The sequence below is a fragment of the Tinamus guttatus genome, unplaced genomic scaffold (genome assembly GCF_059628265.1).
Source record: "Tinamus guttatus ecotype Peru unplaced genomic scaffold, ASM5962826v1 Tinamus_guttatus_pri_ptg000035l, whole genome shotgun sequence".
NCBI classification, from domain to species: Eukaryota; Metazoa; Chordata; class Aves; order Tinamiformes; family Tinamidae; genus Tinamus; species Tinamus guttatus.
Window position 1 is genome coordinate 3,659,414 of NW_028288569.1, and position 242,523 is coordinate 3,901,936.

Consider the following 242,523-nt stretch of genomic DNA (forward strand, 5'->3'; position numbering starts at 1 on the left):
TCTTGCCTGCTGACTCACCATCTTCTGCTACAGCAGCTTATAAAGACTGACTCCCTGCAGCAACTTCTGGAAGCATCACGAGATTGCCTGCATGTCAAAGGCTGTTGATACTTTTAGGGCCATCCTTAAAAATTTCCCCTCTCTCTCCCTCTCGGACAGGCAAACACGCATTTGTGAGGAATCAAGATGAATTTTAACCATTCAGAGTTCCTTGAGTCTTTCCAACCTCCCAGCCAAGCAAAAGATCCGCCTCACTCCCCCTGGGAGTCTGCAGAGAAGCCACTGTGTTTCAAGTTCATGACAAAATGATTTTTCTGAAAAGCTGTAACATTGATTTCCTGACTGCACATGTCTGAATTAAGGCATTATGTGCATACATATTAATAGACATCCCACTATCCTTTAGATGTTAGGTGAATACAGCCATACAGGAAAAATTTGCAACAAAATTTGCAAAGTATATACTTACTTCTACTGATTACAGCTAAAATTACAGCTAAAAAAAAAAAGTCTGTTTAAAACACATTCCTCCACAAAGCTTGCCGTTATTGACAAAGATTTTACAGAATCACTGTGGTTCTGCAAATAGCTATGTTACGAGAGTTTCCTGCTCTAAGTTTATACAGAAGACCTATCGCTGAAGGAAAAGGACAACATTTTCTGTATGATATCAAATCCACACATCTAGGAAACAGATAAGTAACAGAGCTGCCAGGAATGCATCAGAAAAGAAAATGTCCTACAAACAGTTGTGAAAATAAATGTTCAGGGATAGTGGGAAAAAGTGACTTGATTACTGCCTTGTCTCAGCTGAGAAAAAGGGAGACTTCTGGCTCTAAGTTAAGCAGGGGAACCAATCTATTCAGACACAATACTTGCCTTAACAACTAAGACAGCAGACATCAGTGCTGCTGCGAGAACAAACTTACTTTCTTTTCTACTCACCTTCTAACAAACTTTCCATATTCACTCTTGCATGTTTTTCTGGAGACCATACCACTGTCCGGTACATACTCAGCAGCTGAGATAGTCCACGGAGCACAAAAGCTGGGCATTAGAAGAGTAGACAACATATGAGTCAATAAGAAAACCTGAGCCAAACCTGAAAACAAATTCCATACATCCAAACAAATAAACAAACAAAAAACTTGGAAAATGAGCATTTAGAATTAAAATATACTAAATACCATCTACTAGGGAGCACAAAGCTACCGACTAGTGATAATTTCCACCAGCAGAGATTAAAGCCACAGCAAGAAAAAGTAGATTTAAAATAAAATCCAACAGTCCCTCACATTTTGGTCTGGGAACTGGAGCTATACCTTTCAGACCTTGTCTTATTTTTTTTTCCCCCAAAAACATGCATCTCTATGGACAGTAGCAAATCTAGCGCTCACCTTTGTGCTAACCTAACTTAGTTAGGATTTCCCAGATTATTAAAAATTTTAAGCGTGGCAGTGGAAGATCTGCTCTCTTCTGCACAACTCAGGTGAGGGGATTTTGTTTGTTTATGGAGAGGGAGGAAGGGGGAGATTTTTGGCCAGAGAGTTTGTTTTTGTTTGTTTACACCCAGGACAGACATCCAGGCCCTTTTCTTACCCACCTACATGTTAATGATATCGCATTAAGCGCCCCATGCACAGTGGATGAAAGCACAGAGCCATGGTCCCTCTTGAAGAAACACAAAAGGAGTTCAAAAAATCAGAATCATTTTTATAAACAGCATGCTGCAGCACGCTTCTTAAATGTGAGCCAGAAGACGGGAGCACACTCCTGGGGCTGCTGTGCTCCCTCTGCACACCAAAAATGTTAGGGACTTGTCAATAGGGAATGCCTTACTAGGTTGTAATGACACCAGGAGCAGAAGGGATCTGTAAATGAAGCCAAAGGCTCTGGCATTGGACATTAAAGGGTTAATTTAGGTTTGGGTTTTGTAGCTTAACATCTCTCTCATATTAAGGAAGAAAATCTCATAGTAAGAGAGGAAAACATAGAAATGTAACCAGTATTCAAGTTAAAGGAGTTAGAACTAGAAGACAAAGGAAGTAATGCTATTTAAAAGTACTTACATTTTAAAACATGCATTGTAAGTCTACTCAGTATTTTTTAATGGTTTAGTTACTCTAGGCAGATAGGGCAATACAAGGGCTCTAGTTCTCTCTTGCCTTCCCCAGTATCAGGAAGCCAAGGGAAGCATGCAACGGGATACAACGTCTGCCTTCCGAAACTGGGCCCTGATTCAGGATGCTGTGTGCAGAAATGAATGAGATGTACATAGCTCTTCCAAAACATACCTAGGCAATTTCAACATCTCTATGTGCAATTGCAGTATGGCATAGTTACTAACTAAGCTTTCAAATGTGTAGATTACGTCTGCCTTCCAGGACATAGCAAATCATAACTTATTTCTCTGTGCACTTTCAGGTTCACAGACCAGAAACTCACATGTTACAAGAAAGCTGCAGGACACTTTTTACTCAGCAAAACCCTTTATGTCACACTTTATGTCACACCTTTAGGTCATACTTCTGAGAAACATATTTCAGGAAAGAGAGAGACTCTTACCTCTACCTCGAGTTGTTGGGGGAAAAGTAAATGGGCTTTCTAAAAGCAAATAAAGCTGCATCTTGTGTCCCTGAAACAGCAATGGGAGTCGTCTACAAAACAGTTGTTCCTGCAGGGTCTTCTGCTAGTCAGAGACCAGAACCAGATATTTTCTATCACAGGCTTTACAAACTATATATGTCACAGTTAGCAACATCAGCTGACAACCAGCATTTATTATATATAGCTTGAGAGGATCCAGTTTTCTTTGCGCTTGAATAAAAGCCCTTGCCTGTTATGTATGTGAGAGCACTGGGACAAAGGCCGTGTCTGTTTTCCCAGGAAAAAGTAACTTGTGGTTTGTTTACCCTGCAGCAGAAGTCTCTACAACATTTTAATTAGAATACTATTATGATCTAGTCATTTTATTTTAACTGCCTGGCGTAATTGTCATCCTGTTTATGTGTATGGCTACTTGTTTCCAGCCAAATAGCCAATAAAGTCAAATGACCAAGTAGGGGAATTCACCTCAAAAAAAAAGAAAAAAAATTTCTTTCCATCCCTTTCAAAGTTTTCATCCTCGCTGTTTATTGACTTTGCAGTAAATTGGATTTTATTCTGCTGTATCTGGCAGAGTAATTTTCCTTTATGCTTGCAAAAATACTTGTTGAGCATTGCTAGAAACAATAGTTATTACTGTAGCTGCAAAGTCCAGTGCTCACAGTCGCACTCAGCTAGATGCCCACCATCTTTTGTCACTGGTCAGCAGCACCAGTGGATTTAGGTCTTGAAACTTGGCATTAGGATCCGTGCTATCTGTGTTGGGCATAAATACAGGATTTTAATGGATGCAGGGGTGACCTGTGTGGGCACTGCCCTGCACCAGTCACAGTCCATGCCAACTGGCTCCAAAATCAGTGCGAGCAGCCCCAAGTGAACTGAAAAGCAAGCCAACCACAGCAGCCCACAGCACTCAGCTCAGATGCACTTAAGAGCGAGCAGCAGACATGAGAGCTAGTGATGTTCTGAAAGATGCTGCAGGAAACACATGATGATGATGCTCTTTGAGACCTATGGAAGAAGATATTGGAGAAACAAACTTGGCTGGAGAAGCACACGGAGAAGAGAGTGCTCTACGACAGAGGAGATATGCCTGAGCCCATGACTGAGCAGAAGAGCAGTAAGAAGCAAGGACCACCAGAAAGAACCCCTTACGCACTGCTCCTGACCTTCTGCACTGCCCACTGCCTCACCAGAGAGATTGAGATCACATGAATGCAAGCTGGAGTAGAAGCAAGGGAAATGGAGACTAGGAACATGGAGGAGAGGAAAAATTGAGCCTAGGGAAAGGGGAGGAAAAGTGCTCCTTCATTATCTTCTTTCTTCTCAATATCCCATTTAGAGATTAGGACTTTGTGTTAATTGGCCAGGCAGGTTTGGAAGATCTCCAGAGAAGGAGACTCCACAGCCTACCCGAGCAGCCTGTTCCAGGGCTCTGTCACCCCCACAGGAAAGAAGTTCTTCCTCACATGGAGGTGGAACTTCCTGTGTTCCAACTTGTACCCATTACCAATTGCTCTGTCACTAGCCACCACGGAGAAGAGTTTGGCCTCATCCTCCCTACAGTCACCCCTAAGGTGCTTGTACATGTTGATCAGATCTCCTCTCATTCTTCTCTTCTCTAGGCTAAATAGGCCCAGCTTGCTAAGTCTGTCTCAGACCTGCCGCAGTCTCCCTTCCGTTCCCCAAAGTGACCGCATTCAACACCCTGGAGTGACTTCCAAGGGCCTGAGCAACCTCAGCTTTTATGTGCTTCATTGTAAACTGAAAACATTGAGAGGACCCTTTTAATGCTATAACAATTCTTTTTAGTAGTGGACATTAAACCATTTGCGTGTCATAATTTGAGGTTTCAGAAAAGAACGGCTATGCAGCTGAACACTTCACATGCATGTCATCTAGTAAGCAAAAAAAGATAAAATACCTTTCTGTAATAAACCTCTACGAGGAAAACACAAGAATAAAATCCTATAGTTCAACTCAATACCTCACACTCCTCTCCTGAAGAGGATTTTCTCACCCCTAATGTTGTTAGTGCTAGGGTACTATATAAATATATCTAAACCTTAGTTACTGAAGAGTTCTTAAAAGGATCCATTCATTTCAATAAAAAATGCAAACTATGAGAAAGCTTCATTAATACTGAAAAACAGGCCACAAAATAAATAATACTGAGAAAAGAGAATAGATGAACAAGGTACTGAGACAATGTCTTATTGCTGTTAAGGAGGAACTGACAATTACTGCATTTGAACTGTAATTATAGTGAGGGAAACACTAGAGAGAGGCAGAAATAGACTTGTTAAATTATATATATATATACATTTGAAAAATATATTATGATGAAAGTTAAATTAACTTAGTCCTAATAAGGATATAATAGCACTTTCAGCACCCTCAGGGTTTACGTTAGGAAACAGTGCTGTGCAATAGAAGCCTGCAGCAGCTATTTCTGAGACGCCAGCACACAACCTATGCACATATTGGGGAGATAACTGTCCCCTAGCTCCAGGCTGGTCTTGCAGGCTGAATGCCCCCGCAGTGACCAGGGTGTCTTGAGAGCCCTGCTGAAGCATACCTCTGGTTTGGTGTTATCCTAAGGGCATCCAGAGAGCCCACTCCAAGCCTATCCGCTAACACAAGTCAATGTGAGCAGAGACAATCGTGAGATTTTCCTCAAAAATAGTCTCCTGACGTGAAACAGGTGATTCAATGCCCTCCAGTGCAGGCAACTATGATGTTGCCGATGGTTTGCTCTAGTGACGGTGACAACCGTCAGACACAGGGCAGAGATATAAATTCAACTCTTGTACAATGCTCACTCATGTTACCTAGATGCTCCCACGACAATGATGGGAATCTAGTCTTCTAGGTACTGATGGTCTGCAACAGCTGTAAAGACAGAGGGTAAAAACATGTTTTGCCATATGCTTGGGAGCTTCTGTAACTTGGTAAGCTGAATATCAATCGCTCGATCTGATATTTTGGTGTTTTAGGATGTTCAAATCGCTTACTAGGAATTAGCCAGGCTGCTCTAATACAAGCTCACAGTATCTTTCTGCATATTTCCAATGCAAACTGAGACAAATTCCAGTAAAATCTGTACATTCTCTGCTCTCTGCTAACACCTGTCTTTTCACGGAAGGGAATCCCTGGTGCCTCAGTTGTGCAGCAAAGCACATGTTCATATTGTGATGAGATAGACTGGGACTGGCCACAGAGTTTACTGCTTTGCAAAAGATTCAAGCTTTTTTGTATTACTAGGTAACTGTCTTTGAGGAAGAACACACTATTTTTTATAAGAAATAACTTAAGAGAGAACAGTGTGCTAGAAATGCTAACATACAAAAGAGGGCTTTTATAAATAGGCCAGTGATCTATTCTTATTTTTACCACAGCATCTGCTTCTCCCTTCCCTCTCCCACCACTTGCTCTGTGTGGTTGAAAGGCAGCAGAACACCTAATCTCCTCAAACTGTCCACAAAACATCTAAATCCTGAAAATGCCTGTCCCAGAGAGCTGAGAGTAGGACCTAAATAGACAAGAGAGGTAAAGAAAACAAGCAGGAATTGTAGAAGATAGAGGGAAACAGGGGAAAAAGGAGAAGAAGAGGAAAAAAATAGGACTGAAGTCTCTTCCATAATATTTAACTAAGTGAAAAGCACCTTCTCATGGTTTTCTATCTAGCTTTATTCAGTTCTCTGATTTTTATATCAGAGGAGGTGATATAATTCCAATTCCCTGCTGCCTGTGGTACCTATTTGCTGTGACTCTCTGTTGTTTTCCTCTCTGTTGTAACTTACCTAGGCTGAGTAGCCCTTTTATATCCTGTGATCACTTGTGTGAGAGCTGTTCCTGCCCATTATTAAAGATTGTAACTGTTATTTGTCATAGATTTGGTTTTTAAGCCCCTTTGAGATTCTCAGACACAGTCTATAGGGCTTACAGACAATATGGAAGATCAAGAGGAAGAAAGATGAGGCTTTCTGTCTTTCTTTTTTCTTTTTTTTTTAACCTCATTAATTCAGATTCAGACTAGTAAAAATAGTATTTCTTCTTCTCACTGGTTTCATATGGGAAAAGCTGACAGCATGCCAAAACCAAATCTCAGTGAGAAGCTTTGGCTAGTTCTGCATGAGTGATTTACTGCTCCACATATAGCATTACGTTAGTCCCTCTGCAAGTATGCTCCCATCGTGCAGATAACGCAAGGGCATGCAGAAATTACATATCCGTACTCTTTCTGAGCAGAGTTAACCAAAGCCCAAAAGGGCACAGTCAAGAAGTCTTCAACCAGTAGATCATTGTCTCTCTCTTTTAAAACTACATAAAATTTGGTAAGCTATCAGGTCGTTTCCAAATGCTTGTATGAACAACCAGATATAGCTGTTCTAACAATGAATAACTATTACTGGATTTCCCTCAGCTTTTTTACTGCAGTTTAACAACTGAAGCCAATGCAGCTTGAACCATTACCTTTCCACACAAATTAGAACATTATGAAAACCTGTGCAGTGCTCTAACCCATGTCTGCAAAGAGGTCTTGGAAGGGCAATTCTTACTGGCAGCAAGCCCATTAAATCATATATTTTCATTCCTTTTGTAAGTTTGTCAAAGCAAGCCAGGAAGTTTTCTACTTCTCATTCTGCTCCATGAGAGATGTGATGGGCTAGACACAGGCAAGCAATACTCAGAAACGGCAAATGTACTGCCTTCCAGCCTCCATCCATTCAAGCAAGACTCACAGACTCACAGAATGGTTGAGGCTGGAAGGGACCTCTGGAGATCATCTAGTCCAAACCCCCTGCTCCAGCAGGGACACCCAGAGCACGTGGCACAGGGTGGCAGCCAGGTGGGTTTGGAAGATCTGCAGAGAAGGAGACTCCACAGCCTCTCTGGGCAGCCTGTTCCAGTGCTCTGTCACCCTCACAGGAAAGAAGTTCTTCCTCATATGGAGATGGAACTGCCTGGGTTTCAGCCTGCACCCATTACCCCTTGTTCTGTCACTGGCCACCACTGAAAAGAGTTTGGCCCCATCCTCCCTACAAGACACTCTGAACAAAACAGGAGAACTGACTCCAAAATGTATTTGCTAACAACTTAGCTCAAATTTTATTTCCAGACAGTCTTCCTGTAGTTGTCCTGATAGTGTTTCCCTCTACAGCCTCGAAGCATGGGTTCCCTGAATACCATGGCTTGACCCCACTGAGAGAAGCACAAAGTTTCAGAAAAGCCTTGCTGATCTTGTGGGTGGCAGAGGATGTCCTCAGACCTTCCCTTTGCTCAAGGCGACAGTGCCACAGGCAATGTCAGGCACTGGAGCTGCCAACAACAAAAGGGATAAAAAGGCACTCTGGGAGGACGATCATTTCCTTTCTCCCTAGCATCCCTGAAGCGTTTGTCCCTAAACCAGCAAAGGGATTTAACAAGCCCACCAACTACAGGCAGGCAATGAGCCCGCCACTAGATGTCACCAAAATGATACTATGCCTAGTGAAAGACGCCCAATAAAACCAAGCTTTTGGATTTCTTAGACTGTAAATACGAGATGATTATAGTAAAGGCATTCCCCCTAAAGTGATGTGAGGGTCATAACTTTCCAGTATAAATATCTGAAAACACCTCTGCAATTCACTGGTGTGTAAAAACTTGCTGCTGGGTAATCCGGGTTTACCTACACAAGAGACAATCTAATTAACCTTTCCAGAGAAACATTCTAATTTATGTTAGTTGCAAAATGAAACTACAAATATCAGATTAACTATTTTAATGCCAGTGGAGACTTTGTCAGGATAAATAAAATCCTGCTCTTAAAATGTCTTTGTGATAGGCATAAATATTGATATGCCAATATTGAATCCTATCGATAGGCACAGTATTGCATAGGCATCAATGGCACTCGATTCTGAGAGAGAGCACTCACTGTCATTACCCTTTCATGACTTCCAAGAGGAAAAGGGACCCAAGAGCAAAAGCCTCCAATGTCCATGGCAAGCCAGAGACACCAAGGGCTCCCGTCACTCCCTGATAACTCGTAGCACCTGCGTGTGGATCCCTGCAAGGAGGCATGAAAATTCATAGGACTCAAGTTGTCAAGAGTCAGACAGGTATGGCTACGGATGGAGGGGCTTTGGGGGCTCTAGGTCCATCAGCCTGGGGATACGCCGGGCATCCAATACTCCTCCCGGCCTGTCGCTGAAAAAACAGTCAACGTTGATAGTCTGCAACGCTTCCCTTGAGCAACACAGGCCCCCAAGTCAAAGGGCTTCATGCCTGCAAACAACAAGTGGATTTGGGGTTTATCAATACGGTTCCATATCGATAAATCGATATCGATGCCTAACGACACACATGTAGCTGGAGAGGCATTGATGGCACTCGATCTCAAGAGCAAAAACTCACTCTCGATATCTTTCATGGCTTCCAGGAGGGAAGGGGGACTGAGATGGGAAGTCCACAACGCCTGTGGCAAGCCAAGGCACCAAGGGCTCCCGTCACTCCCTGATAACTCATGGTACCTCATTTCCCAATTGATGGGAGCGTGGCAGCAACGGAAAGAACAGTCTTATTTCACTAGTAATATTAAGGCAATACAGAATGTTACATTTAACAAAACAATAAGCTCACTACATGCTTGGTTTTAGCAACAGCCAAAATTAGCAAGGTAATGCACTAACCATTACTATACGAGAAAGAGAACAGTGATTAAGAAAAAGATATATCACCAATTGCCTAAAGACATTACCATCATCCAGATCCGCAATCGCTGGCGAGTCCCTGTTGTAGCGAAGATTTGGAGAGCCTTCCCAGCAAATGGGAGGTCTTATGTGCTGCGTCCACCCGTAAGTGAGGTCTCCAAAGTCACGGCAAGAGGTTCCAGCTTTTATAGAGCCAAATCAGCAAATCACGATGACTTGCATTTTCTTTGTGAGCGGTAACCTCTGGTGCGGTGTACTTCCCAACCATCTGGGACCGGGACTTGGCCGGAGTCCAGGCCTCAGATCAGTGAGTTCCCTTCAAAGTCAAAAACGTTTGCATGAGAGCCTACAAAAGGCTACAGTTTAATAAGCCTACCTGCAGGTTAGCATAAACATGCCAACATGTCCACATGCAGGTTAACATAAGCAGTTCTACAGGTGAGCTGTGTACTTCTACTACGGGAGCACCATATTCATATGTAAGTCAACCCCGACTCAGGCATGTCGTTCAGCCCCTAGCAGTTCAACACCTTGTGTGCAGATCCCTGCAAAGAGGTATGGAAATCCACAGGCCTCGAGGCGTGAAGGGACAGACTGGGATCGGGAACGCTGGGTGTATTGGCCTCGGGATACGTCGGGCAGCCGATCCTCCTCCCGGCCCGTCACAGAAAAAGTGGTCCATGTCGATAGTCTGCAACGCTTCCCTTGAGCAACACGGGCCCTGAGCCGAAGGGCTACATGCCTGCCAACAAGGAGCGGCTTTGGGGCTTATCCGTAGGGTTCCACATCAATATGCCGATACCGAAGCCTATCGACAGGCTCAGAATTACACAGGTTATCAGGGGCACTCAATTCCGAGAGTAAGTGCTCCCTCTCAATGCCCTTTGATGCCTTTCACGAGTCAAAGAGACCTGAGAGCAAAAGCCACCAATGCCCGTGGGGAAGCAGAGGCACAGGGGCTCCTGTTACTCACCAGTAAGTCATGGCGCCTTCTGTGTGCATCCCTGCAAGGAGATACAGAAATCCAAAAGCCTCGAGGCATCCAGAGATGGACGGGTATCGCTACGGATGCAAGTGGATCGTGAGCTCTGGGTGCTTTGACCTTGGGATGTGTCATTCAGACGACAGTGCTTCCACCTTGTCGGTGAAAAGATGGTGTCAATAGTTTGTGACGCTTCCGTTGTAGCAAAAGGGGTCTCTGAGCAAAGGGGCTGCATGCCTGAAAGCAATGAGTGGATTTGGGCCCTATTGATAGGGTTCAATATTGAGATGTATCAACTAGATATCAATATCAAAACCTACAGATAGGCACATAAATGGAGAGACATCAAAGATGCTCGATCTTGAGAGCTAATTCTTAATACTTTTCTTGGCTTTCAAGAGGAAAAGGGGGCTGAGACAGAAAGCCCCCAATGCCGGTGGCAAGCCAAGGCACCAAGGGCTCCCGTCACTCCCTGATAACTGGTAGCACCTTGTGTGCAGATCCCTGCAAGGAGGTATGGAAATCCACAGACCTCAAGCGGTCAAGGGACAGACTGGTACGGCTACAGACTATTAGTATTTAGTGCCAGGTGTCTAGTTATCATCATTCTTCCCCTCTCTAAGGACAGCATGTAGAGTACGTACAGCCAAAGTAACTTTGCACAACCTGCAGTAGCTTGTTTACATAATCACCTGAGTTCTGCTCATACATTGCTTTAGAGATTAAAAATGCAAATTAAATCTATATGGTGAGCTGGATTATAGCAGATAATCCTCATTTCCAACATTTGCACAATTCAGCAAGCCCCACCTAGTTTACTGTCCATCAGTATTTTACTATCATTAAATTTTTGAGACATCTCAGAAATAGTTCTTAGCTTTGGAACTTATCAGTCACAGAGGTGATAATAGATCTTTACTCAAGATAAATAGTTGACTCTTGACTAAATAGATATGTACAGGGAAGTTGATGAAAATAGTGCTCAACAAGTTTCATTTAATGGAATGCCCCAACTAACATTGCCATTACTTGCAAGGGTAAACCAATTAAAAGCTACTTCAGTCTGGAAAAGCAGCATCTAAAGGGAGTAATGAAATCACTTTAAACAAATTATTTCAACCCAAGTTCTTCCATTTTCACAAGACCTGTTTTTTTTATTATTATTTTGCAGTCAATGTTAAACTAAAAGCATATTTCCAAATACACTCTGCAGTTCTTGTTTTTCTACTCCTAAAAAAATGTTTAAGATGACAACTACTTGTAAGGGCAATTTTGACCCCAAAATTTTAAATAATCGTATGTTCACCAGAAGAGAAATCAAAGAAAAAAAGAAGAGACTTTGACATCCCATGGTGCAGAAGTAGAAATATGACCTCAAAATCTCAGCTGGCACACAAGCACACTTCTAGGTAGCAAACACCAAGGTGTAAAATATGCAGAGTCTGAAGAACCGTTATAGAACTACAACTCCATTTTTTAAAAAAAAAAATGTGAAAACAAAGGAGAAAGAGGAGCATTAGAAGAGATTTCCCAAAATGGAAAATTCTCTGATTTTTAAAGCAGCACAAGCCCTTGGGCGGCCTTGCTTTGGAGTCAAGCAGTCTGAAAGGTTCCTGTTGTCCCGGGAGCAGTCCTCATAACTGAGTGGAAGAATGGGATGGTTCTCATCAGGCCACCTTAAAGCCATAATGGACACTACATCCTTTGCCAAGTTCTTATTGGACCCATTATCTAAAATAACCATTACAGTGTCAGCTACAAAGGGCAGTTATGTGAAAACCAGCATATTTACTTTTAATTAAAGATTTAATAAACCGAATGTTGACAAGGTGCCTACTCAAGGTCTTTTCCTCAGATTAAGAGGAACACAGTTCTCAACACACACAACGCAACCGTTTCTGTGTTTATTATGAATTAATAGCCGATCAAGTTTTATCTCAGTAGTTTATCAGGAAAGAACATTTTTAACTCAGAACATAAACCTTTGCTTAGAAATTATTTTCCAAATTGACTAAAATAATTTGCAATCCAGACCCTTCATAAACAAAATAAAATAGTTCTGGACATTTCAGAATGTATCCATACTTAAGTCTTCTCATTTCCCTTCACCCGCCCACAATTTTCACAAGGCTGGCTTCTTCTTTGAGAAACGCGTCCAAAACAAAGATACAGTCTCCATGTTATGGGAAATGTTCCCGTTTTCACAGGTTGCACTGGTAAAGCAGTAAAATTAAAACAAAACAAACAAACAAAAAAAACACAAACCGGAAAGTCACTGGAAAAAAATAAGTTATTTCATCTACTATCACTTATTTAAACATTTATGAAAAGAGTATTTTAATAAGTGCTGAAGTTCTGTAACAACATTAATTTTACTTCTAACTTGCTAGTGTTAACAAATTCACTTTTGGCTAATGTAATAAAGCAGCTATGACTAGGTAATATTTTAATTTTGAGAAAATATTCAAGATTCAAAACTATTATATTAGAAACTCTGTTCCCAGTATCTACAAAATAATTATCAAAACATTTCTGACAGTGCTACAGTAAGTCCCCAAGTGAACTACTTGATCTAGAGCTAGAAACTAATTTCAAATTTGCCTGCTTAGGGGCATAGCTCGAAGAACAGTCTGTCTGAACCGATTGCAAAGTTGATACTGTAAGGTAAAAGAAAAGGAAGCTAGTAACCCAAAAGGAAAAAGGTTTCAGCAGTACAAATGACCCTAAACTGGTCCATTAAACTACTCCTGTTGTTCAGGAAAGGAATCACATTTAGAATATAAACAGAAGTAGTCTCCACTCACATTATTCTGTCTCTTCTCTCCAAGACCTGCTCAAAACAACAGCTGTTTTTCTCGGGATTTTGTAGTCCATTAAGACACTCAATAATCTTAATTTCATCAAGCCAGATGCAATGGCTTTCTGTTACAATTTAGGTTAACAGTTTAAACTGGTGACCTGTAGAGAAACAATCCACAACTTGTGGACCTCAATCAACATCGTATACTGCTGCCAGAGCATACTTAAATGTAACCACGTTTTATAACCAAGAATAACCAGAGTAACTTCACACAGCTAAAAAATTTTTAAAAACATTCTGAATTATCTGTTAGTTGTTGGAAAGGTGCCCAAAATACTATTAACACTTTAACACTGGGATCTCAGCTTGTCATTCAGTTAGTAAACCGGACTCAAGAAAGAGACACCATCACATGGTTGCAACCATTTCAATATTTAAGGAAGCACTACAAGTGCCCGATGTTTTTTCCCCCACCAGTCTCTCAGTTCTGAAGGAATTGCTCAGAATTTCTGAGATTCGGTCAGGCTCAGTTCTTTTCCATCATACAATGCTTGCAGTTGGTTTGATTCGTATTTCAAGGATGGCTTTTCAAATTGTTTCCCAGGCTCCAGAGCATTCTGTCCAACTATTTTAAGATTCACAAATTTTATTTTCCAGGTGTTCTCTCTAACTGGACAGCGGATGAGTCCAAAAATTTGCTCAAAAACACCCAGACAGCTGTTGCCTCTATGTACTGTACCAGCCACTGCTACCAGCACCAACCCATGTCGAGACATTGTACACTTCAGTCCATCAGCATTCAAGTTGGGATTCAGCAGAAGATACTCTTCTTTAACCAACGAGAGCAGACGAAGGCTCACCATTTCTGCACCAACATATTCTTCCATGTTTTTTTCTAATGTATTGTAACAGAATTTCATTTTGGCATCCTCCCAGAAATGCTGTGGTCCCCATGTTTCTTCAGATTGTATACCCAACGGATGTTGAGAGTTCAGAAGTTCAAAGAACCACTGACAGAATTCTTCTCCTAGATCATGAACGTCATCATTTTGTAGCTTTTGGCTCTTCTCACGACTCTGCAATCAAGCAAATTTTTCTTTTTAGAATTTTTTAGCCATGACATCTGAGTTTGTCATTTGAAACAGACTAAAATGATTTAAATTCTCATTTTAAATATTAAATATCTGGGACTAAGTACCTTAAGAAACAGGCATTAAGTATTTGGGATCAAGTGCCTGAAGAAACAACAAAGCGTAATCTCTCCATTTTTAATATCATCATAATCACAACCTCAAGGGTATTATATGTGGCTTTTTAAATTAAGGTTAGAATGGTACTGAAAATTTATCTTGACCTGCACTTTATATTCTGAGAGCAAAGTCTGGTTCTAGCAAAAAAAACACGGTAAGTTTTTTGAATAGTTTCCACAAAGTCAGATTCTCACACTGAGGGACAAAATATCTGCTGTATAAAAAGGGTTTGTATAAGGAACTTATCTCTGGTCTTTATAATTCCAAAAGAAGGTCACAGAAAAATAAAACAAACCAACAAAAAAGATACAGACTCAAACTTAGAAATTAATCCTTGATCCAGGCAAATCAATTTACTTAAAAATGTGTTTATACCTAAGCCTTTATTCTGACTTTTTTCCCCGGTTTCATGCTACTTTCAATCTCTTCTTTACTGAATCTTTTAAACTTGCCAATTGTGTTATCTGCACCCTCTTATAGCTAGGAATAGCAAATGGTACTTAACCTTTTAACCATGTATATCCTGATCCTGACAGGATATTTCCAATTTACCTAGATATATTAACAGTGCGTGCAAACAAAATGCACAACTAATTCAGGAAGAATTGAAATCTGAAGAAACTACTGTGTTCCACATCCTTCTCATCACCATATCATGTGCCTGGATGTATGTCAGTTTGGTAGTAAAACTGCTGAAATTATAAAAAGGTGTTTGGTCACTTTCATGGTTGTAAGTCTTCCCCATATGTATAATTATAAGAAGTGCTCAAATCAAAGAAAATTATAGCTAATGTTATCTTTGCCACTGGGGAAAAAAAAGTATTGAGCAGTCTCAGCTACTTTTCTAACTGTGCAATTGAACATTTAAAACAAACAGAGGCAATATGGTGGGATAGACGGGTTTCAAACATTTTCACACAAGAGCATATACCTCCCTGGAAATAAAGTAAATCATTATCAAATCCTTCCTGCAACACTCAATCTGCCGAGAAAGTATTTTACAGTAGTGACCCAAAGTAAATGTTTCTGTGAGCCAGTAAAACCTTAAAAAGAAGAGTCTGAAAAGGCTCGGAGATTCCTTGATGTGCCTAAAATTCTTGGGAAAGAAAGGGCTCATGAAAGAGAGCATGAAATTGTTTGAAATGGATCTTCCACTGATTGCCGTAAGTTACTTGTGCCCAGTTTTCTCGTTTTACAGAACACGATACAAACACACCTATATATTACAATAAAGATATAGAGGGTACTCCAAAATAATATTTAAGGTTAATGCTGAGCAGCATAGGCTAGCAATTGAGAAGGCAGGCTGTAAAATTTTAAAGCCAAACTCACAACAAGTAGCAAGTGCAAATACAAGACAGGGACTGATGGTCATGCTACTAAATACACACCAGGCAAGGATGGCAAACCACCCTAACAAGGTCTTGTTACTAAATGTGTACTGCAACAAAGTAAACAATATGTTTTTTTTAAAAAAAATATTTATTATGGGTCAAGTTAAAACATAATAAATTCTTGATTGGAATTCTCCATTTGGATTGGTAGTTGCATTCTTGCTATGTGTACAACTAATATTTGAGAAAGGCTTTAACTTGCTCTTGAAATTAAACTCAGCTTGGAAGACACTTGAAGATGATGACCATGTGGAAAAGCATGCATGCAGCTGATGCTCAAATAAATACCCATGAGTGTTTATTTCCTACATATGTGCTTTGTTTATCCTCTGCTTTCTCTTACAGTAGGTAAAATTTAAGGTGACACACCATTCTACCTTTTTCACCTAAAGCCAATTGTAGAGTAAAATGTTTTTTGAACGAAAGTTATATGTGCAGGCCTTTTTTTTAATTCCCCCTTCTCTTTTTTAGTATCATCCATATTTTTTACTTTACAAGACAACTTTCTAGAAGTTCTAGAAGCATATAAAACAATGTTTACTAGAATGAAAGTCTACTTCTAGAATCAATTATTAAAATGTGTAATTTTTTACATAGTAGTTACAAATTGCAGTTTACTGAATAATAGTTTACTGCAGAACCAACATATGTCTCTGCTAGTAACTGGGTTTGGGCTAGCCATTTTTTTAAAAAACAAGAGCGCCACAAGGGTCAAGGCAAAAATAGAGGCCAAGAAATACACATGAGATAAGACAGACAGCTGAACTTACTCATGAAGGCATTTCAAATACTTGAGAAAATGTAATTTGTTTACCTTTGGTCCCAGAACTTCAACACAGGCCAATATTTGAGAAATAGTCTGGCAAGAGCAAATATTTTTGTTTGTTTTTCCCCCAAAGTGTACATAAAACTAGTTTAAAATCCATCCATAGCTAAGTCACACAATCCTCACGGGTCTTGGTTGAGAGCTCAACGCAAGAGCTTGTGCAGAAGCGTGAGAGCTACAAAGCTCTCACTCTCCAGACGGTGGGGCTGTTGCCTATTTATGTCTCTGTGCATCTGTACGTGCAACACACCAAAAAGCTCAAGCAGCTACTTGCAGTCACACGGCTGTCAAAAAGCAAGATTAATAAAAGACTGAAATTCCATTACACCACTGTAATCGCGCTAAGTGTCATAACTTCGGGCTTCAATTAACGTAACTGACATCTAGTCATGTTGCTTTAAGCCAAGACTGTGGGGAAATGGTAAATGGCATCAAGCTGGTACTGCTACAAACTTTACATTTCATTTTACGTACGCACTACACACACTGCACTACATTAGCTATAAGGAATAAGAATCAAGATGGCCTACAGAAAGTCCTAGTCTGATTGCACTGTCTCTAGAAGTAGATCAAGTCCTTTTACAAAAGGGCTATTTTTTTCTCCCCTTCCCCAATGACATTTCAGTCCAAAGTCTGGGAGACTTTTTTGCCCTATGATCTACCATCAGCACCACCCTGTCTTGCACTAGGACATGCCCTGCTAATACTGCTTTTAAAGGTATGCCTCATATAGCTAAACTGGTAACCCCTGGTCCATACCAAAACTCATAGGAAAGCCCACCACACAGAAAAATGACCAGGAGCTACTTAGGGCTTCTATACCATTAACATTGTCGTTTCCAGCTGTCTTTGAATCCACAGATTTATCCCAAATGCCTTGGATTTTAACTTACAGAACAGCTTAACAATTAAAAGCCTGAAGAAGACCCCAAACACTAGGAGCAATATCCTTTACCAGACAATGCAGAAGACTGTTTGCAGCAATGCCTCGGCATAATAAGCTTCTAAAGGGCAACAGTAAGAGATTTCGCATCTTCTTCAAGAGCAATATTTACCCCATAAACGTAAAGTGACTGCAAAGCAGCACTCACCGCTGCACGTGGCTTTTTGCCCTCTGACTGTGAGGAGCTGGATGTGAGCTGCCCGTTCCAGTACCGCTTGGCATGATCAATGAGTTGGTGCTTCTCTGAGGAAGGAGGCACTGGAACTCCTTGTATCGCCAAATACTTAAAAATTATTTCTCGATAGACTTTCCTTCGTTTCAAAAGTTCTTCCGCACTTTGGCTGTAAACCAAAATTGCATGAATGGCTTCTGCAAACGAATAAATTACAGTTAGCAGCTGCTTTTCTCATGATTAATAGCTAAACTTATACTATTTCTTCAACTTCTGACCAAGATTAAGTGAAATGGAAAAACTTAAAAGAATATTTGTAAATGGAAGCCTGATCTAATTAGTTGATTGAATTAGATGGAGATGATGAATACTGGGAACATTGCTAAAAACTGGTATTCTTGGTATTGAAAACCTAGCAGAAGTCCCTTATACCACTGCCAGTATCTGTTCAGAGCAGATTATTAGGTGAGTAGCCAAATGAAATTAGTAATATTCTCCCAGTGGGTTGAAATTAATCATTATTTTCAAACCAAATTGCTAGTCTGTGTGATTTCGGATTAAAAACACATTGTTATTTCCAAAAATATGTGAGGCCTTTTATTTTTCCTGCGAACAGCAAATTGACTGAGATGCAGACAGAAGATAATTTAAGTAACAGCCTAGTTTCCTGTATGTAAGAAAAGAAAAAAAAAAAGAAATCTAGAACCAAAACTTGGCAGATTTTAGACAGCACAGTTATTTGTCTATCTGGGCTTCTGGAGATTCGTGGAAACAGATCTAAATCTGTTTAATTCCCTGCAGCCACATTAAAAGTTCCAACTTCAGAAGGAAACACCATGTGTAATGGTATGAAGGCAGTGCACTAAAATGTAACTTGGGAAAATCTTCCAGAAGCTCTGTGGCAAAATCAGGAGACATGATAGGATGAAATCCAGTTTTTAAGTGGCAGCTACAGAGATCAGGTGCTTAGTGTTTCAGATATAGGAACTGCAGGCTTAAACAAGAGGCTAATAACTGAGGTGGAAAAGCCACATCTTTTAGCTCATTCTCCGAGTCCCACAAAAAGATAAGAAGGGAAATCAGACGCTGTTTAGCGCGCAGACTTTCAAACCCGCCCGCCTAGCGAGTGCCCCGGGCTTCACAGCCACTCCGGCTCTGCGGATGGCGCGCGGAGGCGACGCGCCGAGCGCCTCAAGCGACGCCCGCGGACTTGGGCGCCACCGACCGCGCACCGGGGGACCCGCGCCGGGGCCGGGGCCCGGGCCCGCTCGCACGGAGCCGGGCGAGCTCAAGGGCTCCCGGTGCGTTGCGCCCCCGCGGCAAGGGGCGGCCCCGCCGGGGCCTCCCGGAGAAGCCGCCGCCGGCCGCGCCCGGAAGCGCCGCCATCCGCCGCCCCCGGAGCGGCGGCTCCCACCGGGCCGTTAACGGCAGCAGCGCGGGCCAGGAGCCCCCCGCCCGCGGGGCGCCGCGCACCTTGGCGACTTTCGGGGTGCACGAGGCGGTTGGTGATGGTGTCGGTGAGCGCCATGAGCTCCTCGGTGTCCAGGAACTCGAGCAGCTCGCGGCAGCCGGCCTGCTCGCGCTCGCTCAGGCCTAACGACGCCATGGCCCGAGCGCACCGCGGCGGTGCGGAGCGGCGCCGCCGCCGCCTCCCTCCCTCCTCGCGGGCACCCGGCAACGGCGGCTCCCGGACACTGCCGAGGTTCCGGGCGAGCGGCAGCCGCTCCCTGCGCCGGGCCCCTTCCCCTCGCGCAGCCTGGGCCGGGCCTCTTTCTTCCCCACCCACCGCCTTTTATTTTTTTAAAACCACCTCAGTCGTTTCTCGAAGCTGCTGGCTCCTCCTCCCCCGTTGGGTGCTAACACGCGACATGGGGGCGGCAGGGCCTGGCCTCGCTGCCGCCGCTCGGGGCCGCTCCCCGGCTCGCTCAGCTCACACGGAGCTGGCGCCTTCACGAAGCGCCCGCGCGGGAGCTGCTGCCGGGCCGCCAGGTGCCACCACCACCCGCAAGGGGCAGGGGCGAGAGGGGAAAGGAGCACAAGGGAGAAAGGATGAGCAAAAAGGCAAGGACAAGGAAGAAAGCGCAAGGTTCGAGCTGAGATAAAGGCCATGAGGACAAGGGAGGCCTGGTGCTGAGACAAGTGCCAGCACCAGTGCCTCATCTCACTGGCCCAGAAGGAAAGGAGGAGACACGCGAAGCCCACCTTGAGTACAGGTACCATAAGGAGGCCAGCTCGCTGCTAAAGCTGCCTCTGATTTCAAAAATGTGAAAATAAACAGATTCTGAAAGGACTTACCTGCTGTGTTCAAGCAGCAGGGTAAGAGCATGAGTGATGTTTTTGTCACTGAGCGCCTCCATGGTGGGCTGCTCAGATCTTTCCCCTCCGATGATGGCAGCCAGTCCTGAACATTTTTGATCTAAGACCAAAAAACTGAATGAACAGGGAACCGGTTCCTGCCCCTCATACTGGGCCTGCAGTTAGTGCTTCGGGTGTTCATCTGCTGTTTCAGGTCTGGAAAAGCTGTTCATTCGGATCTCTGGGGTTTATCAGGACAAAAAAATCATAAAATAACTCTTCTCAAGCTAAACCAGAAACAGCTCAAATAACTGTGCTCACAGGTTTTTGAAGTTCAACTTTCAGATAAAGTTTTGCCCTAATTAAAGAAATTGAAGAGATTCTACACAATCATACTTAACTGCATGTTGTGCCAAATTTCCCCTTAAATGTACATCCCTTTTGGCAGCTAGGGTAACATGTAAAGTCTTCATCAAGAACAATCACCCTATTGTATAACCCACACGTCTTCGGCATACAGCTAAGTATGTGCCTGCCTTACATGCACTCGCCATGTAAAAGAAAAACCTTGCACCACAACTTAAGTGATTCACTTGCATATCTTTTAGAATTTACAAAACATTGGTTCATCAAAAACAGAGCACCTTACATGCTACTGATATAAATTTTGCTGTTGAAATGTGGGGCTTTTTTTTGCATTTCTTAAAATCAATTCTGCAGACTTAAAATTAGAAAAAGCTCTCTAGAAGTATGAATGACCTTTGCTGCAATTTGCTGATGTTCCAACATGCCTAATTAGTTTTGCAGTCTGCAGGGGAACAAAATTTAACTCGATATAGAATTCAGGAAAAATAAAGATGCCATTTTTAAAAGTATTTTTTTTGAGAGAGAGACTTGCTGTATTTTCACTGAATTTTCAAGTAATTTTCAAGTAACGACCTTAGCATTATTCCACTCCTATTCATCCCAAGAGAGAAGTGCATTGTCACCATAGAGATTAAAGAGCTTCTTTAATGTTCAGCACTGATCACAATTTGTTGCTGTTGTTGCTTAGCAAAGGCCAGCACCTCTAGTAGGAGCATGTCCATAAGCCGTTTGGTCCCTGAGCTCAAACTTTCAATTAGAAATGCTTTTATTATTAGCTTACAAAAATAGGAAGAGGTGACTAGAACTGTAAAATCCAGCTGTAACCCATGGAGTCACCGGAAATGATCCCCTCTCTTACCTACCAGAATGAATGTATGCATTTCAAATTCTATACCTGAAATGTCAGTCATTCTCTATTTTAACAAAGGCAGTGCAAAAGTCAGGTACTGAGACCTAACAGTACTGATGCATATGAATACATATTCAGGCAGTGCTAGACACTACTCTGAGGCACAAATGCGTAGCTGTAATATATCAAGAGGTCATAGCAGCAGCTACAAGAACTTAAGGATACTCACGTACACACTTAAATGGTACTGGCCATGGTATTAGATCTTTTCCCCATTGCTATCCTATGCTACATTTTTGAAAATGTTAGCTGGCATAGTGTTAATTGTGCTGATTGATGCAGACACCACTCTGGACAGAAAGTGTTTTATAAAAATTGACCGCAGCTTCACTTGTTACCATATGAAGCATTCTCATCTTTTAACTGGACATCCCTTTCACTTACAGTTCAGAATAGTTCAGAAACTAGTTGTTCCAGATACAGCTTTTTAACTGTCAAAATGTAAACTCAGGCAGATACAATGTCATTTCTGACAGCCCACAAAACACTCTCAGAATTCATATTATCTTTAGCTTATGTGGACCTGTCAGCAAGCACCACTGAGCATTTCTATCCTCATCATTAGGAACTTCATTCATCTACATCCCCCAACCTCAAAGGTCATTTTTTCCCATCACAATCATCAAATTTTTCCTTGTCCCATTTACCAGCCATAGTAAAGCCCTGTGAGGTAGGCCAACGTTTACAAGACTGCACTAGGTTATCAGTTAAGGATAGTGTTCTGTTGAGAAATTTTTTACTTGTGCCCGAGATGTTAGTATACCCAGGGAATTAAAACAAATGGTGGGAAAAACAAAACAAAAATCACATATGGTATGTTAAAATGCTTTGTAATAAGTTGACACTTTGTAATAAGTGACTTGTATATACACTGTAAATCTGATATTCGTTTTGCCTTCTATGTGCATATGCCACAGTACCAGAGATTTGAGACCCCTTTTCCTTATATGCCCAAACTTCATAATTTTTCAGTCGAAGACCTTATCAGAATTACACAAAGAAAAGGTAAATCTGAAGTTAAGTTACACAGGAATTATCATTCAAAATTTTACCAAAGACAGTCAAAGAGCAAGATGAGAACATTTCAGAATTTACAGAACTATAGTTACTAAAAAAGTAATAATCCAGTATTTTCAGATGACAGTATTAAGCTTTTTGATAGATTATCCTTAATTAGCTAGATTATCCTTAATCTTGGAACTCCAGAATAAAAAAAAAAAAAAAGGCAATGAAAACAAGCTCATCACACCAGAAGTGTGACACTCCATTAGCAGCATTATACTCCCTTAGTAGTATTATGAACTGAAACAACTGTGCTGTGTGGCTCAGCTCGCTATCTTAGCACTACTTAATCTTCATACGCAGGTTAAACTAAAAGCAGTTACCTGTAGCACAGGGCCATGGGAGAGTTGGGCAGTCCCGTGATGGAGGAAAAGCAAGCGGAGGCAGCAAGATCACAGTGCTCCTGCATCCAGACCAGCTCATGGCCCTGTGTTTCTATTTCAAGCCCCCCACAAAAGCCTGGATAGTGGTTAACCTCCACAGCATTTTCAATCCACTGCCACCCAGGGATAATTATCATAACAAGCCATTAAAATGATCATGAATTAGCACAATTCTTTAAACACTGCATCCAACCTTGCTTTGCAACCCTTAATACGTTCCTTCCAACACTACTGTGTCCATCTCTGGTATGCTAGCTTTATGCCATTCTCTTTGCACCATCTTGAAAATTCTTAGAAAACACTCTATTAACTCCCTCTTCTTACCAGGTCAGTAATTTTCAAGGTCTACGCATCCCCTGAGATCCTAGACTACTTACAAAACAAAATGCCATTTTGTCATGCTATTTTACTTTTTCGTGTTTGATTACCTTTACCACAGACTGTATCACCCAAGTGATACATGACGGTTTAAGTTATTTATGTATACACAGTAGTTAAGAAGCCTGGTTCCCAAAGGAACCCTTGACATGCACATGTACTTCTTTTTCCAGACTTAACTGTTTTTAAATAATTTGCAATAATACCATGACTTCTTGAGGACTTATTGAAATAAATAGTAATTAAGAAGTCCTAAACTTAGTAGGGTGGATGATTAACAGCTAGAAAGACAAAACACACAGGAGGTCTACTTTAATTTCCTTGGGAATCCTGGATAGTCTTGGAGAGACTCGATCTCTTGAAACCCAAATACCCACTGGCTTGGAACATCCGGAACCGGCTGTGAGCTTTACACAGGTGCTACGCAACACAGTCATATCCAGCGCAACGGATAACTATTAATACACTGCAGCAGTATTTTCCGAGTGATCCCCAAAAGACAAGATCAGTTTCTATTAACAACAAAGACAATGTTTTATTGAACAAATCTATGTACAGTACAAAAGGTTTTCAAAATGAAACACTACTGTTGATTTATTGCAGTTTGATGGCTCAGTTTTAATTTGTACTCTTATATAAAATGCAAAGTAAAATAATTTAACATTCAACAAGGAAGCACAAATTTCCTTTCTTGCTGAACCTGTAACAGCTTTTACAAAATTAACAGAGTCCCAAAATGCATACGCTGCATTTAACCAGAAAGGTGTTATACAGTACCAAATAAATTAAGAAAAAACAACACTACCACCCTGTTGAGTCTTTCATCCATACCACTGGTGTTAAACAACAAAAGAAATGAGTACAGCTGAACCTTCAATGTGATATTAAAATCACAAAGTTTAATGTTATAAATTATCCAAACTATACAATTTATGTTTTAATGAGTATGGCTAAAAAACCAAAGTACCAGTGACCTTTCCCCACAGATAAGACCATTTTCAACCTACTTCTGATTTTCCTTTTTTTCCTCTCTCTCCATTAAAGGTGCCTACCAAGCGGCAACTCTTTGAAAATTTTAACTTACATGACCTTTACACTGAACCATAATCAGGTTAGAGTAGACAATCTTAAAAGCAAATCTAGATCCAAGTTAAATCCCACCTGGAAGAAATATGATTAAAATATGATTATCAGCATGAAATGCACAAACTTTGATCCAACAAAGCTCCTAAGTTCATATGTAACCTTAGGCAACTTTACCAAATCTGCATGCTTGCAATACACATGCATTTCGGTATTCATTGAATCAAAGTTACGTATCCTGATGAAGTCTTTCCAATTGCACCACACAGTGCTTAGTGCCTGGAAAAAAAACTTTCAATTCTGGATTTGGAACCTTTTTCAGCCCTAAAAGCTGCAGACTCAGTATAGGATGATATCCTACATACTACAGAATCCTAAAAAAGGAATGTAGAATAGTCCCACACATCAGAAGCATCCTTTTCCTCCTAATGCAAGCTGCTTAGTACTGCAAATAACTGAGTGTAGCAACGGGTATTGAGAACTAAGTCTTCTGTCCTTCTGACTTAACTCATTACTTAAAATAAAAATGTAATCACCCACCTCCTACTTCAAGGAAATTGAGCATATTTCTGGTATCCTTTAGGTGATAGCTAATGTTCACCTACATAAGAATTGAGGGCTTTTTTCAGTTCTCCAGCGAATATATATGGAACAGGTGGTATAAACAAATGGTGGTGTCCAAAAGCATCTTTGAACAAAAGTGAGTTTAATGCAGGTACAAAAAATTATGGTCACAGTTTATGCATGTACATAGATGCATTTATCTACACACTTTAAATCAAATACAAGTTTCAGTCAAGTTTTAAAGCATCTTCAAACACACGGAGCTCCAGGAAAAGGCAAGAAAGCACCAAAGATTAAAAGTACACTTAAAAGATTTTACACAAACATTTTTGTCATATCTGCTGACCAAGGTTTTAGATTTTTAAAAACGTAATACTTTGAAATTAACCCTTTTTTTCCAAATGTTTTTAAGCAAATTTAATTAGATTAACAATGTTAAGCAAAGAAAGGGGAGCCTAGGGCAGTGAAAATGGTAATTGGGTTCTCAAAAATCGAGTTGATAAAAGCAAAAAAAAAAATCTAAAGTGAAAGTGCATTTGGCAAAGGTCCCCTTTAATTTCATATTAAAGCAACTTTTAATGTACTTATATATGTAAATATATATGTGTATATATGTATATATATGAATGATGCATTTAAATCCGCTTTTTGCAACTGCAAAAAAAATTCTTTGGTGCCTCAAATCACAGAATCCTTAAGGTTGGACGGGACCTCCAGGGATCACCTAGTCCAACCCCTGCACACGCAGGGTCACCCAGAGCACGTGGCACAGGACTGCGTCCAGGCGGCCCTTGGAGATCTCCAGGTCACACAGATCTTTCAAAGGGGGTCAGTCATTGATATTAATGTAATGCACACATACCTGTGATCATAATTTTATAACCTTTTACTTTAAGCCAACTCAAAGTTAAGGCATTTTGTTTTCAGAATTCGAAAAAGTTCCATTTTGAAAGTGTGTTCTTTTTACCTCCTAGGAGGGGAAAAGGAAGCAGAATTAATGCAGATATCTGTTTGCTTTCACAGAGGGTTATTAGCAGAGGCATTACTGAACTACTATGTTTAAGTTCTAGAAATACTTAACAGCCTGTTTTACAATGAAATCCTCAGGTTTGCAAGTGTGAGTCAGTGCTAGAAAGAATAGATCTTTTATGTACCTCTTGATTTTACTTTTTTAGCATTATCTGTTAATTTAAGCAAGTTCTTAAAGACAACCCTACTATATCATGCACGCAATGTGATAAGCTATTCAGTAGGCAGGAACAGTTGGTATTTGCTGTCCTAGATTTCTGTGATGACTCCATCTGTAAGCATTGTTTTTCACAATTATACCTTCTGCACCTATGACCACATTGACGTTTTCAGCTAAAGGTGTAGAGCAGGACCCAAATTAAACATTTTTAAGCTGCACAGACAATACAACATAGTTATTAGAGGGTAAATTAGCACAGCAAATAGACAATCTGTATACTTGCCACGCTTCTATCTAGGGTCAGAAGACCAAAAACTGAAACAGCTTCTTGATGTCCTGTATTTTAATGTGATATACAGAAGGACTGTAATTTCTTATCTTCCCAAACTCTTTCTATTCCTTCTTATCAACAGCCAACTTCTGGATAAAATCCTTAGCACCTAAGTCCAACACCTTCAGCAGGTCCTGGGAGGGACTACCTTTTCAGGAGATACTACATAGGGTTGTAATATTTCTTAAGGTTGAACTGTGGCATGTTTTCTCCCTTCCTTTATAGGGAAGATAATTACTTACAGCACTGAGTTGTGATCCACCACCACTAAGCAGTATCACATCAGTAAAACAGCCTGTCCTTCCAAACTGGCATTTCTGATTCCACATGTGCACTGGTTTTGCCTGCCTTCATTAAAATTCTCACCCCTACACTTCTCCCCAAAGCTGTTTTCAAGCTCTATTTGGTCATATAAACAGCTGAAAGATCTCCCTCTATTTCACCATATTAGCTCAACTCTGCCCTGCAAGTTTGCCCCTCTTCATGATATGCATTTGCTTCAGTCTGCTTCTGTTAATATCCACACTACTTGTGCAATGTACTTGCATTAGTCTTCTGGCACATGAAACAGATGTTTTACATGAAACTTTGCAACAGTCTTAATATGCATTTTTACCATAGTTTTGAAAAGGACTTTTCTTGTATGCATCCAATTTCTACTGTGCATAGCTTACAATATCTTACCAACACACTTTGTCTTGCATAATTTGTAGATTTTGGCTATTAAAGCTGCATTCTCTCTTTCTTAGATGTCTCTCCACATTCCCCCTCCTGAACTCTCAATAAAAAATTATTGAATGAGTGCCATCCTTTTTTAGCAGGAAATGGAATCACATAGTGAAATTCTGAAAAAAGACTGCCTGGTTCCTCCATCCATGTCTCACATCATAATTACCGTGATGATTTAAGTAACTAACCACAAACGAAACCTGTTTTCTCATTAGAGCAGCTTAAGGTATTAGCTGTTTTCTTTCTCTAAGGCAATTACCATGTCTGCTCTGTCTGCTCAACTGAATGCATTATTTTCTTTAAACTTTCATGTTAGAAAGACTGTGCCGCTAAGCTTCAATCACACACTTGAAATTTACGTGGCTTTTTGGATTACTGGTACTTTGGGGATTTTGTAGCAACCTTTCTGGACTCAAAACCTGCACAGGTCCTATTATTCCTCTGTGAGTTCTATCTAGAAAATGTGCTTTGTCTTCATCAAGGTCATGTTTCGCTTGAGTAATTTGGGACTGCTTCATCATTAAGGCCAACTGGGAAATAAACTGATGCTTCTTCATGTAGTGTTTGCTTACACCACTCTTCATTGGACATTTTCCCATAACATGTAATCAGGCACCTGTAAAACAGAATGCTTGTTATTCATTCATAGAATCATAATGGTTGGAAAAGACCTTCAAGACCAAGTCCAACTGCAAGTCCTTCAACACCCTGCCTGCTAAACCACGTCCCTAAGTGCCTCATCTACAGGTTTCTCGAACGCTGCTTCCCCACTTTCACCAATGCACTATGAGATCTCTGCTTTAGTATATGCAGCAAAAAATCGGATGTATGTAAAGAGTGGAGCAGTGAACAGCTTACAACAAACTCCTTCCATAGATAAAAATGAAACAGGACATCTCTCACTAGCTGTCAATGCCAAGTACCTTTTGCAGCAAAACAATATTTACTTTGTGCAAAATTTTCTCTAATTTGGGGTGTGAATGGGAGGAAGCTGCAGGCGGGTTTTAAGCAGGAGACAAGCAGTGCCCGTGCCTTGAAATTCCTCATGGTAGAGGCTTTCCTCCTCTCAGCACATCCAGATACTTATCCAAAAGAAGTGGTGCTGCTGTTAGGACTGTCACCTGCAGTTGCTGGTTCACATCCCACGGCAGTAGAGGGATGCTGCACGGGACAGTGGGAGCCTCGGGCCATCTCCCAGCTCCAAGGATACATTTAGTAGCAAGTCTCTGCAGTAAGTACCTAGCATCCACCACCGCCCCTTATTTATTTATTTAACTGCAATACGGCCTAGATTTTTCAACATTATTGGTTTCAAACATGCAAGGAAAGATAATTATTACAATCTGTTTTGTAAGAAGTCTTTGCCATTAGAGCTGCCTATTTCTTTCCACCACCTCTTTCTTATTCTGAACAGAAAGCATGACTAAACGGATCTTCCAATTTACTGCAATATTATGTTTCAGTGTTCAAGTCTCCAAGTGATTTCAGTGACTTCCCTTGTTTTAAAGATCTGACATACTACAACTTCTTAGGACTCTTTTTTGTCACATCTGTTCCGTGAGGCAGGCTGCCTACTTTGAGAGCCATTTCAGTGTTTACATCTGAAGAAACACACCCAAAAGAACCGTAAGACTTACTTTCATCATCTGAATCGAATCCAAAGAGCGTCTGACATTTCTTTTGTGCAAGGTGAGCCTCAAGTGCTTCCGAGTTACAGTAGATGGTCAAGCAGTTGCCACATCTAAATCTTTCTGTTGATTTGCTACTAAATTTATCTTGCTCAGAATGAGCATCTACTTTATCAGTCAACATTTTTCTACGTTTTGGCATGCTAATGTAACGTTCGTCAAGATAACTTGGAGGCAACGGTCTAACGTAAGGTTTTGTTAAGATGACACCATAAGAAGTATTCTCTGTTGTCTGATTTGGTTTAGAAGGTAACTGCGAGGCAGCAGCAGTGTTCTGGGGTGTATCGTGGCAATTCTGTAAAACTGGTAACACTGACCCGTTTTCTGTCCTTTTTTCATCTGCCACTCTGTCTAAAGTTGTATCTGATGACTTTGATGATGTTTGCTCCAGGTTACTGTGCCCATTGACTAGTTGGTCACTAACAACACTACAGTTTTCAGAATTTGGCTGTAACATGGGTGTCTTTTGGTCTATTGAGTTTAAAACTGTAGCACTACTTTCAGATGAGCTTTCATTTCCATTCTGCATTACGTTATTTGCTTTCTTCTCAACACTTTGAATGTAAGTCTTTGGTTCTGTAGAATCCTTCCTTGACTTCCAAGTTGGAATCGGTAAGTCTACAGTTTCTGTTTCATTAATAGATGCATCACTTTCTTGGTAGCTGCAAAGAGGTTCTGAAGAATCATCTGAAGAATCTTTTTCACTTGCATCTTCTGAACCTTCTGGTGTTTTATTTAAGTAATGCTGAGCCTCATGTTCATATAGTAAAGGGAGCTCTTCAAATAGCTCACAACACTCTGCAAAATTGCACTGAGCTTTCAAAACACTATGACTTTTTGTATGTTCTGCCAGCTCGGTTGACAGCTTAAATCTCTGATTACAATTAAAGTGTAAACAAAAGTAAACATTTGGATACACATGTCTCTTCAGGTGGTCTATAAAGTGTTGGGAATCAGCAAATTTTCTCTGACAGAAGCGACATTTTCCTTTATTCCATTTCATTATGTGTTGCTGCACCTTCAAATCAGTTGGATGAGCTTTTCTTGCATGTTTATTGAGGAATCGTATCTTTTTAAACACCCTAGCACAACCATTAGCAGGGCACTTGAAGCTTCCTTCTTCATCCATGGCGTCCACGTCTTTCTGAGGGCACAGAGCTCCATTCACTTTATGGAGGACTGCTGACTCTTTACTGGAGCTTTCATCATCTTCTGGCAAGCCTTCTATATTTAAAGCATCAGGGATGTTATTCAAACAGCTATCACAACTGCTGTTCTCAGTAGCATCATCCTGGTCACTTGCATGATTTTCTACCACGTCAAGTATCTGTTTGGTATTCTCTTCTTCCATATTAGCACTTGGAACTATTGCAACCACTGGTTCTTTATCTTTAGAACCATCAGAATTCCCATTTTCAAGAGAGACTGAAACCTCAGAACATTCTTGTTCATTAAGGACTGGAGTCTCCTGTCTGTCCTCACGAACTGCAGCAAGATGTTGTCTTTCTATCTTCCTGACATGATTTTTTAAGTGCTTCAGCATAAGTCCTCGTTGTCTGAACTTTCTGCTGCAAAGTACACAGGAAAAACTGCCCTTTTTCTGGTGAGCTTGTGCATGTCTCACAATGTGACCACCAAGAAATTCCTTGTTGCATATCACACAGCGGTGCTTCGGTACTGTATGATCTAACACTTTAGATGCTTCAAGAGCTGCATGGTGGTTCTTGGCATTACCTTTGGATTGGGATTCAGACAAGTCTTCAGTGTCAAGCTCCCCATTACTTACATCTGTTAAGCCAACATTTTCTTCACTTAAAGCCCTATACTCTGTCATCTTCTCCGTATTTGTAGTAGAGTTTTCCAGTGTACTTTCACTTAAGCCAACAAAGGCTTTATCCCCCAATAATGCTAAACAATTCTGCTTGATCATCAAGAAATTCCAAAACTCAGGATCAAAAAACAGACCTTTTTTTAAAATGGGAAGCAATTCAAAACGTACACGGTTTTGAACTGAACTAGTGCACTCATTGTATTCTTCATCTGCACATTTATACAAATGTTCAACAGTGTAGTATGATTCCAGAGTGCGCTCAAGAAAAAAGATTGAAAGTGCACAAATTCTGAGGATCTCCAGGTCATTTGGCAAAAAATGAGCTATCGTTTTATATATGAGACTTTTCATGTGGGGATCTTCACGGAGGTCCAGTTGTAGGGCACATCCACATATCTCAACACATATCTGAAGACCATCTTCACCAACCTGCAAAAAGGAAAGTACAGTACATAGTATTGCATAATGTTATTTTCCTTATGGGCTGGCAGCAGTCTAAAGCTTGAAAAAACAAAAACAAACAGCAACAACAAAAAACAGACTTGGGAAAAAAATAAAAAACACTGAACTAGTATAAACAGAGCTCAAATAGCAATTTTCCATATATCTATATTCAACTCCTTGCAAAATACCCAGAAGATCAAAAAAATTCCTGCTAGTTCCAGGAAAAACTCTAAAAAGTAAACCTCCAAGTCCAAAAATATGCATTTAAAAATATATATATGTTAAACAAGGCCATAAAATACAGATAAGGAAACGCCCATGAATAACATTTGGTTGCACTGAAGATTTTGCAGCTGTCAAAGCTAGATCTTTAACATGGGCAGTTCTGTAAAGACAGTTTTTTGGGGGATGTCTTAGTGCTTAGAAAACATAAAAACAGCAGCTATTATCATCTGATCCAGCATTATCTTCTGTCTGCCTCCCAATTAACTACACTGCTTCACTATAATTGGACATTTACTCTAAATTTTGTCCCTGCGCTATTTCACTTCACTTGCATTACCGAAAAATGCAAACTATAAATAGTGCCCTGAATTGTCAGTGACAACCATTAAGGAAAACATAACAACCCACAGCCAGGCACTCTACAACTCCAGACTCCTCCACACTGACAATTTATCCTTCTGATGAGCAGAATTCCCTCTCTACAGCTTAGGCTGTGGGCTCAAACATGAAACTTATGATTGGGAGGAATGGCCATACTGCCCCATCTATCACTGCTTAAAGCACAGTAAGTCACAGGAAAGTTTAGCAATGATTAATACCATTTCAGTGCACTTCAGTATGTGTTAACAAATACACATACACATAAAATGTCATACTTAACAGCCTGTTAAAGACTACCAGACACAAGTACAAAAGCTATACTTTCCTAAGATGAATACATCAAATTATTCATGTCACCAGACTATTTTAGAGTACATACTGAGACTAAAATCTTGAATAGCAGCAATTGATGCATTTACTTATAAATGTACAGTAGCACCTTTGATGAAATAGATTTATCAATTCACACAGAAGTCAGTACATTCCTCAAACACTTAGGGCATAGAATATGAAGAGCTCTGTTCATTCAGGTTAATGATGAAAAGCAACATTTGCTTTGAAACAACTAACACTCCTGCTGTGTGAAGCACTGCACATTATACTGATTTTCTGCAATTAGTATAGGATTGTAGCATGTTAATCATGCATAATTCTTCAAAGCAAAATTGTGTCTTTCGGTTTAGTTTAACTCTTGCTTCCTTTATGTTATAATGTGCACTTTTAAAAAGAAAGGCTAAAAATAACAGTTAACTTCCACATTTACTTCATGTATTAATTATCCATTTCCCCATTTATTTATATGGAATGACATACTCAAACACACTGCAACAGACAGAAAGAAAAACTTATGCACAACAGAGCAGGACTGTCCTAACATGGAAGCTCATTCCGGAACATGACAAAACCTCAACTTGGCTATATTGTATGGCGGCTGTTTTTTGTGGAGAGTAAACAGGGGACAGAGAAGGACACACAAGTTGAGGCTGAGCTGATCATTTCTCTTCAGTTTTACTGGTAATAAAAAGAAGGCAAAAACAAAAAAACTTACTTCGTCCTTAATGACTTTCATGAAAGGGAAAATTACTCTGATATTTGTGGCAATTCTTAAAAGCTGGTAGCATTGGTCAACGAATACTTGTTTTGATGGGTTAGATTTAAGCTGCAATTTACTCCAAATGAAGATCAGGTCCCTATAAGGGCAGAACAAAATATTGTGATTAGACTGAGTTTTAAAGAATTCTGTTGCTAAGCAAGATGCATTCCTACAAACAATTATTTGTATTTTCTATGACTAAAATCTTATTTTTGTTGTGTGATTAATATCAGTCTAATTAACACCACAACTGTACCCAGTGTGCACAATGGAAAATGTAACATAAGCATTCAGGGTATCTCCTATCACTAAACCAATTAAATATGCAACTGAATATTAATGACTTAGTTTAGTATCAAAGAATGGCATAACAAAAACAAATGCTGGAGTATCTAGTCCTTAACACCATGTGCAATAAATGGAAGGCTGAAGAAGTGCTGCGTGCACTCCAGAAGCGTTTGGGGATTAAATTACTTTTACTGCCATGATGAAGAAAGTTCTCCAAATGCGGAAAACCAAAGCACAGTAGAAAACTAGTCTCTGATATGTTCTATCAATAGGAAATATTGATGTCTTCTAGTTACATATCCTGTTATAATTGACCTTTCTAGTCCCAGCAGTTATCAGGAACTGTTAGCCCCTACTGCTAAATATTCACATAGCTCTATGACCAAATAACATTTCTGAGCAATGGAAGGAAGAGACAAATGGATTGCTAGTCCCTTGCAGAAGATCACCTTGTACACAGGCAATGTATTTAGTCTATAAAATATTGCTGATGGAAGTCTAAAGCCTGTAAAAAAGTTATTTGCTTTTTTAACTCAGAGGTGCTGCAAGGTAACTGGACCTTTATTTAAAGCAATATCAAGACTTGACACCACATGAAAAAGACTTTACTCAGAAGAACATATGGTCAGGATCCAGCTGAAATCCCATTGAAACAAAGCAAGGCAAATGGGCCTGTCCAGGCTTTGATCTGCAGGTACGCCCTTTTTCTTCCAAAAGTCTCCTCCCTCAGAAAACCCAACCCAGTTACTGACAAATGTATTTGGCTAATCTTCCAAATCTCTAGTCTGTGCCACGTACAAACCAGACAAACTTCTTGTGACTAAGCTTGTCTAGTCATGTCAATGTCTGCATGAGGAGAAGTGATAACACTGACTATGAACACAAAAACAACTTCACTTTTAAATTCAGGACAGCTCTATAAGGACTAACTGGGCCAAACATGAGATCTTGATTTTTTTTTCTTTTACTCAGAATCCAAGACAACAGAAATCAGGAGGAAGTCTCAGGCTTGCATAGGCAGATGGTCAAGACGGGAAGCTCTGCGGTCACTCCACACACAGCACATTAGTCCTAGAGGCTTTCTAGAGATGCAAGCTATTCACCTCTCTTACCAGGCTGGCAATCTTTTGAAGGCTCTTTGCAAACTTCACATGGAAGTTTGAAACTAACTAGTATCTCCGTGTACCCATTCATTTAACCTTCATAAAAATTCAATACAATTTTCAGCCTAAATTATGGAAGAATATTTTTTGCTTAGGATGCTGCTAAATAATACAGCTCATTTGGACTCATTGCATGCTGCTGTGAGCAGAATAGTAGATAATGCTCTTTTATTCTGCTTTGTCTCACAGTGCTTCAGAGAAACTGTTTCAATACTAATCCCAGAGAAAACTCAAATTACTTTCCTGATGGACTGGCAGCTCAGAGGCTTACCACGTGTTCAGACAAGTGCAAAGGCTGGCACAAGAAAATTGCCGAAAAGAGAATGGATAAAACTGAAAGCAGAAGGAACAGCTCCATAGCTGGAAGAGCAAACCATTAAACCAGTTTAACCACTATTCACTGGACCCTAAAGTGAAACATTTTGGTCTTATTTCCTCCATATAGCTACTGAGGATCTTCCTTCTCAGGAAGTTTTCTGACTGAGAATCATGAGGGGGTTAAAGCATCCTCAAAGATCAGACCTCATTTTAAAAATTTAAATGCTTCAGATTAAAGTTGGTACTTTAATTACCTTTGAAGTCATTTGCATTTGGGACATCTGTGTATCACTGAGCACAAAAAAGATAATATTGGGGATGATACAGGCAGGGGTAGCTTTCTGTTTGCTACTGCAGAATGATATTGGACTGTAACGTTCCATGACTTTCTCCCAACTTCTTTGATAAAATACCTGAGTTCATACTGAGCCTTGTGCTTCAACTATTATTGACAGTGCAAAGGCAATTTAGATTGGCAACAATAGAGAATTGGGCACTTCTTTACCACAGGGAACCAGATATTTCAGCCTGTTAACTGCCCTCCCCTCATTCCAGAACTACCACAATATTGCGTGCTTCCAACAGCAAAATATGAAGATAGTTCTACCTTACCTTAGATCTAAAGCTTTGCAAAAGAAAAGCCTGATCTTCCTTAAATATAGACGGCAGACTACCAGAACGTACACAGTGAATAATTATCCAGTTCAGTAACACTACCTAAAAAAAGACTAATCAAACTTGTGGGAAGAAAAAAAAAAATCTTGATTTATTGATGTAAGAACTACTTGAAAACAGCTAAACTGTGTTTAAAGACTGCCTGTCATAGAAGGCAAACTGTTCTGCCAAGTCTGTTCCATAAAATTTTTTCTCGTCTTTCTGAAGGGAGATGACCAATACACAAGTCATGATTCCAAAGCCATTCGTAGTTTCTACCTCACAGACTGATTTCCTATCAATACCTAGCACACACATTTTTATCTACACACAGTATTTTTAGCAAGACTGAACTTTTTTTTGTGAGGCAGATATAAAGGAGTTTTCACTTCAGAAAAACAATAATGATTTGTATAATTTGAATCTAGGATTTATTCTTCACACCAACGAAAATAGCTTTGGAACAGAGCTGCTCAAAGTCCATCTTTTGCTAAGATAACATGAGAAGCTGTGATTCTAGTTCAAAGATCTACTTGATACAGGCTACTTCACATGAACAGATAACAACTATCTACTATTTGCAGCTTCTTAATCTGTTATCTTGGTTGGTAGTTTAGCAATTCTCTGCTGGGTTTGTAAGATCCTCCACGCTCAGCGAGGCCACTTGACTTTTGCTGTACCTAGCAATGAATAAAACAAACAAAACGAAACCTCCTACACTTATCCCAGGGGCATGGGAGGGGAACCTCAACTTTTGTATTCTGAACAGAGGTAAAGATTAAAAAAGCTTCTGCAGTGAAGAGATAACAGGGCAACAAGTATGTCAGAAATTTCACTGTCTATTCTGCCATAATATTAGGACAGACGTCTTGTTTTTAATAACAGATCTTAGAATGGATAAACACAGAACTTAACCCCGCTGCTGACTAGCTGATAAACGCTAACAAGCACGCTACTACTGCAGAAGGTATAAAACACAAATTTAAAATGCTTTCCTTAAAAGGCTGAGACCCTGGAGCAGAAAGAATTACCATATAATTGATTTTTCTGGGCTAGATAAGAATTCAAGGGATACAGCCTTTGGGGAGGAATCAGCAGAGCTTCACTCCAGTCTGAAATTGGTCCTTGGCACTCAGACAACTGTGTACCTTTTTAGTTGTGCTTCTTCACTTTGCTCATTATGGGCAGAGTCATGCCTACCTTTTTCTGGGCCGTGTATGGGTGAAAAATGCTACAGAATGACTAGAGTATTGTCAATACGTGTATTATAAGTTTCATAGCCAGATTTCCAATGGTTTTCATTCAACAAAAACTCAATTGCACACCTAAAAGCTTTTTTTTTTTTTATTAGAGGGAACATAACATTGTCTTTCATTATTTCTTAATTAAAAAAGAGGGATGATATCTTAGTTTTCAGTTTCCTGAAACTGGGGAACAGGAAAATGCTTCCTAGATTGCATACTGAAGTTAGTTTCATAATGAAGCAGATCAGTAATTTATGTTCAAAAAATGCCCACCTTTTCCAACTGACCCTTTTTGCCTCAACTACATAATTAAGCACCCTTTATCCAGGCAGGTATACGTTATTTTAGGTACAGAAGTTATTTCCAAGGAAGCTAATCCTTCTGTTGACATCTTTCAGATCTCAGAATGAAGTTTACTCTGAGAAGTCTTTACAGAAAACATATTCACCGTAAAATTGTCCAACTTGCCATTTGATTTTGTGTGTTCAGAGTCTCATTTAAATCTTTTCTAAAGAGATACCATTTACTTGGTGGCTCTGTTTATGAAGTAATAATTTGCATCATTCTTAGCATATATTCATAAACGAACTCTCTTTCTACACATATTTCTAACATGCAACAGCTTGGTGGTTATGGTTATGTGAGTACAGTCAGCTTGCTGGACAGCAAATACCTGCAACGCCTAAGAGTCTACAGGCAGCTTACTGTTGTTACACTTTGCTATTAATAATTACTGCATTTATAGGCATTTACAGCCTAATGTATCTCAAGACTCAGTCTTCTTACTTCAAAACAGTTAAGCTCTATGTAGGCTGCCACTACGGGATTGTTTAAAAAGGCAATGGGTATAACAGACATATTAGGAATGTTTAAATGTGATGTTAGAATGTTTTTATCTGGTATGTCAAAGTTCAGCTACATCTCAAAGTTAAATTACTATCTTCTTGGTAGTATGCACTGATTATCTGCTAAGCTGCACGACCATAAATAAAGTATTTACCATATACAATACATGTCCCCATTTTGGAGCTGTGGGACTAGGAACGATTCACATAGCTGTAAGGCTAAGGTAGTCTTCCCTTCTTTTTCAGTGTTGCAGATGATCTCAATTCCACTCTTGCAATCAGTCCTCAACAAGTGCTATACAATTAAAATAAAATCAACTTAGATAAATTTGCTAACATGAAATAAAAACCTATCAGACATTGCTATATTAAAAAAAAGCCACTGAAAATTTTTTAGATTGCCAATAACAATTTCCTTTGATACTTTTCTGTATGTCTATGAATAGTTTCATAGATCAAGAGCTCTTTGATATATTTAGAGTAATGACAATCAGCATAGTTGTCTGAGATAAACACTAAGCACACACGAAAGCCTTTTTTATTTTATTTTTATTTTTTTTTATAAATGTAACCTGTTTTTAAAACAAAGTTAAGAATAGCACTGTTTTGCAGTAAGTGCTATCAGTAGTAAAACAAGGATCACATTTAGCAATGGGGGCCATTTTACATACTGGGGCAAAATTAAAGCATCTTTGCTCAAGGCTAATGAGACTAAATAACATACAAAACACTAGAAGGTTGTGTTTAAATGCTTTCACTAGCCCCATCATAAAATAATCGTCATTACATTAAAGTTACAAAGTATCAGTGACTGAAGTTACATAGGGAATATACCCACAGGCAAACATGACCAAAAAATGCATTTAGGTCAACAAGATTTGTACTTACTTACATTTATCTTTCCAAAGCTTAAGTGATCACTGAGTTAAGCAATACCAGTCTAGTTTCCTGATTTAATGACACTTGGTGCTACAAAAATAGAGTTCCATATGCTCTCCTTGACAATTTGCATACAGTAAGTATAAAAAAAATATACTAACAAACAATACCTCCTGGAATAGCTGATCTTCTAATGGTGACATATAAAGACAGGTGAAAAGAGCTTGATGGAAATACAGATCTTTACTGATATCTGGATGATTTATGCAAGATTTGATAAGAGCCATTGCCTCAGGGATGCGTTCACAGGCAATAAGGTATCTGGCACGTAGTTCAAAGAACAGTGGATTTTCAGAGCTTAAATATTTGTTAACTGCACAGAAAAGAAAAATTTAAAGGCAATTAGAATATGAAGTCCAAACAACAAATATACTTAAATTGAATGTTGTTTTTATAGTTCAATGTCAAATATATATATCTATAAAACAAAAGGCTCTGCCAAAAACGCTATCAAATATTTAAGTAAATACTGTCCATCAAGAATTTGTCTTTATTTGGAAACAGAAATTGTTATTTTTCTTATACCAGTGATCTAACTAATTCAGTATGCTTTTTTTTTTTTTTTAAACAGATTAACACATGATGCTGCAAGGAATTAGTAAAATAAATACTATTTAGAAGCAAATATGAAAAACCTCCATAAATTAACCCCCATCCTTTCTCAGCACTGGAGTCTGGCTGATTGTCTGAAGCACAGGACCTACATCATTTTCAACACTATAACTACAAATGTTTAGAACAGCCTTACCTACTAGGAGGGAGGCATTTGGAGTTGGAAGTTAACTACAAATCTCAAGTTGTTGTTTTAAGTAGCCGAATACCTTAATTTTGCTTGGGTAAATGGAAAGGCCGACTTTCCCCCAGTCGTCCAAAATCCTACTGTACAAACTTCTAAATCTTAAATGCCTAAATACCTTTAAACTCTAGCCCCTGGTTCTGGAACTCTGCTTTTCAAATCTAGCAGTTCTAATAGAGCTAGAAATTTAATGAGATTGTTGCAATTGAAAGATAGCTATTCATAAAAGACTTAGCAATATTTTTGCAATTAAGAAATAAATATGCAGATGATGACACGCTTTAGTTCCCTAATTGAAAAAAAAGATACAGATTCTGTCTGTAGTATCTGTAATATCACTTGATGCTACTAAATTTCAGGAAGATGGTTATATTTTGAAACTTATTTGCATCCTATTAAGTAAATGCACACACTAAGTTGTTAAGACTAATATGCATTGGACAATATGGCCTTCTGCATATAATAGCTACTTTAAAACAGAAATAGTCCAAAAAGAATGTTTTAGTGTGTACAATGCAGTATTGCTTACTATTTTGTATGCAAAAAAGATTTTGATTTAATGTCAGTGAAGGCTAATAGCAAGCCTGTGAGGTTTATATGTTAAAAACAACCTGTATAAAGTAATAGGCAACTGAAAGCAACAATTAAAAGAATTCAAATAAAATGGTGTGACTGAAATCCACCATCTGAACAGGCAAGAGTAAAATTTCCTCTAAAATAAAAAGATTGTGTACTTTACTTTTGATTTAAAAACATACTTTTTTTAAAAAAAGAAAGGAACCATGGTTGCAAGATGCTCCCTATTCAAACAAGATTTGCCTCTGTGCTGTCTGTATTTTATGAAAGCTAACAATATGATGTGCAAGTGAGAATAGGGAATATTAATCCAGGTGATATTAGATTTTAGATTTTTTAATGGATGTACCACTGACTCCCCTGTAAGAGAAGTTCTTTTTTCCCCCACTACCTACTAGCACTTCCAAGTATGAACACAGTAAAGGCAAAAAGAAAAGCTAGCATCTAACAGTGACCATTTAAATGCCAGAAAAAGCAATCAGAGAACAGCGCTCAAAAGCAAAGAAAGTCCCCCACTATTTTTTTTCCTGAATTAACATACTTAGAATCATAAACACAATCATCAGTTCTGTAAGCAATCTCTATCCAACAGGTTATAGAATATTATCATTAAATTAGAACAGGCATATTTAGCTCTTGTACCTGCTGCTGTTTAAACGCAGTACATGTAACAAGTGACTTTAACATCCTTTTCCATTAAAGGAAGGGGGGAAAGGCTGCAGTTCAGGATGCTGCTCGATTTGGTGACTTGGCACTCCCATTTTCTGGGAGGGATAAGTTCTTAGGTCAGCACATCCTGTCTCCTCAAACGAGCGCTCCACTTCTGACAGCGTGACTTTCCAGGGAATGGGTCTCCTGCACACCGCAAAAATGCTTTTAAACAGACCTTGAGTTTCAGCTAAGCAACTTGCTGGATTCTACTCCTCCTACAGCGCAGCATGCTCTTATTCCAAAGAGGCATTTAGCTGTTCTGACCCTGCAAAGCAGAAGGGAATTTCCAGCTCTAGCAGCACTTAGAGAAACCTGCCGCACACTAAAAGCACCTTTGGGGAAACAGCACCTACCCTAGTCCCAACGGAGTGTGCAGTGCTTCGCACTGCAAATAGTAATAGATATCAAGATCTATAGCCAGGTACACTGCTAACATATCAAGCATCAACTCAGAAACTAACTTGCTTACATTTTTTACCTCTGACTACTACACTCTCTCCCTGAAGTTCACAGTATGCATGTACTCTCCCTAAGCTAATAAACGCTTATTGTTCCTCTTTCAATAAAATGAAGGGTCACATCAAACCCTGCTCTTTTCCTTTAAAACCAGAGACTACTTTCCAGCCTTTTCTAAACATGCTACAATTCACATAAGGACCAGTACAAGCTTTGTCTTGACCTTGTCTTCTCTGCGTAACTAATGAATTTAAGATAGGATAATGTAGTTCCTATGGCACATATCACCAATCTGACTTGCACAAGTAGTGATTGGTGATTTAACTTTCTTCATTTAAAACTGAATCTCTGAGAACACAATATGGCCAAGTTTTAAAATATATACCAAACACTGTCAGCCAATAGAGCAGCACAGAATATTTGCTCGAGTCAAATTTCACAAGAATCAGAGGTTAGAGGAAGAGACAAGAAAAAACTTTCAAAAATATCATCTAAAATAAAATGTTTATCATCACAGATGAGATATGACAAAAGTGTGTGAAAATCTGAAGATAAAAGGTGGAAAAATACCTCAGCAGAGGGGAAGGAGATGTAGCCTGCAACAAAAGGAAACAGAATGATCATCTAATGACTACAGGTAGTCTCACTGTTGCTCTGACAGGACAGAACTAGGTAAAGAGCCTCAAACTGTTATCCACAGTATAGAGGCTTCATGATGATTAAGGAAGTTAAGGCACAAAGAAAAGCAGCAAACTTAATTCTTTCTGGGGACATGGAGACTGAACAGTTAGTTGTATTTACTACTGAATCATAAGTACTACTTTTCTTCTTTCCCAGGATGTCCTCTCTTTAGTCTTTTTGGACTACAACTCACCTCCCTTTTGAAACCTAGCTTTAGATCATAGCCACTAAAACTTTTATTAGATTTAATAGTATGATGAAGAGCAAGAAAAGGATGATCTTCATTTTCATTCACAATTCAATACATACTTGACTCAAGTTTGTTACATCTGTACAACACACAGGCAAACTACATTGTTTGAGTGCTTACCCCTCAAGAGGGCCAAAACAGGCGACAGGGATTCCCCCTTGCTCAGTTTAATAAACCACATTCTGTTGTTAAGGAGGTAGCTCATTGAGCTTTTCTGACCTGATGGGCCTCTTCCTCCCACTATAGCATGAATACATTCTCATAAAAGCACAGTAATGAATTTGAATTATGCATTATACAATACTGACTAGAGAACGCAAAAGTATTTTTTCACTATCAAGTGGAGATAAATTTAAAGAAGTCCTCTGAGAATATTACTAACCTCTCTATATGAATCATGAGCAAAGAATTATTTACTACAGTTTGGATATATTCCGTTTTTACTCTTATGAAAAAAATTGGGTTAGCTTTATTACCATGCATTGTTAAAAATGATGTTTTACTCTGAAGCCCTAAACAAAAAATTAAGGGAGCTCTTTCTCTTAGCTGCAAACATAGGAACTACACATACTATAGTAATAGTAATAATAAATGTCAGGTGCAGTCACAGGCCTCATTCTAAACAGCATAGGAAAATAAAAGACCCAAAGGCAAATATTTACAATTTAAGAAACAAGAAATAAATGAGTTAAGTACCATGAGACAACCTCTACACCACAACTTCCACTCACCATACTACTACGACACACTAACACCAGAGTCAAGTTTTTCCGTGTACTTTTTCATGCAGTAAATACCTTGACAAGGTAATTCTTTTTATTCTTTTTATTTATTTATTTGATTTTACAAGTAATAGCTCAATAGACTCCTGTACCATAGTAATCTTATTGCTATTCTATAAGAGTATATTTCAGCTGTTAGGAACAAAAAAAATCCTTTTTAAAAAAAGGGATTAGTACTATAGGGAAAAAAGTTAATATGTGATGTAATATGACAATACCTGACACCAATACATGGAGAACACATTATTTTAAAGGCATTTTTCAGTACTCTTAAAAAAAAAAAAAAAAAAGGTAAATGAAATACCTAATTCCTGTGATACAGGCTTTGCTTTAAGAATTGCTTGTAATACAGGATCTTCCCATGGTCCACCATCTCGGATAATTCGAGTTACTAGTTCCAGGTTCATATTTCTGTATTTATTTAGAAGATTCTGACATTCCTGTGAGCAAAAGCAAGTATAGTAAGTTAGAAAACAGAGATGTCTAGCAATAACATTAGCCCACACAAGAGACTTTAAACAAGAAAATCCACATGTATCTGTTTCAACAATTCAACATAAGTAGTCTTATGTTTATTAGAACTATACAAAGTCCTAAAGCAACAATTTACATTCTCTAAAAACAGTAACATGCAAGCGTGGAAGTCAGAATACAAGCGTCCTCTATTGGCAATATGCCATCTATTTGATACAAAGCAAACTCCTTGATTATTTGCATACTCTGTCTGTGAGAGAACTTTACCTGCTGCTAGTCTGCACCAATTTATGCACACTGACATTTAGAATTGGGATCCAGTGACTGAGTCTAAATCCTAGTGGGTTTTAAGGGGAGGGTATGTGAGTCACCAGGCCTCCGGCACACACTTTTATCCCAAGCCGTACATAAAGTAAATCATGCATATCCTTCAGTGCTTGCATGCTTGCTTCAAATAATCTGGAAGCAGTTTTTATAGATACAGATATGACAAGATTTCTTTCATTGTTATTTGCTGGCAAGAGAGTCAACATTAATGTTAATCAACAACAGAATTCTAATGAGCACAAAAAAGTGGACTTTTTTAAATTCTAAATTTAATTTTTTCTTCTCTTTTATTATTGTTTCTTTTGTTCTTTCCAAAAGGACTGAAAGACAGCTTCTTATCACATATAGCTTCAGATATCTTTTTTCCTGCAAATTTTTACCTTCAATTTCTTCTCATCATCTTCTATTATATTCAGATGAGTACATTTGATAATAAAGGCTGGTTAAGTAAGTGAAACAATGCTTTCCACGACCACTTAGTTTATAAAACAGATTCAGAAATTCCTCACTAGGAAAATCATGTAAAAACATACTTAAAGGGCAAGGCAGTTGAGTTATACTACTAAAGCAGGGAAGCAAGTATTGTACATCACATTTTTTTCTCAAGTTCTCTGTCTGGATCACAGTCTGAAGAGCACTTGAGACTGCCAAGACAGCGCGTAACACTTATGCAAGCTACCATACCTATTCCTAGGGCTGCTAAAGTCACTTCTTGTCCACATTCTTCAGCTAATTCTAATTCTAAGCATATAATTGCTGCTCTTTTGATAATTAAGATCAGTGGTGCTGACGTATAAACTGGGAACAACTGTGGCAAGCAGGTATCAACATCGAAACGGGGATAGCTATTTTTCAAACTGCTGTTTCATTATCAGCATTAATAGAAGAAGCAACCCTACTTTTCCTTCTCTTTTTAAACCACAAAGCTTTCTTTCTCATGCTGGCACAAGTATTCAAGTATTTGTGTTTCCATGCAGGGAACTCAATTCAGAAAACTGTCCCACATTGAAAAGCTTATCTGGCAGAAAAAGGTTACATTTCTAAAGCCAGGATCAGTACTCAAACAGTTGAACTTAACCACACAAAAACTTGCCCTAATCTAGGCAAGAGTAGAGAAGTTTTAAATGCTGGCCTATGCTCATCTGAGGAGTTCACTGAAATTTAGCTTTAAATTTAAGTTTACAGTTTAAAATAGCAGAGGAAACTTTAGGTTTCATGCTGTGAACTCATATAAGGCACTGGACGACACTTATCTCTGATTAGATAAAAACCAACAGAAAGCTTCCCATTGCTAGATGGAAAATACATCTTTAATAGAAAGGCTGGCATTACAAAAAGTGAAATGCATTTTACTTAGCCCAGACAGATTCAACTATAAACAACAGTGAATGCAAGAGTAAATGGCTTCAAATACCCTACATACTTTTGTACACAAGTAAAGCAACTATCTTCTTTCACTATAATGGTATTCTTTCATCCAGGTTATATACTTTAATATTCATAAAAAATATTCATGTGCTCAAATTATATTAGCAAAGTCAAAAATATATGAAAGTAGACAACACTACCTGAATCGAACCTAAAATATCTTTCAAAGGATCTTCATAGAACTCATCCTTTCCAAAGAACAGCAGCAATTCAAAAAAACTCCTAAAACAAACAAGCAAAAAATCAGAAATAGCAGCGAGAAATGAACCAAAGTTAAAAAAAGAAGTTATTTCAAAAATAAAAACATGGCACTAAGAATTAAGTAGAACTTCTACAAGCTCTAGATATTTGCCCATCCAAATACAAATCACTAAAATGTCTGGCTAATGCACAGGCTCTCCGAAACCCTGTTCATTTCATAAGTTTGAGGATCATCCCTTGAGCTGATTTTGGCAGTGACTTTTTTCTCGACCCTGCTCAAGAAAACTTTTAATCAAGCATGAAATCATAAGCAGAATACGTTCAGAGCTATAGCTAAGCTACCTGAGAAGTCAAAATCAACAACATAATACTTATGCCGAGTTTAACCCACCCACACATTCTTCATAACCTCAGGACATCCAGATGCACAGTACCTGCCTCAATACTGTAATTCCCTATCCCAAGTTCCAAAGAGGAGCACTCCACAAAAAGCTAAAGAATTTGTCAGATAGGCAGTAATTTTATAGAAGAAAGAGGACAGCTGTAAAATTACCAAAAGTTATACCATATATAATAACATTCAAAGAACAGTAACTTTACTCAAATGGAAATTCCCAATAATTCATGTTTTAGAGTATGATGAGCGACTTCTGCTGCCACATGTTACTCCATTTTAGTCTGTCCTGATATAATACCCATTGAAGTTACTCTAGGAAGATGGGAGAATTTTAAAGGTGCTACTAATTTCACATTCCCCAAGAAAAGTCTTGGGAGATTATTTGCAAAAAGATAGATTTGGTGGAAATGCACAAACCACCAATGCTCAGCACCTGCATGGCACTCAAATTGGTAAAACTTCACCTTCACCACAGTCACGTGCAGCAACATGAACTTGTAAACTTCACTTCAAAAGAAGTAGAAGGGAGCAGACAGAAGTTAAACTATTCAACATCACACCCGATTCAAGCTGACTGAACTACAGCTTTCTGGCTTCCATGTTTTCCACCATCTTAAAATAATTCTGTGGCTTTTTTTAAATTATTATTATTATGACATTAACAAACAGCAAAATCAGACAGTTTGGTAAAAATTAGCTTTCCAGAGTTGAAGTCAACATTAATTCTTCACTTTTTCAGAAGTGATGCAGGTAAAGTCTTATTTTTATTTCAATGAAAGGAAGCCTTATGTGGGAAATAATTATGAAAATAGAGGAAATTATCATAAACTAGGCTTCATTTAAACTATACTTCATTAAGTTTGTTCTTCGGTAGTGGTAAATTATTGTGAAAACAATTCTAGTAAATTTAAGATATGAATTAGCTTTTGTAGTCTTATGTTCGATGACAGGATTTTTCTCCATATAAGGTGCCTGAATCTCAAATAGGGAATAAAAAATCAGTTCCCAAATAACTACTTATTTTTCCTGAAAACAAATCATCTCACTTCATGATGATAAACAGAATTACTCAGCACATTTGACTCGTAGTAAAGGTCCATCTTGAGTCATATCATGATTTGGAAAGCTACTAAACTAGAACTTCAGTAATACTAAGTCAAGATCAAACTAGTTCTAACAAATGATGCACACTTTTGACTGATTTAAAGAGAGTAAGATTTTGACAGAAGTCTGCAGTGAACAGAAGTAAACTACTAATTCTTTTTTTCCAGTTTCACTGCACCTGCTTCATGCTCTTATCCAACCAAGGAAGGAAGCTATCAAAATAGTGACGTTGCCTAATCCCCAGCCTCTGTTCAGTCAGAATTACGGTGGCCAGTTCCAGCAGGGCTCTTGCACCTCAGAGCAGCCTGCAGCACTGCACACCCGTATTTACATCTACCCTGCTAGTAGCGATGGTGCTTCGACTTATCACATCATCTCTTCAGATGAAATTACAGGCATCAGAAAATTGCCCAAGAACACTAGTATAAAGGCACCATTAAAAAAGACAAACCACTGTGGTTAATGTACGTACAGATGCTGCTCCCTTTGCGATGAACAGCACGGCTAACAAGTATAGAGGATGCAACAGTCCCTGCCGTTAGAAATTTGTTGTCTGCTTACCAAGGAAACCTTACTTGGTTATGGCAATATGGGCTCAGGCAGATTCTTTGGTCTAAGAACTAGGGCTTAGTATACACCAAGTTTTCAAAGGCCAGATTTGAATAAGGTTTCCCCAGATAACTGCTAAGTTCTAGAATCACTTTATATCACATGCAGATCTAAACTAACAAAGCAGATTCAGAAGGAGAAAAGAAAAAGCTCATATCCCTTAACTCTAGAAGAAAAGAAAACTCTCAGTAAATAAACCCAGTTCCAAAACCCAAGTACACAAATTGAAGACCAAGTGTGAAAGAGCTCAGTGATCAGTTAACTCATAGGGACAGGATGCACCCTAAATATAATATAAATATCTAAATTTCTACCTTTTTTAAAAAAATGATCTGACATTTAAAAGTATGGAGGTTTTTTTGGTTTTTTGTTTTTTGGGGTTTTTTTTTTTTTTGCTAAAAAGTAGTAAATAAAGAGATCATCTGATGTAACTGCTAGTCACTCCAAGATATTTGAGCATTCCATTTTTTTTTAAAAAAAAAATCGGTATCTGATTCTCCAATTATTACGTTTAAGAATTCTCCCTCTATATCTCCCCCACACACACACACAGAAAAGCATATCTCTTCGCTGAAATTTCACCAACCATACTATATATACTGACAAGATAAACCCTGGAATTCTGTGCAACTAGCACCAATAGCTCCAGAACTGTAAAAAGGAGCAGCAACTCTGAAGCAACTCAGCTCTGACCAAGTAACAAAGAAAAAAAGACTAGGAGCACTCACCTCGGAAGACTAGACTCATCTCTAACTTATTGGTAGTAAGAACAAGATTCTGAAGTGAAATACCAAACTATATTCAAGAGCAATGCTCAACAAGCCGTTTAATCTGCTGGACAAATAAATCCAATTTACTCAGGCAGAACTAGCAATAAAGCCAGCTTTCATTTTTTTGTCTCCATCTGCTGATGAGAAGATAAAATACATTCTATCTAGGCTAAGGCTCTATACCACATCACAAAATTTAATTTCAGATTTTTAGAGCAAGTAAAAAAATGATTTTTAGTTATCTAGTGATCATTACTCAGACACTTTTAAACCTCACTTAGGGAGGGAACAACAGCCACTGCATCAAGGGAAAAAAAAAGAAACAAGATTACCTCGAGATGTATGGTCTAGCACACTACAGCTCTTTGTCATAATTGACTGGAAATCATGTTCAATATTTATCACTCTCATAAGCATATTGAAGGCTCAACATAAAACCCCATTTTTAAATTGACTCAATTGTTCAATAATATAGTAATCCTATTTACATCTTCATAATACTTACTACATAACTAGCAACAAAATGGTTAAAAACATGAGATAATTTGACATTGGGTCAAAATTTGGTCTGCAGATATTTCAAATGATATTTTTCCAATGGAAAAAATCTGTAAGGGGGTGACTTGACATACCACTTTAGATGCTTCATTTTGAAAAAGAACAACAACAAAAAAAACACTTTGTGACACAGTCTTACGATACCAAACTTGAGTAATTAGCAAGGACGTAAGGCAATTGAATTTATAGCTTTTCTGTCCTCAGGACTTTCTCTCACTGTGTAAGTTGGTTCCTAATGATTAACTTGGTAAAACCACTCTTACGAAGTTCTCTTCTGAGATCCTATTGCCACCGTAGAAATACAACATTGACAGCCTATACTACAAATGAAACATAATAATTACATATACTTACAGAGCTAGGCTACTCAAAACGTATTGTACGTGCTCACATTCGGCTGGGAATGATACACAGGCAGATGTAAAACAACAGAGAGCTGTCTGAAGCACCTGAAGCTGAGGCAAGGGAACCTGACATCTTCCAGCGTAATCTTCAACAACCTAACAAAAACAACAACAAAAAAACCCTGTATTACAGCAGAAAACAACTCTTTAGTCAAAGATAATACACAGTTAAAACTTTCAAAGAAGAAAATGACTAGCTTGCACTCTTCTCACCTTGGTGTCAGCAAAGGAGGACCCAAATATACAGTCACTGCTTGTTACCAGATCAATTAAGTACATTCTGAGCGCAATCATCTCCTGATCCACAGTTAGAAATAGTGAAGCAGTTCCATAAGGAATACAAAGGTGAAATACATTTGAACAGAGAAATTAAATCCTTGCCTGGTCATCTAGCCAGTCCTGTTCTCAGTAATAAATCCACGAATATCTAAATTTCTGGTACTGCCTATGCCCACACTGGGAGATGTTCAAAGCGAAGACTTTCTTATACTCTTAAGCAGGTGTCTCCAGACTCAAGTCCCCTGAAAGGCTCACTCTAGTTCGGAGAGCAACACATTACACACACAGGTATGTATATATACATATATATTTAAAAAAGTAAAAATAAAAAATAAAAATAAATTAAAAAAGACAAAGCAGCACTTAGTTGAGGACAAAGCGTAAGTGTCACAGCTATGAGTGAAACAGCTGTTGGTAGAGGTACCCACTAATTCAGGAAGTCTTCATCCTGTACTCCTCCAGCAAGGAGAAGGGGAGGGCTTTGGGTCCGTCCTCCCCCTTCAGTCAGCAGCCGATAGGTGACTCAGAGGCAGCACTGAGCAGAGATGGTCGTTTCTTCCACTTTTTGGCACATACCTCACCACACTGCACTGTAGTCAGGCTCCTTTTGCTCACTCACGGTTCTGGTATTTTTTCAGTGCAATGGCACAGCTTCCAAAGAAGCAGAAGAGCGGCCTAGATACCCTCTAGGGCTTCAGACACTCTTCTACTGAGAAAACCTAACTAATCCTGAGAAGTGAGAACTCCACAGGCAGTGAAGCACCATGGCATCAGCCGCATCGCAGAGAAAACACTCAAGTACCTTGTAGGATACTGAAACAGGTAACTGATGCCAAGAAAGCCAAAAAAACGCAAAGCACAGTTAACTAACAAAGCACAGACTGAAGAAAACAAACAAACAAAAAACAAAAATCAATAAAAACCCCCCCCTCAGCTGAATTCCTCTCTAGGACTTTGACTTCTTTAAGTTCTGCGAATCCCTCTTAGATTTGTCCAACCCCCCATCGCAGACTAAGGGGCCTGCACTGTTGGTTCCAAAGCTCAGAGGCCAGCTTTAAGGCTCACTGCAACATGCATGGGTCAATGTCTCATTTCTGAAAGGGAACAACAGCATTTTGTATCAAAGTAAAGCAATTATGGAGAATGAGATCAGTAACTTACCAGCAGCTGAAATCAATTTGTATTTCAAAATCATATTTTGTCTTTTTAGTAGATTAATTTTAATAATTCCCGTTTGAACGTCTATTAGTTTGAAAATGGCAAATACCTAATGTAACTAAGAACAAAATTAGTAGCTTTGAATATAAATTCAAAGGTAGGAAGCACTGCCTCACATATCTGCTGCGAGGTCTCTGCAATGCTTTCAACAAAGTCACTTGCACAGGAAATCACAAACACCTTAAGAGAAACTAAGCAGACTGAATGTCCTTTCAGTGGTTTTAGCCTCTAAATGGTTAAAAATGAAGGCAGCAACAAGCCATCAGTTCCTACTGAGACATTCTACAACACATTGTGCTGAGAGCCATAGTACAGGTATGTTTACAAAAGAGAACGAGGCAATGTTCTGTGATACTACTTTTTTCCTAGTAGGATAAAGCTCTAACCATAAAGAAATGCAAAAGGAGGTTACTATATTGAGTGAAGTTAGGTGCAGATAAACATACAGCAGTACTCAGGGAATAAACAATTGAAACATTTAATATGGAAGCCTTCAAATTGTCAATTACCACCTAATAGCAAGACTGTGTGGTTACAGCAGATGTTCTCATGAGACAGTCGCCTCAGTGCTTACCAGCAGCAGACAAGTAAGCAAGTCAAATGTTAGGAGAGGTTACGCACACCCCTGTGTCTTTAAAACTGCACGCTGTTCTGGTACCTACCCACGTCTGTGTTCAAAGGGGATACAGAAACACTGGAAAAGCTTTAAAGGCAGCGAATGCTAAGTAATGGAGTAGACTTTGCATAAGGATCAGTGAATCGAACTAGGTCACTTCAGCTTATAAAGAAGGGACAAGGTTGAGGAGGGAGAGAGTGGGGGAGCATCTAGGCATGTTGCAAGCAGGACCAAAATACATTACAGGAGCTGGCTTTTCCTATTAACCTGTGGAGCTCCCTACTATAGGGAGGTTGCAGATGTTGAAACTTTACATGAGCTGAAAGAGAAACCACATGAGTTTAAAAACACATTCATGGAAAGTTACTTACAATAAATCAGCTGAACTGAAGTTGCTGAGAGGAAAAAATTTACTGTATTTTCCCACTCCGTTCTTTCGCAAGCATTTATGACCTTCTCATAAGGTTCTGCTCCCCATGTCTGTATACTGTATTGCTTCTGCAACTAACGAGCCCCTGAAAGCAATATAAGGAAGGGAAGACTCATACTAAGGACCAGGTTAGCCCCAGGCTCTGAAAAGTAGAAGGCTTCTGCTCAAATCTTAGCAAAAGCAGCACAGTCCTGCTGTTTGTTCTTGCTGCATCAGGGGAACTCCTCTGAAGCCAAAGCAAGCTGAGGCAAGAAAGAGAGGGCAGAGGACAGTCTCCTCTCCCAAAATCCAATTGTCACCGCCTGCAGCAGTTGTCTGAAGTGGCCTCACCCCCTCTACAGAGAAGCACCAAGAGCAGCACATGGAGGAAAACATCATGATACCATCACTCCCACAGTCCATAGGCTTGAATTGCAAACCAAGCCCAAGATTCAGCTCCTCCTGCCCGTCACCCCACACATGAGCACTTGGAGAACAATCCCAATGTCTTTCTTTGGAGTTTTGATATCTGAAACCATACATTCATCAGGTCCCCACATTTAACTGAAATGGGCCAATCTCCACCAGACTCGAAACAGGGGTCAATAAAACACAGTGGAAAAAAAAAATACCCTATGCTAAATGAAGTATGAGATAGATTCCAAACCACACAGCACACATACTCTCTTTGGAAGGAAAAAGACAAATTAGTTTTACAATTACACACACACTTCAATGTGTGCTTTTAAACACTCTCCCCCAGTAGCTATTTCTATAATGCAAGCACCATTTTTTATTCAAAAATGACATTCAACTTCCCATGCTTTTGATATCTATTAGCTGTCAGAGTAGTATGCAATATGACAAAACACAGAATTAACTGCAGATAATTAACATGCAATATTACAAAACAGAGAAAATTCAGAATATAAGTCAAGGTTTATAATTTTTTTAAAAATAGAAAAAACAACATTTTTCCTTAGTATTTTAAAGGAAAATGAAGACAACTATGGGATATACATATGCTCCATGTCATGGGTACTGTTGCCTTCCCAGAGCACTCCATAAAATCAAATAGATTCCTTTAAGTCCTGGATGCTTTTTTTGTCAGTGCTGTTGTTAAATGTACAGGTCACTTATCAGCACTACAAGCAAAATAACTTCAAAATGATGAAATTAAACATACAACTGAAGAAGCATGAAACACCATCAAAACAAAGGGGCAGGCTCTCCCTCAGATCTTATAGAAAGCCAGTAGGAGGAAACATTTCACAATTTTGTTCTGCAACAACTCCCTTCAGTAATTCAATTGGGCAGTCTGGGATAAGTTCTTCAGGCTCCTTCCCCATCTCCATCATTCCTCCATTATCTCCTCTTTACTTTTTAAGTTACCACCATTCACACACTGACTGTGTCCTTCTGTCATCCCTATCGTACTCAGTGAAGACATGGATTACTGAAGAATCCTTTCTTTTTTCCCCTCAAACTATTCAATTCAACTCCACCTTCTTCCAACCTCAGTACACTGCTACCCCTTCTTTAATACATTTGATTAACTTAAGAGGAAAATGTAGACATGATTCAAACCTGTCCCATTAAGGGCAAAAACCCACCAGTCTCCTATCAACAAAGTTTCTCACAATGTTTTTACAATGATACATGAAAGCACCTAAACCTCAAAACAACAAGGAAGCAATTAAAGATCTAAACAAAACAAAAAAAATATTTCCCTTGCCTCTCGTGTACCAATCACTTAAATTATACTGTTGCAAATAACTGTATACTACTCTCAAATATGCAAGACAAAAAAGTGCTATGCAGTGTTGGGCCTGAGGTTGCTGCAACTTTTTTTTTTTTTTTTAAATCAAAACACAAACCAAAAAAAACAGATTTAAAGTTTTGTCATGACTAGTATTTAAATGAAGCTACTCCCATAACTTCTGTTAGATTTAACTGTAAAGAAAGTCACCATACGATAAAAACAGCAAACCTCTGTGAATGCTGCTGCTCATACAGTTATTAAACAAGCACAGAGTAAAGCAGTATTACGGTACACAGAATAAAACCTATTGAAAATATGACTAAAGTGTCAAGGGAAGGAAAAAAGGGCAGGTGGTAGTGCCTAAAGAAATGAGTTGCCTGGAAATTAGAAATCATCATAATTAAAAGCAAGACCTAACATGGTTGTCTGTCCAGCAGAAGTATCAAAGCAGCTTGGATATTCTAAAAATTCAGCTCTAGAAGAGCATGAAAAATGGAAACTTCTGGGAAAATATGTATATATATCAAGCCTTTTTACTGCCTTTTTATCCTAGTTTGTGTATATGCAGTATTTTTTTCTGTTTCCACATGCAATCAAGCCAACTGCTTCTTTATTAAAAAAAGATATTCAGTTATCCAAATAAATGTCAGAAAAGGCCCTAGACTCCCGAGGCAACACAAATCCATTATTTAATAGATACATCATCTAAAGTCACTTTAATAACTGAAAAATGGATGTAGGCAACAGCTCTCCTATTTTTTGCAGTTCACATGCAAATATTACATAAGGAGTAACCAAACATCATCACACTTCTGGCAAAAGGGGAAAAAAAAAAAAACACCAATCACCCAGCAACAGTATGACACATCCTATAAGACAAGTTTCTGCCACAGCTCTACCCTTACAAGTAAATGCTTTCCCCTTCTGCCGTCTCCAATATCTGACGTCAGACTTATTTCCTCAGCTGGCTTGACGTACAAGCAATACATAAGACACTGCCTGATGTACGTATTCCATTTAGCTACCCAAAGAGCTCATTTTCATACATATTTGCATTTTATGGATGAGACAGTAGACTGCATTATATTCACAAATGAATACACATGCTCAGATCACAGTAGGTATCAGTAAAAGAAAATCTGAATTTCAAGTAAACAAGCTATAATACTTATTTCCCTCATCTGCATAATTGCTAACAGAAAGGTCTTTAATTAATTTGATTTTTTGTTATCTAACAATATCTGTTCATCTGGAACTAAACAGCTTATTCAGCAAGCCTGCCTTTTCTAGAAGTTTGAAAGAGCCTGAATAAAGAGCAGCTTTTACACGCAGTCAAATATAGGCAATGATACAGAGACATCATTCAACAGAGACCCCACTTTTGACATACAAAAATCTGTAGCATTAAAAGTTCAAGGGATCTTGACATTTTTTTCTACGTAAACTCAAAAAACTTCTCTTTATGCGAAAGTTAAATATTAAGAAAGGGCACTATAAATGCTGAAGCTGCGAAACAAACAAGAAGTTTGAGAGTATGCTCATAATAGAAAGTTCCAAAGTGGAAGGAAAATAACACTACAAAGATCCTGTAAAAATACAGTGTGGAAGACATCTGATACCCTAGGAGGAAGGGAATATGGAATGAAGCTGGGTAACAAAAAAACAAACAAAAAATCAGCCTAAAAGTAGTCAGCTCTATTCTTTTGCAGGATAACCAGTATTAGCACATACAGGATTTCCCTCTACATGTAAAAGGGCCAGTATAGAAGGGTAGATACAAGCAAGGCAGCTGCTACTCAGCAGTAACATCGGTAAAGGTGTGAGCCGATGATAAAGTTTGCTGGGTCTCATCCTGGGATACCATGTGAAAGACACCTACTGCTCAGGCAACCTCTGCAACTCTGCATCAGATGCTGCGAAGTATATAGCACTATTCAAGCTCTGCTCCGAGCTTTGCAAATACACACTAACAGCTCTGCATGAAAAACACGGCAGTCTGAGCTCTTCAAAGAAACTTCTGCTACAAAAGCACTTCCTGCCCATGCTTTTGCTGCCAAATTTTTTTTTTTTTAAAAATCCTATCCTTATGGAAAGGAAAAAAAAAACAAACAAAATTGAGCATCATTCGCTCCTCTGCTATCACCATTATTCCCACCTCTGCAAGGCTAATCCATCTGCTGTACCAGGAGAGCGCTCCTCCTTGTTCACTAGCAATCAGCATTACTTTTCTGACCCCCAAAAAACAACGGTATGCCTATCAGCATCCCACAAAACTTCACGGTGAAAAGCAGCAAATTCCCTAGTAGCATCTGAGGAGGTAAGGGGAAAAGGGAGAAACCATGAGGTAGATGATTAAAAAAACCCCAACTTTTTTTTTTTTTCCCCTCTTCTCTCTCTCCTTTCCCCAAATGGGAAATGAGAAGACTTAGTATTTATGGTAGGGAGATCACTTATCTGCATAAAGTTAAAACGGGCACAAAAGTTAAGAAGAATAGACATACATGAGCTGAATATGTGAATAAGAATACAGACTTTATGATGTTAATGGAAAAACAAAGCACCAATCCCTTCAATCTATTAGTCTGTAAATAAAGAGCTTGCTAATCAACTGCTGCTATTGTGAATAGCTCCTCCTCGCCCAAAAAAAACATACAGAAAATAGACAACATGCTATGTACACATACCACAAGCTGGTTTTGCATTACAGTGCCTTAAAGTTTCCCATGAAGTGAGAAAGAGCTCCACCACCCATTACACTATTTCTTGCAGACATATAATCATTAACAGAACTCAGTGCACAAATTTGAATTAAGCTTAGGAGTAAACACGATTTGGTGCCTATCCCTAGTAATCTCTAGGATCTTCTTTTTCAAAATATTGTTCAGAAACAAGTTTAATCTCTAGCAGCACAGCACTAAAGCTGAGATAAAGTGCTAACCGATAGTAAATTTAATAAGTCCCTTTTCACCACCCAGGCAAAAAAAAAGACTATTATATGGAATATAATGAAAGGTGAATTTTTAATTTGCTTCAAAGAGCTGTTGATTCATAGATATTTAAGATATTGATATCCATAGACAAATTTAAGATAAATCTAGTTATTACATCTTGAGATTTGCTTTAAAAGCTTTCACATAACTATCAACATCACATATTTTCAAAAACATAACTAAAAATCTTTCAGGTAAGACAAACTGTGATCTCAATGGTGCTTCTCAAATTCATTATTAATAGTGTATAGAGTATATTCATTCAAGAAGTTACACAAACATCTTAGAACATCACAAACTATTGCAAGAGAACACAGTCGGTCCAAAATTACCAATTCTACCTTCCAAGGGAGAAATAAGCTTCAGGGAATTTAAGAGATGACATTCTGCTATTGGCACTCATGACAGCCAGTTTTTTTGCAGCTAAATTTCAAAATGATGCATGGAGATCAAACAGGTCTCAGAACAGGCACAAGGTGAAGTGTTGTTTTCCTTTTTTTTTTCCTCTCCTTTTTATACAAGCTGCTAGAGTAAGCATGACTTGAGGCTCAGGGTGAGAATCAGAATTAAACATTTTCAAAATTAAGCACCAAATGAAGAGTGTGAAAGAATAATCCCAGGATTAGAAGCGTAAACATCCAAGGTTGCATATTTTTCAAATTTTTCCTCACAAACCAAGCAAGACACCTAAGCAGCTACAGACAGACAACTATGCCATACACATAGATGGCTTTCTGTTCAATCCTGTAAACCCAGAAAACACTTTCTAATGGGTTACTAAATTTATATTGTTAGCTTTTAGATTCTTTTTTGTTTTTTTTTTTAAGCAGTCACTCAAGATATCACAAATTAGTTTGGGCAAATAGGAAATCAGATTTCACAGGCAGCTCCTATCAGCCAGATTAGGTTGTAAACTGATGCCACAGTAAGAGGAGATCAACTGAAGTTTAGCCCTCAGAGTATTACTTTGCTACTTTAGATCGGAATCACCTTGTGTTTATTTTTGTCAGTACTGAACAACATAAAAATAACATCTAGCACAGTTATGCAGCCATGTGGCCAGCTATAGAAGTGCTCAGTGCAACTCTGGTGAAAAGTTTCATATGAATTAACACCTGCCAAGCACCTCTTAACCCAGTCAATATGAAGTCTTATGAAGACACCAAAGACACGTATCTTTTTAGCCAGATACTATGCATAAAGTAACATTAAATACTATAAAAATACTACAAGTTTATAAAAAAAGATTCTGAAGAGAAGCTGACTGATAAAACTTATACACACTTATATAGTGACCTAAGTTATATCCATTTCCAGCTCACTGCTAACATTTGTTTACAAATGAAGTAAAGTTCATTCTTCTGATTTTAAAAGCCCCCTCTCCACCCTTTTAGCAAAAAAGGACAAACATCCACACTATTTCCTCTAGCCGCCATTATTTTTCTTTCACTCGCAGAGCAATCTCCCAAATGCTATAGCCATCGTGGCAGGGGAGGGGTTGCTGAAAACAAACTCAGTGAAAGATTTCAAAATCTGCATGGAACACAACAAGTTAGGTCTTGTGGAGCTTTCCCAAACGCACAGTGTCTGCTATTTTCTACATTTGCAATTTCTTTAAACCCTCAAAACAGTCACAGACACATTATTTTGCTTGCCAAAGTTGAAAATAGCTGGCTAACTTTTCAAAATCCAAGTGGTTTCAATAAACATTGACCTCTACAAAAGGAAGGAACATAAAGTCAGAAATTCTAGAAAGTAACAGAAATAGCTGAAATGATCACAATAACTTTAAAAAAGTAATAGTGTGCTGCCTGTTGGCGAGATGCATAAATTGAGTATTTGTTTTCTCATTTTCAAACTGCCTGGCTTCAATCACACCCACATCTTGATTTTTGTTCTCCCTAAATTATCAAATAACAATCTAACAAAATTCCACTTTTGTTCCACTTTCCCTTGGAAGACTCGGATTGTAATGACACTGTATGACCACGCATATCTACAAAATAAAAAGGGAGACCTAAAAGCAGATACACTTGCACACAATGTTTTAATCTCGTATCATTAAATTGGTATTACTCACATATTTAAGCTGCAACACTAACAGACTACTGAACCTATCTGGTCACAGTGATGCTTTAACTTTTTAAACACATTTCAGCAACGGGACACATGTGCAAACCAAAACCTCAAGGCCTACGTCAAGTGTTTTAGCTTTTAAGATCAATCAGAAGGTCTCAGCTTCTATCTACAGTAAACAGCTCCGAAAAGCCTGAAAAGGCTCTGCACTTCATTTTTGCTGGAGCTTTGATAAATGTGGTTGTGCACACACTTGAGGCAGTTGCATAACTGTATGCAATCTTAATACTTACTCTATTGAGCTGACATCAGACTTCATTATTACCAATTAAATAAAGGGAAATGGTAAAATTTGGTTATTCTGAAGAACAGAGATGCTCCTCCCAGGTAGCTCAGCCTCCTAGTATGATCTCTAAGCAACTACGTCTACAACTGCTGTTCAACTTTTGACAAGTGAACAGAAACATGAAAGGCAAAACTGGGACAGTTGCAAGTACCAAATAACCATGAAGTCAAACAAAATTGTTTTATCAGCATGGGGTGGAATGAGATGGAGAGGCATTATCTGCACAACAGCCAAACATGATCTCAGAAGATCTGCATATAAAAGTGCAAAGTGCTCTAAACTAGAACCAAAGTGAAAACTACTAATGAAAACAAAAGCCTACCTGAAAAAAAAAGTGATATAAAGTTGTTTTGTAACAAGTGTTAAGGACATGACCTGAATTCGGTGTAAATTTATCACACTAGCTAAAGAAGAAATACAAATACGCTTCTCCACTTTTACTGGATAGGCTGAGGGCCTGCCAGCCCTCCCAGAGCACAGACACATTTATAATTCTATCACCACGAATCTGAGGGCAGCTGATGGAGCACGCACAGCTTAATTTTGGTGTCAAACTTCAGAAGGTCACACAGCTAACAGCCTTTCATGCAGGTACACTACATGAGTTAAGATTTTCTAGTTACGTGGTTAAATCATTAGAACAATCCATTATTTAAGATGATGTTTAAACAAAACACCAAAGACTACAGTTTGAGTGAGCACATGATTTGGGAACTGCTGCCCAAAAGGCCAAATTTACTTACCTCCATAAAAAAAAAAAAAGTTTCTGGGGTCAAAGTGTTATTAAGCATATTAATTGACTTTCTTCAGAATAATTTAAACATTGTTTAAAAGAGAAGAGAAATAGCTCTTTATATGCTTAGAGAACTGGCTGCCCATGTGGAGAGTTCAAACTAGAAGCAGGCCAAAGTAGGGGAGAGGGCTTGGCAATCTTTCTCCACAAAAGAAACCACAAGGGAAGCCAAGGGCAAACGACCGAGGCATTCTACTCATATATTTCACAGAAACTTTCCTTCCCTGGTCTTGTCATCTCATATTTCACACCAATTCCTAGTTTTGTTTGGAAAGCTATCACCCTGCCTGCACTTCCTCATTACAGCACTGAACTCATTGCACACTATGTGCTGCCAGAAAAATTTAAGATAAAATTCTCCTTCACATAGGGCAGCCTACTTTTACAACCTGTGGACTCCATAAAGCACACCTATGATTTCCTGTGATTATAATCCACTTGGTGCTAACAAATACACCGACGTTGCTTTTCGCTGGCCTCACAGATTTTGTTTCTTTCAGTCTATGAGGCAACATTTCAGCTTTTAACAAAATTTTAGCAGAACAGAGAAGCATCAACAAAACCAAACAAAACGCAGGCAGCAGACTTACCGAGCAGCGCTTTTAAACCCACGTTGCAGTAAATATCGCAAATAGACGTTCCACTGGGTATTAAAAACCGACGAAAACGAAGGACCGTACAGAGGTCTTTATTCACACGGACGAACGCAAGCGCGGGGGCTAACTGGGCAACGGAGCGCACGGAGAAGAAGGGGGAGCACCAAACAGCAACGCCGGATACGGCGGCACCACGAGCGCTTGCTCAACACCTGCCCGCGCAGGGCGCCCGCGACCTGTTGGCGCCGCGAGCGCGCGGCGGCGGCGGGGCCCGGGACAGGCCCGCAGGGCCCCGCGAGGCCGCGGGGCGCCCCCGCCCGCAGCCCGCCCAGGCCGCACGTGCCGCCCCCGCCGCTCCCGCCCCGGGAGCCTCCGCGGCGGCCCGGGACGGGCCCCCTCCCCCGCCCCGGCCCCGCACCCGGCTCTCCCTCCGCCGCCCCCCGCGGCAGGTCAGCGGCCGGCGGCGCGGGGGCGGGCGCGGGGCGGCGCTCACCTGGCAGAAGCGGCGGCAGTAGTACTGGCTGCCCAGCAGGGCCGGCAAGCCGGCGGGCAGCCCCGGCGCCACGAGCGCCTCGAGCTCCTCGCCGAGCCGCTCCGCCTCCTGGTCGCTCTCGTCCTCCGCCATGCCGCCCCCGCCGCCCTGCGCGTACCGAGCGGCCCCCGGCCCGCGCCCCGCCCCGCCGGAAGGGCCGCCCCCGCCGCCGCGCGCCTCATGTCCGGGCCCGCCCACGCGCCCCGCTCCCATTGGCCCCGCCGCTCCGCCAATCAAGGCGCGGCGGAGGGAGAGCTCGTCGACGACCTCTCACCCCGGGTCCCGCCCGCCGGCCCCGCCCCGCCGCAGCGCCCTTCCATTGGCTCAAAACTCTCTTCATTACTTTGCCTCTCGCTCCCCACTGGCTGCTGCGCCCGTCCGTCACGCCGCCCTCCCACGGCTCCCTTGCTCCTACTGGCCCTCGCGCCCGTCCGCCAGCCGCAGCACGGGCCTCCGCGCACTCCGATTGGTCCTCGCGCCCCTCCATCACGACGAGCCATCCCGCCCCCTCGCTTGTAACTGGCCGGCAGCGCCGCCCGTCTCCGCGCGCCGGCGCGCGGCGCAGCCAATGGCGGCGGCGGCGCCATGGGGCCGGGGCGGGCACCGCGGTTGCCGGGCGGGTTGCTAGGGCCCGCCTACCGCGGCCGCCGGGGCGGGTCGCTCCGTCTGGCTGCGGCGCGGCCCCGTCTGCGCCCGGCGGCGGCGGCGGCTCCGGCCGGGGCGCGCGGAGCGAGCGCGGCCCCGCGGGCGGCGCGCGGAGGCCGCAGCGGGTAACGGCGCCCGGCACGGCACGGGGCGGGCGGTTGGGGCGGCGGCGGTTAGGCGGCGGGGGGGAGGGCGGCGGCGGCGGAGGGTCGCGCTCCGTTCCCGGCGGGCGGCGGCTCCGCCGTGCAAGCCCCGGCGGGGCCGCACCTGTCTGCGCCCGCCGCCCCGGGGAGCGGCCGCCGGCGCCGCCGCGGCGGGGGGGCGGCGGGAGGAGCCCGGCGCGGCCGTTGGCGGCCTGGGCGGCGCGGCGGGGAGGCGGCGCCGCGGGAAGTTCGGCGCGGCGAGCGGGCGGCGCGGGCGCGGGGCCGTGCGTTTGTGGACGGAGCTTCCCGCGCGGCCCGGGGCAGGAGCGGCGGCATCGCGGGCTGGGAGGAGGCGGGAGCCCGCGCGGCTGGGCAGCGGTCACACCGTGCGGCCCCCGGGGAACACATGCGGGCCCGGCGCTGCCTCCTAGTTAGCTGGTCAGCGGAGGGAGCCGGTAATTAGTTCAACCTGCTTGACACGGGAAAATGCAAACTTGCTTTCCTGTTAAGCTTAAACACGGTTTGCTTTTCCCTAAAGAGCGTGTGTACCTTTAATGGTTCTTTTTCCGGGGTCCCTTTTTTTAGCCCGGGCTTGCTCGTTTGTGCTGTCCAGGGCTCCTGCTGCTTCTGACAAGCTCAGCTCATTCGAAAGTGTAACCGCGGATAGGATGTCTCTGCTGGGTGCCCTATCTGCACGCACAATCCCTTGCACTTGGGCCTGAACTGGTAGTTCAGGCATTAACAGACATCAAAGAATCTGTGTCAAACTCTAGGTCCCCAAAATAACTAACTAAATAAAATACCACCACCAACAAAAATCCTGGACTCTGCAGTTCACAGAATTGCTGCTTCCATTTTTGACATAGGTGATTTCTTCTCATATTTCAAAACTCCAAGCAACAAGTCTGTGTCAGAGTAAGGTTTGTTCAAGGATCAATTTCAGGAAATAGGGACTTGGGAAACTCACGCAGATAAATTGCATAAAGCAACAAAAAGGAGTGAAAAAAGCTGTACTCCAAGTGAAGAATTATATAGCTTAGTCTCTAGTGTCACTCAAAACTGATACTTCTGGAAACTAGCACATAGTTCAAAATACTAACTAATGTCAGAATTTTTGTCATTTTTTTTCCAAAGGGTTTCTCAAATCTTAATGTATTTTTAAAGGCTAATTTTTAAGACAGAATTCTCTCTTCTTTTACTCTGTGTTGTTTCCTTGTGCATCTTCATAACAAGTCAAAGGGGTTCTGAGCAGCAGAAATCCCATCTAGTCCTCTAAGTTGGAGAAGCTCATCTGTAGATCTATGGATGAGCTGATTTGTAAGTTCGGATGATCTTTCAAAATGCTGCAGCAGCAGATTGTGCGTGTATCAGAATAAATAGGGACACAGAATAATACATCCAGAGGTACTCACTTCTATGATGCAGTCTTATAGGTGGAATGCATCGTTAGCACTAAGTTCTCCAAAGTCATTCATATTCATAACTAAATGCCCAGGCATCTTGCTGTTTAAAAAAAAAAAAAAAAAGTCTCTTTTTTGACAAGGAAGTAGACTGAACTTAATTTATTAGTTTGAATGGCCATTTTTTCTCAAAAATCTCAAAGCTGAGCTGTGTCTTGACTTGAGCTTTTCTTTAAAAAGGACATAAATAGATCTATTCCAGCTATTCCATCATAAATAATTAAAAACCAATAGATGTTCAATTTTAGTACACTTGGCTTTCTTTGGTAGCACAATGTAGTTTAGAGTGATGTAAAGGGAGTCAAAAACTTGTTCTCTTTTCATTACCTTCCTCAGAGAAGCTGCCTGTTTAGGTCCTTGCTTCAAGTTGAAACACATGCACGTTTCTGTTCACATTAGGCTGACTGTTTCACAAAGCTTGTGTTGCAACGACAAAAGATTTTCTTTTTACTCTAAGTTAAGACTTAGTCTAATAGTTGTGGTTTGAGCTGGGACAAAACAAGAGGGTGTTCCCAAATGAGTGCTGACAAAGCTCAGGCTTTTGTATCGGTCTTTAGAGATGACAGTAATGGCCTTTGTGCCCCATATTTTGACAGTTAAGTTTTTGCTAACATAAGTTATACAGATTTTCAGGAAATAAATGGAAAATTAGCACCTCGTTGTAGATGTTTGACAGTTCAACTTAGCTAAAATATCAAGAAGATGGTATTTATCATAAAGAATAAAGGGCAAAACAACTCTTTAGGAAAAACAAAAAAAAAGCCTTTCTGTTTGCTTGTCAGTGATGAACAGATGGAGTTTGAGGGTGACAAAGACCCCTCGGAGGACAGCTCTGACACCTGTGAGGAATTTCTTTCGCAACCTTATCTGGACTTCAAGATGTAGGCCTTTTCAACAATATTTGCACACATATCTTTCATGTAATTGACTTTTAACAGGCGCTTTGTTGGATACTGAATAGATTGCAGTCTTTAAGTTGGGAACCTTAACATGCTTTAATGGCTTTTTTTTTTTTCCTGTCCTCTCAGCCTTCAGGACAATTTATTGAAGGCAACAATGGAACGATTTGGAGTAAAGTCACCCCCTTCCCGTAACCGCTCCAAGACCGCTTTGTATGTCACGCCTCAGGATCGTGTCACAGAGTTTGGCAGCGAACTGCATGAAGATGGAGGAAAGCTCTTCTGTACTTCCTGCAACGTGGTTCTGAATCATGTCCGCAAGTCTGCGATCAACGACCACCTCAAGTCCAAAACGCACACGAAGCGAAAGGCAGAGTTTGAAGAACAGAACGTCAGGAAGAAGCAAAGGACTCTGACTGCCTCCCTTCAGTGCAACAGCACTGCTCAGACAGAAAAGAACAGCGTCATCCAGGACTTTGTGAAAATGTGCCTGGAAGCAAACATTCCGCTGGAGAAGGCCGACCACCCGTCCGTGCGGGCCTTCCTGTCCCGCTACGTCAAGAACGGCAGTTCCATACCCAAGTCGGAGCAGCTAAGGAAAGCCTACCTGCCTGACGGCTACGACAACGAGAACCAGCTCCTCAACACCGAAGACCGCTGAGAAGAAAACTGTTCTCCATCATCGTTGTGAAGTTTTACATATTGATGGTGTCGTTTATTTTTATATTCATGCATATATACAGTGTTACATATTGGTTTTACAAGCTATTTTGTATTATTGTAGAAATGACAATCTGTTTGTGAACTTAGTGATATGCCACAGACTGTTGCTAGCCCTGCTGTGGGCTCCAGAGCTACATGGCTGTAGAACTCGCAGAGCACGCGGGGAGCAGGCCTGGCATACGCCCTGTCCACGTTGGGTCCGGCCGTCACGGACGCTAAGAACAAGGCACTTGAACGGAGCACCTCGCTTGCCTAAGCCGTGCATCTCTGCACACGTGGGAAACGACGTGGTAGGAATGGTTGATTGCAGCAGTGGATGGCTTTGGCCGGGATCCTGCCCGTGGCTGACCCAGAAGAAGTACTGCACGCTTCAAGTGCAAGCTGTAGAATGGTTAGTTAAAGCATAACTGATATTTGGGGGGAAGATTATTGATAATTCCTGTCAAAGTTTGGTTTATGTTCTAAAACAGAACACACTTTTCTTCTAGAATACTGTTATCCTATCTGATACCACTGTGTATTCATTATGCGGTTTAACAGCCTCCCTCTTGCATGGAGCTCTGGACTTCACTGTGCCCATAAGCAAGGAGTTCTGCAGGTTCACCATGCACACTTTTTAAACCACCATTTCCTTTTCTCAGTTTATCTTCTTTGCTTCCGTTTCAGTGCCAATCTTGGAATATTAAATTGACAAACTAATAAGTGTGTGTGGTTTGCAATACAGCTGCTGGCCAATGAAAAATTACATTAGACCAAGATCTTAGTGGAGAGAATTAGTGTCTTTTTCTTTCTGGCAGGACAAAGGGCACTGAATCTAAACTGGGGGTAGGGGAGGCATTAAGCAGTGGAGCTGAGCAGGCCTGTTATATTGCATGGAAAAGGAGTTTCTCAGTCTTTCCCCGGAGGTCGTTTTATCTCATCCTCACTCTCCTAGTCAAAGGAGGCAAAGCGATTAAAATAGTTTTCAAAATAGTTACTGCAAAGGCTATTCAGTATCTGCAAGCACAACTAGGAAAGCATATATACTTTGAGGCTACACTGGAAGTACAGACCTGCATTATATTTTCTTTTCTGTGCCAAGACCACATCTACTGTAAAGGAAAAATGTAGAATCATAAACTGAAAAAAAATTAATAATGTTTCCCTCTACTAATCTAATAAGCTACCACTAAACTATTTCCAAGTTATTATGCCAACTAGTCCACTCAATGTCAGTGGTCTGTACAGTTTTTGAATGTAAGGAGGGAGTATTGTGCAAGGTGCTGGGAAATGACCAACTTCTCCCTACCTCCTTCTCTGGATTCCCTTTAGAAACTCTAAATTGAAGGAGATGCCAAGCATGTCCTAGAAACAGAAATCCTCCATTCAGTGGAATGTGCTTTAACTCTCCCTCAAATGGAGCTGGTGGTCCTGCAGCTTCCTTTATCCTCACAAAGGTTCACGGCATTTTGCTCCTTTTGTTTAAGCAAAGTTAGTTAATTGCTAAGAAACCTGCAAAAACCTGTTTATTTTGTTTCTGTGGAGATTCCTAGAGCAGACCATCTCTTCTGGATTAAAACACTTACATACATAGTAACAACTTTTCTGTGTGTGATTAGCTTCTAAAGAAGTGTATTTGTTTTACAGTATAACCATTTCTTGCAGCCTTCTTCGGCTAGAAGAGATGTTCATATAATTGGAAAACAAACAGTGCCCATCCATGGGTGCTGGTACACAGGTCCTGGCCACAGTGCTGCACCTTCGGTATCTTTTGGAACTAGCAGGACTCTGTGCAGTCACAGCAATCCTGCCAAGGACCCTGGTTTCTGGTTTAGAACTTAGGCCAGAAGTAACAGAAGCATTTTTCCACCCCTCTAATCCTACCTATCAAAATATACCTTCCCAAAAATCATTTGCTATTGTCCAAACTTGGTTTTAGCTTAAGATCATGAACTGCATTGGGCTAGTACTGTTTCATAAATCCTCCTAAGCCAAGTGAAAGGTTCACTGCCAATAGCTTTTTCTGTCCTAGGAATAACTGAAAGTCTTTTTACAGTTGCTGTTTCAGTGCAGAGAAACTATATCCTTGCCTTAAAAAATAAAATTTATAAATGCTATCTTAGACTTAAAGCAAGCAGCGAACAACGGAGTATTGAGAAAACAAGCTGCCATTAAAACAGAAGCATTAGAGAAGAATGGTATGCATGATGGGTGTGAATCTGAGCTATTTAGCTCAGTCCTTGCTAACTGGGAATTTCAGGAGCTGTGTCACAACCACTTTGTAAACGGTTTAGGATGTAGTTAGTGTTCTGCTAAATTGGCAGATTGACAGACACCTCGAAAAGCTTAATGACAAGCTTATCGTTAAATATGCCCTTGCTCAACTCAAAGTGATCCCAAGTCATTCGGGGGTGTTTATTTCAAAGCCAAAAGTTAACAACATAAGCAGCTTTTGCCTTAAAAAAGAAGAAATTCAGTTATCTTCAATAGGGCAAAAAGCAAAGAACATCTAGTTTCTCAAAAGCTTGCTCTCCTTGTAAAGCAAAAATCTGCGTATAGAATTTAAATTTACAGAATTAATAACATTTATTTTTAATGCAAGCAACACCACCCTCCAGAGAAACCTCATCAGTGTAGCTATAGGCTACTCACTTTTAGCAGTTTGGAAATAAAAATTGAGCATCAAGATTTTGAATGGAACTGACTTAATCTGGACTTAATTCTGATGCACAGCAGCTTGTAGGACAATGACGGCTGAAAAATAGGATACTTCTGTTAAAAAAAAAAAAAAACCCAAGGGTTATGAAAAAATCAAATACTGAGCCATTACAGCAAATGCCTGCAGTGGAATAAAGCAATGAAAAATAAAGCGCTTCTAGATAATCTCAAAATAACAAGGAACAAGCGAGTTTATATTTACCGGCAACAGAAACTATCATGAAGACAGTTACACTTACTTTCTTTCAAAGTAAAAGCGGTTCCACTCGGTCTTGGAAAGGAATTCTGCAAACGCTCAGGTTCACACCGTAATTTTACCATCGTAGCTGTAGTTGGATAAAGTATAACCTTAGCTTAATTATTGCTGATCTTAGGGAAGTTTTACAACGGAAGTTACTTTCTATTATTTCAAAGCCCAAGTAATAACAAATTCCTAGAACAGAGACTGTGGTTAAGTAAGTTGTTTAACAGCCTTTGTGGTGTTTTCCTTTTTCTGCAAGGACACTGCATTATTTTTCCATGTATTTTCTGTAAATAATTTTCTCAAAAGTAAAAGGACAGTACAAACTTCTGCTTATACAGGGGCTAACTCTAAGGGATACTTTTCTGCCAGGTGATTTTATAAATATATTTGAAATTCTAAATGAAGTTAAAACAGAAACAACCTACTCTGACCATGTACTTGTATCAGTTTGGCCTATGACAGCTAATGTGACTTTGAAGTGCTATTTTTAGAACAACACTTTAAAAGACTAAAGTACTAGACAGAACCAATATTCTCCATTTTGTGACTACTTAGGTGTATGTGCCCTGTTAGTTCCAGCTTGCCCATTCCTAGAAAGCCATGCATGAATTCTAATATTTTAAGCATTTTGAAGCCATTAAATTGGCTGGTCCTTAGAGGAGGTGAAACATTTGATGCAATGAAAGGAAAAGCTGTTTTTCGATAGAGAGAGAAACTTGATTCCACAGAGTATGGGATATTCTCATGATAGAAGGACTGTTTTTAGTCTGACCCCCCCCTTTTGGTGATTCTGTTGAACTGAACCATGGAATACCCCCTTTTGGGTTTTGTAGCATAATGAACAGTTTTTCAGGAGGAAAAAAAAAAAAGTGGAAGAGCTGGAAGCCTGGCAAGGATGATCTCTATTTATATTTACATATAGCAAGAGGCAAAACTCACTGTTGCTGTGTTTCCATTGTACTCACTGCTAACTCTTTGTGTAATTTGAGTGCTTGTTGTCTTTGTACAATTTTAAAGTTGTGTCTAACTTTCAAAATAAATTTTTTTAAACAAAGCTTCTCATTGTAATAATGCTATTAAGAGTTTAGTCTGCTTTGAGTTAGTGAACATAACTTTCCTTGATTTTTTGTTTTGGAAAGAAGGATGTTTTTCTAATAGTAAGTGGCACACAGGAGTGGTTTTATTGAAAGAAATGATGGACTTGCTTCGGATTAGACACTGGAGTGAGGCTGAAACTATCCGAGTTCAGTTTCCTGCAGTGCCACAGGACTTCCTGTTAGAACAGTAAGACAGTAAGCAATTTTAGTTTTTATATTAAAATATTATTGGAAAAGAAATGCTTTACTTTGTAAAGTTTTCATTTGGTAATGGAAAAAAATATATAGTCCTTTTTTAAAATAAAGGAATACATTTTTCATAGAATTTATGCACGATCTCTTATTTCACCCAGAAGATGGACAAGGTAATTGTGGCAGTTCACATGTAGAGGTAATGCAACGTAGTGAAAATGGATGCTGACAAGAAAAATTAAAAATCATCCATGCCATTGTTAAGGCAACTCTGATTTTGAAGCCATTTGACTGTTGATGTACCAATACAATCACACTCTAATCTGTGTTTCAGGACAGATTATACAGAACCCCTGCTACCAGTCAGGAATATGACTTCCTTCTTCATCATGAGCGAGGTTCCCTGGTTGTGCCTTCTGTTGCAAAGAAAATCTACGTGCAATAGTTAAGGTTAAGCATTTGGACATTGCAGTAAGTGATTTGTAGGGACAGGGTCTTTTATCTTCTTAATGCTGCAGAAAACCCTTCCTGAAAAGCTCTGAAAAATAAGAGTCCCCCAAAGAGGTCAGAATTTATAGACTTACTTCATGGAAATTGAGCAAATATATCTGCTGATCAAGTATAGGTTTATTATGCAGGACCCCTTCTCCATGTTTTTGCCTGGCCTGACATCTCATTATGGATCAAGAATAAACAAACTCCTGCCACCTCTTGATTCATGAATTTATCATCTATTTATCATCCTTGTTCATTTTCTGCTCACAGCTCAGGAAGATCAAGATGCTTTTTGTTTCCCACCAAACAGAAACGCAGAAAAGAAAAGCTTTACGAGCAGCTATGTCTCACGTTGTCAGTTCCCCTCTGAAACACACTATTTATACTTGCAAAACTAATAGTAAGGATTTGTGTGGAAGCTGTTGCAGAATCAGGTGAAGTGCAAAATTAAAGTTTACCAACTAGGCCATGCTAAATTCCTATGACAATATTTTATGTCCCTGAGTCATGTGGTTTAGCCCTATACAAGATGGAGTAAGCTGAAGTGTACAGTAACTGCTTTTAGGCTGTGTTGCTCTTGACAAATAGGTTCAGGGTTTGTCATCAACATGGGCTGGGCGGCAAGAGCTGGAGGGCAGACACTCTGTGGAAGCTCCGCTTAAGTAGGGCAGGTCCTTTTGCCTGTGCATCCCTCCTCTCTTCCTGCAAGGCGTCAGGAATTTGTGGGTCCTCTGGTAGCAGAGGCCATTTCCTCTTCAGGACCCAGAAGCAGACAGTCCCCCTCATCAATCGGGCTCTGAGGTACAGGACAGAGAACTGCCGCTCGTGTTGCCCACGGGTGGAACAGTCTGCTTAAGTGTGTAATACATGACTGCTGAATAGCTATTCCAAGCTGTACTCCGTTTGGGTTCAGGATTTTTGAAGCCCATCATTACTACAAAATGAATCAAATAAATAAGCCACCCAGCTCATACAATCAGTTAGAGTTTTTATATGTTGCAAAACCCTGACTAGATTCTTAAGCTGCTCCATACTGAATGGACAACAGACACCACATGCAAGAACATTCAGATCCCATGCATAACCTTCACTTAAACTGATGTAAGGTATCTGTAGGGCTCACTCAACAGTAAAGCTTTGCTCATTTGTTAAACTGAGCTTGCTCAGTGGAGGCAGGGGGATGCAGAAAAGTCTCATGGTGCAAAAGAAAAAAGGGAAAGAGCTTGCATAGAAGTGAAGTGGATGATCTCTCCACAAGTAGAGATACACACAAGACATGAAGATGGGAAACAGGGACCACACACTGCAGCCTGCACTGTCCACAGCAAAAGGCAGGGAAATGCATGGGAGATCCTGTGTGCACAGAATAAACTATTGCTCTACTTCTTGACGTCAAGTGTTATGAGGGTAATTTTCAGCAGACTTACTGGAGCCCAATATCTGAATGCTGTATCTCTCTATGCAAGTAGGAGCAGATATCTAACAACCTGGAAATAGGGAGGAGGAGGGAAAAAAAATAAAAAGAAATCAAAACGCAACCTTGTCCTTTCAGAAGAAGCAAACTGAGCTGGCACTAAAGAAGGAACATTACAAAGGTGTTTCCTTTGCTTGCATTCAGTGACGCAGACAAGACAAACTGTACTGAATGAGATGGGTTTCTATCAAGAGCAATCTTCAGATGTTTAAGACTAAGTTTTACCGCATATTTTTGGAACCACTTCCAACACATACCAACATAACAACTAGCCAAGCTCTGTACTGCATTGAATTCTCATTTCTTCAAATATTGGGTACCTAAGAGGATTCAGCTGAGGTTAGATTAGTGCACTGCAAACAATCTACTGCAGATGCTGGAAGTCAGTGCCCTCTAGTGACATTTTCCCTGACATATTCAAAAGGTTTTTCATCTTGAAACAAGTCTTACAAGCTGCTGCCTCTAGAGTTAAGACTCTATTTCACCTCTCTTAGGCAAGTATTATTTAAATATAAAATATCTATTTTTGAAACATACCATTAAAACATAGCTATTTTAGTATTTTACTGGCCCAGACTCAGGGATTGACTTTTGCTGCTCCTCTTCCCTCAGAATTAGGATATGTTTCCACAATGTTACCCACAAGGTATCTAACTAGAAAGCCAGTCTCAAAACATGACAAAGCTTCAGTTAGTAACAAAATATTTAGTCTAAAGCAACTACTAGCTCTCTCTTCTCCTTGCTCAAACACACACCTCACCCTTAAACTTCTTTTGGAAAGTTGAGGAGGAAGACACTCAAACTTTTAAAAGTGTAAACAGGACAGAAACAAACCAATTAAAACAGGAGAAAAAAATCCAAAATGGAAAACACTTTTCAAAAACTTTAAGAACCATTAGAAATTGTCAAGGCTTTTTAAACAAGATCAAAATTATTATTTTTTAAGCTGCATTAAGGTAGATAACAAAATGTAAGGAACAAACTTGAATCCTGAACATATGTCCATTTATGAATTATTGTTTTAACTGATTGTTTGCTCCCTAGTTAAAATTTAAGTTTCCTAATAAACAAGAATTACCTGCCAATATTACATGTCTAGCATAAATTTGGATTAACACAAGCTACACTGTCAGGTAACATAATCACCAATTTTAATATCCAAGTTTGCCACTAGGTGTCTTCATTATACAGAAATGTGTTCTACAGTACTCAGGGTTTTTTTTTTTTTTTTCTTTTTTTCTCCTCCCTTTTAATCATGAGCTGGCTGCGTGTGTAATTCTGCTCAAGAAGTTTCCTTTCAGAAAGGCTGCACTGTGATATTGTTTCTGAAACCATTCCATAATTTCTCGTGCACATCAATACACAATTCTGCTGATCATTGTGGACTGAGCTAGGTACTTGCAGCCATGAAATTTTGACAAACCATATGATTATTTTCTCTAAAAGACTACTTTAAAAAAATCCTCACTAATACTATGCTTCATTAAAGCACAATATATATATAACTTAGAGTTTCATAACTGTGTTATGCTTCCCTGCTTTCTATTTGTGATTATTGTATTTGCAATATAAGTAGTGACAGTGACTGTATATAAAGCTCTTATTCAGCCTTTACTTGTTTCTAACTTTATGAGAGGCAGAATCTGGGGGAAGAGAGAGCTAAATGGTTCTGATGCTTCAGATATATTTAGATGTTTCAGAAAGATATAGAGGAAAAAGCATCCTGGTCCTGCTGGCAAAAGAACCCACAAAACTCAAACCAGTACCTCCATAACACATGTCTAAAATTTGGAAATAGAAGAAACAATAATGTCTCATACTCCAGATTATTGTAAATTAATTGAATGCAAATTAAAACCATTGAGACAGATGAGTTTCTGTCATTTTACAACTTCTGAGCAGTTAATTTATTTAAGAACAGCTTCATATGTTTTTTAATATTATTTGAAATTGAGGCTGAATTAAAGTAATGCTAAAGAAATGGAAAAAAATATAAATTAGTCTTGTGTAATTTACTGATATTTTGCTGCTTGTAAACTGAAATCCCAGTTGGAGGTGTACCTTTAGAAAAGGGAGATTCTGCAGCTGTGCTTGTTGCACTGCAAAGGGAGCCAGTGGAGGGTGAAAGACGTTTTCCCTCGAATTGCAAAGCAGTTCCGAGATGTTGTGAGATGATTTGAGTGGTTCGTGTTTCGACCACACAAAACGACTACCGAGTAAGCCATCAGATTTTTGCATACTCTCTCGCCTCTCCACCCCTTTCTGCGCCTTCTTGACTGGAGGAACTAGAGAAGGGAATCAGCTCAGACATGCACCCTGGGTAAACCTAACAGGATGTAAGAGGCCATCTGAGCTGCACTTTTTAAACCTACAGGAACCCTGTCTCTCTCTACCATGCCCAACAAATGAAGGGTCCTCCAGTCATGCTTCTGAAAAGGATTATACTGCACATCCTTCTAGTAATGCTGGCTCAGAGCAACTATCAAGCTTACGGTAAGATGCAGTTTTGCAACCTGTCTTTATTTACCTAATATTGGGGTGGGGAAAATAAAACACAGGCCAAAGCAATGCTTAAACATACTTTGGAGTTAAATTATTCTCATATTAGAGACTCCTAAGTTGTTTAAAGATGATGATAAGGTGAATAATTGAGAAATATTAAGTTACTATCTAGACCAAAACTCTGACACTTACGAAGCGAATGCCTCTAACTCTGCGGCCGAAGGCTTTGCCTTCCAGAGTTTTCGAACTTCTGCATGAAATCCAGGAATTCTGCTAGCTCTGAAGCGGGTCCAGTCAACAATCAAAGCATCCTTACCAGACCGTTAAGTGTCCCTTCAATCATTTCGTTTAACACAGTCCAAGTTTCATCCCACTTTCAACTTTGAAAGGCCGCAGTTTTTAAACAGAGAGGTTTTCCTAGCTCAGACTGATATGATTCCTACACTGTACCCTACTCACTCCTCAAACTATTTTGACTGAAAGATTATTTTGATTTGGGCTCTTCCATGCTATTTTTGTACAAGATTCATAAGTCTTAAAAGGAAGGAGGTTATACAGAAAGCATGATAGCTACAGGGACAGATGTGCTTGCCTGCTCTTGAAAATTAAGAGTCAGTCATGAAGATCTTAAGATTATACTCAAATCCCCAACAAATTAATGCATTTTATGCGGTATTTTTTTTGTATGATCTAAATAGAAACTTTCAGGAATTTTCCAGCTGCACTAAAAGCATTGTTAGTGCTTCATTATGTTCACAGACAGGTGGAAAAATAGGATTCAAAACTGACCGTAGTCATTTATTTTTCATGATTAACTGACATTTTATACATCAGCCATAATGTACCTTAGGGATATCATGCATATTCCTTGTTGCCCTTTAGAGGGAGAGAAAGAATAAAAAAGTAAAGATAGACCTTGAAATAAATAAATAAAATGACTCTAAAGTTTCAAATGGAAACTCTTAGGTGTCTTTTTTGTTGTTGTTTTTCATTTGTTTTTAAGAATTCTTAGATGACCAGGTGTGAATGATACACCTTTTACAATTTAAGAATCAGAAACCTCAATTTTTAGCTATTAGTTTTCCACCAATGAGTTGGAACAGATGAACATAAATCCATCTGTATTAGCCTTGTTCTATTTGCTTAATGAATCTTGCCAAGAATATATTTTCTCCAAAGCATAAAACAGTGAGATAGACTACTGCCTAAGTTCTGGAATACATGCTTCCATTTGGAACATTACACCAGCGAAGCACATTACAGAAAATTATCCCACCCTTTGGGAATCATGGGAATAGACAGGCTGCAACTGCAGCCTATCCAGGAAATTGCTCAATTTATTTAAAAGGAAACTTGCTTTTAGGCAGTTCAAATCTTATCGAACTTCCACTTCTATCCTCTTGAAAGCTTCACAGAAATCCTTATCATGACCACCCATATTTAATGTATTGAAAACTTGCATTTTGATATATCACCTAGAAGCAAGCCTTACTTCCAGGCCTCGGTTTCCAAGAGTATTCCAGAAAGCACAATCATATTCGTGATTAGAATACAGTTATCAGACAACAACGCTCCTAACATTGATTTCCCCTACACTACGGTGGGTAACAGACAGGAAAAATTAAGATATATCATCACAGAGAAAATATACCAGACCACATTCAAGCTCAGAGGATGGTGGAAGTTTGTGAAGTAAGGACATCTTTCTAATGGCCACCAAAAGCAGAACATAAAGTTCTCTCTCATCATGCGTGTTGCATTGTCATGTTAAAAGGAAAATATTCCTCTCACTGTCTAGGACAGCATAGTTTATACTGGAATTTAAACTCCAAATCTTCAGCTCTGACTTCTATTACGGCTGCTAAAGTGTCCTTACAGGAAACACATAAAGATTAAAATTTTCCTCTAGTAGTTGCATTCCGTATAAAGAAAATTCCAAATCTTTTATTTATAAATGACTTTTTCTAGTGCTTTTTATTCTCTTGAGAGTTTTCGCCAAGTTGGGTGCAATGCAGGAGAGGGGAAAGGTTCACAACACGTTCATTATGAATTTCAACACTGAACTGATATGGGAAATAGAGTGGATGGAAAAAGCTTTCCTCTATCCTAAACTTTTAGTTATTTAGTTTAGTTTTAGTTATTGTACATCAAAGCAACTCAGACAAGCTTCCTAAAGTCTGAGAAAAGTGTTCTGTAACTCTTATTCACTTGTCTTCTGATAATACTATTCTCCAGAACCACCAAATTTAATTACAAAGATGAATAAATGGTAACAAAGCACTAAGCTTATTTCTAGCAATAATAATAATAATAAATAAATAATAAACACAACAGCCATCAGTCACAAATCACAAGACCATGCAAAAGAAACTGGTTATCACTTTTTTTTTTTTCCTCCTGCTCTGATCATTGTTTTGTGGCAAGCTATAAACAACAGAATGACTAACGTGGGCAGCCTAAAAAGAAACATTGATTTAACTCTCCTCAAAGAAGGCTCTTTTGGGAGCTCTGGAAATAGCCTACAACACTTTCAGATGCATTCAAAGATAATCAGTAATTTCCATATCTCCTGGTTAGCAAGTTGAAAAGTTTTCTCTCTTTAACAGAAAAATAAAAGTCACCAAATAAAATGATTACATTACCATACTTACCAAACACCTACAGACTATTCCCAAAGGAGAGACAAACAACAGCTAAGAAATTTAATGCAACTTTCAGCAAGATAAATATTTTTGAAGAAAAAAAGGCAGGAAGGGGAGCAGAGCAAAAATGAAGAAAGCAGAAAAAGAAATATTACAATTTTCAAACCCCCTCCATTTTGGAAGAATGCCACAGAGGATTTTACGTGTGAGGGCTAATTAACAGCAGGCTGCTAAACACTTTCACCTGTATCAGCAGCTGCAAACCAAAACTAGAAGTCACCAGAATATGGCTCATTGCCAAGGAGGCTTCCATGTGAAAGAGCTCCTGAGCTACGCAGGAGGACTTCAGTGCCCAGACGTCACAGGCAGGCAGTGAGAATGCGCTGGGCTAGGCAGTAAGCACAGGGAAAGGTTTCCCACATGCAGGTCCCAAAACTCAATGATCTATGTTATAAGTAACCTTTGGAGAGAGTGAGGGACATTGGACTCAGGCCCACGAGACAGCAGGGAACCCAGTTTGCTTTGGTAACTACATATTATTTAACCAAACAAGATTACATCAGAACTATACTCTTAAAATGAATAACCACCAAAGACAGAGGAACAAACTTGCAGCACATGTTGGCACAGGTACTCGAAGGGGGAAAAACGCTACTTATGCTTGCCTGGCAAGCAAATTAGCATATTTTATTCCAACTCTTAAAACATGCTATGTGATCCAAAATTTTTATGAGCAATCTTCCCCCCCCAAGGGAATTTTTTCCCTTAGCTTTACTGGTAGTAGTGGAGGAAGTTTTAGGGAGGGATTTTTTTTTTTAATGCTGTGGTATGAGCTCGAGTATATTACACTTGCTCTATTTAGTATTTCGGTCTTTCATCTAAAGAACAAGGAATGCTTCCAGATTTTTTTTTTTCCTAAAGAGAAATATCCTCCCCCCAAAAAATAAAATAAAATAAAATAAAATAAAATAAAATAAAATAAAGCTATGTGGTAAAGTGCTTAGATGGAGGACATCAGACGCTTCACAATATCAGCTGCAGAAACTTGCAGATTCTTGTAAGAGTCTCTGATAGACAGGATTATACTTGAAAGAAAGCTGCAATCAAGGCAAAAAATCTGACCATAACAGATAGTTTCTGGAGATTTATCTTCCACAACAATCATCGGTCAAATAATTGAAACCTCTACTTTCTAATTTGAGCTCTGTGTTTCCATTTTCAGGCTGTTACTAGCCACATGCCGCTACAGCAGCATGACTTAAGTCACCCAGACCTACTCACCTGAACCCAAATCACTGGGCAGGACATGCATGTCCCAGTGGTAAACATGGCTAGGTTACATGTTTCCGTTATTGCTGCCATGACCATATTTAGATGGGACCTTGCAGACTAGCTCTTCCTGTGCACCATGCATTTCTTTACAATTAGGAGCTCCTACTGTGGTAATGCACGTGAGCCCGAGGGCTTTCTGTGGTTCATTGCCACAGATCTTTCTCCATCAACAGGACTGCTGCGTTAAGCACATAAGTCAGTGTATCTTTGCCGAGTTTTCACATGCATTTTTTGTCTCTTTATCCATGAATTTAACACATGGCTACATATAGTCAACAGGTAGGTCTGTATTGAGCATCAAGGGATTAGTTGGTCCCAAGAGGACTTGAGCCGTATCATCCCAACAGATACAGTCTAGCTTACTGCTTAAAGCTGTCAGTCACTCAAGCTTTGACAATCTTCCAAAAAAACCTAGTTCAAGTGTTTTACTGTTTTCATTTCTGGGAAGCTTTTCATACTATGTAATCCGTCTATCCCTTTCAGACTGTTACTTCTTGTCCAAATCCATATCAAACATGAAAAACAGATTACTTCATTTGCTTTTAATGTCTTTACAAGCTCTTATTATGTCCTTTCCTCTAACGCCTTTTCTTTCGATTAAGGAACTCCAAAAATTTCAGTCTGTTGTTTGGGTCCATCTTACCATGCTCATGATATTGTCTAGCTTCTGTCCAATTCAGAAAGGCTCCATGAAATGTCCTACATTTTTCTTGAAGAACAATGCCAAAAATTGTTCAATAATAAAATACTACCTTCCATTCTTGAGTAGAACACAAAGATTATTTCATGTATCCTATCTGCATTGCTTTTGGTCATACCTCCCTTGAAATGGCTGTTTCATGACAGTGTGACTTTGCCAATTCCCTTTCAGCTTGCCTGCAAAAAGGCAATCAGCAATACTGATTTGCTTTGCCACTCTAAACCCCAAAACCTTTTCTGCACAAACTGCCATTAAAATAGTTATTTCCATCCAATAGTTGCATTATTAATTGTTCCTATGAAGTCTTGGTGTATTGCACCTATCATTCCTTGTATGTTGTTTCCTTATAGGCCACATCTCAGGATCACACATAAGTCTAAGCCTGTTCTTTGGTGTTTATAACTTGCCATCTTTCTAACATCTGCAAATTTAATAGATTTGTTTTCTTAATCTTCATCTAGGTCATCACAGAAAACAATATTAAGAACTGGACTCAGAGTTATTCAACATATAGCCTCATATAAACCTGTTTATAATTTCTTTTTGTCTCAGGGAAGGACATGCTGGTGGTTCAGTCAAGCTGTCTTTTACTACACATCTGTACCAAAGATAGTGCTTATACTCCTTCTATCCAGGATGAACCACCAGCTCTGCTTATCTCATTTTCCTCATATTTATGTATTTAAGGAATTAATGTCAGCTTCTCTAAATGTACTGAAACTTGCCTTGCCAAGCCCAACCAATTTTATTCTTCTTTTCCCCTTTTGCTCTGAAGAACATTGAAAGTATTAAGGTTTCTAGTTCTATTTGTCTGTTATTCACATTTCTTCCATCAGTAAAAAGACATTTTCTGCACCAAGATCTACTATCATGCATCCTGTTCCTATTCTGCCCTCCATCAAACTGTCTGAATTCCCTCCATTTCTCCCTCATCAAACATCGATTTTAAAATACTTGTCCAAGCAGCTTGCCTTTGTACTTTTGCTGCTCACCCTCTCATTGACCCCTATTTAAAGCCACCCTGATTAAGAGAAAGATAGTAGATGTTCTTTCTTTTCTCCAAAACAACATGTTTCACAAACCATGCTCCCATCTAAGAAAGCCGAGAGCTTTCTAGAGCTACCAGCCACCTCAGATGATGGAAATTATAAACATTCGTCCCTGACCTGTAAAGATGGGAGATAAATGGCCTTGAGCTCCTGGTCCCAGGCCATCTGTTTCCAGAGCCCTGTCACTGTTTCCTAATTGCTTATCTTCATTCTTCAACTTCAGGAGCCATGGGTCTGAGCAGAATGGGCTGAAGGTGAGAAGGGTAGGGGAGTCTCACCAAAGTATCATCTAAGATCTATGATGTGGCCCCCTGGAAGCACACATGTCCCAGAATGCCCAGTCCTCTCAGCAGGTGACTTTCTCTGCTGCCTTTGGCAGAGAGGTATCAGAGGCCACCGTTTCCTACTACAAATCTCAGCCTTACAATGAATAATCTCTTCTCTGTTATCAGTGAAGTTCAGGCACATACAATCTGGCAATATTAGAACAATATTAAAGATAATAGGTTTATAGACAGATCAATGATTTAATTTATAAACACGCGTTGCCAAAGTCACCTTAACGAAGTAAGATAAAAAAATCAATATTAGCAAATGTTAGGTCTTTTGCAACAAAGATTATGAACAGACAACATGATTTATGGTGTGGAATAGTAGGAAATTTGTTGAGGAAGAGCTTGAAGGTCTTGCAAAGGCGAGGAATCTAATATCTGTATGGAAATTCATGATCTGGCCACCTGAGGTTCCTGAATATACTACCCATACATTCACAAGTAATGCTATAGCACATGCATAAGAAAGCTTGGCTGATTGTGCAGTTGACAGTATGCCTGAGACATTCACATCTCACAATTTACCTATGCTGGCTACCCCGAAGTCCAGAAGCTCCTGGCAGATACACCCTTCCCCTCTCTGCACTGTTGTCTCTTCCCATACACATTTCTCCTACCTACAAATCTTTTCTTGACTGGATTTTACCTTCTTTTTTTTTCTACTTTCCTCTTTCAGCTGGAAGATATAGGTATACCTAATCTTTTCTTTAGGTGGGGTAGTGTAGGAAAGCAGAGAGCACTTTGGTATCACATAGTTCTCATTACTTTTACTTAAACAGAGAAATCAAGGAAAACAAGACAAAAGAATCTTTAATAAAAGATTGGGAGATTCAATACTAAGACCCAGTGTTAAGGTGGTATGCAGTATCTTACCAGAACACTGAGTTCAATGAAAGTTTAGAAAATCAAGAAATAAAGATAACATAATGAAATATATATATATATATATACATATATACACATATATATAAATTATACTAATTACAACAGATCTCTACGGAAGAGCAATGTTTCCTTCTGTCAATTAGCAAGAATTATGAAGAAGATAAAGATCTGAAATAAATCTAAAAGTAAAATAAAAGGCCTGTAAAAAGCATGACACAGGAAATCCTGCCATGTGTGTTTTGCATACTGTTTTTTTCTAAACTGTTCAATTCCAAACTTGGCTAAGATACAGAAAAAAAAATCATTTCAGAGGGAGAAAGTACCTTTTAGAATGATGCTTAAAATGAAAGAAAAAATAGTTAGCAGCTGTTATCTGCTATCAATGTCCCATATACAGATAAGATCTGAAAGCAGACAAGGGAAGTCTCAAGCAATGAGAGAGAAAAGAGGCAGTGATTAGTGTCACAGGGCTTATACAGCAGAAAAACAAAACCCTAACATTTTTTGACATGATTTTCTTCTGTTTCAGGATTTGATGACACTGATTGTCCGGTTGAAATTCAAGTGAAAAGAAACTCCCAGTACACAGGTTATCTTGGGAGCTCTTTAGTTATACACTGTCCAGTTCATTACCGCAGGGAAAGACCCGTCATGAAGTGGTGCAAGATCGAAGGGAACGAATGCGTGCTGCTGAAGGAGAGCAGAGTAGTGTGGACGACCCACGAGAAGTTCATTCTGGAGTTTTTCTCAGTCCATCACAACGACAGTGGCACTTACCGTTGTCGAGCGACCGCAGGCGCCTGCTCCAGCGAGAGCCATGGGATAAGGGTAGTTGTGGAAGGTGAGACCCTTCTGTTAGGAAAGAAACCTTTTAAAAATGAATTCCGTGTGCAGGAAAATTCATGCACGCTGGAAGATGGCTTCTCCAAGCATGCTTTTTTCTTCCATAGCGGCAGAGAGCTAGCGTGCACCCAGTTGTGCTGGTAGCCACCACCTTCTTCACGCGTCAGTTAGTGTCTTGTTTCCTTGCTAGGGGTGAAAGGAAAGAACAAATTACATAAATAAATAAAAGGAGGATCTGGAACAGAAAAGGAAAGCCACCAAAAAGCCATTAGTGGTGTTTCTGATAATAAGAAATATACAAAAGAGAACAAAGACAGACTGTTGGGAGGTCAGTCTGTTTATATGCCACAAGGACTAGGCAGGACCCAGCGGTCACAGCACAGTAAAGAGCACAAGGCAACTCAAACCTCATGTTGAGACTGACCACTCTTGCTACAGACAGAGAGAAGGTGTAGTTTTCTACACTGACAACAGGAAACCTTAAAATAGTTCTAAATGATCTTCAGGTGTTCAGGGCAAGTAAGGCCCTTTTATTAATTTAGGCAGCCAGGACACCAAGCCTAGATAGTGGCAAGCCATGTCTGCCCTCCCCGGTGCTGCTCTGCAGCTAGGGAGTGATCCCAGAGGTCAGAGTGTGCAAGGGACATTGCCAGCACAGTTGTAAGGTTGTCCTCCAGCCAGTTCTTCCCCAGTAAGCTGACAGGCTGTAAGACCCTACTTATTGCCACAGGAAATGTTGCAGCAGAAGAAGCAACATCAAAACCAAAGGCTCTAACCTGCCAGCAGACGTAGTACGTGCCCAATTCACACAATGCTTTTTTTTTTTTTGACATGAGAGGAACAGCACGGATCCCTGAGCAGGTACTGAATGGTTTAATCACAGATACCATACCACCAACAAGTGCTGGAACGTGCCGTCTTCATTTGCCAGTCATGTGCTCTGCTGAGCTATTTATCTGAATGCCAAAGAGGTCTCAAACACAGAATGACTCTGCTAGCAATGGGAGCAACACTTCATTTCTAACACCCCTCTCCCCCAAACTACCCTTTGGTTTTTGCATTTTGTTCCCTTTTCCATCCCCCAATCAAAGCAGAGACTTGTGAAGACTTCAGGATTCAGTATGGAAAATACAAATACAGTGTCGAAGGTCAGGCTGCCATTTCACTTCCTTCTCTTGTTTTCCTCCTTCAGAAAAGCCTGCAGACATTATGACAAGTTCACCAGAAAGTAAGTTGTGATTCTTATTTCCTCTTTAAGACAAGGGAACTAATGAGTATTGATATGAATTTTTGGCTGAATTGCTTTGTGCATTTAGGACAAATCTACACTCATTGCTAAACTACTCTTGCATATTTCCCACTTGAACAAAATACAAGAGTCACAATTTCCAAAGACCAAAAATCTGTGTTCAACACAAAAGGGACAAAGCCAATCGAACCACCTCCTGGCAATATAATCTACACTGTTGATTTTACACACACTCTTTATTATCCCGGTGATACATAAGGCTTATACTTACAAAGTGTAAGTGTCGCACTACTATCACACTATAAAATCACTTTAACATATCCTGAAGTATATTTTTTGCTCACTACTGGTTATTGTTCACAATACGACTAGAGTGGACAACTCCTTAACCCACATACCTTAAGATCATCTACTGGGTCTGTTCTCTGATGTAGTGCTCATATTTTATTCACCAGACGGCAGCAGACCTCAAAAGCGTGCATCAATAATTTATTCCTAAAAAAAAAATACACACATATATCTATATATAAATGAGATTTATGGCTGTCATTGTCTTTCTTCTCATCTCTCATTCTGTTCTCCCTTCTCATTCCCATGAGCAGGATACAAGAACATTTCTTGCCTCCTAATCTGCTGCACTTAGTAGCCCTGATCTCTTTTTTGCTTTGGTGACAAGCTTCAAATGTAATGCAAAACTAAGCTCAAGGTCCAGTTCTTAAAAGGGTCTAACTTAAAAGGATCTCAAAGTCAGACCCTTAACATCATTTACCTGTCAAATACTGCCATATGCCTCATAATAGCACCTGTTTCTAGTCTCAGCTATTAATTTTTTTCACAGCTGATACACACTTCCCAGCAGGCTTCCTTGTTTGCAGTGCAAAGAGTAGGGAAAAAGAAGGTGAAGAAAGATCATAATGGAAACATATGGCAGTTCGAAGCAGTGCTCTAATTCTGATCCTTATTTGTTTCAGCTGGTCTTCTAGCATGCTTCATTCACCAATTACAATTTTCTTTTCTTTGCACTTTTCCAGTATCTTAATACTTGGTAATCTATCCATGGCAATGGTAATCTCACAGCATGCTCACACTAAGTTAGAGAATACTTTAATTACGTTAGGATGCAAGTTACATCAGAAAGACCTAATGCTAAAATGACTTGTCAAACATTATTCTGTGCAAATTTGTGCAAATTAATGCCATTTCAGATATCACTGCTATCTCAGAAGAATCCCAAGAATCTGGAAATGACAAGATATTGCACATTATTTATGCTGCATTATCCGTGCCTATATGTTGTCTACTCATCCTCATATGCATATTTTGGTGTTTCAGGAGATACCACGGTGAGCAGTTTTATCATACGATCTCCTCCTACTGTGTATTTGATTCCACTCCTATTTACAGCTTAAAATCACATAAAGCACTATAAGAATGCTTTAATAATTATACCATCTGATTGCTGAGATGTTCTCAATCAAGTGTGGTCATATCGAATCTTTAAGAATTTATTTTATCCCATGTGCTGTTCTTTCCATAAGGCCAGGAATGGAAGTAAACTAAGAACAAATTAAAATTCCAGACTGCAAAGCCATTGTAAATTTTTGTCCTATCTTGCGAACAATCACGTTACAAGTAAGTAGGAGTGTTAGCCATGTAAATGCAGTCAAACTATATCCAGCTACATTTTGCATCCGTATTTTTCCGTAAACTATCATATAATTACGGTGTTAATCTTCCCTGTTTTAAAGGAACTCTTATACAGCTGCCATCTGCTAAATCAAAACTGGAACTTAGAGTTCCCTGATATTAATTTAGATGAAGTGATTGCTCATTTGCCTATTATAGTTCTATGAGTTTTCTACCTTAGGAAAATGAAATTATTGGATCTTTTAAAAATGTAATCTTTGCTAATGAGATGGCTTAAAGGTTTTCCATGCCTTTTTCCCTCTATCCAGTTCACTGAATATAAAATATCACCTCCAAGTACACTAGATTTTTTTCTGCTTTTATTCAGAGGGGCTCTTGGGATCCCTCAGAAACTCATTCTACAGATACTTCTTTCAGTGTTTTTCTCCCGTTTGTTAGAATGGCTCTTCCCAGGTCCAGACCGGGAATAAATTTCAATTCTTTAAGGTGCATTAAATAAGGCAAGGACTGCTTTAGTAATTAACACTCCCTCTGTGAGTAGAAAGGAACCTTGTCACTGCTGATTTATTGAAACATCCTTTCCTGATTTTACTTTTTCTTCCCAGCAAAGCAAAAGAGAACTCCATTAACCCCGCAGAGACGAGCCAGCCTGGTATGTTTAAGCACTGATGTGATGCAGACCCTGATCGTGCCCTGTATGATCAGGCCTGTATGGCCTACTGACAACATCTCGGTGTAGTATAAAAGTTGGAATGGGACCAGAGACAAATGTAGTGCCCTGGTTGGTGCCTGAACAGCAGGACTTCCCTGCTGTGAGATACCATCATGGCAGAGTCAAGGGAAATTAAAGAGCCTTACCCACAAATGGGTCTTAGGCACCTAAACTTCTGTTGAAATGCATTAATTTGTAAGTACCGTTTCAATGAGAGCTTAGGTACATAAAGTATCTCTGTAGATCTGACCCCAACTGCCTGCCTAAGGCAGAAAATGCCCCACAGAGTGAGGGAGGTGATTGAAAAGAAAGGCTTTCACGTGTGGCTGCCATGGATTCACACAGTCCTGGCAGGATGACCCAGTGAAACCAAACAGGCAGAAGGCAGAACGCAAAGGACGGGGCAGGAGCTGGGGGCTATCAGCCACGAGGGAAGTGCTGGGGGGATTGCAGGGTGCCAAACAGGCTGCAGAGCTCCCCAGGGGCAAGCTGGAGGAAGGCAGATTAAATGCAGTGTATTTTATGTGGCTAGAAGACAGATGTCAAAAGAGTATTTCCCTAGAGAGAGGTGAATTTATAGAGGACTTTAAAGATATCGGAGCAGGAGATTTATTTGGAGAATAGCAAGACAAAAAGAAGACAAAGCAAGAGATCAGGAAATGGAAAAAAAAGGGACAATCGGGAAAAAAAAGACTTCCAACTTTATTTCAAAGATCAGTGTAAACCCCAGGGGTGAGTTACTTCACCTGTGCTCAAAAGCACTCCCCAAATTTATGATGCACTTTTAGAGGCAGAAAGCAAATTATATTCTTACCCATTTCTTTAGCAGCAGCATGAGTAGCCCCCCTGACGTGCCCAGAGCTGTACTGTGTTCCGTTCTCTGCAGGCCAGAGCTCCAGCAGCTACCCCACACCACACTGCTGGGACAAGTCCAGCTTCCCAAGAAAGCTCCTCACTCTATTGCTCCATGGCGAGCCTACAGCAGCTCTCCGGCGGCAATGCAGTTTATGACAACGATGTCCCTCAGCGGGATGCGCACAGGGGAGCTCCCAAAGCACCTCATACCAATTCTGCTATCCCTTCCACGTCAGCTGTACCCGAAAGCCAAGACGTCCTCATTTATGCTGCACTAAATCATCCTGCCTCTGCAGAAAGATGCCAAAGGAGGGGGCCAATGGTAGAAAATGAACTTACTGAATATGCCTCCGTTAATGTGAAAAATAAACCTGTCCAGGACTCCTCCAGTCACCCACTCTGCATGCGGTCTCAGGTCTAGCTGCCCTCCAGGACATCCTTCCTTTCACTCCCCTTACTCCCCGTTGTTATTCTGCCTGTGTTCAGGGGTCTACTCCCAGTCTGACCTGGATCGGGCTGCGGTTTGAACACAAGCAGGGCACGAGAAGAGAGCGCTCTGCCAGGATATAAACATGTAAAATGAATCCATGAAGAAGGTGACAACGAGCCACACCGCCTCCTCCTAAATGCTAAGAATGTTTGTGGGAAAATGCCCAAAGTTTCCTGCATTTTCTAAGGGAACACTTCCAAGGATTGTTCTTCAGTTTGGTTTATTCATCTCCTTGGGAAGCTTTTTAAATGTCAAGAATGTCTAGTCCACTTACTAATCATAAGCAAGTGAATCCTTCTGTTTGTTTGTTGTGGTGGAAGCAGGAGACATTTATTTTCCTTTTACAAAAAAATAAATCACACAAACAATGTGAGATAATATAGAAATATTGTGCCCTCATTTACTATTGATGCGATGACTGATTAGGTAAGTCACTGCATATTGCTCTTCTCTCTGATGAGTGTCAGAAATGACAGATGATGGGCAGTGACAGACCTTGGTCAAAATGAAAATTTTTTGTTCACAAATACATACATGTGCCTGTGCCACCCTAAGTTTTCCTCCAAATACTGGCACAAAAATATGATCATGCTTCATGCTCAGGTTTACAGGAGAGAAGATAAAAGGGAGGTAACAAACCAAAATGCTACTTGAAAAGAGCACTCACACTCTTGTTTTGCACCACATACTCAGCTCCAGCTTGAATACATGCATACGCTCCTGCAAAATAATGCTCTTTAAAGAAATTATTCTTAGCAATATTTGCATCCAGAGGTTTAGAGCAGTAAATAGAGTCTTAAGCTTTGTTAAAAGTCTAGACTATAGTTGAAAAGAAAGGATGTACTAGATCTGCTGTTGTCAGGATGTACATATCACACTGGATGATTTGCAATTCTGTTAATGGAAGAAGATCAGGCTCCTTTGTGTTCATATTTTTTCTTAGCATTACTCCAGCTAACACCACAGCTGTTAAAAGATGCACACTGGCTATGCTAGTTTGATCATTCAGATGGCTTATTATTATTTTAACGGTACATTTGATTTCTCCCAGCCTTTGACCTCAATCACACTATCTGTGGCAAAAACATGGTTATTGTTTCTGCACTAAGTTGTGAGTTCAAGCCAGTAGTGGCTGATATTTTGTTGCTGTTGTTGTTTTATAATAAATATATAAGTTATCAATTTATTTACTCACTTGCAGTCTTTTTTTCTGTTTTTTTTTAAGTAGAAAATTACCCCCTAGAAAAATTTAATTTGCTGTGTTTGTTTTAGTGGGCCAGGCCTTATATGGTTAGAGACTAATTATTTTAGGTGAGAGACTCAGAGACTTTTGAATCAAGATATGTATGATTAAGGGCCCTGAAATAGAGCTTTAATTACATTTATTGGGCAGCCTATAGAAGTTAAACTATTTTCAAGACTAGAAACAGTTTTCAGAATAAGGACAGACTGTTTCTCTGAAACAGCTTCCACCTTGGTGGTATTAAACTGAAAAAAAAGATAGCCATTCAATGAGGAGACCCTAAATGGATTTGAACATAGACAGAAGGAGACAGTATAACACAAAAAAGCCCTCCTTTGAGTACAGCAGCCTTCCTTCCAGCAGGTGTAAGTGAAAAATACTGTTCTTGAAGATGCTTTGCAATACTCTGCCTATGATATACCGATGTCGAGAGGAGTCCGGGATCCCTCAGAAAGGCTAGGCAGGGAGCTGGGAGCCCGTGTGAGTCCCAGCCCAGCACCCGGGCGCATCCATCCGAGCCCGTGCCGCTTTTCCTCTGCCGCTCCATGAGCCAGAAGCGTCGGCAGGTCCCTCCGCGCTGCGCCAGGACAAAGTGCTGGAGCCCAAGACCTCCAGCCCGGCTGAGTGCATGCAGAGCAAGAACTGCACCACCAAGAAAGGCCATGGCCAGTAAAATCTTAACTTGGCTTGCCTGAGTGAGACGGGGAACCTTGGCAGAGTGAACTACCCAGAGAGCCAACTTTGATTTGGAAGGGGAGATTTTTGTAGACAAACAGGAAGCACCTCACCACCTCACCGTCAAACACACTACTGTAGGAAAGGAAAGCACAGGAGCTCTCGGTAGGTGCATTTTTTTTAAGCAGACAAATCAGAAGACTGTCTTTTGAAGCAGGGAAACAGAAGGAGCTCACTGAAGCCACCTACCATTTAAGGCACACATAATCCATCAGATAAGGCATAGCATCACTCAGTTTTCACCACCTCTTGAAAGAAAAATGAAAGGTTGTAACTTGCACTCATGTTGCCAAACTGGCCAGAGGAATGAACCGACTGTGTAACGTCTCAGTTAAGGAGCTGCATATTCATCTCAGTCGTCCTCTGCATCTTGTGGCACCGCAATGCAACATCTGGGACAGCACACCGAGTGCCACTTACGTTAAGGCTCAGAGGTGGCCTGCAGACTTTACAGGGCAACACCCTATTGAGAAGGCAGACACCAGTAGGATCAGTGTAATCTCATGATTTATCCTGCCTACGGGCTCTGCACGTTACTAAAAGGAGCAAGTACTAGGATTACCAGGAACATCCTTTCACACTATACAATCACTATAGGGCATTAAAGTAGACAAATAGGCTTGGGATCCAGCCTGTGGGGAATGGGCAGCACCTGCGCAGCCCTCCTAAGACACAGTCCCAGGGCTTCCTACCTACATCAGATAATACTCTACTCTTGACTTCCGCTTACTATTTTTGCAACAAACGTGCTGCACAGGTACAGTCACACAGGAAGCTAGAAGAACACATACAAAGCAGGGCTGCTCTCAGTTAAACCCACAAACCCACGTGGAAAGAAAACAGCGAAGTCCATGGAGCTAAAGGTTTGTCAGAGCCAGCAAGGTTTGCGACTGCTTTTCACTGCAATCCACGTGACCTTCTCCTGCAAGGGTAACTGCATGAGCTGCCCGACTGCTCCCTCCACAACCCACACATCACATCAGCCTCTTACAAACTTGAATGGAATGAGTGGGCCTTTTGAACAGAGTAAAACATGCCAACCCATATAGTTTCACTTTCCTCATTTTTCCCCCTAAAAACCTCACCTTGTTAATTTGTAATTTCCTTGTTATAAGGAAAATTTTTAAAAAAATAATAGTGTGAGGCTTGTTAATTTGCCTCTTTGAACCTCTTGGGTTCAAAGGTCTGACAGAACCATCCTGCTGAATGACAAGCTTTGCCACATTGCTAAATCAGTCAACAGCTTGCCAAGCCTTGCCTCTCTCTACCTGTTTTGCAATACTTGTACACTTGTATCCTGATCCCCATTTTGTCATCATAGGGAGCACTGGCACCTACCACTGTTAACTGTGCTACCTGCAAGGTCAAGGCAGCAGGCTCGTAATAAGAAGGAAAAGGGGCAGCAGAGACAGTTGGATGCCTCATGTCTTAGCAGCCAGGCCTCACATCCAAAATCCTGCTCCCAGCACCCCAGCCATTCCCTGTGCTGTTGGATAAGATCTTTCCAACCTCTAGGTGAGTGCTGATGTTCCCTGGTTCTCCCTATATCCCACATCTTCACTGGGCAGCAGAGTAAGCAAGCCCAGAGCTGAGCTCTGCAATCAGGCCACCCCACCAGACTGGGTGCACAGACAGGTTCAGGGAAGATCCTGACTAAAATCCATTTCCACATCCTGCTCCCCTCACCAGGTTCCTCATTCTGCAGACTCCGCATTTCGGTTTCCCTACCTCATTTACAATCAACAAACACCAGTCCAGGGAATTAGTAACAGAAGACAGGAACCAACACGCAGAAGGCGCCCGGAACAAGAGAGATGAGTAAGTTTTGGAGGAAAACAGAGGGGAGGAGGGGGAGGTCCGAAGGGGTGCACAGAAAGGGTTCTCAAGGAGGACCACAAGAATCTAGGGGACAGCAGGGTCAACTGTAGAGGAGATTGGTGCAAGGAGCAGCTCACATCCCTCAGGCCAGACAGGCAGATAGGGACTTGCATGATGAAGTACAGTATTCGCTCTCTTTTTTTTTTTTCATTTTTTTACATTTGTTTTTCTTTTGTGGAAGTTTAACTGGCAACTACTATTTTCCATGAAAAAAAATCTATCTTGGGGCACACTCATGTGCAATTTCTGTTTGCCTAATGAAAGGGAAAATGCCTGAGAACCAAACAAATCCACATTAGTCTCCACGAATGTCATTGGTATATGTTATCCACATGAATTGACTGTCATCCACTGATACCCTTCAGTTTCACACAGGTGACTTTATCAAGCCCTCTACTTTCCTAGCTACTGCATTTAAGTATCTAGCATGAGCTCACATCACAAAATGCTGTTTCCCTTTCTCCCTGTAGAAATTCATGGAGGAGATATTACTGCCACAGTTACTATATTGTAATTACAGAAATAGGAGTTAATCAATATTGGAAACAGAGATTGTTAACAGCCTAAGCACATGAAACAGAGGAGTCAGTGTTTTCACGGACTAGTAGAACTATGCATGTCTCTCAGAACTGATTTAGGCTTTGTCTTTGAGAGATGACATCCTTGATCAGATGAAGTCTGCATAAAGAATATGCTTGGCATGACGTATAATCAGACTTAACTGAGACCCTGTAGTGATCATTTTGAATCTGAAAGAATAATTCTTTGCTGCCTCAAGCGACTGACGTGACAGCTGACTTTTTTACCAAGTGACATTATTCACAGGCAAACCAATAGGAATCCTCTTTTCAAATAAGATTTTCCTGATGAGTTAACTAATACTTATGCGTTACTTTCAGTTACGATATGGCTGTGCAGCATTACTGTGACACAACTTAACACTAGTGCGGTGCTCTTTGCAGAAGCTTGGCCACAAACCTCTCTTTGGGCAGTGAATCACGTGCTCAGTTGCCACCATGCAGCTTCGAAAGGGGGAAAGGCATTTGGAGGTAAACATACTCAAAAAGCAACTTACTGGTATATGTAAAGGAACTTCAAGATACTGTGGTTAGAAACCACCAGTAACTAACAAACTCTCCAGTCATCCCAGCAAGAATTTCTAGCTGAGTGGGTGGCAAGTTAGCGCTTAACCAAAATCAAATCACAGTGGTTAATAGAGACTTTAACATTTCAGTAACAGTTGATTTCTTTCCAGCTGGAATTGTGGCTAACAGCATTTTCTGTGAACCACTTGTGCCTTGGTTGGGGTGGTATCTGTTAAAAGGCACTCCTATTCCATACACAGTCCTTCTGTATGTAAGCAGATGCACTGGCATGTGTCCATCGACTCAGACCTTGGTTTGCGACCACATTTTATGAGGTATCAGCACTGTTCACTTTCTGCTCACAAAGAGCCAGATTTTTATTTAAATGAGAAGAGATTCAGCTTCATCAAAATCTATGGCACTATCTCATTTTTCACTGGTTGATAAGTAACTCTAGATGTTTATGTTTTACAAGCAATTGTTCTTCAAACAAAGCTCAAGAGTATGTAAAGTCACTATCCAGAGATTTATGGCTGCAGTTCAGAGATTTAACGGATTGAATTTCTGTTCTCTTATGTATCCCCCAGCTTCTAGTCTAAAATAATGTATATTGCCTCTGCCTCAATAAAAAATGATGGGACTGCTGACTTCCAGTACGCACTGAGAAATTAGCTATTCTCTAGCATTTCTGATTATGTGAAGAAGGTCAAGAAGAGAAGGTTTTTACTAACTATTTTATGTCCACTTTTTTTTTTTAAAAAAAAAAAAAAACCTTTGCTCATGCCATGGTCATTGCTACAAGAAGTGGCAGCTTCAGTAGAGCCCCTGTTTTCTGTGGAAAGTCACACTTTAAACTACAGTGGCAGCTTCTATCATGACAGAAGAGTGAGATGCAAAAACGACCATGTAATTTGTGGTTATAGTATTATTGTCAGCTCCCCAGTTTGGGACCTCAGATGCAGACACAAGTCAGCTATCTTGCTCAGAGATTGAAAAACCTCTGACCTCTCAGTTTCCTCCTCTCTAGTCTGGAGACGTGCTTTACTAAAGCAGTGGTCTCACATCATAAGCAAGTGTGGGAAGTGATAAACATGCTTTGATTTTAGACATCTACTTTTCATGAGGTTGAGGTTCAGACTGGGCAGAAACAGCTTTGAGTACCCATGCAAGGCGTTCATCTTCCACTGTGGCTTCCCTTCTTTCTCATAGAGCTTTAGAGCTTTATGTTTGTGAAAGCAAAAGACAAATCAGGAACAAGTGGGCAGTGGGCAGAACGAGAGCAGGCAGCTTCCCTTGGGATCTGAGGAGCTCACATTTCTTCCTGGCAGCCCTCTGGTGACACAGCCCTTGTCAAAGTGTGAACTGCCACCGAGATGCCCAAACTGAAAAGTGCACAGAGAGAGACTTGAACTGTGTGGCAGGTGGGGGTGGAAGGCTTCATTTTCTCATCATCTGAGATTTTGGCAGCATCTGTCTTGTGACAAGAGGATAGCTGGTATCAGAATTAGCAGTGCACCAATTTCGTGAGCACAGAAGGTTCGGGAAATTTTTTTCCCTATTAAAAAAGAGAAGAAGTGTAACTCATCCTAGAAGTAGCCTTTGTAACCGATTTCTTGGCATGTTTTACAAAAACGCACCTATTTCATAAGATGGGAAATTTGAATGGGTATATTAATGCCTTACAAGTCAAATGAATTCTGGCTGTTGTAATAATGAAATGAGACTGTCCTCTCAAAAGCCATATGTGCACATATTGGGCTCTAAAGTCAATAACCACACATCTGCTTTTGATAAAGTCACCTTACGCTACACTTAGGACCACAGAAGATCTCCCTTGGAAGCCATCAGCCTACATTTTAATGAGTGTCAATTTTGGAGGTGCCTTAGGTTGCTCTGGGCCTAGTGCTTTTCTGCTGTCCACCTTTTCCTCCCGTAAAGTGGATGAAATGATACTACTTTTGCAGAGTGCAAGGCAAGAGAAAGAAGTTTAGGAGAGACTACATAACTCAAGGCAGGGCCACAATACTGAAGCCATCTGCAACAGGCCTTTTCCTAACTTATTCTTTTAGTGACAGAGAGTCCTTAGTCAGTTACAGTCATTTCTTCTGGCATCTTATAATCATTACTAATAGGAGAACATTTACTCCTATTCGCTGTGCAGGTATGCATTTATATATTTGAAGACATCACATCTCATGCTAAACTAAGTTCCCTCAATTCTTCCAGCATTTCCTCAGCTCCATTGGAGGTATACTGATGCTGTCCTCTCTGCTCTCTCAAACTGACCCACATCTTTCTTCAACCAAAATGCCTGAAAAACTGGCATTGAATCAGCAAACAAAATATTTGCTCTACAAGAAAAAAAAAAAAAAAAGAAGGTGGTACTCTATGCTCAAGGAAAGATTGTAAATTTCTAGATCTGGAAGCAGTATTCTTGCTCCTGAAAGCACACGTGCCATGCATGGTGTTTTCACCACAGCATTACAGTATCGATGTTAGGGTGACAATACCAAGAGAAGCCTGGATTGTGAAAACCCTTTGTACAGCCAGAGTGGCCTCCATTTTGGCCGAGCCTGGGACAAACAGCTGCTGTCCTGCAATGCTGCAACCATGCAGGTATCAACATGCTGCATCAGGAATACAAAGTGCCTAGCAAGTGTGCAGGGGACACTAACCTGCATCCCTGAACACAGGTCAAAGAAGTCCTTCGAGAAAACAGGACTACACCTGAAATATATCCGGCAGGCCACAGGTGCACACAGGCAGTAAAAGTCTGTTAGTTTCAGTAACTGAGAAAATAAGAGCGCTTCGATGCTAACCTCCACCCCAGACACCCGCATTTGCAAATCACATTTCTGGTTGCAATAAATAGCAGCGTCTGAGTGCACCACCCTGTTTTGGAGTGCAACAGCACTCCACAATAGTTAAGCTGAAGTACAGAAAGAATAGGTGCTACTGAGGGACAACAAGCCAGTTACCATGGACAGCTGGGTACAGGGGGATTTTCCTAGCCTAGGAAACTTATTCAGGTGTTTATCAGTGTTCTAGCTCTTGGTTTGGAAGAGACTGGCAGCAATGATGGAGGCACATTTGTGGTCAGGCTGACACAAGACTGCTCATGTCTGGTAGGTGCTGCTCACAAACTGCACCAGGACGCTAAGCTCCTCCACTCTAGGGCTGGCAAAATCCCAGCTTAACTACTGAGCAACTGCAGATAAAACTTGGAAGCCCTTTCCCAGTCAGAACAAGCCAGCAAACACTGCCATTTGTCAGCACATCGAAAAGGAGAAATGAGAGGAGAAAGCCGTGAGCATCCACCAACAGGGAGGAACTCTCTGGTCCCTCCGGTCTGAAGGAGCAGAGCATTTCTCATGCCCGAGAGCTTTGGCATCCTGTCCAGCTTTGAGCATTTCTGGAAACCACTCAACACTCTGCACTTCACAGGGCAAGCGGAGGGGCTCAAGCCTGGCGGGCCGCTCGCCGCTAGATGGCAGGGAAAGGCAGGGCTGAGCGCGCTGGGCTTCCCCCAGCAAGCCCCACACCAGCTTCCCCTTCTGCTGCTTTCTTTTCTCTTTTTTCTTTTTTTTTCCCCTCTTATTTTCTATTTCTAGGTGATATTTTAGGGGCTCCTCGGCCTGCTCTGGTGCTCGCGCAGTGCTGAGGCGGGGCGCGCCCTCCTTCTGAGGTGCCGCTCCATGTGGCGCAGCGGCCGCCCGCCCGCCCGCCCGCGGCGATGGCTCCCTTCAGAGAGCACCTCTTGGCAGGAGGGGACAACGTGCCAGCAGCCAGCAGCAGATTTCATTGATTAAGAGAAAGACATAGCCCGTTCTCCTGGAATTATATCCTTCTCCGCTCACCCTTTTGCCCCTTCTTGTGATGACCCCATTGCAAGGGTGTCCCAAAAGAAATGTCCATACAGTGGTTGAAATTTCAGAGCTAAATTGATGGGCAACTGTTTTTATTTGAAATTTTGACCCAGTCTGGGTTTCATTTACTTAACCAGAGAATGTCAAGCACAGTGAGTGGTGATGGGACCATTTTACCACATTTATTCAGTTTCAAGTCTTTTCTCTTTTTAATTAGTTTGGTACCAGCAAAAGGCCAAGTCATCCAAAAAACAGAACAAGATTCTTCTTAAAAACGTAACCACCTTCTCACACCTTTCTTGGCCCAGAGGAATCCCCTGTAAGGATGGAAGTTGCCCCCATCCTTCCACTGAGCCCCAGCAAGAAGCTGTGTTTCATTTACGTGACGCCAGTTGCCACGGGCCCTGGCCGCCACCAACAGGCCCCTTCCTGTGCTCGTTGCTGCTTTGGACCCCCAGACTAATTGCTAAAATAGCTATCTTTCGGTTTATTTTCTTCAAAGAGTACCTTTGGGGAGTGCAGACGACAGTCCCCCCTAGGGCATTCTCTGTGTTCCTCTATTTTTGTCCCTGAAATACTTTAAAACACAGTGCTAGCCTTTGTCCTCAGAGTTTCTTCCTCTTTTTTTTAAAAAAAGTAACTAAACAAAACAAAGCAAAACCTCGTACAACACAGGATATAATCAAGCATCCCAAAACCAGACCTTGGCATCTTCCTTTTGCACCCCACCCAAAGATAAGTGAAGTGGAGCACTGCTTCTGAGGCTGCCATTGAGAAGCTCTTTTTAGACTGACGGAAAAAAAAATGAATCATATCTTACAATTTGTGCACCTTATTCTTAACTGCGTATCAGATGATTTACATCATAAAAAAAAAAGCCTGATTCACTCTTTGATTATGAAGAATGCTTCACTGATAGGCACTGCATGAATCCCACCCATACATGCAATAACTTAGCTGGAACTTCACCAAGGAAAAATCCAACTCCTTTAGTCTGCCACAGCATATCCATTCGTCATCATCTGGAAGCCTCCTTTCCAAAGCAAGTCACATGCTTACACCCACATAAATCAAGGCACATCCATGAATGATATCTGTTCATCTGAGCTGTATATTGGGTCTGAGTTTGATCCACTGAGCCTAGATCCAGGACAGAATATCTTTAATCCGTGTGAATTTGTAGGCATCATGTTGCAAGTACAACAATGGATAACCACTAAGCAGGAAGCAAAGTTACTTTTTCAGCTTTCTGAACAGAAAGGAGCGAAAGAAATTGCACCACAGAGACCTTCCTAGCAACTCAGTGACAGCAGCAAACACGACACAGGGCACAAGCAAGATGCCAGTGGGAGAGGTGCAGTGCATTTCTACCTGTACATGTTCCCTCCCTAACATGAAGGTGGCAGCAGAGGGAAGTTTAAGGTTTGGAAAACACTTAAATCTGGCCCTTAGACTTCAGCTTTTCTGATCCCGGTATCTAAAGTGGGACTGCAAAGTTTAGCATAAACATGTAAAAGGACTTGGCATAATGGTTTCAATATTAGATAAAACAAACATAGAAGTTAGTGGTTGGGGGAGACGAAATCCTAGCTTTATATTCTGTTGCACAAAACAGAACTAGATGGTTGGACGTGATCTTGAAGGTCTTTTCCAACCATAATTCTATTAAGACAGTTGGTTATACCTTGTCTGGCCACGCTCTGGGCCAAATACTTTTGGAGAAGGACTCTAGGGAGGTGAGCCAGAAGAAAAAAAAAACAAAAATAAAAGTACTTTCATACTTTTCTTGAGTTAGTCTGAACACAGAGCATGCCAGAGTAGCTGGAGCGAGCGGCAGCAGACATTCAACATAAGCTGTTTCAACTGCAGTTAACCTCATTCCATCATGAAAAAAAAAAGATAACTTTTATTATAATATGTAGAGGAGGCAGGGTAAATTCCTTTGCAAATTTGCAGCTACAGAAGCCTCATTAAAATCACTTAAAGAAGCCTGCTAAAAACACCCATTAAGCATCAGTATAAAGACTGAAGTAAAACCAAGGGGTAAATCCTCAACTACTACTCCCCTTCTTTCTCCATTAGCCAAAACAGAGCTATTGGAAGAAGTGCGAGAGTGATAGCCACACAGTCAGAGCAGTCATTTAGCACAACCTTCTTTACAGCTCCTGCCACAATGCTCTCAACCTCCTGCCACAACTCCTTTACGAGTTATGGGAGGAAAAAAAAAAAGAAAAGAAAAAAAACATGAGATTTCTTGAGTTCCACAAGCTGACCGTGTGAGCACAGAAACAAGACGCTGAGCTTCTGCGCTCACAGTGTCCTCTTGGGATCTGTTGCAACACTGAGGGGACTGTGATTTGCAGATTTCCTCTGTGCAATTTACTGTTCCTTGTAAAATGCCTTACCCAGTGGAGTGACCCAGCAAGGCACACAAACAGTCTTCTAAATCTAGAAAATACAATTATTGCATTTAAGCATCACTTAACTCTGAAGAACATAAAAATAAACATGACAGAGAATTGTAATTTGCCCAAATGTTGGGGAAGAAAGACTGTTAATTCAAGTGTCAAAGATATTACAAGATCTAAAGTTAATCTCTCAAGCACTCTTATTTTTCTCTTCCATAAATAATTACACTATTTTTTTCATAGTAGCATTGATTACTAGGGGATTAGGATTAATAGTATGGGATTAGATCATTCTTGTCCATTTTCCTTTTTTTCCCCTCTCCTTTCTTTGTTTAAATATTCGAAGGCGCTGGACATACTCTTTAGTATGTTACCTGAATACAGATAGAGTTGGTTTAAAAATTCCATGTTATCGCAACAGTCTTTTGAAAAAGCACCTATTTTGGAAGTACATAAATTGCAAATAATTATTGGCCTTCTTACTACTACATTAACACTGCTATGATAGCCAAACTTGCGCTATAGGGACTGTTTGATGTCTCAGAGCAAACTGCACATACTGAGAGAATATTGTGACTATTCCTAGTTTTCTCTCCCCCAAAGCTTGAGATACTGGTGAACCAGTGAGAAGACTTCATCTAAGGATGAGCTGAGCAATCAGCCAAGCAAATAAACATACCATATGTCCCACATCTACACATAAAAATTTTGGCTCCACTCGTTGAGGCCTACTGCCTATCATAAAGCAGAAGAGCAGTATTTTGTGCAGGTGCCTTGCAATCAACATATCTCTCTGCGACTAATGACAAAGGCAGTAGGAAGACTCAAGACCTCTCATGAGATTATTTGACACAGCAGACAGCCCCGATGCAAGTTTTGGGTTCCTGCAATCTTCTCCATGGGACACAAAACCTACAGAAACAACTGAAGTTGTGTAGTATAGGCAGGGTGTCAGAGCAGAGCACTTCATTCATGGGAGCACTGTGCCCTCCAGCAGCTCTTCAAAGAAAAGCAGATCTGAAATAGGCAGTTTGGACCTTCCTTCTGTAAGTGGTGATTGCCTCTCTGGTCCTTTCCACAGAGGAAAGATAAGGATAAGAAGAAATAAACATTATGCTAAAGAGGAATAAACATCATTATTTTCTTCTGAGATTGTCCAGAAGTTGTAAATGCTTTTGCAATAATGAGCAGGCACCACACAGCCTTTCAGGTGCCAGATAGAGTTTTTAACTTATGTCTTTTCCACAAGATACTTTTTTCCACCTACCTCACTCCTGTTTTCTCCGAATTTACTGCAAACACGTTTCTGTTCTCAAGAGGAAGGCTAAGTATGCATCTGATGAAGGACTGTATTCGAGGTGTGACACATACAAGGCAATACTCTGTAATTTTCACAGACGTGTGGGGCCTGTGCCGCCTCCACGTCGGTGCTTCACTGCTTCTAAGCCACAGGCTCAGTCTTTGTCAGCACCCCCAGACAGTGGGCAGGAAGAGGTGACCAGACATTCCAGCATTCCTAAGTGGCACCAACAGGGCCACATATAATTAGACAATTTGTATAAAGCTTTATTTGCAGTGTTGAAGCACCTTATGTTTTACTGCCCAGTTTACACGTGCAGCCCTGCGTGCTGCTGTGGTTGAGGGCTGGGGTGCTCCCACGGGGGGTGCTCATCTGCCGAGGGACCATCACCAGGCATCATGCACCTGGCATTAGGTACTTGGGTTTGGTTGGACATCAACATGCCAACCACTCTGGGAAAGAAAAGGGGAAAAAAAACCCAAAACTCCTAAACTTGAAAAATCACCAGGAATATTTCAGTTGCATGAAAAAATGCATTTTTGTCTAAATGAACATGAGAGGTACTTGGCAGCTCTATCCAGAAAGTTATGCACTCTCAAATATCAGAAAAGGGGCATATTTACACTGACACTCAGGTCAGTGTTATTTATCTGTATCATTTAATGCACTGGTCATAAACAACATCTTGACTTCTCCTCCTGCTCCCGCCTCCCCACCCCGACACACACCAGTAAAGTTTTCCAGAGTGTCTCCTTACAAGCTCCTCTAAGTTGACTGAAAAGCTCACAGAAAAAAAAAAAAAAAAAAGGTTTTCTGCTGAAAATTTTCCATTTGTCAGACATTGTTTTTATGATTAATGATGTATAAAAACAGAGCATTTCTGGAAGATTCTAAGATTTCATTTTGATGCTATCTGAATAGATGATACATTTGAAAATGCTACTTCAATGTATATGCAGCATCAGATGCTGCTTTAGATGGTGGTGGTCTCGCTTAAGAAACAAAGGAGAACTTGAGAGAAGGACAGAGGACACAGGGCCGTGTTTGGTGGAAAGGAAACCTGATTACTGCCTATTCTGTTTGTATCATGGCAAAACTGCTGTTTTACTCCACGATAGCTCACCCTTCTTAAAGAAAGGGAAGACAAAGGTAGGAAGCCCGTTCAATCCTGACTGCACGTCACTCATTTCCTGAACGCTGACCCTGCTTGCTCCAGCAAGCTGTGATGCACTCTGCAAGCCCCCGGCTGTCTCCTTCCCTTTGGAAGCTGGAGAAGGAGAACCAAGTGACAGGAAGATTTGCATCACTGAAGCACTCGGGTAGGGCAGCAAATGAGTACGAGCTTCATGAAAAATCATAAATAAATAAACAACACATCGAAAAACCAAAGTTTATAAGCACTGCCTACTCCATTTGCTGCATGAACAGAAGCCGCATGGGGAAAAATGCAGATTGAGACTATGCTCACACATATACTCAATAATGCCAAATTTAGGTTACATATGTAAACTTTTACTTCTGTCATTCCCTAGTCACATAATGATAAAACACTACTTTGCTGTTATTTGGGTGACCTGTATTTTTAGGATCTCCCCTTCACTCCTTCCAAAAGCAGGTGGTGCTCTTTCCGGTGAGAAATCTAATCCTCCTCTTCATTTAATGCAATTAGCTTCAAACAATTCATATGAACACATCACACACCCTTTTCCTGAGCATCACTTACTCTCCATTTATCACTATGACTCTTGTTGCCCATTCCTTTTTGATCTCCAATCAAGTAACCCAAATGACTGTTAATCTATTTAAAACAGACTCCTCCTTTATACAAACACCACCTTTACAGTTGTCCTGAATGAACTACTTTAGGCCAGGACTTTCAGAGCAGTGGACTTTCCCTTTGATTCCCCAAACTGTATTTTGAGCTTTGTTGTGTATTTCATGGTACCACTAGATAATTTCTGATCTGTGCAAGTCCAGGAACTTAAATAAGCAATAGCCAAATGTAAAGGCAGTGCTTTACTATTTAGCACCCAGGTTTGGACATTTTGAGCATGATTTTTGTGAAGTCCAAGGGGGTTATATAAGTTACAGAACTTGAGTCCTTTAAAGTTTATCAGAACATCACATGATAGATATTTTAACATCATTATCTCAAGAGGAGATACTTCTAGCTTCCAGGCAAGGAAATCCTTCTCCCTGGTATTTGAGTTAAAGCAAGAACCAATGAACAGATCCTGCTTGAACCTTCACATTTAAGCACAGAAAGGTCTTTTGATCCAACAGTGGAGACATATGTACATTTTTTTCCCACAGCTTTCAGTCTAGAGTTTCCACACTGCCTGCTAAAGATTGTTTATCTGCTTTGACAGTTTTATGTTGTTTGGGATCTCCATTTGAAGAGGGTTTTTGAGATTAAATTCTTTTTAAGTGAAAATCAAGATTGCATACGAATCTCATAAGTTAAAAATCTTTCTTTGGCTTTTTCCCTTAACACGTTAGATTTGCCCAATTTTCATTTCCAGCAATATGGCAATAATACATACATGGCAATTGCTCTCTGCTAAAAAAAAAAGAAAGCTACTAAACACGTGCTTATCAGCAAAACACATGCTGGAAAAATAACATGTAAAATTACAGCTTATCATTAATTAGTGCTTCTCAGAGACGCAAGTGGAATACTTTAAAACATTGACAATGGAAAGAATAAGAGGTGCCATGTTTTTCTCTGTGTAGAGAATGAGTCACTCAGATAAAACGTGCCTGTGAAATATCAGGATGTAGCCTTCACAGAAGTTTTCTTTGTAATTATCTTTTAATCATGTTTACCACTAACTAATTCTGGAAAAATGTGACTCTCTCAGCCTTGTGGGTCTCTTCATTGAAAAAAAATATTTCTTGATTCGTTTTATAGAAATCCGTATCTAAAGGACGAGCTGATGATGTAAGTTAATGCAAGGGATGACACCTGGGAGCTGGAGTAACCATACCTCAAGGCACGAGGCCTATCCTTTACTCTTGGCCTCTTAGAGCAAACCTCAACATTCAGAGCCATGCTAGTACCAGTCTAGACCTACAAGCATCCCTCAATGCTGCCAAAATACATGCAGCCACTGGGAGCCTAAACGTACTAATGTTTCCACTACAGTTTATATGATATCTGGGCATGGCAGGGTACAAAGGCGGTGGCAAGCAAAGAGCTAAAAGAGCGAGCAAAACGTGAGATGGAAAAACAAAAGCACGCGGGCAGCGAGCAAAGGTGACATACAAGAACAACAGAGATAAAAGGTAGCCGGGGGAGATGGAGGAAATGTGTGACTCTGCCTGTGAAAATGTCCCACCGAGGTGACTACATGTCCCCATCCTACCTACATCAACAGCTTCTTGTGGCTCCCCTTCTCCTCTTAATCATTTTCTGTGAGCTAAAACTCACACAACTTAGCACGGAGCTTCAGTCCTCACTGGTGATTTTTAGATACATTCCCTGAACTCAAGCAGTAAAGGTCACAAAAATAGCTTAAAATAAGAAAATAACTCAGTGACCAACACCCCACATGGACCATCCTCCCTTCCGCAGTGCCCTGCTTGTAGGAAAGACGTGGGAGCCCACCACACTCCTTTAGAAAAACAAAAAATGGGAGTCAACCATTCACAAGCAGTTTTGCTACCTCAGGAACAAACCAACCCAGCCCTCATCCTCCCTTTCCCAACTTGGTCATTATATCAACAGAATTGCTCACAGGGAACAAGGCAAACCATGGTTTTGGTGGGTCTCACCTCTTCCTGTCCTAGGTTTGGACAGAGAAAAAAAAAAAGAAAGGCAAGCTGTGAGGAAAGCAGTCTGAACTTTCACAGGATATGGGCCTAAAAGAAAAGCCAGAGCTATGAGGCATAAAGAAAACATCTTCAAAATTAGATTCAGTGAGAGTGTCTTATGGGACAATTTTTTTTTCCTTTTTTCTTCTTCCAAGCTGTGTCAGAATAGCATCTTTCCCAGGACCGTTTTTTTTTCCTCCTGCATTACACTGCCTCAGTCACACAATAACAAAAATAACACAAGATAAAGGAGCCAGATCTCCACATTAATCCCCAAAGATTTTGCCAGCCTAAATCGGCCAATTGCGGAGGGTCATTTCTCATCCCCCTTTCTTTTTCGGAGACTGTCAGTACTTTCTCTATTGACCCTTTGACATTCAAATCCTTTCCTACCACAAGGATCTCCCTGCTGGCAGTGAGGAAGATGAAAGCCTCTAAAAACACAACAAAATCAAAACAAGAAAACTGGAAAACAAGATGCCCAGATGATCTGGATGTACCACACACACAGAGAGCCACTGTGCTCTATTACCTGGCCCTGTATGTAGAGAAAAGCGAAATCGTTCAAGGAAGCATTAGAAACGTGCATTCAGTTCAAGGTCAAAAAGGCAGATTCATGCACACAGGGTCTTTGGAGACCAAAGGAAATTTTTATCTCTTAGCTATAGAGTTAGGCAGAGATTTATAAGGTACTGTTTATATAGAAATTTTTCAAACAAAAAAGTTCCCTCAACACTTCCTTTCTTTTAAAGCTTGGTGTGGGAGGAGTCATCTCTTTCCTGCCTTAGCTTCACCTTAGATTAAACTTTCATCTGAATACAAAACAGGAATCATTTCACCTCCTACTAAGCCACAGCGAAGCTACAGCCAAAAAGCAGCTGTTAAAGCATTGCCACGGGGCCAGACTGGGGACAGCCCTTCCCATCTCCACGGGGCAAACACCCAGGGCAGGGCCCGGCGCTTGCCCAGACACGGCTGGCAGGGCGCCCGCGGCAGCCGTGTGCGCCACAGCACTGAGGCGCCGCCGGCCACCCCAGCCGCTTGACGTGGACCTCACTCAGCGCAGCGTGCTGCCCTTTCCCTGCATAATGAAACACGGGTCACATCGCACTGCTGCACCTTCACTTTTTCCACATGTCTTGCTGGGAGAGTCGGGACCAGAAGGAGAAGATGGGGTGTCATGGGTGCCAGGCTCTGCAGGGAGCTCCTGCTGTTAACGGCTGGCCAGGTGCCTGCTGTTGGTATTCCCCGGTCTCTCTGCTGGCGTGCGGGTTATTCACCTCTTCCGTAAGACCTAGTTTGGAAACAAGGATGAGAATCAGGGCTACTTTCACCATGGGGCTGCAGAAAACAATACCTTCACATGGTGGAGCGACCGCTGTGAATACTCCAGCATCAGAGAGGAAAAGGGACCAGCCAGATGGACAAAAAGAAGAAGTATGAGATATGTCCGGGACTAAGAGGAACAAAGGACTGGAGGACAGGGAAGGACACATGTCAAAGGAAGTACATAAACAGAAGAAAGGAGGTGGAATCAGGAACACTTCAAGGGTGGGTGATGTCAGATGAAAATCCATCAAACTCTCACAGTATATTTATTATCTGAAATACATTCAGCACTTCCTTAATAGTTTGCTAACCTGAATGGGGTGCATTAAGAGCAGCATTGCCAGGAGGTCAGGGAAGGGAATCCTCCACCTCTAATGAGCCCTGGTGAGGCTACATTTGGGGTACTGTACCCAGTCTGGGCTCCCTAATACAAGAGAAGCATGGAACTACTGGAGAGAGTCCCATAGAAGGCTATCAAGATGATTAGGGGACTGGAGTACCTCTCATATGAGGAAAGGTTGAGAGGGCTGGGGCTGTTTAATCTGGAGAAAAGATGACTTGGGGGTGATCTTATCAGTGTTTTAAGTTCAAAGAGGGTGTAAAGAAGAGCCAAACCCTTTTCAATGATGCCCAGTGATATGACAAAAGACAACGGGGCACAAACTGAAACACAGGAAGCTCTATCTGAACTCGAGGGAAAGTGTAACTACTTGGAGGGTGACAGCACTGAAACAGAGGTTTCCATCTCTCTGCCAAAAGAGGTGGAATATCTCCTTGTAGATATTCAAAACCATCTGGACACCATCCCACACAATGTGCCCTAGGGGACCCTACTGTGGTAGGGGTTTGAATTAGATCATCTCCAGAGGTCCCTTCCAACCCCAACTGTTCTGAGCTCTGTCATACCACCAGCAGAAGAGACAGCCTGTATGATATGTGCTTCGCTAAGTGACCTTCTTAAACCCCATTTCAAATAAGCAGTGGGAAACCATCTCATTTCCTTCTTTTGTCAACTTCCTACTTCAGCTGCATTGCTTCCCAGAAGTCATTTACCAAACAGCAAATTAGTAAGAAAATCTGACAGCTTAGTTTTCTTAAGTAAACAGAGAGCAGGATCTTTGGGATCCTACTTTGTGTTGCCCTATCCTGTGCATTCCGACATCATCAGGGCATGTTGCAGGGCTCCCTACAAAACCACAGTATTGAGCGCCTGTCACTTCCAGTGCCATCCCGGTGCACTACAAGGCAAAAGGGTCCCAAGTCCACAGTGAAGGCACAGGGAAGCTGTAAATTTCTTCTGTGCTTTAGCACAAGCACTATAGCAACTTGGGGGGGTCACTGGAAAACTAGCAACCCACATTGCACTGTTTTCCTCCAAAGGTGGGGTAGATAGATAGTCTTTCTGAAACCTTGCACAGTCAGATTTTTTGAAGATAACACACCAAAGCTGCTGACTGACAGAAGACATGCTAACCATCTATGCCCTAGTGCTGGTAAGCTTTTCAGCATGCTTGAAAATCTTGTAAAGTGAACTTCTTTTGGCACAGAATGATCAGCACCCCATTAGGGGGCTGACCCTACATATAGCAGCAGTAGAAGGCTGTAGAGATTTGCAACTGGCAGTCATGAGAATAAGATCAGGGAAATAGAAACTCCTAATCAGAATGAAAAATTATATGAGGTCCCCGAGAAAAGACAGCATGTGATACCATATTCAAAAAGTGAATATGACATCAGAAAAGTAAGTGGCATCAGAAATACATACTTCTTTTAAATGCAGTTCTTTTAACTTAGAAGCTCTTTGAAGCCTCTTTTGGGTGTTACACACTGGTCATTGACACATCAATTCTTGCCCAGTGCCGATTCTGTTGCTTGCTTCACCTAACTCATCTTAAGAGAGAGAAAGGAAAAAAAAAAAAAAAAAAAAGGGCAGGCAAACAGCCAACATCCTCCTAGCGTCTAAAATTACTCTGCACTTCTGCCTCCAGCAGCTCAGTGCGCCACAGAGTGAGAAGCGCAGCTGTCACCCTGCTGTGGCAGCGACTGCTGCTGCAGCTAGCGGGGAACACCAGGTCACCAGGTGGCCAAGGAGCCAAGCAAGCAGGCATGCACGGCAACAGGCGGTGAGAGGGCACCCACAGACATCCACCAAGTCTCTTGTTTGCCACCTTTTCTGGATGGGGCACAAGAGAAAAGACCCAGCATGCGTTTGCCCCCTTTTAGAGCCAGCTGCAGCAGCACAGTTGACTTTCATGTGGCAAAGCAGTGCAAAAGCGGCAAGGCAAGGAAGAAAGGCATCTCTGTTTTGGTGTTACACGCGACAGTTCTTGGCAAACTCCCCCTCCTTTCGCACCTGACAGCCCTAGCCCTGCCTGGCCAAGTTTCGGCAACCATCTCTTCCCATCAGCTCAGCCAGGCCCAGAAACCTCTATTATCTCTAGCAGAGGCCTCACCTTCCTGCCCCGCGCGTCAGCCCAGCCCAAGACGGAGAGGAGCAGCAGCCTTGAGGCTGCCAGGAAGAAAAGCACACAAAGGGAGGACACAGCTGTAGGAACTAAGCCATTCATACTCAAGATTTTCAGCCCAGAAGCCAACATCTTGATAGTCTCAGAGGGGCAGGCCATCAGCCAAAAGCAAATCATTACACTGAGCTGCCGTGTCTCCCTCTCGGCCCGTGCGCTAGCTTTGCTTCTCTGCGCTTGTTCTGCCCTTTCCGTGCCCCTGGGGCCCTCATCGCTCCCAGCACACCAGGGAGGGAGGCAGTGGAGCCTTCACTTCTGGCCACTCCTCCAGAGCGACAGGTCAAACCATTGGCGGCATTCTTGTTTCCTCCAGAAGTTTTTAAAGTGGAAGTTTATATCACAGCCTCCATTTTTGGGGAAATCACAGGTAATTCTGCCTCACTTACCACTGGAGCTCAGAGGAGCAAGAAATTGCTGTCTTTCCCCAATACTGCAAAACACAGGGCATAACCTACCACTCCAATCCTTTAGGCAGATGGGAGCATTGCCATGTCCTTTTAACCAGAAGCAAGTTCACATCACATCTTTTAAGAAAAGTGTAGGCTGATTATCTGACAAATAAACAAGAACAACAAAAATTACTGCGGTTTCACCACAAAAGGTCATATGTCCTCAGGAACACAGCAGGCCACTGCTGCCTTCTGCAAGGGATATAACCACACACAGCTCAAGCATGATGCTTCTCTCATCTTGGGTACTCATGCAGTGGTTGAGCACATGTTTTGTCTCAAGATCTGAAGACCAATTGTGACATCCTGATTTGAGTCACAAGTGAAAGGAATCATACAGCCTTACTTTCAAAGTTGCTTTATTTACATCTTCTCAGCAATGGCAAATACACAAGACAAGACAGCCAATACATTAGTAAAACATGTAACTTGAAATAAGGAATAATTAAGTAGCAAACATGAGACATGCCAGATGCCTAAAAAACTATAAAATTATAATTTGATCGATCAGTCATTTTCAAATCTGAAGTAAAATGCAGTTGCTATGGTCAAATATATTTTCTAAATTCATTTTCAAACTTACTTTGCTCAAAAGACTTTCGGAAACAAACAAACAACAACAAAAAAGAACTAAAAAAATGCTATGAAACCAAAGAAGACAAAAAAAGCCTTTAAGTCCACTTTCTGTACAGAAGGGAATGTTAAATCAAACGCATATAGAAAGGCAAACTTGGAATGCAGAATTCTAAACCAACTATTTTTAGCAGCCAAAGAAAAAAGGAACATTTTGTGTTTTTGCTTGATCATTTTTTTTAAGTTTAAAGAATATGTACAATACACTGTATTGCACCTGCAAAATAGCCAAGTTGCTCATACAGCAGTAACAGCAAACATCGCTCCTCTCACACACATTTTTTGAGCCAGACTTTGAGGACGGTGCCATTCTAGAAGATAATATTCTGGCTACTTTGAGGACGCTGCCATTCTAGAAGATAATATTCTGGCTGTACTCCTTCTCGGGGGAAAAAAAGGAAAGGGGAAGGGAAGGAAAAAGGAAAAGGGAAGGAGAAGGGAACGAGAAGGGAAGGGAAGGAACAGTTAGTCTTAAGTCTTCCATTTGCTAGATCTTCCCCATTGATGCTTAGGTAGACAGTATGTGTGTTTGATTAATGTATTACATAAAAAGCACAATCTAAAATGTTAAACACTTAACATAATACTGCAGATGCACAAAAAAAAAAAAAAAAAAGGCTAATCGAATCCAACAGGATAACTAATACAAACCCAGAACAGAAGATGTATCTCAGACATTAGTACTTACCAGTAGAGCCAAAATTCCCAGAGGACTTCTCACCATCCTCCCACCTGTCAGTAAAATGCAGCGGTGTGCCCAGAGGTAGGCTTGTTTTTAGCAACATCCATACTAGCACTGAGCCCCTGGAACAGGGCAAGCAGAGGCTCTGACCTCTTGCAAAATAAGACGAACAGTGATGCAGTGCCCAGGGGCCACCCCCTCTCACCAGCAAGGTGGCACAGAGTACCCCCTGGGACAGGCAGAATCATCGTGCCTGGAAACAGTCAGGCATTTAATGTGCAGGCATTTAAGAGCAAACAAGAACAAAAATGAGAGAGGAGCTGGGAAACATCCTGGGGACGGGAGTGGGGTTACATCCCAGATTATAGCATTAGCACAGGGCCTTTATCAGCTGCCAAAAACACAGCACTTCATCAAACAGCCTTTGTGAATCTTGCTGTTGATACCATGAGGTTCACAGTAGCGAGACACAATGGGTAGCTCTGAGTGCAACATCTTGTGGGACAAAGTCCAAGTCCAGTAGTTGTGTTGGGCCAGCAAGGCAGTTTCTTTGCATTCAAAGGCAAAGGACACAAAAGGATGGAAACAGGAGAGACCGCTCTGAACAGTGTACCCGACAGCTGTGGCAAGTATCCAGAAGTCCAGTTTCTGCATTTTGGCAGCTGCACAAGGAATAGGCCAAGGTATTAACAGAAAAGCAGAGAGAGAACTACTGTTAAGTAGAAAGGAAATGCAAGAAGGGGGGATGCAAGAACTTGCAAGGAGGATGCAAGGGGGATGTAAGAACTTGCACCTTCCTGGAGGCCAACTGCTGGCAAATCTGGTGTCATCAGTGTCCTGTGGCAGCAAGTCGCTCTAGGGAATAGCTGAGCAATACAGCCTGACACCCTGAAAAACATCACATCAGCTGGCTGGGAGAGCAGAGAAGCAGGTGACGCAAAGAGGTGTCGGACACAGAGTTGCAGCGAGCAAAATTGCAGAGATGCTAAAGGGAGAAATAAATAATAATAAAAAAAGAGAGCCTGCAAAGCCTCCAAACCTGGACGCTTTCAAAATTAACTGAAAGAAGGGAAATACGTTTGCTTTGCAGACTGGCAACACTAAAAATAGTCCAAGGAAATGTTCCTTCCCCCGGCCCTGTTTTCTGTAATTAAGTGTCTGGACCGGATAACAAACATTGTGCTAATCTCTCAGTAATAGGCACAGCATCTAGACAGGGTAGTGCCCTGGTCCTGATGTAATTCCCTTTGATGGTTGTTACTTTCCAGCCATGCAAGTCCCTGTTTTTAAAGGCCGACTTCAGGTTGCTAAGCTGTAGTGATCTGGTAGATGACCGAGAATCCTCTAATATCCTAGAAAACAAACAAACACAGGAGAAAAGGATGAATTGTGGCCATTGTGTTGCCTCCTCCAGTCTTGCTGAGCAGCACAGGGGCAGTGAGAGTTGATAAACCACAGGGAAAGCAAGGAGGAACCACCATAAAACTGCCCTTGGGGAACAACTGTGGGCTTTCTTGCTACATATGGAGTCATGCGTTCCCTTGAACACCAAAAGCCTGTATTCTGCCCTTGTTTCTTCTGTTCACTGGAGATGACACCTTATCCAGTTCTCCCCTCTTTCCTCTTACAGCAAGAGACCTCTAGGAGCATGTACCTGAGAGAGATCCTGAGAACAACAATTCTGCAGGTGTCAGGAGCATGGTACTGTGAAAACTGTGTTTTCTCTTAGACGACAAATGACCCAGGTAGCAAACAGGACATGCAATGGTAGTAGAGGGCAAACAACTGCCCCTCAGGAGCAAGTAAGAGATCATGAGCTCGGCTGCAGTTGCCAAAAGATGTGACCATCTGGTAACTTCCCCTCTACCAATGCAGAGAGAAGTATATGGTTGAAAAGACATATATATATATGTTTATATATATGAAAAACATACAGATATATATGTTTTATATACTTTATATATATAAAACATAAAATATCAATTGACACAGAAATTCAAGTTTCTGTTTGCAAAAGAAAAACTTACGCTTACGGCATAACTATGAAAAATAGTCCTTTTCTTTTTCCTTTTCTATTTTATTTTTGTTTTAGAAGAAAACGCAAAAGTAGAAGATATAATTGCATTAGAAGATTTAAATGAAGGCTTTGTCCTTAGTAATCTAAAATCACCAAGACTGCAAAATCAGTTCCAGCTTAAAGCAGGCTATAAAAGGGAACTTTGTCAAATCCGTACTCCGTAAACAGCTTTGTTTATAGTGCTACAGTCAGCGAACTGAAGAGATGCAATTTCGCCTGGCCACGTGCTTGGCTCTCTCCAGGCCTGCAGGGTAGCACTTCCACTTGCACTCGGAATAACAGCTCGTTATTCGCTTTATCGCTTGAAACGGCGACCAGCTCTCCTCAGTAAATTCCAGGAGACACAGGTACATCTAAATGAAGCATGCACGTCCTACCACGAAACGCAGAGTGTGAAAATTTCCAACATCCAGCCTAAAAGCCAATCCTGCCTTCAGACGGCTGGAGCAGCACGCAGGGCACGACACGGCCCTTGCTGACCCCAAACGGCAGCGCTGCCTGCTTCAAAAGGAGGGTGGTTTGAGATTCATTCTCCTGCATCCTCATAAAATCTACTGTGGTACCTTGAAGGCAACTGGACAACTGCAACAGCCCTTTCCAACCGTACAAAGTTAACAGTACAAAGCCTCACTGCATATTTAAATGGCAAATCGCAAAGAAAAGACAAGGAGTAGAGCATGAGCAATCTTCAGGATTAATACAGGATCTTGCTCTGTGTAACAGGAATGACTCACCGTAAAAGGGAAATAAACAAACGTTCAGGTACCTGCTACTAGGTAAAACCATGTTTTACCTGTGACAGCCACACACTGCAGAATTCAGAACATGACACTGAGATTGGGAATACGCAAAAACCTAAATGGATTTCCAAATCATGAAAAGCAAACAAACTTTCCTGGTTTTGAAAAACCATGAATAGGGATATTTTTGAACATACTGGAATAATTAATATTCAAAAGTTTATTCTTGATTGTTTTCAGTCCCCTCCAGTTTGTCACCCTGGAAACCATCTTTTTTTTTCCATAGGGCTTTTTTTTTTAAGTCCTTCTTAGTTAATAGGACTAAGAATTAAAGCAATTTTTCAGGGGAAATTTTTCAGGGCTGCATTCCTGCCGGGAATGCAGAAAACCTCCGAAGTCCCCACGACCTCCTTGAAGAGCCTCCTTGGGCCAAGCAGGGCCACAGCAGCACTGGGACAACGACCCCGCTGCCCACTCGGACAGGACGGGACCCAGAGCCCAAGTGGTACCAACGGGCTGCTCACCGACCAGTCTCTTAACCCGAAGTTGTTCCTGTGCTTTTCATAACGTTGAAGCCTAGGAAAACATGGAGCTGCACAGCTGCGTGCCAAAATACATCCACAGAAGGGATAAGGACAGTCACACACACAATATAGGATGGAGTTTCAGTTTTTAGCCAGGGTTTATAGTCGATCTCAGCTCAGCTTCTCTTAAACTGCGTAAGCACTAGAGAACAGCAGTAAAAAGTCATTTCCAGAAATAGCTGGAAACAGCCATGTGTAGTGAAAACAAAACAAAAGCAATGGAGAGCTTGTACAAGTCCTCATTCCTGTAAGGGTTCCTGGGCAACTGGAATCTGCCCTCTTTTCCAAACCTCGCACATGGCAAAATGCCCAAGAAAGATCAGATTTTCCTTCTTATTACACTAAAAAAACACTGGTATATATAGCCATTTGGAAATAAGCTTTTCCCACAGAACACGACAAGCCTCCATAAAACTCTTTGTGTGGCGTTTCATCCCTCCAGAGCCTGCCAGGTCCTCCACTCTGAGGCTAAAGCATCTCAGCTGGCTGGACTGAAATCCCAGCTTTCCAACAGGTCTTAAATGAACAACTGCTGCCATTGAGAGTGTCCAGGTTGCCATGTGTGTGCAACAGCAGAACCACAGGAATTGATTTAGACTGTCTCTAGATTCAGATACCTGTCTTGAACCACTTTGGCAAAAGTGTAACTTTTTTGTTTTTTTGGAAAAGGAGTAGCACTGAAAAACCTTCTGTCCCAGTGGCAGTTACACCTGCAGGCAGCCAATTGCTAGCAGCTCATCACACTTATTCCAGTGACAGGCACAGCTAGGTTTGCCTCTGTACCAGAGGAAGGATGAGGATTTAAGCTTTTGCATACTTTCATTGCCGTCTCTTGCCACAAAGACTGCCCAGTGTGTTACCACATAAACGACGCTTAGACAACTTGGCAGGTTTTGTGAAGATGCACCCAGTTTGCTTTTCTCCAAAACCATCTTAAAAGTGAAGCACGCTCTGCCATCTGGGACCTAAGGCAAACTCCTTAGGCGTGGGACAACAATTTTGCACTCTGTGTGTCTCCTGACTCCCAAGTGTCTGCCATGGGGAGGGTGAAGGAACAGCAGACAAAAAACAAAGAAACTCACCCTATTCTGAGCAGCAGAAGCAGTACAACAGAAACTGTGACAGAGCAGTGTCCCCAGACACCCTGATAAAAAGCCACTGTTTCAGCCTAAAAAAGCAGGCATCTGGACAAAACTGGAAGGGCTTCATTTTCAATCTAGTAGAGAATGAAAAGAAGCACTGAAATCTCAGAAAGTGACCTCAGAAAGCAACTGCCACCTCCAAGGCTCTGCTGTTAGCTCTCTTTTGTGCTGTTTTAAGACCTGTGTCCAGAAATATGCATGTAGGCATTGTTCCTTGCTCCAGCAGAATATATGAGGATACTGCAGAGTAAACACAGAGAAGGCTTCCACTAAATGGCATGCTCTTTTGATTTCCTCTGCTGTAAATAATATTTCAAAGAGCACAGATTTCAATTTCAAAGGGGATCAGTTGAAAAACAGGACACCGCAAAACCAGACCTGGGTCTAACAAGCATTGTTTAGAGGGGAGAGAGGGAGGTGAGGGGATTTCCTCGTTAATACGTGCTAGCTCTAGAGGGCTAATACATTCTAAACTGAGAGTTAAAAGTACCGTAACTCCCCAGCTATCCTTGGCACACTAAGGATTTGGCCAGGAAAGTTAGAGCGGAATCATGTGCAAGATGAAAAGTAACTTTTAACAATGGATAAAACAGAACTACCAGAAAATATCAGATAGTGGCAGAGTAATCACACTGCGTCATTTTCAGAGAGTTTCACAACAGGCTAATTAATGAGGCCTTCAGGAAAAGGACGAGCGTTAGAAAGATGGATTACATCAGGAAGATGGCCTACACATGTTCACCTTGTTTACATGTTGGCCACCTTATAAAGGAGGAGGATCAGCCACTCAAAATTACTTTGCAAAAAGGATCAGAGTCAGCGCACGGCCTTTTCAGAAGTAAACACTGAAAAGTAACTGAAAAACGAGACTGGAGCGAACTGGACTAGATTAAAAAAAGAAAAAAAAAGGAGGCAAAAAAGACTTCAAAGGCTCTTGTAGAAGCCACAGCTAGCATCAGTTACTCAAAACCCACTGTAAGTAGGAAGAAACGCCGACAAACGAAATTCTGGGGCTGCGATGCGCCAGGATATGCGTAGGGCTGGGGAGGCAGATGCAATTCAGGCAGCAGGGTCTGGCAGCCCCTATCCCCTGGGAACACTCCAACCTCTGCACAGTTAGGTAAGAAAGAAGGGGCACAGCCCCCTGCGTGCAAATACATCATGCTTGGCCACTTCCTATGCCTTCCTCGCAAGCGCGCTCAAACAGATTGCTTTTCAAAAAGGAACATTTGACATGAAACAAAATTAAGCTTTTTGGTTTTGATTTTGCAAATAGAAAACGGTAATGCCCAAAATATTGTGTAATTCTTGAATCTAGGTTTGGCAACTGAAACACACTTATTTCTAAGATCTGGCAGATCTTTCCTGGCTAAGCTGACTCCTAGACCCTTCAGAGCTCAGGGTGAGGATCCAGCCGTATTAAACTGAAGTTTCTAAGCGGCACCCAGACATTACCCCTACTGACACATCCCCTGGCATGCAGCCAACTACAAACCTGAGGTCTAGACTTGATATTTGCTCCTTGAGCCAAGGAGCTCAGAGTGATTTCATGCCCACTGCTCAGCACTTGACCACAGGTCTCCTCTAGTACAAGATACTAGTCTTACAACTAACTCATGGACTGTGCATTTGTACTTTCTCTTCCAGACACGCTGCACTGGCCTTTTCCAAACTTTATGTATCAATTTTAGACACTATTTTTTTAATCTGTCTTAACTTCTGTGTTGCTCTGAAATTCCAAACATTAAAAGCAGTTTGTTTTTAAGCAGTGATTTAAAGACCTGTACCATTTTTTTCCTCTTCTGAATTGCTTACAGGATTGCTTACAGCATTGCTTAATGCTTTTCACAATTGCAAAGTTTTATTTGGGAGCTAAAAAGCGTTCGCTTCTTTTTCCTCATCCCCTCAGTGAGGCATTTTGTATCTCCAGCAATGGTAGATCTATTAGATGACTCCCTCTTAACAGTAAGTACCGTGTGTCTAGACTTCTGTAGTCTGACATTTCTGGAAATTCCTTTTTGCATGAAGTCACATTATCAGTATGAAATAACTATCTATTCAGGAACTTCAGAAACTACTTCTCAACACTGTAATAAGATTTAAAGCCAGACTCACCATTTTGATCTATTCACATGACATCCTTGTATCTATTCACATATGAATCCTTATATCATATTTTATAGTTCTATCTTAAAATACATGAGGGTGCCACGACCAGAAGAGAGCCCTTTTCTCAAGGGCACAGCACACTTCACCCACAGCTTCTCTCCAGTGTACCAGTTCTGCCAAAAACTCTTCTAAGCAGACTTAGACTGAATAAAGGATATGTCCCTCTGTGAACACAAGAATGGCTGCTGAACAGCTACTGAATTACCTATGTCTGCTAAGACTTCCACCTGAAAGGGAAATACAGGCAATATGTCTTGCTCTGCTTGTAGTCTCCCCTGCTAATCTGCAGTCAGGAGAGGAACAGGAAAAGAGCCCCCAAAATTACATCGTATTGAGGCAACCTCTAATCATTTTAGCCACATTAATATAAGTTTCCTTGTCCAATATGATGGTGTCATGGCCCTTAATGGTATCTCATTGAATTGACGTTTCTCTCAAGCCATTTTGCTCTGTGCAAATTGCCAGTTTCCATGCAAGAAGTAACTCACCGCTTCAACTCCTCTTGCATGTCCTCTTCCTCCAGCACACCGCAGTCACAGTCAGGCCGCATAAAAGTAAAATCCCCAAAATGATCAGCCAAAGGAATGAGAATGCCTCCTCTGTGAGGAACAAGAAACAAGCATGATTTAGATAGGATAAAGAGCAAGAAGAGCCAAGAGACTGCGTGATTAATGGCGCTGCCTCCTAAGTGAGATTTTGCAGAAGTTGTTACTAAGCTACATGAAAGCAGCAAGGCTCAAAAGACAGAGGGAGTATGTGTATCTTCAAAGAAAAGCATATTTCCATATTTGCCTACCGCTTTCCAGAAAACATGATGTCAAAAAATAGAAAAAGTGCCCGAGTTCATCCACAGTAAGCTATCAGTTCCCATCTCTGACATGGCAGTTGGCAAACATACATAAGCAGAATTTTATACAAGTCTTAACACTGCCCAAAGAATTTCTGTGTTCCTCCAGAAGCCAAGTTCTTGTTTGCAATTAACAGATACTTCTTTGTTCACTTTTCCATCACTGTTGCAAAGACTAAATTAACTTCCAGAAAAAAAAGTACACACATGGTTTAGATACCTGCAGGTATCTCTAAACAACATTCCAGTTGATCTTGGGTCAGGCATTAGTCTCTTCATCTGGATGTCATTAATCCAAACATTTGAGGTCAGTTAAAATTTAGTTCAGTAAGCTTTCTCACTAACATCAGTGAGATTTTATTTGAAAGAAGCTAAAACTATCATCATAGCCTTTAGCATAGTCATGTTCAACTTTTCATTTGAATTCCTCTTCCTCTGAAAGGCTAGATTGCTTGAAAATTGGGCTGTTAACTGATTTTTCATTTTTACATTAATGAATAGCAGCAATATCATTTTCCTGCTTTCAGATACATATTTCATTTTCAAACAAAATAAAACAGAAGGACATTGCATTTAAGATATGACAAGAAAAGACTTCTTATGATATTTCAGGTAACATCACTAAGAATTAAGAACTAATTGCTTTGAGTTTTTGATAGAAAATATAAAGTCAGATTTTTTTCTCCTGTAACAATCACTTTTCACTTAACATTTATTAAGGGACTTCATTCACAGTCTCAAACTGCTTTACCTAATTTCCTACTTTCCACAAGGCAGAAAAATGGTCTTTAAGGCTCTGGACTTGCAGACATCTAAATTTTAAATCAGGTTTTAACATAATGTTGCTGAGTGAACTATGCTGGTACTTAAGCTTATAATATTTCTCTTTCTTATCTGTAGAACTGGGTTAATATTGCTCCAGTGGAGCAGAATTTGGAGGAAAAAATAAATGGGCACTGCAAGGTGTTTAGATGTGACATGGATGTATTTAATTTTATGGGGAAATCTTAATAGTATAGGTGTCTAAAACTGATCACATTCCTGACGGCCTGAAGTTCTTTTTCACTTGATACATGCCTCTGGACTGTCAAAGAAATGTGAAAGGCCTATCTGAAAGCTGAACTTCAACTTGCTACAGAATGTGTGACACCTCCATAACTCATAGCTCTCTCGTTTGGTGTTTTCCTTTGGGGAGAACACGGCGATACACTGCTAATTCAAGGATGAATGCAGAGTAGGGCTTCCTCCCATCTCATCTGGCATGCACATATCTCATGCCCTGTCTTTCACAGCAGATCCAAACATACTAGTGCAAAAGATGGAGGCTAGGAGAACGCTAACAAGTAACTTGCATCGTTCACTCACCCTTTTTTATTTTCAGGGGCAATTCCAATTCTTCATTCTTGTTGCTTACTTTGCAGGTCAACTCTTGCTCCCTGAGGCTGTGCACGTCATAGATCTCCAGTGTACTGGTGATGGACACGACCCCATTGCTGTGCCTGACCTCCTTCTGTGTTGGGGTAGAACTGAACAAGTCGTTCCAGCTGATGGTAGGCTCTGGGAGGCCAACAGCCTCACAGATGGCTGTCAAATGCCCATCGGAAATGTTATAATGGACAGATGCATTGAGACCTTCCAAGACACAAATGAGACAATCCGTCACCACAGAGAGAACCTGACAAGAAGCAGCGACAGCAATTCAATCAGTAACAACCACAGCAGAGTTTGCCAAATTCTCACGCAGGCCCCTAGTACAAGAACACAAGGAAAGTACAGTGGCCAACATCTTCCCCATGACTCAATGCTCCTCACCTTACATTGAAGTGATATATTGTAAAAGTTTTGCATAATCTGAACTGACAGATTTTAAAATAATTTGTCAAGTAAAACCATTTTTTGGTCTATGCTCTTCTCTTGTTTTCTAAACCTCCACCAGTGAAAGACTTTGGCGTTGTAGCTTCCAGCACTGGCGTTGTACCCGGCACCCACTGGACACAAAATGAACATTATTGGTCTGTGCATGTTCCAGCTGCTCAAGAGCTGCACAGAGCTCCCACTTGAATTATTTTTTAGTTAGTACTCACAAAACGATGAACAACAACTGCTCAGGAATCAAAACAACAACCCTACAGAGTCCTGCTCACAGTAATAAAGCCCTACTTCTTTGCTCCATCCCATGCAGCAAGCTCCTACCACTGGAGTTTCTTGAGTCCACTGAAGGAAATGTTATGGCTGAGAAAAGATCTCACTTTCCAGTACAGACATACTCCACTAGGGAACCTCACCAAAGACATGCAGGCAGGTATTTCCCGAGAGGGAGCCGTGGGCAAAAACGTTGAAGAGGCACGTGTAACATCCCGTATCATCTAGTCTCGCATCCCAGAAAGTGATGCTTGTCTCATTGAGAAGCAGACTTGTGAAATTTATTCGGTTCTGAAAACTCTCGTGAATCTTTAGTCCTATTATGTTGCTGTACGTAGCTATATTCATAGGGAATTTTTCCAAGTTCTTTTGCCATGTCACTTGCAGAACCTCCTTGGGCTCTCTCAGGACACAGCTCAGAGTCACCTTGTCACCAATCTTCGCTTTCTGGTAGCTAGTCTGCGTAACCACTGCAACAACAGAAAGAATAAATGGAACAAGCTAGTATCACACTTGTATTTAAAAGTCTGCAGTTAACTCTAAGACCTGTATTACAATAGACACTGCAATTTATTAATGACATATTATTTCTTTGCTTTTCTTACACCAGAAAGTCCTGCTCTTGCATCCTCCCACAAGACAAAGGAGCAATCTTGTTTTACACTGGTGGCGGCCCTGCCTTTTTCCACTAGGCTCTTCAACAGGAAAAGACACACCAGTCCCTGCAGGCTCATTTCAGTTTAATTAAATCCATTTATGGCTTCCCATCTTCAGCACTATGAGGATGATTTTAGAAAGCTAGAGGGAGCTTGAATGCCCAAGGGAGGCACATTCAAAGTTGTTCTCAGAGAACTGCATGGAGAAATTGGCTAAAGAAAATTTTGGGATGATACAGCTTTAAAGTTTGCAATGTGTTTGAGAGGGAGGGAAAGGGAGACTGGGTCGCGAGGAAAGCATTGAGCATGGGAAGCTGTGAACTATTCCCTAGGGCTCAACACACTTGCTTAGACAGAGGTGTCCAGTATTGCTGTATGGATAGGTGTTGCCTGCCCCAACCTTGAAATGCTGCTCAGGCAGGTCCTGTGTTGCATGTGCCAGCACCATGCATATGTCTCAGCTCTCTAAGGTACCTCAAATGGGATCAGCAACCTGTATTCCCCCTCTTTTTTCCCCAGCTTATATTCTCAAAATGCTTTAGGAATCAAAAATCAGACCTCTAACCATTTGCAGACAGACAAGAGGAAATCCAACTTACCACTTGCTTCTCCAGGCACAACACAGAACAGACTCAGAAGCAGAATCTGAAAAGTCATTTCGGAAGGCAGCATCATCTTCACCTGAAGAGGGATGAGAAGAGATGCACGACAATAACAGATCATCTTCCACTGATATCATCTCTCAAAGGTGTGAGTTACCGTTGCTTTGTCACATAAGAAAAACGTACTGACGAGTGGCAGACAGCAAATTTCACAGGTCGTACTACACAACACATAAATTGCGAGGTGAAGGAGCAAAATACTACGTGGTGTAAGTTAGAAAGGCATTCATTTTCCTAATTGCTCCTCGACTCACATTTATAGAATCATAGAATCATGGTTGGAAAAGACCTTCAAGATCTTTGAAGATCTTTCCTGCTAAACCATGTCCCTAAGTGCCTCATCTACACGTTTCTTGAATGCTGCCGGGGATGGGGACTCCAGCACTTCCCTGGGCAGCCTGTTCCAGTGCTTCACCACTCTCCGTGTAGCATTTTAGTGCAAAAACTGAAATTTACTCTTCCATAGAGCACTTGCTCATGAACATTAAATCACTGAATGGTTTAATTCATGCATATAAAGCAATGGGTTTAATTTAAAAATGCTTTTTGCTTTTTTAAAATATTTTTTGAAACCCTGGCACTTGTGGTTCAGAGACCCACATAAGCAGATAAAAAATTTTACAGACTCTCATTGTGGTAGAGGTAAAAAGGTCTATACAAACCTTACTGGCAGGAGATGAACAGAAAGTTATTACTGTTTATTTCAGCGCAAACACTAAGTGACACCTAATTTAACTGCTAAATTGAGTGTATCAGATGAACCAAGGGAAGGTCTTGCTAATGCAATAAACAAGTTTAGTGATGGGACCCATTAACACAGAGTTTCTGTAACCACTGCAAGGGTTCAAGCTGTGCAGAGTTTCAGAAAGGATGTGGATAGCTGTTGAGATGGCAGAGTTGTTCAGATATCCCCTGAGAAATAGCTTTCCCCCCATATTCTCCTACCTTAATTTCACTTATCAATTAACCAAACATAATGAATAATTATATCAACGACTGACTGTTACAACATCTTACCGAGAGGACAAGTGCACAGGGTGACCTGTAGCTTCCACAAAAAGTCTGATGCAGGGGCAGGTACCCCAGAACTAGCTAGAGCGGTGACACACAAGGGATAAATCGGCAGCATTTTCTCTGGGGGCTTCAGGACTCTCTGTCTACCCAAAACAGCACAAACTGGGGAACCTTTGGGGCACCTGCTACATACAAATTACGTCTGAGGGGCAGAAGAGAGGTTGTGCTTCTGCTTTCCTTAGTGAATAACTTTTGACTTGCTCCCCATTCCCTCAGTCAGTTAACAGTGTGGTAACACAATTGACTTGTTGACCTGCCTAAAATGGAAGCTTGCATCATATAAATGGAAAAAAATATTTGTCCAAAAGTAATTTTGTAACATGTTATTACATACCCCCGAACTTTGTGCCAATATCAGCAAGACAAGCCGATGCTTTTTGGGAATGTCTCTTATCAAGAACACAGATAAAACCCAATTCTTACACTTTTTTTGCAACATGCAATGAACAGAAGACCGAGTTAATTGTAATTCTGTGTTATTATATTGCTCTAGAAAGCAAGTGCTGATGAATAAATGAGAGGGAAAGTGCATTTAAAAAAAAAAAGTTCCCATCAAACTTGTGCACATAACACACACACACACACTTCAAGTAGCATGCCCTTAAATTTTGAACTCTCTGAGCCAAAACAACTCCTTATGCCACTCCACAGTTATGAAGCATGAATAAAGACTATATAAAGACATATATAAAATCAAAAAAAAAAAAAAAACGCCATCATAGTCGGGCGCTACAGCACAAAGCTCTTCAGGATATTCCGACAGATAATCCTTGCAAAAATCAGTGGCCAGCACGAAAGACCAGAGGGAAGTTCCAAACTGTCATGTGCTTATATACACAACAGCGAGATGTGCTACACCTGTGGGAAAGCACAGTTTTCAGTAACAACCTACCATCTCGCCCCTTTTAGCAACCGTTAAAATTCCTTCATGCGTAATTACAAGATGTCCTACAAAGAGGAACCAACATATTTTGCAGCTACGCTGGTCACAAAAGGAGAAAACAAAAATCCCTCTGGGTCAGAGACCCATCCTGGTACACTAGGAGGGAGAAGAGAAAGGCATTCAGACCAAAAGAAGTAAAGAGCGGTTCTTCCCCAAAGAAGGGAAAACTGCCCCTCAGATCGCATCGCAGATTTCGCCAGCTGCGGGAGTTCAACACGGCCTTCAGGGACCTTTTTTGGTTCTGTTCAAGCAGCCTTTAGCGACCCGGCGCACCGCGGGCACAGCGCGCTTCCCCGCGGCGGGCGCGCAGGTCTGCGCGGTGCCACACGATACCCACAGACTCGAGGAGCCCAGGAAGGGCCCGGCCTCCCCCCTGCGCCCCTCACCGCCCCTCGCGGCGCTTTACCGTGCGCGCAAGCGGAGCTCCCGCGCGGCGCTTGCTCCGGCAGGGCGGCCCCGCTGGCAGCCAAGCGCGCTGCGACGCTTAACCTCCGCGCGCGGCAACTGAAGGCGCTAAAAACAAATAAATAAATAATTTTTTAAAAAGAAAAGAAAAGCAAGCAAGCGGGCAAAACCCGCCCGTACTTACGCGACTGCCCCCGCGGCAGCGGCCGGGCCGCCCCCGGCGCCGCCCCGGCCCCGAGCCGCGCCGCCCGGGCCATCCCGCGCTAACGCCCGCGGGCGCCGTGCCGAGGGGGCGCCGTGCCGAGGGGCCGCCGTGCCGAGGGGCCGCCGTGCCGGGGGGCCGCCGTGCCGAGGGGCCGCCGTGCCGAGGGGCCGCCGTGCCGAGGGGGCGCCGTGCCGGGGCTCGGGTGCCGCCTGGCCCCGCGGGACCAGCAGCCGGCCCGGTTCCGCGGCCGGGAGGAGCAGCGGCCCCGCGGCTTTCCCGGGCTCCCGCCGCCCCTCGGAGCTCTGCCTGCCGGCCCCCGATGGGCCGCGGAGGGAAAAACCCCGGGCTGGGTCATCCCCGGCTCTTTTAAAAAATAATTATATATTAAAAAAAAAAAATCCCCCCACACACTTTAGCATCTGGTGGCACTCACTTGCTTCTGGAATCTTGCTTCTGGAATCTGTTTAAAATGTTTTCCTTTCCCTAAGCACAGAAGCTAGGAGGAAAAGAGCAGACTGCTTTCCTCCTCCGGTCTTTGTATTGTTATCAGGAGCTCCGAAGTGCTACCTCTCTATTTATTTATTAATTTATCATTTTTCCTTGAAGGACTGCTAACTTCAACAAATTTAACCGATTGTTCTTGGAACTGCTGCAGATAAGAACACAGTAATAATAACAAAGCGCGTAGATAGTTAAGAGCAGTGACATTTGCAGATATTGGGTTGTGAATACCTGAGGGGAGGGATGGGGCCAAACTCTTCTAGGTGGCGACCAGCAACAAATGAGTTAATTAATGAGTACAAATTGATCACACAAGAAGTTTCATCTCCATATGAGGAAGAACTTCTTTACTGTGAGGGTGACAGCACTGCAACAGGCTGCCAAGAGGAGCCTCCTTCTCTGGAGATCTTCCAAAGCCGCCTGGATGTGACCCTGTGGGGAGTCACATCCTGCTTGAGCAGGGGGGTCAGACTAGATGATCTCTAGAGGCCTTCTTCAACTTTAACCATTCTATGATTTACTGCAAAGCTTCATTGAAAGTTATAACGTATTTACTAAACGTTATCATCAACTTGGATTTTTTTTTCTTAATTAGCACAAAGCAGAGTATTAAGTACAAGTAACATGCCAATGGCCTGGCCTTAGTCACCAATAAAGGTTTGAACACTAGGTCTAAGGTGATCCTCAGCGCAGACTCTGTGGAGTCCTCTTTGCTGTGTCTTCTGGCTTCCTCTGCGTTGGTGAAGACCAATTGATTTAGAATCATAGAAACATAGAATCATTATGGTTGGAAAAGACCTACAAGATCATCAAGTCCAACCATAAGCCACTGAACCTGTCCTGGCACAACTTGAGGCCATTTCCTTTTGTCCTATCAGTAGTTATTTTGGAGATGAGATCAATCCCCGCATCATTACAACCTCCTTTCAGGGAGTTGTAGAGAGCGATAAGGTCTCCCCTGAGCCTCCTGTTCTCCTGAATAAATAACCCAGCTCCCTCAGTGGCTTCTCGTAAGGTCTATGCTTGAGCCCCTTCACCAGCTTCATTGCTCTTCTTTGGACACCCTCCAATGCCACCATGTCTTTCTTGTAGCGAGGGGCCAAAAACTGAACACCGCATTCAAGGTGCAGCCTCACTAGTGCTGAGTGCAGGGGGATGATCATTTTCCTGGTCCTGCTGGCAACACTGTTCCTGATACCCGCTGGGAGGCTGTTGGCCCTCTTGGCCACCTGGGCTCACTGCTGGTTCATGTTCAGCTGGCTGTCGAGCAGCACCCCCACATCCTTTTCTGCCACACAGCTCTCCAGCCACTCTGTCCCAAGTCTGTAGCACTGCATGGGGTTATTGTGACTGAAGTTCAGGACCTGGCACTTGGCCCTGTTTAACCTCATATGGTTGGCCTCAGCCCATTGATCCAGCCTGTCCAGATCCCTCTGTAGAGTTTTCCTACCCTCAAGCAGAACAACTCTTTCTCCTAGCCTTTCTCCTCATCTACAAATTTGCTGAAGGTGCATGTAATTCACTCATCCAGATCATCAATAAAGATACTAAAGAGGACCAGCCCCAACACTGACCACTGGGGAACGCCACTCATGACCAGTCGTCAGCTGGATTTAACTCAATTCACCACAATTCTCTTGGCCTGGCCATCCATCCAGTTTTTCACCCAGCAAAGAGTACACCTCTCTAAGCTATGAGCTGCCACCTTCTCCAGAAGGCAGTGGGAGATGGTGTCAAAGGCCTTACTGAAGTCTAAGTAGACCTCGTCCACAGCCTTTTCCTCATCCTCTAGGTGAGTCGCCTGTTCATAGGAGATCAGGTTGATCAAGCAGGACCAGCCTTTCATGAACCCAGCTTGTCTGGTTGTCACACACATGCTGTGTGATCACCCTTAAGCTGATCTGCTCCATAACTCTCCCCAACACAAGGTCAGGCTGAAAGTTCCCCGAATCCTCCATCCTACCCTTCTTGAATATAGATGTCATACTGGCAAGTCTCCAGTCATCTGGGACCTCCCCTGTGCCCCTATACCAGGATTGCTGTTAGATGATGAAGAGTGTCTTGGCAAACACTTCTGCAAGCTCACTCAGAATCCTTGGATGGATCTCATCTGGCCCCATAGACTTGTGAGTGTCCAAGTGGAGTAGCAGGTCACTGACTTATGGGGGGTTTATTCTGTCCACCACAGATGTCTTCCACCACAGAGGGCCAAGTACCTTGAGAATAATTGATCTGTGTATTAAAGACTGAGGCAAAGAAGGCATTAAGACCTCAGCCTTATCCTCATCGTTGGTAGCAATGTTCCCAACTGCAACCAATGGAGATTCTCCTTGGTCCACCTCTTCTTGTTAATGTATTTGCAGAAACATGATGTTGTCTTTTACAATGGTGGCCAGATTGAGTTCCATCTGAACTTTTGCCTTTCTGATTTCCTACTACATATTACATACTACATACTACATTCCTACATACTCTAGCAATGTCCTTGTACTCTTCCCAAGTTGCTTGCCCATTCTTCCAAATGTGGTAAACTCTCTTCTCACTGATAGTTCCTTATTCAGCCAGGCCGGTCGTCTTCCCCAGCAGCTCATCTTTCAGCACATGGGGTCAGTCTGCTCCTGCACCTTTAAGATTTCCTTCCTGAGAAATGTTTAGCCTTCCTGGACCCCTTTGCTCTTCAGGACTCTCTCCCAAGGGACTCTCCCAACCAATGTCCTAAACAGTCCAAAGTCTGCCCTACGAAGTGGTTTTGCTGACGCTCCTCCTGACTTCACCAAGAATTGAAAACTTTCATCTTGTGGTCTGTATGCCCAAGATGTCCTCTGCCCACCACATTTGCCACCAGTCCTTCTCTTTTGCCAAAGAGCAGGTCCAGTGTGGCTCCTCCCCAGGTAGGCTCACTTACCAGCTGTGAATATGGCAGGAAGTCATCTTCCATGCACTACACACACCCTCCTAGATTGTTTCCTTTCTGCTGTATTGTATTTCTAACAAACATCTGGTAGGTGGAAGTCTCCCACAAGAACAAGGGCTGTCGATTGTAAGATTGCTGCCAGCTGCTTATAGAATGTTTGATCTGCCTCTTCACCCTGCTGGGTGGTCTATAGCAGACTCCCACCAGGGTATCAATCAATCAGCCTTGTTTGCCTTCCCCCTGATCCTGACTCATTATCACTAGAATTTTCCATCACCCGCTTGGAACTCCATGCAGCTGAAACAGTCCCTAACATACAGTGCTACCCCACGTCCTTTCCTACCTTGCCTGTCCTTTCTGAAGAGCCTGTAGCCATCCATTGCAGCACTCCAATCGTGACAGTGGTCCAACCACGTTTCAGTGACAGTGAATATGTTATAGTGTTCCTATAGTTCTATCCCTGCAGCCAGAGACCTGGACTGATGCATGTACATGTTGCAACTTGATCTGTGTTGCCACAGTCTTTCTGGTGTTGGCTTTCTTCTGAGTGGTGACCATAGCTGTGGCTGGTTCTTCTGATAGACCAGCGATTGTGGGGAGAGCTCTCCTCCTGATCGGGAGAAGGATGACTGCTCCCTGTCTGCAAGCCCTGCCTTTGGCCACTGACCCAGCACATCCTAATGGCCGCGCCACACTGCGGGTCCCTTGCATTCCCTGGGGGCTGCTCTAGTATGCATTGGGATTGGGACGCCTTCCCTGCTGGCCCTGGCCATGCTGCATCAGAGCTGCCTGGGCCTGAGACTCCCTCACTCTTCCTGCACTTGTGCCTTCATTTTGTGGCTTTTGCCACCAATTTAATCCCCCTATGAAAGGCTGCCTAGCACGGGCCTCCACCCCGCCCCGAGCCCTTCCCTTTGTAGCCCCATCTTTTATATCCTAGGAAGTGGTCTTTTATCTTCTTGCTGGGCTAAGAGGAAAAGGAATGGCTGGTGATACTCTTGCCATCTCCCTGTCACCTTCCTGTTGTTATACCTTTGGATTGGCCAGTGGCAGGTTGTTGCTGTTGCACTGTTACCAGAGCTCTATCCTGGGCTTGACAGAAACAATCCATTTCCCAAAAGGATCACCTATCCAGAGTGCTATTTGCCATCTGTCACACAGCACTGCCCTCAATTCAGTGTTTCTCCTGGTGCTTTCACATGTTTGTGTTCACAGCAATTAAAACGTTTATGTTACAAGGCTCTAGGAAGCCCCTTATTTTAAATCATCAGTTCTCGAAGCAGAGGGTGAAGAGAGAAATTGGACATCAGACAGTTACAAGGCCCTGCCAAAATTATCTGGATTTATCTGCTCAAAATTATCTCCTTCAGAGCAGTCAAGAAAGTCTATATAAAATCTCAAAGCCCTCCATATTCAAGGCACAGATATTCAGGGTTTTTTTGTCATTAAACTGTCCCAAGGAATGAGGTGGTACTTGCTATCCCTGTGTTCACCTTTCTGGAGCCCTCCTGAGCTCCTCCATACCTTAAACATGTATTCTTTTTTTTTTTCCATTGTTCTCAGTGTCTGAGTGTACAGAGCAGAGCGGCTAGATCTGATGAGTAACACCAGCAAGAGAACCTGGAAAGGAAGAGGGCTTCTTCCTTCCTTGGAAAACATGGAGGAAACTAGAGGTGGGCAAGGAAATGGCGAGTCTGAAGTAATGAGTGAAGACTACCAGTAAACTTGGGATGGACGGGGGCAAATGGAAAGCAAATGGGAATTTCTCTTAGCAGATCAGCAGATTCAAAAAAATAGAAGTCTTTTTTATATTCATCACAGAAGAAATATAAACAAAAGTATTTTTCTGCCCTATTCTGAGCACGTTTCGCTTTTTTTTTTTTTTTTTCCTCCGCAAGTTCCTAGCTCAGTTCAGTTCAGCCATGCCTGCCAAATTTTGCCTAGGCATCTCTGGAGCTGGCAAGAGCAACACTGACTCTCTGATTTAAGAAATCCCTTGAAGTTTTGTAAGAAAACAAGCAAGTGGAAAACTCACATCCTAAAATGTGGAGAGTTCTTTGTTCTAGCTCCTTCTCATTTTTTTTGCGACAAGGAAAGCTAAGGCACGGTTGGAACGCAATCTGGCAAGGGACGTTAAAAATAACAAAAAAAATTTCTTCAAATACATTAACAGCAAAAGGAAAATCAGGGAAAACGTGGGTCCGCTGGCGGACGGGCTGGGCACCCTGGTTACAAATAACACAGAAAAAGCGGAGTTGCTCAATGCCTTCTTTGCTTTGGTGTTTACCAAGGGCAGCCCTTTAGAGCCCCAGGCCCTAGAGACAAGAGAAGAAGCTGGTGGAGAGGAAGACTTGCCCTGGGTAGAGGAAGATTGGCTCAGAGAGCACCTAAGGAACCTCGATACCCACAAATCCATGGGCCCTGATGGGATGCACTCCAGAGTGCTGCGTGAGCTGGCGGAGGTCATAACTAAGCCGCTCTCCATCATCTTTGAAAGATCCTGGAGAACGGGGGAGGTGCCGGAAGAAGGCCAATGTCACGCCAGTCTTCAAAAAAGGCAAGAAGGAGGACCCAGGCAACTACAGGCCAGTGAGCCTCACCTCCGTCCCCGGAAAAGTGATGGAACGGCTCATACTGGCCGTTGTCTCCAGGCACATGGAGGACAAGAAGGTGCTCAAGAGTAGTCAGCATGGATTCAACAAGGGGAAATCGTGCTTGACTAACCTGATAGCCTTCTATGATGAAATGACCGGCTGGATAGATGAGGGGAGAGCGGTGGATGTCGTCTATCTCGACTTCACCAAGGCTTTTGACACCGTCCCTCACAACATCCTCCTGGGCAAGCTCCGGAAGTGTGGGATAGATGAGTGGACAGTGAGGTGGATTAGGAACTGGCTGGATGGCAGGGCCCAGAGAGTGGTGATCAGCGGTGCAGAGTCTAGTTGGAGGCCTGGGGGTAGCGGGGTCCCCCAGGGGTCAGTCCTTGGTCCAGTCCTGTTCAATTTATTCATCAATGACCTGGATGAAGGCACAGAGTGCTCCCTCAGCAAGTTTGCTGATGACACGAAACTGGGAGGAGTAGCCGATACCCCAGAGGGCTGTGCTGCCATCCAGAGGGACCTGGACAGACTGGACAACGGGGCAGTGAAAAACCTCATGAAATTCAACAAGGCCAAATGCAAGGTCCTGCACCTGGGGAGGAATAACCCCAGACACCAGTACAGGCTGGGGACTGACCTTCTGGAGAGCAGCTCTGCGGAGAAAGACCTGGGTGTCATGGTGGACGACAAGTTGACCATGAGGCAGCAATGTGCCCTTGTGGCCAAGAAGGCCAATGGGATCCTGGGGTGCATTAAGAAGAGCGTCTCCAGCAGGTCGAGGGAGGTGATCCTGCCCCTCTACTCAGCCCTAGTGAGGCCGCATCTGGAGTACTGTGTCCAGTTCTGGGCTCCACAGTACAACAGGGATGTGGAGCTGCTGGAGAGAGTCCAGCGCAGGGCCACAAGGATGATCAGGGGCCTGGAACATCTGCCCTATGAGGAGAGGCTGAGGGAGGTAGGCCTGTTCAGCCTGGAGAAGAGAAGGCTGAGAGGGGACCTGATCAGTGTATATAAGTCCCTCAAGGGAGGGAGTGCAGAGGATGGTGCTGGTCTCTTTTCAGTGGTGGCCACTGATAGGACTAGAGGAAATGGCCACAAACTGAACCAAAAGTTCCACAGGAACTTAAGGAAAAATTTCTTGACAATGAGGGTGACAGAGCACTGGAACAGGCTGCCCAGAGAGGTTGTGGAGTCTCCTTCTCTGGAGATCTTCAAAACCCGCTTGGACGCAGTCCTGTGCCACGTGCTCTAGGTGACCCTGCGTATGCAGGGGGTTGGACTAGATGACCTCTAGAGATCCCTTCCAACCCTAAGCATTCTGTGATTCTATGATTCTATGATTTTGCCTGCAATGCTACTTGTGCTGGTTAAGGAAAGTCCCTCCTATAACGAGTTGTTTTCTTTATTCTTCCTTAGCCTTCCCCATGCTTTGCTGTTGACAGGTTTCCTACTTCTGTCTTTGGTTGCTGGACTGATGACATCTTTTAACCAGAACCATTTGAGACAGTAACCTTTTACAAGTTTAAAGGAAAATGATATGATTCAGTCCTGTTATTTATCAGGGAAAGGAAATAAAGAATTAGACTAAGGAATCAGTGGCACGGTTTCCAGTAAGAGTGGGAAGTTTTACAGGACATATCACTCTCTGGAGGCTTACATCAAGTCTGTAGACTCTGCTGATCTCCCTCTGTTCTCTCTGTGGGTGTACTCCCCTTAACCAGGTTCATGCAGTGCTACCAGCTGGCAGAAATGCTCAGCTAGCTCACTTCATGAACCCTACCTGGAGATCCAAGCTGACCTGAGGATCTGCTAGCTATTAGCATTTTGCCAATGATTTGAGCTCATGACCACAAGCAAGCCACAGCTTTTCTCTATTTCAAATTTTCCTCTATAAACAAAGCAAATGCTAAATGTTTTTTGGTTTCACATCTTGGCCAGTTTTCACAGCACAGAGCACCACATTTTCAAGCAGAGAGGTGCTCTGCTTTTTCCTCACAATGTGAGGAAAAAAAAAATCAGTGCCTGTATTTTCTTAATATCTGGGATAGGTTTGCTGCATACTGAGGTGTCTATCTGAAAGTCCAAACAGAAAACAACAACAACAAAACAACAACAACAACAACAAAAACAAAAAAAAAACAAAAAAAAAACACACACAGACAAGCAAGTGTTTCATGATGCACAAATACATTATTACTTTCATTTCTGCTCTGTTCCAGTAGAGGGTACTCTGCTATTATAAAAAAGTATTTGGCATTAAGGTTGCACAATGAAGTGAACTGCTAGAAAAGCCTCTGTAAGTTCATTGAAGAGACACTTGTAACATAGCTCATCCTCTAATGTTGATGCAGTGAACAGTAAAAAGGAAGCTGTCCGTTTTGAACCATTAAGAATACTAGTTCTTATGACGTATCCACCTTGAGATAGTTGCACAGGTCTTGCTATATTTGCATCACAGGTTCTCCTGCTGAATTACTAGTGAAATATCAGAGCACAAAATAACAACTCAAGATTATATTTCCAAAGACTTATATGCATGGACTCATATTTCACAGCCTCACTGAAAAATGAAAGCAAAATGAATAGTTTAGATAGAGAAAAATCACCCAGAATCACAGAATAACTATGTCTAGAAGTGATCTAAGGAGGTCACCTAGTCCAGGACTGCTACTCAGAGCAGGTCCTGGTAGAACAGGGCACTCAAGGCTTCGTGCAGGTGCACTTTGGTTATCTTCAAGGGTGGAAATTGCTCAGCTGCTCCAGTGTCTGACTTCCCTCATGTCCCTCAGAGGTCCCTTGTGCAGCACCCGCAGCAGAAGCATGGGCTGGTGGGGTGGCCTGGGCTGCGGGCCTAGGAGCCTCGTGGCCGCTTGGCCGCCTCAGAGCTGGGGCTCCTCGTCCCTCTGCAGAGTGAAGTGGCAGTGCGTATGAAAGCATGATGCCTGTGCTGCCCAGTGCAGTGTGGGCACCACGTCAGCCCGAATTTGGCTCTGATGAGTGCTTTGAATATGCTACCTAATGGCCCAGCTCAACAGTGTTCATCATCTGGCTTCTTGTTCTGCTTGTAAGGTTGATTTCTAGTGCCTGGTATTGCTTGAATTATAAAAAAAAAATCATTTGTGTCACTTTACTTCTGTAAAAGAGGCCTTTCAGTCCTAAGATGTTTTCAAGGAAAACTTTGGGAAAGGGATGTTTTGATCAATACTGATTTTAAAAAGTGAAATATAAGCGTAGATGAGGCACTTAGGGAGATGGGTTAGATGGCATGGTGTCAAATGGATTACAGTTGGACTCGATGATCTTGAAGGTCTTTTCCAACCATAATGATTCTACGATTCTATGAAAGGGTAGGTGGTAACTGGTGAGAGAGGGAAGGAGCATGGGAGCACAGACTTAGCACCTCTTGCTGCAGGAGCCAGGTATTTCTCTCTGGTAAGAAAGCAGAGGCCCTGTGTGAGGACCGCTAGCCTGACCCTTGGGTCTGGAGAGCTTTCTCAGCCACACACTGGGCACCAACCTCTCCCCTCCCAGCTCCTGGGGAAAATGGCCTTTTTTTCTCCCATTCAACCCAAAGAGGGCAAGGACAAGAAAACCGTGGTAGGGTGTTCCAGCTACATCAAGCAGCAGGCAGACACTCTGCTGTACCTAGGTGCCTATGAACAGCAAGGAAAGAGGTGATAGAGATAAAACTAGGGAGGTAAGAAATTTATTTTTAAAGGTGTAACCTAAGTAGGAAACTCTGGGTGTCATGTTCTTCTCCTCCAACAAGGGACAATACAGCTTTAAAATATTTCTGTAAACTCAACAAGGTCATTCAAACACAGCTCCCCTCCAAATGTCTGCTCTCTTGTTGGAACTGATTTCTGTGATGAGGCTGTGGAGTGCTGCTGCTACTGAGGAACACTGTTCGGCTGCAAGTCTTTCGTCCTGGGAGATGCCTCAGTTTTCTCTGTTTCCCAGTCAAAGCATAAGTCATCACTGTTTTCTCAGTAGTCAGCTGATGGCACCTACTCTACTCTCAAACAAATCATTGGCATTACCCTTCAGGGTCCCTGCTTCCTCTGAAAACAAATGCCTGCAATTTTTGTTCTTTCAGGTTTCCAAATGTGGTGACCTTTTGTGAAGTGGAGATCCTGGGGTTTGCTTCTGTAAAAGAACCATCATAGCAGTGTAAACATGACTCAGCTCAATACGATTTACCAGCGAGAAATGATGAAAAAACAGAAGGGCTCCTACTCACAACACAGGACTAGCAAGAGCTTGAAAGGAGAAGAGCAAGTCTGAAAAAAAAAAAAGTCAAAGGAAAGCGAGAAGATACCAGCTATGCTCACTGATTTTGTCTATGGATGCACCTAGCACACCAGTGCATGTTCACACCTGTGTGACCAGCAGGACGGAACAGATAATTCTGGGAAAAGGTTCCTGAGAGGTTCCCAGTTAGAGAGCCCAAGCTCCACGATGCCTTATCAGTTTCTTCCTTCCTGTCTGCTGTCCTAGGCATTTCCAGTACCTTTTCCCCTACTTTCCAGGTAGATGATGGCTAACTTTTCCCCTTCAAGCTCCAGGCCTTGGCCATCACTTCTCAAGTCTAGGTGGGGCACATATGTGTCAGCCAGCTGTCATCTATCTGGCATGGTTATTTCACCATGGCTGATGCTGGGCCTCCACACTGGGCTCCTCAGGAGGCCTGTAAGAACCTGCTAATTCTCCACCAGTGGCGCCCATCACTGGTTGGTAATTCTCCTAGTGAGACGGGCCTTCCTGAGACACAGCTGCAGCACAGCTCGTGGCAGGGAAACAGTTCTCATGGGGACCTGTCGGGAAGTGGCACATCTCTGGGGGTCATCATTTGTGCGACAGTGTCAAAAGGGTGTGAATGTAAGGTTGGCTCTCTCTTCTCTGTCAGTTAGGTCCTCTCCTGCCATTGCCAATATTCAGACCCAAGATCTTAGTGATGCGCTGCCTTCAGGGCAGCATAAAGCAGCAGATACATTCATGAAAAGTGCTGCCAAGACTTTTGAAGGAGTCTGAATAATTGCTGGAGATACTGGGCATTTGAATTACCTCACTGTGATTAAGCCATATGCTGGTCCCCCGGGATATGCGGGCTCTGGTCTTGTTTGCCTGGGTCTTGGTGTAGGCCCTGGTTCTCCGCAGTTGTGCTGGATGCTCTGCGACTCTGCAGTCTGAAAAAACTTTTAGAATTATATGACACTTAGAAAACTCCTGGCTTTTAGAGCGAGTCTTGATGTTTTATGACTGCTGTTACAGCTGAATAGACATGTGCATCCTGTGCAGGCTTGCACAAGACACCAACAGGCAGCACAAAGGTAAACTGCAGCACGGACACAGGCAAGCAGTGCCATTGACAAGAAAATGGAATCTCCCCTTACTTTTTTCTCCTGTTGATTAACTTCATGATGCAAAGTATCGAGCTCGTGAAGGACAGAGTTGTTACAACTGCCATGATGATTACGCTCTTTGGAACACCTACAAAAACAACCCCAAAAAGTCACGCAAACGTGATGGGATGTCAATATGTTCCTCATGTCCTTTGCCAGAGACTGGGATTGAGAGGAAACATTAATCAGTATGAGCTCGCTTCATTTCTTGAAGAGAAGAACAGCTTAGGAATATAACACTGTGGTGGGTAAACAGCCTATTTTATTTTTGAAGTGAATATCAACATTTTCTCACATTTCCCTAGTATGATGGTTGACCAACATTCCCACTCCTAATTTGCATACTTTTCCATTTCTGTACCAACAATGTTATCATGAGGGACATCGCCTATCCTTTCTAATAGATAAGGTCCTCCAAGCTCCACACATAATGGTCCTCCTTAGCATTCGACAGCCAGGTGCCTACTCTGCTAGTACCCTCTGGCTGTGGATATTGCAGGAGAGCTGGTCACACTAACTACACATCCATGCATATGTTTATGCATATATACACACGTATATGTATGCACATACACACTGCACAGGTGTACATATACCAAGGAATGGAACCTCCTGGATGTTTTCAAACCATGGAACTTCCATCCAACATAAGGTGTAAGCTCATAGAAAAACATTTAACAAGATCTACCTAAGAAAAGCTTCACTCCTACAATTGTACTCTCCAGTGTCTATCTAGATGGTAGCCAGATGATAGGCAACCACATGGACTATTTTCCTTTCCATGAGGCCAGCTATAGATATATCTTTCCTAAGTACTCACCACCACATGCCATACCACTTCCCACAAAGCAACCTACCTTCACTTTCTTTTTCCGGGTAGATTGTCTTCATTATCCTTCCCTGAGGATGGTCCAGGAGGCAAGTCATGGCCTGGAGATGGTGAGCGGGAAAGGTATGTCTGCTTACCACCGTTACTGTTCCATTTGCATTTTGAACATGGTGTACTTCAGAGAGTTGAAGCAGGTGGTCACCACCCAGCCAGGTGACTTCGGGGGGAGGCCTTCCTGTTGCTGAGCAGACTGCAGTGAGGAGGCCCTCACTAATGAGGTGTGGTTCATACTCTACTACTAGTCCAGAAATTGCTGAGAGGAAAGAAAGGGAATATGCTGTTTACCCTCTGTGGTGAAGCAGTGGTCAAAGCTGGAAAGGTCGGCTCTCTACTTGGAGTTTTTAAATCTAAAAACATTCTCTGGCTTCTTTACCTTCACTGACTTTGAGGAAAGATGCTGCAATTCTGGACAACACATACTGAGGAGATGCTACTGCATGGAATGTTCCCATGCAATAGAGGGGTAAAAATTTACACACCTCTGCCTCCACACTATACTATGTGATAGAAAGTAAAAAAGTGTTAGCGGAAAACTTACTTTGGACATTGAGGCGTATATCTTTGCTGAAAGATCCATGAGGGAATACACTGAAGATGCATCTGTAGCAGGATTCATCCTCTAATGTAACATTTTGGATTGTGATTGCTGAGGCTTTCAGGGCTGCACTGCTGAACTGTGCCTTCTTTTGGAATGACCCTATCAGTCTTGGTCCCCAGTTTGTGCTGTAAGTAGCTATGTTCTCAAATGAAGACCCATTTCTCTTCTGCCAGGTGACTTGCAGAACATCCATTGTGAGTGTGAAGTTGCAGTGGAGGTTTGCCTCTCCCCCAAGGGCTGCTGCAACAACATTTTCAGACTTCACTGCTTCCTTCAAACCTAGGAACAAAACAAACCTCAAAATCAGTAAGAAAATTCAGTTCACTCAGGAAAGGTTGGAGTGCCTTGAAGCTCCGGTCAGATGAGCTTGCATCTGGCAGAGCTCAGGAGTGAGAAACTCTACCAAGGGACAGTGCTGAATATGAATGCTTGGACACCCTGAGACACCTACATCTTGTATGTGACTGACAGCACAAACCCAGGCTGAACATTTCTGAACCATAAGGCAGTGCTGTGATGAGCAAGAGCGCACCACAGGAACAGCTGGTCACACCGACAGCAATGCCAATGAAGAACTGCAGAGCTGGCTCTGCAGTGTATTTAGGCTTTCCCATTTGCCTTGAGGGCAAATGGACATAGAAAACGCAGCAAAGCCAAGGCACGGACTCACCTGCCTTCTCCACATGTTTCATCTGTGGCACACAGGCAGTCCCACTGGAGGTAACATGGGGCCACCATCAGCCTGGTGGCTGGGAGGTGGGATGGGGCAGACACATCCTCCAGCTTCTTTGAGACCTGGTGCTCTTCTGTCTTGGCCACATGGCCAAGCACCTTCTCCCTGAGAGGACTCCAGTGCTGGTACCCTGCAGAGCAGCCTCCCTGTGATTAATGAAGTCCACGGGTACTATTTGGCCCTCACTGTTTGTCAGGCCCCACCGCAGCCTGCTCAGATGCTCAGCACAGTGGATACCATACCAACATGATTCTTTCCTTGTCTTCTCAGCAGCTTAGAGCACCAAGTCTCAGGTTTGAAACCTGCCAGCCCCCAGTCCCTTCCTTGAGCCAACTCTCCCCTCCTTGTCAAAAATGTGCAAAGAAAGCCAATGTTGGAGGCACCTGGGGAAGGAACGGATTACAACTGAAGTAGCGAGGATTCAAACCTCTATAGCTTAACCTAGGGGGGATGGCTGGGTCAGAAGACCCACTGTCAGAAAAGACTTGCTTTCCCCAGCAGAGCCATAGGAATCTGTTCCCTTGGTGTGCACTGAGTGCCTCAGCAACAGATGCTAGGTGTCTGTGCCAGCCCTCTCCCAGCAGCAGCAGCCTCACTGATTCCTCTTCACTCTGGGCAGCACCAGCACCACCATGGGACATTCAGAGGGGTATGAAGTCAGTAGGAGACCTCCTCAGGGGAATGACCAGACCTGCCATATAGATGAGGGAATAAGCTCTTTCCCACCCTAACGTTAGCAATTGTTTCCCCACGCAGAGCTTCAAGGAACAGTACTTTGCTGGGACTTCACCCTTTCAACTCACATTTGCCCAAGAAAAGTCAGAGGTGTCCTGTACAGACATGACACACAATTATCAGCTGTATTTGAAGCACGCATCAAAGCAGGTCTTGGCCCTCAGAGCATTTCCATTCCTCTCTCACCAGCAGGTGCACAGGCTGAGAGAGAGCAGCCCAGGACACCCAGCTGCTGGGTAAGATTGCAAACAGAGATATTATTAGATATCAGAGATATTCCCACTCCCACACATCCCAGTACAAACATGCATCCACTAGACTTAATAATAATCAGAAAGGTGAGCACCCTCACTCCCAAGTGCTAAGGAGCTGTGCAGCCTTTTCAACACAAGTTGAGAGCAGGATGCAATTTCAAAAAACTCATGGACCTCTGTCCCATCTCAAATCTGCATTTCTTTGATTTTGCTGTTGGCTTCGAGATTAGTAGCCACTATTTCAGTTACCAGCCAAGAGTTCTGTACCAGTGCAGCACCTGAATCTCCCTCTGCTTAGAAGTCCTGGTTGTGCTCCAGAGATAACCCTGTGCTGGGAACGGAACATTGCCACTCACCCATCACTGGCTTCTCAAGCTGGCAGCCTCCACAGAGCAGCAGCAGGCAGATTTCAGCACAGCAGATCCAGAGGAAAACCATTGCGGGGCAGAGCAATTCCACTGGGAAAACTGCTCCCTTTCCCAGGCTCCCTCAGAGAGAAAGCAACCTGATGAGACAGAGAGACTTTGCGCCTCTTTTCAAACTGCTGAGAGCAATCCAATCAGCACAGATGGGCAGGTCACACAATTACGCCCTATGCCCTGCTTCTCTGGGGTTCAGAGTCCAGGAAGGGACTTCTAGGAGCGGAGTTATCTGACCTGGTTGCTCAACCAGTCTGCAGGCAAGTTATTCTGAATAGTTGCCAGCCGTTTGTTACAATGAGGAATAAATAACAGTTGTCCCATCCGTCCCCTGAAGAGGTCAGGAAAGCTTGACACTCTTCACCACTTGTTAAGTCCACTTTGAGGAGCTCCACAGTGTATGCAATTTGTACAGGCTCATATGTTGCTGTGTGCAAGTGTGGCTTGCTCGTGGGAAGGGCAGGTGTTTACTGGTGGGAGAGGGAAGGAATAAGGCGCCATCTGAAAAGTCAGATTACAAGAGAGAGGAGTCTCTTTAGGGGGCAGTTTTGAATAACACTCCCTTGCCCCCTCTCCACCATATGTGTTCATATTGAATGCAACTCCAAAACACAAAAAGCAGTGATGAGACATAGAGCACCCCAGTGATGCTCAGGAGCAGGCAGACACCTGGCCTGCTGCACAAGTGTTTCGCTGTAATTACATGACCCAGGCCTTAGCCACATGGTAATCCAGCGGTGAGATTAAGCACCATGGGAGGTTTCTTTTTGTTTCTACAGAAGGATGCCTGCTCTGCTCTGTGTATCTTTGGGTTTATTCTGTTAGAAAAGAAGGATGTCTTATGGGAAGAGAGCTTTATGCAAAGCAGATACAGTGCATTCTCTGTCTGTGCTCTTCTTTGTTATTTCTGAATTTGAATCTTCCTTCTACTTGAAGGATCATTATAAATGACCCATGGTATAAGCGAGAGCTGGTGTGGAGCTTAGCCTGGTAAAAACTTCCCCAGTGAGGCACAGCGAAAGAGCACCAATTAAGTCACTGTGACCACAAAGGGATTAAATAAAAAGCCGGCTCAGAGAGTCACCTTCTCCCAGGGAGTGCTCGGGCAGCTACAGCTCCAGTGCCCGTGTCCCCAGGGGCCCTCCTGCCGTGGCTCTGGCCTGGCTCCCACCCGCAGCGAGGGTGTCCCCGCTGCCAGCCCGTGAGCTGCACTGGCAGCCGAGTAGGCAGGTCCCCAGGGAGGCACGGGGCCCGCGATGGTTTCTGTACTCACACGACCACGAAGAGCACCCCGAAACGCACGGAGCCGCCGGGCATCTCTCTGAGGAGCTTACAAGTGTCCTGCAGGAGAGGTGGTGAGGATGGGGCTCTCATGCGCCTTTTCTCTCCTCTTAGAAGCAATTCATGCAGGCAGCAGAAATGGCACTGGTTATTTTTCCCTTTTCAAGCATTTAACCAAAGGCCCTAGGTGATGTGTGTGTCTCTTTAAAAAGAATTATGCCAGCTTTCAGCTTTTTAGGTAAAGCCATCTAAAAGCCATTTCTTTTCCAGGCCTTTGCTTTCTGCCTTTTGTTCATGCTGAAATTGAGAATTGCTAGTGAGAAGAAGAACAGTTAATCCACAGTTTGCTAACACCTGTTTCTGCTGGTTTGTATTCCTTGTTCTCAGCTCTGCGAGAGTCCTAGGTACACACTGCTTCCGGCCTAGCCTGTAGATAAAATTGTGAAGAAATAAGGAAGCGTTCATTCACTCCTGATGGCAAGACAGACGGTTGAGTCCAAAGTGACAGAAATCAGTTTAACAAATGCTGCTCAACCTAGAGCAGGTTTATTATCTAAAGATTTCTTTTTCCTTGTTACTTGTAGGTAACATTTTTATTACAGTAAGGACGTTCTGTAATACATCTCAGGATTTGACACTTTTCATCAGAAACCAACCAGGGGAAACAGTGCAGTAACCACGAAAACTTCCCTCCCCAGCATTAACTGTGCGCTTTACCAAGCCCTATTCCTCTTGGCTGCATTCAAATCACACAGCGGCCAGGACCAGAGGGAGAACTATAAGAGACCGACTGTCATAGGTTAATTGCACAGACTCCTCTTACACAGAGCACTTATTCATACCCCTGGTAAGGGTTAGACTTTCTGAGTACCCTCAGATTTCTCTTCCCAGCCTCTTTGCACACCTTCTTTGTGGCTCAACCGCGAAACTGGCCACGCAGTTGAAGCCTACTAGCCTATTAAGACCCCCACAAAAGTGATAGGCCAGAGAGCTCAATAGGCCAAAGGAGAGTTTCCTGGAAAACCTTCTCATTACAAAGCTAATCCTGTGAGAAATGCCTTCTACTGAAAGCCATTAAATTCTGGGGACTTATTTTCTAATAGAGTGATGCTTTGAAAATGTTCTGGGGAAATAATTGCCACTTTTTGCTCCAGCCAAGAGATTAGATGAAAACCTTGTTCTAGTCCCTGTCCCTATGTCCTAGTTAGAAGGTCTCCAGCTCAAAGAATCTAGCACTTACTTTCTGCACTTTCTTTTAATGCTACAGCGAGGTCTTCGTTTTTCCACACAGCCCATGCTAAGATTTGAGTGTTGCCCTCAGATTGTCTTGACAGGTCAGATATCTTTTTTCATAGAGATATCTATTTTAAGAATGAAATGACCTAGTTACATACGTGGTTAAATACTGAAGTATAGATTACAGCCCTTGCTTCTGTTAATAAATCATTTCTAAAAAGGGCAGAAGTCACTTTTAACATTCTTAAAATCCAACAGTTCTGAATAAGATATGCAAAATTTTTCAGAAATCATTACTAGGACCTTTGTTTCTCCTGTCCTTCTCTTTGTGTAGAAGTTCTGTTTTTTATGGAAGAAAATCTCTGGCAAATAAGTATATATTTTTTTTCTTACCTGATGGGCAGTTGGGAGAAAAAAAAAGTCTCTTAGTGCAAACAGTGAAATTCCTTTAGACAGGTTAAGTGCAAGGCCTGTGAGGCTTCCCTAAGCTTAAAATTTAACCCTGGGTGTTTATGATTGGATGCTGGACTTTTTGTAAATTTTTTGAAGGATAATAGCAAATAACACTTTCCAATTTAAAAAGAACTATTTTTTCTCCTAAAAAAAGAAGTTATTTCTGCAAGCTTCTGCTTGCAACCTAGCCCTTCATGTACAATTTCAAGTAATCCTTTACTAGGTAAGCTAACTTTTCTTCCCCTTTCTTTAGAGTAGTTCATGTTAAAGATTACCATCTCTGAGAAGCTAGGGAAGACAAAATTACATTTGTATGCTGTGCAGGTCTTAAACCGAGGATTCCCATAAAATTCCTGTGTTTTTTTTCTTGCACACTGAACAGGGTGCAACAGAGAGCTCATCTGCAAACAGCTTGAATAAGAATTCATTATTTCATTCACACACTGCTTCAGGTAAACAAAGATGAAAGGTTCTTTGCATGAGTTCCAAAGTATGAGTAATTTCTGGTATATTTAGAATGAAAACAAAAATACACTCATTTTTTTATCTGTATGGAATGTTTCTCATTTATGAAACAGAAAATACACTCATTGCAGTTCTCTTATTTCAGATGATTTGCACAGGCTCAGTGCTGAGGATTGAACAAGCAACAACAGATCTTATTTTCTGCCAACTATGAGTTCATAACAAATTTCACTGACATGGTGCTTGGGTATGACTTCCCAGGATCAAAAAACAGAGCAGAGATGAATGAGGTTTTCAACCTTCCATCGTCAAAACAAAGTTCATTTTGACTGCATCGATTTAGTCCTGTAACTCTTTCAGCAGTGGTTTTGAAATAAAAATAATATCCTTCCTATTTCTGACAGGGACTTGTAAAAATGTCTGAAGATAGCACTTCATTTACAACTCAAGCTCACCTCTTCACTCAGAGCTGTTGGAGCGGTTCCTTTATGTGTCACCAAGCTTTGAGAGCCAGGAACACGAGTACCAGAAAAGAGCTAAAATAGTAACGGGGCAACTCTGAGAGAGCCCAGGGTGCCAAAGCATGAACTTGGACACTTCACACAGCCTTAGGAACAGTTGCTTTATCATATAACTAATTTGTGTGTGTACAAATATGTAAATATATATACATAAATATTTATACGACAGTTCAGTTTTTGAACCAAGAAGTGTATCTAAATAATACGCACATGTGATGTGATGGTGACATGCAGAATGGAGTACGCCGTATGCTCCTGCTTAATGCCTTGTACCATGTGATCTTTGGTGCTTGAAATAAAGCCTTTTTAAGCAAAGACAATTATTTCACAAAGGAAGGAAGGAAGAGAATGTATTTCCAGAGAATCATCTCCTACATTCACTCTTAAATTAAGGACTCTTTGCATGGACAACTTGTGCTTGCTCCTTTTACTTGGCCAAAGCCTCAAAACAACGGGGAACAGAAAAGGACATTGTCTTAAGGTCCTACATGAGTCATAACCTTCAAGCCAAGCTGGATACTGTCAAGATGAAAGGATCCCAGAGCAGAGAGGTGCTGGCAAAGCAGAGGCCCAGTGCTCCCACCCAACCCTTTCAGCCTCGAGGAAAAGTGAGAAATACAAGATAAAGCACAACAGGGAGCACCCACCTTTGGCTACATAGCCTACATAGATGAGGAACTCCAAGTTAATCCTGTTAATCCCAACAACGGGAAATCATTGCCAAATAACAGCCAGACTTCTCTAAAGGTATTTCCCTTCTTTGCAACCTTATATCCCCATCACTCGCACTCAATAGTTCTCTCCTTGGCCAGGATTTGCAGAGAACCTGCTGGGACAAGACACCCCATAACACATCTCTGGTGACTATGACCTGTAATGAGCTGGCATTTCAATCACCATGCAGATGCAGATTACAAATGCTACTTTAAACTCTATCTTTTTTTCCCTTGATGGCAGTACCAGGTCAGAACATTACTGTGGGGTAAACTTTGAAAATTTATTCTTCTTTGACTTATCAAGTTTTACTTGTTTCATGTCACTCGTATTACAGCAGGAAAATAGAGCAGTCCATTTCAGTTGAATTTCATGCCAGTTTTATTTTTACTTCTCAAGACCTATTCAAACTTTGCAATGTTTTGTAGCATACAGACCATTTGTCAAAATAAATTCTGAATACATGAATAATCCCATCCAATACACGATCCCCAAAGAATCACTGCCAAGCTGTTCACAGAGATAATTTGGCAGGCAAAAATGGGCTAATCTCAAAGAAAAAGAAACCTCAGAGCAACAGGTTATGATACTGTTTACCCACAGCAAAGACTTCTGATCCCTCAGTTACATTTGTTTATACTCTGAAAGGTGGTATCTATTTTGTATATATATATATATGTATATATACACACATATATATTCAGTTAACAACCAGTTAATTATGCATAGTCTAGCTGATCACCAGCATTCCTTTGATACATGAAGCCAACCTCAATAGCATTAGCAGATAGCATTTCATGGCACTGGATTTTGGTAGCTGACGGTGTACCATATTCAGGCAAATGCACGTGTCAGCTCTGAATGTTCTGGATTTCATTTCTTATACGCCAAAAGACCAATAGGAAAATGCTACCCAACTTTCTTGTGCTGTACTTTCCATGTTAGCCATCACATCTTCCTTTCTGTTCAACCTCCATCTCTATGAAGCATCTCAAAATGAGTGAAGGCCTTTCACAGTTCAGCCTTTAGCTGCGTCATAAGACAAATCACACAAGCGCTCACAGACATGGGTTTTCTTGGCTCCAGACTCTGCTTTTCCCCCACCCAGGTGATCCGTTCATAAATAACGACAATACATAATCACCACAACCTTCCCAGGCTCAAGAGTGGTTTCTTGCCCAACCCGTGCCTTTTATCTTCTCTCCAAAGACCCTTTCCATCACAAGGCAAGGTCTGTCCTCCTTCCTCCACCTCCCACCTCCGGAGGCTCCTCACGGGCACTGGAGTGGGGAAAAGAGAGTCCCTTAGGGAGGGGGAAGGCAAGGCAGCAGCTGCAGGGCAGGGGGAGTCAGCCAGTGAGGCAGGGGGAATCACAAAGAGAATAGGGGAAGAGGGGTATCCCCCATTTCCCCCTTGGCTTTAAAATAACTCTCTAGGAAAGGCTGGTGGAAGCCAGGGCAGGCAGCTTCCTCCTGCCATGGGACTCCTGCCAGGAAGGGATACGCATAGTGCTAAAAACAACAACCACAAATGTAAAACCAAAGTGTCAATATGCAGAGCTATACAGCCAGTTGCCTTAGAATCTCAGATAAACACAACTTTTATATATATATATATATACACACACACACACACAAAATAGAGTATTACAGTATAAAAATAAATAAATAAATAAATATTAAAATGTCCTTTGCTGTTGTTCTTTTCCTCAGGTGTAAAATCAAGATTGGTTTAATTCAAGGTCCCAGGTGTCATCATAAGATGTTTCTCTCACACCAGTATGGCCCACGGGTATTCACGTATTCAAAGGAGTGCCAGCGAGGGGAGGTACAGCGGGATCTTTTCTGCAAGTAACTTGGCACTTTCCACACTTGTCTTTGCTACATACAGGAAGGGCCTACCAGAAGAGAATTTTATTATTATTATTTTTAATATACAAATGTTTCAAGTGCTAGAATAAAGACCCAGGCTATGTGTGCTACCAAACAGTGCCTTGTTTTGGCTTGTGCTAGAGGATAGTAGACTAAGTTTTTCCCCTTGCAGCCTCATCAGTAGAGACCAGCTTGGACCTACAGAAATGGCATCAATGGAAGGAACATGTCATATTCACAAGCCACTACTTTTTTCTTTAATCTCCAAAGCACTCATCCTAAGTAAGGGTGCACGCACTAAGTACATTATGTAATGAGGCTGAGGATTTGCTGTACAAAACCCACATGTGACTTACTTTCTGTTCTAAATTACAGTATCTGGCTCAGTTTTTGCCTGCCTTGAATTTCCATCCTTCACTACATACCACGAGCTCAGGCACGTGCTGGTTTTCTCTCATCTTGAACATTGCTAAAAAGCAACCCTGTTGTACTTTCCCATGCTCCAGAAGAGACTGCTGGTGAACTAGTAACACTAATTTGTGTGAATCAGCTAAGGACTGAAGTTGTGACGTGCTGCCATGGGTTTTCCACACAGAAGCATGCTCTTCTTCAAAGCATCACATTTTTGCTCAAGACACTTCCCTGAAGCCGTTTCCTCAAAGCTGCCTGTGATATCACTCTCTGTAGGTTATTTTAAAAGCTGCTGAGCAACAGCGTAGGAGCATGGCCACTATTTGCACAGTTAGCACATATATAAACATAGTAACAGAGCAAAGTTTCCTCCACAGTGCCTAACCACTAAGAAAACTAACATTTTCTGGCTGTTCCCATGGTCTGGCATGTACAACCCACTGAAGGTCTGGCTGGAGGGCCTTGCTAAACAAGTCAAAGTTTCCATGTCTCAGAACCATGCTAACCTTCTGGAGCAGATAGTGTGCCCCTCAGGACTGAGCAAGCCCTGCAGGTAACGGCCTTGTCCCTCTCTCCCCGCGCGAAACCCTGCCCGAGGGATGCAGGTCCCCCTTCGACATGGCATCAAGCCCAGTAGTGCCCCATAAGAGCCAAGTCTCAGTTAGCCCATGCTCTTGGCATGACTGTGGCCAAGCTGTGAAACTACCTGGGGGTCTCTCATATGTGCGCCCAGAGGTGAGGGCGCTCAGACTTACCAAGCAGGGCCAGCCTTGGTGTCGCTCCGGTCCATGCAGCTGTCTCAGGCAGCAGCAGAAGAGGAAGCTGAGTAGGAGGAGGGAAATTAGAGGAACTAACACCCCAAGGGTGGTGGCAAGGGCTGGCACTGCAGCTGTGTCCTGACCTGCGGGGAAAGTAGCAGGTGCTCAGATGGTTTCATGCAGAAAGAAGCAAAAAGCCGTGTTTCAAACATACCCTACCAGGCGATAGGAAGGAAGTCCTGATGTGGGCACTGGGAGGGCATATCAGCAGTTACCCAAGAAGCACATCCAGCTGACCTGCGGTTGGGCGACCTGATGCCATGGTCAGACCCACAGTGCTCAGGTACCAGGTGCTGCTCCGCTAATGCCCATACCCCCTGCTGCTCCCCCGCACCCCCTTCTTCCCTCCTGCCGCTCTTCAAGGTACCTTCAACCTTTTGAGATGCTCTCCCATGGTCTAGCCCAGGAAGCCTTTCCCTTTCCTCGCCCCGCGTTAAGCAAGTGATACTGACCCTGCGTCAGGCCATCTACGGGCAGAACCAGTGTCTTGTTCAGAGACGGGTGCTGAATCACGCAGGCGATGGGGCGCTCCTGGAAGACCTTGGAGAGGGCGAGGGTGAGATTGCTGATGACGGTCACAGTCTGGTTGCTGACTCTTCTGCGGTGCTCCCTTGGTATCTCCTGCAGGGCGCTGGGAAGCTGCCAGGTGATTTTGGGAGCTGGCTTCCCTGTTGCCGAGCAGCTTATTTCCACCACTTTGTCGTTATCTTTGGCTTTGTCTGGACTGGGTATAAACTTAGCTTCTACTTTGGGGTCTGATATGCCTGTAAAACACAAAGGGGAAAAATCCATTGTTTTCTGCTTACATTTAAGCAAGAATCAAGGAGAAAGAGCAGCCTTGTTGTCTGATTTTATTTCCTGCTCACAAAAAGCCTGGAAATGACAAATGAGCTTGAAGGTCATCAAGTGTCAGGCTTGAAAATAAAGAATTCGGCAAAAAAAGAGCACAAGGGAGTAGAAGCATGCGTGGTTCAAATCAAAACTCAACTGGAGCTTCCAAGCTGAGGAGTGGTGCTAGTGTATAATTAAAAAGAAATCATGGAACTGCATGTCCTTCTGTGTCTGAAATGATTGAATAGTTGAACTGAGTTCTTGTTCTGGTCCTTTAAATTTGTCTTCACAATTATCTTTATTGCTATATGAGCTGACTTGAGCAGCAAAGATCTAAATTCATCAACTTATCCCATAAACTATTAGGGGATCCGTATCTGGTTACACCACAGGACTTCACTTGTGGAAGCTGTTTGTATGTGCATGGGCTAATGCATTTTGTGCATGGGCTAATTTAGGTTGGAAGGGACCTCTGGAGACCATCTAGTCCAAGCTCCTGCTCAAAGATGGTCTAATTAGTTCGGGTTACTCAGGGCAAGATTTATACAGGCACATGACTCTATGTGGGTATCTGCAGGTTCCCGCACAGCGGCTCACCCAATTTGTCTGCTACTTCAGTGCATTGATTGTGTAGGGGCCCAAACCATACTCTAGGTGCCTGTTGCTGAAAATATTCTCTATTTAACATAAAAGTACAGTGGCTATTCTGATTTCATTAACGTTTGAATTAGGATGAATGCCCTGAGATTAAGTAAGTATCTTTTACTGTATATAGTAGCATTATGTGTATTACCATTAACAAAACAAAATCGACAATTTGCAGTGTGGTCAGCACAATGTTTGTGCTGAAATTATTTCCTTTTGGGCAGGTAAATGAGGATTTGCAAGTGTAAGAGATACAGAAGATATCAAATGAGCTTGTCAAAGGGGAAAAAAGGCATATGCCGGTTGCACAAGGGCACCTATACTTCCTCGTACAATTCCATATACATCTCGCAAAATTATATGGATCTTACAAGCCATAACTGCAAGAGGGCAGAAATTATATGCTATTTTTATGTCTGTACCTCATTCATTTACTATGGTTGTGCCTGCTTATAAGAATGAAGCAGCTATTTCTCATTTTTTGCATCACCTGTAGGCAGAAACCCATCATAGCCCCACAGATAGAAACACACTAAGGTTACTCTGAAAGCAAAAAGAAAAGCAATTAGGGGAATTTCAGATGGAATTTCTCAAAATCTCCCGTATGTGAAAGGACAAGTGTCATAAACAGCTTATATTTTGATTAATAAATGATCTTTGAACTTCTTCTTTCACTCACGGGATACATAAAAATAACACCTCCGCCCACAGAATTAACTTAAAATATTAGGGTTCAACATCCAGAAACAGTAAAGGAAAACTGCTGCAAACATTTCCAGTGAAAGGGTTTTATCAGAGCATCAGTGTTAAAAACAGACTGCAGATTAGTATTGCCCCAGTCTGGCATTTTCCAATCTTGACCAATTCAAATAATGTGAGCCTTGGCTGAAAAAAGCACTATGAACACACAGAGACATGATGAAAATTGCACAACATCATATCCTGGCACTCATGACCTCCAAATTCACTCTTATTCTCACTAAGCAGTCCTCTGTCTTTCCACATTAGACCCTAGGAAGAGATTATCATATATTAAAAAAAAAAAAAATCCTATATGGTTGGTCTTCCCATTATTATATATCTGTAATAGATGCACAGAAAAAAAACTACTATCACCTGCTTTTGCAGAAAAGTCCTGCCACATTGGTTATGGGCATGTGCCTGCTGCTGATGTTTGAGGCATGCATTTGCAAAACTGCTTCTTTTGATTTACACCAAAATATTAATTCCCTATGAAAATGCTCCTGAAACAGATCTTGTCCTTAAGTACTTACATTAGTAGACCCTACAGAGCAGTACTGTAAATATTCTCAAGCTTGAGCCATGAGAGCTTTCCCAAGTATTTGAAGAAGTGGCTTTCTAGTGAATTATGTGTCAGCCTTGATTATCTTTAATGTCCTTCTGTTATTAAAGGGAAAGCGCTAGATGACCATGAGTTCTCTTCATTTAAACACTTGGCCCTGATCTCAGAGAAACTGACTTTTTTTTTTTTTAAGAATTACTGTATAACTAGTGATTACATAAATCCCTTTCCATTTATACGAGCATTAATAAGCAACTCTGTGACTCATTTTCTATATTTAAGAAAAACAACGACACTTCCCCACTGTTCTGCAGACTTCCAGGCAGCTAGAAGGTATCAGGAAGGAAACAGAAGGTATCTGAAGAAATCCCAGAAAGCGTGAAGAAATTCCTAAAGCGTATTTTGACTCAGCAAAACTAGACCATCTTCAAATGCCTCATCTCCTTCTCTCCAACACCTGCTAACCGTCTCCCTTTCTGATTTCATTCTTATCCTCCATATATCCTTGTCTGGCACTGCAAAATGTTTCTAGGCCAAAACAGAGGGAGAAGAGGAACATAGAGTTCACAAGAAATCCACCAAGCACATGTGAATATTCTCTAGAAAGATTTTGGTTGCAGGGTGGAGGACTGTGCCTTCTTCACTTTGCTATTTTCGGACAAAGAGGTCTGAAATCCCACCAATCCATACCTGTATTTTTTCATGGCACTGTATCCAGTTCCTAGCATGGTTTCATTTCCCCATGGCTGCTACGCGGACATAGATGGCACCCATCCTGGAACACCCCTTGTTAGAAGGTTGCTGTGATCGGGCAATAACCAGCCTGTAAATCCCCTGGCAGTTCCCTCTTGGGGGCAAGCAGATGCCATCATTTCATTTTAAGCTGGTGGCTATGTAAACTGTTCACCTTGCTCTAAATTATTGAGCATTAGGGGATTGCTGTTAAGTTCACATCCCCAGCCTGCAGGAATTCTCTCTTCTTTTTTTTTTCAAATAAGCTATTCTTATTGTTGTGGGTTGTGGAATAAGAGAGAGAAGTTATATTTAATAAAATACACAGAAGCAAACTATAATATTCCCTCACAGAATGAGCTCCACCATGTGAGGAAAAAAAAGAAAAAAAAGAAAAAATAACAGTTTGTGGTGAGGAAGAGCTTTGGAGAGTCACGGCATGGAGAAAGGGGTGCTCACAGGAGCTAGTGAGGAGTACTGTGAGGAGTAGTATGAGTACATCCTCAAATAAAACTCAAGCAGTTTTAAGCACTCTCCAATCAGGTGCATTTAACTGTGCCCTCCGTTCAGATTTAGGAGGAATTTCAATCCTGTGTTTCACAAACCAGACTACTAACTCTCTAGCCTCCCATGCTCTGCTTGTTCTGAGAACTCATATCTAAATCTCTCTTCTGCAGTGCCTGATATTAGGAGCGAGGGGAAGGACACACAAGAACATCACAGCTGGTAAGTCCCATGGCCAAACACTCAGTTTATTTACACTGACATTCCAGGATGTCTTTGACAAGGACACCGCACTGACCGGGCCCGCGAGCTGGCACACTGGTACGTGACCAGGGCTTGTGGAGCAGGGAAACCACCCCAGCCTATGCCTGCTGCTTAGAGAAGCAGAACGCTTCCCAAGTGCTGTGTGTTCAGCCAAGAAGCAGGAAGAGATGCACACAAGCGCTTGCGTATTAGCAGAATTTTTTTTTTTTCATGAGTGGAGATCCGCTAAGGGATGAATCATAGCCACAAGGCTGGTGATTTTGGGCGATATTTCCCCCACTCTGGTAAACAAAGCAAAAGAAAACAAAGAAGTCGAACGCTGTGTTTAGATTCACAACAAGAAAGGGATCTATCAGCAAAGTCCCGTATTTTTCTGTAATGTATAACTCAGCATTTACCCTCTGCGTGACTCAGCATTGAGTTTTTCTTAGGAGCACTTTCCTCTTAATATCTAAAATATAAATATAAAATTTCTTCCGCTAATTTCCCTTTTTTGTTTAAGGAACTTTTCCAAGAAGGGAGCAAAAGAGAGCTTCTGTTTCAGGGTTATTTTTCCCCTCACATTTCCCCATCATTTTTCCCATTGCTTAAGTCAGTTTTCCCCTACAAGACAAGGCCTGGGGGTTTCCTGCAAATGAGGCTCCTAGCACATGGGTATGCATATGAGTATATGTGTGGATTTATCAGCAGAAAGATCCGGTACTAGTCGAAAACAACTTTTTACCACTGATTTATACCGTTCAAGGTAATTGATACTGGTTTGTGCAATATATTCCTGTGGCAAAGCCCACCAGCTGCACTGTATTTCAGCCTTTTTCACATCTGTTTCTCAAACCTGGTCTATCTATTGCAGGTAACTTATTATCAATTTTACTACTGAACCAATTTCCCCATATGTTAGTCACATGTATGCTGCTCTACCTTCTGACACATCATACCTAAGCCTGAAGGCAGAGTGATTAAAAAAATGTTTAATTTACATGCTTAGATGCACAGAAGCAACAGTTAAGAAGAAAAAGAGGAGCTTCAATTTCATGCTTGCAGCAGGCTAGCTGACAGCGCAACACAGACCTAGGGGAACTTTGAGGAAGTTGCATATTAAACACCAGCTTTTGAATCTAGCTGCTGTTGACTTCAAGGGGAAGAAAATTAAAGAACTACTAAATACTGCTTTCCCATCAGAGGTAAAATCAGTGAGGGAGGCAGAGCCAGAGAGGAAACCGAGTGATTTCCCACAGCGATTTTGCAATGTGACCAGTGGCCAGAGCAGGTTTTCCCTGCGGGGGAATGGCTTGGTCTTCAGAAAGCCCTCATCCAATATGCTGTTACGATGCCTTACCGTAAACCTTGAGACACATCCTGCCCGTGACAGCCCCGGAGGGAAATATGTTGAAGATGCACTTGTAGCATCCCTCGTCCTGGAAAGTGACTCCCTGAAGGGAGATGGCCGAGGTTTGTAGCCCACTGTGGGCAAAGCTCACGTTGCTGCCGTAGCTCTTCACAATCTTTTGGCCGTTCACGGTGCTGTAAGTTGCTATATTGTCGTCTTCCCCTTCCATTTCCTTCTGCCAGGTCACTTGTAGCGCATCTTCGTTCGTGATCAGCCGGCACGAAAAAGTAACGTTTCCACCTGCCTGGACCGACTGGACCTTTCTGTGCATCACCTGCACGGATCCTGGGGGAGAAGAGGACAGCACATTCAGCACGGCCTGTGCAGGTGTCCCCACGGCCGCTTGCGAGAACAGCTCCAGAAGCCTTCCAGGAAAAAATAAGAACGTGACTAGCAAGAATTCCCCTGAGAATTTCACTGGCCGTGACATCTCTCACCCCACTTTATGTCAGGAGCATAGTGGGGCAGAACGGTGCCAGTGCCCGCAGCGAAGGAGGTCTCTCTGCTGAGGCCGTTTGCCCACTGGGAAGCACAGAAGGGGCCCCTGAATATTCAGCCGTGCTAACCTACAGCTCCCAGTGCATTGCTGATTTGTAAGGTAACCTTCTTACCCGTGTCACTAAAACCAAGCACACACAGTTATCAGAGACTGAAAACAGAACAGAAAAAAGAAAAAAAAAAAAGTCCTCCGTTCTCCTTTCTCAGGCTCAAGTTCACTAAAACAACAGAGTCCTTCCTGAAGATCCACAAACCAAAAACATGCTGAGAAACAATAATAAGAAGTATAATATACCTTTCATAGCATAAACACCATGGCATCAACAAACCACTCTCCTCTTCCAAAGTAACAGACAAATGTGCAAAAACTATTCAAGGGACGGACAAGGCAAACAGGCGTTCAGGTGTGACAGCTTAGCTCCATGGTATTGTTGCTCTTAGAAAAATAGTGTTTAAAAGTTTATTTGTATATACTTGTCTGTACAGCAGCATGGGAAGAGAGTTATCAGCAGAGATGGATAAAAACATATCATTCAATTTGCAACCCTGAAACCATACCATTCAATTTACAAGGAAGCCAAATAGCTTTGCAATTTTTAAAGACAGATGAGGTTGTCTGTAGCACCCAGAGGGTGCAGTTGTCCAGCAGGGACACATCTAAACTCCCTCCCATAGCCCGCCAGCCGCCTGCTCTGCCTGCAGTTGGGGCCAGGCAGGTCTCTGCAGGAGACCACAGGGCCGGTTGTGAAGCTGTACACACATTTTGCTGTTTAGGGCTCAATGTGCTGTAGGCAGAATGCAAACTGGTACCATGGAGGCTGTTTTAGAACAAATTCAGCCGTATACCCATGATTTTAATTAAAAAAATAAATGTAACATACAGACACTTCTAGTGCTCCAGGAAGACGCTAACAACCACCATGTTACTCACTATAAATACTTCTGCCCTGGCTAAAGAAAATCAGTGCTATACTCTGATTCAAATCCCAGCCAAAACAGGAGCACAGAACAAAATTTCCAGTCATACAGCCATAAGAAACACTTGACTATTCACCTGATTTACCACTTGAGCATTGATAATAGATGCATATACATGCCTGTAACTTATAAATGCACGGACAGTTAAATAAGCACAGATACTACAAGGTAAATCATCACTGAAACATTTGGAAGCCCGTAAGAGGAGTGCATTTGCTTGCATGGCCAGCGGGGCCCACAACGCTCTGTCACCTCAGGTAGGAAGTGCAAAGATGAGACCACAGTAAAGAGAAGTGAATCAGCAGGCTGACAAGAGTTTTTCATCAGCTCAGGTAATACAAAATAAAATAATGATAAAAAATAAAAGGAAATTACCTGATACAAGGGTCCAGACTGCAGAGAGAAGAAGGCAAGTGACTATCATTTTAGCTCTGATCTCAGCAAGGCAAGCAAGAAAGTGGCCCATTGAGCGGCTGCTTCCCTTTTTTATAAGCTTTGCTTTCACTCTGGGGATATTCCGGTCACATCACATACAGTAAAAGGTGCCTGATAAATTCATCCTGCCCCTCATGTTCCCGAGCTGAACAACAAAAATTTGGGGGGACATTATAACAGATTTCAGAGCCAGAAGCTGAAGATTTTCCAGGCTGACCACTAGATAGACAGGAACAGAGGTTCAGGCTTGACTTTTCAGAAATGTGTAAGGTTAGTTTTTTGGTAGGTGCTCAACTCAAAGCCTAGTTTTATGATAGCTTAGTTTAAAATATAACTAGTTTTATGATAGCCTGAGCACCAATCATCTGTGTGTCTGTCTGCCAGCTGCAGCCGGGCTGACAGGGGCTTTCCAGAAAAGTGGCGCAGGTGAATAGACTGAGCACGGGGAAGAGGAAAGTCAGTCCCAGGGCAGACCTGAGAGGGCCAGGGAAAGGAGCACTGGGGGAACACCCATATTGATATAGCAGTATGTGTATCCCCGAGGCATTTAACCTATATGTAAGTCAGGAGCTGGTTAGGGGGTTTTGCCTCAGGTACAGATCAGCAGAGATCCAGGAGCGGCCGATGCCCTTGTTTGGGTAGAGCCTACTCTTCTCCCAGGACGATGAGACCAAGGAAATGAAGTGCTGAACCCGGAACCTAGGCCATACACCGTTTCAGAGGAAAATAAGGAAAAAATAAAAATCTGATCACTGATGTCCCCTCTTCTGCCCTCAGGAGGTCTAAGCTCCTTCCCTAGCCCAGTCCCTTTCTTTCAGGCTTAGCTTGCAGACTAAACTACCAGCCAAAGGACTGCGCGACAGTCCCTCAAGCACACCAGTTCCTGTCCTGGGCAAACATGCTCACCTGAGAGGATGCAAAATAATTCATAAAACTACCTAGTCATTATTTTTGTGCCTTTCTGCCCTGTCATTTTTATGCCCACGTTTCTCTCTTTTTCTGCCAGCTGCTTGTTGCAGTGCTGAAGGCAGTCCCAGCTGGCACACTGCTCACACACTGTTCGGTGGGAAAGCCTCCAGCTGCACCTCGTTCACTATGCAAATTCTTATTGGTAAAATAACTTTCAGGTTTCTGTTTTCTCATTCTCACATTTTTGTAAATTATTACAGTCCCCAAAGACCATGCTTGTATTATCTATTTATTTATTTATTTACTTGAATTGCCACACATAATCAACCTTGAATCATACAAGTAAACTGGGGAAAAAGACGGCCCAAACCATATTGGGACATGAAATCTTCAGATATGCTTACACATACGCTGTTCTTTCTCTCCCTTCAGCTCCTGATGTGATAACTAATTAACTAAAGAGCCAGATCAAGTTGGATCCAATCCAGAGATCCAAGCTGGAAACAGAGGTCTTAGATTCACAAACTTTTTTTTTTTCTTTTTTTTGCATTTCTGAATTTTTGCAACCAGAAAAATCAGGGAAGGTTTGCCAGAGCTACAACCTCGTGCACCAAGGCTTTCTGAAAGAGCGAGAGAGAAATAAGAAGGTGATAATTTATTCCAGGCTTTCCTGGTGTACTCATGTTAACACTATTACATTTATTATTATTATTGAAGTTTTGTTTTTAAAATAAAACATCAACAAAAACATTTCCATAAACTTTCATATACTTTTAATGCAGTCATCATAGCTGAACTTCACCACCTAGTGATCATGAAAGGAATTGCACCTGGTTTAAAATAATGAAACTTAGGTCAGATGTATTTAATTATTCACAGGAAGTGTCCTTGTCAGCTTTAACTGTTTTGCTTTCTGCAAAACACATCCTAGTTTCCCCAATGCTTTCCAGACAACCTTGGACATTTGGGTGCAGCTTGTGCAAACTCCTTTCAACAAACAGCAAACATTCAGACTTGGCAACATCCTAGCCAAGGACTGAGACAGCTGCTGCAGCTAGAAGGACCTTCTCTTTAAATTGTTTACAGCATCCACCACATGGTTATTAAGAGCGGTACACATTGACTGCTCCTTTCATGCTCGTTTCCTTCTTGCTGGCAGCTCCTGGTGCCAGGACCCCCGCCCCAACGTGCAGCTGCCTGCATCTGGTGCCTTCTTCTCCCAGGGACCAGCCTCGTTCAGCCTTGCCCCACCTCCAGGCAGAATTCACAGCTGGGTTTGTTACACAAATAGTCTTGCATTAGGGCAGCATGGGAGGCAACAAGTAAAACTCTCATTAACAACGACCGTGGCACATCCATCCCTTGGTTTTAAAAAGCTGATTAATCGCTTTAAATACAGGCCAAGTGGGAATACAAGGTCATTAGCAACGCCACTTCTTTCCATTTAGCATGTATATCTTTTAAGTGTGTTTAGTCACACATTTCCTGATCTGTTCATCTTTACATAGACTTCTGGTGGGCTACAGACATCCTCCGCTTGTTAATCACATCCCCGCTCCCTCCAACACGTCCCCTGCTTGCTTCAACTGCACAGCAGCTTCGTGTTTCACATGTGCAAAGAATGGCCTGGGCTTAAGGCATTTTCCAAAGCATAACAAAAACTTGGAGATAACTAGGCAGAAAATAGTCCTGCAACTCTTGTTTGAAAAATACTTAAGAGAGATTCCAAGTAATTCAGAAAAGGACGTTAAAGAATTAATTGCATACAGTCACTAAATGAGAACATTTCCACATGACTCAAGTGACTAATGACATCAATAGCTCACAGAAGTGAATTTCTGGAAAGTGATACTGGCAAGAACAAGAAACAACTGCAGATACTGTTCTTACAGTCATAAAAGCTGGTTTTGGTTTTGTTTGACCATCAAAACCTAGGTTAACAACCAGTCACATACTGCGTCGGTACCTTTCTGAGGCATCTCTCAAAGTGTTGTCTGTGAAGAGAAAAAAACAGAGGGCGATGCTTTCATCCACCACTGAATTTTAGTGCTATTAGCATGTGCTAGCCATAGTCCTTACTACTCACTTTAAAGCATGCCAACAAGTAAGGCACACAGAGACTGCAAACCACAGCAAATCCCTCTAGATCCCTGTTGGACCTAGAGAGTGCACTGGGGTTAGGCCTAACTTGCTGCCCTGGCCACGGGCTGTGGTGAGACCTGGCTCCGGTCACCAGAGTAGCAGTTTGAGAAGAGATGTCACAGCTGTGGGCTGGGTGCAGCCGCAGATGCTCAGCCCTGGTCATGTTGACTCAAGTGTTTGATCCATGACACCTCCCCAGATTGAAACCCTTCTCCTCCTACTTGCACTGTCAACATCTGCAGTCAAGTATTGCAAATTACAGCTGCCAACACTAAAATCTGGAGTGTGACGGTCTGGTAAGCACAGCAGGGAAATGAGTGAGGGGGCTGTTTGGCTCAGACCTAACTCATGGTGGAGAACATCTAACTACAAAACCACACACTACCAGGTGAGAGTTGATGTTGGTGATACTCAATAGGAAGAATGAACTGCTTGGTTAACCGCCCATCCCTACTCACCTCCATGTTTTCAGCACAACGGCTGAGTCCTTGCAGAGGTTTTCCAGCAATGTACTACAATAGCAATTGGAAAATCAAAACACAATTATTCCCTGAACTGCCGTTGTGCAAAGTGCATTTCTGGTCCTTCTATTCTTGTAGCTCAGGAGGAAGAGAAAGGAAAAGGAAAGAAAAGAAGAGGAGGAAATGAAAAAGAATTAATTTTGAAAGATTCAATAGCAAAAGTTATACTTTACAGGGTTTTTTATAGCTCTGTTTTTTATCATTAGCTTTGTCACATCTTTTCTCTGAAGAGCAAGACATCCAGGGCCTGTGATTTGCTCCTATTGAGAGCAGCCCAGGTTTCTCTCAAGATCCTAAAGGGAATCCCAGTGGCAAGGCATAGGGCCCTTCGTGGATGCCGTGAGCGCCGTGCTGCTCACTTCGGCTGCGCAGGAAACAGTATCATTCATCCATTCCTCCCCCCTTCCTGTTCCCACCCCCACTCGTCAAGTGATTGCCTGCGGTGGAGATTTTTGTTGTTGATGCACAATATCTGGGTGCTGCATGCGTGTGCAGCGCAAAAGATAAGGAGCCTGTTCGGCCACTGAGTTTCATTCAGTAACCCATAGAAAGCAACTCAAACGGCAGGGAAAGCACACCAAACCTAGATATCCAAAGGTGCAGAGATCCAGTGGAAGGATGGGAAACTTCCTACCACGAATAAGGTAGGTTCCATATCATTTTACATTTAATTATTAAAGAACAGGGCTACAGAAAAGGTTTTATTTAAAACAGGAACAAATGATACCTGTAACAAAGTCAACCTTAAGGGATGACAGAAGGAACCACAAGCATTCTGTTGATTAGAGAAATTGAATTTGCTTAGCCAGTTAAGAATAATAATATAATTCTTAGTATGTCAAGATGATTTTTATAGAGGTTATTTCATCCATAGATTTTCAGCACTGAAAGTCTGTGAAGCAGGTAAGGGTGTTATGGGCGAGGAATACAAGGAGTAGAGAACAAAGGGTGTCAAGGCAGGAAAACTGTCTAAAAGTTCGCCTTGCTATCGCCTACCTGTTACACCATGCCTCATCAGGGGAGCGTTTTATACACACTGTAGAGAAATAGATTGTGTTTATAACATATATATAAGTAAGTAGTGCATAGAGTACATAAAAGATATCCTATATTTGTATACAAGCACATATTCAATTGTTTGCTAAGGAGGTGTGAAGACAGGAGGCTTCAGAGCAAGCACCACGTAAGGGAGGCAGGTTGCCTTCGGGGACACCTGTGATGGATCTGCTCGGTGCACGGACCCCTCACATTGCAGGGGGCTCTGCTACAGCCACCAAGCTGCCATTGCTGCCCTCCCTTGAGGTGAAGGGTTTCCAAAACTAATCACCGCTGTTCAGCACAGCCAGGACACTTCATTAATGTCACCCATAGTGGTGGTGGGGTGGGTTCTAATCTAATTTCTAAGTAGATTAGAAATTGTCCTTTTATCCTGATTTAAAAAAGCCACTGGAATATTTCAATGTTTATCCCACCCAAATGGGCTGCAAAGGACATGCAGGAAAGGTTGTGTTCATGAGCAACATACTATAGTGGCACAGCAGGGTGGTGTCTTCACTTGACATGGCTAGTCATAACCAAAGACATCCATAAAAACCAAAGACACTGCAGCCATCGGATGTTTCTCTCACCTAGATATTCAACACTTCTTGCCATTACTTTCTCTGGATGTTCATTTTGCAACATCACTTCTGCAAAACACTCTCCAAGCTCTTGGTCTGTGCCTATGTACTTCCAAGGGCTCTTTAGTGACACTCCTTCAAGTAAACACCTTAAAAAAAAATGGTGTGTGGACAGATGGCTTCTTTAGTGCCTTGTGAAGCCTCTCAGAGGAAAATCCCTTCTACTTCCTGGTGAATTCTCAGTATGTCATAGTAAAAATCATGCAACCTCCAGTCAGCCTGACACGTACTATCCTCTCCATGTTCACAAGCCCTTCTGATGACAAACAACTGCCAGCAAGAGGTAACATGGGGAAACCATTAGCCAGCTACTTTCTGTCTTGCTCAAGACAGTGTCCACAAGTATGTCTCTCTCTCTAGCTGGTGTTAATGCTAGTTCCCAAAGAGTTTTATGTAGCCTGTCACTTCTCAATCATCACCTTCTAATTGTTGATAAATCTATATCTTTACAAAAAAAAATACAGAACTTGGAGCAGCTCAGAAAGTTGGAGAAATTACATTTTGTTTGTTTGTTTGTTTGAGGATAATATGCATTCACATGCACTGACTCAGCATTCTGGTAAATCTCCAGAACGCAGCTGAAATTTTCCCCAGCAAAGGCTGCTGTGCGTTCCTCACACCAGCCTTACTCATCATCAGACACGATAAGAGACTCTAGGAAGCAGAAAGACTCATCTGCTCCAAAGCCCACTACAGGCTCCCAATCAGGCTACAGGAGGAACTCAAGCTTCCATAAGAAGAGTTAGTTAGAGTTTATACACATTTCACATCTCCTACGTTCTTGAAGGTGCTTGGTAGGCTGCACCTCTTGCAATCAGTAGCAATGGCACTAACACTGAAGAGGAAGCTTTCCCTAAGCACTTCTGTTGGCTCTGTGGGAGGCTAGACAACTACTTGGAAAAAAATCTTCCTCTGAGCGTTTTCTTCCAGGAGGCACAACTTATACTTTAATAATAATTCATAAGGGAACAGGCTCACATAGTCCAGATGTCAGTGTCCCTCTTGAGTAACTTCACCAGCACTGTCAGGAAAAAAAAAAAAACACCAAAGTAAAAGGCCACTTGTGGCTGAGGAAGCCCCTGAAAGGCCTGTGCAAATCAGCAGCCAGGTGGAGAAAATCACCTCAAATTCCCCGCTATGGTGACTGATGCACAAAGTTCAGCATCCTGCTCAGCAGGTGCTGGTAAGCCAGCACTGCCACAAGTCAGGCCAAGCCATGGCTGGTGCTGTCCCTCACTTCCTAGAGGAGAGGTGCAAGCTTAATGGTAGGGGCAATACTAGTTACTGGATGAAGTATGGAAATGAGGGGACACTGGCTCACCAAGGGGCTAAGAGGCTCACTAAGAGGCTAAGCAGCCATGTTCCAAAGAAAGACGGGGCTCTTTGTGGTTGGCTGGGTTTTTTGGTTATTATTATTTTATTATTTATGGCTTTTTTCAGGGTTTGGCTGCTTTAGGTCAGAGCTGGTGGTGTACAGTGCCAAGCAGGAGCACAGTTATTCCACAGTTAGTTAGCTAGGAGCAGTGACCTCTTGTGGAAGGAAAGCAAATGAGATGGGCAGAAGGGCTGCAGCCGCTCGCTGCCCAAGGCCCTTCTTCCCAACAGCTAGCGATGCATCGTCCTACGAGCATGGGTCAGACAGCATGCAGGGCTAGGACTGACCCGTTACAAGCTTGGCCCGTTGGATGGGTGCCTGGGGCAGCAGGACAGAGGAGCATCACCAGGTGCCTCCTGCGGGGAATGCCTCCCTCAGGAGAGGAAGGGCAGGTCTAGTGAATCAGGCACAAGGCAACCTGCATCTCAGGTGTTCATGGGAGACTCAAGGCAAACTGCAGCTCTCGTTAGCAAACGGCTTGAGACCACAGCCTCTGAAAGAAAATTTAGTAACTCCCCCCAGCTAAAAGATTTCAGACCCACCTGGTTATCCAGTGACCCCACCAGCTCCTCTGCATTTAATTTCTTGACCCTCCTTCCATCCACCCGTATATCCCCAACCCTACCACCTCATCCCTTCAGGTTGGGAAGCTGACTTTTCGGTTATGCATCTATATTTGGCTCAACCACTTCCTGTGTTTTAAAGCCTCTGGAGCCCATAGAGATGTGCGTGCAGCTTCTCTACTAAGAGCAATGAGAAACCATTAAAAACAAAAGAAACAAATTCCGCTCTTGTTTTTTTCTTTTAATAACTTTAAACTGTTAAAAATAAATGATTTTTAAAAATCACATTTCTATTCTTTTGAGGTTGCCGGCTAGAACTATTTTCCAGCGCTTTCACCGATTAAAAAATATTTGTGATTGCTTCTCTATATAAAAAAAAAACACAAAAATATTAAAAACAAATGAAATGTTTTTTATCTTATTAATTTTAATCTACCTTAATCTAAACAATTAGGAAAATGCATTTGCCCTCTTTTGAGGTTGCTGACTAGAACTCTTTCCCAGGACTTTCATTGACAAAGCCATATTCTACTTGTTTACTGAAAAAAAAAGTTATCTGCAGCTACAGGCAAGCCATGCTTATGCTCCCCGTCCAAAACACACGTCTCAAAGGAGCCAGCACATCTGTAGTATGAATGCTGCTGATGAGACATGTTTAAACTATCAGATCAGACCACACAATGTATTTTCCCATAGGATTCCACATTACTGAATACACAAGAAGGATCTATCTAAAGGCTGTGCAGCAGTTTATTGTTATAATTTACTGCAGAAACATGTGATATTTATCTTCTGACAACGCAGGAGAAGAGTTATCTTAAGCCTAAAGACCTCTATCGCTTTTCCTTCTGAGAGAAGGACAGAAAAACCAAAGTGAACTGACCGTAGGCAACAAAAGGAGGAATAAATAGATGGTGATGAAAAAAAAAAAAATCAAACTTACGGCATCTGGCAGTTATGATATACTCCTAATGCAAATTACAAATACAATAAATAGTTTATTTTAATAGTGTTTTATAGGACATCTAGGATCTGATTGTGTGAATTGTTTGCATTAACATCTCCAGCTAATCTAAAAGTAGTCAAAATATTGAATAACATCCAAAGAAACTCATGCAGGCCATCTGGAGTGTGGTAAGATTAGCTTTATCTTTGCTTCCAGCCCTAACAAGAGAGAACTACATCCTCCTGCTGAATGGGAGGGTGGGAAGTTAGGGTCAGTGATGTTTGTGGAACTTTCTGCTACTCTGATGAGAACATTAGGGGCATGTCCATAAAGAATTTTGTTTTGGGCCAACTGGTGAATTTTAGTAGTATACTGAATTCAAAATTACCTAAGAGCGTGTGTTTATTGAGGAGATGATAGATAATAAACAGCAGCAAATAATGGTGTCATTACCTGTTTACCTTGGGCCCTGGAAAACAGAAATATACAAGTAGAGACGGTCTCATAATGCAAATGCACAAGCAAGCTGAGTGCTCAAGAGCATTTCCTAGCTTAATATGATCCGGCAGTTTTACATTCCCTTGCTATATTTTTAGCACATACGTAATTTGACGCTTAAACACCAATACCACATTGTAAAATGTGGTAGTTTTTGCGGCTGTTCATGAACTCCTCCAAAAGCATTTTACAAACACAGGGTTGTAAACTGTAAGTGACAGTGCATGCTTGCACCTTGCTGTTATTACCAGCAAGGCCAATAATAGAATAATCCAGACATAACTTAAGGGACCTTTCATACACCAAATAATTTCAGTGCTTAACCTTGAAAGCAAAGGAATCTTAACCCTGGAATCTTGAAACAAAGATTATTTTTGCTACCAGAGGTTAGATCTCTCTAGAACTGGTCTATCAGCTGCTGCTTTGCAATCATCTTATACCCATATTTTTGTTATGCAGACTCATTCGCAGGAGTTTCGAGGCCTGCAGGTAAGAACCATGGTAGCTGAGATGATGGCTCAGGATCTTCTCGGTGGGGTGATGGGGAGACCTTTGCGCCCTTTCTTGAAAACCCCAAGGTGGGTTTTGCCTTGCCTAAGCCACCACTGGGGTTGCCTCTTGCTGTTTTTGCCTTGCGCTTCGGACCCCGCAAATAGGCCTCTCTGCATGCCCTGCAACACCTTGCCCTCAACAGAGCACCTCTTGGGCAAAAATCTAATCAAAACCAGGACATCCCCACCAGGGGTTTCGTTTTTGACACACTGGCTATTTCTTAGGAAGAAAAAAAAGAAACAAAAGATCAGAGTTTGTTTAAAAAATCCCAGTCAAGTGCTAAGCCCCTTTTTGTAAAGCCCGGGGGACTTCCTCCCATCTTTCCCTCAACACCCAGGTGGGCTCCACCACAGTGCACCCCAGCCACAAGCCAGGTCACCAGCGCGAGCACTGCCCGGCACCGTGGCTGACGGCCCCGCGTGCCGTAGGGATGTGGTGGCACCATGTAGTCCTCTAGAGAGGGCAGGGGAGAGAGAGGGCACCTGGACCACCCGCAGTGCAACCTTCGCTCAGCAGGGCTGGACTATCGTCTCTCTTCCCACCATCTGTCACATCCCCTAGACCTGCCCTTGCTGCCTTCCCCCCACTGCTTGTATTCCTACCTTCGTCACATATTTTTCCGGTCTGCAGCTGTTTCAGCCATTCCAATGGTTGGCCTGCTCTGTGCATCTCCTCCCTCTGCACGGCCCCAGGTTCCAGTGTCCCAATGCCCCCTCTAGCCTCTCCCCTACAGACACAACTGATGCCGCCTTCCACCTTCCTGGCAAAGAGGGCAAAGCGAGCAACACTGCGTGCAGCAACTTGTCCTTGAGGAGGAAGTGCTGGCTACGCACACTGCTGCAGGCAGCTGGCTCTGGGTGGAGAGTGTGGGGTTATCAGTGCCAGACCTAACCCGCCTGCCCTTACTTTCATATTCTAGGTGGGAAAAGTGCATTCGCATCCGGAGAAAAAGATACTCCCACAAGGAAAGTAAGTAAGGTGGCTCTTTACGGGGCCAGGAGGCAGCGTGGGAGGGCGGCAGCATGCAGGAAGCCCCTTGGCCTGCACCCAGCACCAGCCTGTGGCAAGCGCGTGTGCTGGGACGACTGCAGGGACGTTTCCGAGGGCGGCACGCGGCAGCACTGGAGAGGCAGTCCTGCTTGCACCACACCTGCCGTGGTCGCGGCGGCCACCGCGCTCTTCCGTCTGTCCCCACGCAGCGTGCAGCAGCGGCAGCCCCAGCCTCAGCAGGGAGCATTGCAGCCGGGTGCATGGGCTTAGCAGCCCTGAGCTGCTGCAGGAAGGCTCTGTAACCCCCAGGTGCAAAAAGCTGGGAGCCAAGCAGCAGAGCCTGCGTGAGGCAGGCGGGAATGAGACAGAATGAGTAAAAACAAGCGGGAATGGCATTCCAGTGAGCATCACCCAGCAAAGCGCAGGGATGTTTTAGGAATTTTCAATACCCACAGAGTCCATGTCACTGATATTCCCGCACGCTGCCCTGGCGTGCACTTTGGCCCGAGCAAAATCCCAGGTGCTTTGGGAGCCACGAAAGCGGAGGCGGGAACAAGACAGGACCCACATGGCTGGGGAGGGCCCAGTGACTCATGCCAGGTCTCATGCCACCAGATTCCCTGGGTAGAGTCTTGAGGGAAACAAAGACAAGTCTCGCACTCAGGAAAGAACGGATTTCACAAATGCAGGTGCTTTTCAATTTCGGTAACAACTCACTGAATGTTTTACATTTGAAAATATATCTAGCTACTTACTGTCATACACTTTGTTATTTCATGACCGAAAGATTAAAAATAAACAAGAAATCCAGCGACTGTACCTTCTAGTAAAATATTTTCTGAATATTAAATATTCAAATAAAGAACCACATGAATCCATGTGAATCACAGGATCCTGGTTTCAATCCAGACAGGCACCTTTTCAGACAGTAAGTAAAGAAATTCATGTACAGATGGTATAATACTTTGTACCACTTTCACGAGTTGCAATTCTTGCTTTGGGAAGAGCAGTTTCTTCTTAATCCTGTCCATTGGTAATTTCATGGCAGTGGAAAGGCAGCACAGTAATAGTTGAAAACACTGGAAGTTGTCTAGGTGGCAACTTTAATGCAATGTTGAGAAACAGGTGACTCTTACCTGCATTTAGGATGTAAAGCAACTACACTTCAAATCCTGTTATCTTAAGCAGAAGCTCAGCTCTCAAATTTTATAGGAGCAACCAGAAGTTCAATCAACCTCATAACAAGAATTAGACAGACAGCTAAAAAGGAAGCTGTTCGAAAGGGCAATGTAGATGACCCTCTCATATTTAGATGTTTACTGGATAGACAGAAGAAAAAAAAAACAGTACAAGCCTACTTGCTTGCACAAACATCTAACACATGCCCAGACACATAACACCCATTGCAAAGCATTTCTGTGCCCCAGCACTCAGTCAGGAAATGGGCAGAATTAAGGCTGCATTGACAATAAAGTTGAAACACAGTGGTGGTGAGTGGGGGGGAGAGGGAAGCAAGAGAGAACATCCATTTTAAGAGATACATAGCTTAATAAAAATAATAAGAAAGTAAGTATCTACATGTAGATTTTATAAGAACTGATGAGCAGTACTATTTTACTTCAGTGCATACTAATCTACAGAAAAAAGTATCTTTAAAATCTGTGAAATTTATTCAGCCCTCAGATATCATCCTTTTCCACAATTAATTTTACACTAGTTAATGATTTTCCAGAACCTGTGCTGAGTCTGTAGCTAAGTCTGAGTAAATCCCATGCCACACAAAGTCCTCTTTGCTCTTGGTGGCACTTACCACTCCCCCATCTCTTTCTTCAATCTCTCAGCTAGCATTTTTGCTTGTATTCTGTACTTGTATTAAAAAATGGCAACCATACATATTTACTTTCTCTTTTTCCAGCACAGACGTACAGATATTCAGCAGGAACTGTCAAGGTAATGGTTAAAAATTTGTGGCATCCTGGGGGATTGGGTCCAAGACTTATTCATGAGTCAGAAAAACATATTCATCATGTTCCCTCAGGAGAAACAGCAGCCAGTTACTTGGGAAACAGCAAAATGTCTCAGTCTGTATCAATTAATTATTTACATAAACTGGAACAAATGAGATGCAGCCCTTCTCCAGAGCAGCCACTCACTCACTAGGCAGGCTGCAACACATGCTCATAACTTCAGAGGCTGAAAAATACTGCCTGGTCTGAATAGAAGAGCTCAGGGATTTGCACCTCATGAACACGTCCTGATGCATGTTCCCTGCTACAGAGCCGTAGCTTTTACGGCTGCAGGGCTATTTCTCTTTCCTCCCCATCATTCCTTTCTAACCTCAGCTTTCTCCCAGCTAGGGTAACCTTTCTTGAACATAATTTCATCAAAACTGGCATGTTTCCGCAGAAAGTTTCAGTTTCAACATGACATCTTTTTAAAACTAAAACCATTCAAGTGGGCTATTACCAAAGAGCTTTAGCAATAAAAGCAGTCTTCAGTTTAAAGACAGAGAGTTTTACTATTGGAGAAACTTGCAAAGCTTTTTGAAGCCTTTCCCTGTAAAAAACAAGAGACCTCTTAACGAATGGCTAAATCCATGCTGGAACAGAAAAAGGTTTCTCTTTCCAAAGTCTTGTTGCCTCTGGACAGAGGAAAAAACCTCAGAGCATGCACAGTCATGGCATAGTCTTCATTTCTTGAGTGGATCAAATGCTTATATTTCACTTTCTAGTTAAAATCAAAGGGAGCAAGAGCAGAAATGGTGGAACTAGAACCTGGCCAGGACTAGAATCCCTGGCCAGAGGGGTTAAATGCCCCCCTTATCCATTAGGGGTTGCTGAACCTGGCAACCTAGGAGAGGTGAGGCCCCCACACAAACACACATATTCATCCAGCCACATAGCTCCACACATACAGCAACAGCACCAACAGCTCTCATCCTGATCCTCTCTCTGGCTCATGAGCATAAAGGTCCATTAGTAGATATATATATATATGTGTGTGTATATATATGGTAATGAATCCTCCCATACCATAAGGTGGACTTAAGCCCTTGGTCTGTCCAGCAGCTGGCTGTGGTTCCTTGTGCTCCCCTGTGGCCTTCCTCACAGACACGCACACGCACTCATGCACACACACACACTCAGTTACATGATGCTCAGACCTCAGTCTCACATGCCGAGGCAGTGACACTCTAGATCTGCAAGGTGCCCCACAGAGCTGCTCTCATGGCTTACAGGCTCTCTCAGACCTGACCCACAGGGCCCACAACTCTCCTGTGCTGGGCCCAGGAGGAGCCAAGGCAGGGGATTATTTGGGTTCCTCAGGCTTCTGTTGTTTCTCCGTGCTCCTTTTTGCATGTGGAGATGAGCCTGTTATCTCTCAAACGAACGCTTACCAAGACCAGTCTCAGAACCAGAGGGAGAGCCTCCGTCCCCCAACTGTACGCAGCATGCAGCCACTGCTGGATGAAATTACTGTAGCTTTGCAAACAGTTCTAGTACTATGGTGCACCAGCTAATACTGCAGTATGAGTACACAGACTATACAGACTACCACATATGCTCACATTGTAAGCTTCAGCAGCAAGAGGATATAAAAATGTTAAAGTTGACCTGTCTCTCTCCCTCCCTCTTTCTCTCTATCAGGAACATCTTGGGGGAAAAGATTATATGAATACCAACGACCTATGGTATTCTACCATCGCCCACGATGTAAAATGTGAAACCTCTGTAGCTAATACCAATGATCAGACAGAATATGCAATGGTCAACATACACCGGAAAAAGCAAACCACCACCACCTCTGAAGACAACAATGAATATGATTATGTCCTGGTAAACTAAAAACTGACACTTCCTGCGGCAAGGGACCCTTTTGTTTGAATATTTAAGCCAGTAGCAGGCAGCCTTTCCTACCACCCTACCTGCTATGTCAGGTCTTCAAGCAAACTGGAGAGCATCTCTCTCATCTTACAAAGGTGCCAAGGTTACCAAGACAAATGTGCCAGCCAGTTTCAATGAGACAAATTTGTACATGAAAGACATGGACAGAGCACCAGGCTCCACTTGACAACTAAAGCAAGAAGAATCAGTCTAAATGCCAATGCCTTATTTTAAGGCTTAACAAAATTGTCATTGGAAATCTCAATAATGCAATGATAATATGCTTGGCTTTATATATATTGTTTTGCAATTTAAAAACTCACATACCCTCTACAGACGGGCACTTTATCTCTTTCAAAGTTCCTCTGGCCTGCTTGTGTGATTACAATGATACAGTACGGTTAATAGAATTAGGTTCTTTCTCATATTATCTTTTTTTTTCTTCCAATGTGATATTACTTTTCTCAGAGTGAGATCTTAAAGTTGGGACTAAATCAAAAAGACATTAAATTTTATGCAAAACAAAAATCCACCTGCTTAAAACCACTGTCACTTGCAAAACTAGCAAACTTGTGAAGACCTAGTGCTACAGTAGCTGCACTCCTGCCTTAGTAGAGGAGACCAAGATGCCTACATTGCCACACAACACTTCCAGTTCACCACCCTCCTGCAATCTCGGATTTGTTTTTTTGCCACACCAGAACATACCTTCCCACAGCCTCTGAAAAGCAGCATTTTTGGATGTATATTTACATATTCATATATTAACTGTTCAGTAAGGTTGGTAAACTGATTCAGAACACAGCTGCCTGTATTCTTGCTAAAGCATGTTTTTTGCTCCCCACCTCCACTTTTTTTCTATTAAAAGGACTTGAAAAATAACGTTACGGAGAGTTCAAATTTGCAATAGGAGATGGAGCAACACATGACTGTCTGCCATGGGATTTTAAAGGGGTGGTTGCACAGAAGACAAGCTGAACTATCATCAGAACTAACTTTTGTTTTAATGGTCATTCCATCGCCTCAGTCATCTATGTATAACTCGGCCTCCCTACGTTAAAGTGAACATTAAACATTAACAAAACATCTAATTTAACCCTATTATGTCTCTATTTGGATGGTCTAATACATCTGACAATGTAGGGGAAACAACAAACCAGTTTGCACACACACACTCCCCTCCGCGCCGCCCCCTTTTTTTTTTCTTTTTCTCATCTTTTCCTTCAAAGCATAACTGAAACTAAAAGTGTAATTGGAGGCAGAGGGTCAAGTTGGACACTTTGTGTTGACTATCACAACATCTTGCTACAGGTCATTCCTCTTCTTTCCAGTAAACTCTGGGGTAAAGGTGCCGGGTCAGAGGAGGATGGCTGTAAGGAAGCGAATGCTTGGCAGCTTATCTTTTATTCCTCAAGGCTCTTGCTGCAAGCTAAGGCATCGCCATAGAAATAAAAGAATGATCATGGTATTATTTTTCAGTTCTTTGATACTGAACCAAGATTAAGACATGTTGAAGTACAGATTCAGGTACCTTAGGCCAAAAGAACTGTAGGATCAAACATCATCTCAAAGGTAAACTGTCATTTGCTGAAGGCATTTCTATAGTCTACTGCTTTGGTGAGCGATCATCCACATGGGTAAATATTATCCTTGCCAGGGAAGAATCATAAAAAATATCTCCTTTGATTTTTTGCTATATAGGATGCAGTAGGCACAGCATTTGCAGCTGTATTTTTCAAAAATGTACAGAAATGATATCCTTAAATGCTTAATGATACTAGTTCATGAAATGAGAATTGCACCATGAAAAGAGATAATTTTTTTTCAGAGTCACCATTGCATCTCACAAATCAAAGTGTAATCAGAATCAGCCACAAATAGAGGAGCCATGTGATCCACTAATTTGGTGTAGACTGTTCCCCAAGCTCAATTACAGCTCAAGGTACAGCAAATACAGTTTTGAATGTATTGCTGTACTGGAGCTACTGAAGGAATGAAAATGATGGCATAAGAGTAAAAAAAATAATTTAATGCATAGTATAATTATCAGATTATTTCTTAAATATAGTAATAATATAAAAATACAGAAATACAATTTTCCATAAACTACTTTTCTAGGTAATACAAAAAGTTTCTTAAAATAAATGTCTCTATCCAATAGTATTAGCATTTATACTAGCTATACATGTTTACAATTACAAATTCAAACAATGCATTCACAACAAGAAGTTATATTTCACTAGCATGGTAGTGAATTCATCACATTTCTAGTAAAGCTAATGCTTCTTTGTAGATGTTGATGTGCCAGTAACCGTCATGCCACACTGGCCTACATGATAGGCCTCAGCACCTTTCTCTTAGCATCGGTCCATCTTGTGTAATCTTTTGTCAACTAGAACTAGTATTTGCTGCCTTATTAAGGCAAAAATCTTGCATCTGTTCATTTTTATCCCTGCTCTTGGGGCAAGAGGTATACTTAAGAGTCTAGACTATTTTTTCTGTGATTTTTTAAATGCAGGTCATACAGCCTTTTCACAAGCCAGCTGTTGAAGTATGCAGCTTATTTGACCTTGTAAAGATTTCTCAGACATTCAGATGCATTAGGGAGCAATATGCCTCTTATCCATGGCATTGCTATATTCGCTTAAAATAAATTTACTAGTGCTGTGCCAGATGCCCTTTACTTGGCTATAGAAAAAGCACCATTGAGTTTTCCATTCATCAGAAATATTCTCGTATACAAGTGCAACAGGACTTTGCCAAGAGCAGAAATCGACTTATCTACACGGCACTATGTAACACATTGATCATAGACCCTTGGAACATTTCTATTTCACATTATGAAAGAGGAAAAATTTGGCAGTTATTCCTTCTTTTGGAAGACTATAGGGCGAACAAGAGAATGATGAAATTCCCAGTTGACTGAAGCTAGCGCAAAGGGTTTGCATATAACTAAGGAAAATAAAAGGGGCATTTAAGTTTCCACATTGCTCTGAGAGGACAAAATAAAGGGAAAACATCATTGACATGAGGATAGCTGGAAGCAAGTATGAAGAATAAAGCAGTGCAGATAATTGTGGATAAGGAAAGAACTGAAGGGAAATACACGCAGGAATGCTCTTAAAGCAAGTGCAAGGAATGCAGAACTGATTCATAATGCAGGTCAAAGAAGAGGTTTCAAAGTCAGTGGAACATGTACCAAGCACGGCAAATGATTTTCACTAAAGCAGGACAGAAGAGGTCTGACTGCTATACCAGAACAATGGAGGAGGTAGCAATGTTCTAGTCATACAACACTGTTATAAACATACTGCATTTTCAGCTTACCATACCGCATCATACAGAATTTACAGAGCATCAACATCATTGGAAGTGTTTCTATGTAATGAATAGCTCCTAGCCCTTTACATTACTAAGAGACCTGGGAAGGCATTCTCAAACATTCAAGGGAGAAGTCTTTCCATCGTTCCTCTGAAAGTTAAAAAGAGTACATTATTAGCATTGAAATGAAACTTCAGTTTGACACTTCAGCATATTTTTTTCCTGTCCCCTTTTACATTATTTTCTTTTCCTGTGAACCCTGTCAATAAATGAGGAACAAAATGTTGAGCATTGTAACTTGAGACCTATTTTTCTCTTCCTCCTTGCTAAGTACTGAGAAAGTAAAAATGAGTTAAGCATAAATATTGTTTGTACACTCTGTACTGTGATGTGATGGCTGAGGATTATCATGATGGCACAACTACTAAGTTGAGAAGTGGGGGGAAGGGAAGGTCTGTAAAGTTTGGCTGGACTCAGTAGCTGAACAGTTCTCATCATGAATCCTTCTGTCATCTTCAGATGAGAAAGAATCCTAGGGTACAATCTAAACATGGCAATTTAAGAATTTCCTGAATATTTTACAAAATATTTTACAATTTTCTTAATGTCTTTCTGGAAAAATTTCCCTCTTTCCAACTAAATACTTCTCCCTGAAGAAAAGTCATCCCTTTAATGCACAGCACTTACATGTTAATGTAAGAGAAGTTGGGTCAAGCTTTAGCTTCGTACATTCAGTTGGCCCATGATGAAGCACATCTTCTTCATCATAAATATTTTGACGTAAAATATTCCTTATAAACTCTGGATTCATTATGTTTTCCATAAATCCCTCTGTTGATGGTGGTACAGAGAACTCCAGCTGATAAAATACAGTAGCACTTTCATTACTGAAAGAGAAACAAATTCCAGTGTGAACATGTGCAAGTAACCATTTTAATACTTTTCTTTTGATATAGATGTTGGCACTGAGTTTTTTTAAACCTATTCTAAGGAAAAGTATTAGAAAAGAGAAAAGACTTCAAGCTTCTTGTTTCTTCTTTCACTTCCTTCTGAGAGCAGCTGTCGATATGAATGAAAGCTGGGCACACACCTGATGCCAATCTATCTGAAACACATTTTCAAATGCACAAAGGACAACTCACCATGTGCTCTGACTGGCCAGGATTTTCCACATTTGTACTTAATTAGAGGATAACAATAACATCAGAGGTGATACAAGACTGTGTTCATAACTAGCTGAGAACCTGCCAGAAGTTTTGCTCTCCTGATACCAATCGCTGGCGCAACCCAACCAGGGTTTCTAACCCATTTTCCGGAGTGGCTTATGTAAGTCACTCGGCTGGAGTCCATTTCATCATTTTGTTGCTTCTTATCCATCAAAAACACTAAGTACAATCAGACTATTGCACTTTACCTAACAGAATCTTCCAAAAAGAATCAGAAACACTGACATTTCAACAGAAACATCAAAAAGAAGTTGAAATGGCAAAGAGAGAAAGAAAGGGTGTAGAGGGACAAAGAGCGAGAAAGAGAGAAAGGGAGAGAGAGAGAGATAGAGAAGGCAGGGAGAGAGAGAAATTATGCAATACCTACACAGAACTTCAGGTTTGTACTCAACGTCCTAATCATAATTTTTAGCTGAAACACTAAGTTACAACGCAGTCATTTGATGGGGCAGGTATATCCTGGTCTGGCGGTCCTTCAGAGCACCTTTACCGAAGTACCCTCAGGACAGCCCCTTGCCCCAGCCCATGGGGCGTCTCTCTACCCTTGCTCTCTCAACTGCTCAGACTTCTCAAATTCTCTACTTGCCGCAAAGTTTTCCAGTCCTTCTTATTCCCTTTTTTCACACTGCTTTCTCATAAATCCTTGGAGAAGCTGTCTGCCCCACTCCTCTGCAATCACTCTGTGGCAAGAGCATGCTAGAGCTGATCTTTCCAGCCCCACTTTTCTCTCTTCAGCTCATTCTCCCCTTTCATTGAAGGACTGTGATATCTCCATAGCCTAATGCACTAGTTTCCTAAACTCCTAAACATCCTAAACTCCTTAGCCTTTCTCTAGCACCATTTTCTGCTGAGAGTAGGATCTTCCCTCAGCTCTAGGGTGAAGTTTTTCCTGCCTCTGTAAGGTGGATGGAGGGCTTTTCGCCTTCTTTCTGTCACCACTCCTCTCCTGTCCCCATCAGCCGAGCTTCTCCTGCGCGTGCAGGCACCTCTCAGCTGGGCAAGTCTAACTTCTGCCTTCTTCTCTGCCTCTAAATCCCACTCTCCCAGTCTCTCCAGCATACTGCTGCTTTGAGATTTGCTCCTGTTTCGCAAAATAAAGTGGGCAAAAAAATCCAAACCAGCAATGCAATATTGTGGTTTTGTCTTCCACGTCTTGTGGGTCCCTGTTGCCTTTAAGCTCTTTTGGAAACAAAATGAACTATTCTGCATCCCCGTGCCCCAGAGATCCTTTTGTATTTAGTTAAGATGGTTTAAGCTATGTTGCTTTCAAGTGGTTCCAGTGGACCATTTTTCTTTTAATAAATTTCCTTTAATTATACTGGTAAGGGTGGGGACTAAATACAGCAGATTCACAGCCCAAAAAAACACGTTATTGTAATTATTTGTTACTGACAGCACTCTTTACACTAGAGAATCCTTCTACCAGTTTTCATAATCCTTATTAACCATTTCCCAAACATCCTATTTTTTTCAGATTTAAATGTTATGTCTTATATAGGCACACGTGTGTGCCTTATCAAAAATTTATAAATATCAAATGATTTTCATGGCAGAAATCACTTACCTGAATTTCACCACTTGAGCTGACCTAAAGTAACGTCCCAAAGCAGGAGACGAACTATAGACTTCTGTTAACTTGGAGAGAAAAAAGAAGAAAAGAAAATATATATTTCTTCCATTTGCTATCTCTTTTCCACATCAAAGAAAGGACAGTGAATCATTCTTTTAAGGTGTTGCCCAGGGTATAAACACAGGTGTTGAATGTCAAATGCCAACAAACATCTGTCCTGGAAAAGGTACGCACACAGGCCTTTTGAGCCTGACAAATGAGTTAACCTCTGTACCTGAGTGATTACTATATTACCTGAACACAATAGAGTCATTCAGGCTGAGCTAAAAGTACGTGATCAAGTTGCCAAATCCAATTTATTTATTTATGCGTACGAGAAAGCCCTTCTACTGTTACTCTATAGAAGGAAGGGTCTCCTTTCACAGTAAGTCTAAACCAGCACTGCCACGCCTGCTGAGCTTACGGAGACTGTTCAGAGCCATGGTGACTCAAAGGAAATGACAGCACTAAATGAGCTCGTCATCACACACTTGTGGGAAAACACCAGAGGTCAGGCTAGATGACCTCCACCGGTTCCTTCTAAACAAAATACTCCTCTGTGAAGAGTGAATTCCCAAACATTATTAAAACTTAGGCAAAACTTTAGACTTTTTAAATCTCTGCAGCTATTCATATGTTTAAAAGGAGGCATTCCCCTTCCTCCCGCCGCTGAATCAGGACTTTAAATGATATTGGAAAAAACAAAGCTCAGAATCTAAGCTTACTTTAGTAAGTCATATGAACTTTCAAATGACTTAGTTGCTGTACAGAATAACAGCAATTTCTTAAAGAGAAAAATAATCAATCCCTCTCACAAGCAAAGTTAGCCTAGCCAAGAACCATGTCAATACATACCCTCTTAGTGATGTCTTCAGAGAAAGTGTGTGGAAGACCACACTTCAACTTGAGTTTTCCAGAAAAACTATGATAGTTTCCACTGTGTAGTATTGCATCAGGATCCCAATAGTCATCCTCATCTGTATAAACAGCTAATATCCAAAACGAGACAGAAAGAGAGGAAAAATTGTAGTTAATAGAAATAGGAAAAATACCTTCTTGATGTTCTCTAGAGTGGCTTTCTCACGAATTTCCTAAGTAGTAATAGTCTAGAAGTCACAGAGAAAATGCCAGTCACCTAAAGAAAAGCAACAGCACACGGAGGCCCATGATCCATGAAACTGGCAGCTGTCTGCTGAAACAACAGCATTCACATGTGGAGCTGCATGTCTACCCAAACAGTTCCACAGGTGTACACAGCTGTGAGCGGGTGCTTCAGGTGGCCATCACAACCACAGCAAGAGTGAGCCATTACACCAATAGGGATTAACAGACAAACCAAAAAAATTGAGTAACGTAGCATCTAAGCTGCTGTAATCCTCGGGATCTCCTTATAATGGTCACTGAAAATCCACCATGCATCCACCACTCAATACACAACCCGCCTTCTGCACTCAGCATCCAAGTCTGCAGCAGTCAGCTTGCAGGGTAAGGGATGCTATCATTCTGATATGCATTGGAAGATGAACCGAGAGTAAGATACTTACTAGAATACAGAACTAGGCTGATGAGAATTACCAGGAGGAACACTATAAAGATTGTGGCTATGAGCATCCATAGTTTACACTTCCAGAAAATTACATTGCTGCACAATTTCCAGTGATCTCTGATCTAGTTAAAAAAAGGAAAGTGAAAACTGATTAATGAAATAAGGCAGGGAGAAAGTATTTAAATATGGCTCTACTCTCACTTTTAGAAAACAACAAAAATCTTAAAAACCAACCAAACAAATCAACCAAAATAAACAGAGGAATGGTCTCATTGTTGAGCAATATTCTATGTGAAAGGATTCTACCCTTAAGTACTGCTGTGGGTGGGCATACAGACCTGTAGAATACAGTGGACATTGACAGGGAGTCTATTACTTGAAAGAGGCCCTCTTAATTCCCTACTTACGCAGAATTTCCGACTCTTGAATCGGCCATAGAGCTAAGGTGCTACAAAGGTACTTTTGGAGTTTTCAAAATTATTTGAAGCAGATTTCTCTTTATTATTATTATTATACACAAGCTGTTCTTTCAAAGCTTGCCATCTTTCCCAACAAAAAGTGTGTGTGGAGGAGTTTCCAGATTATCAGCCTCAGTGATATTGATAGTATCAGCGACATTGATAATATCACCCAATGCAAGTGGAGTGCTATTCCTTAAATGTTATTGCATTAAGGAACATTCTGTCTTTTTCTTCAAAAGGCTGAAAATTTGAAGATGACTGTGAGTTTTTACCAGAAATTTCATCACAAATCTCACATCTGTTAGGAGATTTCTCAGGAGAAATCGTGCATGCAGGCATGTTCATATAATGGAGTAAGCACAATTCCTGCCTTTCATTTATTTTTTTATAGGATTTGAGGCTGAGTCTTTTTTTAGTTACCCCAGCACAATCAATTTTAGAAATACTCTTAAGTGGCATAGCAAAACAAACAAGAAGTTCCAAATATTTTTTTCCACAGATAGAAGACTGCATGAAGGGCAGAAATTGTTACAAAAGACATAGACCATGCTGCCTCGATTACGCTCCACCTACTGTAAATCCTGACTTAACCTCCCTATTAACACTATGACCTTTCTGAAGTCATTATCAGGCATGGAAAAGCACGTGGTGTGGGTTGTCAGGGCCACACACATGCAGAATAGCAGGAAACAGCTTGCTAGCTGCGGGCCTTAATTCGGATTACCTTCCTTTAGTATTTGAACGTTCTAATAATGTAATATTTTTGTGAATAACTTTTTTTTCTGATTTAATTGAGGTTCACCACAGGTTTTTGGGTGGGTGACAGATGCACAGAAAGAGAAGAGACACCTAAATATCCCAGAATCATCATTTCTTAAGAAGAGTGGGCAAAAAAAACCCTCCAAGCGCTCTCTACAGATATACCTCTGCATGTACAACTCCACTTTGGCAAAGAATGATGAACAACTGGCTGAATATGGTTTATCTTACAGCATGCCTTTGCTGATTTATTTGATATTCTTTTTTAATGTATTGGAATAATGAACACTCAATTTAGTATTTAACACTAGCATATCATTTTGTATCTGACAAGAACACTAGCTATTGCCCAAACTACAACTATGAAATCAGCTATCGTAACAACCGCCTGTGCCAGCTTGTATCAAGCCCAAATTTCTACTGAGAATCCCAGCCACATACTCAGACCCTCACGAAAACTCAATTTTTAATCAAGCAAAGTGAGCTGGTTTCAAGGAAACATTCAGCTCTTCAAACTTCCCTCTCCTAGCTGGCCAACACCCTCTGGACATTGCTCACTTCATGGCAAGGCTGCTGGGAACGAGCAGAGAGGAAAACCTCTCCACGCTGCACAAGGCGGTCATTCTTATTAATTTTCTACCAGAGCACAAAGCAGACCATAACAATTTTCCAGCAATCACTATGGGATATGAAGCCAAACACCAGAATCAGCAGTAGATACGGAGCCCTAGTGAAGACTTACAGTTCCAGGAAGAGGAAGGCTCTGAACCGAAAGTTTCTCAAGAGAGCCAAGCTCAGATAGCTGACCCCTGTGTCTGCTCTACTCCCTCTCCCGTTTCTCTTGGCGTTCCTCCAGCACTCGTGTGGCTTTCAGCAAGTGGGTCCAGCCCACCGCACTGAAGGAGAAGTAACCTTACCCTGGCCACTCCCACACAGTATAGCCCGGGCTGCGGTTTTGCTTTTCGTGGGAAATGAATCGGCTTGTGAGGAGGTCTAGTCTGGCGGACTCTGCTACAGCTTTTCCTTCTGCCTTTAAGTAAGTGGTTAAAAAAAAAAAAAAAAAGACTGTAGCACAGTCACCTGTTAGCTAAACACCATTCTTCTGCCGACTTTACTCTGTTCCCTAGCTTCAAGCTAACCTAAATGCTAGATGCCATATTAATTTAGGTTTATGTGTGGTCTGTTCATACAAATGCATAATTGTCAGCACCCACAAATTACCCAGCAACGAGAAAGAGACACTAACATGGCTTTTAAAGGCTGCTGCAGGGCATCCTATTCTTTGGGTGCTGTTTTCCGATTCATTTGTTCTCAGACAAAACCTATTTAAATACAGGTTTTAACATTTCTCCTTTTTGGTTTTGAGCCCACTCCCACTAACATATAGCAAAAGAAAGCAAAACTCAAGAGTGCTAAATATAACTTCATTTATTGAGTTAAAGGTCACAAACAGCCAACAACAAAAAATAACAATTCTCAAAATCCTATTCTAACCTTTTTTTTTCACTAAAAAGAAGAAAATAAATACATCTAACATTTCCAACATTTACTTTCAGGTGAGCAACATATCCCCTTCTTTCAAACAACTAGCAGTCCCACAACATGTTCCTATGAAGAGTCACTTCATTTGCTGTATAATATTTCCCAACGGCTCCATAAGCATCAAGTGAGTAACCGAAATTCCTACCTTTTCTGTTGCAGCCGTTTGTGAATTTAGAGGCTCGCTGTGGTCAGTCTCTCTTTCCTCCCCATTAAGCTCTTCTCTTTGTAATTCAATATCCTCCTGCTCCCGCTCAGGGCTCTGCGTTCTCATAGCTTCTGCTCCTGTGCGAGGAACTTTGCTTCTGAAGTAAGCAAGGAGATAGCTCATTTCCTTCTGGTTTCTCGGCGCAGTTATGCCCGTAGCAGTTCTGGTATGAGGCTGGAGACGATAACAGCGAGGCTTGGGATAGTTTTCGCAGGAGTGATCTTGAAACACTCATCAGAAAGGGGAATTCCTTAGAAGGACAAATACGTATTTGTCCAGCACTAGCTGCAGAGAAAAGGGAGGGGGAGGAAGTATCGATTTGCCCAGTCTCCAGGACTGCAGCTCTCATGCTATGCAATACTAGGTTTTCCAGTTTGTCTGCCTTGCCTTACCAGCCCTCAAGCATGAGCAGATGAATAAACCTCTGGCAACGTTGTTATTTGCTGAGGCGGTTTAGAAAGGAACCGTATTGCTTTCCCTGCTGTTTTCAGCTGGGTCAGTGAAACACTGTTGCTGTTTATCTGGACAGATGTGCCAGAGACATGGTTCTGAACGGCATAAACTGAGTTAGGAATTGCATAGCTTATGATTTGGCCAGTCTACAAGGAACTTACACTACCTCTGAATACCTCTAATTTTGATCTCCTTGTATAGTCTCCTGAGAAATGCATGCCATGCTATGAATTTTCTCTCTCTGGCTATCATACAACCTAAATCAGATGTCTGGTGCTAAGGAAGCGCTTATACCTATTTGCATCCCACCCAAACGAAGGCAGCCATGGTGTTGAGACCTGACCTGCGCTTGCTTCCCAAATGTGCTTCCTATGATAGCCCGAGTCACTCATGACAGCTTATCAGAGCCAGAGACTATTATTTTCTCTCGCTCCCTTCCTTGCTCTGCCCACCCAGTCTCTTGCATCTTACCACCTCCCATTTCTCCTGTCCCAGCTCCATCCTCAGGGCTCTCCTTGCTCCTCACAGGGCACCTCTCTTCCTCTGGCACACGGTAACTGCCCTCTTGCTCCTTTTCTTACCCCACCACAGAAGAGAACAGAGCTTTTATCCAGTTCCATCCCCAGCCAGCTGAACATCCCCTCACAGCACGACTCCTTCTCCCTGCCAAACACCAAGGATACTTCCCCACCTCTACACCCCTCACCACTATTTTCTTGTTGCGAATCAACTCTGGCTGCCAATGCCTGGCCATTCCCCTGGTGTGCAGATTCCTGACTCAGGTAACACTCATCAAGGCAAAGGCACTCCAAAAAGCTGAGCACAGGGCTTGGTTTCTTTCCGCAAATAAAAAGAAACAAAAATTCCATGTCCCACCTTCGGTTTGGGAGGATCCTTAAAATGACTAAGCATGGAGCCAAGCAGTCATCAAGATCAGAATGGTTCTCCGGATCCTCACGACTTTACTTGGGAAAAATCTTCACTTGCAAAGTCTACCTGCTGGGTTTTTGTACTCCTGCTGGAGATGAGCTCCATTCATTTAATTCCCCCTCTTAGTAACAGAGCTTACCTTCTTATTGACTTCCTATAAAACTGTCTGAAACCAAAGGACTTCTTCTAAGTCAAATGAGTTAATGTTTATAGATCTGCACCCAGCAAAAGCCAAAGTCCATTTACTTCAGCCCTGTTTAGCCATACAAACACCTGAATTTCTTGCCTGAATTGAGATCTTACTGGATGCTTTACTTGAATGTAAACTGACAGACTTCTCACACCTGGAACTGAGAAGCTGTTAAAAATATGGCAAGCTGAGAACTGATCTGAATTTTCTGGTCTATGCTCTTATCTGGAGTAGTACATCACGAAAAAGACATCTCAGGTTTCAACACCAGGAACAGAAACAAACCTTAAATGTGTGTTTTAGTAAGAGAAGCAAACTTTGGTTCAGTTTTACAAAAAGGAAAAAACTCAGAGGTACAAATGTAGCTCTGGATCACTCCTAGGAATTAGGAGTTTCAGAGGCACAATCCAATTAATAAAACAGAGCCACTTTCTTATTCAGCGTTATTTATTAAAAAGGCGCATTTATTAAAAAGAATGACCGAGTAATCTTTAGAGATACTAAAATACCCAAAGAATATAATTTGCATATAGCTCATGCAGTATTGACACAAGCGTTTTTGGGGGAAACTGCCCAATACTAGCTCAAGAAAGGAAAGACAAGTAGTCTCAGTTTCAGATACAGGAATCCTACTGCGTGCATATTAGTGCCATCTCATTCAGTGCCTTTCCCACATGCTGCTAGAAGGCGGGTCTAAAGCTAAGCAAGAATCACATGTTTATATACCACTGGGACAGAAAAAATATACTGTGGGTAGCAAGGGGTAATATTCAAGTTGACAGTTTCTTCTCCTTTTTCTTTTTTTTTTTTTCCTTTCTTTCTTTCCTTTTTTCCCCCTCACTGTAAAGGTGAAACACAAATCCTCCCAAACACTGAGCAGAAGTTTAAGACTGTCTGGGAAGTGCAGATAGATATTCTATTAAAATGAATGCCACCAATCTTAAATCTCATAAATATCCTGGGAAACCTTAAATCATCTAGGCTAGGACTAATCAGCTCTTTAGGAGATCATTTCGTCCATTGATGGATTTATGGATTTACTATTAAAGGAGTGATCCTGACCGAGAGATGGCTGTCGCTTCCTCCAACACTTTCTTTGAGATCAAGGGCTCATTCGAGCATATCTGACCATATATATATATATATATATATAAATTTCTCTCTCAGTGCCAATATGGCCATGCAGTCTAGAAAGAAAGACCTTTCTTCTGGCTAGGAAGAAAGACTGGACAAAAAGGTCTGATCCCAAAACTCTGCTCACTGAAGACCAAGGATGTCAGGAAAAGCAGTGGGAACCCATCAGGAGGCTGTCCATACAGCACACCAGAGCAGGAGCTTGGGAAATACATTTATCACTCATTGCAGACATCAGGCACATTTCTCCCTGGACAGGTCTAGTCATAGATCTCTACTTTAGTCAGGTGAGCATGAAGGTTCTGGCATCATATTAGGGTGCCACCAAGGCATTGGGCTTCTACTGTCACACAGGGACTAAGCTCATACTTGTGTGAAGATGGATGCCTCACAGCACAGGGCCTCTACGATCATTACACACAACTTGAGTACAAGGTGAACCCTCTGCTGTTGGGGTGGGAGGAACAAAGGAAGAAATATGTACTAAAGTCTTGTTGAGACCTGCCTCAAAGTTCTATTTGTAAGAAAACTGCGCCGGCTTTGCATGATTTCACTGAAGTTTAATATTAAGGAATTAACTGAAGTATATATTATTACCACAATCAGCTACATAGATAAATATGTCTATAAAGTCTATAAGGAGACCAGAATATGACAGTTGTGCAAGTTCTTGACATTCTGTTGGAGAATTAGTAATTTGTCAGGTTTTGAAGGAAGCTCTTTTTTTTTTAGAACTTGGTTAAAACATACATAATTTTCAATACATTTGCCTTATACAATTCCCTTTTGCTTAATTAAACTGAGTATTTCCTTCCTCTTATTTAAATATAATTCCAAAGAAACTAAATGATGCTTTTTCAGTCCTTTAAAGAAAGTTTCCTGCACCCTAACATACCGGAGTTAAGTTTTTTATGGTTTTAGAAAATAACAGGAGACAACCCAAAAATCACAGCCCAGAAAGGAAAATTCATGCAATAGCAGCATCACTACAGAATGAACTCACTTCAGTTTTGTGCATTACACTGATAGTACTATTTGTATTTTGAATAAAACAGGTAAGAATCATTCATATTTAGAATCCTGTAACATCATCAAGGGAACATATGTGACTGTATATGGGATATTTATATCCTCATATTTGTCATATGAACACACATACACATGGGGGAAAGGAAGGGAGGAAAGGACAGATCTCAGATGGAATGAAGGAAGAAGGTTGCTAAAGGACAGGTTCTAAACTATATTATTTTGTATTTTTTAGAGGAAGCACTGTTTCTGCTGCTGGGAATAATGAATCCAAACAGCTACGTCCAGGTGAAGAGAAAATGACAATTTCTGTGTCAAAAAAGTGCTTTTTTTTCCCAACAAAGAAACAGCCAATGGCTTTTCTTGTTCTGCTGCCAGAGATGTATTTGATAATTGGCGTAGAAAGCAGCTTCCACAGGGAAGGTTATCTGCATTTTCTCTTCGGCGCATCAGACTGCATTCTGATGAATCCAGTCATAAAGTGCCGTCACCTTCGTGTACACTCCCGGGCGATGGCGCCGAGCACAGCCTTCACCCCAGCTTACAACGCCAGCGAGGTACCAGCTATTTCCCTTTCCTGTGCAAGCCAGAGGACCTCCAGAATCTCCCTAAAATAAAGGATACATTAGCACAACCCCCACCACATAACACAGGAACAAGTGTTAGGTTATTTAGGGACTCTAAAATCCATGCTACACTCTTCCCCAAATTACAGTGTAATATTAGCACCTTATTTCCAGAATGAATGTACCTACCTAGATATTAAGTTCTTTCACCTTGTTTTAATTTATAAGAGCAGCACACTAATCAATATAAAACAACAGCAAGAAGGTAAAGGTGAAAAAGTTACTCGTGATGCATTACAGGATTCATAAACTACCTGATCATAGAGTTCAAGAGAGAGAGGAGATAGGGATAGAAAGTAGGAACTCTGACATCATTTTGCCATAAATTGTTCATATGTTTAAGACAGTACTCTTATAAAGTACTTTAAAATTGAAACAGAAAGTGTCTCTTTTTGCATTCAAGTCTGCCACCTGCCCTCCTCTCTCTCCCTCTCCCCGCCCCGATCCATAAAAAGGCATAATTAAAGCATAATTATATGTTAGCAGTTTCATAATCAACCTGTGGCTACATTCAGGGGAGGAAAGGAAAACAGACTCTAGCAGCATGCATTGGCTTCTCAAAAGAAAATTCAGCTCTGCATACAACAACATGGAAAAGCAAAAGTTGCTATTTATCTCAATCCGCAGGATCCAGAGACATTTGGGTTCACAAATGCTTTGTGACTCTCACTGCTTCAACCTTCTATGCCTTCTGCGAATGGAAGAGTTCACAGACCTGTGAACACTTACACGTACTGCTGATCTCTGCAGATTTTCTTTATGCACATAAGGCAGCCTCCAGGCTGAGTCTGGAGTTTGTTTGTTCTCACCAGTTGAAGTTAATACATGGGAGAGGAACAAGAAATCCACAAACCTATTAAAAAACAAGTCTCTGTCACCCAGCCAAAAGTTGTCTAGGGATAAAGAAAAGTTGCCATAACAATTCCTCCTCTCTCCTTGGCTGCTATCATACTGCTAAATTTAACCATCCAAAAAGCTCTTCTTAAGGCGTCTTCAGAAAGGAGGCTGAATATTCTGGGTGGCCAGGAAGCTCTAGAAGACGGGAGTAGCTGTATGCAGAAAGAGGAAGGATCCTGAACAAAGAAACCATGCAATATCAAGAACATTCCAGAGCGATAAGGAAACCGAGTGTGAAAGTGCCCGTGCTTGATTTCTTACTGTAAGTATCACATCATCTAATGATGAAAAGTGCTTGGAAGCTTCACAAAACTTGTGCAGTACATGAAGAGTTTTCACGTCCACGAAGGAGTGAAACAAATCAGGATGCCCAAAACCCTGAGACTATATTTAGAGAGCTTCCAGAGCACTGTGGGGATCTCCTAAAATGTCACCAGCATCCAGCACCACACAGAAAGTATGCTAGACAGAGAGGGAAAAATAGCACAGTCACTACCAAGATCAAGAAGTTCAAGATGCAGAGGACAGGAACAGAGCAGATTGTGTTGAAAAGTCGTTTGATTAGTATAGAACCTAGCCGAACTGGTTAATATGTCCATCTTTAAACTTAAGGCCATTTCTGAGGCAACACATTTTTTGGAGGAACATCAAGCCTTAGGCATATCACAACACATGTCTTAACAAAACAATTCCAAGGCCTAGGGCTATATACAAACAACATGTTAACAAAAACATTAACTCATGAACCTGATCTTGGAAACTACAGAAGGATCCTATAAGTCTTTTGTTGTGTATTGGAAGGCTGTTTGAGCTATAACCTTGCAAAAATTGTTCTATTATATTAAATCGGCAAAAAATACTCTTAAATAAACTTCTAACAAATTAACACAAACTAAAATCAGTAATGCATTTCTCTCCACCTTAAAAATAATCGGTATAATGACGATGTTTTAGTATAGAAAGTAGATATTCCTCACATGTTTAAACACTGACGAAATACACAGTGGTGTAACAACTGGAAAGGTGAAGGAAAGCAAGATAGTTAAGTATGTCTAAAACTAGTTCCTTATTAACTGTGTGTGCAAACAGATTAGGTCATGCAACTTGTGACACAATGATGTAATCAAGACTTGTTATAATATACATGATTGAATATATGAAACTAATAGAGACAGCATTTCAACTGCCTTTACTGGATTTAGCTTACCTTGCCGTTTGCATTTTTTGCAACTATGCTATTCCTAACATTGTTTTAACATTATATTAACTCCCTCAGAAATAAATGAATCAAGATGAATAGCAAGAATAGCAGATATTCTTCACTTTAGTTCCTTTTATCCTCACATATGTTTTTTAATAGGAAGGTTAAGTTTGGAAAAGAAAAAAAAAAAATCATTTCAACTGATTTTACCCCTCGTCTAGCAAACAAACATTTCGCAGGAGATTCAGACATCATCTGTGCCGAATGTCCATTCCTATTTTGGAGAAATTTATATTCTGATACACTCAAGTCATCCTGATTTATTACTGAGAGGAGGAAAACATAAAAAAAAAACTAACACTGGACGATTTTCCATCAAAAGCAAACATTCTTTCATAATTTCTTCATAAGTCCCCGATTACCTGGCATGCGTCAATGCCACCATCAAGATTCCCAGCACACAGCATACGCGATGTGATCAGATCATCATACAGTTTGTTACAAACACTTTGGTTAATTATTTTCACTCTAGCTTCCTGCAGTGTTTTGGCAAGATGGCCTAGAAAAATATAAGTGTTGCAGAGGTGATAGTAGTAAACATTTTTAACAGAGAAACCATGTGTTGAAACAGAGGAGAATGGCTACAAACTTAAGATGCACCCAACTAATGGCAGAAGAGTAATTCGCCTCCCGTCAATAGCTGCTTGTCCTCAGCTTGAGACTGTAGTCCACACTAGTTCTAAACACAGTTCTATGCACTACCAGGATTGACTTTCTACTAGTCTTTATCCTTGTTAGCTTGTTCTGACAGTCAGAATTAGAGCCACGCGAACTGTAAGCATATTGTGACATTTTATACAATATAACTAGTTTTGAATGCCATTTCAAATTGTGCCCAAAGCTTTTTGTTCTTCCATAGTTTTGACCCAAACACTGCTCAAGTCCTAGTAAAGGAAATGTCTGAATTTGCTCCCATCCTCCCATGTCCTAAAGAAGGAACTGAGGAATGAAGCTGAGAGGTAAACACCACCACCACAAAACAAAAATGTAAGTTGCAAGTGATGATAGGGGCTTGGTTCTGTACTATTGTATGGGCACAAGTTATCATTGTGAGCTAAACATCCCGAGTCATGTTTTGACCTATCAGTGAATATAATCCTCTCAATATCTGCATGTTCAGGAGAACAGGTTGGTTGGTTGGGCATTAGGGTCTGGGACGAGGGGGATGGGGATGAAATAGGCAAGATGAAAATATAGGCGTTTATATGTATCATTATAATGATTTTACTTACGTAATTCTTTTAAAAGCAAGACTGTATAAGAAGGCATAATTTTTAAAGCTATTTGAACTTTATTATGTTATTGCGAGATTATCTTAAATCTGAATTGCCCATTTAAAAGGTTTATTAAGAAAGCCAGAGTTACCATGGTAGATGGCTTCTGATCAAATATGAGCAATTAGATGCAGGGTGGAGACCACCACAATTCTGGGGAGCTGTCTATACCCAAGTCTAAAATCTGGCTTGGGTTTGATGCAGCAATCGGGATGAGGAACCTGTGGACTCTCCCACTGCGCTCCTCCAAATCCACCTGCTCTCCCTGCTTTCCCTCCCCACTGTAGCTGGCTGGTCCAAGCTGTGCAAGCAGAATATTTCACAGGGCATATCAGACAGGCAAAAACTAAACAAGCTACATATTTTTTTGCAGTTATTTCTGCAAACACCCTCATATTGTCAAACTATGTTCTTAACCGTGAAGTCTTTCCTTGCATTAGTTTGAATGCCGTTTTTTCACATTCAAGATGACTTACAATCTATTCCCCAAGCAAAGTGAGCCTTGAGCATAAAAGGGAATACATTTTTGTAAATATATGATGATTTGCTCTTCAACGTCCTGCAAGAGCATCTTTGATTCCCATACAGAGGATGCATATTCACATTTACCTGCTATACAAGCAAACATTCAGAATTCACAGACTAAGAAGACATTTCATAGCTTTTAAAATAACTACCAAGTAAATCACAGGAATTTTCTTTTGTGACTATAATTATTTCATTGTTAGAATTTGAAATTAAGCCAAACTCAGAGGAAATATACGCAGGAAAAGAACATACTGTTTTCTCTTATGGCTCCCCAGCCAGTTACATAGCAGACAGTTCCATAAACAAATACTCTAGAGGTGCTGGGTAAACAAATGGGCTGTACCAGCTCATTGAAGAATACTGGTGTTTCCATTTCCAGCAATGCAATGTCGTAATCTGAGATATATCGGTCATATTGTGGGTGGATAGTAATCTTTTTGATTGATCTCATAGTTACATGATTGTTGTTTTCATTAATGGTATGTAAGCCCATATATGCTCTCCATCCAGAAGGAACAGAGTACCTGTAAAGAGAACTGGTTTAGAACATCCCACTGAAAAGTAAGGCAGTATTGCTTTATTTAGTTTTAATCATTATTCAGTATTTGATGAAAATCATCACAAAATTAATAGTGTAGAACCCTGTTTACGAACACTACTCTTTCCACTAAAACATTTTGATTTTGCATACTATTTTAAAAGAAATAGTCCCTTGGAATATATAAAACCAGTTCCTTGGAATGGTCACTTTTGATCCACCTTCACCCAAAGCAAAAAGCTCTTCACAATACTTCCAGAGCTGGGTTCCATAAAAGTATAATGAAAGCAGAATGAAACAGGCTATATTATTGTAATTACAGAGCAAAAGCTCATGGCTTTTGATGCAGCTCAAATCTACTGTATGGGTTTCTGCTGGCACAAAAAGCATCCATGACTGATTTACCAGAATGCCACAGTATAAAAGCAGGCGTAGGCCAAATTTTAGTCAGGTTGAAAAAGGGAGGTATGGGTGTAAAGGTAAATCACCTGCTCTGACATTCAGTCAGAGGTATTGGCTGAAGCAGAACCAGACTGGGCAACTAGCAGTGGGTTTCTCAGAGATCAGAGATTAGCATGGTTGGAGCTTTCAAGCAGAATTGATGTCCCATTTGCCTTGGGTAAGGGCCAGCAGTGTTGTTAAAGCAGGTCAAGCAGGGTTGGCTGCTCTGATGTAAGTGCCTCAATAGCTCATGTTCATCCTACACTAGCAGTGGGTCTCCAGGATCTTAACCATAACTGTGCTAAGTAACACAGCTATTTTAGCATAACATTACTTTGTGCGTATTCGGTAATTACACTTACTAAATAGGTATTTAGATATACAGATAATCTATTTCTGTATGTCACTATAGTCTTCAAAAATTTACAATCCTAAAAGCAACACTGTAATTACAGTAGGAATAGTTGATTATTCCAAAACTTTCTGACTGCAGCTTTGCAACAGGACTCATTTCAGGAGCAAAACTGCTACACTTTTGATACCAGCATTGAAGCTAAACCATGATGGATTAGGATATACAGCACTGAAAAACATTAGGTCTTCTGTCCTTCATATACATAGCCTAGAGAAAAGAGAGAGAATATCTACTCAGTTCATTTGGGGATATTCTACTCAGATAACAGGGATACATTTACAGCTCAGTAAAAGTGGGATGTAGTCACAGCTCAGGAAAATCCTTTGTGCATGTCCTTTTGCACTGTTTAAAAACTAGATTATATCCTTGACACAAGCACTGTATGCTGTGTCTCCAATATACTAACATCCTTTATTCAGCATAGTTAATTTCTTTTGGATATCAATGTCTTCTACTCCATGCAGCACACTTGATACCGCTAGCAAGTATCAAGTAAGAAACTAGTGTGTAACATTAACACAAGAATATCTGTTTTGTCTTGATGTAAGTGCAGACATATAAAACTTCTTTCAGCTCAAAATCTTATGGGCAATCACATTACAGAAACTGACGTCACATTACATCAGGAAAAATGATGTGTTTGACCAAAAAAAAAAAAAAAAAAAAAAAAAGTATTCTCATTCTCGTTTGACCACATGCAAATATATGGTACATAATTTGGAGTACCAAGTTGCCTTCAACAAAAGTTGAACTACAAATCTTGTCCAATGTATTAACACAGACCTTGCCAAATTTAACCATCTCTTTTAGCTAGAATACAGTCATTGAAATTGAAATGCAAGTTTTTCTATGTACATTAGAATATAACATCATGCTTTGGCAGTCAGAAAAGTGTATTATCAAACTCTGAAATCATCCATTTCTTCCTTCCCATGCATAAATCACATCACAATCCACACTTCTATATACTTTTCTCGGCAACAAAAGGCAATAGATTCTCCTCTTGAAATCTTTGGTTTTAAAATAAGTTTCCTCTAAATTTTCCTAGCAAATCCTTCCTTCTAGAGTGTTTTAGTAACCTGCTATTAACCTACAAGCCTTTCCCTGGCTCAAATGCAGGTTTTACTGGCAATGGAGTTAAAAAGAGTTATTTTGGATACTTGAGACTTTCAAAGACTGCAGAACACAATATTCAGAACTTACATAGTAGTATCATGTCACAGAGCTACACCCTTAATCAGTACTACTACTAGTAATCAGTACTAGTACTACAATTGCTACTACAAACTCTTGAAAGCAACACTGCAAGGTTATTAAATTGCAGTACCCTAAGACAGTGTAGCCTGTCCATACCTTACAGAATCAGAATCCAGAAAGCAATGAGCAGCAGATATGAGCCATCTGTTTGAAATAACAGATGCCCCACATACATGGCCATCTGCTCCCATCTGTAAGCTTGCTTGCCAAGGCCACTTTCCAGGTCTTGCTTCTTTGCCTCCAACAATTCTGTTTTTCTTAAACCACTGTCTTCCACAAGCTAATAGAAATAATTGAATAAAATTGTCAAGAAAAAACACAGAGTTATTTTACATTGTTATGCTTAATATGTAAACTTACATATTAAGGGAGGGGGAGAAGACAACCACCAGTACTTTCTTACTGTGCAATTGGAAGAAAAAGATAAGGACACTTTCCCTTTTTCACTCAATGGGCTGGTAAGCTCACTAGTGATTGCTCACCTTATTTTACAGCTTAATAGAGAGGTTTGTAATTCAAAAAGACAATCAAACACAATGGTAAGCCAGGTTGTTTCTAAAGGTTTACTTAAAATCTTACATCCTTTCACTCTTTATATGCATCTCCTTGGCTATTTGCTTTTCATTCAGCACAAACAAGTGCAAATACTCACCAGTTTAACAACCTGGAAGTGAGCATTACTTGAAATAAATCAGAGACACGAGGAACCAGCGGTTTTAAAATGAGACAGTGAAACATTCGAGTCAGACATTTTCATACAGCTGTTACTAGCAAATTTGTGTTTTAAAAATCACATCTGATTTAATCAATTCTTGATCCACTAATGCGGATCCATCAATCCCTGTGTCAGTCCCCATATCATTAGCTAATTTCTTCAAATCAATGTTACCACACCACAGTTCGTTTCATCAGATCCATCTGCACAATCTCGTATTCCATCGCACTCAGGATTAGGCTTCAGCAGACATTTTCCACTGAGGCACTTGTAAGCATAAGGGGAGCAATTTTTGTAGGCTGGAATGAGAGAGAGACAATACAGTGTCACATGTTTGGAGCCATGGTTTCCAGTGACTAAATGAAATTTGCATATTCCATCTACTCTTCAGTAAACAAGGATGTGGCAAAAGCTGTTCGAAAACACATGTTCCAGCGTGTCTGAAGTCATATTTGGTGCTGGAATAAACTGGTCCTTCAGTACATAATACATTCCACTCTAGTTAAAGACCACAGTAACTTAAGCCTCCATCGGCCATAAAAATAGAGAGCAGAGCTTCCAACTACCCTCTACTCCCTTTTACTTATTTCTAAAATGAAAGGGCTAGACATGTCATGTCAAGTCCATTATTTCACCTCTATCAGCAGTGCTACTGGTGTTACAAATTGTACATCTACACAGCAGATGATCTTCAACTGTCAGGGTTGTTTTTGTCTTTTAAAGGAAACTTGAGCAAATCATTCAAGGGCTTGAAAGCTTCCTCCTAGATGTCTTCAGGTAAGAAGTTCACAATTTACTACATGGAAATCCTGAGAGACCTCAGCTTTGTGCATCCATTATTGTTGATGCATATTATCAGTTGTTTACATTGGCCTCCAAAAAATGGTAGGCACTTTTTTGACAAACAAGGACATGCTGCCAGCTACCTCAAGGCTTTAAGATCCAAAGCAAAGCAAGTGTTACAGGGGCAAAATGCAGCACATCACTGACATGTAGTACCAGCAGTGTTCCTGGCAGTGCAAGAGACCATGCATGCAGCAAGACGCGAAAGTACTAAAATCATTAGGTCTCTTTCGTTTACATTATTTAGAATGGATCCTGTAACAGTACGGGGAAAATTGTTCTTCTTACAGGATCACCCACAAAACGTGGTTAGGTCATCTAACTAAATTCACTCTTACCCCAAATTTTGCTTCGTTAATTTCTGTCACAAGCACTAGTTATACTCTGCACTTTTTTCTTGTTTTTTTTTTTTTTTTTTTTTCACTATTAAGAAATGGGCATTTTGCGCAATGGAAAAAAAAAGCACCTAGAAGTACGAAATTCAGCAGCGGTTCAGGAAGGCCCTCATTCACAATATGGGAATAGCTTATGTGAAGCAGAATGACTCACACTATGGGTCCATATCAATAGAGAACTACATTTCAAAAGTCTTTTTACAAATTAGATAGTACTTAGTCAACAGGACTTAACAGACTATTGAGAAATCAATAGTGTGACCTTTTTGAGTCATTTGGAGGAAGTCTCTAGGGATTTGCATATAACACCAGTAAATCCTTTTCATGTTTGCTATAGTACTGGAATCTGTAATGGTAGAAAGCTTAAATAAGCCACTGATCCTTATTAAGAGAAAAGTGGTTGAGCACGTGTTTTGTCCCAAGATCTGAAGACAAGCTGTGACAACCTGAATCATATCTTTTGTTAAACAGTATAGTGAATAACTGGAAGCTAAACAGCAGCTGCAGGTAGCTAGAAGTGCATTCTGTTATTTTTTTTTCATTCTTTAATTAAATTAGAAAACTAGCTGCTAGATTTTAATGATGTATTTAATTGGATTACTAATCCCTTTAGAGGTACTGTTTGCTTTTCTTACAATTGTCCAAACTAATCATAACTAGAGGCATGAAAACCCAAAGAATTCATGGAAGCTGTATCTTTATTATTATAATGTTCAGACTAGCTGGTTTGTATGCTTAATCATACATGTTCTGGGCAGAACACCCAGAAAATAAACATGCTCGAGAGGTGTCTATTTTCTTTTGCAGGAGGAGAGAGATGGTGTGGGCTGGCCCTTACAGCTAGAAATAGCTACTTGAAGTCTTTTTCAACAAGACTCTTACACTCTTACTGCAAATGTTTTTTTTTTTTAAGGGGAAACAATAAAACAAAAAAAAACACTTAATTTGGATTTTTTTTAATACAAAGTGATTTCAATTTGATTTATAATCAGTGTGTCTACTGGAAAAGTCACAGTTTTAAGAAGGTAGTTTATCCATTGACATGAAAACAAGCATGGTCCTGCTCCGCCTTCTCTGTCTCTTGGAAATTTTACTAACAGATATACTTACAGCAGTCACTTGCACCACTGTCGTCCCCACAGCTGTCACCACCTTTGCAAGTCTTAAACTGATGTTTACACTTCCCATTGCCACAGTTAAGTTGAGGAAGAAAGGGCTGTGAATGCTTTATAATCCAATCAGCTGACTGACAGCCACATACAGCTCTACATAGGCCATCCACCTCCTTGACTTTAATGTGACATCCATAATAGACATGAGTCTACCTTGCTTTTAATGGCCTCGGTAACAATGTGTGGGTTAACAGGGTTACAATACTTTTGGTGAGGCCTTCCCACTGCTTCTGGGAAGATCCTTTCAAACTCCTGTTTTATATCCCAGTGTGACACAACTTTCTGATTTTTTTTTTAAGACAGCTGCATGACACTGTGACTCTCAGTCACTTTGGAGACACCACCATGCTATTTTTTGTCAGAAAAGTGACTTAGGCAATCCACCAGTTTGATCACCTACTTAAGCTGAGATTCTGTCTTTATTGATGGTGTATTATTTTTTCCTCTCATGCTATCTCCAGTTTACCATGATCCATCCATCCTGTTGCGTGCTGTCTTTCCTATTTTTTAAGCATGTATCGTATTCTATTACTTAGATCACTATCAGAAATAATAAAATATCCCATAGCAGATATCGACAGTAAAGATGTCCATGTCATGGAAAATCATTCTCTGGAAACAATTTTCCTAATGTATTCTTCTCACTGCATTTTCCTCACTTCTCCTTTATTTATCCTTACACATCATCTAATTTTACAAAAATTCCGTGTTTGTTATTACTTATCTCCTTGACACTTCTTATTGATACTTATAAATATTTCGGTTTGACTATTTTTTTTCTCTAAGAAGCTGAAATTGAGAAGATTGGTCTAAAATTCCCTTCTCTCTTTCTCTGTGCTCTAGCTTCTGAAGATACACATTGCATGGCCTGTTCTTCAGATTCCTAGCTCTTCACTTACTGCGTTCTTGAAGATAGCCATCAATATTTAGAGATTGTTTCAGCAGGTATTTAAACTTCCTAGGATAAAATGATAACAGAAGGACACAAACAAGAGAAAATTGACTTACCACAATCTAACTCATCGCTACCATCTGAGCAGTCTTTCCAGCCATCACATCGGTTGCTTGAAGGAATGCAAGTTCTATCCGCACATTTAAATTGTTGAGAACAAGCTAGAAAGATTAAAGACTGATCTGTGACAGCATTTCTATTGCCATTAAATTGCTCATTGAGACAGAAATGCCATGCAGCAGTGTAAAAATGGCTATTAAAAGCTAAGGCTATTGTCATTTATAAGTTCAATTGAATGTTAAAAAATGTTGTCTTCACATCATCTGCCAAAGCAGGCAGTATGGATTAAATGAATCAACATTCATTTAAATGACTTAAAAATTTAAATTCACACTAACTGCCTCACTCAAAGGGTTGAAAATGAGTCAGCACAGATGCATAATCACTGCTTAGAGAAAGCGTCTCTAATTTGTTAACATATATTTTATACTTAAGCAACTACAAGGAACAAAAATCATGCACACTTAGAAATTTTCCTGAGTATTACAGATACAAATTACCTGACACTAAAGTGATTTACAAATTCATCTCTGTGTTACTACACTTGAGCTTCTTCTTTTTTGATGTGAATAAATCCTTCATAGAATATTTTTCAAATGTAGTAATTTCATTATGTAACAGCCTTTCGCTTAGAAATTTCTTAAGCAGCTACTTAAAATAACAATTAATCTTGATTCTAAGGTGGTACTTTGAGATCCATCAAAAACATTTGCTCTTTTCCATTCTTCAGATTTGCCAGCAAAAATCAATCCCCAGAATTGGCTTCTACATGTAGATAGGCACGTGGAAGAATAAGTAGGCAAAAGGTTCTATTTTGACCCAGCTTAAGTCAACTTAAATGTTCTTCCTCCCTAACAGCAAAGGCAAATTCACAGCTAAGACTCTTCCTAGTGTAGCGTGAGATACCGATGACCTTCTTTGCCAGCAGGTGCATTGTTGGCAAACTTGATCCAATTTGTCCACCAGGATCCCAGTGCTCATGTGCAAAGCTGCTGTCCAGATGATTGACTCCCAGTGTGTGCTGGTGCCTGGGGTTATTCCCTTCCCAGGTGTGGACAACTTTGCACTTCTCTTTGTTGAACTTTAAGAGGTTCTTGTCTTGCCCATTTCTCCAGCACATTGAGGTCCCTCTAGCTGCCAGCAAAGCCATCTGGTATATCATACAAAACTGCCAGTTTTGTATCACCTGCAAAATTTCTGGGGTTGCACTGTCCTGTTGTCCAAGTCCATTAGGGCTTGACAGTAATTGAACAGTATGAACAGTAATGGCCCCAGTTTTGACCCCTTGGGGATGCCATTAGTCTTCCGGATGGACGTGGTACCACTGGTCACTTTTCAGTTCACCTAAAGATTCGCTTATCTAGTCAATATTTGATTAACCTCTCTAAGGATGTTGTTATAGGAGACAATGTCCAAAGCTCTTCTTTACATTCTTCTGCATGAAATGCTGCATAAAGGTGGCCTCTTGCCACAAAGCCTTTCACAGTGCATCACTGGTCATGAAAGCTATCACTTATATCTGAAAGAAGGCATGAAGCAAGAATTTGTACCAGAGGCTTTAGCATAAGTAAGCGTAAAAAGTATATATACTTTTTTACAAGCAAAATTACACTCAGTCAAATGAGCTGTTGATCTGAGGAAATTTCACAACCAGACTCGATCTCAAAGTCTGTGAGAATTTCAGCTACCTAGAGGATAACTTTAGTGAGCTTAGAAACAGAAAGAGAATGTTTCTAGAAATTAACAAAGATTAGATGTATGCAAAGAATATACTGCAGATGAGTATTTTCTAAGAAAGATATTACAAGCCAGTATATCCGCTTTCTGCAAGCCAACACAGCCACTCTTTTCAAAGCCCCAAAAACATCTACTGCTATTGCAGAAGTGTGAATATTAGGCAGCCAGGCATGGATCTGTAGCATTAGGAAATGCAACACATTCTGGCAAAGAATCTCATTGTCTATTAATGAAAACATAAATCGCTGACTACAGACACACCTTGGTTTGGAATCACTCTGGAAGCTGATTCAGAGTATGAAGAGTTGCGAATTTTAAAAATGATTAAACTTTACTCCTGTCTGTTGAGAGTCCTACGTAGACTCTCTCCAATTGGCCTTGCCAAATGCAAATATTTTGAAATGTTTTAAAGATACTTGCAAACTGTCAAGTAATTGGATCTGTCAAAACTGGAAAACGTCACTTTAATTTCCCATCTTACAGAAGCATTGTGAAAAGTGAGAAATAAAGTACTACCTTCCATAAGTATGGTTTATCTAGTATTTAATGGTTTATTTAGTATTTAATCAGTTAAATACCTAATTACATTCAAAACGTTCCTGTCTTGAAAATAGTTTAAGAAAAAAAGGCATAAGTATGTGGTTGGTTCATTAAACATGTTTTCTCAAAGGTCCTTAAAAATGAAAGTACATACAGATTCACTTACACTCTGTGTGACTGAAAGCTTTGTATTCAATATAAAACCCTCTGTGGGTGACTAGTTCATCTGAATGGAAGTTGATTGCAACAGAGGAGACATATTCTTTATTTCTGTTGCTTTCTGAAATAGTTTTGCAGTATCTGGCAAGGAAAAAATAATAAAAAGAAAAAATCAATTAATTTCTAACAAAACTGACCATTGCCACCCAGCTACCTTTCCTATTACTGCAGCGTACCAATGCCAAAAAGCTCTAAAGTACTACAACAAAGATGGGCTATTCTTAGTGTAAAAGCTTTCCAGCTTTAACAGAAGTATTAGAAAACTCAGTTACAGAAGTTCTCTACTGCCATCCTCCCTTCACACACTTAAAACCTTCCCCCCCAGCAACTTTTCTGGGACCAGCAGACTCTTAAAAAAACAGCAAGAGAATCAGCATCACAATCGAGCATTTAAATACAAATCACTTTTAAACATCCTTGATTTAAGATTTCCTATTTGGATTTACAAAACCCTGATTTGGGTTAACCAAAAGGTTAAAAATCCAGCAATTACATCACGCACCCAACAGCTGTCACCAACTTTCATATGCTCCTTCCTAGAGACAAATCACTCTGAATACTTCTTTTTACACACATTGCCAACTGCCCTGTTTCCTGAAAACAAGACCAGAATCAGGAATTCACATCTCCACAGCAGCTGTGTAAAATCCTGCAGTCTTCTATGTCATTGCACTTAAGGAAAGCAACAGAAGAAATATTTATCCCTGAAGAAAAAGCAGGATGGTTAAGATGATGACAAATGTTTGGTAGTAAAGCAGGATTAAGAATATTATTCTGCTGAAATTTGGTGGAAGTATGACATTTTGCTCGCTGAAATACATCTTTCTAGGCTGGAAGTGGCAAGATTTTTTAAGAACAGTATGTATTTCAGAATAACAAACACAAGTTAATATGTCAGAAAATAGTGTATTTGACTCACCTAATTCCATCAATTTCTAACCAGTCCTTGTCACATTTACTGGACCCTGGAGACTTCTCTTGAATTTGTATTGAAAGGATTTTTAAGGACAGTTTGTAGCCAGGCAATGGTGCCTAAAAGTGAAAAGATAAATATCACACCATACACAACCACAAAATGAAAAGTCCTATGCTCCTGAGGTGGTAAAACTTATTTTACTGATTATTAAATTCAAAGCATCTGTGAAAATCCCCAAACTTTGCCATTCCAAGTGTGTATAGAAATCTTTTTGGATATACTTTTCCCTTGCAGACTGTGACAGATAAAGGAGCATAAATCTTCTTGCAGCCAGCCCAAAGCTCCATATCCTAGATCCACGCTATATTTCTTCTGCCAGGTGGTAGATCACAGAAGTGATTTAAGACACCTAGGGCAGCTGGCCACACAACTGCACTAGCTCTTCATGCTCTGGAAGCCCAAATGAGCACTGTGCTTTAGAAAGCCTTCCTTTACATTCCTGCATAGACATAATAGTTATATGACGCTTATGAGCTGCTAATAATTTTAATTGAGCAGGTGAAAGGTAGAGACTGCTGCAGTCTCACAGACATTCCTTTTTCCAAGGAAAGTCAAAAAAAGCAGTGAAATGTTTAACAGAGCAACAGGCAAACAGAAATTTGGTGGCAACCATAAATAGGATTCCAGATAAGAGCTGGCTTCCAACAGCTGAGGACTTTCTGGAAATTCAGAGTTGAATTCGTGAGCCAGAAAAAGTCCTCTTTTTGCTGAGTTGAGGGAGACTGAGTATGATACACTAGGATACATGATATGCTTCCATTTTCCTCTTTCTACCATAGAGGTAAAGCCATGGCTATTAATCACTCACTGGGCTGTTAGCAACTGTCATCATATGCAGCACTTTTTTTGTGTCATGAATTCTGTCTTTTAGAAAGAAACTGGTAGTCCTCCCTTACCACAGCCTTTTGCCCTTCGCATAAAACAGGAGGAAAACAGAGTACCTGAGAACAAGTCAAGTGCAGTGGTCTCGGTATGCTTCCCATCTCATTTTTTCCCCATACCGAAAGACATTTCTCCCAGGTTAGCTTCAATACCACATAAAGCAAAGCACTTCACAAACATCACAGCTACTCCTAAGAGTTCCCAGGACTTACTTGGATGATCCAGCTGCAGTCGATGTTTGGTGGGTAGTAACTTGGGTAATAAGGAGAACTCAGTGTACCATTCCAGGAGATAAAATGCCCGCCGCACACTGGGAGAGAAATACATCAGCAAGGAACACAATTACCTCCACTGGGCTAAAGTTGGAGAGTTTATTTCACTTGTTAGGCTCCTTCCCTGTGCACAGGGTTAGAAGAATCATGACACTATTACACTCAGTTTTTGCCCATCTTAACAGAGAAGCATGCGAACTTCTACTTCCTCATCACTCGGAAGTTTTGGATCAAACATAAGTGGTGTTTTTAGAAAACCCTTCTTTTACAGTAAATGGAAAAAGAAAAAAAAGAAAAAAACAGAAAAAAAAAAAAGAGTGAACCCTGCAACTGGAGTAGGTTTTTTTTTTCTCCAAGATGGAGTGAAACCACATCCAATGGACTGAAACCTACAACTAGTTTTATGCAAACCAGGAAATCTGTGTGTCAATTTTCAATCTGAAAATGCATGTCACATTTGGGCAATTATCTTTGAGGCTTTATTTTTTATCAAGAACTTTCCTAGACATCCAGTGCTTACTGCTTTTGGTTTCTTTTAGGTAAGACAGTAGATACAAACATGAAATACAAATAATAACAATTCTGAATATTTTGCCTTATTTTTTATACCAAAACTGGACTTTCAGAGTTCTGAATACCAATGCTCAGAGTGGTGAAGGAAGTTTAATTTGTAATGTGCATTACATAAGTATTTTTTTAAACAGTATTCATAAAGGCATACTGTGAAATGTGCAAACCTTGAAAAAGGTTTGTTTTCTATAATCTATCCCCTATTTGTTTCACAGGTTAAAAAATTCTTCATTTTTTCAATTTTCCCTCAGTTAGAGAGGGAAAAAATACATCTTACCAAAGAAGTGTGGGTAATTTTTCCACTTCTGAAGCTTTGAAATCGAGCAAAATATTACAGTTTTTTTATAATTCAAAATATTTCAATAATTGTCCACGACTCTTGTAAAACTCATAGTATCCGCTATGCTTGGAATATAGCGCCTTGGTCCTGAATCTGCTGGATTTCTTGCGGTCAGTTAAATTGTGCAGCTCCTTTAAGAAGGTGATCAAAGACTTAGAAGTAACTTTTTTTATCCCATTATACAATTTTCATGAAATATGTCATCCCTGAGCTTGAGAAAGATTGCCAAACCTGATACAAGTGCTGCTCTTAGAATGGGGCTGGATACGTGCCAAAAATCTATCTGGCTGGTTGCTCTGCTGCTAATATTTGTGGGTTATTTATGCAGTAAGAGCAATCTCTGAAAAAGATGGCTTTGGGCAGTCATCAAGAAAAGAGAAATTCTGCCAAAGATAATGGTATTATTTATTGAGTTCCCTGACATATCTTTTAAGTGGATTTTCCCCCAGTATTAACTGTTTTTGAGGCAAAAGGAAGAATAGAATCATAGAATGCTTAAGGTTGGAAGGGACCTCTAGAGATCATCTAGTCCAACCCCCTGCACACGCAGGGACACCCAGAGCACGTGGCACAGGACTTCAAACCCGCGTCCAAGCGGGTTTTGAAGATCTCCAGAGAAGGAGACTCCACAACCTCCCTGGGCAGCCTGTTCCAGGGCTCTGTCACCCTCACTGTTAAGAAATTTTTCCTTAAGTTCATGTGGAACTTTTGTTTCCATAAGCATGCTTACATCAGGCACTTGTTTCTATTCATCACTTACTGATTTTAGGAATGGCTTGAAAGTGAGCTTTTAGTATGCTCCCTTCTTCTCTTCGGTGCAGTGAAAAGGTAAGCAACATTACGTTACTCGATGAAGTTAAACGTACACCAGGAGTAGTCCAGGCCACAGGCCCACACCATCTGAAATATCACAAACTTTGCATAAGAAGACATTTTCCATATTCCAGTCAGAGAATATGAGAAACTGGACTGGAATGACACTGATCTGGTCATCTCCATTTCACAAGTATTCCTCTGACTACCATTTCCCTTTTATTCTTTCAATCAATTGATACGACCTGAGATGCTTGCTAGACTCTCCCAGTCTCGGAGTTGAATTATTCAGGGTAAACATTAGGAATATTCTGACTAACAAGTACTCTGAATTTTCAGGCCTTTATAAACATTGGAAAGGCAGGGCCAGATGAGGCCACTTAAGTCTTAAGCAGTGGATAGCACCGAGCAGATCCGTGCTGCAGCTCATCCTGCACCTTGCATCTTTGTGCAACTAGTCCAAAACACTTGCTATCTGTTAGCACTGAGTTGGGTTTCATGTAGCTGACAGCAGGATCTTTCAGAACAGGCTGCCAAGAACAAGAGATGGGGAACCCGACCCATGGCAACTATTTTGTCTTCTTTTGTTTAAATAGTGAGCTGTTAATTTATAACCTGAAACTTGAAAACTTATTATCTCTTGTATTTTGAGACACTATTGCTTATATATGTAAAAAAATTCTTATACCGATTCCACTTTGAAACCCACAACATAATTTGGATATTTTTTCATTCACAAATCTTTCAATTTACAAACCTATGTGTGAAAAATCTAATAATTTACTGTTATGCACAGCGACTAAGTGCATTTTCATCACAACACTGCATCAAGCCCTTTGACAGTGTTATCTCTTGTCACTGAGGTCCAATAGCGGCAGTATTAAACATAAGTTTTACAACTTCGTCTCAACAGTCCTCTCAAGCTTTTGGCAGGGTACTCTGTTTCCACTTTAAGACACATTAAGTAAGGATTTGTGAATTGCCATCTATTTTTTAGTCATTATAGTATTCTTTTGTTGTGATACTTGTCAAACCTTTCATAAAATTAACAATCTGAGTCCCATCTCCACTGCCATGTAGAAATATTTCAGAACTATGATCTTCTTAGATCCCCTTATTTTCCAGCTGTACCTTTTGCCACAGTATCTTCAGAAAAGGGAGACAAGTATATGTGAGAAGACCTGCCTGCATGAGACATCTCATCTTATGGTATATCTCAATCTCAGCTCATTTTTTCCTCAGTATTTGTAGTGGAATGCTTTATTACTCCAGTCTGAAAGAAACTGTGATAATGATTTGAAGCACCATTTGTGATCCAAGGACCAAACGTTGGGAAATGAGGGGACATAAGCTGTCTTCTCAAGGTAATTAATGGTAGTTCTCCTTTAGATCATGTAATAAAACTAGCAAACCTTTATCCTCATAGCCACATGAAACACACCTTCCATTTGGGTAAAATATTATAGTACACACATACAATTTCTGGAAAAGACCAACCAATTTCCTTTGTTAAGGGAACACAGACAACGTATAGAAATTCCTGTCCATTATGAAGCATAGATTCTGTCTTCACTCCAAGCCTGGCCTTTTGACAGTTTGTCTTCAACAAGAAGCCCTAAAGGCCTTGTTGCCTCAGGAGAGAGATGAAAATCTGGAGAGGAACCCGAGCAGTGAGCTTTCTGTAGACACAGAGTTGTTACAATAATTTGTTTATGACTTCACCATTATAAAACATCTTTTCTAAAAGTAATGAAATAAAAAAAAATAAAACTGTATCTTTTTGAGTTGTAACACTACTGGTGTAAAATCAAATACAGCACAAAAATGAGTTGTATTGTAAAGTAAAACCATAGGAATTCATAATTCATTGTAGGAGGAAATAATGTGGAAGATCTCTTCACTGCTTTATACAAGATTTTTATTTAAATTTTATTTGAAATTCCCTACATGTTGGGACTCTGTTTGATATCAATTTTTGTACACTAGATTTTCAGAGTTTCTTTGCAACTCAGGAAAACATCTTTTTTTTTTTTTTTTTTTTTTTTTCTGTGCTATCATACCTTGTAATGATCTTGTTCTGCAGAGGAAGAAGGAAATCGTATGCTGACAACTGGTGTGAAGCACAGCTCCCTGGAGTGACACCACGCAAAGTACCAACTACCAGTCTCACCACATAGTTAGAAGGAACTCGCAACCTCCACTGATAAAAAGACTTCTTGGGATTCACCAGAGTTAGAGTCCTGTTGTTACCTGGCTTGGCATACAGGTCAAAGGATACTGCTATACAGAAAAAGCTAGATCAGTGGCTGAATAAATGTCAGTTAAAGTAAATAAATAAAATTAGTGGGGAAAATTTCAGAAAGTGTGGCAATAATCTCCTACCTATTAATCTACTTCTGGATGACCCTAGTCTCCTCTTACTCTTGTTAGCTGTGCCAACTTCCCCCGACAGGATCAAGTGCGTCCTCTTGCTCCCGCTCTGGCTGAGGTGGCCCAACACCACCCCGTCACTATGGGCTCATCACATGCTCAACAGGGAGAAGTGAACTTGGCTACAGCTGCCACCAGCTCTGTCTCTGCCATTTTCCCTTTGCCTCTCTACATGCAATGAAAATAAATACTCAGCATGTGACTATACAGCTTTGAGAGGTACTCAGTACGAGAAACCCAAATAAGCTGATATTCTACAGTACCTAACCAATCACTAACTACTACTCACCAAAATTCTCTAGCTACAAGGCAAATAAACCATGTATGATTTTGCATACTGGCATTTCTTTTTTAAAGATGCCACAGAAAGGAGATATGTTTCTCACTGAAAAATAATAAGAACTGTTCAACTTCAACCAATCAAGGTAAAACATAGAATAAAAGCTATAAGGCATTTTCATTGCAGTCATTATATGGAGTCTAGGCCATGCACAGCCTTAGTCTGGTTTGGTTCTTAGGCCTTACAGAAATATGAATAATTGAGGAACTGCAATTTTTATGTTACAGGAGTATTTTTTTCCAGAGCGATAGTCTTTGAAATTGCAGAATAGTTACCTGATTTTAGCATGACATCATATTCCATGGAATCTGAAACTGAAATTTAATAACTGTCAGCTACACAAGTCAAAGACACAAACTGGAAAAAGAAAAATAGACAGAAGAGGTATTAAACGACAGGTACATTGTTACCAAAAAGCTCTATCATAATGAGATCAAAATCTTCCTCTCCAGAGCTGTACTTGTGACATGCTTTATTACTACCAATCAGTTTTTGTTGCTTTGAGCTTAAATTAAGAGAATCGACCACATCTTGTGGCGCCCTGAATGTATCCCAATAATAAGCTCGAAGTCCAGACTCTCCTTCACTGTGGAAGAAAAAAACTCATATCATAAATACACTCTAACTAACAATGGACATATCTATATTTTTGGTTTCTACAGCATAATAGACAGCTGCACTGCTGTTCAGAGAATTGCAGCTGAACACAAGGGCAAAAAGATCTCCTGTTTCAGAACTGGCTTTTATAAACAGTAGAGAGATTCTCAAAAAGCACAATGAGATAGAAAACCACATTTCATAGTTTTTTTTTTTTTTAATTTAAAGCTTCACAGTGTATGATAATACAGTTTTAAGCCCATAGTTTGGTAGTAGAACATTTCAGACTGTTTCTGTTGAGATAATAAGTTTTCTGTACAGGCATACAATGTAATTTTCAAATGATTCAAGGAGACAGTCCATCACGCTCCTCCTTTCAAAACGGCCTATGGACTGATCTTTCAGGAGTTTTCAGGGATTTTTATGACAGGAATATCCACCTGCTCAGTGTATTTAGATTCCTTAGCAGGAGCCTGAGAATACGGCCCAACCCCAAATTATAGTTCTGAATGTTAATTTGAGACGTTAAAAGGGAAATTTAAATAGGCAAAACCAAAGCAAGTTTCTGCCAAGTGGTACAGAAAAAATGCTACTGAACTGTGGTTTCAAAATCAGAAGCAGATCAACAGATTCTCTTAAATAACGAATTTATAATACACTAAAAAGATGAGCCTAAATTCAATAATTCTAATTTAAATTACATGCTTGAAAAGAACCTACCTGAAAGCAGCCACTACAGACTTCAAGTAATATTTTCCCAAAGTGGACGACTTGTATAACTCTGCAAACTGACAGTCAAATAATTGCAAAAAAGATGTAGAGTGATGTTGTAGTGTCAATACAATCTCTCATGATATGCAAGTAATTGTACTATTTTTCCCCTATCTCCTTACCCGTATCCTACAAACATCACCAAACATTTTCACAGAATGTGCCAGGTATGATAAATGTGTATATATTTTCCTTACAGTTTTTTTTCAATCACATTATATTTAGAAAACATTGTGATAGCTCTTGATGATTAGCCAAGAAAATGTTCATAAATAGGTTCGTATTTTTATAGTCTTCATATACTTTGGTTACGTAAATCGTGGCAAATTTCTGCCACATAATCTAGACACGGGCAGCTTGTGTTGGTTGTGCACAAAGCAGCTTTGAGAGAGTAGATTAGCTCCGTTAGGAAATACAGCCTAACAGAAGTGCTTTGTGTTTAAGACTTCTGTTCACCTCTATCGAGGAAACAGTATCGATCTCACAAATACGGACATGAGAAGTGCAAGAAAGCAGGCATTGCCGGGGGAGTAAAACAAAATAAGTCTTATGCCTTGAATTTAGACTGTAATTAAAAACCCCACATCAAAAGAATAATCTAGCAGGGAAGAGAGAACAAAGTAAAATAAACCAAAAGAAAAGAGCACAGTGCTAACTCTTTTAATGAGAATAACCTTAAAATTCACAGGTTTTGTTATCTAGGAAATACTGACCTTCGTGTGAGACTCAGCTGTAGCTGTGTAGCTACAATGCTAAAGTTATGCAACAAGTAAAATGCCTTCCAGCTACTTGATAGCTCTAAATTTATTATTTTGGGAGAAAAAAAAATGTTTTTTTTAAAAAAAAAAGTAAAAACAAAAACTGGAGTCTTCTCCTCAAACCCAATCTGAATTTGCAACAAATACTTTTAAATTCTTGCTATACTTATGTGGGAACTTACAGAATTTTGGATTGCTTCCGCTTGCAGGAGGAATTTCTGGGACTTTGGATTAGAGAGGTCATTTGTATATGTCAAATTAGGAATTTCTACACTTCCACCAATATATATAACAGAAAAAGGTGATGCTGAGAAAAGAAAAAAAAAGGACTAGGAATTAGCATACATAATAATATTACAGAAAAACTTCCAGAACAAGAAGCTTGCAGAAGTGTGTATTTGTCCTTGATGTAAGCAGGAATTAGTTCTTAAAAGAAACACTGAATAATATTGAGAGTGCTGAGTAAATTCCACTGCTAGAACAATGCCCAGAAGAATAAGCTATTTGGAAATGAATGAGGTACAAGAAATGCAGAGACATTTCTACTAATAGGTCTTAACTGTTAAGCTTCCTTTTCGTTTCCTTTCCTAGAAAGGTAGGATTTTAAAGACCATGAGTTGAGTTTTAGGAAGAAGCACTCAAAAAGTTAAGTATCCGTTCTGTACTGAAAAAGTGAATAAGACAGTTCATATGCATTCTTGAGAAATATTACAGATAATAGCATTCACAAATAGAGACAAAAAATACAGATACCAACACATATCTTCAACATGCAACCGTCAGCTGCTAATTACTGTGCATTTTATTTGCCTTAGCAAGGACATTAAGAAGGGAAAGTGAGCAGTTTATATATTCATTACGTACTTAACTGCTTAGTAGAGTTTACTGAGCTTATCATTCACATAGCGCAAAATCCCATGCATACCATGATCAAGAACTTACCAAATGAATACTGCAGGACCAGCACAATTACTGTAACTATTAAAGAAATCACAGGTAATACTCCTAGAAACCACCTTTTGCAGAAATGCAAACTTGTCCATTTGAGGAAACGATACTTCTGACACACATCTTCTTGGTAAGGCTGACTACAGCGAAGATGTGGACTTTCCTAAGGCAAAATAGTATCATAGTTCACTACTATTGTCTTTATAATCTTTAAAGAGGTTTGAACTAACATACATATTCCATGTTACCATGCTTTCTCACATGTGAAACACATGTATTTCTAGGTCACTCATTTATGATATGCATTTTAAGTAATATGAGGAAAAAAAAAAACACACACACACTACTGCTTGAGGTAGAAGTGATTTGCACGTGAATAACTGCAGAGAAAGATCACGTACTGTGTTTCTGCCATAAATCTCAGTGGTTGTCTCTTACCTGTCCAGCCGCCTGCTCAGCATGGTAGGGAGCTGCTATGCTGTACACGGAAACCTGTCCGGAGGGGAAAGCCCGTATCATCATGTCTTGACAAACGTCTCCGAACAGGGCTACTAACAAAACCCTAGATGAACCTCATTTCCCAAGCATAACCCAGAAGAGCTGCCCTCCTCCCCAGCTCTGCCCGTCCCTAGGCTTCCCCCAGGCTTCTCCCATTTCACCTTTGCCATAACGCTTAAAGCAGGAGCCGGCTGACTTGCAATCAAAGGAGGTGGCGAGGCAAAGTCAGCACCACTGTAACTCTTTGTTTTCCTAACTGGCTAAAGAGAATATGGATCTCATAATTTAAAAGCAGATCAGTTACCCTCCTCCCTCAGAAAGGCAAGAATAAGAGATATTTTGACTACTTATGGAAATTATATGCAAGCAAATGATAAAGCCTAGAACAAGGTAAATAAGGAGACTTCTAAGAAAAATCTGAAGGAATCTTTAAAAATACTTACAAAAAAGCAAAAACACACAATTTATGATTTTTTCAGTAGTAAATATGGTGAACACAAGCTTGTATCCGAGAACTAGCAGAACGATTAATATTGATAATTTCTATTTAAAGCTTATAATAGTTTCAAGCCAATAACTTAAGGGAATTCTGCACATTAAGAAAATTTAGGGTGAGAGAAGTTATGTGTATATACACACACATATACACACACACACACATGTGTATGTACTTATATATAGATATAGGTACACACTGGTTCTGGTTCTAAAACCAGAAAAACAAGAGAAACCAGAGAAGCTTCAGCAGCAAAAAACAAGAAGGGACCAAATCAACCCCAACCAAATGTAGATCACATGGACTACAAAGGGATTCAGTGAAAGGCAATCCTCATGGCTCAGGAACGCAGGATCCAGCTGTAGACAGATTGCTTTGTTCAAGTCCTCCCCATTTTCAACACCTTCTATCCACTCCACACACAAAGTACTGATTGACTGGTACTTTTCCCCTTCTTTCAGGGGAAAGAATTCTCAGAAAAGCATAGAGTAGACAAAACCTCTTTGGTATCTACTCTAATAGTTAAGTTTGATTTAAAAAAAAAAAAAAAAAAACACGATGTACATCCAGAAAAACTAATTCTGTAGCAGCTGTCAGAGGGAGGAGGTATCAGTTTCATGCAGGTGAGGACAAGATCATTGCAGCATACAGCACCGTATTTACTCGGTTTGTCAAGGTTGCCAGCAGATAAGGAATTCAATTTCTCAGGTGAGCTAACTATGACTAATCTTGAATATAGGGCAGTTGGGGCAGGAAATGAGAAACATGAATACTCCAAACCCTACTGTTAATTAAAATGGAAATTAGAGAAATAATAGGACTAATTCTTTATTCCATACTTATTTGTGGAGCTTTTAGCTTCCAAAACTGAGGGCCTTACAGGTTGCGGACGTTTAAGTTAAACTGCCATATTTAATCAGAAGAACTTTAATACTATGATTTCTAATACAATAGTATCACCAGAATTTCTCCCTTAAAGAATACTACAAATAATGAAGTCATAAAAGAGCGCGCATTAATTTCAGCAAGTCTAATAGATCCATACATGTCTGTCAAGAAATAAATTGACTCTTGTCTTAAAATAAGTTGTCTTCTAATTCACAGAAGTAAATTTGAGAGAAAGACATGAATTCTTATGCACTTATCATATGTCATAATTTAAATAAAAATAACCATGTTAAAAGGAAACTTAAATAAAGCAATTTGTGACCGAAGTGGTAACACCAGCAACTGAACTTAATTATTCCACTGTATAAGTTTCACTTAATGAACTTCAATCTTACACCTTCATAGTCTAAAAGATGCCTCTGGCTGTGGTTTAGAGAATGTTATAGCTATGCTTTTGCAGGACAGTCTTTGATTTCCAAATATGCATGAATGCCAAGTTCAGCTGAAATCCTCATTCCCTACCCACTATAAAACTGACATTTTATCTTCTTAGAAGCAACCCCACCCACCCTCTCTTGCCTCCTCCAAATAACAGCTGAAAACAGGCAAGGAAAAATAAAAACATTCCCTTTAGGCAGTTACATGAATGTATTGCTTTGAATGGACATGTTCATTGAACTGATGGAAGTTAGTTTAGGCTTCACGTGATCTCACTAAGTTTCATACCACAAAACATACACAACGTTTCCACCAAAACATCATTAGCCTTCATGACTTTAGCAGCTTCCCTCATCCAGGAAAAATGAGCAAAAGAAGGCATAGTATAAATGAACATGTCAAGAGCTAAAATTTAAGACCAATTTAGATAAAATTGCTTGTGGTAGTAACTATTATTTCCCATATGTGCTGGTGAAAGAAGCCTGCCAGTGAACAACCTACTGGGACTGTACTAAAGATGAACTATCTAAAAGCAAATATATTCCTATAATTCTCTGAGGCACTTCTAAGGCAACAGCCACTCAATAGAGAATATTGGAGCGGGAATGAAGTGTGGAGAGTTTGTGGTTTGTGGATTTTTCCGGTCTCTTCAGGTCACAATCCACTTCAGCTCATACTCATTCAACAACTTTGTATTCGTTCTTCCTAACGATGCCTATTGATGATTTTTTAGAAGCCAATTCAGAGAAAAGGTCAAGTGCTCCTTCCTCCATACTGATTGAGCTAACAGTATCATAGAAAAAGACCCCAGCTGCTTGGAAGCTGTTTGCTTGCAGAAAACAGAAACATTGCTTTTCTGCATCAGAAATGCTTCTCTCAAGACCTTTCCTTTCTCCGTGTCAGCTGTTGTTGTTGGAGAAGGCAGAGGAAGCAGGCTTGGCAAAAAGGCTGACAGCTGAACAGCTGCTTTGGTTGCCACTGTACTGTTAGCAACACCTGTGAAGGAACATCTGAGTTAGTTAAGCACAGCCAGTGGCTTGACAATTGTGTCTTGGGCTTCCTGATAGATGGTTGCAAACACACACTGTTGGTGCCTGGAAAAAAATGAACAAAAAGACCCTGCCAGATGTTCATTACTTCAGCAATTGCAAGGTCCACAGACAATCACAAGATCAAACTTTTCCTCTGATCCTTCTTTCTTCCAGGTTTACACCAGAGGATTACTCGTTGCATCAACACCATGTATTCAAAAAAGCAATAAAAAACCAACATGATTGCATCACCTGGGAAACAGGCAAATAAATTCCACCAACAGCAGTTTTATCAAACATGAATTTTAATGAAGATATCCAGGACATGTTTTACTCTAACATAAAACACCTTTCAGGTTACGAGATCAAAGGCACATATTTGTGAATCCATGGAGCAAAATTTGACACTCTTGTGTAGACACCAGGGAAATTTGGTCTTCCACATCCATAACCCCAACTAACAATGCCAGTCAAAAACCATCTTCCATTAGCGTTGCTTTGACATGATAAGGGTCCTCCAGAATCCCCCTAAAAAAGAACATAAAACAAAGAACATTAAAACCTAGGAAAAATATCTACCAGAGTTTTGCCCAAAATATCTACCAGAGTTTTGCCATTCACACAGCTCAAACCATTGGACATTAAATAGGGTTTTTTTTTTTTTTTTTTCTCCTCTTCAAGACAAGTGTGATTTCACAGTTCTATCAAGTTTTGTGATTCACAGGAGAAATGACTAGCTGTTACTTTTTAAAAGTATCAATAAAGATATATGGGCAATGGGCTAAATTTTAAATTCACAAATTCTCAGCCTCCAAATTATAGCTAAACCCATAATGGGCTACTTAATACGTTCATTCATTTTGAGACTACAAACATATATCCAAGGACACGAGAAATTGTATGAAAAAATCCACATGTCAAAGGCAAAATACAGAAATAATCTTTAATAATCAGTATAACTTCATTTAAAATAAAAATAATGGGAAATGATCAGCTTGTCATGGGAATTTTATTTTTTCTGTTAAAAAAGAGGCTTATCTTAAATTACCTCACAAAATTGTTAGAGATAAAACTTAGAAAATCATTTTTTAACCTTGAAAAATATAACTCTGAATTGCGATTCAAAGTTTGTGTGTGTCAAATTGTGATTTTTTTAAAAATCACTAGAACAAAAGCAAAATGGAACACCAGCATTTTTCACAAAACAAATCACACATTTCCTTGCTGTAAGAGCCATTGCTTTTATGGTGTAAACTAAGAAACAAATATACGGGTGCACAAAGATACAGGTGCTGATGGCCATGTTGCTAGCGTAGGTTTACTAATCACACATTAAGGAAAGATAGTATTTAGGACTTAAACAATTTGAGCAATTAGCCACAGCTTCACATACAGTTTGGAGGCCAGAGGAAAAAAAAAGCTTGTGATTTGTCTCACTTCTGTATAGCACTGGTCTATACATCTTTAAGGTGCCAGCTCTATCATTAAAATAGGTGTTTTATCCAACAACAACAAAAAAGTAGTAAAATCCAAACTTCACCTTTTTTTTAAAAAAAAAAAAAAATCAGATCATTTCTGATCTGACAGTATTGCTGCTGGTTTAAGAATTCTGCCTAGTTGTCTGCATTTCAGTCAACACTATCATTTCAACTGTGGGGAGAAGGAATTCTAAAAAAAAAAAAAAAAAAAAAAAAAAAAAAAAAAAGTCATGCTATGTTCTCAGTTTCTCCAGCTGTAAAACTCTAGTGCCAAATATTGCCTCCCCTCGGCAATTCCTATGCTATCCAGACTTACAAGTCAACTAGCCCTCAGGTTAAAACTGAAAATTAGTGAGGCTATCCATGCACATAAAGCGGCAAAACTCCCAGAACACTTGGATGGCAAAGTGGCTGATAGAGAACCCCTGCAGAGCTGTTTCTCAGAACCAATATACAGGCATCACAAAGTGGAGAGTCTGTCTCTTCTTTCCACTCACCATGAAACAACAAAAAACTAGAGAAACTCCACATGAGCCGTGTGGGAATACCTACTTTGCAGCCATCTCTTTTCCCAGACATGAGGCCTGCACAGAACATCCTAGCTGTAATTATCCCATATGTAGAATGACATAATGTTTGGTCAATGATTTCTACCTCTGCTTTCTGAAGAATGGCTGAACCTTCATCGTCTGGAAAACAAATTAAAAGTAAGAGCACACAGAGCTCAAGGCTTTATTTATCTGCTGAAAGACAAATCAAGTAGTCTTCAGAAAGAAAGAAAGTACTTGTTCATATTCCTGAAGATCAGGTTATTCCAGAATCGGAAAACTACAACTGCAGGGAGATGTTAAATACTTACACAAGGATTTTCCCTTTTTTGCCTCCAAACCTTTGTCTGACAAAAAAACAAAGGTATAAACCAAAGCTTCATCCTACCTACAATCAGAAAGCCTTTTCAAAGTATCAGGCATTTATGCAATGTGATCTTGGTTCTTTGGCTACAGAAAGTATAATAGCATAAACATTAGGTTTGACCAAAATATCTTTATACGATTTGATAATTTATTCTCTTTTTACTTTGAAAAGAAGATGGAATTTTACAGGAGTATTAGAAACATCACAAGACCACTTGGAAATTAGAGTAGTGTCTTGTAAGGGCCTGTCCAAAGTTAATGTCTCACGTCCAGATCAGACAACCAAAATCACCACCTTGACAGAATAAAAGCTTTTTGTCAAATCCCGCCCTCGAGGTCCAAAGGTTTTGTTAAAACAGATGCTTTTTGTAAAATGTGTATTTTTTGGAATAGAGGCCATTTAGGGATGTTAACAGGCTGCCAATAGTTTTAAGCGTTATTTCAGACTAACATTTCCAGACCCTCAGGACCCACAGACACTTTTCCCGATGCAGCATCCGCACAGATCTCCCTCCGCAGGGCAGCAGTCCCACCGTGTGGAAACGGCAGCGCACCAGAGCTCTGCAAGGAAAGCGGGGATGCCTCGGGGTTGGCAGGGAGCCACGTCGGCACGAGCGGGTCACGACACTCACCCGCCTCCTGCCTTTGGCCCCATCCCGTCACCCAGCACGTGTGGCCGCGGCGGGCTCGCTGCGAGGCCGGGGGCAGGCAGATGGGCTGGATGACGTGGCTCATGGCGTCCGGCCAGGGCTGGCCGAGCTGCAGCAGCGCGATGTCGTAGTCGTAGGTGCGGCTGTTGTAGTACTCGTGCACCACGATGCGCCGCACGGCCAAGACCAGCCGCGCGCGGCCCTGCGTGCGCATGCCCAGGTGAGCGCGCCACGCGCGCGGGTCGCCCAGCCTGGCGGAGAGGGAAAGCACAAGCCCGGCGTCTGCTCACACCCTCCGGCCCCAGCAGGGCCGAGGGGAGAGGGAGCAACCTGCCCCTTGATCCCGCTCGGCTAAAAGGCTTTGCAGGCTGCTGGCGATGCCCAGGGTCAAGTTAGGAGGGAAAATAGCTTACTTGCTGCCTTGGAAGCAGTGAGCTGCCGACACGAGCCAGTCTTTGGATATGACCGAGGCCCCGCAGTAAGCAGCTCCTGCAAAATGGAGGCTGACCTGCCAGGGCCATTCCCCTTCCTGAGCGTCTCTGCCGCCCACGATCCGGGAGACGGGCTCGCTGCCCCTGCTGCTGCCGCAGCCTGCAAGGGAGGCTTCAGGTTAGGCCCAGGGCTTGCCTTCATCTAGACCACTTCCCACACAGGCGTGAAAAAACCTTGTACCTTCAAGAGCTTTCAAGCCTATTTCCTTGCCCTGCTCTAAGCCTCTCCTCTATTTGGCTACTCTGTTCCTGAAGCAAAAGGCAACTCTAAACAAGACACAGGTGGGGCAAATAAAAGATTCATTGCTAGCTCTGCCACAAAAAGCACATCCCTAATTCTTCCTGGTGTCAGAAATGTCAGATTGATTTACTTGCACAAGCATCACAATGAATACGTAAAAAGAGATAGTCCTTCAACCTCTACTTACTACTCGCGACCCTCAATTCACAACCAGTCAGGAGGAAAAGGAGTTCAGTATCAACTGGACACTTATTCCCTGCCACATCTGCAGGAATGGTACAAGAAAGGGGTTTATAGCAGCCACTTACATAAAATTTGGTTGTTTATTACTTCCTAAATGAGGTAGTCCAGTCAGTAATTTTCATGGAAACAACTCAAATGTCTGAAAATATCACATATTACTAATTCATGGTGGCACAGTGAAGAAGCCACGTCTCAGCACAAAAAGCTGCACATAGTATTTCCAAGGTGAAGGGAGAGAGATTCCTCCTGTAGGCCGTTATGCCCTTTCCTAGTACATAAATATGAAGCCATCGCTCAGGAGTTTTAGTCCCACACTCCCAGCGCTTACCCACAGCATGAAGAGCAGCATTCATGTTTCCAAACACAAGTAGTCTTATAGTATTTTAAGATACCCTACTGTACCCAAGGCAGGTGCTGACAGATTTAAGGTACAGGTGTCATGCCAGAGGCAGCTGTAGGCCAGATAAAATGCCCTAAGGCATTTAGTTTAGGCAACTGAATCCTAACCTTGGTTTTATTTCTATTGCAGTAACAATCACCTGTTTATATGAAAATGAACCAGAAAAAGTTTATCTAAAGGCTGCTTTAGTAAAACCCGAGACTAGAATCTAATTTGATACTATGAAAGATTGTGGGGGACACTGCAATCCAGAAAAGAGGGAGAAGTAAACATTTCTGTTCTTTATCTGATTGCAGCTGTCTCACTCAAATGCAGCTTGGCTCCAGAAGTATTTGACTCTGTGGCACATAGTAAGAATGCTGCCTTATTGCTTTATTTACTAGCCAAGTTCACTCTGCAATTACCTCTACTTCCCTGCACCATAACCTTAATTAGCCCTGCTTGGCTGCACTGAGTTACAGCTCACTAAATCTCCCTTTAACAGTGCTCCCACAAGCACTTAAGAAACTCTGCAACTGGACCTGATGTAAATGGACATCTGAAACAGTATCCCATAATCACCAAGGTAATTTAAATAATCTCAATACCTGCTATATGAGTTGTACAAACTCCAAAACATTAAGAAATAATGGGCTTTAAGAGTTAAAAAAAAAAAAGTTAAAAAAAGCCGAAGTTCAAAAAGCTGAATGTTTGGGAGACTTACTACAGCTGCTTTCATCACTTCCATCAGTGCAGTCCACAGTCCCATCGCATTTTGCATTTTGTTTCCTAATGCAAATGTTATTCCTGCACTTAAATGTGTGCTTGGTGCAAGGAATACCTGAAATTTCAGCAGAAAAAAAAAGAAAAAAAAATCTCTTGAAGTTGCTTTGCATGAAGACACATCTGTACAGATAAGATTTATACCTGTATCAATAGGCAGGAAGAAACACAACAAAACACTTTTTCTGGGATGGCTTAAACCAATCCCCCTCATTAGAATTGAAAGATCAAGCCAATCAAGTAGAACTGCATCTTTACCAGTGCTTCTATGAACTCAGCTGCATATAGGAGCATGGATTTCCTCCTATCCCTTTCTACAACACTAATGAACCTTATTATACTGATAGAAACGTAGATGTAGAAAAAGGGTTGTGCTAGAGAAAAACATCCAATACTCAGGAAAGAAGCCCTTCCTTATATCTCAGCATTACATATGAAATAAATGGCGGCAGTTCTAATCGAATCCAGCTAAACTGGATTCCCAATTCCAGTGTTTTCCTTTTTCACACTAAGTAAAGCCATTTTAAAACACCCTATTTTTTCTTGTCAATACATAGAAATACCCTGCGATCATTTACAGTAACTGTAAAGCAGGTTAAAAACATTATTTCTCTGGAGAGAGAAATATATATATGTATATATATTTCTGGCATTTCCCACATGTGCTCCCTTTCACATGCCATTATTTTTGTTTACTTTAAGCAGTGAAAGAAGTGGCTGACTCAAAACTTCAATAGGCCTAATACCAAACTTACTACTTCCCCAGCATTGTAGATGCATTAACCTTATAACCCTGAAAGTTGCTCCAGAGAAACAATTACTGTTTTAGTCATTTTACAGATAGTAGAACAGATCCAGGAAACAATTTGCACAACATTATGTTTTATGGAGGTTTTTTTTAAAAAACTTTAAGTCCCCAGATCCTCATCTTGGACCTATACTGCTTGATTCTTCTGCCAGTATTTCATTGAAGCAGACGTTTCTGAGCTCGCTGAACATAAACTATTTGAATCAATAACTGTTTGCTTACAAGTACTTCGGAAAACTGAGCAAAATTTTTATAGCCCTAGTGCCTCTTAACTCCTTAAATGCTACCTCCCATATTCAGATCAGAGTTGGAGAGATGATAAAGAGGGAAGAAATGAACCAAGAGTAGGGCTTACTGTCAGTGCAGTTCTGTTCGTCTTTTCCATTCTCGCAATCACTTACTCCATTGCAAGCTAGCAAGTTATCCTGCACAGCAAAGCTGGAGTTACAGCTCCAGTCAGGGACAGCTATAAAAACATAAAACCAATTAGTTAGAGAAGTGTGCTTGAAATACTAAAGCTGCCCGCCTGGCTATCTCTGGGTAAGCTTTCATTGCTCTGCTGCACTTCCCAAGGATAAGCGTAAGTGCCATTCTACGAGTGGAAAAAATTAAGCGCAAGAGATTTCACAAACATACCCCTAGTCAACACAGTCCTAAGAAGAACGACCCAAGTTCTGTCCCTCTTTCACCATGCACCTTCGCAATCACTCTCATATCAATCACTATCCGCCACAGATTACTGTTGCCACACAAACTAAAATAACTCATCTCAAAAACAACACAGAACAATACATATTTATCAGCATTAACCTCAAGAGGAAAAAGCTTAAAATAGCCAGCTTTTGGCTGTTTTCCGTAGTCTAAGCTCTCTTCCTCTTGTTTTTAGTTCCACATCTTTTTCATTCCAAGTTTTGTCCTTGATAGTTAACTCGCAAAAAAAATCACCTTGTTTCAGGCGCCTTTTAAGACTAGAGAACACATTTATTGGGTTTTCCAATCTAGAAGTCTAATAAATGAATACAAACCACAGAAGAGTTCATCACTTTCATCAAAACAGTTGTTTATCCCATCACAACGCTGCACCTGCAAGATGCATAAGCCAGTAGAGCACTTGAAATATCCAGGTGGACATGCTGGAAGCAAAACGACAACAACTTAAAATTTCTTTTTCGCAAAATATTCGCAGTCACCAAACAATTGCAAGGAATGACAGAGATCAAACTTTTGTGTGGGTCAACCTAAATTTAGTTCAGGGAGTGAAAATTGGAATTAAATCTAAATAAAAGCCTGAACTTCAAATTAACCTGTTACTATAATGTCTTCAGGCTCTGCACTACAACTGGACCAGACTCATCAATTTTTATGGGGTGACACAGTTTAGAATATCACCTCCTCCTCAAGGAGGCTCTCCCTTTCAGTGGTCAGAGTAGTAGGAAGTTTTCAACAGAACTCAAACCTTACCAACTTCAATTAAAAACGCACACTGAGATGACTTACGAATTGCAGAAACATTTATCCAAGTCATCAAGTTACCATCTTCTTGCATACTCCACACACATGTGTGCAATGTGTAGTGTTCTTATGTGATAAATACCTGTAAAACATTACTTCTCTACTACTTTACCAACTGGGGCATGCAAAATTAAAATGGGAAGGGGGATAAAAAGTACTTGACTGTTCAATTCAGAATTTGAGAAAAAACATCTACAAACTATGGGGTTTTATTTGCTATGTTTCTCAGTCCTGATCCATAATGGCATGCGAAGAAGTCAAACCCATAGAAAAGCTAAGATAAACAGATGCTTATTCAGCACTCTATTCATTATCTGAAGCTGCTCGTGAGAGCAGACGTATCACAAAACAAAAACCTTGGGGATAAAACCAAAGAAAGAACAACAGGTATAAATGACTGACTCCACACCAGTTGAGACATTTCAGTGTGTGCCCTTGCATTATTCAAGGTTTAAACAGACAGGGAACGAATAACTATCAGAGCTACTGGTGCAGACAGAAGAAACCTGGGATTCAGGAAATCACCAGACTTACTGTGTATGCCCACTCCAGCTGCAGGCATCCTTCAGGACTGCAGAAGAGAGCAGTCTGCACGTGCACAGGAAACAAGACCACAGCGAGCCTGCCCACAAGCCTTAGCTGCATAGCCATAAAGAACTAGAAAAGGCTCCTATTATGCTAGTCACTTGGATTGGCAGGATTTGGAATAAAAACAGGCGAAAACAACACAAACAAACTCCCAAGCAAACAAACAAACAAAAACACCCAAATCACAGCATTTCCTCCATAAAAACTCCTACTGAACCCAAGAAGTACTACTTCACAGGTCTGGCATGCAAAGATGGTTTGAAAACAAGATGAAACCCCTCTCACGCTGGCTGATGTTATAGCTGCCGTATTCTACCAGCAGCGGCTTCTCTGAGAGCTGGGAACTGCACCGAAGCTCAACGTGAGCAGCAGAGCTCGCGACATGGAAGACCGTTTCGTGATCGACATAGTAACCGCAGTACCTAAAAGGGAGAGGGAGAGTTTTAGAGCAGCCTTTGCACTCAAATAGCCCTACATGCAGTTTAAATAGCAGCACTGCTGAAATTCAGCCGGCGCACTTTTAAGAACCAAAATCTGAAGCAAAACCCAAATTCCAGAAAATGTAAGTTAGGATCCCCCATTCCTCAGTGCAATACCCACACACATTCAAGCAGAATGTTACAGCAGAAAGGCCAGCAGATCTGGGAGACAAGAAGAAATTCATTAAGACAAACATGGGTACTTGTGGCACCACTTTTGATACCTGTTTTCAAAAGACTTGATTTTTTTTTTCTGATATTAAGGGAATCACACAGACTGATAAAGGCATAAGGAAATTTAGTAGGACTTCTCCAAGTGGTCTGCACTGAGCAGGAAATATCACCAGGTTGGAGAGGAAATCTAGCTGCTCTGATTTCCAAAATTGCCTCTGAAGGAGAGGGCCTGGAACATTAGGATAAAATTGGTTTGATTCATTCAGACTTGTGGGAAAATATATTCAGAGAAACTGAAAATAGTTCCAAGTACTCATCCAGCCTTCATTCACCATTAATATTCTGGGGTTTTACTTTTCAAAGTCATGCCTTCAAATACCTAGGGTATATTAACATAAGGAAGAAAAAACAACAGCAAAAACACACACACCCTTGGGTGCACATCTTCCCTGTATTTCAGCCCAGGTGCCACTTAACTCAGAGAGACCTAAATGCCCATCAATTCCAAAAAATGTTGCATTTATGTAGCCCCTTTAGTCGGACATGTCACAGACACTCCAAAGGATTTGGCATTTATACAGTCCTCTAATTAAAAAAAAAAAAAAAAGAGACACTGTTTTAACGCAGTTAAACTTAATGTGGGCATAACATGGCTAATACGGTTGTTCTACAACTAGACTTGCCCACCTGCCCTCTTACCTCCCCAAAAAGAAACAAATAACTTCAGCACTGCTGAGAAAAATGGCTAGCTTTAAGATTCCTATCTAGCAAACTACTTATCAGTAAAGAGATTTACTGACAGAAGTATCTGCATTGACTCTTTTCGCCGTCAACATATGCATTTGCTTGACAGGAGCATAATGTCAAATCCTGCTATTAAAATGAACTTGAAGAGCAAGAGAGGAATTATTCAATAGTTATATGAATTAATGGGATAGTATCTAGAGGCGAATACTTCTTTGGTTCATTTAGAAACATCCAAAGGAGACGGTTGAGAGCCAAGGGAAATCACAGCAATTGCACCAGGACTGCTTTTCATAGCAATGAATGTGGTAGGTAGTAGGGAAATTGGGCAATGATTTCTGTGTGCATGGATGCCTGGTGTCTGTGCACTCCACTGCAGCACACTGTAGGGAAAAGATAACCTTGTCCTTGTGTTTCCATGAGTCTTTTCCTTCATCCCATGAAAGGAGAACATGTGTTTAACAGGATCAGAAAACTCTGTTGCAGCAACATGAAAAAGAAATGATCAGAACAAGATGTACGGCTCCTTTTATGTGTTCTGAAAAAAAGCCTCTTAGAAATTTGGTTTTACAACTTTCTACTGTCAAAAACATTTTCCCAGGGCTAAGAGTGAAGACTCCCAGCTAGCATAAGTCTTCTCCCCACTCACTGTAGTATTTCCACCATTACCTGATGCAGTTAACTCCTGCTGTTCAACATCTTCAGTTTAAAACAGCCTGCCAAAGTGCACAGCAAAAGGCTTGGCAGGTACCTGATTCCCCTTCATTAGTCTGGAGTCGTCTCAGGTTTTTCCTTCTCTCAATGACTTTGACACAATTTCCCTGCAACAAATCTTGGCACCATTTAAAGGAATTGCAGACTGCACTGACCGCTTCTCTCAAAAAATAATCTCTGCACACCAGGAGCAGAGGAAGCTCCTGCCCATCTGTGAAAGAGCCAAGACAGCTACACAAGAGAAGCTGTCTGCTGTAGAATGAGAAGTGTTACACACTTAAAGGATTTGTCAGACAGATCCTTGGGAGCCCTCTACTGGTGTTTTACCAGCCATTTGTCCAGATCCAGGACAACCAGAGGTTGCAAGGCTCCATCTGCAGCCCTGCACCAGTGCTAGAGAGGGAGACTCATCTAGGTGTTGGAGCAGGGGGTGGGATGCCTTTTCAGGGGAGGAGGAGGTGTATGCATCTTGTGGCACAGCAAAAGGACCATCACAAGAAGAAAAAAAATAATATAAGATTTAAAGAAAAATAAAATACCGAAAACATTTTTGTTCACAAATCTGTAAAGACCTGCTCACAGACACTCCTCGATATCTCAATCTACAAGAGTTCAGCAAAATCAGTTCATCGACAGCCACTTCCCTAACTTGATAGAGGAATGTTTACAAGTCCACTGGAAATGTGACAAGGGAAAAATATAACAGAGTGTTCCATGCTTTGAAGCATATTTTCCTTCCAAGTAGGCACAGAACAGAAGATAATGTAACATTCAAAAGCCTCATCTTCAGTGGGGAAAAAAAGACACTTTCAAAGGAAAATTTGACTTGGGCTACTTATTGGCAACGTGCTGCAGAAGTCAGGAACATATGTTAATTTGCAGTACTTCATAAATAACCCACTGAATGCATTTGTAAGGGATGACCCCGACACTGTCTTCTGTGAAAAAATTAATTGCTAGCATTATTTAAAAGCAGGTCTTTCATAGATAGAATCCCTATAATATAAACCCATTACCAACTTCATTTTCAGATTATTTCTCTATTTGACTCCTCTCTCAGGAGTCCTCCAGCATCACAAATCTTCACCCTTGTGCCATATCAATGAAAAACAATCACCCCAAACCACCCTATAGTGTCCGTTTTGATTGGTTTTCTCATGTGCCCATCTAGTCCAGCAAACAATCCCCACTAAGGCACAATGCTCATAGCTACAGAGAATGTGAATATTCTCTATACTAAGACGCTATATGGTGTTAAAAAATAGAAAAAGAATTTAAAAAAATTTACTCTTTCAATTACATTTTTAGAGGTCTGACTCATTTGCTCAGTAAAAAATGTCTGATATTACTGAAGTTTCCACTGAAATAAACATACTCGAAGTCTTGCCTTGCCTCAGCATCCAGTAACTGAAAGAGCATTTAAACACTTGTGGAAATTGTGTGCGAGAGACCAGCAGTATCAACAAATTTTAATAAAGACTCTTAAGCAGCAGTGTGCTCTGTGTGGGCTCCCTTTCAAGAGCCAGGAGCTGCCAAAGCAGCTACTGTTCTCTTCCCGGTAATTACAGTGCAGTGCCTTTCACAGAGAAGTTATTTAGGTTCACTGCCCCTGTGAACAATCATGGAATTAAGTTACACTTGAAAGAGTTCTACAGACTTGGTAGGAAACCCAAAATGATCTTAAAGATCACAGGACATCCCCCTTCGCCTGCTCTTTCTATATTGGCCTCTCCAGAGAGCACAGACAGCCCTTATTCCAGCTCTGCAGTACTTTTCCTTAGAAAGTCTGTGTGTGTTTTACAAAGAATCAATTACTCATCAGCCAAAGTGGAAGAGGAATGGTCATAGACACCAGTGAAGTATCTCTGGTTTTGTGGAACCTCTGTGAGCCACCTGCTGCAGTTATGGGAAAGCTGATTCTGGTAATGTTAGTTGGATAAACCATACAGAAGTACTTACATGTGCTCGTTAATTTTCCACCATCCTCGCTCACAGCCTTTGATATTCTTCTCACTTATGGTATAGTTATGAAACTTCAGTGCTATACCAAGGCTCTTTTGTGGAGTCTGTTGTGAACAAGAAAAAGAATAGAAGTGCTCTCCCTTTTCCTTTTGTAGATACAGCAATTACAGGGCTTATCAGTGCCAAGCTAGGAAAGCTATGCCGACCTCCCCAGCTCAACAGCCAGCACCTGAGACACCTGCCAGCTATTCAGTGCCCAGTAAAAGCAAAGGTTGGCAAAGCCCAACACCACCTGCAGGCATTCTCCCGCTCAAGCAAACAGTCCTTTCATCTCCAAAATGCCCCTGGCTATAGACAGAAGGCAGTTTTTGTATTGAGGTCAAAGCACTCAAACTTAAGCTGCACAGGGAAAGGCAACCCCAGTGGCTGGTTGAGTTAGGCACTGTATCGAACACGAGTGTCACCTTTGAAATACTAGGAGTCATTTCTGCCACAATATTGTAGTCTTCTGCTAGTACCTGCTCAGCCAAGGATTCTTTAGCATTTTATAAATTAAGTGTGGTCATACCATGAGGGTAGAAAATTAATAGAAGTTCCTTTTTTAAAAGGAACAGAATCTTTTTAAGGGAACCTTGTCATGTAAAAAAGAAGGGCTGAATCAGAACAAGAATTTAGAAATGGAGGTTTTTCTCCTCTCTCTTACAGACAATATATAATTTGGGAAACAAGGGACGTTTCAACATTAAACTGCTGGGAAATAAAATGATTTTGAGAAGTAATCCAAGGGAGTTGCCCATGCTAAGTGTCAATAAACCTCTGCATCAGAAGGCCAGTATGAATTGAAGATTCAAAGTTCAGCAAAAAGCACATGCCCTAGTTTTCTAGAGGAGGAAGAGACTTTCGGTCTTGGCTAGCTCAACTCTACTTGCTCTGTGTGATTCCATGTGGGAAACCATTACTTCAACTCGAGATGAGTAATAAAGCAGATATGTATATAAAGAATAGACTACATTGTATCCTGTGTCATGCTTTTTGCTGAGGAAAACCCTGTGTTGCCACCAAGGTACCAGAAAATTTCCTAAGAACTTGTGAAATCTTTTTTGTTTGTTGCTTCAGGAAGAAATCTTGCTAGAAAAGAAGATGCATTAATAGATTTTGTTCATAACAAGCTGTAAGGTATCATCCTATTCAGGGTAGAGTTGCAATGTTTTAGAGAAATCACACAACACATGACAAGACTATCTTAAACATTTGAAGGCTTTTGGTTGTTCACATGCAGAAAAGTACCTGAAATGATGGAGGAAAATAAAAGAGACTAATTAAAAACAGTGAAGCGAGCAGCCCATCTCAGAAGAGAGAGCTCAACTTATTAAGCATAACAAAATAGGCTGATATGGGCTCGTGGAGAAGCAGCAGCACTACTAAGTTAGAGGATAAAGGTTTTTCTTTTTTGAAAATAAAGGCACAGAAAAAAAGCCCCCATGCCTCCACAAACATACAAAAAAGAAAACAACAACAACACAGAAATCATCTATTCAGCTGTCTCATTTTGATAAAGTACATCTATGAGTGCCCAAATTACACTCTACACAGTCTTTTTGCTACACTTCAGGGCTCTCTATGCCCAAAACAGGAAATAGTGGTGATGGAGAGAGAGCACACATGCTTACCTGGAAGCTCCACACACACATACATTTTGGAGGATAGTAACTTGGATAATACGGACTCATGATCCGTCCTTCATAGCCAGTTTTCTCCTTTGTCACTATTGTTTTCCCACACTCTAGAGAGGAGAGGGAAAAAGAAAAAATAAAAAGAGGGAGAGATACAGAGCTCGTAAACCTTAACACATTTCCAGTAATGTTATTTCTGTGGAAGACAATAAATAAATAAATAAATAAATGAGAGAGAGAAATAATTATGCATACAGACAAGGAAGGGATATAAAAACCTATGAATGCTTGCTGAAGTAATCTGTTGAATCCATCGCTCACAAAACAGGAAGCTCATCAATTCCTGTTATCTATTAGGTACATTAAGGCTGTAAGAAACAACTGCCTGCAGCCTCACGTTTCAGCTCAAAGAGCTTGGGAATCATAAAATGTCTCCTCCTACTTTAGATGCAGTCCTTTATTGGGCTGTTGACTTTTATTTTGTCTCTCCAGGAACGGGAAGAAAACATTGCAAAGGTTTATGTCAGTTATTCCTCTAAAGGCAGTTCTGCAAGTGAGTCTCAAGCAAACAGTATTGTACATCAAGGCATCAATGTGCAGCAGTCCCTGAGGGAATCTAGTCTTAACAAGTGTAGCCACTTAAGACTGAAATGGACACTGTACTAATGGAATCAGCTCCCTGAAAGGCAAAACTTCCTTTTTTTTTTTTTAATATCCAATTGATTTAGAAAAAAAAATCAAAATTATTCAGCATCTTCTGAGTAGCTTGAATTTCCTGGCATTGGACTAGGCTGTACTCTCTGCCTTTGTGCCACCTGTCTGATGTCCTGGGTGATATCTGTAGATCACGATCAACCCAAATCTTAAAGCAGTATCAAGTGCACAAGCATAGTCAATTCCTCTGTATTAATAAAGAGACAGAGACCAATAAAAAACAGAGTGATTAAAGCTTTGTCTTTTGAAATTTCCACCTTTAATATTATCACTAAAAGTCCCAAACTAGGAGAGGAGGAGAAAACAAACAAACAAAAAAAAATGGACAGTTCAATGCCTGAAATAACTACTCCATCTACAGGCACACAGGAGTCCTGAACAAGCTAAGTCAGTCAGTGCTGGTTTTAACATGCTATCTTAATATTTCACATAAGGGCAGCTAATTTGAACAGCTGAAGTAACTCGAGACAATTACTTAGTAATTGACAGAAGATGGAGAGATCATGGTGAGGAAACAGAAACACAGATCTGCAGGGAGTCATTTATCCAGACTCAAGAACAGGATAGACACTTGTGGGTCTCAAGTAAAAATAACATAGTAAATGTATGTCCAAACTCAGAAACTAAAAACCTACTTTCTTGTGTAATGACTTCAAAATATCCACGGAATTCCTTTTGTTCCTTTATTTGGGCTGCCTTAAATATTATCAACATGAGATTATTTGTGGACACGAGTGACACCAATGTATCCACTGGTTCACAAGCTCTGAGAAGGAAAGAAATTAGAGTATGTTCATAAGCAATCTGTAATAAAATCACGTAACATTTACTCTGTATGCAAATTTTCCAGTAAATTTTCCTCACCTACTCCAAAGCCTAGTCTCCCTCCTGCCTCAACAAAATAAAGGCCATGCACTTCAACACAGAAGAACCTGTCAGAATACCAGTTAGAAACCATGTACTGCCCAGTCACTTCTTGCAAGAAGGAATATATATATATATATATGTATATATATATATATAAACATGAAAAATAGAGGCTGGTCAACTCCAGGAAATAATACTGATTTAGACTTTTATACTTCACTCAGTGAAAATTAAGGAAGCCATTAGCAAAAGAGAGGTTTGTAGGGAGAAAGAATTTACTTTATTAGACCAATAGATTTAGCTGGGAACCAGAAGTTCAGGTAAGATACTGTTCAAGTCATAAGCACAGAACTTGAGTGACATCAACAAATCTCATAAAAATGCTACTTTTTTGTGCATTGCTTCACATAACTCCTTAGACCACTGCCACCAAGTGAAGGCCATTTACTGTTGCATGGACAAGTCAGCAAGTGATTCAGATTTCTGGAGGGCAGCAGTCAGAGTACTAAAAAGCCAGGGCTCTTGCTGGGCTCTTTCACACATTCAGAAGCCACGAGAAATGATTTCAGGGGTTGAAACACTAAGTGTTTTGTTCACTTAGTGGAGGTGGCATCTCCTCCCTATACGCTGACAGGGCCCGATTAAATTATCTACTAGCAATTTCGGACAAAAAGCCCCAGACTAGAATGATGGTCCCTAAAAGAAAAGTAGGCCCTACGTTCCCTCAAGCCATCAGAGCCTCTGCTCTGCATTTTGTTATCACTCTATACAGCTCAAATAGAACAGGCCAAAAAAAAAAAAAAAAGCCCACAGGTGACTTAGTTCATATGACTTCAGTCATATGAAGAGAATCAAGCTTTATACAGAATATACAGAAGAAAACTTTCTTCAAGGGAGGAAATGTTGATATTTTCTTTTAGTCAACATCTGTTTCCCGACAAGAAACAGAAAATTCCGTCCAGTAATGTGTGAACTTCTCATATTTCTGTATCTAGGTGAAAATTTATTCTATTTGTAGAATAAAGAATCTGAAGAATATTTAGCTATTCCTTTTATGAGCAAGATTATTTTTTCTACTTATGTAAGAAAAAAAAAGTATCTTGCGGGTATTATCTGTATAGTAGAAGAAAATCAGAGTGTTTTAAACAAAGTAAAATCCCCAAAATGCAGATAGGAAGTTGTCAGGAAAATATATATATATATATATACACACACACACACATGTATATATAGTCTCTCTTTCTATACAGAGAGAGAGTCAATGAATTCCCAAAGAAAGTTTATAGTCACTAGCATAGTATCTAGTTTATACTCACCGATACAGTATCTTATGTTTGATTGGCATCAGAGAGTCATAAATGGTTAGCGAGTCAGTGATGCAGTTATCTGCTTCAATCTGAAGGGACACGATGGAAAGACGAATAAAATGGCCCACTAATGCGATGAGCTTAAAATAGCAGATTGCTCCCTCAGAAGTAGCAGGGGCATCCAGAGGAAGACGCTCATGTAGATGATCAGCATACAGATCATACATACAGTTTGTTCCTGTGGAAATGTCACATTTTCAGCACTGAACACCTGCTTTGAAACTGCAAAATCCACATGAAATCAAAAAAAAAAAAAAAGAAAAAAAAAGAAAACCCTAAGAGACAGTACTGCAAACAATTGCAGGGATGTTTGAGCTAAAACGCTGCCATTTTATGGAACAGTTATTTGCAATGCGTAAAGCTCTGTGGAGCCTGAAGGATAAATGCCTTAAAACAAACAATTGTTCCCTGGGAAATGTTCATCTACTGTCAGGGCAGAAATCAGCTGTTCTCCCTACAGATATTAGAATGCTTATTAAAAACAAAACCAAACAAAATCCCCATACACATATAATCTAGAATAATTTAAAAATGCAGTTTAATTTTATTTTTAAATTATAATTTTTTATCATAATTTAGACCAGTATGATGAGAAAATTACCCTACTTGCATCCAACTTTCCAAATAAGTTGAAACCATTATGGCTTTCCAAGTCAGATATTCTGAGGTCTTCAATTCAATATTGCAGTTTCCATTCAGCAAAAAGCTTAGGGATTTTTCTGTTTGGTCATACCCCAAATTCTCAATATAGCTTTTTGAAAGGCAAGTAGGAACAAAAATGCAAACTAGGGAGAATAAGACCTAAATATTTGCATGAATCTCTGCCAATTAAAAAGAAAGTATCCAAAATAGCTACAATCATGGAACATCAATTAGAGCCCTAGAGAAGTTCCCTGTCCGTTGACTCGATTAAACTGGGGCCTTGTTACGAGCAGCAAGTCAAGTCAGGAAGTGGTGGGCTTTGTCTGACTTCCACTTCTAATTTACAGTCTTGAAACTAATGATATGAATGTTTTTGAACAATTTGTAAGGGTCACATACCATTCAAGTGACTTACAGTTAGGGCTATTTAAAGCTTTAGTTGAGCCATTAAGCCATTGTTCTTCCCTCTTCTCTTATCTCTTCCCAATAACATTCTTCTCATAATAGTTAACTGTGCTTATTTACTCACCCTTAAAAATCAGTCTTGCTTGTAAAGGAGCTCTTTAGGGTTAAGTGACTATGACAATTTTTCCTAAATACTTAATAATGAGACTTGCTCACTACTAGAGAGGAGCATAGCACTGCAGAAAATTAAGAGTCAGCTCTGGAACTGGAGGCATTGCAAGCTTACCAGTTTGAAACCAGAGCTGCAACAGACTTTCCCCAAACCAGTCCTGCGTAGCCACGCACCAGGGCAATGCAAGTCACTAGTGTCAGCTGAAGCAGCACAAGTCCCTCTTCTAAACCGTCTCTCAATCAATCTGCAGGCCATTGCTATGTCTGGACACGTCAACTAGACAAGTCTTTGTGCCAAAGTACCTCCACTGGTCTGAGTAGCAGGGTGCACCTTCTGCGTATGCTGCTGTGTTAGCACTTGGATCTCTGCATCTTGTCCTGTAGCCTGAAGCAGAGGCACTGAAGGGAGCCCAGCCCAAGACAGCACCAACATAAGGCTTTCCATCCTTCAAAAAATCTGTCAGCGTTCCCCTGCAGCTCTGTTGCATACCTATAGTATGCTGCTTCTAGAGAGCAGTCCAAGTGCACTCAACTACACAGTAAGTCTCTGAAAGACTGAAATAACTGGAACTAGACAAAATAACTCTGCAAGTAATCACCAATGCACACAGTTCTTTTATATAATTAGAATTCCTGTGAAGAGATGACACAAAGGCTAATAGTCTTATGCTTCGCAGTTAAATTCGATAAAGATTTTGAATAAATGATTGTTTTAGCAAAGTTGAGTTTCATTTTGAGAAATTATGGGCTGATATCAATCTAGGCATGGTAACCCATGGCACAGAGTCTGTGACCCAAAGTCCAGCTGTGGACAGCACAGCTATGAGACCTCAAGTTGGGTGTGCTGAGAAAAGCAGTTGTTGAGCTCTGAGAGCGTATGTAAGCTACAGGCAAGCAAGACAACAGAGGCGGAGAACAGAGAGAAACTTAATTGTTGAAATAATAAAAAATAGTGTCTCACAAAAGAAAAAACATAGACATGAAAAGGTATAAAGCCCTTTAAAAAATGGTAGAATTAAAAGAGATCAATTTCGCCAGATGCAGACTAAGCCTGTTCTCAAGAGCAAGGGAAGTCATCTCATCCCTACCCGATTGACAACTGCTAGGCCAGCAGAGACTCATCAGGTTTCTGCATCAAAGGTGATTTGCACCTGTGTATTAATCAATGTAATTTTGTTTGTGTGTATGTCCTGGCTTGTAAAGTCTCCCTGCACTCCACCAAAGAACCCCGGAAGCAATGGTGCAACAAGAGACCATCTGAATGGCATTTCTCATAAACCTGGCAAAAATCAACGCTTTAGACTAACTTCTGTTATGTAAATTAATTGTCTTCTTGGAGAAAGTGAGGAGGAAAAAAAGACAGACATAATCATTGCTCTTGATGAGGGTAAATGTCAATAAATGGACTGAAACTCCAAATGCAAAACTATCCAAGTTAGAAGTGGTTTCTTTCCTTCCCTTTAACAGAAGGAACTGCAAACAAAGGACTGACTTGGTTTAATTACCAAGTACACTTGCAACCTTGCAGTCAACAAAAGCAGGCACCCCTGGTCAGGGCATAAATTCTAAGGCTGAATTTAAGCCTCTTATATTAACACTGAGTACTATAAGTGAAAGAGCTGAACTAACAGCTTCCTTTTCTCTCTCTCCTCTGCCAGGAATCTTCCAAGAGTGGCGAATTACCTCTTCCCGTTGTTGACCAATAATCTGATCGAAGACCAGCTGCATAGAAAAAAGAGAGTTCTGTAAGTCTTCTAATTTGCACAATATCCAGAATCTGGAGTTTAATTCAATCACAGATGCTTAAATGAAATTTTAAACAGAACATCTGTCTCAAAGAGGAAGGCTGCCAAAGAGCAAGGGCACCCAAGGGAGCAGGCCAAGCATGTGCAAGCACACAAAAGTGCATGCAAGAGAATGGGCCAAGTGTGCCCATGCAAGACCAAGTGAACAGGCAGGCCAAGTGCATGCGAGCAAGTGGGCCAAGCAAGCACACACAAGTGAGCAAGGCAAGTGAGCAGGGCAGGTGCATGCAAGTGAGAGGGCCAAGTGAGCGCCATGGCTCACATAAGTGAGCGCGAGTGAGCAAGTCAAGCACTCGCAAGTGAGCAAGGGGGTTTATTTCCGTGGACACAAAGTCTTTTTCAGCTTTCAGTTAGACACTCACTTGCAAGGATCTTGTTGTGACCTTGTTCAGAGAGCTGAAAGTCTAGCATGATTTTGTAACTAAGTGCGTTTACCAGGTACCTGAATACTACCTTGCTGATTTCTTTGCAATCAGGACACTTTGCACCTTGACTCCAAATTTTTCTTGGCTTTATTGTTAAAAAATTAATACTAGATACACACAATATAGATTTTGGTATATTCATGGAAACTGTTACTCACAAATAAACCTATCTGACTAGCAAAGCATTTCCTGAAGAACACAGGTATGTCTTAATACTAACCACTTAGTACAATGGAGTCCATGTCAACTGCAAGGCCCTGAAGACTTCCCACCGAGGTCCGGTTGATGACACTTGTCTGAATGGAGTCCTTTAAGATGGCAGCCACGCAGTCCTCACACAGCACCTGGCCTTTCGCCTGTGGTACTACAAACACGATCCAGAAGTGGATAAGAAGGCCTCCGTTGTTGTTGTTACTGAAATAAAGGGGTTCAATAGCTTGCTGTCAACGTAAAGGTTTTTATCAAGAGAGAACTCTAACATAATCTTCTGAAGTAGAAATTTAGAAGACTATGGCTCATTTTTCATCTTGCCGTGTTGTTTTCACACACTGAACATTTTTTTTTTTATTCTAAAAAAGCCTAGATCTCTGATTAGGTATCTCTGCTAGAATAATTTCCTGGGGGCTCCTAACTCCTGTCTTTAAATAGTGTATCCTGGAAACTCAATTCTAAAACCATTTTAAGAGGATTCAACCATAACAAAACCTCTGACATTAATTGTAAACTTACTCTAGTTTTAAGGAGTATACATATTTTTCCTTCTACTATGCAGAGAGCTCTCTCAGTACAAAGTAGTTTTATAGCAATATATATTATTTATAAAATACACACAACTCTCATACAGAATTTTGCTCTAACAGAGGCCAAACTTCTGTGTATTGATGATCTAGCAGTCATAACATCACAAAACTAACTCTTTAGGGGACATTATTTCATTTTACCTTAAACCATATGACTTAAGTTTGCCATTACTAGTGTGAAATAAATTGGTACAGTTAATAAGTGGATTTTGCCATCGCAAGTGCATACCAAAGGGATTAAATCACACCAACCATTGCATTATATATAGAAGTCAGCAAAAGTGCCAATACATTAACCACAGTTTTACCTGACTTCTGAAACAGTGGACTGCTTATAAAATTTGGAGAAAGCAGAGGTCGTGTAAACCAAGTTCACCTGAAAGAGAAAGTATCAGACAATCACACAAAACCAACTGACATTTACGGCAATATTTCTCACAAATAAGTGACTTTGAAAAGCATGCACATCCTTTGCCCAGGGAATTTCACATACACAGAGCTTCTCTTTCCCGATGCTGAAACTTTATGGCCATTCTTCAGGGAAGCAAGCATGTAATATTGAGTGTGTTTCCCAGCTGTGGTAAGGATGCAGCTAAAGGTATACAGCAGATTGTATTTGCAGAACGACAGAGTCATTGAGGTGGGAAGGAACCTCTGGAAGTATCTAGCCCCCCTCCCACCACATTCAGAGCAAGGTCAAATAGAGCAGATTATCCAGGACTGTGTCCCGGTGGGTTTTGAATGTCTCCAAGGATGCAGACTTCACAATCCCTCTGGGTGACTTGTGCCAGTGTTTGACCACCCCCACAGTAGCAGTGTTCCTTTTCCTATGTGCAAATGAAATTTCTTGTATTTTGCTTCAGTTTGTGCCCATTTTCTTCACTGATAGCTCAGCATTAACACATTTCTTACTAACAGTGTTAAGTAAGGGGAGAAGAAAAATATTCTGCCTTTCATGACATAGGACTGCCTTTGAGGAAAGCCTGCTCCTGATTCCAACAGTTCCAAAGGCCGATGATAAGCTTCATTTCCCATATGAAGAGCAGCACACTGCTAAAGCCACAAGGTGGCATGTAACTCAAGCTGTTCCGACCTCCATCCTGCTGCTTAATAGTTAAAATCAATGCCAAAGTGAGCGTAACATATTATTTTGAAGCACAGGCCGTAAAAGTCACAGTAAGAATCACATTAAGGTTAATCTGAAGTTTCTAGTGTTTGGCACCGGAAATCCAAACAATTATTTTGAAGGCCCAGATAAAAGGGGTGCACCCAAGAGTTTCTCCACATTAGGCTGCAAGGGATTTCACATGTCACTGTGACAATCAAAGGAGGCTATATCAAGAGGATCTTCCACTTCTGCTATCATTTGAGAAGCCACGAGCAGAAGAGCAAGGAAAGAAACAAACAAACCAACCAGACTAGTGATTTTGGGCAGCAGTCAAGTCATTGAGAAGCATAGGCTCAGTGATACAAAAATCGCTGTTGGAGAATTTAGGCAAAGATTACAGGCAGAAAGGCATATCCAAGTTACGTAAGGGATGTTGGCAGTGGGAGTGAAGGCAATTCCTACCTGTTAGCACGCTCGTGCACGCTCTCTCTCTTACATGCCACAACCACAAGATGCTCTAAGGCAAGAGCAAGACATAGGCAGAGAGATCACAACCAGTTAGAGCTCCTCCCCTGCAAAACAGGGAGCTTGGGATGCTGTTACGGAGTATAGGAAGGCACTTCATACACTGTTGTGCCCCTTCCTGAAATCACTAAAAGCTCAATACGGTAGGAAGCCTAGACTGCCCACTTCCGTATCAATTCTTTTAGGGGAAAAGATATTCATTGCTCTTATTAAGATAAAGCTGGAAAAAAAAGCATGCACTCAAATTATAAATCAGCAAAACTGAAAAAAAATTTCAAAAATCTCTTGATTGCATCTGATCCACCTATTTTTGTTAGATAGTTTTGTCACTATTGCTATAATGTAGATAGTACTGTATTTCCAAAAATTACTCATTTTTATTACCCACACCAAATGCCTTTAAAGTCAAATTTGTTTTTAACCAAGAGAGAGTTTTAACCTCCTCTTGCTTCCCTGTGTAAAGCAACCTTAGCAACCTACAAGGGAGTACTATTTTTGCTATGACTGATTGGTGTTTGGAAAGAGTAAAGGCCTTGAGATCATCTGGCATTAGATATAAATGTAAACATGTTCAAGAACTCTAGAGTAATTATAGATACTGTAAGGCAAGATGCTGTTGCTGACTGGCAACAGATACCAGTTTGAATGCAAGAAAATACAACAGTTTGAAGTTTCAAAAGTATCAGTTAGGTTTTGAAGGGCTTTTATAGGATTCTAGTCACAGACTCTGAAAGTAAGGGGAGAGAAAAAGGGGTGCAAATATATATATACTCATGGTGTGTGTGTGTGTATATACATATACATATATATATATAAGTCCACCAAACAGACCTTTCCTGAATTTAGTTTGTTATTAACAGGCTAAAAGCAGCTAGTCCTTTCCTGCCCCCAGGTACCCACTCTTTGTGGGCAGTCTTCTAGGGAGGCAAAGGCATCTTATCCCACAACAAGGCACGCTACAAGGCTTCTCCTCAATGCCATGCAAAAGCGGCACCTCCTGTTCACAAGTCTGAATATTTTGCTAGCTGGGCAGGCCTTGCATCTTACCACTTGCTGCACATTCTGTGCCATGGAGAGAAATTCTTTTGACTCCTTCTGCCTGTATTCTGGAAGAAATTCTATGTTGGCAACACGAAACAGTCCAACAAAATACAATGCATCTTTGTTTTCTGCCTGAACTGCAAGAAACAAAGAACACAATGTTTGTTTTTAATTAATAATAATTACCTTTTTTAAAAAAAAAATAACAATAAAGTGCTTTTAATGACTTAATCCCAAACCAAACTGACCTATTCAGTTTTACAGTGAAGAGGACTTTACTCAACCAACACTGTATTTTCACAACCAAACTGTTCTAGATAAGCACCATACTAGGAAGATTATTGAGCACTTGCAACTCTCCACAAAAGAAAAAACACCACTGTACAAATGAAGCAGTAAAGGCAATAGCAATATCGAGCTTCTAGAGTATCCTCAAGAAATTTTATACAACATTGACCTCGGGGCCTGAAGAGGAGAACAGCTTTTCTGGAGAACAGCTGTGCCTGCTTTTGTAATTGCTTGTTAATTCAATCTTCTAATACAAGTCCTAACAAAGACAGTCAAAAGTCCTCCAGGTCTTACTGAAATAACATGTATGTTTATCTTAGAAAAAGCCTTCAGGAAAGTGAGAGCCTAAAAATAACTGAGAGTGCTGTTGGGGACAGTGATTGGCTTGAGCTTTCAGGAACTCACCAATAAAGAGCCACAGTAAAGTCCAGGTGATAACACCTAAAATGAATAGAACAATGGTAAAAAGAATGATTTTGTTTTGAAAATTCCACATTGTCTTCTTTTCTTTGTTCAATTTCAATTTGCCATGTTTTTTCCTTGCAAGAATCCTCTTTGCCAATCTATCTTCTCCAGTTACCACTTGGACTGAGATGTTGGATACCTAAAACAAGGTGAAAGACATCAAGCAATATCAAACATGCAAGCAGTAATTTCAAGCAGCACCTGGGTGACCAGCAGATTCCCGCATACATTCATTTGTAACCACACAAACCACAGCTCCCTTAATAATAGCTAATAAGTTATGTGAAATTCCAGTCAAGAAGCAGGATCCTGTCCTTCCAGAAACACAGCAGACATCATACAGAAACAATCCCTAGGGGTTATTGCACAGGAACAGAAGCATACAATGTACTCTTAGACAATAGATCAACTGCTAACCAGTATTAACCATTTGAATGAGCACTGACATCCATGTGCATCCCTCATCACCATGAAGTATGTTAGTCCTCTTAGTCAAAAGGGCAGGCAACCTTCAACTGCCTTGCATTGCCTGTGGTTGAGGCAGACAAAACATTGCAGAGGAGTAGCTTTTCCAGTAGCAGCTTGATAATATAATCTAGCAAGGAGTCACACATACCACTTGCCAAGCCAGTAGTCAAAAAGCAATCTATTCGACATTTGAGCTGAAGCTATTCAAAGATGACTAAAAAAATAATAACAAAGGAGTCACTTTATGTACTTAGTAGGAACTCCTGATACTTTTATCAAGATCTTCTTAAAAATTAGATATAGACTGTCCTTTTCAAGGATCAATGAAAGCCGCTCAGGACTGATATTCCTGGAATGTACATATGCAAGCAGAGCAGTCAATGTCTCCATCACATCAATATCCATCGCATCTTCATGCCAGAGAGGTTGTGGGGCCTCCTTTTTTGGGAGATATCCAGGAGGGTTTTGAATGAAAGATATCCAGGAGGGTTTTGAATGCCATCCTGGACAATGTGCTCTAGGTGTTCCTGTTTGAGCAGCGGGGACTAGATGATCTTTAGAGGTCCCTTCCAATTTCAACCATTCTGTGATTTTGTAATGTAACTATATATTTTTTTCCCTTTAAAAAGGGAAAACAACTTCATGGATTACGGCTTGTGGGGCAAGTCTCTCTGATTCAAAAAAACACATATTGTTAAGCTCTAGATTTCCAATGTATTCTTAAGTTAGTTTACCATAAACATTTTATATCAAGGGGAACAATGACAAGTTAGTTGTTCCATCAGTATGGATGGCAATTCTTAATTCAGCTTTCTTCTGCGGCAGTTCTGTATGTATATCTAGAACTGATTTCTAGCTTGCAATTTGAGTATCAAAATACACTAAATTATTCAATCACTTTTTGTCACGTTAATCCTCAGGCAGTAAACCCTATCTGTATCTCCTCGAGAAGAAGTAAAACAGAGCACTTAACATTGCCTTCCTTGCCTAGAAATTGATTTCTTATTGGAAAAGCATAGTGTCACGAGACCAAGAAAAACCACTTTCATATTGCCACACTGACATTCCTATTATTTCAAGCATGTAAAAACACGTGCTGTGAGCAATCTGAAGACACCAACAGTATCAAAATTAGTTATAAAACTAACAAAGTTATAACAAAGCTAACTGGGATTTCAAGTTGAATGCTGGACTTAGCAGATCATAACTGCTCTGATAGCATCGAGTGATATATGAAATCAAGGATTAAGTCAACTACTTACATGTACGTCATCTTCAGGTTTGTCTGCTGAGTAATCCTTTTTTTCTTCCATTTCAGCAGAGTTTGTTTTGTTGTTTAACCCAGATATGAAAGAGTCCCACACTCTTTTCTAGGTAGTACCACCACTTCTTTCCAAAGACAGTTAACAACAATGTTCAGGGCTGAAAGAGGCATCAATTTACCTTAATGAGTTTCCAACTGTAATTTTATCTGCCCTGTTACTCATTTGTGAATATCAGAAGGATGCTATCAAGTAACTCAAGGTTTCAAAGTCAGACTGCATAAAAAAGGCTTTTAATCATCATCTTAAGCTGAGATAAGCTCCAACGCACCAAATCATAGTCTTAAAATCTATCTACTAGCAAAACTAAACAGAATTAATCACCAAAAACAAACAAAAAAAAAGAGCACATAAGAAAGAAATGTATGAGCAAGTTTATAGAGCTGAAAAAAAAAACCCACAAAACAAACCCATATAGAACTCATATTGAGACAGAACTCAAATTGAGACAGTGAAACACAACAAATGCTCCTAATTTCCTAATGAAATGCAGGAAGTTACCTGTGTCATAAGTCCTGTCTTCCTTAGTAATTAAATATTTAGATTGCATGTAACAGTACTTCAGCGAAGAATGCTAACTACAGAGTTGCCTTATACTTGAAGCTGATTAAAAAACTCAATGCTTTCCTTCAATCAAGTTGAGCAACACACGGCAGAAATACTAGCTTTTTTGATTAAAAAATTAACTGTTTACATTTATATATACACATACACATTGTCTCTGAATTAGTAGAGAGTAGAGAGTAGTAGTAGTAGAGACGTACAGGACAAACATAGTTTAAAAGAATCTACCACTAAATAAGGTTCTTTTAAAATATGAAATTTCTTTTATGTGTCAGTCTTGTGCTTCAGGGCATAAGCCAAATATCTCATTTGTTATTTCTTCTAGAACTATGATGCTTTACCTACATAAAGTGACATGTTAACCTCTTGCCAGTATAAATGCTTTCAAGACAAAATATATGAATATGAAAAATAACTGTTTATAAAACCCAAATATTAACAACATTTAAGTGACGCAATTTGACTATTGGGGTCTTTCCAAGCATTGATTTAATTACCCAAAGACACTATAATCTCCATGCATTTATTTATTTAAAAAAAAAACCACTAACACAGGTGAATAAGATGAAATAATTAAGACCAGTAGTGGTGGCTACACTTGATTATTTTGTTGTACCCTAAAAAATAAAACAAAATAAAATAATAATTAAAAAAGGCATAAAATCGGGGTGGAACGATGAGGTAGAATGAATGGTGAGGCAGAAGTCATTAGCTGCCATATTAATTTATTATTAATCATCTTGTAGCTTCTGTTTATTTTCAACTTCAAACCTCTTTCTGCTCCACCATTGAATGACTAGCAATGATTTCAATATCTTTGTCAAAATCTGCCTTTTGAAGTCAGCACTCATTTATTTTTCCTGTGCTTGAGCTCTTCATTTAATCATCCTTGACGATGTTTCGCTATGCACTGAACATGCACTTTCATGTAAGAAAGTCATTTGCAACAGACAAAAGGAACTTAGAAATTAAAGCCTAGTGAACTCTCTTCAAGGATTCAGACATGAGACATATCGATTGATGGCTGAGCATATGATCTGAAATTTATCAGCTGCCTACCGTTTGCACAGCAGCTTCTCTGAGCATTTACAGACCTGCTTTACCCAGCCCGTGCACACTGCAAGCGTAGCTAACTTATTTGTATCCCATCAGTCTAAGTTGAAGCAAAAAGGCTTGTGTGAGCACATCTCTTGGCACAACATCCATTTATCAGTCGTGGCATTTTAAGGGCAGACAAGCTCAGCTATTCCATCAGTTAATCGTTTTGTAGCACTCTTCCTTTATTGGAGCCACTGGCTCAATTTTACTCTCCATTTCTCTTGCACATATGGAATTGGACAGCTACGTATGGCAGGGAGCAAATCACGTGGCACACATTTGTAGCCTTTCGGGTGATGAGATATGCTGATATGCAAACCTATCAGAGTGCTCGTTTGTGTGCGTTTGGATAAGTCTGTCCCAAGTGGGACAAGCCAAGCCAAAGCACATTTCACTCTCTGGTGAATGCATGTGCCTTCTTCCTTGAAATTGCCTCCTAATTCATACCCCAATCCATCACCTTTTTCAACAACAAAGATGTTAACAAAGATGAATAGTTATTTGTGTTCCCTAAAGCTTTCACATATATAAATAATGTCTGAAAGCACTAACCTGCAAGACTAAGGCCCAAAGAAGCTCTTACAATTAACAGATACCCCTTTCTATATGGTCGAAAATAAGGATTATTTGCCATGTAGAAGGCAAACAGCAGACACCACTAATTCCACATTCTCATAGTAGTGAGCCGCCATAACAAATGCCCAGATGAAAAGAAGCTACTTTTTAATGCAAGTGAACTGAAGATGTACTAGCAGTGCCCTCAGGACTACAGCATCTCACCGTATGCCAAGGCCTCCACAATCATCATGCCAGCCTAGTCCTGGCATTCGCCAAAGTGAAAGTTTCCATATAAAGCAACAGCCTAATTTACCTGTCATGCTTTTCCATAGCTGCATTTTCCTTGCAATTAAACAGAGGATACCTTTAATGTGTTAAAGGGACTTAAGACTAGAAGCTTACATCTGTATAACCTTCTGTCTTCCTCTTACTTTCCATCTTGACTGTTCATCTCCTTTTTATTTATCTAGTCATTTTCTAAGCAGAAGGACAGAGTGAAAGAGCCAAAAATAAAAATAAAGTAAAATAAATAGCATCATAAAAATGCCAAACCAGAGCAAAAGCCTCAGGTGCTTTCAAATCAATACAAACTGCCTCAATGAGATTATTTTCTGTGCTGAACCACCTTTCCTCCTTGCTGTGTCCTGCCATGCTACCAGGCAGTAACAGACTACAGCAAACACACATAGCTTTAAGCTATTGAAGGGCAGAATAGACTTGTCTTCTTGTTTTGCTTTTAAAGCAAATACATCAAACAATTACATCATTTGCACTGCCAAGCTTTCAGCAAGCTGTTTCATTCGGTGAACTTGGAGTTTCGTTTTCTTCATTCTGGGATATGCTCTACATGCAATGCCTCAGAAATCACACAGGGGGCCACCGATACTGCTCTTGGTGGACCACAGATGACAGGATGTTTGATAAGTGACAATTACCAAAAATAAATAAAAATATAGATATTCAGTGAGCAAAAAACATACTTAACAATGAAGAACACCAAGGGTTAATCTAGTTAATTTGAAAGGAATTTTCAAAGGAAAAGGTTAAGAAGTTGTTAGCATTTCAATTATAAGAGCTCTGATAAGAGCAAACTTCTCATTCAAAAACAAACAAAACCACATGGCTTCAGAGGCTGCTAACACAGCTAGATAACTTAAAGAGAAAATAAAGTCAAAAACAATCCACCCACATACCAGTCAAGATGACCCACGAGTGGTAGTTGTTAGCCATGAGTAAAACTGAATAGGAATTGCAGTGACTTCTATTCACTGAATTGCATGGTCCCTACTTGAAATAGTTTTCAGAGTAGGTTCTGATGTACTAACTAAATCATCACAGTTCCATGTGACATTAATATCTCTGAGATCTTGCAAGCAACCATCTCAGCTGCAGAGACACTAATCTTCAGCAGGGATTCTTAAATTTCACCAGCTGGAACACTTGCTTTTGCTCTTGGGTTGAGGGCAGTACAGGCAGAATATAATGAGATCTGGACCAATGGAAATAAAAAAAAAAATAGTCAAAATACAAAAATGGTTCCTGTGATCCATGTAACATGCATTTGTTTCTCCCCTATCTGCCTCTACACAGAATCATTATGGCTGAAAAAGACCTTCAAGATCAAGTACAACCGTAAGCCTCTCAAAACCATGCCTGCTAAACCACATCCCTAAATGCCTCATCTACCCCTTTCTTGAACACTGCCAGGGATGGGGACTCCACCACTTCCCCAGGCAGCCTGTTCCAATGCTTCACCACTCTTTCCGTGTAGGAATTTTTCATAATATCTAGCCTGAAACACCCATGCTGCAACTTGAGGCCATTTCTTCTTGTCCTATTGGTAGTTATTCTGGATGAGAATCTACCTACCTGCTATGTTATACAGGCTGCTGTTTACATGTTGAATAGCAACAGAAGAGTTTCAAAGCCTTTGCATCAAAGGGCTTAGCACCCATGTGCATGATCCACATATAAGAGTGCACTTACACATTCACTGATGCATGGCAAAAAGCCAGAGCCCACACCAGAAACTATTAATGGTAGGTATTTACAGCCCCCTCAACTCTGTTTCAGATGTTATCACAAGTCTCTGCATAAAAATGCTACCAGAATTTAAGTAACAGCTCAAGCTTTTATTACCTCCTATGTCTGCCATATGGAAATTCAGCAAGGAGAAACATCCTTTCCACATAGTCTAACCTTCACAGAATCACAGACTGGTTGAGGTTGGAAGGGGCCTCTAGAGGTCATCTAGTCCAACGCCCCGCTCCAGAAGAGACACCTAGAGCACTTGGCACAGGATGGCATCCAGGCAGGTTTTGAAGATCTCCAGAGAAGGAGACTGCACAGCCTCTCTGGGCAGCCTGTTCCGGGGCTCTTTCACCCTCACAGGAAAGAAGTTCTTCCTCACAGGGAGGTGGAACTTTCTGTGTTTCAGCCTGCACCCATTACCCCTTGACCTGTCACTGGCCACCATGGAGGAAAGTTTGGTCCCATCCTCTCTACATTCACTCCTAAGCTACTTGTACATGTTGATCAGATCTCCTCTCAATCTTCTCTTTTCTAGGCAAAACAGGCCCAGCTCACTTTTAGTCTTTCCTCATAAGATAGATGCTCCAGTCCCTTAATCATCTTTGTTGCTCTCCGCTGGACCCTCTCTAGAAGCTCCATGTCCCTCTTGTACTGGGGAGCCCAGAACTGCACCCAATACTCCAGGTGCGGCCTCACCAGAGCAGAGGGGCAGGATCCCTCCCTCGACCTGCTGGCAACGCTCCTCCTGATGCAGGCCAGGATCCCATTGGCCTTCTTGGCCATGAGGGCACATTGCTGACTCACAGGTAACTTGTCAACCAGGACTCGCAAATCCCTGTCCACGGAGCTGCTTTCCAGCAGGTCAACCCCTAATCTGTACTGGTGCCTGGGGTTATTCCTCCCTGGTAGTGCTTGTGAACATTACTTCAGCACTGTCTTGTTATCCTGCTCTGCCAATACACATCTGAACAAAATTGCTTGAGCCATTTCTATGAACAAAACTCATGGCAGTGATTTAAACACTGCATTTTTCACAAACAGGACCTACTCGATTGCTTTTCAGGTGAGCTGTCTGGTATCATGAGGTTCAACACCTTCAATACTAGAACCAATACATCATACAAGGTGAAAAGAAGCTAACCAAGACCATTAAGGAAATCATTTTATACTTGACTTATTTCTTGCCTAGTTTCCAGTGTCCTTTATTATCTGGAAAGCAGAGGGAAAGAATACTATACACTTTGTATTCAGGGCTATCAGAACATAACAAAACTGTTCTTCCTGCCTCCCTGCCAGATCAGAGCTAAGTTTCTCTGATCTTGACCTTCAGACAGAGGAAGCTCCCAATATCCATGTCAACCAGCCACCTTCCTACCTTTTCCTCTCTTCAGATGTGTAATTTTTTTTTTAAATAAGCAAGCTGAATCATTTGCCCAAGTCAAACGAGGGGAGAGCCAACTTCAGATCATTTGAGATCCTGACAGAGCCATTCTTCTTTCGCTCAGGCTGTTTTTACTGTCATGGACATATAGCAACCCAAGAAAGACAACATGTCTTTCTATGATTTTTACATGAACAGCCTATAATCCTCACTGCATAAGTTAGGATCTTGTGCAGCCTCACAATGTCCTTGCAAAACACAAGTCCTTCAGTGCTTCTTCTCCAGAACCACTAGTGGGGGGCAGCTGAAAAGGACTGCACACACTCACATGCTTATGCTGAACCAATTGCACTGCTGAGCTCCCATTCTAGGGATCAAAGTTCAATGGACCACATTCTCTGACTTATTTCAGGCTGATCACTCTCAGACAATTCTCCAGAGACCCAAAAGCTATTAATAATTTTAAGAACAGAAATTTTAGATTAATTTCCTTCTGCTACTTGGGGCTAGGTGGACTCTGTAAGCATAGATATGATTCCTATGCTTTAAGTTGGTTATAGAAATTAGAATTTTTTTCATTGTATCCTCATGATGCACTGCATTTTCTATGCAGTCTGCGCAGTTCTGTGCATTTTCTGTGCATCCTTTTTAAGGCCTGCCAAACACCACATTAAGCCTCAGAAGGCACCTTGCCTTTGTAATGAGTCCCAAGGGAGGAAGCGTGAGTCATTCTGCACACCTCTAAGCAAAGAGCATTAGCCACAGCCTTGATCTCAAAGGACACAGCGTAGTCACAAGCACCCCAGCTTAGAAGAAATGCTCTGTAGAGAGCTATTTTTGGAGTTAATTTTCTTTGCTCCAGGGAACAAATTACAGTTTCAAGAAGATTTCCTGTGCTTTTGGAGGGTCTGGTTTCGTTTTGATTGATGGACACTTGTCCATGGGTAAATCTCAGAATAGAAAGACTTGAACGGGAACACCGTCCTTCATTTCTTCAGATCGGTAGTTCCTACAGGCCACAGAAATTACTTGTCCAAGTGATGCAGTTTTGCCTGTGCAGAGGTGAGAGTCTGGAAAGAGCACATTTGCTCTGATGTACTTTCAATTTTATTTTTGGACAGCCAAATAAACAAATGCCAGGTCTCTTTAATCTACATTACCGGCCTCTGCTAGGAACAGTTCCCATTAATACAAACAAAGATCTACATTTCCTCATCTCAAACAAGAGGGCAAGACTTTCACTGGTTAAACGTATGCTTAAATTAGCAGAATTAACTGAAAACCAACATTTGTTGACCAAGAGGCAACTAAAATCCAAGATCCTCTTTTCAGAAATCAGAGGAAGAATGACCTGAGGTCTGATCATTTTATGCTTTCATCTGTAGAGGTCATTCCCCTCCTCATGAGGGAAGGAGATGATCCCTTTCCTAATTAAGCATCTGTTTCTCATCCTGAGGAATCCCTCCTCTCTGGATTTGGTGGAAGGGTTTTTGTTTGTTTGAATAAACACATCTCTTCTTTTACCACCTCCTTCCCTGGATTTCACAAACTATTTCAAGCCTGCTGATTGGAGAGTTTTTAATCATTTGCTCTTCCAATTTGTATACTTCCCCCTTTGCATTTTAACATAGGATTCCACCACATCTATAAAATGGGTAAAATTAAAACATGATGAACTAGATTAACAAAATGAACCTAATGCTATTTTATCAGCTTCTTTGTGTATACAGCAGGTATGAAATGTCCACTTTTTTTTTTCCTTCACTGTTAGATGGCACCCTGTTCCCTTTTCCGGATCTTAAGCAACAACAACAAAATTCTCGTGTCACCTTGATATTGCAAGTGAACAAAGAAATCTGCCTGTTTTCACCCTCTACTTTCAGATTATCTTACTCTAAAAAGAGCACTTACAAGTAACAATATAGCTTTAAGAACATTTTATCCAAAATAAAAGACTAAATCACTCCTTTTATTTCAGAGCTGTAAAGTAGTTAATATTTTCTGAAATTCCTTGCTTTCAAAACTGAAGATTCCTCCTAGCTTGTGATTCATTTCATTGCAGGTAGCGCACAGTTTCTTACAGAAAGCAGACGGTCAGAACCAAAGTCTCCTTCCTCCATATCTCCAGCTCTTATAAGAGACAGCTTTTATACTTAAAGAACATGAGCATGATCACTCCTCCAATTAAGTAAGTGCTACCTGGGCCTATTTATCTCCATTTAATAACCCCACTTGCCTGGATGCACTTTTCCCCAGTGGGAGCGCAATTCACAGAGCAACTGCAGAAGTTAGTTCCCAAGGGCCTCATCGTTATACAGAGACAGGCACTTTAAAATAGAGAACATATTCTGCCAAAGCGAAGTTCACATATGTAGCCTGCTTCAGTGACATGGCAGTACTGTGCAATGCTGTTCATTTTAGAAGCCCTGTTTAAAGAGAAAACACAAGAGAGCTAAGTTTTCAATCAAGCCGTGTTCTGCATGCTGTCAGTTTTCCACATTAGTCATTCATTAATTAATTTTTACAGAATACAAGGACTAGTGAATCAAGCACTAAGTATTAGTTTTGAACCTCATTAGTTTTGAATTAAGTTTAAAAAAAACACAATAGAAAAAAATAAGAAATACTGTAAATGTACTACTGTTTTGTTTGTTTTTCTGCTCACTTTAGTTCACTTGGTAACAGAGGTATCATATCCAGGTAACATGGAAACCCAACACAACCTTCACATAACATTTCTCTTCATTCATAGAGAGGATACAATAATAACCTGGCTTATAGACTCCTACCTTTCCTCCCAAAATATCTATCTATCTGTCTCTATTTTCCATTCCCTATGCGTGGCACCTCATAAGCCAGCTCAAACTATGTAACACATCTGCAGAAAAAATTAACATAATTTAAAAATTTCACAGCCAGAAAGATAACATAATACTTTTAGAGAGACCTCTGGTGCAAAGTAACCCTCTTCCAAAGTATGCACTGTCATTTCAGTGGATCTCCTTTTAACCTCTGTGCAGAAATACTTCTTAGCTACGTCCAGAAATTCTAAAGAAAAGCTCTTTAGTACAAACATTAAAAAAAAAAAAGTCAAATGCATAGGAGCCTGAAACATAATGCCTGGGACTTCAAATCTGCAGATCTGTTCCTTAAAAAAACCACTATATTGACCTTCACGGAGGCAGTTAGTACATCTTAGCCACAAGCCGTTCCTGCATGGTCATCCTCTGGCTCCAGCAGCTCCTGCAAGGACCCGGCGCGCTCAGGGCACAGGCAGCTCCGTCCCTCTCGCTCACCACAGCTCACGCTCAGCAGCAGCCGCATTGCTGCTAACTTGCAGCTACTCCATCAACATCCTGCAGTAAAACAAGCTTGAGAACAGCCAGGAAACGTGAAGAGCTTTGACTGAGCCACTCCAGAGAGATTGCCTCAGAGAGAAAGCTTCCACAGCCAAAAAGCCATGAATACTTCAGATTACGTAGGTTAACCTAAGTGTTAAACTCACCTATCATTCTGAGGACAAGGTTTAAACCTTTTGCTGCAGTTCCTTCATGCAATCTAGCAACCAAACCCACCTGGCCATAGCTGGCCTATGGCCTAGCTATAGCAAAGCCTTCTCCAGCTGCAGCTGCTCTGGGGACCTAGTTGTGCCTGATGCTCCCAATGATTCTCGTGCAAGTCAGGGGGAATCGAAGTGGTTCTACCCGGATTCAGTATCACCACAACTATGGCACAATGCTGTTTGATTCAGTTCTGGCTTTT

The 242,523-nt window shown here is 41.1% G+C and overlaps 9 protein-coding genes and 1 long non-coding RNA gene across 12 annotated transcripts; 2 read left to right on the forward strand and 8 right to left on the reverse strand.

The window, feature by feature from the left end:
• Positions 1 to 7,233: 7,233 nt before the first annotated feature.
• LOC148595992 (uncharacterized) lies at positions 7,234 to 7,770 on the reverse strand. Its single transcript, XR_015913835.1, has 2 exons — positions 7,665 to 7,770; positions 7,234 to 7,352 (listed from the first exon to the last, which is right to left on the reverse strand). It is a non-coding gene; the product is annotated as an uncharacterized LOC148595992 (long non-coding RNA).
• Positions 7,771 to 13,536: 5,766 nt separating this feature from the next.
• CUNH3orf38 (chromosome unknown C3orf38 homolog) lies at positions 13,537 to 19,295 on the reverse strand. Its single transcript, XM_088533357.1, has 3 exons — positions 19,143 to 19,295; positions 17,646 to 17,866; positions 13,537 to 14,160 (listed from the first exon to the last, which is right to left on the reverse strand). The coding sequence occupies exons 1-3, from the start codon at positions 19,273 to 19,275 to the stop codon at positions 13,585 to 13,587; spliced, it is 930 nt and encodes a 309-aa protein (XP_088389483.1). The 5' UTR covers positions 19,276 to 19,295; the 3' UTR covers positions 13,537 to 13,584.
• A 7,774-nt stretch (positions 19,296 to 27,069) lies between these two features.
• On the reverse strand, positions 27,070 to 60,306 carry ZNF654 (zinc finger protein 654). The gene is made up of 9 exons (XM_088533367.1): positions 60,175 to 60,306; positions 48,547 to 48,692; positions 44,694 to 44,775; positions 42,629 to 42,764; positions 38,183 to 38,385; positions 37,289 to 37,428; positions 32,577 to 32,718; positions 28,597 to 30,907; positions 27,070 to 27,575 (listed from the first exon to the last, which is right to left on the reverse strand). Exons 1-9 carry the CDS (start codon positions 60,304 to 60,306, stop codon positions 27,568 to 27,570), a joined length of 3,300 nt encoding a protein of 1,099 aa, XP_088389493.1. The 3' UTR covers positions 27,070 to 27,567.
• A 664-nt stretch (positions 60,307 to 60,970) lies between these two features.
• Positions 60,971 to 64,785, forward strand: CGGBP1 (CGG triplet repeat binding protein 1). The gene is made up of 2 exons (XM_088533373.1): positions 60,971 to 60,983; positions 63,490 to 64,785. Exon 2 carries the CDS (start codon positions 63,518 to 63,520, stop codon positions 64,019 to 64,021), a length of 504 nt encoding a protein of 167 aa, XP_088389499.1. The 5' UTR covers positions 60,971 to 60,983; positions 63,490 to 63,517; the 3' UTR covers positions 64,022 to 64,785.
• Positions 64,786 to 72,517: 7,732 nt separating this feature from the next.
• On the forward strand, positions 72,518 to 85,451 carry BTLA (B and T lymphocyte associated). The gene is made up of 6 exons (XM_088532895.1): positions 72,518 to 72,775; positions 80,254 to 80,565; positions 81,760 to 81,795; positions 83,022 to 83,159; positions 84,069 to 84,115; positions 85,062 to 85,451. Exons 1-6 carry the CDS (start codon positions 72,688 to 72,690, stop codon positions 85,449 to 85,451), a joined length of 1,011 nt encoding a protein of 336 aa, XP_088389021.1. The 5' UTR covers positions 72,518 to 72,687.
• A 23,032-nt stretch (positions 85,452 to 108,483) lies between these two features.
• LOC104570438 (OX-2 membrane glycoprotein) lies at positions 108,484 to 118,496 on the reverse strand. 3 transcript variants are annotated; one of them, XR_015913836.1, is made up of 5 exons: positions 118,420 to 118,496; positions 117,308 to 117,634; positions 116,437 to 116,654; positions 114,664 to 114,774; positions 108,484 to 108,815 (listed from the first exon to the last, which is right to left on the reverse strand). XR_015913836.1 is itself a non-coding variant. In XM_010217442.2 (5 exons), exons 1-4 carry the CDS (start codon positions 118,493 to 118,495, stop codon positions 114,668 to 114,670), a joined length of 777 nt encoding a protein of 258 aa, XP_010215744.2. In that variant the 5' UTR covers position 118,496; the 3' UTR covers positions 108,484 to 108,815; positions 114,664 to 114,667. The 3 variants fall into 3 exon arrangements, 2 of the variants coding, with proteins under 2 accessions (XP_010215744.2, XP_088389044.1); XM_010217442.2 differs by having other exon boundaries at positions 116,388 to 116,654; XM_088532918.1 differs by lacking the exon at positions 108,484 to 108,815 and having other exon boundaries at positions 114,625 to 114,774.
• Positions 118,497 to 132,513: 14,017 nt separating this feature from the next.
• LOC104576971 (uncharacterized) lies at positions 132,514 to 155,019 on the reverse strand. Its single transcript, XM_088534283.1, has 9 exons — positions 154,941 to 155,019; positions 154,369 to 154,449; positions 149,543 to 149,878; positions 144,377 to 144,688; positions 143,813 to 144,007; positions 136,092 to 136,223; positions 133,954 to 134,292; positions 133,384 to 133,668; positions 132,514 to 132,614 (listed from the first exon to the last, which is right to left on the reverse strand). The coding sequence occupies exons 1-9, from the start codon at positions 155,017 to 155,019 to the stop codon at positions 132,514 to 132,516; spliced, it is 1,860 nt and encodes a 619-aa protein (XP_088390409.1).
• Positions 155,020 to 169,016: 13,997 nt separating this feature from the next.
• Positions 169,017 to 176,419, reverse strand: CUNH3orf52 (chromosome unknown C3orf52 homolog). Its single transcript, XM_088533476.1, has 6 exons — positions 176,173 to 176,419; positions 173,264 to 173,387; positions 172,575 to 172,708; positions 171,675 to 171,745; positions 169,572 to 169,771; positions 169,017 to 169,034 (listed from the first exon to the last, which is right to left on the reverse strand). Coding segments are annotated over exons 1-6 (714 nt in total). The 5' UTR covers positions 176,356 to 176,419; the 3' UTR covers positions 169,017 to 169,032.
• A 3,995-nt stretch (positions 176,420 to 180,414) lies between these two features.
• LOC104576973 (suppressor of tumorigenicity 14 protein homolog) lies at positions 180,415 to 204,051 on the reverse strand. The gene is made up of 18 exons (XM_088534300.1): positions 203,971 to 204,051; positions 203,527 to 203,695; positions 202,767 to 202,891; positions 201,776 to 201,843; positions 200,869 to 201,044; positions 200,734 to 200,772; positions 199,749 to 199,968; positions 197,636 to 197,775; positions 195,906 to 196,003; positions 194,755 to 194,867; positions 193,783 to 193,916; positions 191,336 to 191,440; positions 190,266 to 190,445; positions 188,097 to 188,216; positions 187,299 to 187,482; positions 184,804 to 185,075; positions 183,112 to 183,248; positions 180,415 to 180,573 (listed from the first exon to the last, which is right to left on the reverse strand). Exons 1-18 carry the CDS (start codon positions 204,049 to 204,051, stop codon positions 180,415 to 180,417), a joined length of 2,520 nt encoding a protein of 839 aa, XP_088390426.1.
• Positions 204,052 to 207,209: 3,158 nt separating this feature from the next.
• Positions 207,210 to 233,135, reverse strand: TMPRSS7 (transmembrane serine protease 7). Its single transcript, XM_010224395.2, has 18 exons — positions 233,070 to 233,135; positions 231,280 to 231,478; positions 230,593 to 230,723; positions 228,221 to 228,288; positions 227,333 to 227,526; positions 226,566 to 226,604; positions 223,614 to 223,842; positions 222,066 to 222,196; positions 220,714 to 220,826; positions 219,041 to 219,147; positions 215,256 to 215,392; positions 213,896 to 214,003; positions 213,226 to 213,336; positions 212,004 to 212,120; positions 210,339 to 210,516; positions 209,908 to 210,176; positions 208,914 to 209,050; positions 207,210 to 207,411 (listed from the first exon to the last, which is right to left on the reverse strand). The coding sequence occupies exons 1-18, from the start codon at positions 233,118 to 233,120 to the stop codon at positions 207,241 to 207,243; spliced, it is 2,490 nt and encodes an 829-aa protein (XP_010222697.2). The 5' UTR covers positions 233,121 to 233,135; the 3' UTR covers positions 207,210 to 207,240.
• Between the last annotated feature and the right edge of the window lie 9,388 nt (positions 233,136 to 242,523).

Coding starts and splice junctions, on each gene's coding strand:
- CUNH3orf38 (XM_088533357.1), bottom strand. CDS start 19,275: ATGGCGTCGTTAGGCCTGAGCGAGCGCGAGCAGGCCGGCTGCCGCGAG. Junction 17,867..19,142: donor GCACCCCGAAAGTCGCCAAG/GTGCGCGGCGCC, acceptor ATTCGTTTGCAG/AAGCCATTCATGCAATTTTG. Junction 14,161..17,645: donor GCAAAAAGCCACGTGCAGCG/GTGAGTGCTGCT, acceptor GCTTGATTGCAG/AGTCGTGAGAAGAGCCAAAA.
- ZNF654 (XM_088533367.1), bottom strand. CDS start 60,306: ATGGCGGAGGACGAGAGCGACCAGGAGGCGGAGCGGCTCGGCGAGGAG. Junction 32,719..37,288: donor GGGGACATGTATTGTATATG/GTAAATACTTTA, acceptor CTGCCCTTATAG/GGACCTGATCTTCATTTGGA. Junction 30,908..32,576: donor TGAAAGTCATTAAGGACGAA/GTAAGTTTTTTT, acceptor TCCTTTTTGCAG/GTTGGTGAAGATGGTCTTCA.
- CGGBP1 (XM_088533373.1), top strand. CDS start 63,518: ATGGAACGATTTGGAGTAAAGTCACCCCCTTCCCGTAACCGCTCCAAG.
- BTLA (XM_088532895.1), top strand. CDS start 72,688: ATGAAGGGTCCTCCAGTCATGCTTCTGAAAAGGATTATACTGCACATC. Junction 80,566..81,759: donor GATAAGGGTAGTTGTGGAAG/GTGAGACCCTTC, acceptor TTCCTCCTTCAG/AAAAGCCTGCAGACATTATG. Junction 84,116..85,061: donor CGCAGAGACGAGCCAGCCTG/GTATGTTTAAGC, acceptor CGTTCTCTGCAG/GCCAGAGCTCCAGCAGCTAC.
- LOC104570438 (XM_010217442.2), bottom strand. CDS start 118,495: ATGATGCTGCCTTCCGAAATGACTTTTCAGATTCTGCTTCTGAGTCTG. Junction 117,635..118,419: donor TGTGCCTGGAGAAGCAAGTG/GTAAGTTGGATT, acceptor CTGTTGTTGCAG/TGGTTACGCAGACTAGCTAC. Junction 114,775..116,387: donor GCCCCTGAAAATAAAAAAGG/GTGAGTGAACGA, acceptor TGTTCCTCACAG/AGGAGGCATTCTCATTCCTT.
- LOC104576971 (XM_088534283.1), bottom strand. CDS start 155,019: ATGGAGGTGAGTAGGGATGGGCGGTTAACCAAGCAGTTCATTCTTCCT. Junction 134,293..136,091: donor GCTTGAGAAGCCAGTGATGG/GTGAGTGGCAAT, acceptor TTTTGTTCCTAG/GTTTGAAGGAAGCAGTGAAG. Junction 133,669..133,953: donor TATACGCCTCAATGTCCAAA/GTAAGTTTTCCG, acceptor CTTTCCTCTCAG/CAATTTCTGGACTAGTAGTA.
- CUNH3orf52 (XM_088533476.1), bottom strand. CDS start 176,355: ATGAGCTATCTCCTTGCTTACTTCAGAAGCAAAGTTCCTCGCACAGGA. Junction 173,388..176,172: donor AAACGGCTGCAACAGAAAAG/GTAGGAATTTCG, acceptor TTTTTTAACTAG/ATCAGAGATCACTGGAAATT. Junction 172,709..173,263: donor CAGCCTAGTTCTGTATTCTA/GTAAGTATCTTA, acceptor TTTGGATATTAG/CTGTTTATACAGATGAGGAT.
- LOC104576973 (XM_088534300.1), bottom strand. CDS start 204,051: ATGATACGGGCTTTCCCCTCCGGACAGGTTTCCGTGTACAGCATAGCA. Junction 188,217..190,265: donor CAGTGGTGCAAGTGACTGCT/GTAAGTATATCT, acceptor CTCTCATTCCAG/CCTACAAAAATTGCTCCCCT. Junction 183,249..184,803: donor GGGAGCCATAAGAGAAAACA/GTATGTTCTTTT, acceptor ATATTTTTCTAG/GCCATCTTGCCAAAACACTG.
- TMPRSS7 (XM_010224395.2), bottom strand. CDS start 233,120: ATGGAAGAAAAAAAGGATTACTCAGCAGACAAACCTGAAGATGACGTA. Junction 223,843..226,565: donor TTGGTCAACAACGGGAAGAG/GTAATTCGCCAC, acceptor ACATTTCCACAG/GAACAAACTGTATGTATGAT. Junction 220,827..222,065: donor TGAAGTCATTACACAAGAAA/GTAGGTTTTTAG, acceptor TCTCCTCTCTAG/AGTGTGGGAAAACAATAGTG.